Source organism: Bufo gargarizans, chromosome 2, assembly GCF_014858855.1.
Source record: "Bufo gargarizans isolate SCDJY-AF-19 chromosome 2, ASM1485885v1, whole genome shotgun sequence".
Taxonomy (NCBI): Eukaryota; Metazoa; Chordata; class Amphibia; order Anura; family Bufonidae; genus Bufo; species Bufo gargarizans.
Genome location: NC_058081.1, coordinates 392,903,962 through 393,192,319, shown reverse-complemented (window position 1 = coordinate 393,192,319; position 288,358 = coordinate 392,903,962).

The window sequence follows — 288,358 nt, the reverse complement described above, 5'->3', positions numbered from 1 at the left end:
CTGCTGCCGCCTCGGCCTCTTCCTCCGCCTCTGGAGGAACGTTGGCACCTGCCGCCCAGCAAACAGGGGATGTACCACCAACACCACCACCTCCGTCACCAAGCATCTCAACCATGTCTCATGGCAGCGTTCAGCTCTCCATCTCACAAACATTTGAGAGAAAGCGTAAATTCCCACCTAGCCACCCTTGATCCCTGGCCCTGAATGCCAGCATTTCTAAACTACTGGCCTATGAAATGCTGTCATTTAGGCTGGTGGACACAGACATCTTCAAACAGCTCATGTCGCTTGCTGTCCCACAGTATGTTGTTCCCAGCCGCCACTACTTCTCCAAAAGAGCCATGCCTTCCCTGCACAACCAAGTATCCGATAAAATCAAGAGTGCACTGCGCAACGCCATCTGTGGCAAGGTCCACCTAAGCACAGATACGTGGACCAGTAAGCACGGCCAGGGACGCTATATCTCCCTAACTGCACACGGGGTAAATGTAGTGGCGGCTGGGCCCCAGGCGGAGAGCTGTTTGGCGCACGTCCTTCCGCCGCCAAGGATCACAGGGAAACATTCTTTGCCTCCTGTTGCCTACTCCTCCTACTCGGCTTCCGCCTCCTCTTCTTCCACCTGCTCATCCAGTCAGCCACACACCTTCACCACCAACTTCAGCACAGCCCGGGGTAAACGTCTGCAGGCCATTCTGAAACTCATATGTTTGGGGGACAGGCCCCACACCGCACAGGAGTTGTGGCGGGGTATAGAACAACAGACCGACGAGTGGTTGCTGCCGGTGAGCCTCAAGCCCGGCCTGGTGGTGTGCAATAATGGGCGAAATCTCGTTGCAGCTCTGGGACTAGCCGGTTTGACACACATCCCTTGCCTGGTGCATGTGCTGAATTTGGTGGTGCAGAAGTTCATTCAACACTACCCCGACATGTCAGAGCTGCTGCATAAAGTGCAGGCCGTCTGTTCGCGCTTCCAGTGTTCACATCCTGCCGCTGCTCGCCTGTCTGCGCTACAGCGTAACTTCGGCCTTCCCGCTCACCGCCTCATATGCGACGTACCCACCAGGTGGAACTCCACCTTGCACATGCTGGACAGACTGTGCGAGCAGCAGCAGGCCATAGTGGAGTTTCAGCTGCAGCCAGGGCCCACTACTGGAGGACGAGGGGGACGAGGAGGAGGAGTAGGTGGAGGAGGATGAAGCATGTTCACAGTGGGGTGGCACCCAACACAGCTCGGGCCCATCACTGGTGCGTGGCTGGGGGGAAACGCAGAACGATGACGATACGCCTCCCACAGAGGACAGCTTGCCCTTACCTCTGGGCAGCCTGGCACACATAAGCGACTACATGCTGCAGTGCCTGCGCAACGACAGCAGAGTTGCCCACATCTTAACATGTGCGGACTACTGGGTTGCCACCCTGCTGGATCCACGGTACAAAGACAATGTGCCCACCTTACTTCCTGCACTGGAGCGTGATAGGAAGATGCGCAAGTACTAGCGCATGTTGGTAGACGCGCTACTGAGAGCATTCCCAAATGTTACAGGGGAACAAGTGGAAGCCCAAGGCGAAGGCAGAGGAGGAGCAAGAGGTCGCCAACGCAGCTGTGTCACGGCCAGCTCCTCTGAGGGCAGGGTTAGCATGGCAGAGATGTGGAAAAGTTTTGTCAACACACCACAGCTAACTACACCACCACCTGATACGGAACGTGTTAGCAGGAGGCAACATTTCACTAACATGGTGGAACAGTACGTGTGCACACCCCTCCACGTACTGACTGATTGTTCGGCCCCATTCAACTTCTGGGTCTCCAAATTGTTCACGTGGCCAGAGCTAGCCTTTTATGCCTTGGAGGTGCTGGCCTGCCCGGCGGCCAGCGTTTTGTCTGAACGTGTATTCAGCACGGCAGGGGGCATCATTACAGACCAACGCAGCCGCCTGTCTACAGCCAATGTGGACAAGCTGACGTTCATAAAAATGAACCAGGCATGGATCCCACAGGACCTGTCCATCCCTTGTGCAGATTAGACATTTATAACTACCTCCCCTTATCCATATATTATTGTACTCCAGGGCACTTCCTCGTTCAATCCTATTTTTATTTTCATTTTACCATTATATTGCGGGGCAACCCAAAGTTGAATGAACCTCTCCTCTGTCTGGGTGCCGGGGCCTAAAAATATCTGACAATGGACTGTTCGAGTGTTGGGTGACGTGAAGCCTGATTCTCTGCTATGACATGAAGACCGATTCTCTGCTGACATGAAGCCTAAATCTCTTTTATGGGACCTCTCTCCTCTGCCTGGGTGCCGGGGCCTAAATATATGACAATGGACTGTTCCAGTGTTGGGTGACATGAAGCATGATTCTCTGCTATGGCATGAAGACTGATTCTCTGCTGACATGAAGCCTGAATCTCTGTTATGGGACCTCTCTCCTCTGCCTGGGTGCCGGGCCCTAAATATCTGACAATGGACTGTTCCAGTGTTGGGTGACGTGAAGCCAGATTCTCTGCTATGACATGAAGCCAGATTCTCTGCTATGACATGAAGCCAGATTCTCTGCTATGACATGAAGCCAGATTCTCTGCTGACAGGATGACAGATTCTCTGCTATGGGACTTCTCTCCAATTGATATTGGTTAATTTTTATTTATTTTATTTTTATTCATTTCCCTATCCACATTTGTTTGCAGAGGATTTAACTATATTTTGCTGCCTTTTGCAGCCCTCTAGCCCTTTCCTGGGCTGTTTTACAGCCTCTTTAGTGCCAAAAAGTTTGGGTCCCCATGGACTTCAATGAGGTTCAGGTTCGGTTTCCGAACCCGAACATTTTCGGGAAGTTCAGCAGAACTTCTCGAACCCGAACATCCAGGTGTTCACTCAACTCTACTCACTAGGAATATCCCAGAAGGAAATATCAGATGTGGGGGTTGCTCCCTGTGCAGACGGAACTCTCAGTCTAAGTTCATCAGGGTGGCTGGTTTGCACTATAGAGTCCGCAGCTTTATGAACTGCCGCAGCACATATGTTGTGTACATGGTGACCTGCGGTTGTGGCCAATTTTATATTGCTAAGACGATTCGCTGCATGTATGAGTGTGTTAGAGAACATTTGAGTTCGTTCGACACAGGGAAGGGATCCCCCAGACTCATTGAACATTTTAGGGAAGTGCACGCTGGAGATGCAAGTTCATTAAGATTTGCAGGGATTGAGTCTGTCCCTCCTCCTTTGAATGGAGGAGATAGACATCGCCAGTTGTTAAAGTGTGAAGCGCGATGGATATTGCGGACGCAGGCAACAGGAAACTCAGGCCTGAATGATAGATTAGATTAGTGTTCTTTTGTAAATTATATAAATGCTCTGTGACAAATAAGAAAGAGCCGGACTGGGGGGCGTAGTCTTTTGGGGAGGCGAACATGACGGTGCGCTGGTTTGAGGGAGCCCCCAGGGAAGCTAATTGGCTGGTTTAAGGGGGGGGGGGGGCATGGAGCAAGGGGTTAAATAGGCGAGGGTCTGGGAAAGAAGGAGGCCATTTTATGGTGAAACGGAGCTGTGCACATTGGTACTTTCCATGGACGTTGATTCGCTCATCGCTGATCTCAGGACGGCTGTAGCTGCTCGGGGACCTGGCTGGCTTCAAGAGCAGGTCCAGCAGCTTCTCAGAGGGGTGGCTGAGGCACCCACTCGGCCTCAGCCAACTGCATCCCGGCCGCGGCGGTCCAGGCCACCAGCGCACCTCAGCCCAGAACTTGCCTCAGCGCCGAAGACGGAGCCCTGCTTCCCAGGACCCTTCACGCCTGCAGTCGCCGGGTGCCACTCCTGCCCGTGCGCCCAGGCGTAGGAGGAATCCGGCCAGTATTCGGAACCCACGTGCAGGCCACAGGAGGCCTCTTCAGCAGCCCAGCAGCGCCACCTTGTGTTCAGGACCAGGTACGACGGGCCCTCTCCAGGATCTGGATGTGGATGAGGCCCCTCAGCTTGACCAGTATCCCAGAGCGCACCAGGCTGCTGTGGACCACGGCAGCAGGCCCTCGTTGGCCAGGCAAGTTTACAAAGAAGGTTTCGCCGCGCAAGAGGTATCCAGGGAGGATCCGAAAGATTACGTCACTGGTCCCAGCCTGGCCAGGGGACATCCGTGGGAACTCACTGTGCCAGGACTGTCGCAGAGGTCCGAGCGTCGGGATTCAGGACCTTTGGCTGATGGGGTCACAGCACTCAGGTGAGACACCATGGGGACCTTTATGTCAGTTAGTGTCTGGGGGGGTTGGGGGGCCCCAGTCAGACTTAAGTAAGAGCCCAGGCCAGTTTTTTGGGGGTTTAGTGGGGTTTCTAGCGAAATCCCTCATTGCCGTTGGGGGCCTTCGGCGGGTCGGTAACATCAGGGCCATTGCCGGCGTGGGGCGCCAGCTTCGGGTACATCCACGGTGGTTTCAAGGGGTACTTCGGCGTCGGTGCAAACGCAGGCAGGCGGGTCCGAACAGGAGGATATAATAAGGTTAGACGATAGGGCAAAGGGTGAAGTCTATGTTTGTTTTGAGGGCCCGTTGGGGGCACAAGCAGGAGGTTAGGGAGCGCATCTGGAAAGGGGAGTATGTGGACATATTTTCCCTTCTCCCTTTGTACAGATTCAATTTGGATAGGGCGCGAAAGGATGAGGGCAAGAGGGAGGACGAGGAGAAGCGTAGGTACCGACTGATACCGTGGACGTTCCCTAACTGGTTGCAGGAGTTCGCAATATTGGCCAGTGTGATAAAGTGCTGCTCCGCGCTTTTTTGTTACCTGGATGCCATCAGGGAATCTTACCGTGTATATGGCCTGGCTGCGTTACGACAAGCAGTTTAGGCAGCGGAAGGCGGTACGCCCTAATGTAAAATGGGACCACAAAGACATCGCTTTGTGGCTAAAAATGACAGCGCTGATTAGGTCAGGCCAGCCCTTTCGGAGTGAATCAGGGGCAGGGGGACAATCCGGATTCACGTCAGCATCCGCTTTCTATTCAATGAAGGGGGTGTAAATTTGGAGCTAAGTGCAAATTCAAGCACAAATGTTCCAATTGTGGTGGGACTCACGAAGCCACGCAGTGTTTTAGAGGGGCCAAGCAGAGGGGGAGCGAGGGTTCTGGAAAAGGGGGAGACACCGATGCGTCTGCAAGAGATAGACCATTTTCTCGCTAGATATCCGGATAGGGCGGCTGCACAATTGTTGCGGGAAGGTTTTTCTGTGGGATTTAAAATTCTGTTTATTCCATCTGGGCCGGTGCTGCTTAGGAAGAACTTGCAGTCGGTGAGGGAGCACCCAGATGTAGTTACAAAAAAGTTGGAAAAGGAAGTTAGACTGCGAAGGATGGCTGGCCCGTTTTTGGAACCACCTTTGCAGAACTTGCTTTTGTCACCACTGGGGGTGGTTCCAAAGAAGGAGGCGAATATGTTTCGCCTGATTCAACATCTATCCTTTCCAAAAGGATCGTCAGTCAACGACGGTATTGACCCGTGCCTGTGTTCAGTAGTCTATACCTCGTTTGATGCGGCAGTGAAGTGGGTTAAGAAGTTCGGGATGGGGGCATTGATGGCGAAAACGGACATAGAGTCAGCATTTAGGCTGTTGCCGGTGCATCTGGATAACCTGCATTTGTTGGGATGTTTTTGGGAGGGGAAATTTTTCGTTGATCGTTGTTTACCAATGGGGTGTTCTTTATCATGTGCGTATTTTGAGAAGTCCAGCCCTTTTATAGAATGGACGGTAGTGGATTACTCTGGATGTGAATCAATTATTCACTAGCTGGACGATTTCTTATGTGTTGGTCCCCCGGGATCCAGGGTGTGCTCTTTACTGTTGCACGCGATGGGGGCGTTGTTTAATTCCTTCAGGGTTCCCCTAGCGGCAGAAAAAACTGTGGGACCGATCACGGAATTGAGCTTCTTGGGCATAGTGATTGACTCAGTGAAGATGGAATGTAGGCTGCCCATGGACAAGGTTGATGACCTGAAAAAGGTAGTGGACAGGGTGCGGCGAAAAAATACAATTGCGAAACCTACAGTCACTCCTGTAAAAGCTCAATTTCGCTTTTTGGATCCTTCCCATGGGTAGAATATTTAGTAGGCGTTTGGTGGCGGCAATGGCAGGGGTGGCGGCACTGCACCACTACATTAGGCTAGGAAAAGAGCTGAGGGCGGATCTGCAAGTTTGGACATCGTTTCTGGAATGTTATAATGGCAGGGAAATGTTTATGGGTGACGTAGTGGACACCTTTGATTGCTGAGAAGAATGGAAGACCAGGTTGGGTGTTGAGACAGATGACTTTGAAATTCCCATGCTGTTGTTCATTGGGCATTGTAGAGAGGAGGGGTGGTCTATCGCTAGAATTCATAGTTGCATTTCGGGTTTGGCTTTCGGTTTTCTCCTCAGGAATTTGCCTGACGTCACCAAGTCTTTTTATGGTCTTTTTAAAGGGTTGGCAGCGTTCTCAGTCGGGGGAGGTTGATCGTAGACCAGTGTCTTCTGCTTTGTTTTTAAGGTTGGGGGAGAAATTAGTCGACGTCTGTGCCTCGCCGTGGGAGTCGCGTTTGTTTAGGTTGGCTTTTTCACTGGCTTTTTTCGGGGCATTGCGTTTGGGCGAATTGGTTTCTCTGTCGGTTAAGAGACAGGGAGGCCTGTTCAGGGAGGATGTGAACCTCTTTCCGGATAGGGTGGAATTTCGTATTAGAAGATCAAAAACTGATGGGGAGGGAAGAGGTTGCAAAGTTGTTCTTTTCGCGGTCCCGGGTTGTTCAAGGTGTCCGGTATACTGCTTGAGGGAGTACAGGGTGAAGGTGAAGGGGACAACTTCCCCTCTCTTGGTGCATGCGGACGGGTCTTTCCTTTCCCGTTTCCAATTCACAGCGGTCTTCAAACGGTGTCTGGGGAAGTTGGGCATAGAGCTAGCGGGCTACTCTAGCCACTCCTTTAGAATCGGGACAGCGACAGAGGTGGCTAGATGGGGGCTGGGGCAGGACACGATAAAGCGTATAGGAAGGTGGGAATCAATTTGTTTTAGATCAGATATACGCCCAGATCGATTGTGATACTGTGTTTTACTTTGTTTCATCCCGTATGGTATGCTTCTTTGAGCTTATTATTTCGTTACAGATTCGGACCCAGCGCTAATCTGGATAATGGGTCACCAGTATGTTTTCTGGGGAGCCATCCGGGCAGCGGTTCGGCCGGATGGTCAACAGTTGGGGTTTGATCGATCGGTAGCGCTGGTAAGATGGTTGGGGCGTAGGGGAATGGTGTGGGGGGTGGTGTTGCCTGAGGTCCACAAATTTGTTAGGTTGGACAGGGGGCCGTTGAGGGAATTAGTGAAGGATGTTAAGTTTGACTTATTCCGGTTGTGGGCGTTGTTCCCGGGTTCAATTTCCGTTTGGTCGGACATCGTTCCCCTCAAAGTATGGAGGGGAGCACGATCTGTGGAAGGGATCAATAAGGCTAGGATAAAAGCTAACCAGGCCATAGGGCATTTCATGGGCAGTGGTAGTAAGGCATACCAAACAGGAGAAAGGGGTCGGGGCTTTTAGGCGGTCTGACGGTGTTCACTTGAACGCAGTGGGGATAGACATGTGGTGGCTGGCGATACAGGAGGGCGTAGAGACAGCTCTACGGATGTGGAGGGACGCAGAGGCTTAAGGGGTCAAGCATGTGCGTTCGTGGCGGTGGGAGGTCCTTGAAGTTGGAGAGATTCAGGTGACGAGAATGCGAGGGCTCCACTGTTGGGGCCGGACTCCTATGGCTGGTGGTCGGTTGTGGCGGAATTTGGGCGAGCCGTCAGTGGTGCCTCCGGCTGGGGGCAAGTCGGCTCAAAGATACTGGCGAAAATTCCTAGGTTTGGGGCTTCCAGGACCTCCCCCGTGTTACTCAGGGATATGTTGGGAATTAGTTGGATATATCTTCAGGTTATGTTTTGTGGAAAATAAAAGGTTATTTATTTATGTATGTGTTTGTAATAAAACGGCTGCTGTGGCCGATATAATCCAACTTGGTGTCCGTGTCTTATTGAGGTTCTGACAAGGCCTATGGGGATCTGGCTGGGGGTGGGTGGAGTCAGGTGTTAGTAAGTGATGGATCAAGGAGGGCAAGCGGAGAATAACCAATACCCCGTCATGTTAAATGTAGCAATTTGTTCTTAGTTGTAACCAATGTGTATTGGCACCAAGAGAGAGTCACTGATTGCACACCTGATGCTTTGACGTGAAGTGCTTTAAGAGGTGGAGCAGCCTGACGAACCGCATATGGCGTGAAACGGCCGTTGCTGCATTCAGTGTGCAGGGAAGTATCTCCTAGCTCCGGTGCCGCGTGCGCTTTGCTTCATGCCGCCCACTTTCTTTCTACAAAAAAGAATATTGTCCTGGACTAATTGTTGTTTGGGCTCGTGCACCACTGAGATCGTGGTATCAGAGGAGAACCATGTGGAATCTGCAATTTGGGGTTAAAGTTAAAGGAGAGACGTGGAGTGTACCATTCATTTGTTAGATAGGATACAGATGCCCTTTACCTATAAGAAGCGTTCCTGGGTTAGATCAGTACGCTCCTTGGAAGAAGCCGTATGGCGAAATGCGCGTCAGGGAGTCACGGGGTGGTTGCACCACTTGCGGTCGGTATAAAATGCCCTTTTTCCTGATCGCCTTTCTATTTATGCTAATTTGTTAGCCTGTTGTCTTATGCACTTATACCATTTTATGGATTTGTTTGTATTAATTATTGGCATATGACTGGGGGGCTTTTGGGGAGTTTACAGGATTACTTTATGATATGTACCACATGTGAGTGTTTAACCCTTCACGTGTTGTTAGCGTAGGGGCCTTTTAACCGCATTGACATTGTATATGTATGTATTGTTGGTCATGAATAAAGTTTATTGATTTTCTATGATATACAGTAGTGGTACGTTTGGTTATATTGGTGTTTTCTGTTTATGTTCTACTCACTTTTCCATATTTTTAATGGTTATCAGTGTTCTCACAAGGTATAATACATGCAATGAGTATAGATATATAGTGTATACAGCAGTGTACTGACATGTGAGGTATGAGGTTTGTAATGATGCGTTTGGTTGTATTGGTGTTTTATGTATTATACCTTGTACCTCACATATCAGTACACTGCTGTATATATAATAGATCTGTACACACTGCATCTATTATACCTCATGCCTCACATATAAGTAGACTGCTGCATATACTATATATCTGTACACACTACATCTATTATACCTTGTACCTCACATATCAGTATACTGTATGATAGATAGATAGATAGATAGATAGATAGATAGATAGATAGAGAGGGCAGTGAACTAAAAATAGGGAATGAGGGCGAGTTAAAGAGGGAGGAAGTGGGCATCCTCTTACCACTCCATTCAATTCTATTCTCCATGCTGTGGGATTGAAGGACCTGTGATGATGATCTGTGCAGTTCCTTTTCTAGATATAGAGGACCTGTGATGCTGAAGATGATGTCATCTCGGGTCCTGGCAGATGCTCCTATCTAATCTGGGAACTATACCATGCTCTGTGCTTTTCCTTTACTAGATGTATAAGACCTGTGATGCTGAAGACAATGTTAACACAGGTACTGGCAGATGCTCCTATCTAACCTAGGAACTACACCATGCTCTGTGCAGTTTGTTTACTAGATGTACAGGACCTGTGATGACATCACCGGTCCTTTAGCTTTCTCCACTGATAATAGAGATACTATACTGGAGCTGGAAAGACGGGCCTTTGGTTGACTGCAGGCCCCTTTTTTCCATGGGCCCCATAGTAGCTGTGTGGTCTGCCTGTATTGGAGGTACACCACTCATGACAAAGTTGCTTGTTAACACCGTCAAATATGTGTTTACATATATAGTTATATATGTCAGGGACACATTATTTGCTGTTGCTATTATTGCATTCAAGAGCTTAGGGAGGGGGAGTAGGAAAGAAAGTAAAAATTTTATAAAACATGAACAGAAAGAGATAAAACCTTTACACAAAGAAATCTGAGACCTAGAAGACTAGAGGGTGTTATATACCAATTTTCAGGGCAATACGAGCAACTTCGATTTGTGTATGCAGTCTAAAAACATTACTGTAGGCTCTCAGCTGTAAAGCTGATCTACCGTATCTTACATGGACATCAATGCACATAGGTTTGTCCATACGTCAGTTAGCATTGACAATGTCTCCTCTCTTCTTTTACCTTATGCTGTGCAGTTGCTCTGCATCAGTTTATGACACTGGTAAGAATCCCTGTTAATCTATAAATTTTAGTGGATCTGCTATAAACAATTTTATCAAGTTTTTCTCTCTCTATCGTCTAGAATAGGATTCACGTGAACAACTCCATAATACAAACCAATGGGACCGTGTGTTTCATAATAATGTACTGTTATAATAAGAAGCTTTTATAACCTTTAGAGTTTGATAAAATGGATACATGAAGATGTATGAATCGTGTGTCCCACAGAACTTGAGCTGACTGACATCCATATTGCCACTCTATATATCATGTCTTTGCAGCATCTAGGGAGACATACACAGATGTTAGCAGAGTTCTTTAGAATTCCCTGTTCATTTTGGTTGCTTTATATGGAAGCATGGACAACAGTATGTTTTTGATACAACAGATGGGCTTAGTATTACAATGCTTCAATACACAAGCATAATTATGACTTAACTCCTTCAGGACCAGGCCAATATAGCCTTGAGGACATTAACATTCTATTAATTTTGCTTCTTTGTATTCTAGTAATTATAACTATATTTTTTGCCAGCTGTTGGAGACCTTGTACTTTGCAAAATAAGTATTACTTTATTTTGGTGCCATTTTTTCATAGTTCAGTTAGCAGAAAGAAAAGGATTCTGCTTAAAGGGGTTATCCCACGATTCATGTAAAAAATGAAAATCATACATAATCTAGTACATCACAACCACTTCCTAACAAAGCTAGAACCAGCCCTGTACCTCACATGGATCCAGAGATCTCCCCATTTATTTCTCCAATTGTTCTGCTAGATTTATTTCAAGTTTAGGGGGTATGGCCTGAGTATGAGTCCTGTCTGCTGCAGTTAGTGGTAGTTGAAGGATGGAACTTCGCATGTGCTTCCATCTCAGTGTGCAGGACAGAGAAATTAAAAAAAGAGCAAATACAGTAGTACATCGATTTCATGAATATATCAGTAGCTATAGTAAATTTTTAATTACATGCACTTACAAAAGTATTTAGATCCAGGTGCAGGTTTAGAAACTGTAGAATATTATTTGTGGGACAACTCCTTTAAGATATTTTTTTCACCTTACAGTGATCATCAAATTATTATGTAAATGTATTTTATACATTAAGGCTGTGAGGATATCAAAAATGTGTATATTGTGTATAATCTGTATATTGCTTTATATACATCCACTAGAAATGAGTTTATTGGTCCTAAACAAATCAAATATGTTTCCCTAAATAATATACATTTCCCTAAAATTCATATTCTAGCAAATCTGAAACTCTAGGTCAGTGTTTCCCAACCAGTGTGCCTCCAGCTGTTGCAAAACTACAACTCCCAGCATGCCCACACAGCCAAAGGCTGTCAAGGCATGCTGGGAGTTGTAGTTTTGCAACAGCTGGAGGCACACTGGTTGGGAAACACTGCTCTAGGTTATTGTTTCGGGTAAATCGCTCAAAATGGCGGCCATCATTTTACAGATCAGAAGAAAGCACCTTCCACCAAAAAGAGAAAATCTAAAACATCAACAGTGTTGAGTGTTATTAACTCCTTAAGGATACCGACAGTTTTCAACTTAACCCCTTAAGGTCTGAGACTATTTTCATTTTTTATTTTTGCTCCCCACATTCCAATAGCCATAACTTTTTTTTTTCTATTCCCATAGCCATATGAAGACTTATTTTTTGTGTGGGACAAGATGCATTTTAATAGCACCATTTCATTTACCTTGCATACGAAAATGGGAAAAAAATTATTTGTGGGTGGAAAAAAAAAACAATTCCATAAATTGATATAGTTTTTGTTTTGTTGTACTACTTTTGAATAAATTGAAATTCCTTGAAAAAAACTAAAATTTATTTTGCATCTCCATATTTTGACAGCCATAACTTTTTTATATTTCAGTGTACAGAGTTGTACGAGAGCTTGTTTTTTTGCGGGACGAACTATAGTTTGTATAGGTACCATTTTTGGTGTATGTGCTACTTTTTGATCACTGTTATTAAACTTTTTTGTGGAAAAGGTGACTAAGAAAAGGCAAATTGCTTATTTTTATTGTTATTTTTAATGTTACTGTGTTCACTAAGCAGGAACATTTTTTTTATATTTAAATAGTTCTGACAATTTCAAATGTGGTGATACCTGATATGTGTATTTTTTTTATTGGTATATATTTTTATATGTAAAATTGGGAATTTAACTTTTTAATATTTAGAATTTAAACTTTTAATATTTTATGTTTTTTGTTAACTCTTTTTCACAACTTTTAGCTCCCTTAGGGGGCTAGAACCCGTGTTCTTAATCCTTTGTCCTATTCACCCTAATAATTTATGATGATCACTGTAAGGTGAAAAAAAAAAATATCTTAAAAGAGTTGTCCCACAAATAATATTCTAGTTTCCAAACCTGCACCTGGATCTAAATAGATCTATTTGGGTAAGGCCTCATGCACACGACCGTTGTGTGCATCCGTGGCCGTTGTGCCGTTTTCCGTTTTTTTTCGCGGACCCATTGACTTTCAATGGGTCCGTGGAAAAATCGGAAAATGCACCGTTTTGCAGCCGAGGCCGTGATCCGTGTATCCTGTCCGTCAAAAAAATAGGACCTGTCCTATTTTTTTGACGGACAACGGTTCACGGACCCATTCAAGTCAATGGGTCCGTGAAAGAACACGGATGCACACAAGATTGGCATCCGTGTCCGTGATCCGTGGCCGTAGGTTGCTTTCATACAGACGGATCCGAAGATCCGTCTGCATAAAAGCTTTTTCTGATCTAAGTTTTCACTCCGTGAAAACTCATTTCCGACAGTATATTCTAACACAGAAGCGTTCCCATGGTGATGGGGACGCTTCTAGTTAGAATACACTGCAAACTTGGTACAAGACTGTCCCCTGCTGCCTGGCAGCACCCGATCTCTTACAGGGGGATATGATAGCACAATTAACCCCTTCAGGTGCGGCATCATATCCCCCTGTAACAGATCAGGGCTGCCAGGCAGCAGGGGGCAGACCCCCCCCCCTCCCCAGTTTGAATATCGTTGGTGGCACAGTGTGCCCCCACCATCGCCCCCCCTCCCTCCCTCTATTGTATTAAATCGTTGGTGGCACAGTGTGCCAACCACCATCGGCCCCCCTCCCTCCCTCTATTGTATTAAATCGTTGGTGGCACAGTGTGCCAACCACCATCGGCCCCCCTCCCTCCCTCTATTGTATTAAATCGTTGGTGGCACAGTGTGCCAACCACCATCGCCCCCCCCCCCCTCTATAGCAGTAACATTGGTGGCAGTGTGCGGTCTCAACAGTAGAAGATTCATACTTACCTGCTTCTTGCTGCTGCGATGTCTGTGTCCGGCCGGGAGCTCCTCCTACTGGTAAGTGACAGTTCTTTAGCAATGCACCGCACAGACCTTTCACTTACCAGTAGGAGGAGCTCCCGGCCGGACACAGACGTCGCAGCAGCAAGAAGCAGGTAAGTATGAATCTTCTACTGTTGAGACCGCGCACTGCCACCAATGTTACTGCTATAGAGGGAGGGAAGGGGGGGGCGATGGTGGTTGGCACACTGTGCCACCAACGATTTAATACAATAGAGGGAGGGAGGGGGGCCGATGGTGGTTGGCACACTGTGCCACCAACGATTTAATACAATAGAGGGAGGGAGGGGGGCCGATGGTGGTTGGCACACTGTGCCACCAACGATTTAATACAATAGAGGGAGGGAGGGGGGGGGCACACTGTGCCACCAACGATATTCAAACTGGGGAGGGGGGGGCTGCCCCCTGCTGCCTGGCAGCCCTTATCTCTTACAGGGGAATATGATAGTACAATTAACCCCTTTAGGTGCCGCACTTAAAGGGGTTAATTGTGCTATCATATCCCCCAGTAAGAGATCGGGTGCTGCCAGGCAGCAGGGGGCAGTCTTGTACAAAGTTTGTAGTGTATTCTAACCTGAAGCGTCCCCATCACCATGGGAACGCCTCTGTGTTAGAATATACTGTCGGATTTGAGGTTCACGAAGTAGCTCATATCCGACAGTATATTCTAACATAGAGGCGTTCCCATGGTGATGGGGACGCTTCAAGTTAAAATATACCATCGGATTGGAGAAAACTCCAATCCGATGGTATAAAAGAACTCCAGACTTTACATTGAAAGTCAATGGGGACGGATCCGTTTGAAATGGCACCATATTGTGTCAACATCAAACGGATCCGTCCCCATTGACTTGCATTGTAATTCAGGACGGATCCATTTGGCTCCGCACGGCCAGGCGGACACCAAAACGACTTTTTTTTCATGTCCGTGGATCCTCCAAAAATCAAGGAAGACCCACGGACGAAAAAACGGTCACGGATCACGGACCCACGGACCCCGTTTTTGCGGGCCGTGAAAAAAAACGTTCGTGTGCAGGAGGCCTAAATGGCATTCTGATGTGCTCCCTGCAGAGGTGTACCTTGTGCACAGTTTAGCAGGAAGCTTACCATGGAAGGCCTGGGAGTCTCTAGGCTGTCATGGTAATTAATCAGACCCTGCAATTTCACTGTGGGGGGCGCCGATCAGAAGGAAGAGGGAGCCATATCCCTTAGCCAACCTCACAGAAGCCGAAATTGCTGTTGAACATGGCATCTAAGGCAGTGACAGCAGTGGCATATCTTTAGGGGTCACAATGGTCGCAATTGCGACCAGGCCCATAAGCCAGGAGGGCGCACAGGGCCCCCTTTGCCAGTGGAGCACTGCCAATTATGGTATATCTTGCCAGTGGAACATTGCCAATTATTTTGTTAAATACTTAGTGGGTGCTTCCATTATAGAAGTGCTCAGTTGGATGCAGGAGGCGGGGGAGTTAAGTGCAGCGAGCGCTGTACTCAGGCTCTCTGGTCTTCTTCAGGCCATGTTGCACTGTCCTGACTGCATACAGCATCAGGATGTAGGGGTGCACTCTTACCTGATGCTGTATACAGTCAGGTAACCGTGCTGTGTGGACCCAGAGAAGCGAGGGGGGACTGAAGAAGAGAACAATATGGACAGCAGTGGTGAAACGGGAGAGGTACGTTAATTAATTTTGCGTCTGATCTGAGGTCTGATATGGGGGTCTGAGCATCTGAAGTGATGGTCTGAGGATCTGATATGGAGGATTGAGGATCTGATATGTGGGTCTGAGGTTCTCATAAGGGGTTCTGAGGATCTGATATGGGGGTTGGAGGATCTTATAAGGGGGTCTGGGAATCTGAGGTCTGATATGGGGTTCTGAGGATCTGACATGGGGTCTGAGTATTTGATATGGGGGTCTGAGGTTCTCATAAGGGTGTTTGAGGACTAGGGATGAGCGAACCCGAACTGTGTAGTTCGGGTTTGTACCAAATTTTGGGGTATTCATGACACGGACTCGAACATTTACGTAAAAGTCAGAGTTCGGTGTTCTGCGCTTTCTTGGCGCTTTCTGAAAGGCTGCAAAGCAGCCAATCAACAAGCGTCATACTACTTGCCCCAAGAGGCCATCACAGCCATGCCTACTATTGGCATGGCTGCGATTGGCCAGTGCAGCATGTGACCCCGCCTCTAAGCTGGAGTCACGTAGCGCCGCACGTCACTCTGCTCTGATTAGTGTAGGGAGAGGATGCAGCTGCTGCTGTTAGGGCGAGATTAAGCAGGGATTTACTCATCAAAAACACTTAATGAAGTGATTGATCTACAGCTGTGTATCATTCAACTTCTGCTAGTTAATTGCTCAATGTTTTTAGGCTGCCCAGACTGTTTTTCTGTTACTTTTTTCTGGGGTGATCGGCAGCCACAAGCTGCCACCAAGTCCATTTAACCATCAATAGTGTTTTTTTTTTGCTATATCCTACATCAGGGGCTTGGCTGTGTTTGCTATTTTATTGAGGGTTGAAATCCAATTGCCAAAATAGCAGTACCCTAAATCTGGTGTTTCAGCTGTGGCTAGCCAATTGTAATACTGGCTGCTGTCTGGCAAAGGATATATTTTGTTCTGGGTTGAAATTCAATTCCCAAATGAGCAATTCCCTAAATCAGTGGTTTCTGCTGTAGCAGGCCAAGTTTAAATCTATCCATAAAAGGGTATATTACATTGAAGGTGCTGATAGGGTCATCCTCACTAACTTCAGACGCTACCGTGCATTTCCAAGTCTAATTCTGTCCGTAAAAGGGATACCTGTCATCCAGGGCCTAAAAACTAGGCCTACAATTTATATTCAGCTAAATCTGTGGTTACTGCTGTTCCTGTATTAGTGTAATACGGTACCTAAATAGATAGCCAGATAGCATTAGGTACCTGTAAAAAAAGGCCTGAATTTGAATTCAATACATTGGGCCAAATTTTTTCTTTCTGATTATGGTGACCGGTAACAATGAGGAAAACATCTAGTAAGGGACGCGGATGCGGACATAGTCGTGGTGGTGTTAGTGGACCCTCTGGTGCTGGGAGAGGATGTGGCCATTCTGCCACAACCACACGTCCTAGTGAACCAACTACCTCAGGTTCCAATAGCTGCCAGAATTTACAGCGATATTTGGTGGGGCCCAATGCCATTCTAAGGATGGTAAGGCCTGAGCAGGTACAGGCATTAGTCAATTGGGTGGCCGACAGTGGATCCAGCACGTTCACATTATCTACCACCCAGTCTTCTGCAGAAAGCGCACAGATGGCACCTGAAAACCAAGCCCATCAGTCTGTCACATCACCCCCATGCATATCAGGGAAACTGTCTGAGCCTCAAGTTATGCAGCAGTCTCTTATGCTGTTTGAAGACTCTGCTGGCAGGGTTTCCCAAGGGCATCCACCTAGCCCTTCCCCAGCGGTGGAAGACATAAAATGCACTGACGCACAACCACTTATGTTTCCTGATGATGAGGACATGAGGACACCTCAGCATGTCTCTGATGATGATGAAACACAGGTGCCAACTGCTGCGTCTTCCTGCAGTGTGCAGACTGAACAGGAGGTCAGAGAGGAAGACTGGGTGGAAGACGATGCAGGGGACGATGAAGTCCTAGACCATACATGCAATGAAGGTCGTGCCACTGACTTTAAGATCTCAGAGGAAGAGGCAGTGGTGAGACCGAGCCAACAGCGTAGCAAAAGAGGGAGCAAGGGGCAAAAGCAGAACACCCGCCGCCAAGAGAGTTTGCCTGTTACTGGCCACCGTCATCTGGGACCGAGCACCCCAAAGGCAGCTTCAAGGAGTTCCCTGGCGTGGCAGTTCCTCAAACAATGTCTGATGACAAGACCCGAGTGGTTTGCACGCTGTGCCATCAGAGCCTGAAGCGAGGCATTAACGTTCTGAACCTTAGCACAACCTGCATGACCAGGCATCTGCATGCAAAGCATGAACTGCAGTGGAGTAAACACCTTAAAAACAAGGAACTCACTCAGGCACCCCCTGCTACCTCTTCTGCTGCTGCCGCCTCGGCCTCTTCCTCCGCCTCGGGAGAAACGTTGGCACCTGACACCCAGCAAACAGAGGATGTACCACCAACACCACCACCTCCGTTACCTAGCATCTCCACCATGTCACACGGCAGCGTTCAGCTCTCCATCTCACAAACATTTGAGAGAAAGTGTAAATTCCCACCTAGCCACCCTCGATCCCTGGCCCTGAATGCCAGCATTTCTAAACTACTGGCCTATGAAATGCTGTCATTTAGGCTGGTGGACACAGACAGCTTCAAACAGCTCATGTCACTTGCTATCCCACAGTATGTTGTTCCCAACCGCCACTACTTCTCCAAGAGAGCCGTGACTTCCCTGCACAACCAAGTATCCGATAAAATCTAGTGTGCACTGCGCAACTCCATCTGTGGCAAGGTCCACCTAACCACAGATACGTGGACCAGTAAGCACGGCCAGGGACGCTATATCTCCCTAACTGCACACTGGGTAAATGTAGTGGCGGCTGGGCCCCAGGCGGAGAGCTGTTTGGCGCACGTCCTTCCGCCGCCAAGGTTCGCAGGCAACATTCTTTGCCTCCTGTAGCCTCCTCCTCCTCCTACTCGGCTTCCGCCTCCTCTTCTTCCACCTGCTCATCAAGTCAGCCACACACCTTCACCACCAACTTCAGCACAGCCAGGGGTAAACGTCAGCAGGCCATTCTGAAACTCATATGTTTGGGAGACCTGGTGGTGTGCGATAATGGGCGAAATCTCGTTGCAGCTCTGGGACTAGCCGGTTTGACGCACATCCCTTGCCTGGTGCATGTGCTGAATTTGGTGGTGCAGAAGTTCATTCACAACTACCCCGACATGTCAGAGCTGCTGCATAAAGTGCGGGCCGTCTGTTCGCGCTTCCGGCGTTCACATCCTGCCACTGCTCGCCTGTCTGCGCTATAGCGTAACTTCGGCCTTCCCTCTCACCGCCTCATATGGGACGTGCCCACCAGGTGGAACTCCACCTTGCACATGCTGGACAGACTGTGCGAGCAGCAGCAGGCCATAGTAGAGTTTCAGCTGCAGCACGCACGGGTCAGTCGCACTGCAGAACAGCACCACTTCACCACCAATGACTGGGCCTCCATGCGAGACCTGTGTGCCCTGTTGTGCTGTTTCTAGTACTCCACCAACATGGCCAGTGGCGATGACACCGTTATCAGCATTACAATACTACTTCTATGTCTCCTTGAGAAAACACTTAGGGCGATGACGGAAGAGGAGGTGGCCCAGGAGGAGGAGGTGGAGGAAGAGGGGTCATTTTTAGCACTTTCAAGCCAGTCTCTTCGAAGTGACTCGAAGGGAGGTTTTTTGAAACAGCAGAGGCCAGGTACAAATGTGGCCAGTCAGGGCCCACTACTGGAGGACGAGGAGGACGAGGATGAGGAGGATGAGGATGAAGCATGTTCACAGCGGGGTGGCACCCAACACAGCTCGGGCCCATCACTGGTGCGTGGCTGGGGAGAAACAGAGGAGGATGACGATGCGCCTCCCACAGAGGACAGCTTGTCCTAACCTCTGGGCAGCCTGGCACACATGAGCGACTACATGCTGCAGTGCCTGCGCAACGACCGCAGAGTTGCCCACATTTTAACGTGTGCGGACTACTGGGTTGCCACCCTGCTGGATCCCCGGTACAAAGACAATGTGCCCACCTTACTTCCTGCACTGGAGCGTGATAGGAAGATGTGCGAGTACAAGCATTGGTAGACGCGCTACTGAGAGCATTCCCAAATGTCACAGGGGAACAAATGGAAGCCCAAGGCGAAGGCAGAGGAGGAGCAAGAGGTCGCCAACGCAGCTGTGTCATGGCCAGCTCCTCTGAGGGCAGGGTTAGCATGGCAGAGATGTGGAAAAGTTTTGTCACCACGCCACAACTAACTGCACCACCACCTGATACGGACTGTGTTAGCAGGAGGCAACATTTCACTAACATGGTGGAACAGTACGTGTGCACACCCCTCCACGTACTGACTGATGGTTCGGCCCCATTCATCTTTTGGGTCTCTAAATTGTCCACGTGGCCAGAGCTAGCCTTTTATGCCTTAGAAGTGCTGGCCTGTCCGGCGGCCAGCGTTTTGTCTGAACGTGTATTCAGCACAGCAAGGGGTGTCATTACAGACAAACGCAGCCGCCTGTCTACAGCCAATGTGAACAAGCTGATGTTCATAAAAATGAACCAGGCATGGATCCCACGGGACCTGTCAATCCCTTTTGCAGATTAGACATTTATAACTACCTCCTCTTAACCATATATTCTTGTACTCCAGGGCACTTCCTCATTCAATCTTCTTTTTAATTTTACCATTATATTGCGGGGCAACCCAAAGTTGAATGAACCTCTCCTCTGTCTGGGTGCCGGGGCCTAAAAATATCTGACAGTGGCCTGTTCCAGTGTTGGGTGACATGAAGCCTGATTCTCTGCTATGACATGAAGCCTGATTCTCTGCTATGACATGAAGCCCGATTCTCTGCTATGGGACCTCTCTCCTCTGTCTGGGTGCCAGGGCCTAAATATCTCACAGTGGCCTGTTCCAGTGTCGGGTGACATGAAGCCTGATTCTCTGCTATGACATTAAGCCTGATTCTCTGCTATGACATGAAGCCTGAATCTCTGCTATGGGACCTCTCTCCTCTGTCTGGGTGCCAGGGCCTAAAAATATCTGACAGTGGCCTGTTCCAGTGGTAGGTGACATGAAGGCTGATTCTCTGCTATGACATGAAGCCTGATTCTCTGCTAGGGGACCTCTCTCCTCTGTCTGGGTGCCAGGGCCTAAAAATATCTGACAGTGGCCTGTTCCAGTGGTGGGTGACATGAAGCCTTATTCTCTGCTATGGGACCTCTCTCCAATTGATATTGTTTAATTTTTTATTGTATTTTTTAATTAATTTCCCTGTCCACATTTGTTTGCAGGGGATTTACCTACATTTTGCTGCCTTTTGCAGCCCTCTAGCCCTTTCCTGGGCTATTTTACAGACTTTTTTGTGCCAAAAAGTTTGGGTCCCCATTGACTTCAATGGGGTTCGGGGCGAAGTTCGGGTCGAGTTCGGAACCCGAACATTTTCGGGAAGTTCGGCCGAACTTCTCGAACCCGAACATCCAGGTGTTCGCTTAACTCTATTGAGGACCTGATAAGGGGTTCTGAAGATCTGACATGGGGGTCTGAAGATCTGATAAAATAGGGGTCTAACATGGAGATCTGATGAGGGTCTCATCTGATGTTTGATGAATGAGGATCTGATATGGGGATCTGAGGATCTGATATTGGTGGTTGATTTGAGGATCTGATATGGGGGTTTAATCTGAGGATCTGATATGGGGAGTCTTATCTCAGGTTTGATATGGGGGTCTGATCTGAGTATCTGATATAAGGGTCTGGTATTTTATGTACTGGTGCACATTGTAAGGGGGTATTTTTCTACTAGCACACATTATAAGGAGAATTGTCACTACTGGGGGATGATGGGGAACATGATTACTAGTATGGGTACATATTGTGGGGGCACTGTTAACACTAAGTGTTCTCTGGCAGATAATTATTTCTATTGGAGGGACTTTGGGGAGCATTATTACTGTGTGGGGCACACAGGCACAGTATCAGCTTAGCAAATTTATTTTGGGGAACATTATGATTAGTGATGGACGAACATCGGCCAGGATGATTCGCGAACGTGATCGGGCTAACGCTATCAAATGTTCGCGAACCGCAAGTTCGTGGTGAGCCCCATTCACTTTAATAGCAGGCGATATTTGCAGCCACCAAATACTTACTAGAAGTGCACAAATCGTCCCACAACATAGACAGTGACATACTAGAGGGGGATCAATGGCAAAAATTCCCTCTTTTTTTTTTTTTTTTCATCAAGGGCCATTTTTATGCATCTTAAAAGGGAAACGGTCAAAAAAAAGTGCCCTTCCAGAGCCTAGAAAATTTTCTTTTTAGACCTCGGGAGTACAGGCCCCAACCATTAGGCATTCACCGGACAGAAAACATCAAGTGATTACGTGGCTGGAGGTATATTAGACAGTCATTGGATATCAATTTATTTTCCCTTCCCCTGGCACATATGCAGTGCAGGTGCACTTTAAAAATGGGTATATGTCGGCCATTGATCTACAAGAACAGGATTAAATGATTGTCCCTGGCACATATGCAGTGCTGGTGGACTGCTGTTGCACAAAATGGCCACCGACACCCACCTAACTAACAGACGGATTACATTTTTTTTTTCAGTCTCACTGGGCTCAGGGCAGGGTACAAAAATGTTGCACTGCACCCCCAAAACAAAAATCTTTCCTAAACTCTCCCTCACAGCAGCAGCATCCTATCCCTACAACTAGTAGGAGCAGAGTGACATGTGGCACTATGTGACTCCAGTTTATATAGAGGCTGGGTCACATGCTGCACTTGGCCAATCACATCAATGCCATTTGTAGGCATGGCTGTGATGGCTTCTAAGGGCACACTAGTTAAACGCTTGTTGATTGACTGTCCCGCAGCCTTTCAACAAGCGCCATTAAATAGCCGAACACCGAACTCGAACCCAAACTTTTACGAAAATGTTGGGGTTCGGGTCCGGGTACAAAAAGCCCTAAAGTTCGATACGAACCCAAACTTTACGGTTCAGGTTCGCTCAACCCTACTCACAAACTCTTGTTTGTCTGCTTGTATAAGTGCAGCTCTCAAACCAGACTGCTTTTTTCTTCCCTCTGGATTCAAAGTACCTCTCCCGTTCCTGTTCCTCTGTCAACACATGTATTACTGTGACCTGACTGACGTTTCTGGACCTGACCTAATACAGCAATATCACCATTACAGACTCCAGCCGAGTGCTATAGAGATCTTCCCCGGGCCCTGATGGTGCTCCGCCACAAGACAGACGGCTACAAAGGCACATTCAGTAATGTGAGTGGAGGGGTAAGGGTAAAACAGAATCAGGCAGTAGCTCATGGGGGAGGGGGTGGGTTATGGCACATTATATGGGGTTGAGCATTTCCTGACTCTTAAGACCACGTTATTTTTTTTATTTTTTTAAACAATTTTTATTTCGGAAAGATGAGCAATGTACAGTCAATACATCACATGTCTTACTCGCGCACGCAGGCATGAGCGACAAAGGTAAAATTAAAGCACATTGGACATATATGAAGATATTTCCGAATTTTCCATTTTCTTTTATAAAGTCCCCCCCCCAGATAATAAACAGACCCACCCTCCCGACCCCAACTGTTTCCCAACTTACAATGTCATGACAATGTATCCCAGAAGTACTCTCGGGCAATTTACTTCCAAGTCATTATAGCATAAAGTACTGAACGGTGCCATATATTAACGTCCCCCACTTTTAGGCCCTAAATTACCTCTAATCCGTCTAACGTCCCCTTCAATTTCCCTTCTAGGTACCATCGTGTGTGCACGAAGGGCATGACTACCTCTGTTTTTTCTTCTATTGTCAGCAAATGCACAATAAACCTTTTCCATGTACTGAAAAATTGTTTTGCAGACATTTCTTTGCTATGTTCCACCTCCAGTCTGTCTAAGTACATAATATATTTCATCGCCCCCATCGTCTCCTGAAGTGTGGGAACCGTGGGGTGCATCCAGTGCCTGAGTATAGTCTTTGTAACTGCTAGAAGGAACAAATGGATGCCCTTAACTTGAGTTGAGTGGGATATTTCGCCTTTGTCATCTAGTGGTATGTAGTGGAAAATGCAGTGTAAAGGTGTCAACTGTGGCTTTATCCCCCATACCTGCTGGATATACTCAACGGTTTCCTCCCATAAAGGCTTTAAATTGGGGCAATGCCATAAACCATGTAGCAGGTTAGCTTTTTGCTGTAGGCATTTGCGGCACCATCTCAAGTAGTGCGCTGGTGCATCCCTATAGGTCAGATCAAAGGCGTACGTTGCCTTGTGTAGTATCCTAAAGTGCATCTCCCTCCACGTTTCGCTGGCTATCGCCTGTCTCACTCTCTCCATCCTATCTCTCAACATGGAAGTGACTGTCGCCCCCTAATTCCTCCTCCCACCTCTTATATACTGTCTCACCTAATGGAGTAGATAGAATGTTCTGCATTCTCCCATAGAGATCCAATAACGAGAAGTCCTGAGTTCCCACCACGGCTCTGAACCAAGTTAATCTCTCAGAGTCACCTAATTTCGCTGATTGGGCCACACAGTAGGAATGTATTTGCTTGTACGACAAAAAATGGGAGGCAGGAATCTGGTATTTAGATTGAACAGCGGGCCATGTGAGGAGTTCAGTACCCCCGTCGCTCAATAGGTGCTGTAATGTAAGTATTCCTTTACTCTTCCACAGCTGGAATAAGCTTGAACGCCTGCCTTCCTGGAATGCAGGGAGAGTCCATGATGGCATATATGAAGTAATATACATGGGTAGTTTATACAACTTTCGTATATTCCGCCATGCGGCCAGGGTATCCCTCAGCACTACGTAGTTCTTGAGTGGCATAGGGAGGTCTCTCACTCTAGTGTGTAAAAGAGCTATTAAATCCCAAAGTGCTACCATTTCACTTTCCAGGGGGGTATTAGAAAAATGCGAGGTCCCTTTCAACCAGTCCCTAGCGTGCCTAAACAAGGAGGCTAAATTATATCTTCTGATGGACGGCATCTGAAGTCCACCCTCCCATTTGGTGAGGCACAGTTTGTCATATGCGATTCTAGGTCGCTTACCCTGCCAAAGGAAATGCACAAATGCTCGCTGGATCCCATTAACATCGATATGCGTTAACAAAAGGGGTATCGTCTGGATAGGATGGAGTAGTATTGCAAAACTCACCATTTTCAAGAGGTGAGCTCTGCCAAAGAGTGAAAGGGGTAATTTGGCCAATTTTTCCAGCTCCCCCTCTATCTTTCTAATTAAGGGATCATAATTTAGCTTATATAGAGAAGATGGGCTCCGTCCTATTTTAATGTCCAGGTAGGTCAAATAGTGTGGTACCACTTCCACTCCACATACGTTTTGTTGTAGTTGAGTTTGAGGTCCCCTCTTATCTAGGTATAACAATTGGCTCTTGGTAACATTTATTTTATATCCCGTGGTCCCCCCAAAATATTCAAAAGTGTCTAGGATCTTTTGAAGGTGAAGGTGCGGGAATCTATAAATAAAAGTATATCGTCAGCAAAGCAAATTAATTTAAGTTCTTTCCTTCCTATCCAGATCCCTTTAAAGATGTCAGATTGGAACAGGTGTTGCACTAGTGGTTCCAGGGCCAGATTAAAAAGAAGGGGGGATAGAGGGCAGCCCTGCCTCGTTCCTCTGCCAAGCCGAAAAGAGCTCGACAAAAAGCCAGGTGTGCTGACCTGAATTTGTGGGGCTTGGTATATACTCTCTACCTACGTTTTAAAACTTCCCTCTATACCAAAGGCAGTCATGGATCTCCATAGCCAGTTCCAGTTTACAGTGTCAAATGCCTTTTCCGCATCGACAGATAACAAGGCAGAGCTCCCTCCAAGGTGCTTAGGGCTATGATGGATATAATCCTGCGCAACCAAGACCGATCGGATATTTGTCACCGCCGCCCTACCTTTTATAAATCCTACTTTGTGTGTCCCTATAAGATGTGGCATATATTGCGCCAATCTATTAGTTAGCAGCTTGGTCAATATTTTAAGGTCCTGATTTATCAAGGAGATTGGCCGGTATGAGGCAGGCTGTTCTACATCTTTGCCTGGCTTAGGGATAAGTTTGATATGTGCTAAGTTTCCAGACGGCATGATACCCCGTCCTTCCAGGCAGTTATTGAACAATGAAGTTAGAAAGGGGGTAATTTCCTCTTTGAGTACTTTATAAAAGTCCGCTCCGAACCCATCTGGGCCCGGGGCTTTCCCATTTGTAAGTGATTTTATAGTAGCTTTGACCTCATCTTCCGTAATCTGCGCATTAAAATGGGTTCGCATTTCTTCTGTAAGGCACGGGAGTGAGGTCTTAGATAATAGTTCCTCAGCTCTGTTGCTATCATATTCTGTTTGACCGTACAAGGTAGCATAAAATTGCCCAAAACAATCCACTATTCCCTTTGGGTCAGAAATCCTATTTCCTGATGTACTTAATATGCGTCTAATATTGGCTCTAGGTGCCCAAGGCTTAGCCAAGTTAGATAACATCTTTCCTGCCTTGTTTCCAAATTTAAATAAATGGGCCGTCTTATGGTCCATGTTCAGTTTTGAACTCTGTTCCACATAAAAATCATAATTGTGTTTAGCTGTGACCCATTGAGTTTTATTAAGTTCCGTTGGGTTGGCTAGGAAGGCAGTGTATTTACTCCGTACCTCTCCTGTCGCTATGCCCAATTTTTTTGCCCGTTTTTTCTTTTTAGCCGCGGTGTATGATATTATTCGCCCCCTAATTACTGCTTTGGCCGTGTCCCAAAATAGGCTGTGGTTGTCTTGGTGCACCCCATTGGTAGTTACAAAATCCCACCACCACCCCTTTAATTGAAGGAGAAATTCCTCATCCGTGGCCAAATAGCTAGACATGCGCCATATGTAGTCTGTCCCTCTAGGTGTATTCTGCAATAGAGATAATGACACCAGGGCATGGTCGGATATTAACATATCTAGTATCTCTGCTCTCTGTACTCTCCCCGTCAGTCTTGGCGAGACTAGTGCATAGTCTATTCGAGACCAAGACTGATGAGCGGAAGAGAAATGGGTAAACTCCTGGTCCGTTGGGTTCAAATGCCTCCATATATCTATCAGGGTCGTGGACTGCAAAAAGGGCTCAAGCGTCATTCTCTGCACGGTTGTTCCCCGTCGCTGTAAATTTGTAGCAACCCCCCGCCTGCAGTCCTCCTGGATATTATGGACTGCGATCAAGTCTCCCATCAGTATCGTGTTTCCTAGACCCTCCTGCAAGACTTTCAATTCCAGCTCAGAAAAAAAACTGGGTTGCAAAGAGTTGGGTCTGTAAACATTAAACAGTGTCAGCCTGCCTACATCCGTATCCAGAACAATTTTCAGTAGTCTGCCCCTATCATCTCTGTCAGTCGATAAAACATCACATCTAAGCTTCTTGTGTATTAAGATCATCACCCCCGCTTTCCTCCCATCTGAAGGGGAACCGTAAATTTGTCCCACCCACATGCGTTGCATGTGCCAAAAATCAGCCTCCCAGGTGTGTTTCCTGAATCAAAGCTATATCGGCATGTAATTTCTTGAGGTGGCGCAAGACCATAATCCTTTTATGAGGGGATCTCAACCCTCTTACATTCCAAGAAACCAATTTCATAATTTAAGCTGGATAAATGATATCAGAAAAGAGGTGCCTGTGGGAGGCTGATTCTCGATAGGTGGTAATTCAGAAGGCCAGTGAGTGGTATTGTAAGTCATGACATCACATAAAACCGCTAACAAAATCCCCCCCCCCAACATTTCCCCCGTGAATATATGAACATATTCTTCTCTGAAAGACTTGTGAGTGTTCAACCAGCAAGTCAATACTTCATTGGACTTCCCTTTTTTCGCCTCGACCTGGGCTGGATCGCTGCAGTTCCCCTGCCCAGAGTCGTTCTTCTCCAACATTATCCTCAGCCAACGCCCTTCCCTCCCCGGACATGAACATATACATGGAAATAAACTTGACAACCTCTCCCCCCCTCCACTAAACATACTCAGCACATGTAAATTATTTCTTACATCGTCCTTTCCGCACGTGAGCCGCTCGCTCCATTACAACTTTCTGCAGTCACTGTTCTCCATGATTCTCATACGATACCGTGCAGTTATCCCCATTCTGGGCTGGAGCCAGGATATCCCCTTCATCTCGGAGACACTGCAGGCGACACTGATGACCGCTTGTTACGTCTATTCTCCAAGTGGCTTCCTCGTGGCGGTGTGTTTCTTCCACTAAGCGACTCCATGATTTAGTGAATCGCAGTTTTCCAAGGCGTCCGCTGCATCCATGGGTGTGTGGAAAGTGTCCACTCTGCCATCTTTCCTGAAAATTCTCATTATCGCCGGGTAAATCAGCGCAAATTTTATCTTCTTGTGGACTAGCTGGGTACATATTTGGGAGAAAGCTCTCCTCCTCTTGGAAACTTCCATGGAATAGTCCCCAAAGATTAAGATCTGGTGACCACGCAATTTAAGCGGCTGTTTTAGCCTTCTATATTTGTGCAGTATGGCCTCCTTATCCGCATATTTGAGGTATTTCACTATTGTCGTTGTGGGCCTCCTCGGTGGTTCGCCCTCCATGTTGTCTTGCGGCGGGCCAATTCTGTGTGCCCTCTCGACCGTTGCCGGGGTCTGAAGGCCCAGCGCTTGTGGCAGTTCGTCAGAGCATATGCGGGCTAACTGGTGTGCTGCAATATTTTCCGGCAGGCCAATAATACGCAGGTTGCTTCTGCGGGACCTGTTCTCTAAGTCCTCGACTTTGTCCCGGAGCGCCTTATTAGAATGTAAGATTTCTCTAAGCTGGGTATGAGCTTTGTCCAGCTCGTCTTCCATAATGCCCATTCTTTGCTCCAGGTCTTGTACCTGCGCTGTATGTTGGGTCACCGTGGCTTGCAGCTGCTGTAAGGAAGTTGCTATGGTGGCTTCCAGGGTGGCCTTTATGTCCGGCGCCAGCAATTTTGCCACCGCTATGTCCATTTCTTTACAGGAGGATTCCAGACCTCCAATCTGTTGCTCACCATCCGGCTGTGTATGTGGTAGTTCTTCCGTCTCTTGTGACTGGGAGGGATGAGAAGACGAGCGAGTCGTCCTCTTCTTAGCGTCGGCCATCTTGCTCTCTGGAGCTCCGACAGATCACGCGGCGGGAGAGGTGAACTGGCCAGCGGGGCGCCACTGCGCACCACAAATTTCTCCATCAACCTCCCGTTAGCTCGGGGAGTTAAATAATCGGGGTGGTGAAGCCCCGGGTCTCGGCTACACCCGCTGTTAGAGTCCGGGGAGACGGAGCTCTCTCTTCTCGCCTCCTTACATAGACGCGCCGGAACCGGAAGTCCTCGACCACGTTATTTTGTCATGTAGTTTGTATATGTATGCCTGGATGTGTATAAACTCCAAATTTGAATGTGCCTTGATTTCCATACATAGGCAACATTTAGGTGCATCTGTGAGGCCTGAGTCATATTAGTCAGCCATGGGTGGGATTTACTGCCTCCTCCCTCCTGCCATTGTATGTGTGGTTTCACACTGTAAGCAACTGGTAGCTGTTTGCTGTGAGTCGGACCTTACTCTCTCCCATACTACGCCCACCAGCCCCTTGTACTGCCCATACGGCACAGGTAGGTTAGTGTTAGGTCCTGTGCCACTTGAGATACCTTGACGGGGTGTGTGGGCTCCGGTATGTCCTTAATACAAGGATATATTGGTTAAAGTCTCATTTTAACATCAGTGTGAGAGTTTAGTCAGATTTTGTTGATTGCATCCACCACAGTATTGCACCTATTCTTGTAAATGTTTATATCATATAGTCAATTACATCCACACATTTTGCTATCTGGTGTAGGATGTCTTTGTGGTACTTGTGGTCCGCTGCGGGCATCCTCCATTGCAAGCATTTTTTGCTGGGGATCGCCATTACCAACAAACCACATGTGCAGGATTTGCTCCCCCTGGGTATAGATGCATATGGGGTTGAGCATTTCCTGACTGTGAAGACCACGTTATTTTGTCATGTAGCTTGTATATGCATGCCTGAAGGTGTATAAACTCCAAATTTCAATGTGCCTTGATTTCCATCCATAGGCAACATTTAGGTGCACCTGTGAGTCCTGAGTCATATTAGTCAGCCATGGGTGGGACTCACAGCCTCCTCCCTCCTCCCACTGTATGTGTGGTTTCACACTGGAGGCAACTGGGAGCTGTTTGCTGTAAGTTGGACTTTACGCTCCCATAATTCGCTCACTGGCCCCTGGTACCGCTCATGCAGCATAGATAGGTTAGCACTAGGTCCCATGCCACTGGAGATACCTTGACGGGGTGCAGCTCCAGTATGTCCTTAATACAAGGATATATTGGCTAAAGTCTCATTTTAACATCAGTGTGAGGGCTTAGAGTTTGTTGATTGCATCCACCACAGTAGTGCACCTATTCCAATAATAATGGGGTCCGTTGGGATCCAGCATGGGTACAGATAGTTTACCATATGAAATACCGTTGCATTCCGCAATCTCTGCTGATAGTTCAAGGGGCTAGGAGTGGGTAGTGGAAGGGGGAAAAGGCAGGGCATGGGGGTAAAATTCCGATTCTAGCTATGGGGCCCAATGATTTCTATGTACGCTCCTGGTTTAAATAGAGGTCTAATAGTTTTTCAGATATAAAAAAAAAAAAAAAATCTGAAAAACTTAGGTTTAGGTGGTGCCAGCTTCACTTTATTTGTGTCCTGTTATACATTTTTTTATTTAATCTACTTTTATTTTAATTCCCAAAGGGATTTTTCATCGACCGATTAAATTTGTTTTTTTAGTATAATGTGCTGTAAGGATGAGCGAACTTTGCTATTTGTCGGACGGCAGACAAACCCAAATGTTTCCAGGCTCATTTTGGACAAATCCACTAAAACGGTGTGTATGTAGGAAGATGAAGAGTTCTCACATGACCCTGACAGGAAGTGGGGTGGAGGGCTTGCCCTACTTTGCTCTCCTTTGGCCTCTTCCTTCGCCTCTGGAGTGACATTGGTACCTGCCACCCTGCAAACAGATGATGTGGCAACAATGCTACCACCTCCATCACCAAGCATCTCCACACTGTCCCATGGAAGCGTTCAGCTGTCCATCTCCCAAATACTGAAGAGAAAGAGGAAATACCCCCCTACCCACCCGTGATCCCTGGCCCTGAATGCCAGCATTTCAAAATTCCTGGCCTTTGAAATGCTGTCATTCCATCTGGTGGAGACGGATACTTTTAAAAACCTCATGGCAGTGGCTGTCCCATAGTACGTGGTTCCAAGTCGCCACTACTTTTCCAGGCGAGCCACCCCTGCCCTGCACAACCAAGTGGACAAAATTAGGTGTGTACTGCGCGACACCATCTGTGGCAAGTTACACAGATATGTGGACCAGTAAGCACGTGCAGGGACATTATATCTCCCTAACTGCACACTGGGTAAATGCAGTGGTGGCTGGGCCTGAGGCAGACAGCAGTTTGGCAATACTCTTCTCTTTGCCTCCTGTTGCTTCCTCCTACTCCACTTCCTCCTTATCCGATCAGCGTAACACTTTCACCACCAACTTCAGCACAGCCAGGGGGAAACAACAGCAGGCTGTTTTGAAACTCATCTGTTTGGGGGGGGGGGGGGAAACGCACACCGCGCAGGAGCTGTGGACGGGCATGGAACAACAGACCAATGAGTGGTTTGTGCCACTGAGCCTTAAGCCCGGCCTGGTGGTTTGCGATAACGGGCGAAATCTCGAAGCAGCTCTGGGCCTAGCCGGTTTGACGCACATCCCTTGCCTGGCGCATGTGCTGAAATTGGTGGTGCAGAGGTTCCTGAAAAATTACCCCGATATGTCAGAGCTGCTGCAGAAAGTGCGGGTCATTTGTTCGCGCTTTCGACGTTCTCACCCTGCAGCTGCTCTCCTGTCAGCGCTGCAGTGTAACTTCGGCCTTCCCGTTCACCGCCTCATATGCGACGTGCCCACAAGGTGGAACTCCACCTTGCGCATGCTGGAGAGACTGTGCAAGCAGCAGCGATAGTGGAATTTTAGCTGCAGCACGCATGGGTGAGTCGCTTCGCGAAACAGCACTACTTGACCACCAACGAGTGGGCCTCCTTGCGGGCTGTGTGTGCCGTGTCATGCTGTTTCGAGTACTCCACTAACATGGCCAGTGCCGATGCCACCATCCTCAGCGTTACTATCCCACTTCTATGTCTCCTTGAAAAAGCACTTCGGGCAATGATAGAAGAAGATGTGGCAGAGGAGGAAGAGGGATCATTTCCATGGTTATCAGGCCAGTCATTCACAAGTAGCTCGGAGGGTGGGTTCCTGCACCAACAGAGAGGCCAGGTACACAACTGCCCAGCCAGGGAACAGTTCTGGAGGATGAGGAGGATAAGGAGGATGAGGAGGAGGATGAGGAGGAGGATGAGGAGGATGAGGAGGAGGAGGAGGAGGATGAGGAGGCCTCGTGTTCACAGCAGGGTGGCACCAAAAGCAGCTCATGGGCATCAATGGAGCATGACTGGGGGGATACAGAAGACACAGACAATACACCTCCCACAGAGGACAGCTTGTCTTTGCCTCTGGGCAGCCTGGCACGCATGAGGGACTACATGTCGCAGTTCCTGCACAACGACCGCCAAGTTACCCACATTCTAACCAGTGCTGATTACTGGGTGGCCACCTTGCTGGATCCCCACTACAAGGACAATGTGCTATCCTTAATTCCATCACTGGAGTGTGATCAGAAGATGTGCGAGTACAAGCACATGCTGGTAGATGTGCTGCTGATGGCATTCCTACCTGACAGCAGGGGCTCAGTGGAAGCACAAGGCAAAGACAGAGGAGGAGGAAGAAGTTGCCAACACAGCTAGGGCACCACCAGCACCTCAGAAGGGAGGGTTAGCATGGCCAAAATGTAGAAAAGCTTTGTCAGCACGCCACAACAACCTGCACCACCAGCTGATACGGAACGTCTTAGCAGGAGGCAGCATTTCAGCAACATGGTGGAACAGTACGTGTTCACACGCCTACACGTACTGACTGATGGGTCTGCCCTATTCAACTTCTGGGTCTCCAAATTGGGCACATGGCCTGAGCTTGCCCTTTACGCCTTGGAGGTGCTGGCTTGCCCTGCGGCCAGTGTATTGTCCGAACGTGTGTTTATTACGGCAGGGGGGCTGATCACAGACAAGCGCATCCGCCTGTCCACAGCCAATATGTAGAAGCTCCCGTTCAATAAAATGAACCAGGCATGGATCCTACAGGACTTGTCCGTACCTCTTGCTGAATAGACAAGTATACCGGCCTCACCGAGCCATTGTTATATTCCACTGCATTTTCTCTTTGCATTCTCTTTTCTATTTAACAATGTTTTGGGGTCTTCCCAAATTTATAAAAAATTTGAATACCTACACCGCCACGTCCACCGCCTCCTCAATCTCCTACTCCACTTTGACCCCCGCCTCCTAGTTCAAGATTATTATTTTTTATCTTTTTCTATTCTATGTTATTTTATGTCATTTCCCTAGTCAAATTTGTTTGCAGGGCAATTGTCCTTTTGCAGCCCTCTATCCCTTACTATGACTATTTTACAGGCATATTAGTGCCCCAAAGTTCGGGTCCCCATTGACTTCAATAGGGTTTGGGTTTAAGGTCTAGTTCGGGTCCCGAATCCGAACTTTGAGCCGAAGCTCGTCCGTACCCGTCGAAACCGAACTTCGTGTTCGCTCATCCCTACATATGACGCATGTATCCCTGCCTTAATAGTCAGAGAAAACATCTAATAAAGGAAACAAGGGTGTCAGTGTTTGGTCAGTTATTTCCATTAGTGATTATGAGTAGAGTTGAGCGGACACCTGGATGTTCGTGTTCGGCAGGTTCGGGACCCGAACTTGAACCCGAACCCCATTGAAGTCAATGGGGACCCGAACTTTTGACCACTAAGGGTACTTTCACACTTGCGTTGTTTGATTCCGGCAGGCAGTTCCGTTGCCTGAACTAACTGCCTGATCAGGCAAACTGTATGCAAACGGATGTCATTTTTTCTGACTGATCAGGCATTTTTCAGACTGATCAGGATCCTGATCAGTCTGAAAAATGCCTGATCAGTCAGAAAAATGCATTGCAATACCGGATCCGTTTTTCCGGTGTCATCAGGCAAAACGGATCCGTTTTTTTTTCTTTTGCACATGCGCAGACTGGAAGGACGGATCCGGCATTCCGGTATTTTGAATGCCGGATCCGGCACTAATACATTCCTATGGAAAAAAATGCCGGATCCGGCATTCAGGCAAGTCTTCAGTTTTTTTCGCCGGAGATAAAACCGAAGCATGCTACGGTTTTCTCTTTTGCCTGATCAGTCAAAATTACTGAACTGAAGACATCCTGATGCATCCTGAACAGATTACTCTCCATTCAGAATGCATGGGGATATAAACAGGACATCCACCCACAAGTGCAGCAACCTTGACGCGTTTCGAACAGTAGTTCTTAGTCGTAACAATGAGCAGTGTCTCGCAAGGAAATAACAGGAAATACATTACTACGGGCAAATAGCCATCACCCCCTACACACAATAAAATCAATTCCTGTGGGAGAATTCACACGTGCCTACAGAAACTGCAGTACCGCAGCGGCTTTTGAAATAGAGGCTCAAACTATTATAAATAGATTAAAACAAAGAGCATATCCAAACTGGATGATATCCAGAGGCCTAGCTATAACTAAAAAGAAAAATAGAGAAGCTTTACTCTTTTCAACTCCTAAAAATAAAAATATCTCTAAACAGATATCAAAAAGTGAGAGTTCAGATATAAATGTAAATAAAAACGAAAAAGATAATTTACCTACACTTGTTTTGACGTACAGTAAACAATTTGAAAAAATTCAACAAATTATTAAAAAATATTTACCTATTCTTCATGATGACGAAATATTGCACTGTGCGCTAAAACAAGGTTGTAGAATTGTGTCAAGACGGCCAAGAACTATAGGGAATGATTTATCACCCTCCATGTATATACATCGAAACAAATATAAACGGGATCCCTGGCTTATATACAAGGGTTTCACTAAATGCGGAAGTTTGCGCTGCCGCACTTGTACATACGCAGTAAATACCAAAACTTTTCACGATGCGAATAATTCACACATATATCCAATCAAATCTTATATTAATTGTAATTCTATGGGGGTGGTATATATCATAAAATGTATAGCCTGTGACATGTTATATGTGGGATGTACCACTAGAAAATTTAAGGTCCGAATTCTGGAGCACCTCAACTACATAAAAAATCCGCATAGTGTGAACACATCCAATGCGGCTAAACATTTTATTAGTAAACACGAAAGCCAGGTGCGCAATTTCAAAGCCTTTGCAATTGAACAGGTGAAATTACCTAACAGAGGAGGAGATTTTAAACGTTTAGTGAGACTCAGAGAGGCTTTTTGGATTTTTAAGTTGAATACCAGACATCCAAATGGCCTCAATAAGAAAAATGAACTTATGTATTTCTACTAACTCATGACTTTCCTGTTTTTTCACATTTCCTTTCATCATAGCTATGTATGCATGCATTTTTTCAATTCAATCAAGAGCAGTAATGGAGAAAAGGGATCCATGCCAGAATTAGCAACACAGCACTAATATATGTGGATCCATACAAATAAGTTGGCTATATATAACCAATATGGTGTTCTGATGCTATCCTGACAATTGACATTCTTTGACAATTTTAATATGTTCACTGTTTTTATTCAATGGTTATTTTTCAACACAAATTTTTGTAATAATCAGTGACTTTGTATAGATGCATGAATTTTCTATTGTGAAACATATGAGCAGTGCCTCACCTGGAAAACAAGAGGTTAAAGTGTTCCCTGCCTCCTACACTCCCCCACCCCTCAGGTGGAGGGGAAAAGCAATTACATTTTAGTACAGACTGGTATAAAGGTGCCAGTGGAGACACTGCTCATTGTTACGACTAAGAACTACTGTTCGAAACGCGTCAAGGTTGCTGCACTTGTGGGTGGATGTCCTGTTTATATGTCTACTGCCTGAATAAAAGACGAAGATTTTAGCTACCAAAATCGTGAGTGCTGGAATTTCATTGTGCTTTCATATCAAGAATATATGGGCTTGCCGGCCTTTTCCGTGCACGCAGGTGGTGGAATAATTGGGTGAGCTGGACTTTTCTTTGTGCATATTCACTGCATGGGGATATGCCTGATCAGTTCTTTTCCGGTATAGAGCCCCTGTGACAGAACTCTATCCCGGAAAAGAAAAACGCTAATGTGAAAGTAGCCTTAAATGGCTGTAAAATAGCCCTGGAAAGAGCTAGAGGGCTGCAAAAGGCAGCAAAAATGTGCTTAAGAGCATGGCAAATGCACTGCAAACAAATGTGGCTAGGGAAATGAATAAAAAAAATAAAAAATAAAAAACATAAAAGACCTTAAAAAAATAAAAATTAGGAATGGTGTAGGAGGAAGAGGTTGAGGAGGTGGTGAATGGGTGCATGTGGCCAGGGCCGGTGCAAGGATTTTTGCCAACACAAGCCCCCCCCCCCATCCATGATCACATCATTACCCCCTAATGTGTCACATTTTACCCCCCCCCCCCTCCCATGGCACATCATTCCCCCACGCTCATCTCATCATTTTGAATTATTTTTAAATCAAATGATCATATTAATTATTATAAAATAACATTCAAAATTCAATTGGGACCTAACCTAACAAGTCCTGACCCCTGTTTAGTCCTGAAAGCCTGCCGAGTGCCGCCTCCTGCGCTGCTGCTGGCAGCCGCCTGCCAGAGTGCCAGTGTGCGTCTTCTGTCTGAAGGCCTGACTGACTCTGCTGAAGCCTGAATATATATGACTGACTGAAGAATCATGATCTGATCTAAGGGTACTTTCACACTTGCGTTGTTTGATTCCGGCAGGCAGTTCCATTGGATCAGGCAAACTGTATGCAAACAGATGTAATTTTTTCTGACTGATCAGGCATTTTTCAGACTGATCAGGATCCTGATCAGTCAGAAAAATGCCTGATCAGTCAGAAAAATGCATTGCAATACCGGATCCGTTTTTCCGGTGTCATCAGGCAAAACGGATCTTTTTTTTTTTTTTTTTTTTTTTTTTTTTTTTTTTAAAGGTCTGCGCATGCGCATTCCGGTATTTTGAATGCCGGATCCGGCACTAATACATTCCTATGGAAAAAAATGCATTCAGGCAAGTCTTCAGTTTTTTTCGCCGGAGATAAAACCGTAGCATGCTGCGGTTTTCTCTTTTGCCTGATCAGTCAAAACGACTGAACTGAAGACATCCTGATGCAAACTGAATGGATTACTCTATTCAGAATGCATGGGGATATGCCTGATCAGTTATTTTCCGGTATAGAGCCCCTGTGACGGAACTCTATGCCGGAAAAGAAAAACGCAAGTGTGAAAGTACCCTAATCTGGTGATGATTCTGATTCAATTTCTTGGTGGGCGCAAGCCACGGCTGCCGTCTGACTGCTGAATATATTATGTCTGAGTGACTGAATTAGATCAGAATTCAGTCACTCAGACATAATATATTCAGCAGAGTCAGACCTCAGACGGCAGCCGTGGCCCGCGCCCGCCAAGAAATTAAATCAGAATTATCTGATTAATCTGATTAGATGATCTAATCAGATTATGAAATACAACACTTTCATTGTAGCTACTATTATCTGACCTATAAGAATTTTGCTCATTTCAATATACTGTATGGTACAGAGCAGCCTTTCAGTATAATGCAGTACATATCTATGTGCCTTGTGTATTAACAGCACATACATAGTTCCTTTCACTTGGCTTGGCTAATGCTGTTAGCTATACTCACTGTTCATCTCTAAGCCTGTAACATCTTTAAATTTCTTGGCGGGCGCGGGCCGCAGCTGCCTGTGTCTACTCACGCTCCCCTGTGCAGGTCAGGTGACTTGAGTTGTCAGTCACTAGTAGTGGCAGCCAGAGCAGCGCGCTGCTGAGCCAATGAATGAATATCTATCATTCATCTGTGCTCTTCTATCTCTGCCTGCCAGTGCCTAGCTGCTGCTGCTGCTGCTATGTTGCCCTGACTAGCACTACGAGTCCAGCCGGGCGGCCCAGCCAGCACACAGCCGCACTCGCACACACGGGGGGGGGGGGGGGGCAAGTGATATCTGTTGCCCTGAGTGAGTCCCTGTCCCTGACTACTGTCTCTAGAAGACTAGACGAGCGCCCCTGCCGCCGGCCGACACACGCAGGGTGGGGGCGCGGCAGGTTCAAGTAACAAGTCAGTCAAGTCATTAAAAAAAAACAAAAAAAAACTCATCCATTCTTCCGCCCTGCGCAGGGCGCGCCCTAAGATGACTGCTTGGTCTGCCTTATGGTAGCGCCGGCCCTGCATGTGGCGGTGTAGGTGGAAGCGGCGGAGGAATAGGTAGCTAACACAGATGTGTGTTATTTTGCATTTTTACATAGGGGTATCCCCCAAAATATTAGGACATATAAAAAAAAAAAAAAAAGGAAAAAAAAGGAATAAGTGCACTTGAGTACAAGAATGGATGGTTGAGTCTGTTAGAACTGTCTATTCTGCACGAGGTACAGACAAGTCTTGTGGGATCCAGGCCTGGTTCATTTTAATGAACGTGAGCTTGTCCACGTTGGCTGTGGACAGGCGGCTGTGTCTGTCTGTAATGATGCCTCCTGCCATGCTAAATACACGTTCAGAGAGTACACTGGCTGCAGGGCAGGCCAGTGCAACACGCCAGACCTGCAGGGTATGACGAAGTGAGGTCACAGTTATGGGCAATCGAGGGTACTCACTATACTTGAAGAACCCTGGGCAGGCGCGTCGCAGTGAAGGAGAGGTAGACACAGTTCCTCTGGGGCACGCTCTGTAGATAGGGACCAGGCCTGATGGTAGTTGAGGTGCCCTGGATGTTACAGGTATTTTGTGTGCCTGGGGCAAGGTCCCTGTGGTATTCGTGACGCCAGTGCCTTTGGACGGTGGCATGCCGGTTGGTGGTTGGAATGACGAAGGTACACAAGTATGCAGTGAACCAAACGTAAACTTTACTGGACAATCCAACTTTGTACAGCAGGTGTAGCACAGTCTCTATATTACAGTTCCACAAAAGGGGCTTATTCACAAATATGGCAGGCAATAGTCATGCAAGTTACACTGAGGGTAAATTCCACAAGCACTCAGCAGCAGGTTGTACCTTTCCTCAGAATCAATGTACAGTGTCCCTTATCGAACTCCTGCTCTGGCTTTATATCTCCCAAGGCCCGGATGCCTAAAAGGGTGGCTTATATCCTTGGTTACTTTCTTCCTCAGGTATTGTACTCCTTGCTGTGATTCCTAAAATCCTCTGCCCAACAGGGTCACTTTGCTTACCCTGGGTCGCCTCCTCTTATCAGGTGGATAACTGTAGGTTTCTCCCAGGAGGTTGGTTCCTGCAACTGGGGTATCTCTACTGAGCTGATCCTAGCTTCAGGAGCTTCAGGTGGACGAGGTGACTCCTCTAGTCCCCTGGAATGAACTAACCCTTCCCTGTCTGGGCCTTCCAATATGTAACTAGGGCTCTCCAGCTCCCTCTAATGTCTGGGAGGCTAAACTACACCCTGACAGGCCTGACACCCAGATAATACAGGGGAAAACATGCACATGACATTTAATGCAATGCAACACATTAACCTGTGCAGTGCCCACCTTTACCTGGTGGGACACTACATACCCCCACGCTATAACGTTGCCCGTCCTCGGTGCAACATGGAGGGTCCGCCCATCTGGAACGGCAACCTGAAAGATAGCAGAGAACATACATATGCAATATTCACCACATTAACAATGTAACAGTTATTAAATGCACTGAAAGGAGTGATGACAAGGGGCGTCGTTCTCTTCTCTCAGGATAAGGTGAAGGAACAGGGGCGCTGACCTGGCACAGCGTATCAATAAACCAGGATAGTCCATATAAAATGTAGGTAAACATAAGTCCTTGGAGTCTCAAAGAACAACATGAGTCTGTACCCAGGCTTGCAACAGTTAAACAGGGGTTTCCCGTGAGGGGCTACCTGGTCCCATAACGTAGTCCACAAACCTCACAGGACGATGCCCCCTGGTAGAACGGGTAGACCTCCTTACTGGCAGGGATTCTTCCTGCCTGGCTTCAGGAATGTCAGAGGAGCCCATTGCCTCTGGAGTTTCTTCAGGAGGCTGAGGGCTAACAGGAACAGGAGCAGGAACCAATAGATTCAACTAAGGCGTGAGGGCCGAGTGGAGCGGCTCTTTATCATGGATTAAGTTCTCCACAGCCTGCATGGGGTCCATAGGTGGAGCCGGCAACTCTTCCTCAGTAGGCTCAGGTTCCATCTCCTCCGCCGCTGGTTCTCCTTCTATACAGGGCTTGAGGCGGTTCCTGTGAACAACTTGGGGACCTTTTCCTTCCCTTGAGATCTGGTAAATGTGGGCCGCAGCATTAGGTATGGCAGTGATAAGATAGGGAATCCTTTCCCATTTGCTGTCCAACTTGCTGGTCCGGTGGTTGTTTTTCAACCATACCTTGTCTCCCAGAGCCAGGGGTCCCGCATGGGCAGTCTGGTCAAAGTCTTTCTGCTGCCTTTCTTTGACAATCTCCATCCGTTCCTGGACAATCTCCTTAGCATTAAGAAGACGCCTTTGGTGCTCCACTACCCAGTCAGTCTTGGGCAGTGGGTTGATCTCATCCGGCACTTGTACCCCTAGGGAGTGGTCCGCAGGCAATCTCCCTTGTCGGCCGAACATCAAATAGAACGGGGTATAACCGGTGGAACAGTGGATGGTGTTGTTGTAAGTGTACATAAGCTGCGGCAACAAAGTAGGCCAATCTCCCCTCGTCTCAGGGGGTACTGCTCTCAGCATTTCAATGAGAGTCTTATTCATTTTCTCACAGAGTCCGTTACCTTGCGGATGATAGGCGGTGGTCCGGACCTTCTGGCAGTTGTGTAGCAGGCACATCTCATGGAACAGCTGTGACTCAAATGCGGACCCTTGATCGGTGAGGATCCTTTCTGGGCAAACGTAGGGCAGCAGGAAATGCTTCCAGAACGCCTCCGCTGTGGTCTTTGCTGTCAGGTCTTTCACAGGCACTGCTACGACAAACTTAGTGAAGTGATCAATTATAGTCATGGCATATGTATACCCTGAGCGACTCGGCTCTAACTTTACATGATCAATGGCAACAAGTTCTAAAGGAGCCTTACTTACGATGGGATGGAGAGGCGCCCTCTGGTCATGGCGTTCAGTTCGCCCCACAGCACAGGCAGTGCATTCTCGGCACCATTTCTCGATATCTTCTCTCATCCCGATCCAATAGAATCTTCTGCGAATGGTGGCCTCAGTCTTTTGCACACCGAAGTGTCCGGACTGGTTGTGGTACATATCCAGCACCAGGCTGGCATCCCGACGTGGCAGGAGAATTTGATACACTCTATCATAGGACACTGGATCCAGACTCCTTCTGAGCAACAGGCCCTTTTGAAGGAATAGTTGATGGCGATGTCTCCACAGTCTCATTAGCTCTGGGTCTGCACTCTTCCTGCGGATCCTCTCAGGGACTTTTCCACTGGTAAGGAAGTCGAGCAGTTCACCGAGGACTCTACTTTCGGACTGGAGCTTAATCCATCTTTCTTGATCGCCTCTGGACTCAGGACCATCTGATGAGGAAGGATCAGCAGCAGGGGAATCTTCAGTACACATATTATCCTGCTGGGTAAATTTGTTATAAAACGCTGGCATCTCCACCTCTTCCCAGGCATCTTTCGGTTCATCTGGGGCTTCTGTAGTGGGGAGTCGTGACAGAGCATCAGCGTTATCATTGGAGCGGCCTGCCCGGTACTTCACAGTGAAATCATAGTTGGCCAGGCGGGAGGCCCATCTTTGCTCCAGTGCCCCTAATTTGGCTGTATTCAGATGTGCCAGGGGATTATTATCTGTGAAGGCAACAAACGGTGTGGCAGCGAGATAGTCCTTAAACTTTTCGGTCACAGCCCACACTAAGGCAAGAAACTCCAGCTTGAAAGAACTGTAATTCTGGTCGTTCTTCTCAGCTCCCTTCAGGGATCTGCTGGCATAGGCAATCACCCTTTCTTTGTTATCTTGCACTTGAGCCAACACGGCCCCCAGGCCTCTTTTACTGGCATCTGTGTAGAGGTGGAATGGCTTCTGATAATCTGGGTAACCCAGAACAGGGGGTTCAGTCAACTTCTTCTTTAGGAGTTGGAAGGCAATTTCCCGCTCTTCATTCCATTCAACAGGGATAGGAGTCTTTGGGCTCTTTTTTTGGATGCCCCCTCAAGAGTTCCTGGATGGGATCCGCAATTTGTGCGAAATGCGGGATGAATCGCCTATAGTACCCTGCAAAACTGAGAAAGCTTCTCACCTCTTTCACGGTCGTAGGAGTAGGCCAGTTACGGACAGCAGCAAGTTTGTTAGGGTCAGACTGTACTCCTTCGGCACTGACAATGTGCCCGAGATATCTGACGGCTGATTTCAGCAGGTGGCACTTGAATGGCTTGATTTTGAGGCCATATTTAGAAAGAACTTGAAACATCTCACCCAGGTGCTTTAGATGGTCCTCATACGTCTTGGAGTATATAATGACGTCATCCAGGTATAATAGCACCGTCTCAAAATTCCTATGGCCTAAACAACGTTCCATCAGCCTCTGGAACGTTCCTGGAGCATTACACAGTCCAAATGGCATATAATTAAATTCAAACAGGCCCATAGGTGTAGTGAAAGCAGTTTTTTCTCGATCTTCTGGGGCCATGGGTACCTGCCAGTACCCGCTGGTTAAGTCCAAGGTGGAGAAATAGGCTGATGACCCCAGGGCAGTCAAGGACTCCTCAATGCGTGGCAATGGATATGCATCCTTGTGGGTGATTTGATTAATTTTCCTGTAATCCACGCAGAACCTTATGCCGCCATCTTTTTTTCGAACAAGTACTAGGGGCGCAGCCCAGGGACTATGGCTGTCCCGGATTATATTAGAGTCTTTCATCTCTTGTATCATCTCTTTCACAGACTGATAGGTAGTAGGTGGTATGGGTCTGTGCCTCTCCTTAATAGGAGGGTGAGAGCCAGTGGGTATGGTATGTTTGATCACACTGACCTCTCCATAGTCTGTGGAGTGTTTGCTGAAAGCCTGGTGGTGCTCCTTCACCAGCTTCAGGACCCCCTCTATTTGCTCCTTTGGGGTGGATTCGTTCCCCACATGTAGTTCTTCCCACCAGGATGCCGTAGGGGTGCTGCTGTTCTGCGCGGTCTGGAACGCCTCCGCGGCAGGCAGACGGATCACATCCTGGAAAGACACCTGTAAAAGCTGAGCAACGGGGCAGTGTTTAAAGAGGGTAACGGGATGATCACCAAAGTTGATTAAGCGAACAGGCACTTTACCTTGGGACACGGTCACCATGCTCTTGGCTGTCCGTACGAAAGGATGATCCTTAATAGGAATAGGTTCCACTAGGGCTTGATAGTCCTGGCCCTGGATCCCTAATACAGCACGGCACCACAGGATGATCTGGGAATTTGGAGGCAAAACCACCGGCCGGTTATCCCGGATCCGGACAGTGCAAATTTCTCCTTTCTTGTTGGCGAACCTTTGTTGAGCGCACAGCACGCTAATAGTTTTCTGAATAACTCTTCTGGAAGCAGGTGAGGCGGATGATATGGTTTGGTTCAATGCTTCAAGCACTTCGGAGTAACAATTTTTAAGAACATTAGTCCCTAAGATCACGGGGTGTCCTCCTTTACCTCCGGCTTGTACCACAATCACGCCTTGCTGTGGCAGGGTGGCTTCTCCCACCTGAAGAGTAGGTTCCCAATACCCATGCACTTTCACTGGCTTACCGTTGCTAGCGATAATATCTAGCCAGGACTCTGGTGGCTGGGTGAGGAGACTTGGATCCCAGAACTTGGCAGGCCGTTGAATGGTGGTGACCTGTGACCCGGTGTCCAACAGGGCTTCAAAGGGTATCCCGTTGATACATATATTAATTTTCAGACGGGACCCGACATACTTAGGCATCCAGTTTGGATCCTTTGGACCTTCTGTTCTACCTCCCGAGGGGCGGTCCTCTGCCTCAGGGGTTAGTCGTTTAACTGCCAGCACATGGATTCGGTATGTCCATATTTCTTGCAATGCTGGCAGACAGGCTGTTTTCTACTTCTGGGCCGGTACTTCAGTCGCCCATCAGGCTCTTCTGGATACACATCTCCATATGCAGGTGGGAGCCTGGGAGGAAGAGGATCCTTATCTTCTAGTAACAATGGTCTCTCCCACTCCTCTATCTTTTTGCACACCTTCTCTAGACTTAGAGTAAGATAGTTCACTTGCTCCATTAATGCTGCCACTACATCCGTGACTGGAGCTTGGGTGGCTTGACTGACTCCTGCAGACCCCACATTAATAGTCTTTGGCTGACAAGCCTGGGGTTCAGGGAAGGTTGCTGGCCCTAGAGCAGGGTTCTGGCCCAGTATGCTGATGGCCAATTCTTTAAAATCCAAGAATGTACAGTGAGGGTGTTGAGCTGACAACATCCGCAGCTGGCCCTTTAAATGTTCAGTACTTATGCCTGCAATAAATTGCTCTCTAAGAGTCCGGTCCTGGTCCTCAGCTTCTTTAGGATCCACTTGGACTACAGCTCTCAGCGTCTCCTGTAAGGACAGGGCAAAATCACGGAGCGACTCTCCAGGCTGCTGTTTTCTGCTGAAGAAACGCATTTTAACTTCTGACACCGTTCTGGCTTCAAATGTGGTGCCCAAACGTTCAAAGATCTGTTCCAGGCTATTTTTCTCAGAACGGGGCCATGACATTACTTCCCTGCGGGCGGCCCCTTCTAACTGAGCTAAGAGGATCTCCATTTGCTGCTCAGCATTGATGGGATAAAGCCGGAACAGAGCCAGTAACTGTTCCCTAAAGTCTTTTAACTTGTGGGCTTCCCCTGAATAACGTGGGAACCAGGGGGCCCCGAAATAGTACGGCATGGTTAGCGGCATCAGGCTTGGCGGTGCCGCGGCGGCAGGGGGCCCAGAGTCGGCTGCGGGTACTTCAGCAGGCACGACTGGGGCTGCCTGTGCGATTTCCTCGACCGCGGACATGGCGTTGCTAGGTGGGTATGGCCCTTTAAATGTAGCGGAGCGGACCGGAGCGGCTATGGCAGTAACTTTAACTTTTTTTTTTTCAGACAAGTCTTTCACGACTAGCGGGGATCCCTCCGGTGCCTTGGCAGGGGTCGGGGAGCTTCCGGACAGGTAAGCGGAGAAGCCGGTAAAAGTTTTTAAAGTTGGTACTCACTCCGGTGGTGCTCGCTCCAAGTCTCGCGAGATGCGCAGCTCCGGGTGTCGGGACGTCCTGTGTACCGCGTCGGCAGGTGGGCGCGGCCTCGCGCAGCTCCGGGACTCAGGTAGGCGGGGTTCTTTTTCCTGGTTGGTTGGGCGATGGCTCCGCCTGATTCTTTTCGCGCCAAAGTCCTCTTTTTCGCGCCAAACAGCTCCACGAGGCGCACTTGTAATCCGATCAGGTTAAATGGGCAATATGGCTGTCTATTCACTGACAGCAAGCGGTGACTCAAATCGGCAGAAAATAGTCCATACAATGCAATCTTCACACCGCAATTATTGCAGTTCACTTTGGCCCAGCAATTTTCAATAAAACAATTGGGGCATGTCACTTTAAGACAACTTTCAGCACACAGTTTTTAAATCCGCTATGGCGCAGGAATATTCGTATTCTGTTCGTGACGCCAATTTATGCAACACGCCAGACCTGCAGGGTATGACGAAGTGAGGTCACAGTTATGGGCAATCGATGGTACTCACTATACTTGAAGAACCCTGGGCAGGCGCGTGGCAGTGAAGGAGAGGTAGACACAGTTCCTCTGGGGCACGCTCTGTAGATAGGGACCAGGCCTGATGGTAGTTGAGGTGCCCTGGATGTTACAGGTATTTTGTGTGCCTGGGGCAAGGTCCCTGTGGTATTCGTGACGCCAGTGCCTTTGGACGGTGGCACGCCGGTTGGTGGTTGGAATGACGAAGGTACACAAGTATGCAGTGAACCAAACGTAAACTTTACTGGACAATCCAACTTTGTACAGCAGGTGTAGCACAGTCTCTATATTACAGTTCCACAAAAGGGGCTTATTCACAAATATGGCAGGCAATAGTCATGCAAGTTACACTGAGGGTAAATTCCACAAGCACTCAGCAGCAGGTTGTACCTTTCCTCAGAATCAATGTACAGTGTCCCTTATAGAACTCCTGCTCTGGCTTTATATCTCCCAAGGCCCGGATGCCTAAAAGGGTGGCTTATATCCTTGGTTACTTTCTTCCTCAGGTATTGTACTCCTTGCTGTGATTCCTAAAATCCTCTGCCCAACAGGGTCACTTTGCTTACCCTGGGTCGCCTCCTCTTATCAGGTGGATAACTGTAGGTTTCTCCCAGGAGGTTGGTTCCTGCAACTGGGGTATCTCTACTGAGCTGATCCTAGCTTCAGGAGCTTCAGGTGGACGAGGTGACTCCTCTAGTCCCCTGGAATGAACTAACCCTTCCCTGTCTGGGCCTTCCTATATGTAACTAGGGCTCTCCAGCTCCCTCTAACGTCTGGGAGGCTAAACTACACCCTGACAGGCCTGACACCCAGATAATACAGGGAAAAACATGCACATGACATTTAATGCAATGCAACACATTAACCTGTGCAGTGCCCACCTTTACCTGGTGGGACACTACATAAGCACCTCCAAGGCATACAGGGCAAGCTCTGGCCATGTAGACAAATTAGAGACCAAGAAGTTGAATGGGGCAGAACCATCAGTCAGTACGTGTAGTCGTGTGCACAGGTACTGTTTCACCATGTTGTTCAAATGCTGCCTCTTCTAACACGCTCCATATCAGCAGTTGGGGCCGGTTGTTGCGGCGAGGTGTCAAAGCTTTTCCACATGTCGGCCATGCTAACCCTGCCTTCTGCGGTGCTGGCGCTGACACAGGTGTATAGGCGACCTCTTCCTCCTCCCCTGCCTTCGCCTTGTGCTTCCACTTGTCCCCCGGCGTCAGTCGGGAATGCTCTCAGGAGCGCGTCTAACAGCGTGCGCCTGTAGTCGCGCATTTTTCAGATCACGCTTCGTGAGGGAATTAAAGAATAACTGTCACATTTAGACCCTAATTTCAAATTTCATATATGTAGTTACTAATAACATGATATTTCAGAATCAGTTACTATTAGACTGACTTACCCCATATTTAATAAGATTCAGCCCTTAGCAACCAGTCTGCATAAAACTGCAATTTCTCTATTCCATTAAGATGGCCGCCACTGCCCTCACCCTGAGGCTAATCCTGCCTGCCCTCACTAGCCAGTAACAATAGCCCCCCAAAAGTGTCAGTAACCAGAGCCCCCCCCCCTAAAGGGTTAATCTCCTGCAGCACAAAGGGGTCCTCTTGCCACATGTTGCTTTCATTTATACACTGAGCAGATGGCAGATCTCCCTTTCCTGGTCTGCGCTGCTCCAACTCTGCATTCTCCAGCTCTGCTGAGTGAGGGAGCGTCTGCCAAGTGCAGAGACAGGGAGAAGTGCACACAGCCCAGGCACTGTTATCAGCTGCTGGGGAGGACCTGGCTTTAATAATTTACTTACAGTCCCTGGTTGTCAGTAATGTGACCGTGCACGCTGCGTGCTCTGTCCTTTAACAGACGGATCATGCCTAGCAACCCTATTTTAACCACTCCAGGACCGCCGTACGCAGGATTGCGTCCTGCCGGCGGCCCTGCTCTTCTGGGTGGACGCATATACGCGTCCTCCCGCGAGAGCCGAGATTTCCTGTGAACGCGTGCACACAGGTGTGCGCGCTCACAGGAACGGAAGGTAAGCGAGTGGATCTCCAGCATGCCAGCGGCGATCGCTCGCTGGCAGGCTGGAGATCCGAATTTTTTAACCCCTAACAGGTATATTAGACGCTGTTTTGATAACAGCGTCTAATATACCTCCTACCTGGTCCTCTGGTGGTCCCTTTTGTTAGGATCGACCACCAGAGGACACAGGTAGGTCAGTAAAGTCGCACCAAACACTACACTACACTACACCCCCCCGTCACTTATTAACCCTTTATGAACCCCTGATCACCCATGATTACCCCATATAAACTCCCTGATCACCCCCCTGTCATTGATCACCCCCCTGTCATTGATCACCCCCCTGTCAGGCTCCGTTCAGACGTCCGTATGATTTTTACGGATCCACGGATACATGGATCGGATCCGCAAAACACATGCGGATGTCTGAATGGAGCCTGACAGGGGGGTGATCAATGACAGGCGGGTGATCACGCATATACACTCCCTGATCACCCCCTGTCATTGATCACCCCCCTGTCATTGATCACCCCCCTGTAAGGCTCCATTCAGACGTCCGCATGTGTTTTGCGGATCCGATCTATGTATCCGTAAAAATCATACGGACGTCTGAATGGAGCCTTACAGGGGGGTGATCAATGACAGGGGGGTGATCACCCATATACACTCCCTGATCACCCCCTGTCATTGATCACCCCCCTGTAAGGCTCCATTCAGACGTCCGCATGATTTTTACGGATACATGGATACATGGATCGGATCCGCAAAACACATGCATACGTCTGAATGGAGCCTTACAGGGGGTGATCACCCATATACACTCCCTGATCACCCCCCTGTCATTGATCACCCCCCTGTAACGCTCCATTCAGACGTCCGCATGTGTTTTGTGGATCCGATCCATGTATCCATGGATCCGTAAAAATCATGCGGACGTCTGAATGGAGCCTTACAGGGGGGGTGATCAGTGACAGGGGGGTGATCACCCTGATCACCCCCTGTCATTGATCACCCCTCTGTAAGGCTCCATTCAGACGTCCGCATGTGTTTTGCGGATCCGATCCATGGATCCGTAAAAATTATACGGACGTCTGAATGGAGCCTTACCAGGGGGGTGATCAATGACAGGGGGGTGATCAGGGAGTCTATATGGGTGAACACCCCCATGTCATTGATCACCCCCCTGTCATTGATCACTCCCCTGTCATTGATCACCCCCCTGTAAGGCTCCATTCAGACATTTTTTTTGGCACAAGTTAGCGGAAATTTTTTGTTTGTTTTTGTGTTTGTTTTTTCTTACTAAGTCTCATATTCCACTAACTTGTGTCAAAAAATAAAATCTCACATGATCTCACCATACCCCTCACGGAATCCAAATGCGTAAACATTTTTAGACATTTATATTCCAGACTTCTTCTCACGCTTTAGGGCCCCTAAAAAGCCAGGGCAGTATAAATACCCCACATGTGACCCCATTTCGGAAAGAAGACACCCCAAGGTATTCTGTGAGGGGCATATTGAGTCCATGAAAGATTGAAATTTTTGTCCTAAGTTAGCGGAAAGTGAGACTTTGTGAGAAAAAAACAAAAAAAATCTATATCCGCTAACTTATGCAAAAAAAATATAATTTCTAGGAACTCGCCAGGCCCCTCATTGAATATCTTGGGGTGTCTTCTTTCCAAAGTGGGGTCACATGTGGGGTATTTATACTGCCCTGGCTATTTAGGGGCCCGAAAGTGTGAGAAGAAGTCTGGGATCCAAATGTCTAAAAATGCCCTCCTAAAAGGAATTTGGGCCCCTTTGCGCATCTAGGCTGCAAAAAAGTGTCACACATGTGGTATCGTCGTACTCAGGAGAAGTTGGGCAATGTGTTTTGGGGTGTCATTTTACATATACCCATGCTGGGTGAGAAAAATATCTTGGTCAAATGCCAACTTTGTATAAAAAAATGGGAAAAGTTATCTTTTGCCAAGATATTTCTCTCACCCAGCATGGTTATATGTAAAATGACACCCCAAAACACATTCCCCAACTTCTTCTGAGTTCGGCGATACCAGATGTGTGACACTTTTTTGCAGCCAAGGTGGGCAAAGGGGCACACATTCCAAAGTGCACCTTTCGGATTTCACAGGCCATTTTCTACAGATTTTGATTGCAAGGTACTTCTTACACATTTGGGCCCCTAAATTGCCAGGGCAGTATAACTACCCCACAAATGACCCCATTTTGGAAAGAAGACACCCCAAGGTATTCCGTGAGGGGCATGGCGAGTTCCTAGAATTTTTTTATTTTTTGTCGCAAGTTAGTGGAATATGAGACTTTGTAAGAAAAAAATAAAAATAAAAAATCATCATCATTTTCCGCTAACTTGTGACAAAAAATAAAAAGTTCTATGAACTCACTATGTCCATCAGCGAATACCTTAGGGTGTCTACTTTCCGAAATGGGGTCATTTGTGGGGGTTTTCTACTGTTTGGGCATTGTAGAACCTCAGGAATCATGACAGGTGCTCAGAAAGTCAGAGCTGCTTCAAAAAGCGAAAATTCACATTTTTGTACCATAGTTTGTAAACGCTATAACTTTTACCCAAACCATTTTTTTTTTTGCCGAAACATTTTTTTTTTATCAAAGACATGTAGAACTATAAATTTAGTGAAAAATTTATATATGGATGTCGTTTTTTTTGCAAAATTTTACAGCTGAAAGTGAAAAATGTCATTTTTTTGCAAATAAAATCGTTACATTTCGATTAATAACAAAAAAAGTAAAAATGTCAGCTGCAATAAAATACCACCAACTGAAAGCTCCATTAGTGAGAAGAAAAGGAGGTAAAATTCATTTGGGTGGTAAGTTGCATGACCGAGCGATAAACGGTGAAAGGAGTGTAGTGCCGAAGTGTAAAAAGTGCTCTGGTCATGAAGGGGGTTTCAGCTAGCGGGGCTGAAGTGGTTAAGCACAGATAAAAGTAGGCAGTACAGGGAACAAAAATGTGGCATTAAGGGGTAATTGAATACACAGTGAAAAGTTGAAATAGGGCCACCAAGGTGAAATTAATCACCACAATCCAATACTCCCAAAAAAATAAAAAATTTGACAGTTATCCTTTAAGGACGTCACATTGTCTTTGTAACGGGGTTCCAGCAGGGTGGCCACCCAGTAGTCAGCACAAGTTAAAATGTGGGCAACTCTGTTGTCGTTGCGCAGGCAATGCAGCATGTAGTTGCTCATGTGTGCCAGGCTGCCCAGAGGTAAGGACAAGCTGTCCTCTGTGGGAGGCGTATTGTCTGCGTCCTCCGTATTCCCCCAGCCACTTACCAGTGATGGGCCCGAGCTGCGTTTGGTGCCACCCCACTGTGAACATGCTTATCCTCATCCTCCTCATACTCCTCGTCCTCCAGTAGTGGGCCCTGGCTGGCCAAAATTGTACCTGGCCTCTGCTGTTGCAAAAAACCTCCCTCTGAGCCACTTCTAAAAGACTGACCTGAAAGTGTTAGAAAAGACCCCTCTTCCTCCTCGTCCTCCTCCTCCTCCTGGGCCACCTCCTCTTTCATCATCGCCCTAAGTGTTTTCTCAAGGAGACATAGAAGTGGTATTGTAACGCTGATAACGGCGTCGTTGCCACTGGCCATGTTGGTGGAGTATTCAAAACAGCGCAACAGGGCACACAGGTCTCGCATGGAGGCCCAGTCATTGGTGGCGAAGTGGTGCTGTTCTGCAGTGCGACTCACCCGTGCGTGCTACAGCTGAAACTCCACTATGGTCTGCTGCTGCTCGCACAGTCTGTCCACCATATGCAAGGTGGAGTTCCACCTGGTGGGCACGTCGCATGAGGCGGTGAGCGGGAAGGCCGAAGTTACGCTGTAGAGCAGACAGCCGAGCGGCGGCAGGATGAGAACGCCGGAAGCGCGCACAGACGGCCCGCACTTTATGCAACAGCTCTGACATGTCAGGGTAGTTGTGATTACATTTCTGCACCACCAAATTCAGCACATGCGCCAGGCAAGGGATTTGCGTCAAACCGGCTAGTCCCAGAGCTGCAACAAGATTTTGCCCATTATCGCACACCGCCAGGCTGGGCTTGAGGCTCACTGGCAGCAACCACTCGTCGGTCTGTTGTTCTATACCCCGCCACAACTCCTGCACAGTGTGGGGCCTGTCCCCCAAACACATCAGTTTTCAGAATGGCCTGCTGCCGTTTACCCCTGGCTGTGCTGAAGTTGGTGGTGAAGGTCTGTCGCTGACCAGATGAGGAGGTGGTAGAAGAGGAGGAGGAAGCCGAGTAGGAAGAGGAGGCAACAGGATGCAAAGAATGATGCCCTGCGATCCTTGGCAGAGGAAGGACGTGCACCAAACAGCTCTCCGCCAAACAGTGTGCAGTTATGGAGAAATAGCGTCCCTGGCCGTGCTTACTGGTCCACGTATCTGTGGATTTTATCCGATACTTGGTTGTGCAGAGAGGGCACGGCCCTCCTGGAGAAGTGGTGGCGGCTGGGAACGACGTACTGTAGGACAGCAAGCGACATGAGCTGTTTGAAGCTGTCCGTCTCCACCAGCCTGAATGACAGCATTTCAAAGGCCAGTAGTTTAGAAATGCTGGTATTCAGGGTCAGGGATCGAGGGTGGCTAGGTGGGAATTTACGCTTTCTCTCCAAGGTTTGTGAGATGGAGAGCTGAACGCTTCCGTGTGAAATGGTGGAGATGCTTGGTGACGGAGGTGGTGGTGTTGGTGGCACATCCTCTGTTTGCAGGGCGGCAGGTGCCAACATTCCTCCAGAGGCGGACGAAGAGGCTGAGGCTGAGGCAGCAGCACAAGAAGAAGCAGTAGGAGCCAGAGACCTTTCTTGGTTTTGAAGGTGCTTACTCCACTGCAGCCAGTGTCTCGCATTTAGATGCCTGGTCATGCAGGTTGTGCTAAGGTTCAGAACGTTAATGCCTCGCTTCAGGCTCTGATGGCACAGCGTGGAAACCACTCAGGTCTTGTCGTCAGCACATTGTGTGAAGAAGTGCTATGCCAGGGAACTCCTTGAAGCTGCCTTTGGTGTGCTCGGTCCCTGGTGGCGGTGGCCAGTAGCAGGCAAACTGTTTTGGCAACGGCTGCTCTGATTTTGCAATCTGCTCCCTCTTTTGCTACTCTGTTGGCTCGGTCTCACCACTGCCTCTTCCTCCGAACTCTGAAAGTCAGTGGCTTGACCTTTATTCCATGAGGGGTCTAGGACCGCATTGTCCCCTGCATCGTCTTATACCCAGTCTTCCTCCCTGACATCCTTTTAAGTCTGCACATTGCAGAAAGACTCAGCAGTTGGCACCTGTGTTTCGTCATCATCAGAGAAGTGCTGAGGTGGTATTCCCATGTCTTCATCAGGAAACATAAGTGGTTGTGCGTCAGTGCGTTCTATGTCTTCCACCCTTGGGGAAGGGCTAGGTGGATGCCCTTGGGAAACCCGATAGAAAAATCAAAGGGGCAGTAACATTTAAAACATGATATTTATTGATACGACTAAAACATATATAGTCCCCTTACAAACAAAAACAGACAGACACAGTCGGGCCTGGGTACATGTGAGCCGCTGAAATGCGGGTCGCAGTACACAGAATCCCTAGGGCAAGCCCTTATTTAAGCTGTGTGGACCCCAAGGGTCAAGAGGAGCCACAACAAGTGCTGGGAACCACCCCAGCGTAATCGTCCTGAATCCCACTTGGAGAACAGGGCAATACCTAGTCAAGGTGAAAGAATAAGGGTAGATCTTACCGGTATCGAGTCAAACAGTGCGTGTGTTCATCGGACTCAGGAGACAACCGGAAATAATGTTCTTTTCCCAGCACGTGGATTAGGTGTCCCTATGCGGGGGAGGGGTTTTTCATTAGGTAAGGTCATGCCTAATCAAGGGCCGCAGGGAATTGAACTGTCCCTGTTGCACCCTGCTTGACCTACTATCACCCTAATACCCTAACACGGGATCCGTGCCCCGCAAGGGGTGGTCCCTATGAGACCCTGCCAGGGTAATGAAAAGGGCACCTAATCTAGGAAAACTAGAATAAAATATAACAGAACCGCGGGTATGAAGGTATGTTCATGTGTCCCTACGCGTTTCCTCAATAGAACATACACGGAAGTAATAATACTACAAACAACCCCTTGAATCGTCAGGGGACGGGGGTTAGTACAAGTGGCCACTGCCTAGATCACTTAGTGTCAGTGATGTACTACTGAGCACGGGTGGAAAAGGGCAGACTGAAATAAGTCACTCAGAATGCTTAGTCTATTTGCACTGAGAACAAACTCAAAACCACATAAAAGACAATGACAATAACCTGAACCTCAGGTTCACTTCCGTCATAGTGAAGGATCATCTCCCGTTCATGGATATCTCCATATCTAAGGGTGTTCGCGGTAAGCTTCAGACTACGATTTACCGTAAATCAACATCCACGAATTCCCTCCTCAGGTGGGATAGTTGCCATCCGACTCCACTCAAACGGGGCATACCGGTTGGGCAATATCTAAGGCTTAGACGCAATTGCTCCGAAAATAGGGAGTTCAAGCGGCAGGCCGACGACCTGAGGAGGCACTTCCGTGAGTGCGGCTACCCTGAGAGGTCACTCAAGAAGGCCTACCAAAGGGTGTGCCCTGAAACGCGCATTTCCCTTCTACACCCTACCAAGAACCCAGTCAGCGACCCCCAGAGACTGATACGGGTTGTAGGGACCTTTGACTCAGCATCTATAAGAGTAAGAGAGATCATAAGCCGTAACTGCTGGACCCTTCTTATGGACCCCGACCTGACTGCAGTTCTAAGTCCCCAACCTCGGTGACCTTCAGGAGAGGCACAAATTAGAGAGATAAGCTGGTTAACAGTCACTACAGTCCACCTGAGAAACCACGCACATGGCTCGATAATCCGGTTAAGGGCTGCTATAGATGTGGACATTGCAGTTTCTATGGCCAGCTTACCCAGGGCAAATCCTTTGCGTTGGACCCGGCGGGTCACACTTATCACATACGTGATTTTATCAACTGCCGCACCACGGGTGTCATATACCTTATCACCTGTGAGTGCGGCAAGAGGTATGTGGGCAAGACCCGCAGGGAACTACGCAAGCGGATGGGGGAGCACTTTGGGGATATACGCAATGAGAGAGACACCCCAGTGGCAAGGCACGTCCAGACCAACCACGGGGGCCGTACCTCAGCAGTGACTTTCATGGGCATCGAACATGTCCAGAAACTTCAGCGTGCAGGAGATTGGGACAAGCGTATACTCCAACGGGAGTGCTGGTGGATTTTTAAATTAAAAACCACTAACCCCCTAGGGCTCAACGAGCAACTACAGTTTGGGTGCTTCCTCTGATGGGACCATTGGTGGACACGTTCTTCCCTCCCCCCCCCCCACCCCCTGATTAGGAGGGGTGTGGGTTGGGGAGTGGGACTATGTTGCCATAACCCTTAACTTTGCCTGACCGAGCATGCAATAATTATATCATGCACTCTTGCATACTGGCTTGCTCCCGTAGTGTTTTATTTCCCCTTTAGGGGGGTGGGGAGCATTCAATCTATCTACTCCCTCCTGGGGTCCCAATTCTAGCTACTGTGGTTACCCCTGTCGTTAAATATTCACATTGTTGTCCGGAGTGGAGGGTCTGGGACCATGACCCCCCACGGATTTATTAGATGCGAGTGGTCTGTAGAAGCGGAGCATAAAACTGATGTGTTCAGCTCCACCAACTCAGCCCTCTGAAAGTGCCGATGCGCCCGTCCACCCAGCGTCTGCCAGTCCTGCCCATTCATCAGTTCTTATCTGTGCACTAGGAGATGTGACGGCAGACATACGCCGATAATAGGGGGACGGCTCTAGCACTCCGGACTGATGACGCGCGCCCACGTGACACACACCGCGTCATCAGACTGTGACCATTTGGTCATCCGACTGCGACTAGCTTTGTCATCAGACTGCGCCCTCCACTACGGATCGGCGCACGCATGAGCAGCCTTACCTCCGCCCCCTTCCCATTTAAAAACAGAAGCGGCGAGCATTACAGCGCTGCCAGACGCCAGACACCCGGCTTCACACAAACCCATTGATGCCGGTCCGGTCAGAGGGATGCCATACGCACCTAGGCCTGATTGTAAGTAGAAATACTGGTTGATGTTTGAGCCCCTATGTATATGCCTGGACAATGGTTATTTACCCATTGGCATTAGGGGGCAATTGTGCCTGCCTTTTTTTTCTGCTAAGTATATCTACTACCTACGTCTTCTATTTCTTTTTGTGTGTTACAGATGTACCTGGACTCTGCCATACGCTTTCTAGATACAAATCAACCACGCCACTTATCACTGAGTGGCTAGAGGTAGCCAGTACCTCCCTCCCAACTGCCTAACTTAAGCATAGTCTTTTATGTGGTTTTGAGTTTGTTCTCAGTGCAAATAGACTAAGCATTCTGAGTGACTTATTTCAGTCTGCCCTTTTCCACCCGTGCTCAGTAGTACATCACTGACACTAAGTGATCTAGGCAGTGGCCACTTGTACTAACCCCCGTCCCCTGACGATTCAAGGGGTTGTTTGTAGTATTATTACTTCCGTGTATGTTCTATTGAGGAAACGCGTAGGGACACATGAACATACCTTCATACCCACGGTTCTGTTATATTTTATTCTAGTTTTACTAGATTAGGTGCCCTTTTCATTACCCTGGCAGGGTCTCATAGGGACCTTAGACCAGGGCAAGGTTCCGGACGGGACCACCCCTTGCGGGGGCACGGATCCCGTGTTAGGGTATTAGGGTGATAGTAGATCAAGCAGGGTGCAACAGGGACAGTTCAATTCCCTGCGGCCCTTGATTAGGCATGACCTTACCTATCAAAAAACCCCTCCCCCGCATAGGGACACCTAATCCACGTGCTGGTAAAAGAACATTATTTCCGGTTGTCTCCTGAGTCCGATGAACACACGCACTGTTTGACTCGATACCGGTAAGATCTACCCTTATTCTTTCACCCTGACTAGGTATTGCCCTGTTCTCCAAGTGGGATTCAGGACGATTACGCTGGGGTGGTTCCCAGCACTTGTTGTGGCTCCTCTTGACACTTGGGGTCCACACAGCTTAAATAAGGGCTTGCCCTAGGGATTCTGTGTACTGCGACCCGCATTGCAGCGGCTCACATGTACCCAGGGCTCGACTGTGTCTGTCTGTTTTTGTTTGTAAGGGGACTATATATGTTTTAGTCGTATCAATAAATATCATGTTTTAAATGTTACTGCCCCTTTGATTTTTCTATTACGCTTTCAAGCAGTACTTTGGGGAGAGGTGCGTTTGCACCGTTCTCACCTTCAAAGGACAACTTTATTCCTTTTTTGCATCCTTGGGAAACCCTGCCAGCAGAGTCTTCAAAAAGCATAAGTGACTGCTGCATGACTTGAGGCTCAGGCAGGTTCCCTGATATGCACGGGGGTGATGTGACAGACTGATGGGCATGAGTTTCAGGGGCCACATGTGCACTTTCTGCAGAAGACTGGGTGGGACATAATGTGAACCTGCTGGATCCACTGTCGGCCACCCAATTGACTAGCGCCTGGACTTGCTCAGGCTTTACCATCCTTAGAACGGCATTAGGCCCGACAAAATTTCGCTGTAGATTCTGGCGGCTATTGGGACCTGAGGTAGTAGGTTCAGTAGGACGTGTAGCTATGGCAGAACGGCCACGTCCTCTCCCTGCACCAGAGGCTCCACCAACACCACCACCACGACCATGCCCGTGTCCCTTATTAGATGTTTGCCTCATAGTTAGCATTTTCCAAGCAAAGTAAAAAGTGGTTGAGTCTGTTAAAAATTATTATCCGCCCCAAAAAATAAATTAAAAAAAAGTGATGTAGGGTATTGCACTCAATTATTTTTTTAAACTCTTTATGACAGCAGTATTTGTGGCCTAAATTTTGCAGTAACTTAGGCACCTCTAATCACAGATGTGCAGTAAATCAGAGCTTTTTTTTAAATCCCAGTAAGCAAAATCCGTATTTCTGGTCTAAAATGAACAGTCCCTTATGCACCTATAATCCTAGATGTGCACTATATGAAACAGATTTTTTTTTTCACTCCAGTATGCCAAAGCCGTATTTCTGGCCTAAATTTCACATTAACTTATGCACCTCCAATCCCAGATGTGCTGTATATCAGAGTTTTTTTTTACCCTAGTAAGCAAAAGCCATACTTGTGGCCTAAATTTCATAGTAATTTATGCACCTCTAATCCCAGATGTGCCGTGTATCAGAAGTTTATATTTTTTACCCCAGTAAGCAAAAGCCGTATTTCTGGCCTAAAATGAAAAAGTCCCTTATGCACCTATAATCCTAGATGTGCACTATATGAAACAGATGTCTTTTTTTCTACCCAGTATGCCAAAGCTGTATTTCTGGCCTAAATGTGAAACTCACTTATGCACCTATATCATAGATGTGCACTATATGAAACAGATGGGTTTTTTCCCCCCAGTATGCCCCAGTATGAGAAAGCCGTATTTGTGGCCTAAATTTCACAGTAACTTATGCACCTCTAATCCCAGATATGCAGTAAATAAGAGCTTTTTTTTTACCCCAGTAAGCAAAAGCTGAATTTCTGGCCTAAAATGAACAGTCCCTTATGCACCTAAAATCCTAGATGTGCACTATATGAAACAGATGTTTTTTTCACCCCAGTATGCCAAAGCCGTATTTCTGGCTTAAATTTCACAGTAACTCATGCTCCTCTAATCCTAGATGTGCAGTATATTAGAGGTTTTTTTTTAACCCTAGTAAGCAAAAGCCGTATTTGTGTCCTAAATTTCACAATAACTTATGCACCTCTAATCCCAGATGTGCCGTGTATCAGAAGTTTTTATTTTTTTACCCCCGTAAGCAAAATCCGTATTTGTAGACCTAAATTTCACAGTAACTTATGCAGCTCTAATCCCAGATGTGCAGTATATCAGTTTTTTTTTTTTAACCCCAGTAAGCAAAAGCCATATTTCTGGCCTAAAATGAACAGTAACCTATAATCCTAGATGTGTAGTATATGAAACAGATGTTTTTTTTTTTTTTTCACCCCAGTATGAGAAAGCCGTATTTCTGGCCTAAAATGAACAGTGTTCTGTCCTCAGATGTATCTGTCTGTTTATCAGTTGTCATTGCATTTAACCGTGTTGTAATTCATTTGCATTACATTGTGTGGTAACAGCACCATCTATTGATGAGTTTAGGAATTTCACCCAGCCTGTTTTTCTCTATGCATTATGGGAGTCCCAGAGCATTGCGGGTAGTTCCTGGTTCTTGCTAGTCTTGTGCTGGTACAGCAAGCAGCCACCATCTTATGTCTCAGGAGCCATGCACTCTCACTGGGTTTCCTGCCACATCATCTGTTATTTAGCCTGTTTTTGAGCATAGTCGGTAAGAGCACTATCTATGTGTCATTTACTGCAGTTTATTATGTTTATTATATCTGATAGCTCACTATCATTGTATTATCTCATATACTGAATGTATAGTAGATTATTCTGTGTTTTATGCCATGTACCATGGTATTTATGCCATGTACCATGGTATTAATAAACTACTGTTTATTCTGTAGTTTCACCTTTCCTGTCAGTATATGAGCAATAAAGAGAACCTTAAAGCGGAACAGTCTCTTTTCTCTCAGGAGGACAAAAGGTTTAGCTACATGTCAGATTACACACCATGCTAACGTGTATGAGGACAGTATAAACAGTCCCTTATGCACCTATAATCACAGATTTGCACTGTATGAAACAGTTTTTTTTTTCACCCCAGTATGCCCCAGTGTGATAAAGCCGTATTTCTGGCCTAAATTGAACAGTCACTTATGCAGCGATAATCCGAGATGTGCACTATATAACACAGAGGTTTTTTTTTTTACCCCAGTGTCTCAAAGCAGTATTTCTGGACTTGCAGACATGCAGATATCCTGTGCTTGTGCACTATTGTTGCATAAAATGGCTGCTGATTATGTATTGACTAACTGAAGGAAAAAAAGTTTGTTTGTTTTCAGTAGTAGTTGGCTTAGGGCAGGCTTAAAACAATTGTGCATTGCACCTGTAACATCCCAGAGTGGGGTTACTAAACGCTTCTACCCTGCTACAATCTGCTAAGATAGTCATCTGATGTGATTTCCCTCATGACCTTCACAACGGTGTAGTGGAAACCATTTTAAATGTTATATTTCCTTTGTAATGTTTCAGGTCTACCAGCAGGTGGCGGCATCATTGCTAGGCATAGTTATGTTATAACCATTCAGAATGGAACATTCCAGTATTGTTATGTCCCCCCTGCTTAAGAGAAGTGGAGTTTCCCACGCCCTGCGGCAAGGGAGGGAAAAAACAGTTAGATCCAGTGTGTGTTCCAGCTCTCCCTGCAAGGGGAAAGGCTGTGTTAGGGTCCATTCACACGTCCGTTGTTTCTTTCCTGATCTGTTCCATTTTTTGCGGAACAGATCTGGACCAGTTCTGTACCCATTCATTTTCAATGGGTCCTGAAAAAAAATCAGACAGCACAATGTCCAATTTTTTTTCAGGACCCATTGAAAATGAATGGGTACAGAACTGATCCACATCTGTTCCGTAAAAAACAGAACCGATCAGGAAAGAAACAACGGACGTGTGAATGGACCCTTAGTAGGAGTTCCCAGAAATAGGGATCCCAAATCATGACCCTTGTCTCGGTTGAGACCAGAGAACCTTCCCAGCCTGAGCCATCAGCCTCAGTTAGTTGACAAGCAAGCAGCCACCTCCAGTCCTCCAGGAAAAAGCATTCCATGTGGGCCAGGCTGTGAGTACATATCCAGAGTCCAGGAGAAGCCCAAATTCCTCCTCAGCTAGTCAGGCCCATACCAAGCACAAGATAGACAGAGCAGAAGATAGATACCTGCCATATTCTCCAGGCATATGATCAGAAGCAGAAGAGATATTGATCCTTGCCACATATTGCCAATACCTGCTGGGACCTAAAAGACTATTGCTGTAACTCGTATGGATTTATGCTGCATTAAGTAAAGCCAAGTTGGATTATATCACCAGGGGTTAAGCAACTATCCCAGATATCTCCACCCAGCAGAGGAGAGGGAACCAAACAGCCTGCCTCCACAGAGAAAGCATTCCTACAGCAGCAGGAACAAAAGTGTTGAATACAAACTTCCTAGGAGGACAAAGAGATCGCTGCCCATACAGGAAGCAGGAAGTAAAGCGACGGCCATTTTAAGAAAGGGAAAAACAGCATTGTCTTCATTGTATGTGGGAGAATCGTCTGCTATTAAACCTGAGTGAGTACAATTGTGCAAATAACCTTGCTAAATACTTAATAGTTGTTATCTGTCTGCCAGAGCACCATACGTCCTGAAATTGAGCAGTTGCAGCGACTCTTTTGCTGCAGTCACCCATAGCAACCTGCATCTAAAATTGCATTGTAGCCAGTACTAATCCCTCCAATCCGGTACTGGGCATCAAGGGACATGTCTGACAACGAAGATGGCACCCAATTTGACCGCAGAGATCCACCAGCAGCAGGGCCGCCACCTGCATTATGCCTCTCACTATGCCATACTATTTTGGGGCACCCTGGCTCCCAAGTTACTCAGGAGAACCCAATTCACTTAGGAATTTCCGTGATAAAATGCTAGCCACGTTTAAGCTATATCCTGTATCACAGGATCAGAAAGTGGAAATTCTGATTGGCCAGTTACAGGGAGATGCGCTCCGGGAGGTCAAGTCCTGGCCCCAGTCAGAGCGGAAAACCGCTGAGCAGATCCTAGACCGACTCAGTACCACCTTTGAGACTAGGACTGCCTCTGAACTTAAAATGCGCATCTTTGGAAAACTGCAGCAGTCAAAGGAGACTTTGAGAGACTTTGCCCTGTCCTTGCAGGAAGCACTGTGAGCTGTTATTCAGATTGATCCCCATGAAACTGAGGGACAAGATCAGACCCTCAGGGAACAGTTTATTGAAGGTGTCCTTGATGAATCCCTCAAACGTCAGCTGAAGATGCTTTCAGCTCAGCACCCAGATTCCCCTTTCTTGGACTTTAACCATTTCAGCCCCGCTAGCTGAAACCCCCTTCATGACCAGAGCACTTTTTACACTTCGTCACTACACTACTTTCACCGTTTATCGCTCGGTCATGCAACTTACCACCCAAATGAATTTTACCTCCTTTTCTTCGCACTAATAGAGCTTTCATTTGGTGGTATTTCATTGCTGCTGACATTTTTACTTTTTTTGTTATTAATCGAAATGTAACGATTTTTTTGCAAAAAAATGACATTTTTCACTTTCAGCTGTAAAATTTTGCAAAATAAACGACATCCATATATAAATTTTTCGCTAAATTTATAGTTCTACATGTCTTTGATAAAAAAAAAATGTTTGGGCAAAAAAAAAAAATGGTTTGGGTAAAAGTTATAGCGTTTACAAACTATGGTACAAAAATGTGAATTTCCGCTTTTTGAAGCAGCTCTGACTTTCTGAGCACCTGTCATGTTTCCTGAGGTTCTACAATGCCCAAACAGTAGAAAAACCCCACAAATGACCCCATTTCGGAAAGTAGACACCCTAAGGTATTCGCTGATGGGCATAGTGAGTTCATAGAACTTTTTATTTTTTGTCACAAGTTAGCGGAAAATGATGATGATTTTTTATTTTTATTTTTTTCTTACAAAGTCTCATATTCCACTAACTTGCGACAAAAAATAAAAAATTCTAGGAACTCGCCATGCCCCTCACAGAATACCTTGGGGTGTCTTCTTTCCAAAATGGGGTCAAAATTGTGGCATAGTTATACTGCCCTGGCAATTTAGGGACCCTAATGTGTGCGAAGTACTTTGCAATCAAAATCCGTAAAAAATGACCGGTGAAATCCGAAAGATGCACTTTGGAATATGTGCCCCTTTGCCCACCTAGGCTGCAAAAAAGTGTGACACATCTGGTATCGCCGTACTCAGGAGAAGTTGGGGAATGTGTTTTGGGGTGTCATTTTACATATACCCATGCTGGGTGAGAGAATTATCTTGGCAAAAGACAACTTTTCCAATTTTTTTATACAAAGTTGGCATTTGACCAAGATATTTTTCTCACCCAGCATGGGTATATGTAAAATGACACCCCAAAACACATTCCCCAACTTCTCCTGAGTACGGCGATACCAGATGTGTGACACTTTTTTGCAGCCAAGGTGGGCAAAGGGGCACATATTCCAAAGTGCACCTTTCGGATTTCGCCGGCCATTTTTTACACATTTTGATTGCAAAGTTCTTTTCACACATATGGGCCCCTAAGTTGCCAGGGCAGTATAACTACCCCACGAGTGACCCCATTTTGGAAAGAAGACACCCCAAGGTATTCCGTGAGGGGCATGGCGAGTTCCTAGAATTTTTTATTTTTTGTCGCATGTTAGTGGAATATGAGACTTTGTAAGGAAAAAAGAAAAATCATCATATTCCGCTAACTTGTGACAAAAAATAAAAAATTCTAGGAACTCGCCGTGCCCCTCACGGAATACCTTGGGGTGTCTTCTTTCCAAAATGGGGTCACTTGTGGCGTAGTTATACTGCCCTGGCAATTTAGGGGCTCAAATGTGTAAGAAGTACCTTGCAATCAAAATCTGTAAAAAATGGCCTGTGAAATCCGAAAAGTGCACTTTGGAATATGTGCCCCTTTGCCCACCTTCGCTGCAAAAAAGTGTCACACATCTGGTATCTCCGTACTCAGGAGAAGTTGGGGAATGTGTTTTGGGGTGTCATTTTACATATACCCATGCTGGGTGAGAGAAATATCTTGGCAAAAGATAACTTTTCCCATTTTTTTATACAAAGTTGGCATTTGACCAAGATATTTTTCTCACCCAGCATGGGTATATGTAAAATGACACCCCAAAACACATTCCCCAACTTCTCCGGAGTACGGCAATACCAGATGTGTGACACTTTTTTGCAGCCTAGATGCGCAAAGGTGCCCAAATTCCTTTTAGGAGGGCATTTTTAGACATTTGGATCCCAGACTTCTTCTCACACTTTCGGGCCCCTAAAAAGCCAGGGCAGTATAAATACCCCACATGTGACCCCACTTTGGAAAGAAGACACCCCAAGGTATTCAATGAGGGGCCTGGCGAGTTCATAGAATTTTTTATTTTTTGGCATAAGTTAGCGGAAATTGATTTTTTTTGTTTTTTTCTCACAAAGTCTCACTTTCCGCTAACTTAGGACAAAAATTTCAATCTTTCATGGACTCAATATGCCCCTCACGGAATACCTTGGGGTGTCTTCTTTCCGAAATGGGGTCACATGTGGGGTATTTATACTGCCCTGGCTTTTTAGGGGCCCTAAAGCGTGAGAAGAAGTCTGGAATATAAATGTCTAAAAATGTTTACGCATTTGGATTCCGTGAGGGGTATGGTGAGTTCATGTGAGATTTTATTTTTTGACACAAGTTAGTGGAATATGAGACTTTGTAAGAAAAAACAAAAACAAACAAAAAAATTCCGCTAACTTGGGCCAAAAAAATGTCTGAATGGAGCCTTACAGGGGGGGAGGGGGGGTGATCAATGACAGGGGGGTGATCAATGACAGGGGGGTGATCACCCATATAGACTCCCTGATCACCCCCCTGTCATTGATCACCCCCCTGGTAAGGCTCCATTCAGACGTCCGTATGATTTTTACAGATCCATGGATCGGATCCGCAAAACACATGCGGACGTCTGAATGGAGCCTTACAGGGGGGTTATCAATGACAGGGGGTGATCAGGGTGATCACCCCCCTGTCACTGATCACCCTCCCTGTAAAGCTTCATTCAGACGTCCGTATGATTTTTACGGATCCATGGATACTTGGATCGGATCTGCAAAACACATGCGGACGTCTGAATGGAGCCTTACAGGGGGGTGATCAATGACAGAGGGGTGATCACCCATATAGACTCCCTGATCACCCCCCTGTAAGGCTCCATTCAGACGTCCGTATGATTTTTTACGGATCCACGGATACATGGATCGGATCCGCAAAACACATGCGGACGTCTGAATGGAGCCTTACAGGGGGGGGGGGGTGATCAATGACAGGCGGGTGATCAGGGAGCCTATATGGGATGATCAACCCCCTGTCATTGATCACCCCCCTGTAAGGCTCCATTCAGACGTCCGCATGTGTTTTGCGGATCCGATCCATGTATCAGTGGATCCGTAAAAATCATGCTGACGTCTGAATGGAGCCTTACAGGGGGGTGATCAATGACAGAGGGGTGATCAATGACAGGGAAGTGATCAGGAAGTCTATATGCGTGATCACCCACTTGTCATTGATCACCCCACTGTAAGGCTCCATTCAGACGTCCGTATGCGTTTTGCGGATCCGATCCATGTATCCGTAAAAATCATACGGACGTCTGAATGGATCCTTACAGGGGGGTGATCAATGACAGGGGGGTGATCAATGACAGGGGGGTGATTAGGGAGTCTATATGGGGTGATCAGTGGTTCATAAAGGGTTTATAAGTGACAGGGGGGGTGTAGTGTAGTGTGGTGTTTGGTGCTACTTTACACAGCTACCTGTGTCCTCTGGTGGTCGATCCTAACAAAAGGGACCACCAGAGGACCAGGTAGTAGGTATATTAGACGCTGTTATCAAAACAGCGTCTAATATACCTGTTAGGGGTTAAAAAAATCAGATCTCCAGCCTGCCAGCGAGCGATCACTGCTGGCAGGCTGGAGATCCACTCGCTTACCTTCCGTTCCTGTGAGCGCGCGCGCCTGTGTGCGCGCGTTCACAGGAAATCCCAGCCCTCGCTAGATGACGCATATATGCGTGACTCTGCGCGACTCTGCGCAGGGCTGCCACCTCCGGACCGCACATCTGCGTTAGGCGGTCCGGAGGTGGTTAAGGAACTTGCTATTGGCATTCTAGGGGAAAGTCACCAAGCTGAACCTCCTGAAAACAAGAAGGCAGGGCCCGCACTACGGCCTGCTACTCACAGCCAAATAGCTGAGCACGGAGCTCAGGCACCCGTTCCAGATACTGTAGCAGCTCTGACCACTCAAGTCTTCCTCTTAGCTAAGAATATGGAGAGAATGAGGAAACAGCTAGAGCGACTAGAACAGCAACCCAAGGTGGGGAAAGGAACTTTTACAAACTGAGACTGTTCTACGCCTGGTCCACAAGAATATCGACGTCACCCAGTCAGTAGAGTGCCAGACACCGGTTATAAAAACATCAGAGAACAGCGATGCCTGCATTGTCAGAGGTATGGACACATTGTAAAGGACTGCTGTCAGTTAAACGGGTATCCCCTGAGGTCGAGGACCGCCCCTCGGGAGGAAGAATACTAGGTCCCAAAGATCCAGCCTTTATGCCAAGGTATGTGGGCGCCCACTCCATTGTGGAAGTTGACATCAATGGAGTGAAGTTTTCTGCCTTAATTGATACCGGATCTCAAGTGACTACCATCCGCCAAGCAGCATTTGACAGATGCCAAAACGGAGCCCAACTGATACAACCTCCTGAAGCTTGGCTCCAGATCATGGCTACCAATGGGAAACCAGTGCCTATACTAGGTTATTGGGAACCTACCTTACAGATTGAAGACCCTGAACTCTCATGTCAAGGAGTAATTGTGATTCAGGTCCCAGATGATGACAATTGCCCTGTGGTCCTGGGAATATATGTACTCAGCAATTGCTACCCTAAAGTGCTGAAAGCCTAAAAGAGAACCCTGCTGACTACATCCCATGAAACTCAATGGGTTATACACCAGACCATTTGAGTGCTATCCGCCCAACAAAAGTTCAGCAATCAACGAGGTGAAATCTGCCGTGTCCGCATCAAGGATGCTTATCCTATCAAACTCCAGCCTGGAGCAGAGACTCTGATATGGTGTAAGGCTTGCATCGGTATCCAAAGTCAAGATTATCAGGCCCTTGTGGAACCAATCCATCTTCAAGATCACCCCCTCGTCCTAGCCGCTAGAAGCGTGGTCACCATGTCCCAAGGAAAGGTACCTATACGCTTAGTCAATCTGGGTGATGAAGCTGTAAAATTTAAAAAGCACTATCCAGTGGCCTGCCTATACAACATCCGCCCACAGGATATCCTTGATTATCCCACTGCTGCGGCTCAACAATCACTCCAAACAGTGGAGGAAGCCAAAGACCCACCAGAACAGTCCTGGTGGGCCGAACTACACATCGGAGATACCACAACCTCTGCCGAGCAGATCAATGGTGTGCTTGAATTAGTCAAACAACACCATCAACTCTTCAGCAAACATTCTCTGGACTATGGTCAGACTCTCTTAATACAGCACACCATTCCAACCGGCACTCATCCTCAAATCAAAGAGAGATACCGACCAATCCCTCCTGCCATGTACCAGCAAGTGAAGAAGATGGTTCTGGATATGAAGACAGCTAATGTCATCCAGGATAGTCACAGCCCCTGAGCTGTCCCCTTAGTCCTGGTAAAGAAGAAGGATGGAACCATCCGTTTTTGTGCGGACTACCGTAAGATCAACAACATTACGCACAAGGATGCGTACCCCCTGCCACGAATTGAAGAATCCCTGGCATCTCTGGGATCCGCTGCCTACTTTTCAACTCTGGATCTAACCAGTGGCTATTGGCAAGTTCCCATGGCACCAGAAGATAAAGAAAAAAATGCTTTTGCCACCCCAATGGGTCTGTTTGAGTTCAACAACATGCCATTCGGGCTATGCAACGCCCCTGGGACATTTCAGAGACTCATGGAAAGATGTCTTGGACGCATAAACTTTGAGAATGTGTTGTTGTACCTGGATGATGTGATCACCTACTCTAAGACCTACGAGGAACATTTACAGAACCTGGCGGAAGTGTTCCAGACTTTGACTCAACATGGACTGAAAGTGAAACCTTCGAAGTGTTACTTACTGAAGCCCCAAGTAAAATATCTGGGACATCTTGTGAGTGCAGAAGGCACGAGACCCGACCCTGAATAAAAAAGCAGCAGTACAAAGCTGGCCAGCTCCCAAAACAGTCAAAGAGGTCAAGAGCTTCCTTGGATTTGCAAGTTACTATCGTAGATTTATCTCGCACTTTGCTCAGATTGCGGAACCTATCCAAGAGCTTGTGAAAGGTCACCCTAAAGGATGTCAGAATTCCAAGATACCAGTGGAGTGGAATGAAGAGAGAAGCTGCTTTCCAACAGTTGAAAGAAAAAAAAACTTTCAGAACCTCCGGTCCTGGGTTATCCTGACTACAGCCTACCATTTTGCCTCTATACTGATGCAAGTAAGAAAGGTTTGGGAGCTGTACTATCTCAGACACAATCTGGAACTGAGAGAGTCATCGCCTATGCGAGCAGATTTTTATGAGAGCCAGAGCGTAATGACCATAACTACAGTTCGTTCAAACTGCAGTTCCTAGCCTTGGTCTGAGCTGTCACTGAAAAATTCAAGGACTACCTAGCTGCTACACCTTTCGCGGTCTACACCGACAATAATCCGCTAGCTCACTTGAACACTGCACGTCTGGGAGCTCTAGAACAAAGATGGACCTCTAGACTGGCGAACTTCAACTTTACTATTAAGTACCGAACTGGGAAATCTAATGACAATGCCGAAGCTTTGTCTAAGCTACCTGCCCAGAAAGAACCAATTTCACCGATGATCAGTGGGAAGATGTGGAGATGCCAATATTCTACTCACGATTTGCCCGACAGGAGGCCCTACACACTAGGCACCTGACCTCTAAAGTCACTTGTTTTCCACAGACCTGTGACCCCTCACCTCCAGTTGAAAAAGAGCTCTGGATTAAACTACAATCCGAGAGCAGAGCCATTGGAGAACTGTTGGATTATTTTTACAGCGGGCGCATACCGGAGAAAATCCGATGGCGAAGAGCTGACTCAGAGCTAGTTCGCCTCTGGCGACAACGGAAACTACTCTTCCTGCAAAGAGACCTACTCCTCAGGAGAAGGCTTGATCCAGTCACCTGTGAGCGCCTCCACCAGATAGTGGTGCCTCGAAGAGATGCCAAGATGGTGATTGACTTGTACCATAACCGGTCTGGTCAATTTGGAATCCAAAAAACGGAAGCCACCATCAAACGACGTTTCTACTGTGTTGGCATGAGAAGGGACATTGAAACCTGGTGTCGACAGTGTCCCACCTGTGCAGTGGCGAGAGGAGAAACACATGATCAGCAAGCCCCCTTTCCTCCAATAGTGAGTAAAGGTCCTCTTGAAATCATGGCAATCGACCACTTGAAACTGGAATCCAGCAGATCTGGGTATGTCTATGCTATGACCATCATAGATCACTATACCAAGTTCGTTGTGGCTGTACCTGTAAAGGACTTAACTGCAAAAACTTCAGCTGCTGCCATGTGGATGAGCTTCATTCTGCCGTATGGGTGTCCTGACAAAATACTTACTGATCTGGGATCTGCATTCAAGTGTCAGTTATTCTATGAACTTTGTGCCTTATATAACAGCAAAAAACTGAGAACTACTGCATACCACCCTCAGGGAAATGGACTATGCGAAAAAATATATCAAACACTGATCAACATGCTCAAGGCTGTGCCGCCTCACCAGAGGTCTGATTGGCTGTTACTCCTCCCCGAATTAGTGTACCTGTACAACAACACAACCCATTGCTCCACTGGGTACACTCCATACTACCTCATGTTCGGAAGACATGGCCGTCTACCCGCAGATCTTGACCTTGACGTCCCTGTGCCGGACGCTGAACCACTCTTTCCCCAATCTGAGTGGGTGATAGAGCATCAGAAGCGCCTGGAGGACGCTAAAGAAATAGTGGACTCTAAAAAAGAGAAGGCTCAACAAAAACAAAAACAGGACTTTGATAAAACATGCACATGCTGAGCCCTTACAGCCTGGAGACCAGGTCTGGCTGGAAAACAATCACCCTGTAAGTAAACTGGATAGTCGCTGGGAGCATAAGTCCTATACAATAGTGGCCATCCCCTCATCAGAGGTCTACGAAATCCAGAGAGAGGATAAAGGTACTCAGCGAGTCCATTGTAACAGGCTTAAGAAATGCCTACAGGAACCTGTTCAGGAGCAGCCAAGAGAAGAGGATACATCGCCTGAGCTGCCATTGTCTTCAGAAAGTGAGACTCCAACAGAGTTGCCTTCCATGCTTAACCAAATTTTTCAAGGGTCGTACGACCTAAGCGTGGCTTGAACCACCCACTGACTGATTTTTTATTTTAGGTGCATAAAACTTATATCTTTATTATTTCAATTTAAAATTTGAACTCTAAATGTGATTAAAAGTCCTCAGGATGAGCGGTGAGACTATTGTATATGTTTATATACCCCTCTTGGTATATGTCACTGGATGGGATAGCTCCTGATACAATTCTCAGGGCTTGCCCAAATCCCTAAATCTTTATAGCAACTTTATATTTAGTTGCAATTATGTCTCTGCTATGAGGGCTCACTCCGCTCAATCTGATTCTAAAATGTGTGCGCCCGCTTCCCTACATGTTTCGCCGAGCCTTCGGCGTCCTCAGGGGATATGCAGGTTTGCATTGGAGGGGGCGGTCCCTATGTTTTATGGGTTCGGTTTAATGGAGGTCGGGCGGCTATAGCCAATCAGAACTAGACTTTCTATGATTGGCGTAGCTTGTTACGAATTACCGTCACTTCCAATGTCAGTTAGCCACGTCTCCATCCCTGGTGACGTGGTCTCAGGCACTCCCATTTGCCCGCGTCACTTCCTCTTCTACCTGTGACGTGAACGGGCCTCCGATTGGTGGAGCATCCTGTGATGAATGGTTCCGGTGCATGGGTATCTCAGTTAGACGTCCTTTACTGATGACACCTACCCCCGCGTCCAGCGCTTGGAGATGACGTCTATTTACAATCGTCCATTTCTATTATATCTACGCATGCGCCTGTAACTTGGAATATTTACAGAATAGATTGTCAGGTATTTCAGGTATTATACCTTATGAACGGGCCTAACACACATACTCTGGGAGAGCACTCAGATTCTACCTCTTATATCACTTGTTCTTTCAAAAGCACGGGTTAATTATTATGGAATAAGAAATATGATTTACATATAAATCATGTATATATGTCCAGAATACACTGCACATTTTAGGGCCTTCAAATATTATATATTCTATTCGATCTCGTCCTATATCTTCCAATCAATCATATATTACATACTTTATTGATCAGCTTTAGTATATATCAAATATTATTTAGGTGAATTATTAACTCCCTACTATACTATACCATATATCCATCTTTATATTATTTAAATATTCTCCCAATGATCACTCATTGTTCTACACTCCGAAACATACTAAACCCGGAAAATGTGTTCTTGTTTTTATTTTCTTTTATTTTCTATTTATTATTTATTATTTTTTATTTATTTTATATTTTTTATTTTTATTTTTTAATTTTTATTTATTATTTTTTAATTTATAATCCAATTTTAATCAGAAAATTCTTTCTTTTTATACTACACTAGTGCTCGTGTCTTCATTATTTCTACTAAATTATTTTGGTCTGGTCTTCTTATAAACTACCTACACCTCCAAAATAGTGATATTTGATTTATATATTTTCCTATAGCTGATCAGTTTATTATTTAAATTATTTTAATTTAACTATTTTACACCCCGATAATCAAAAATTGATTATCGGGTGTAAAATAGTTAAATTAAAATAATTTAAATAATAAACTGATCAGCTATAGGAAAATATATGAATCAAATATCACTATTTTGAAGGTGTAGGTAGTTTATAAGAAGACCAGACCAAAATAATTTAGTAGAAATAATGAAGACACGAGCAGTAGTGTAGTATAAAAAGAAAGAATTTTCTGATTAAAATTGGATTATAAATTAAAAAATAATAAATAAAAATTAAAAAATAAAAAACAAAAAATAAAAATAAAAAATATAAAATAAATAAAAAATAAAAATAATAAATAATAAATAGAAAATAAAATAAAATAAAAACAAGAACACATTTTCCGGGTTTAGTATGTTTCGGAGTGTAGAACAATGAGTGATCATTGGGAGAATATTTAAATAATATAAAGATGGATATATGGTATAGTATAGTAGGGAGTTAATAATTCACCTAAATAATATTTGATATATACTAAAGCTGATCAATAAAGTATGTAATATATGATTGATTGGAAGATATAGGACGAGATCGAATAGAATATATAATATTTGAAGGCCCTAAAATGTGCAGTGTATTCTGGACATATATACATGATTTATATGTAAATCATATTTCTTATTCCATAATAATTAACCCGTGCTTTTGAAAGAACAAGTGATATAAATGCTTTGAAAGAACAAGTGATATAAGAGGTAGAATCTGAGTGCTCTCCCAGAGTATGTGTGTTAGGCCCGTTCATAAGGTATAATACCTGAAATACCTGACAATCTATTCTGTAAATATTCCAAGTTACAGGCGCATGCGTAGATATAATAGAAATGGACTATTGTAAATAGACGTCATCTCCAAGCGCTGGACGCGGGGGTAGGTGTCATCAGTAAAGGACGTCTAACTGAGATACCCATGCACCGGAACCATTCATCACAGGATGCTCCACCAATCGGAGGCCCGTTCACGTCACAGGTAGAAGAGGAAGTGACGCGGGCAAATGGGAGTGCCTGAGACCACGTCACCAGGGATGGAGACGTGGCTAACTGACATTGGAAGTGACGGTAATTCGTAACAAGCTACGCCAATCATAGAAAGTCTAGTTCTGATTGGCTATAGCCGCCCGACCTCCATTAAACCGAACCCATAAAACATAGGGACCGCCCCCTCCAATGCAAACCTGCATATCCCCTGAGGACGCCGAAGGCTCGGCGAAACATGTAGGGAAGCGGGCGCACACATTTTAGAATCAGATTGAGCGGAGTGAGCCCTCATAGCAGAGACATAATTGCAACTAAATATAAAGTTGCTATAAAGATTTAGGGATTTGGGCAAGCCCTGAGAATTGTATCAGGAGCTATCCCATCCAGTGACATATACCAAGAGGGGTATATAAACATATACAATAGTCTCACCGCTCATCCTGAGGACTTTTAATCACATTTAGAGTTCAACTTTTAAATTGAAATAATAAAGATATAAGTCTTATGCACCTAAAATAAAAAATCAGTCAGTTAGTGGTTCAAGCCACGCTTAGGTCGTACGACCCTTGAAAATTTTTGTTATATATTGTAATAGCGTGGCCACCCCCTGTAGGACCTATCAGTCTGTTGCACATATGCCTTCCATGCTTGACCCCCTTCAGTGGTTCTTTCAGCCTCTAATCCGAGTCCTGATGCCAGTTGCAGAAACCACTGCGCCTATGGAAACAAGTTCATCGGCTAATCCTCCTTCACAAGGACCAGACTCTATTTCAGCCCTTGGTGACTCTGGATTATCCTACAGAGACTACAGGAGCCAAGCTATGGACACATTTTGACTGGTAAGAAATATTGCCTACTATTTATTGTTGACATTTTTGGCCTTTTTGTCATCTCCCCTTTTTGTGCCTGGACTTAATGGACTCCATCTATCATATTGGATTACAAATTATTTTTGATTTTTGTGTTATTTTCTACTTGATACAAGTTATGCAACGTTACAAGCTTGCACCCAAAGAAAGGACTCAAATGTGTACCTGAGCTCTTTGTGACTTATACTGTTTAAATATTTTACTCATTTTGCTTACATGTTTACAGGTTGAGCAACATTCAAGTATTTGTGCCCATTGTATGGACTCTTTTTACAGATGCCGCAATGTTAATTTATGCACTGTTTGTGAAACTGCTCTAACTTTTGCCTCTAGCCAGAGCAGTAGCACCTTACTTTTGTGTGCCTTGCCTTTCAGCTCTGTTCTCTTTACACGGACTGCCTATCTGAAAGCTTAATACTAATGGCTTACACCTGAGGTCATATATCCCGGGTACCCAGGGTTGGACCAAGTGGTAAGTCGCAGGCAGGTCCAGCAAGGGTAACCCCGCTGCTTCGGGAATCGTTAGAAGTCCTAGACTGCTCCTTCCTGCTTGTTAAATGTTCAGGATTGTTCCCATCCTGAGGTGTCTCATTTTCAGGAGAGCGACGGGATTATACTACCCTCCTCCTGTGACATTGCCAGAAGTGCATGGATATGATAAATACCTCCCCTTCTGAGCCTTTGCCTAAGGTATGGGCCCTCAAACCTTAGAGCCACAATTTAGCTACACCATAATGATCGTGCTATAGGCCAAATTTCTCTGACTTTGGTGCAGGAAAGGGAATACAGGATAAAGCCACCCTTCCGTTTGCCAGTATTTCATTACACCATGGTGGGAGTACAGAGTAAGGACCCCCCCCCCATGCTTTCTTTGGTGTTTACAGCGCCTAGAACACTGCAAAGTCAGTCAGTAATGTTTGCTTAGTGCAGTATTTAGGTTACCTGGTTATACCAAGAGAAGGAAACTGTGTGTTGGACACCTTACTCTAGCGGCCAGGAACCTGGGGATAGCCGTTGCATGTTTGTCTATGCATGTCATTATGTGTATTTCAGGCAGCCCTTTGTATTAATTTGGGTACCCCCAGAGCTCATTCCTCGTATCCCAAGCACAAGCCGAGGACTGCTTGATTCAAAGTAAGGGGGAATGTAACATCTCAGAGTGGGGTTACTAAACAATTCTACCCTGCTACAATCTGCTAAGAGCATTAATATTGTCATCTGATGTGATTTCCCTCATGTCCTTTACAACTGTGTAGTGGAAACCATTTTAAATGTTCTATTTCCTTTGTAATGTTTAAGGTCTACCAGCAGGTGGCGGCATCGTTGGTAGGCATAGCAATGTTATAACCATTCAGAATGGAACATTCCAGTATTGTTATGTCCCCCCTGCTTAAGAGAAGTGGAGTTTCCCACGCCCTGTGGCAAGGGAGGGAAAAAACTGTTAGATCCAGTGTGTGTACCAGCTCTCCCTGCAAGGGGAAAGGCTGTGTTAGTAGGAGCTCCCAGAAAATAGGGATGAGACCAAAGATAACCCTTCCCAGTCTGAGCCCTTCAGCCTCAACTGGTGACAAGCAAGCAGCACCTCCAGTCCTCCAGGAAAACCATTCCCTGTGAGCATAACTGAGTACATATCCAGAGACCAGGAGAAGCCAAATTCCTCCTCAGCTAGTCAGGCCCATACCAAGCACAAGATAGACAGAGCAGAAGATAGATACCTGCCATATTCTCCAGGCATATGATCAGAAGCAGAAGAGATATTGATCCCTGCCACATATTGCCAATACCTGCTGGGACCTAAAGGACTATTTCTGTAACTCGTATGGATTTATGCTGCATTAAGTAAACCCAAGTTGGATTATAATCACCAGTCTGGATCTCATTCCTTACTACCAAAGTTCCTCAGTTGCTCTCGAGCACTCACTCTATGGCAACACTCAGATTTTAATAATTAAAAATTGATAATTAAAATGGCAATAATAAAATAAAATACAATTATTAAAACAATATGAGTATAGTTTAAACGGTCGACCGTATATATAACACTGATACACTTAGCACAATAGAATATAGGGGGCTCATTCAGCATAAATTGTTTTCCAATGGTGTCCTGGTGAAAATAGTACAACAAATAAGTGAAAACACAAAAGTGACAGTAAAATTCCTGATATCCGGATAATAAAATGAAAATCATGTCCATCATAAGCAAAATCATGATGAAAATGCGTGAGAGCTTGTGAAAATAAAAGGGGACACTTGTTGGAGTCCTGCGCAGTTGAGCACAATATGTTTAACTTGTTTCCTGTAGAGAATAAAAACGTCCGAGTCTATAGTATAATGAACCGCAACAAACGGTAATATCCGTTGTCTGTATTCAGCTGTTTAGTGATATATTCATATAGGCAGTATCTGGTAGCAGCTGAAGTCTTACCTCTGTCCGGAGGAAGTGGTCATCGGTCTTACCTCCTATGATGCTGTGTTGGAAGATCACTTCTTTAGAACGCTGTAAAGTCTGCTAGAGACGCCGCTCTGTCTTCACGGCTTGCAGGCTCTGACAATCCAGCCCAGTCTCGCGATAAAACAAGCGGGACTTCCATCCGGTCTCTGCACTCGCTCAGGAGGTCAGGGCGGTTCAATTGTCACAAAGTAGAAGTTCTTCAATAATTTCTCTTTAAAGCCTAGCCATGCAATAAGTCCTTGTAATGGAGGTACATTCGGAGTGTCTAATACCCAGACGCGTTTCGGGATATTCCGATCCCTTCCTCAGTGGTATCTCCTGCACTCCTAACCCTCCTCCTTTATAAGCTTCCATAGGGACTGTGTAAACCCCGGTTGTCATAATCCAGAATTGGAGTGTCCTCGGCATTTTACCGCCATAGTGCGGTTTTGTTGCGTTTTTGTTGCGGTTTTTTACTCATAGATGCGTTTTTGTGTGCTTTTTGTTCTGATAGTTATATTCAATCAATATACCCCATTAAAAATGTTAAAAATTACATACAATTACTATTGGTATAAAAGATAACGATTAAATACTAAAAGGGTTTGAAATGCAGCATAAAATGATAAAATTTGGTAAATATAACATTCAAATAGGTCATCGGCAGTAATAATGGGTTGACGTGGAGATGGTCGGACCTGGATAGGGTCCCAAACCAGAGGGGGGGTTCCCACCGCCGATAAACGGCCAAGCGTGGGACCCGCCGTCGGGGATGGGGCCCCAGCCTTATATGAAACCGAACAGCTCCATGTCAGAATTCAGTCCGAACGGTAGTAAGGAACCGAATTCGTATATCTGCCTGGATTCTGCTCTGGACATCTTCTGAATGTAGTCCCCTCCTCTCAAATGTTGATTTATCCTCTCCAGTCCGACAAACTTTAGGTTCCCTGGATTACTATTATGTGTGTCTTTATAATGTTTTGACAATGAGTGCTTCTCATACCCTTTTTTGATATTCGAGATGTGTTCCCTAATTCTTGTTTTTAAGGGGCGTTTCGTACGTCCTATGTATTGATGGTTACAGGGGCATTGTATCAAATAAATAACCCCTGTCGTATTGCAAGAAATACAATCTTCAATTTTCCATTTGTATTTATTCTGGGTAGAACAAATCTCTAGGGTTTTCCGTGGCAGATTGTTGGATTTGCAACCTATGCACCTTCCACATTTATAGAATCCCTTCATCTTCATAAAAGAGCCCAACGTATTATCTTTTTATATTTTATTCGGAACTGATGGAGCTACTTTTAAACCCAAATTGGGGGCTTTAGTAAAAGTAATTTTGGGTATGTGTGGCAGGAGGTGACCTATTGTTTTGTCACTCAGTAAGTATTGCCAATTAGACCTAATCATTTTTTGAATCCTTTTGTAATTGTTGTTAAAAGGGAGTACCAGTCTAATATGCAAAAAAGAAGAGTCATCTATCTGCAGCTGTTGTTTCTCTTTAAAAAATTCCTGTCTGTCCAGTTGTCTTACATTGATTAGAGCCTGATCAATTGTTCCTACGGGATATTGTTTATCCTCAAAATAGGATTTCATTTTGATGGCCTCCTCCTCAAATTTTGCATCTTCCGTGCAGTTGCGTCTAAACTAGCAATACTCATTTTATTGCAAGTGAGCCAGGATCCAGGAGTCCAGCCGTACCCAGGTAGGAGACACCGTTGACATTACACAGAGACAGAGACACAGAGTTATTACATCTTAAAAGGGCCCTGCAGCAGTACTCTGCGCACATTGCAATTGGCGTCACAAACAAACCATAGACTTATATACATCTGCCATAAGCTGCAATAACAAGGAGACCAAACACACACCTTCATAACACCATGTAACATAACTTATGACCACAAGGGTGGCCTCCACTGGCAGATGGTATATCACAGGAGGATGACTCCAGCTAGCCATGGCTGAAGTACCCCTCAGACTACTGATCACAGCAGAGGCTAAATAGCCCATGTAGCCACACCCACACATAGACACACCCAGTGCACACACACTAGGAAGGAAGTTAACCCTTCAAACACAAGACAAGGGAAGACGGACACTTAAAGGGGATTACACACATAAAGATCACACTCCACCTGTTACCGCAGGCAATGGCATGCGTGGCAACCTTGTCCTGGGGATCAGCCAGAAGGCCGAGACACTGCCACCACATGCACACAACACCAAACGTAGTCACGGGCAACCAAGTGAAGGAAAATGTTACTAAGCACACCATAGGCTGTGACAATTAGTTACAAATCAATTAATCACAAACGGCCGCTTAGACAGAAGTACAACTAAAAGCTGTTAAAAACAGTAATACGCTAGTGCAACACGAACTTTTGGGTTTAAAAAAACCTCACTCGCCTCAGCCATCATTGATGACATCACCACGTCACGTTGGGAGGGTGCTGACATCTTCACGCATTTTGCAGGTCCTTCAGCAACTCTAGCACCCATTTTAGGAAAAATTATCTGTTACAATGTGACGAAATTCAGCTTTGCGGCAAATCGAATTTTAACTAAACTTTGTATCGAATTCCACTTCAGATGCTTCAATTCGGTCAACACTAATTATGAGCCTAAACAAAGTGTGGGTTGAAATCACAGAAAAGGTGCAGATCTTTCCATTGTATCTTCTGTCTGTGGTTTTCTCATTCCTGGTTTTGGCTCACAATAACTGATGGAAATTATTAACCAAACACTAACATTGTGAACTCTTAACCAGACTTTACTACTACTAAATAAACTGGAAGTTGGTAGGTCATTTTTCAAGCACACAATATGAACTAAAAGCAGTTCTCTGGTTGGTTGCTAGGCAACAAGGCCATTTTTTTTTTTTTAGACAATTTCATAAATTTCTGTGGAGGACATTTATCAAAACTGGTGCAAAGGAATACTTGCTTAGTTGCCCATAGTAACCAATCAGATTGATCCTTTCATTTTCCAGTGAAGCTCTTTCCAAAGGAGTAAAGGTGAAATCTGATGCTTTGCTATGGGAAACTAAGCCAGTTTTCCTTAGCACTCATTTTGATAAATGCCCCCATAAGTTCCTTGCAGTGCTTGAATTAAAGCACACAGGAGTAATACTCTAAAAAGATTATTAGGTAAGATATTTAATATTTTTCTTTTATTTATCACTAATAAGAGCCACATGTACCCTGTCATCTTGGATGTCATCTGTCCACAAAATATACAGATAACATCTGTGTTGCATCCATTTTTTGTGTGGACACATTGTAATAATGCCTATTTTTGTCAGCAAACTGAACAAGAATAGGACATGCTCTATATTTTTTGCAGGGCTGCAGAACAGAGGATATGGACAGCATATGGTGTGTGCCTTCATTTTTTGTGGCCCCATTGAAATGAATGGGTCCGCATCTGATCCGCAAAAAATGTGGATCGGATGTGGATCAAAAAATATGGTCGTGTGAATGGGGCCTGAACTTTTTTTTTTTTTTGGTGGGCGGGGGGGGGGGGGGGGCATATTTAAAACTAATCATTCAAAAAAAAAGGGAAGGCAGTTAACTATTTTCCTATTAGTTTAAGTAAAATTGTTGCTAAAACTCAATGTCACTTTCATTTTGTGTTTTACAGATTTTTATTATTACAAATATAAATGATGCCTATTAAAATTCAGAATGTGCACTATTTCAAATAAGAGTCACCTTTAAAAATGTTTTATTCCTGTATCCTCAGGCAAGTTCATTCTTCTGTTGCTGATTTCTTCCATGTCTTGTTGAATAAGAATAAATGAAATCCCTCTTATACCTTTGAGCCACGTCTATCAATTAATTGAACTTAATAATAAGAGATTCTGATTTTAAAAAAAACACATAATACACATTGGCATCTAGAGGAGAAAAAAAAATGCCTCCTACTCCTACATCATGCAGCATCTTGTCAACGACTCATTTGATTAAAACATCCCTTAGGGGTCGTACATTCAATTGAAGTGAAATTACTCTGAAGCCATAGCTTTTCAGAGGAAAGCTGTTTCTTTGAGGAACAAATGTGTAGATGCTCTATTAATTCTAGTGTTAGATTTAAATCTACTGGTATGACTCTCAAACATTACAGGACAGTATTGTCTATTAAGTAAGCCCATGGGTAATACATTTACAAAGCGTAAACTGGCAACAGTATGCTAAAGAATGTATGAGAAGAAGAATCTGCCATTTATATGGCACCACCTACCTTGCGTTTTTTTGAATATGGTATGTTGACAGATCTTCAATTTTTTGTCAGCCTTTTCTAACGTTCAGTCTCAGATGGGATTTCCGCTAAGAGATTACACACTGAAAGAAGAAATATAGAGCAAATTTTATGATAATTATTCAGTAAATTCTTATAGGAAATAATATTGGGTTTATGCTAATGTTACAAAATAGGAGCCATGGCCCCAATATCTATCCACCATTCAGCAGCAATTCAGTAGTGAGGGCAGAGCACACAGATGACTGAAAAGGGCTATCACTAATGTACCACGACAACCTGCAAAGTCGTGGTTATTCATGAATAAAGGGTAAAGGCGGTCAAGCTTGTACACTATGTGTCCAATTGGTCAGACCGCTAGTACTAACACTCATCAAAGCCATCTTCATACTCATCGGGATGTGAAGATTATGGTGCACTAAACATACAGCTCTTAGGAGAATTTGAACAGACTATGGACTTCACTTTGTCTCTTATATTAAAGGCAATATCTTAGTTACAACGTCCCAGGAAGACGTACCAAGACTTAGTCTTCAAAGACAATAATCTGGTATTCAGTCTTTAAACACAATCCTTCAAGACCTTAGTTACTATTCAGAATCCGTTACCTCGTCTCAGTCCATGTGGCAATTCAGCCTAAGGTCTTTTGACTCTAGAAGGCTGAGACTTCCCCATGCACTGTTTTCAGCCCATGTCTGGATGAAGATAGAGGATGTTGGATTCCGTCTCTAAGGACCAAGATGTTATGAGAATTTCAAATATGAATAAGGCACATGGTCGTCTGAGTAGGTCCAGTTTATTCCTGTCGGCAGTGATACAAGCAAATAACACAATATACAATATCAAGGTGTGCTAAAATGTTGTCTGACATTATCTGAGTAGACAAGCTGTATGTTATCAGGCTTCTGACGTCAGCATAATCGAAAATAACCATTCTGTCTATGTGGCTTACTTGCAGGTTTATATAGGGCATATAACAAATGTTTCTATAGACTAAGACAGGGAGCTAAGACAAGATATTCTACAGAATGCTAACCCAGATATCTTAGCTTTATTTCCTGTTAGTCAGCGATCCTTACAAAGATTAAAAATAGCTAGAAATAATAACCTACAGTACCTAAGTAACTCTTAATATAAAATATATATTTAAAGATTTATTTTTTTCCATCAACAGCCAAGCAAGAAAGCCCATTTGGACTGATCATATGGTTGAATCATTTATATCTTTATGTTTCCTGAGGAGGTGAAATTTAAATATAACAAGTATGGAGCTTGTTACTAGAGAAAAGTATAGCTTCAGACCCCCAGTGATGTACCAGGAAACTGCTATGGGGCCCGACACTGAACTGCTTCTCCTATTCCTGACATAGATTTCTGCATTTTCTAGAAGCCACCACTAGGTGGAGCCCAGCACAAAGAGATTATTTACAGCTTCCATAGTGATCTATGGTTACTGTATAAATTCCTATGTACTGCACTTCTCTGTACTGCACTATAAATGGAAGCATGAGATTGCTAAGTTCATTTATGCAAGTTTTGTGGTGTAAAAACATTGAGAAATACGATCTTCAGAATGAGCGCCATATATGAGGCATCTGCATACAGTATACAGTAGACGTGTGTGAAGAGTGACTTTTTTTTAAATTAAACATTCTTATCAACTAATGAAGTGGGGGGGGGGGGCACACTTTGCATTGACACATGCATACTTGGAAACTGGGTGGGGCAGTATGGGCCCATGCTAAGTTTTGCTGTGAGATCTGTGTACACTCCTAGATGACACAGAGTTTGTATGGCAACTAAAGGTTTTCTACTAGTGTTCTATGAGACAAGCTTTACTGCCTTTAACTCTTCAATCTTTGTGCATGAGTCACTATGCCTGGGCATTACTCTATGTATCAATCAATTTTGTAGCTACTAGGGATGAGCGAACTCGAACTGTATAGTTCGGGTTCGTACCGAATTTTGGGGTGTCCGTGACACGGACCCGAACCCGGACATTTTCGTAAAAGTCCGGGTTCGGGTTCGGTGTTCGTCGCTTTCTTCGCGCTTTTGTGACGCTTTCTTGGCGCTTTTTGAAAGGCTGCAAAGCAGCCAATCAACAAGCGTCATACTACTTGCCCCAAGAGGCCATCACAGCCATGCCTACTATTGGCATGGCTGTGATTGGCCAGAGCACCATGTGACCCAGCCTCTATTTAAGCTGGAGTCACATAGCGCCGCCCGTCACTCTGCTCTGATTAGCGTAGGGAGAGGTTGCGGCTGCGACAGTAGGGCGAGATTAGGCAGATTAACTCCTCCAAAGGACTTGATTAACTGATCGATCTGCAGCTGTGGATCATTGAGCTGCTGATCCTCAATTGCTCACTGTTTTTAGGCTGCACAGACCGTTTGTCAGTCACATTTTTCTGGGGTGATCGGCGGCCATTTTGTGTCTTGTGGTGCGCCAGCACAAGCTGCGACCAAGTGCATTTAACCCTCAATGGTGTGGTTGTTTTTTGGCTAAAGCCTACATCAGGGTGAAGCTGTCACACCAAGTGCATTTAACCAGCAATAGTCTGTTCATTTTTTGGCCATATACAAAATCAGGGGCAAGCTGCGCCTGTCACCAAGTGCATTTAACCCTCAATGGTGTGGTTGTTTTTTGGCTAAAGCCTACATCAGGGTGAAGCTGTCACACCAAGTGCATTTAACCAGCAATAGTCTGTTCATTTTTTGGCCATATACTAAATCAGGGGCAAGCTGCGCCTGTCACCAAGTGCATTTAACCCTCAATGGTGTGGTTGTTTTTTGGCTAAAGCCTACATCAGGGTGAAGCTGTCACACCAAGTGCATTTAACCAGCAATAGTCTGTTTATTTTTTGGCCATATCCCAGTCTAATTCTGTCACTAAATCCATACCGGTCACCCAGCGCCTAAATACTAGGCCTCAAATTTATATCCCGCTAAATCTGTCCTTAGTGCTGTAGCTGGGCGAGTTATTTAGTGTCCGTTCAAGCACATTTCTTGTTCTGGGTTGAAATACAATTCCCAATTTAGCAATTTCATAATTTAGTGGTTTCTGCTATATCAGAGCTATTTGAAATCTATCCCTAAAAGGGTATATAATATTCAAGGTGCACATTGGGTCATTCAGAATAACTTCACACACACCCGCTACTGTGTATTTCCAAGTCTAATTCTGTCACTAAACCCATACCTGTCACGCAGCGCCTAAATACTAGGCCTCAAATTTATATCCAGCTAAATCTGTCCCTAGTGCTGTAGCTGGGCGAGTTATTTAGTGTCCGTTCAAGCACATTTCTTGTTCTGGGTTGAAATACAATTCCCAATTTAGCAATTTCATAATTTAGTGGTTTCTGCTATATCAGAGCTATTTGAAATCTATCCCTAAAAGGGTATATAATATTCAAGGTGCACATTGGGTCATTCAGAATAACTTCACACACACCCGCTACTGTGTATTTCCAAGTCTAATTCTGGCACTAAACCCATACCTGTCACCCAGCGCCTAAATACTAGGCCTCAAATTTATATCCCGCTAAATCTGTCCTTAGTGCTGTAGCTGGGCGAGTTATTTAGTGTCCGTTCAAGCACATTTCTTGTTCTGGGTTGAAATACAATTCCCAATTTAGCAATTTCATAATTTAGTGGTTTCTGCTATATCAGAGCTATTTGAAATCTATCCCTAAAAGGGTATATAATATTCAAGGTGCACATTGGGTCATTCAGAATAACTTCACACACACCCGCTACTGTGTATTTCCAAGTCTAATTCTGGCACTAAACCCATACCTGTCACCCAGCGCCTAAATACTAGGCCTCAAATTTATATCCCGCTAAATCTGTCCTTAGTGCTGTAGCTGGGCGAGTTATTTAGTGTCCGTTCAAGCACATTTCTTGTTCTGGGTTGAAATACAATTCCCAATTTAGCAATTTCATAATTTAGTGGTTTCTGCTATATCAGAGCTATTTGAAATCTATCCCTAAAAGGGTATATAATATTCAAGGTGCACATTGGGTCATTCAGAATAACTTCACACACACCCGCTACTGTGTATTTCCAAGTCTAATTCTGGCACTAAACCCATACCTGTCACCCAGCGCCTAAATACTAGGCCTCAAATTTATATCCCGCTAAATCTGTCCTTAGTGCTGTAGCTGGGCGAGTTATTTAGTGTCCGTTCAAGCACATTTCTTGTTCTGGGTTGAAATACAATTCCCAATTTAGCAATTTCATAATTTAGTGGTTTCTGCTATATCAGAGCTATTTGAAATCTATCCCTAAAAGGGTATATAATATTCAAGGTGCACATTGGGTCATTCAGAATAACTTCACACACACCCGCTACTGTGTATTTCCAAGTCTAATTCTGGCACTAAACCCATACCTGTCACCCAGCGCCTAAATACTAGGCCTCAAATTTATATCCCGCTAAATCTGTCCTTAGTGCTGTAGCTGGGCGAGTTATTTAGTGTCCGTTCAAGCACATTTCTTGTTCTGGGTTGAAATACAATTCCCAATTTAGCAATTTCATAATTTAGTGGTTTCTGCTATATCAGAGCTATTTGAAATCTATCCCTAAAAGGGTATATAATATTCAAGGTGCACATTGGGTCATTCAGAATAACTTCACACACACCCGCTACTGTGTATTTCCAAGTCTAATTCTGGCACTAAACCCATACCTGTCACCCAGCGCCTAAATACTAGGCCTCAAATTTATATCCCGCTAAATCTGTCCTTAGTGCTGTAGCTGGGCGAGTTATTTAGTGTCCGTTCAAGCACATTTCTTGTTCTGGGTTGAAATACAATTCCCAATTTAGCAATTTCATAATTTAGTGGTTTCTGCTATATCAGAGCTATTTGAAATCTATCCCTAAAAGGGTATATAATATTCAAGGTGCACATTGGGTCATTCAGAATAACTTCACACACACCCGCTACTGTGTATTTCCAAGTCTAATTCTGGCACTAAACCCATACCTGTCACCCAGCGCCTAAATACTAGGCCTCAAATTTATATCCCGCTAAATCTGTCCTTAGTGCTGTAGCTGGGCGAGTTATTTAGTGTCCGTTCAAGCACATTTCTTGTTCTGGGTTGAAATACAATTCCCAATTTAGCAATTTCATAATTTAGTGGTTTCTGCTATATCAGAGCTATTTGAAATCTATCCCTAAAAGGGTATATAATATTCAAGGTGCACATAGGGTCATTCAGAATAACTTCACACACACGCTTCTGTGCATTTCCAAGTCTAATTCTGTCACTAAATCCATACCGGTCACCCAGCGCCTAAATACTAGGCCTCAAATTTATATCCAGCTAAATCTGTCCCTAGTGCTGTAGCTGGGCGAGTTATTTAGTGTCCGTTCAAGCACATTTCTTGTTCTGGGTTGAAATACAATTCCCAATTTAGCAATTTCATAATTTAGTGGTTTCTGCTATATCAGAGCTATTTGAAATCTATCCCTAAAAGGGTATATAATATTCAAGGTGCACATTGGGTCATTCAGAATAACTTCACACACACCCGCTACTGTGTATTTCCAAGTCTAATTCTGGCACTAAACCCATACCTGTCACCCAGCGCCTAAATACTAGGCCTCAAATTTATATCCCGCTAAATCTGTCCTTAGTGCTGTAGCTGGGCGAGTTATTTAGTGTCCGTTCAAGCACATTTCTTGTTCTGGGTTGAAATACAATTCCCAATTTAGCAATTTCATAATTTAGTGGTTTCTGCTATATCAGAGCTATTTGAAATCTATCCCTAAAAGGGTATATAATATTCAAGGTGCACATTGGGTCATTCAGAATAACTTCACACACACCCGCTACTGTGTATTTCCAAGTCTAATTCTGGCACTAAACCCATACCTGTCACCCAGCGCCTAAATACTAGGCCTCAAATTTATATCCCGCTAAATCTGTCCTTAGTGCTGTAGCTGGGCGAGTTATTTAGTGTCCGTTCAAGCACATTTCTTGTTCTGGGTTGAAATACAATTCCCAATTTAGCAATTTCATAATTTAGTGGTTTCTGCTATATCAGAGCTATTTGAAATCTATCCCTAAAAGGGTATATAATATTCAAGGTGCACATAGGGTCATTCAGAATAACTTCACACACCCGCTACTGTGCATTTCCAAATCTAATTCTGTCACTAAACCCATACCTGTCACCCAGCGCCTAAATACTAGGCCTCAAATTTATATCCCGCTAAATCTCTCGTTACCGCTGTCCTGTTGTGGCTGGGAAAGTTATTTAGTGTCCGTCAAAGCACATTTTTTGTTCTGGGTTGAAATACAATTCCCAATTTAGCAATTTCATAATTTAGTCGTTTCTGCTATATCAGAGCTATTTGAAATCTATCCCTAAAAGGGTAGATCATATTGAAGGTGCACATAGGGTCATTCAGAATAACTTCACACACACGCTTCTGTGCATTTCCAAGTCTAATTCTGTCACTAAATCCATACCGGTCACCCAGCGCCTAAATACTAGGCCTCAAATTTATATCCCGCTGAATTTGAATACAATACATTGGGCCAAATAATATATTTGTTGTTGTGGTGAACCATAACAATGAGAAAAACATCTAGTAAGGGACGCGGACGTGGACATGGTCGTGGTGGTGTTAGTGGACCCTCTGGTGCTGGGAGAGGACGTGGCCGTTCTGCCACATCCACACGTCCTAGTGTACCAACTACCTCAGGTCCCAGTAGCCGCCAGAATTTACAGCGATATATGGTGGGGCCCAATGCCGTTCTAAGGATGGTAAGGCCTGAGCAGGTACAGGCATTAGTCAATTGGGTGGCCGACAGTGGATCCAGCACGTTCACATTATCTCCCACCCAGTCTTCTGCAGAAAGCGCACAGATGGCGCCTGAAAACCAACCCCATCAGTCTGTCACATCACCCCCATGCATACCAGGGAAACTGTCTCAGCCTCAAGTTATGCAGCAGTCTCTTATGCTGTTTGAAGACTCCGCTGGCAGGGTTTCCCAAGGGCATCCACCTAGCCCTTCCCCAGCGGTGAAAGACATAGAATGCACTGACGCACAACCACTTATGTTTCCTGATGATGAGGACATGGGAATACCACCTCAGCATGTCTCTGATGATGACGAAACACAGGTGCCAACTGCTGCGTCTTTCTGCAGTGTGCAGACTGAACAGGAGGTCAGGGATCAAGACTGGGTGGAAGACGATGCAGGGGACGATGAGGTCCTAGACCCCACATGGAATGAAGGTCGTGCCACTGACTTTCACAGTTCGGAGGAAGAGGCAGTGGTGAGACCGAGCCAACAGCGTAGCAAAAGAGGGAGCAGTGGGCAAAAGCAGAACACCCGCCGCCAAGAGACTCCGCCTGCTACTGACCGCCGCCATCTGGGACCGAGCACCCCAAAGGCAGCTTCAAGGAGTTCCCTGGCATGGCACTTCTTCAAACAATGTGCTGACGACAAGACCCGAGTGGTTTGCACGCTGTGCCATCAGAGCCTGAAGCGAGGCATTAACGTTCTGAACCTGAGCACAACCTGCATGACCAGGCACCTGCATGCAAAGCATGAACTGCAGTGGAGTAAACACCTTAAAACCAAGGAAGTCACTCAGGCTCCCCCTGCTACCTCTTCTGCTGCTGCCGCCTCGGCCTATTCTGCTGCTGCCGCCTCGGCCTCTTCCTCCGCCTCTGGAGGAACGTTGGCACCTGCCGCCCAGCAAACAGGGGATGTACCACCAACACCACCACCACCACCTCCGTCACCAAGCGTCTCAACCATGTCACACGCCAGCGTTCAGCTCTCCATCTCACAAACATTTGATAGAAAGCGTAAATTCCCACCTAGCCACCCTCGATCCCTGGCCCTGAATGCCAGCATTTCTAAACTACTGGCCTATGAAATGCTGTCATTTAGGCTGGTGGACACAGACAGCTTCAAACAGCTCATGTCGCTTGCTGTCCCACAGTATGTTGTTCCCAGCCGGCACTACTTCTCCAAGAGAGCCGTGCCTTCCCTGCACAACCAAGTATCCGATAAAATCAAGTGTGCACTGCGCAACGCCATCTGTGGCAAGGTCCACCTAACCACAGATACGTGGACCAGTAAGCACGGCCAGGGACGCTATATCTCCCTAACTGCACACTGGGTAAATGTAGTGGCAGCTGGGCCCCAGGCGGAGAGCTGTTTGGCGCACGTCCTTCCGCCGCCAAGGATCGCAGGGCAACATTCTTTGCCTCCTGTTGCCACCTCCTCCTTCTCGGCTTCCTCCTCCTCTTCTTCCACCTGCTCATCCAGTCAGCCACACACCTTCACCACCAACTTCAGCACAGCCCGGGGTAAACGTCAGCAGGCCATTCTGAAACTCATATGTTTGGGGGACAGGCCCCACACCGCACAGGAGTTGTGGCGGGGTATAGAACAACAGACCGACGAGTGGTTGCTGCCGGTGAGCCTCAAGCCCGGCCTGGTGGTGTGTGATAATGGGCGAAATCTCGTTGCAGCTCTGGGACTAGCCAATTTGACGCACATCCCTTGCTTGGCGCATGTGCTGAATTTGGTGGTGCAGAAGTTCATTCACAACTACCCCGACATGTCAGAGCTGCTGCATAAAGTGCGGGCCGTCTGTTCGCGCTTCCGGCGTTCACATCCTGCTGCTGCTCGCCTGTCTGCGCTACAGCGTAACTTCGGCCTTCCCGCTCACCGCCTCATATGCGACGTGCCCACCAGGTGGAACTCCACCTTGCACATGCTGGACAGACTGTGCGAGCAGCAGCAGGCCATAGTGGAGTTTCAGCTGCAGCACGCACGGGTCAGTCGCACTACAGAACAGCACCACTTCACCACCAATGACTGGGCCTCCATGCGAGACCTGTGTGCCCTGTTGCGCTGTTTCGAGTACTCCACCAACATGGCCAGTGGCGATGACACCGTTATCAGCGTTACAATACCACTTCTATGTCTCCTTGAGAAAACACTTAGGGCGATGATGGAAGAGGAGGTGGCCCAGGAGGAGGAGGAGGAGGAGGAGGAGGAAGAGGGGTCATTTTTAGCACTTTCAGGCCAGTCTCTTCGAAGTGACTCAGAGGGAGGTTTTTGGCAACAGCAGAGGCCAGGTACAAATGTGGCCAGCCAGGGCCCACTACTGGAGGACGAGGAGGACGAGGATGAGGAGGAGGTGGAGGAGGATGAGGATGAAGCATGGTCACAGCGGGGTGGCACCCAACGCAGCTCGGGTCCATCACTGGTGCGTGGCTGGGGGGAAAGGCAGGACGATGACGATACGCCTCCCACAGAGGACAGCTTGTCCTTATCCCTGGGCAGCCTGGCACACATGAGCGACTACATGCTGCAGTGCCTGCGCAACGACAGCAGAGTTGCCCACATTTTAACCTGTGCGGACTACTGGGTTGCCACCCTGCTGGATCCACGCTACAAAGACAATGTGCCCACCTTACTTCCTGCACTGGAGCGTGATAGGAAGATGCGCGAGTACAAGCGCACGTTGGTAGACGCGCTACTGAGAGCATTCCCAAATGTCACAGGGGAACAAGTGGAAGCCCAAGGCCAAGGCAGAGGAGGAGCAAGAGGTCGCCAAGGCAGCTGTGTCACGGCCAGCTCCTCTGAGGGCAGGGTTAGCATGGCAGAGATGTGGAAAACTTTTGTCAACACGCCACAGCTAACTGCACCACCACCTGATACGCAACGTGTTAGCAGGAGGCAACATTTCACTAACATGGTGGAACAGTACGTGTGCACACCCCTCCACGTACTGACTGATGGTTCGGCCCCATTCAACTTCTGGGTCTCTAAATTGTCCACGTGGCCAGAGCTAGCCTTTTATGCCTTGGAGGTGCTGGCCTGCCCGGCAGCCAGCGTTTTGTCTGAACGTGTATTCAGCACGGCAGGGGGCGTCATTACAGACAAACGCAGCCGCCTGTCTACAGCCAATGTGGACAAGCTGACGTTCATAAAAATGAACCAGGCATGGATCCCACAGGACCTGTCCGTCCCTTGTCCAGATTAGACATTAACTACCTCCCCATAACCATATATTATTGGACTCCAGGGCACTTCCTCATTCAATCCTATTTTTATTTTCATTTTACCATTATATTGCGATGCTACCCAAAGTTGAATGAACCTCTCCTCTGCCTGTGTGCTAGGCCTAAATATATGCCAATGGACTGTTGCAGTGGTGGCTGACATGAAGCCTGATTCTCTGCTATGACATGCAGACTAATTCTCTGCTGACATGAAGCCAGATTGTCTGTTACGGGACCTCTCTCCTCTGCCTGGGTGCTGGGCCTAAATTTATGACAATGGACTGTTGCAGTGGTGGCTGACGTGAAGCCTCATTCTCTGCTATGACATGCAGACTGATTCTCTGCTGACATGAAGCCAGATTGTCTGTTACGGGACCTCTCTCCTCTGCCTGTGTGCTAGGCCTAAATATATGCCAATGGACTGTTGCAGTGGTGGCTGACGTGAAGCCTGATTCTCTGCTATGACATGCAGACTGATTCTCTGCTGACATGAAGCCAGATCCTCTGTTACGGGACCTCTCTCCTCTGCCTGTGTGTGTGCTGGGCCTAAATATATGCCAATGGACTGTTGCAGTGGTGGCTGACGTGAAGCCTCATTCTCTGCTATGACATGCAGACTAATTCTCTGCTGACATGAAGACAGATTCTCTGTTACGGGACCTCCCTCCTCTGCCTGGGTGCTGGGCCTAAATATATGCCAATGGACTGTTGCAGTGGTGGGTGACGTGAAGCCTCATTCTCTGCTATGACATGCAGACTAATTCTCTGCTGACATGAAGCCAGATTGTCTGTTACGGGACCTCTCTCCTCTGCCTGTGTGTGTGCTGGGCCTAAATATATGCCAATGGACTGTTGCAGTGGTGGCTGACGTGAAGCCTCATTCTCTGCTATGACATGCAGACTAATTCTCTGCTGACATGAAGACAGATTCTCTGTTACGGGACCTCTCTCCTCTGCCTGTGTGTGTGCTGGGCCTAAATATATGCCAATGGACTGTTGCAGTGGTGGCTGACGTGAAGCCTCATTCTCTGCTATGACATGCAGACTAATTCTCTGCTGACATGAAGACAGATTCTCTGTTACGGGACCTCCCTCCTCTGCCTGGGTGCTGGGCCTAAATATATGCCAATGGACTGTTGCAGTGGTGGGTGACGTGAAGCCTGATTCTCTGCTATGACATGCAGACTAATTCTCTGCTGACATGAAGACAGATTCTCTGTTACGGGACCTCTCTCCTCTGCCTGTGTGTGTGCTGGGCCTAAATATATGCCAATGGACTGTTGCAGTGGTGGCTGACGTGAAGCCTCATTCTCTGCTATGACATGCAGACTAATTCTCTGCTGACATGAAGACAGATTCTCTGTTACGGGACCTCCCTCCTCTGCCTGGGTGCTGGGCCTAAATATATGCCAATGGACTGTTGCAGTGGTAGCTGACGTGAAGCCTCATTCTCTGCTATGACATGCAGACTGATTCTCTGCTGACATGAAGCCAGATCGTCTGTTACGGGACCTCTCTGCTCTGCCTGTGTGCTAGGCCTAAATATATGCCAATGGACTGTTGCAGTGGTGGGTGACGTGAAGCCTCATTCTCTGCTATGACATGCAGACTGATTCTCTGCTGTCATGAAGCCAGATTGTCTGTTACGGGACCTCTCTGCTCTGCCTGTGTGCTAGGCCTAAATATATGCCAATGGACTGTTGCAGTGGTGGGTGACGTGAAGCCTCATTCTCTGCTATGACATGCAGACTGATTCTCTGCTGTCATGAAGCCAGATTGTCTGTTACGGGACCTCTCTGCTCTGCCTGTGTGCTAGGCCTAAATATATGCCAATGGACTGTTGCAGTGGTGGGTGACGTGAAGCCTCATTCTCTGCTATGACATGCAGACTGATTCTCTGCTGACATGAAGCCAGATTGTCTGTTACGGGACCTCTCTCCTCTGCCTGTGTGCTAGGCCTAAATATATGCCAATGGACTGTTGCAGTGGTGGCTGACGTGAAGCCTCATTCTCTGCTATGACATGCAGACTAATTCTCTGCTGACATGAAGCCAGATTGTCTGTTACGGGACCTCTCTCCTCTGCCTGGGTGCTGGGCCTAAATTTATGACAATGGACTGTTGCAGTGGTGGCTGACGTGAAGCCTGATTCTCTGCTATGACATGCAGACTGATTCTCTGCTGACATGAAGCCAGATCCTCTGTTACGGGACCTCTCTCCTCTGCCTGTGTGTGTGCTGGTCCTAAATATATGCCAATGGACTGTTGCAGTGGTGGCTGACGTGAAGCCTCATTCTCTGCTATGACATGCAGACTGATTCTCTGCTGACATGAAGCCAGATTCTCTGTTACGGGACCTCTCTCCTCTGCCTGTGTGTGTGCTGGGCCTAAATATATGCCAATGGACTGTTGCAGTGGTGGCTGACGTGAAGCCTCATTCTCTGCTATGACATGCAGACTAATTCTCTGCTGACATGAAGACAGATTCTCTGTTACGGGACCTCCCTCCTCTGCCTGGGTGCTGGGCCTAAATATATGCCAATGGACTGTTGCAGTGGTGGGTGACGTGAAGCCTGATTCTCTGCTATGACATGCAGACTAATTCTCTGCTGACATGAAGACAGATTCTCTGTTACGGGACCTCTCTCCTCTGCCTGGGTGCCGGGGCCTAAATATCTGAGAATGGACTGTTCCAGTGGTGGGTGACGGGAAGCCAGATTCTCTGCTATGGAACCTCTCTCCAATTGATTTTGGTTAATTTTTATTTATTTAATTTTTAATTTAATTCATTTCCCTATCCACATTTGTTTGCAGGGGATTTACCTACATGTTGCTGCCTTTTGCAGCCCTCTAGCTCTTTCCTGGGCTGTTTTACAGCCTTTTTAGTGCCGAAAAGTTCGGGTCCCCATTGACTTCAATGGGGTTCGGGTTCGGGACGAAGTTCGGATCGGGTTCGGATCCCGAACCCGAACATTTCCGGGATGTTCGGCCGAACTTCTCGAACCCGAACATCCAGGTGTTCGCTCAACTCTAGTAGCTACTAATTTTCTACCGGTTTTTAGAATTTGGGGACCAAGTTCTTTTCCTTTCAGTAATATTTTTATGAACTCACACAATTGTATTTTAAATCAGCATACCTAGTCTTGTTCTGAGCTGAGTATTGGAAACAATTCTCTCCTACACAATGCTCTGGTAGCTAAATAGCCTGGACTCAACAAAATGGTGAGAGATTGATTCAAAAAGTTGAAGCTTTGATTAAGGAATAGCTTAAAAAGTAAAAAATATTAAACATTTTATAAAAAAAATATTAAAATACTCCCCCATTGCTCTTGGTCTTGGGTCTCTAATTCCTGGTCTAACTTCTCCAAACTACAGGGTTGATGGTTCCTTTGCTGATACAGTAATTTTTCTAAATGATATTTTTTTTAAAAAAGCTGTGCTAACTGGTTATTAAAGTGAATCAACTTTCTGTAGCATTGGAAACGGCAGAGCACTAAAGACTGAGTTGGCTAAATGAAGCTTAAATGTCCTAAATAAATGAAACACCATAACACTGCCTACATGTTCCAGCTTCATTTATACCCTGCAGATATAGAGCCACAATAGGGAATACTAGGACAGCTTTTCTGCTGTGTGCATGGAACATTAAAACCTCATGAAGGCAAAGCTATATATTTTAATAACCATAAGACCTAACATTTGAATGATTTCAGATCTTAACTTTTAGTACTTGCTTAATAAAAATTTATTGATATAAAATTTTCAGACCATTTTGTGGCAAGATCGCCTTAGGAGAATCATTTCAAGAGGATTCTTACAGCTTCACTGTCGTGTGTGGAATAAAAACAAAGTACTTGAAGAAGTTATGACAACAAGGACCCCCAAAGAGCTCTATTAAAGCCAAAAAGACTATCTGAATGAAGAAACAGATCTAGTGGACTCCTACTGTATAGCTACATTATGATGTGCAGAATTTGTGAATTGCTGTATCTGAATTGAATGCAGAGAGCAGTTGACACCATACAGTACCTCATAGAGAACAACTGGTAAATATAACATAACCTTCTTTCCATCCCCCAGTCTCTAGGGATTGTAAAAGTCAAGACTTTGACCCATTACATTAACTACACAAAAAGATTATCCATTGACATTAAAGGTCATCTTGCTCTTTGAAAGCCTTCATGCAGTATATAATGTCAGTTCTAAGGTTACTGCATAATATTCCCAGTTTATGCCATATTCTACATATTCATTCTATATGATGTGTGAAAGAAGGATGTAACTACCCAGCACATTGTCAATAAAGTTTGTTATTGGGTAAAGGGGATATAAGCAAATAATCGTTGCATACAGCAATAGATGGATGGTTACTATATTTTATTCTCCAATCTGAGCAGTAAAAGAAGAAACCTGCCCTTGAAAGCATCCAGTATTCATCATCTAGTGACAACCACTCCTGTACTAGACTCAAAGTGCTAGAGATGAGATGAGCGAATTTTTCAAAAATTCGATTCGGCCGGTTCGCAGAATTTTCAGATTTTTTTTTATTTATTTGCATTGAATTGCATAAAAATGGCTATTTCCTTTTTGTAGAGAGCCTTTATAGTGGTGTAGAACTCTGTGCCTTGAAGGAACACGCATAGAAGAAATCTATCCTCAACTCTGCTGCCCGACTAATCCATCTCTCACCCTATTACTCCTCTGCCTCTCCACTCTGTCAATCCCTTCACTGGCTCCCCATTGCCCAACAAATTCACTTCAAAGTACTAACAAATACATACAAGGATGTCCATAACCTGTCCCCTCCCTACATCTCTGAGCTACTTTCCCGATACACCCCCACACGCACTCTCCGATCCTCACAAGACCTCCTTCTCTCCTCTCCTCTTATTGCCTCTTCCCACAATCGACTCCAAGATTTCTCCCGTGCATCCCCCACACTCTGGAACTCGCTGCCCTAACATATCAGACTCTCACATACAGTGGAATCCTTCAAAAGAAACCTGAAAACCCACCTCTTCAGACAAGCCTACAACCCGTGACCCTGCTGCCTCTATACCGCCATGACCAACTTAACCCGCACCTACTGTGTCCTTCTCCCATACCAGGTAGATTGTAAGCACTCATGGGCAGGGCCCTCTATCCTTCTGTACTAGTTTGTAACTCATCTTGTTTATGATTAGTGCAATTGTCTGCATTATGTATGTGCACCCCTCATCATATGTACAGCGCTATGGAATGAATGGTGCTTAATTAATAAATAATAATAATAGAAGGAAGCAGCATCAGGAGGTCACAGAGTGGCAAAGTGACATAGTGTGGAGGTGACAGCAGCATGAAGAGACCACAGAGTGACCCGGTGACAGAGTGGGGAGGTGGGTGGTAATAACAGAACCCACTGAAGATGGTGGGTGAAAGAAGGAGCACTTGGCATCATGTGTGGTACCAGGCAGGTGGCAGCATCAGAATAGTAGCTGAGGCCGGTAGCCAGAAGAAACCGGTCTCATTTGTCAAAGTGTTGGTGTGGCACCATGGATGATCTAGTCTGATGCATAAGGAATTGGTGGCTGGAAATCCTGGCTGATCCACGCTTGATTCATCTTGACAAAAGGTCAGTGTCTCCACATTTTGGGTGGACAGGCAAGTTCTTAGGGCAATTATGGCCTTGCCGCACTAAACACCCACTCTGATGCCACACTACTGGCTGGGCAGGATAGTTTTTCCAGGCCAAACTCTGCCAGTTGTGGCTACAAATCCAGTTTGGCTGCCTAGTAGCCAGCATATCTTCAATGTGGGGTGGCAGGGTGCTTTCCAAGTATGCCACCACCTGCTGGTTTAGGTCCTGCTTCAGGTCTAACTGCTGCTGCTACTGGTGAGTAGTTTCTTCACTAGGCGGGTGAAGAAAGCTGCTCATCAGCGACTTTAGATTGCTGCTGATGGAGCTGGTACTGCTCCTGCCACCCCACCCCTCCACAGCAGCCATGGCAGTGGAACGTGAACACAGAGGGCCCCCCCAGTCAAATTTGCGAGAGGATGGACGATGGCGCAGATAGGCAGCGGCCAACTGACTACATAGGATGTCTCAATAGTAGTTAAGTTTGTCCTCCTTCTCAGCGGGTGTAAAAAAGGCCCCCATTTTGGACTGGTAGCGAGGATCCAACAAGGTGGAGAGCTAGAAGTCATCCCTCTGCCAAATGGTGACAATTTGGCTGTCACTACGCAAGCAAGTGAGCATGCATTAGACCATTTGTGCAAGTGACCCGGGGGGACCCCCTGCCTCCATCTCCACTGCATACTGCCACGGTGTGTCTGGGTCCTCTGCCTCATTGCCCTGTAGCTCCTCTGGCTGCTCCTCCTCTCCTGTCACCTGTGTATAAAAACCACCCATTTCACTACACATTGCTTGTACTCCAATGTCCTCCTTCAGTTCAGCCTCCACAGGGCTCATGTGGCCGTGAGATCTATGCGCCACGTCTCCTGACCAGCCAGATTTACCAGCATCTGTTCCAGCATTCATCCCGTAGTCCTGGTGACTGACAATTAACCTGGCCTCCTCAAGGGCCTGAGCAAATGACAGGTGTCAAGCATGAGCTGCCACTCGCTGACATTGAAGTTACACAGGGGCGTACTCCTGTCCGCTTGGATCATCAAGAAATCGTTTATGGCCTTTCTCTGTTTGTATAGTCGGTCCAACATATGGAGGGTGGAATTCCAACGGGTAGAAATGTTGCATATCAGCCTATGTCGAGGGATGCTTTTCTGCCGCTGCAGCTCAAGGTGGGTGTGCTTTGTGGTGTATGAGTGGCTGAAGTGCATGCCAAGTTTTCTGGCCATTTTTAGGATGTCTTGCAGATGGGTGGAAGACTTCAGGAACCGCTATACAACCATATTGAACACGTGTGCCATGCAGGGCGCATGGCTAAGCCCTCCTTGATGCAGTGCCGACACCATGTTATTCCCGTTGTCGGTCACACATTGTTCCGATTTTCAGTTGTCGCACAGAAAGCCAGGATTCGATTTCTTGCTGAGGGACATGGAGCAGTTCCTCCCCTGTGTGACTCCGTTCACCCAGGCAAACAAAGTGCAGAACAGCTTGACACCGTTCCCTGCTCATGTGGTATGCTGGAGGGGCACTCTGAATTGTCCCTGCAGTGGAGGCTGAGGACACGGAGGATGAGGAGGCAGAGGCAGACATTGTCACAGGACCAACGGTGTGAGAATGTAGAGGCGGAAGCAGCATCACCTGGCCAAGTTGTTGGTGTGACTGTGCAGGAACCACGTTCACGCAGTGGGCTGTAAAGGACATGTATTGTCCCTGACCTAAGTTACAGCTCCACACGATGGTGCTGCCGTGCACTTTGGCAGACACTGACAGGCTCACGGACTGTTCTACATGTGCGTGCAGGGCTGGTACTGCCTTTTTGGCAAAAAAATTAAGGCTTTAGATTCTCTACCTCAGCTAAGTACAAGCCATCAGTTCTCTGAAAGGTGCAGAGTCTACCACTTGAAAAGGGAGGGACTGCAGCACTAGCAACTTGGCCAGGAGCACGTTCACTGTTGTTTATTGGCAATCGCTTCAGTGATCGATTGCTGACAGAATGACTAACGAGGAGTAGGAGGAGGAGAAGGAGCATCAGGACCAGCAGATGATGTGAAGGACAGACAGCTCCCTACGGCTAAGGCGGTGGAGCCTTGACTTCCTGAAATCGCGTGCGTGCCACTGGGTGATGCAGCGGTTGCTGCAGCAGGCTAGACCACATACCACTTTATATTGACGCTTCATATGTTGACACAGGGCCGCGTTGCCAACATTGGCACCCTGGCCGCGTTTCACCTTCTTCCCACAGATTCTACAAATAGCCATGTTCACCTCCTCCGGCGGCTTAACATAAAACTGTCACACAACAGACTAGGTGATTTTAGCCCCAACACTCCTCACTGACTGACTGCTACTTCCGCTACCTTCGTGAACCCCTGCACCACTAATTTCCAGGCAGGTAGGCTCCTGCGAAGCGGGTGGTCTACCCCAGGCATGTTTGGCTCCCGACCTCCCACTGCTGCCACCCTGCTGACTCCTGGCCACGCTAGCGACCTGCTGGCTCCGCAGCTGCCTAACGGGCAAGCTGCCACCCTCTTCTCCCAATGATGATGAAGCCCCTAATTTACTAGCCTCCAAAGTGCAATCAGCTATATCATCATCATTGAGTACTGTCTGCAGGTCACTGATGTCCTCCTGAACCATCGCTGGGTCAGGAGCCTGACCGCTCGCAACACCAGCTCCCACGCCACTTTCCTCTTCACTACTTGCCCGCCTAGCGGAGGAAGCGGTGGATGTCTTCTCCACATCTTGGCTTGCCAGTAGCTGCTGAATGTCTTCTAGTAGCTCGTCCTCACTGTATAGTGGAGCTGAGGCCACAGCATACAATACTTCTCTGGCTGAGGGAAAAGAAAAGGACATAGGGAGGTTGAGGACAGGTGAGAGCACAGAGCCTGCTCCCGGGCCATGCCAACTAAGGGTTGTGTCTAACGAACCCACTGTCTCTTGGCTGGGGGTCTCTGATGTCACTTGCGACTAAGTCGAAGATCGAGTCAACCATTCAAGAACTGCTGGATTGCTGGTCAAGACATGACCACTAGCTGACACTGGGAGCTCAGTCCTCTCGAAGTGACCCCTGCTGCCACAGTCCCTTACACTGCCGAGACCTCTGCCTGCACCTGCGCCCCTCTCCTCAAGGTTATTGTGGGTTGCAATGTATTCGATGGCTACATCTACAGTCATGTGAAAAAATTAGGACACCCTTTGAAAGCATGTGGTTTTTTGTAACATTTTTAATAAAAGGTTATTTCATCTCCGTTTCAACAATACAGAGAGATTAAAGTAATCCAACTAAACAAAGAAAACTGAAGAAAAGTCTTTTCAAGATCTTCTGTAAATGTCATTCTACAAAAATGCCTATTCTAACTGAGGAAAAAGATAGGACACCCTTGCCCCTAATAGCGAGTGTTACCTCCTTTGGCTGAAATAACTGCAGTGAGACGGTTCTTGTAGCCATCTACCAGTCTTCGACATCGGTCTGAGGAAATTTTACCCCACTCCTCAATGCAGAACTTTTTCAGCTGTGAGATGTTTGAGGGGTTTCTTGCACGTACAGCCCTTTTCAAGTCACCCCACAGCATCTCAATGGGATTCAAATCTGGACTTTGACTTGGCCATTCCAGGACTCTCCATTTCTTCTTTTTCAGCCAATCTTTGGTTGATTTACTAGTATGTTTTGGGTCATTGTCATGTTGCATGGTCCAGTTCCGCTTCAGCTTTAATTTTCTAACTGATGGTCTCACATGTTCTTCAAGCACCTTCTGATACACAGTAGAATTCATCGTGGATTCTATGATGGTGAGCTGACCAGGTCCTGCTGCAGCAAAGCAGCCCCAAACCATGACACTTCCACCTCCATGCTTCACAGTTGGTATGAGGTTCTTTTCTTGGAATGCTGTGTTTGGTTTACACCAAACATGTCCTCTGCTGTTGTGTCCAAATAATTCAATTTTGGACTCATCTGTCCAAAGAACATTATTCCAGAAGTCCTGGTCTTTGTCAACTTTATCTCTGGCAAATGTCAGTCTGGCCTCGATGTTTCTCTTGGAAAGCAAAGGTTTCCTCCTTGCACACCTCCCATGCAAGTTAAACTTGTACAGTCTCTTTCTGATTGTAGAGGCATGTACTTCTACATCAACAGTAGCCAGAGCCTGCTGTAGTTCTCGAGATGACACTTTAGGGTTTTTGGAGACCTCTTTTAGCATCTTGCGGTCTGCTCTTGGGGTGAACTTGCTGGGGCGACCAGTCCTGGGCATGTTGGCAGTTGTTTTGAAAGCCCTCCACTTGTAGACTATCTTCCGGACAGTGGAATGGCTGATTTCAAAATCTTTTGAGATCTTTTTAAATCCCTTCCCAGACTCATAGGCTGCTACAATCTTTTTTCTGAAGTCCTCTGACAGCTCTTTTGCTCTCACCATGGTGCTCACTCTCACTTCAACAGTCAGGAGCACACCAAACTAAATGTCTGAGGTTTAAATAGGGCAAGCCTCATTCAACATGCAGAGTAACGATCTACTAATTATGTGCACCTGGTGTGATATACCTGTGTGAGATCTGAGCCAATTTAAGAGGGAATACATGTGAGGGTGTCCTATCTTTTTCCTCAGTTAGAATAGGCATTTTTGTAGAATGACATTTACAGAAGATCTTGAAAAGACTTTTCTTCAGTTTTCTTTGTTTAGTTGGATTACTTTAATCTCTCTGTATTGTTGAAACGGAGATGAAATAACCTTTTATTAAAAATGTTACAAAAAACCACATGCTTTCAAAGGGTGTCCTAATTTTTTCACATGACTGTAACAGTATACGAATATACATGAAGTGATATAATCCGGTGATGAATGAGATGAATCGTACATGATGGAGTGTATTAGCAAGGAGGGTGCACAAATGGAGAGCACACAAAGTGTTCCTTGAAACAATCGAAAAGACGGTATATCATGAATAAGGGTACATTACATCTATTAAATGTATTTGTATAATGTATAGCACTGTTATTCACTTCAGTCTTCCACCTTTTATTTATGTATGCATGACCATCACCTTTTTATATATTTTTTCACCTTTCACCCTCACGCTACTAGAATGTACGGATGGGTATAAATTATTTAAATCTGTACTGTATAATCATATATGGTTTTATTATTACTTCCTTATATGTTTTTTTTATGATATAGAAATCACACTTCCGGTTCTTGTCTTTAGATGCTAGTTTGTAGCTCATGTAATTCCAATTCACCTAATTTGCAGACTATATATGACCAGTGCAGACACACCACCATTATCCCTTGAGAAAGCGACCGCGAAACACGTGTTGGGATCCAGGACTGTTTTGGTCTGCATTTATCTTTATTGCACTCATCTTCCCTATGTCATTTTGTGAGCTGAGGCACTATGCACTTTATATATACTAACTCAGTCACTGATTACCTTTTTTCACAGCTTGGGAGTTTTTATTGCAAATGTATTATAATGTGACAGACCTGTGGATATCATCCTGTGTGATTTAATGCTGCTTATGCATATGGATTTCTATGTTTTATACAAGTGTATGTCCAATAAAAGATTTTGTTTTTATTTAAATTCATGCTGCTCTGAGTCTAGTTTTGGGTTAATACTTGTAGTTAGTTTGGACAGCAATAATACCTGGCGTTTATTCGCTTCGCGATTTGGGTGTCTATTCCTGTTAGGCCCCATGCACACGGCCGTGTTTCACGGCCGTGTGCGGGCCGTGGAACCGCGGCCTGGATCCCTCCTGAGAGCAGGAGCGTACGGCGTCAGTGGTTGCTATGATGCCGTGCGCTCCCTGCTGCCGGCACAGTACAGTAATACACTGGTATGATCTATACCAGTGTATTACTGTATTGCGGCGGCAGCAGGGAGCGCATGGCGTCACAGCAACCAGTGACGCCGTGCGCTCCTGCTCTCAGGAGGGTTCCAGGCCGCGGTTCCACGGCCCGCACACGGCCGTGAAACACGGCCGTGTGCATGGGGCCTTAGGGGAATTTATTCTCTTTGCAGATATTTAGTATACATTATAATGGATTTTTCAGTCCGGGAGGCCTCGTGGAAGTCCCAGGCAGAAAGTATTTTTAATAGTGGCAGCTGCCGCTCACAGGATGTGGAACAGAGGAATTCACGGGAACTTAAGGTGAAATTTTAAAATCTTTCACATAGACGCCTCAAAATTTGGTGGAATAGAACATCACTTGAGCAGTATATTATGAGGAATTTGATCGTGGCCTAAGAGTACAAGTTTTTCCGTCCCACAATCTTGATACGGAACAACTCAATACGAAATGGTAAGAAGCATGCAATTTATGCTCCTTGACATTTATGCAGACTCTCATTACCACAAATGATATGATGCTTGCAGAAGTGGATAATGAATAGAAGAATTTGGAAGAACAACTAAGTAAAGTGTTGAATGAGAATGAACGGGAGGTGTTTAAAATGTGAGGTCGATGAAGCCTTTAAAACATGGGAGAAACAAATCAAGGAAAGAAAGATCAGTAAATTTCAAAGAGACTTACAGGATCTGGATCAGAACAGGATTTACAAGTGGAAACAGAAGTGGGCCGAACCACGTAGCAGAAGTGTATCGGTGTCGTCACTCCTCTCGACTGACAATGAGGCGAGTAAATCAGATTCGAATATGAGAACATACGCCACGCGGTATGGGAGAAAACGGAAGGAAGTAGCAAGAAGTCGCCCCCCAACAAGGAGATTCCAGGGAACTGGTGATCCCAACAATCAACGTCTACAGGTAATTAATTTATCTAATTATGTTCTGAGTAATGAGCAGTTGGAGGTGTTGAGCCTGGGTCTTAATTTTATCCCCAAAACCGGATTCAATCTCTTTACAGCGGTAAAGGATTTACAGATGTTTGCACGAAGCCTAATTTTTAAGAAGTTGTATCATAGGGGTGGCACGGAGGACACTATGTTCACAGCGGTGGAATTGGAAGCAATCCGTACTTTAGAGGAATTGCAGAATGAACAAACGGATGATACACCGGTGAGTAGACTACCCGCAGCATTGATACCAAAATCGAAGAAATTTCCTCCCATAACGCTGTTTTCAAATATAGACATTTTTGTTAAGGTTGTGACAGACGAATTGAGGTCGGTCCAAAAATTTACGTCTGGTGACAACCTCAATAGACGACAACGTCTTGCACTGAAACAACTTAACAAAATTGAGAACTTAGTAATTAAATCCTCGGACAAAAGAAGTAATGTGGTCCTGTGGCCAACCCACATGTACGAGCGGGAGGCCTTTAGGCAGCTAAGGAACCCAGACTGTTATCGGAAACTAACCTTCAACCCCTTGATTGTGTTCCAGGGTGACCTGGGTGGGATTTTTACAAAAAGCAGCCGATACGGGAATAAAAGTGAAAAAAATAACTTTATATTTTTTTTTTCCACTTTTTTCACCTTTCACCCTCACGCTACTAGAATGTACGGATGGGTATAAATTATTTAATTCTGTACTGTATAATCATATATGGTTTTATTACTTCCTTATATGTGTTTTTTTATGATCTAGAATTTATTGTGGGCATGAATATATATGTCTGGCGTTCTATAATGATACATATATCATGTACACTATATGGGAGATTATATATATATATATATATATATATATTGTAACGGACCGTTTCAGCAGACAAGGGGTTAAGATCTGTTTAGGCGATATGCCCCTTTTCTGAGAGACAGGCACAGCTACTGCAGAACACCAACCTCCCAAACTGGATACAAAATAGCACTCCAAACTGGAACCTCGCAAATAGCCGTCAGCAGACGAACAGGAAAAGCATTCAGTCAGCTTACATTCCTGGCAATCAGTCTCTAACAGCATATATGGAATCCCCCCAATAACGAGACAAGGCTCCGTCTTGAGGGTCAAACAGTGGTCTGTGAGCTAAAATGGCCGCTATCTATTGTTCTCACCATGTGCTTCATCCAAGCAAGTAAGGCAAAGGATGCAATCCAGGGACAGAGGGCTCCGTCCCAAGTGCCTTAAGACCCAATAACTTAAGGGACCATAATCCCAGGGCAGGAGGCTGGTAAACAGCCCCCTCCAAAACACAGTGGCGAGGTTGGTTTCGCTATATATATATATATATATATATATATATAGGTAGGGGTTTCTTTAGTGTGTAAATCCACGATGAATGGGGAACCTTTGACTAAATCTGTAAGTAGAGTGCCGCTTGCGTTGAGGTGTGGAATGCATCATGTGCTCATCCCGCTGGTCTCGCAGGATTTGTGGCCATCCTATGCTCCGATGTGGGAGGAGACTGCGCCGGCTCGTGCTGGGGCCGATGCGTTCCACGGTGGACTGTATGCCGGATATCCGGTTTTGCCGGCGTGGTCCCCCGTGGAACGATCCGCCTCTGCCAGCCGCCGCAGGATCCTTACATATCTTTATTGCCACAGGTGACCCCCTCCTGTTTTGGATGTGTGGGTGTGTGTTTTTCACCCTCCATTTTTATTTTATTATGAATAGATGAGTGTCCGGACACTGACTGAACCGGAAGTGACTTGATGCGTTCCAGTGTGGAACGCATCACACTTCCGGTTCTTGTCTTTAGATGCTAGTTTGTAGCCCATGTGATTCCAATTCACCTAATTTGCAGACTATATATTACCAGTGCAGACACACCACCATTATCCCTTGAGAAAGCGACCGCGAAACACATGTTGGGATCCCGGACTGTTTTGGTCTGTATTTATCTTTATTGCATTCATCTTCCCTATGTCATTTTGTGAGCTGAGGCACTATGCACTTTATACACTGACTGTGGGCTGTGACTGATTACCTTTTTTCACAGCTTGGGAGTTTTTATTGCAAAACTAGATATATTATAATGTGACAGACCTGTGGATATCATCCTGTGTGATTTAATGCTGCTTATGTATATGGATTTCTATGTTTTATACAAGTGTTTGTCCAATAAAAGATTTTGTATTTCTATAATTCGTGCTGTTCTGAGTCTAGTTTTGGGTTAATACTCTGCCTGCACCAGAAACATTTGCGCCTCTACAACTTCCCTGTGCAGGGCCTAGCACTTCAATGTCTGACATACTGTTAGATCAACTAAATAAACTGCATCACTGAACGGCAAATATATTTTTATTTTGACACTAATACACGCCACAAAAGACTTTAGAACATATAACTGCACTGCTAAACTGCAAATATATTTTTATTTTGCCACTATTACACAACAAATGTATTTATAACATAACTGCACCGCTGAATGGCAAATATATTTTTCTTTTTTCACTTATACATGCCACAAAAAGCTTTAGAACATATAACTGCACCGCTGAACGGCAAATATTTTTTTCTTTTGCCACTATTACACTACAAAAAGGGCTTTATAACTAGCGTTGATCACGAATATTCGAATTGTGAATATTAATCGCGAATATCGGTATTTCAAGATTTCGCAAATATTTTGAATATAGTGATATATATTCGTAATTTTGAATATTCTAGATTTTTTTTCATCATTAACCTCCCTTCTTGTTTGTGGGCCAATGAGAAGGCTTCAATGTCTTTGTCTGAGCTTAGCAGCCTCCCTAGCAACCAATAGGAAAGCTGCCTCCCCCTTACTATATAATAACCTCCCCAGCAGTCATTTTCTACAGTTTTTTTTTTAAAGTTCTGAGAGAGAGCAGTGTCATTGCTGTGCTCTGTGCTTTCCACACTACAGTAGATAAATATATATATATATATATATATATATATTACAGGTAGTTAGTGTAGGTTATATCCTGATATAGTGTATCTGTTGCAGTGCAGGGTGTTAGGTAGTGTGATAGGTTCTGTATCCATACATACATGCAGACCTGTGAAGTTTCACGTATTGTGCCAAAATATTCTCATAGTGCCAATTTGAGCAATCGCAAACTCTCTAACTGCAGTATTTTAAATGTTCTGCTGTGCAAACCATTTTCTCCAGTCTCAGGAAACTTCTAGCAGCTTGAAAAATATAGCAAAAGTGATCCACGCCTGTATTTTGCACGCATTCTGTGAATATTACATTGCCGATTATTCGCAATCAAGAAAATAATCTCAAATTCGTGAATATATGACAAATATTCACCCAAATATTTGTGAAATATCGCAAATTTGAATATAGCCCGTGCTGCTCATATCTAATTATAACATATAAATGCACCGCTGACCTGCAAATATTTTTTACTTTTGCCACTAATACACGCCACAATAGGTTTTAAAACATAGAACTACACTGCTGAATGGCAAATATATTTTCATTTTGCCAATATTACACAACAAAAAGAGCTTTAGAACATATTACTGCACCGCCGAGTGGCAAATATATTTAACTTTTGCCACTAATACATGCCACAAAAGGCTTTGGAACATATAACTGCACTGCTGAACGGCAAATATATTTTAGTTTTGCCACTAATACATGCCATAAAAGGCTTTAGAACATATAAATGCACCCCTGAATGGCAAATATATTTAACTTTTGCCACTAATGCACACCACAAAAGGCTTTAAAACATATAACTGCACCGGTGAAGGACAAATATATTCTTCTTTTGCCACTAATACGCGCCACAAATGGCTGTATAACATATAACATATAACTGCACCACTGAACGGCAAATATATTTTTAATTTGCCACTATTACACAACAAAAATAGCTTTAGAATATATAACTGCACCGCTGAATGGCAAATATATTTTACTTTTGCCACTAATACACTCCACAAAAGACTTTATAACATATAACTGCACTGCTAAACTGCAAATATATTTTTCTTTTGCCGCTATTACACGACAAAAGGTATTTATAACATAACTGCTTCGCAGAACGGCAAATATATTTTTCTTTTTCCACTTATGCTCAGCACAAATGCTTTAGAACATATCACTGCACCACTGAACGGCAAATATATTTTTCTTTGGCCACAAAAGGCTTTAGAACATATAACTACACCACTGAACGGCAAATATATTTTCTTTTTGCCACTATTGCATAACAAAAAGAGCTTTAGAACATATAACTGCACCGCTGAGTGGCAAATATATTTTTCTTTTTCCACTTATACACAGCACAAAAGGTTTTAGAACATATAACTGCACTGCTGAATGGCAAATATATTTTACTTTTGCCACTAATACATGCCACAAAATGCTTTAGAACATATAACTGCAGTACTGCACCCAAAAAATAAAATAAAATGCGAGGTAGAAGCCAATTTTCCCCACTTAAGGGGAAAAAAATCCTTCTCGACTCTATTCAGGCAATCAGATAACTCCCTGGATCAAGACCCCTCTCTAGTAGCTATAGCCTATAATATTATTATTATTATAACACTCCAGAAATACATCTGCAGCCAGCCAGAACCGCAGGGGCAACACGTGAGGTGCACGGTGGGCCGATGAGGGCCCAAATAATAACACAGTTCATTGGTTTACTCACGGTTAGCAGAAAGCCTCCCTGGGCTGGCAGCACAGTGTTGAGGAAGACAGCACAAAATCCTCCGGGGCACACTCTGTGGTAGGGAAACACCAGCCTAGATGGAGGTCGAGGTGCCTTTGACGGCAGTGGTGTTTAGGGTGCTTGTGGCGGCTCGGTCCCTTGGTGGTATTTGTTGTGACTCAGAGACAGGGGAAGAAAAAAAGAGGGTTAGTCACTGGGCCTTCAGGAGTGATGGTCCAGGGGTAACTTCGCAGGGCGCCAGAGGTCGGGCAGACTGGGTGTAGTAAGATTGTGTCTTGTCTATTTGGAAATGAAAATAATAAAATTATATATCTTAGGAATATATATGTTGGTCAAATGATAATAGTAAAACAGAGAGGGGCCGGCTGCCAATGGTCTCAAACCACCCTGATCCCTCAAGGTGGGTGATTGGAAAGAAAACAGTGGGGTTGCGTGAAAGCGCAAAAAAGGACCACAAGGGGGCGCCAGTGTCCCTAATGTCTAGGGCTATGATGGTGTGAAGCACAAAGGTAGAGGTTTATCTTTTTTATCTTTTTTTTTTTTTTTTTTTTTGGGGTTATGTGTGTACACTCACCGGATATTGTAGTTGATTGGTATACAATAGGTTATTAGTAGTTATGAATAAGATAACAATAGCGATAAAATATATACAATCAAGGTATAAGATCCAATAATGGGTTGTAAAATCAAAAAATCAAAATTTTAAAATTTTAGTGACTCACTTCACCCAGGAGGGTAATGTGGGATAAAGCTCAAGACACCCACATCACACCTCCTGCGCCTGGATCGCCAGTAGAATCTCAGAAACGAACAGTGATCACTCTGGAGTCCTTGTTCTTTCTTTCAATCTTTTATTTCAAAGCCAGGGTGGGGGAATGAGGAGCTCGACGCGTTTCGGGGCCTCTTAGTGGGTCCCCTTCATCAGGAGCAAAGATAATTACAACATGGTACACATAGGGTTTAAATAGAAATGAAGGAACAAAAAAGACCGCCAAAACAGTTTGTAAATTCGTCACTTCCGGTGACTCCATGCGTTCCACTGTGGAACGCACCGGAAATGACGTACTGATAGTTACAGGGTTGATGATTTTTCTATATAGTTAGTTGTTGCAGTTGTCCCAATGTTAGCCCATTATAAAAATAATAGTGATCAGCACTGGGACACCCGTGGGGCTGGTGGAGGGTCTTGTTATGCGTCCTCACCGCTTCTCTGTAGTTCTCTGTGGGAGCGCTCGCGGTGGAACGCATATCGAACTTCCGGTGCGTTCCAGCCTGGAGCGCATCCGGACCGGAAGTCAGCCTCTAGTCCGAGGTATTAGTTTCAATAGGTTGTTAATATATAATATAAAGAAAAAAGTTAAACAGGTATATCTGGCGTCTAAGGATATAAACATAGATATTAAAGGGGCATATCAATTTTATAAAGAATACATCTTTTTGCAAAAATATATAGTAGATATATCTAGTGTCTAAGGATACAGATATGTCGATTTTGTGTACAATACATCTTTTTGCTAGGGTATCTTTGGGGATGGGGGAATCACATTGTGGAATATGGCGAAAATGTATCTGTGTTTGTGGATATAGTCTGCACCAGTCGTTGATATTATTAGAGGAATACATAGATTGTATATTAAAGGATGGAAAGTTTTAAAAATACATATATAAAAATATAAGAAATATTATTAATAATAAATTTAGGCTTAAAAATGCGGCCAATATGAAGATGATCATAATAATAGAGAAAGATCGAAGATATGTATAAAAATGTATAAAACACATATTAAAACGTATATTAAAAGTATATGTGAAGTAATAGAAGAATAAATAATGTATTAGAGAAATATATATATATATGAAAAAAAAAATATATATATATGAAAAAAAAAAAATATATATATAATAATATAATATATATGATTATGCTCATTTAGTAATTGGAATATTCTAGACATTCATTTAGGCCGAAGGGGGATAGAGTATTGAGTGTGAAGATCCAGTACATCTCTTTCCGGCATAACTGTTGGTAAGATGCGGTAATGGTTTCTATAGGGGTGACTTTGAGGCCAGTTATGGAGCCCTCATGTTGTGTGGAAAAATGGCGAGATACGCTGTGTGTCGGGACCTTGCGTTTGATGTTGGACCTGTGTTCGCACATTCTTTCCCTAAGGGTCTGTGTGGTCCTACCCACATATTTTAAACCGCACGGGCATCTCAGAAGGTAGATGACATTTCTTGTCCCACAGTTTAAGTCTTGTTTTATTATCCAAGGGCCTGAGGGGTCTCCAGTTTCGATAGTATTAGTGTTATGTGAGATCATCGCACAGCATTTGCATTTTTTAATGTTGCATCTGAAACACCCTTTTCTCGTTGGTAGTGGGAAAATTGTTTTTGTTGGAGCTTCCAGTTTGGGGCAGGATGGGGCGATAATATTTTTAATGGTTTTGGCCCTTCTGAATGTTATGGATGGTGATTGGGGTAGTATATTTTTAAGGATGGGGTCCTTTAGTAGGATATACCAATGTTTCATAACTACCTTTCTGATATTAAGGTGGTCTTTATTATATCTGGTGATAAGATTGTATTGGTATCCTTTTGGATCTAATGTTTTTGTGGGTGGTGGTTTCAGAGCTTCTCTTTGGTCTGTTTTTAGGACCCTCTGGGTTGATGCTTTAATTAAACTTTTCGGGTAGCCTTTTTCTAGGAAGCGTTCTTTTAGAATTCCAAGTTGTGTCCTCAGGATCTTTTCATTGGAGCAGTTCCTCCGAATTCTCTTCATCTGCCCGTATGGTATGTTCCTCTTCCATTTTGTATGGTGACAGCTAGAATATTCCAGATAGCTGTTGGCGTCAACTTTTTTAAAATGGGTGCTAGTGGTGATCTTGTTGGCGATGGTTTTGATATGTAGATCTAAAAACGTTGCTTCCTTGGAGTCAGATTCGTGTGTGAACTGAAGACCCCAGTCGTTTTGGTTTAGCACTGATATGAAGGATGCTAATTCTTCAGTGGTCCCCCTCCAGATAAAAATGATGTCGTCGATATATCGACGGTAGAAGTGCACATCCTTATGGGATTGGAGACCTGAAGATTCTTCAAAAAGGCCTACGAACAGATTTGCATAGGAGGGTGCAAATTTTGTGCCCATGGCTGTACCCCTAGTTTGGATATAGAAGGTTTCATTAAACAGGAAAAAATTGTGTTCTAAGATGAATTGTATTGAGTTTAAGATAAAATCTTTCTGATGGGGGGGCATTTCGTGGTCTAGCTCAAGAAAATGTTTGATTGCGCGTAATCCTAAGTCATGACGGATGTTGCTATAAAGGGATGCCACGTCAAGGGTGACCCAGATATAGTGGTCCTCCCAAGATATATTATTGAGGGTATTTATGAGATCTGTGGAGTCTCTTAAATAAGAGGGGAGTTTTTGTGCATATTTTTGTAAGAAGGTGTCAACATAAGCTGAAAGGTTTGATGTAAGGGAATTTATACCGGAGATAATTGGTCTACCAGGTGGGTTAATAAGGGTTTTGTGGATTTTGGGTAGAAAGTAAAAACGAGCAGTGGTGGGATGGTTGGGGGTGAGAAAAGTTTTTTCTTTTTTGTTTAAGATATTATGATTAGAACAAGAGTCTACAAGTTCAAGCAGTTTTTTCTTGAAGGTGGCCGTTGGGTCATTAGCTAGCACTTTATAATAGGTTGGGTCAGACAAGATTCTTTTTGATTCCTGTATATAATATTCTAGGTCCATAATTAGGGAAAGGATGTGCGAACACAGGTCCAACATCAAACGCAAGGTCCCGACACACAGCGTATCTCGCCATTTTTCCACACAACATGAGGGCTCCATAACTGGCCTCAAAGTCACCCCTATAGAAACCATTACCGCATCTTACCAACAGTTATGCCGGAAAGAGATGTACTGGATCTTCACACTCAATACTCTATCCCCCTTCGGCCTAAATGAATGTCTAGAATATTCCAATTACTAAATGAGCATAATCATATATATTATATTATTATATATATATTTTTTTTTTTCATATATATATATATATTTTTTTTCATATATATATATATTTCTCTAATACATTATTTATTCTTCTATTACTTCACATATACTTTTAATATACGTTTTAATATGTGTTTTATACATTTTTATACATATCTTCGATCTTTCTCTATTATTATGATGATCTTCATATTGGCCGCATTTTTAAGCCTAAATTTATTATTAATAATATTTCTTATATTTTTATATATGTATTTTTAAAACTTTCCATCCTTTAATATACAATCTATGTATTCCTCTAATAATATCAACGACTGGTGCAGACTATATCCACAAACACAGATACATTTTCGCCATATTCCACGATGTGATTCCCCCATCCCCAAAGATACCCTAGCAAAAAGATGTATTGTACACAAAATCGACATATCTGTATCCTTAGACACTAGATATATCTACTATATATTTTTGCAAAAAGATGTATTCTTTATAAAATTGATATGCCCCTTTAATATCTATGTTTATATCCTTAGACGCCAGATATACCTGTTTAATTTGTTGTGACGCCAGTACCATTAGTAGTGGTATAACCAATGGTAAGAATGAAGTAGACAGTGGTAGGATACAACTCACAACTTTTACTGATGTTCGTTCCAGTTGCGGCATATACATCCAGACAGAATACAGTCTTTTGCAATTTAGAGGAATTCTGTTGATCCACTGTTAATAGGTTTAGCTGGGTTTAGCTTAGCTTGAAGGTTCTGTATGAGTATTTCTGGTAGGTGTCTTTTCTTCAGGTCCCTTGTAAACCAGAGTAATTTGGTGAGGTTGCCTGTAATGCTTATTTGGTATGCTTAGTCCTTTTGTTTCTGTATCTTCCAAGCCCTTGAACAGGTTGCTAGTCTGTATTCTTCAATGTATGGTAAGGCTGCCTGTAGCTGGATTGTCCTCCACCATAGGCAAAGGTGCCCATTAAGCCTTTAGTGGCTGTTATCACCGATGTCTCTCTTTAGCTTGGTTAACTTCTTCCAGGGATGAAAACGCTATCCTCTGGTTATAGGATCTAGGATCTAAGAGGGTCACAGGAGGAAAACGCTCTCTTGCGCCTCGTACCTTGGCTCTACCTCATTTCTGCATCTGGCTTCACCCACTAATCTGTGGTGTGTAGCCTCAGTTTAACAACTGGCTCTACCTCCTTCCTCTTACTACTACCAACCAACTACTAGGCCTGACCTAAGTATTTATATGACCTAAGTGCTATCCCCATCTAGTGGTGGGATGTATAAATTTCACCAAACCAGCCTATGAACAGAGATACAACAGGTGTTGCAATACAAAATGACATGCAGTAGGATAATGCCGTTTCACAGTAATTTTGCAGTTCCCACATGTCGCTGGGACGCTGCACATCCAGGCCCCTCTTGAACTTTTTCTGTGAACTCACCATCACCTCAGGCAAAGAGTTCCATAGTCTCACTGCTCTTACTGTAAAGAATCCTCTTCTATGTTTGTGTACAGACCTTTTTTCCTCCAGACGCAGAAGGTGTCCCCTTGTCACAGTCACAGTCCTGGGGATAAATAGATGATGGGAGAGATCTCTGTACTGTCCCCTGATATATTTATACATAGTAATTAGATCTTCCCCCAGTCGTTTTTTTCTACAGTGAAAAACCCTAATTTTGATAATCTTTCAGGGTGCTGTAGTTCCATCATTCCAGTTATTACTTTAGTTGCCCTCCTCTGAACCCTCTCCATCTCTGCTATGTCTGCCTTGTTCAGAGGAGACCAGAACTGTACACAGTACTCCATGTGTGGTCTGACTAATGATTTGTAAAGTGGTAGGACTATGTTCTCATCATTTGCATAGATTCCTCTTTTCATGCAACCCATTATTTTATTAGCCTTGGCAGCAGCTGCCTGACACAGGTTTTTACAGCTTAGTTTGCTGTTCACTAAAATTCCTAGGTCCTTTTCCATGGCAGTGTTACCCAGTGTTTTACCATTTAGTATGTATGGGTGACTTGCATTATTTCTTCCCATGTGCATAAACTTACATTTGTCAGTGTTAAACCTCATCTGCCACTTATCTGCCCAAGCCTCCAATGTATCCAGATCCATCTGTAGCAGTATACTGTCCTCTTCCATGTCAATTACTTTACACAGTTAAGTGTCATCTGCAAAAATGTATATTTTACTGTGCCTTCTACAAGATCATTAATAAATATATTGAAGAGGATAGGGCCCAGTACTGACCCATGAGGTACTCCACTAGCGACAGTGACCCATTTTCAGTGGGTAACGTTAACCACCCTCTGTTTTCTATTACTGAGCCAGTTACTTACCCACATACAGACATTTTCTCCCAGTCGGGGCAGTCTCATTTTATATACTAATCTTTTATGCGGTACAGTGTCAAATGTTTTGTAGAAGTCCAGATATACGACATCCATTGATTCGTCGTTGTCAAGTCTACAACTTACCTCCTCATAAAAACTGATTAAATTAGTTTGACATGACCGATCTCTCGTGGAGCCATGCTCATATGGCGTTATTTGCTTATTTTCATTGAGGCTCTCCAAGATAGCATCTCTTAGAAAACCTTCAAACAGTTTACCCATGACGGATGTTAAACTTGCCGGCCTATAGCTTCCAGGCTCTATTTTTGGACCCTTTTTGAATATTGGCACCACACTTGCTATGCGCCAATCTTGTGGAACACTCCCTGTCAGCATAGAGTCCTTAAATGTCCGAAATAAGGGTCTAGCTATGACATTATCTTAGGATACGTGGGTGTATGCCATCTGGTCCTGGCAATTTGTCTATTTTAATCTTTTTAACACGCCGCTGTACTTCTTCCTGGGTCAGACAGGGCACTTTTAATGGGGAATTTACTTTTACATTCTGCATTTCATCTGTTTATTTTCCTCAGTCAATACAGTGGAGAAAAACATATTTATTAGCTTTGCTTACTCCTCATCACTCTCTGCAACTCCACCCTCATTACTCTGTAAAGGGCCGACACCTTCAGATTTATACTTTTTACCATTTATATAATTGAAGAACATTTTAGGGTTAGTTTTGCTCTCTTTGTCAATTAATCTCTCGGTCTCTAATTTGGCCGCTTTTATTAGTTTTTTTTACATGTTCTTTTTTTTTCCTTATAGTTTTTCAGTGCTTCCTCACTACCCTTTTGTTTTAGTTATTTAAATGCTTTCTTTTTGTCATTTATTGCTTTCTTTACAGTTCTATTTATCCACACTGGTTTCTTCTTGTTCCCTAACGCTTTATAAGGTACAGGTGAAACTTGGAAAATTTGAATCTTGTGAAAAAGTTCATTTATTCAATAATTCAACTTAAAAAGGTGAAACTAATATATGATAGACTCATAACATGCAAAGCAAGATATTTCAAGTATTTGTTATCATTTGGATGATTATGGCTTACAGCTTATCAAACCCCAAAGTCACAATTTCAGAAAATTTGAATATTGTGAAAAGACTCAATATTATAAGTGTCACACTCTAGTCAGCTAATTAAACCATAACACCTGCAAAGGGTTCCTGAGCCTTTATATTAGTTTCACCTTTTAAACTGCATTACTGATATAAATGAACTATTCAAATTTTTTGAGTTTCACCTGAATCCTGAATGTACCACTCACAATTAAAATTTAGGATGCTTTTAAAAATATCCAATTTTGTGGCTGTATTTTTACAGCACCGCTGAACGGCGAATATATTTAACTTTTGCCACTAATACACGCCACAAAAGGCTTTAGAACATATACCGTATTTTTCGCCCTAGAAGATGCACTTCCCCCCCCCCCCCAAAAAGTGGGAGGAAAATGGCAGTGCGTCTTATGCGGCGAATGTTGCCGTTTACACTGATACACCACCGACCGCATGCTGCACAGCACGGCCGGCGTGTGTATCAGCGAGGAGGGGCTGGGGGCCGGCATCTAGTTTTGTAATGGCAGCAGGTCCCGGTGCAGTCACTGTATTCTGTTGCACTGAGCCCCGCTCACTGTACTAATCGTATCAACGGTAACTACAGGCAATGTTTAACTATAGAATATGTTTGATCCAGCAGCCTGTACTTACGACCGCAGGAGGCAGGGCGGACGGGCCGACACTGGCAGCGTAACTTCCTACATCACGTGCCTGCTCTGCCCACTTTATGAATGAAGCAGGCGTCACGGGCATATGATGAAGTGAGTTGCGCTACCCGCCCGCCCTCCCAGCCTCCTGCCTGCTATGATCGTAAGTACAGGCAGATGGATTGAATATATTCTATAATTAAACATTGCCTGCAGTTACTGTAGATACGATTAGTACAGTGAGCGGGGCCTGGTGCAATAGAATACAATGACTGCACTGGGCCCCCGCTGCCATTAAAAAACTAGTGTAGATGCCAGACCCCACCCCCTGTATTGGGGGTCATTCACAGTGGCTGACACTGTTATGGGGGGGGGGGGGATCTGTGAATGACATAGCATAGGAGGCTGTTTATCTGTCATCCACAGATTCCCCCATAGCAGTGTCATGCCATCCACAGATGCCCCCATAACAGTGCCAACCACAGACGCCCCAATAAAAGTGTCAGCCACAGACTTCCCTAACAGTGTCAACCACAGACCCCCATAACAGTGCCATCCACAGACCCCCATAACAGTGCCATCCACAGACGCTCATAACAGTGCCATCCACAGACCTTCATAACAGTGTCATCCACAGATCCCCAATAATAGTGTCATTCACAGGCTACCATTAGTTCAAAGCCCACCAAAAGCACACCTTTTGGTTCAAAATATATTTTTTCTTATTCTCCTCCTTAAAAACCTAAGTGGATCTTATGGGTCGGTAAATCTTATTGGGCGAAAAATACCGTAACTGCACTGCTGAACGGCAAATATATTTTACTTTTGCCACTAATACACGCCACAAATGGATTTAGAACATATAACTGCACCACCGAACGGCAAATATTTTTTTAATTTGCCACTATTACACAACAAAAAGAGCTTTAGAACATATAACCACCCCTGAATGACAAAAATATTTTACTTTTGCCACTAATACACACCACTAAAGGCTTTATAACATATTACTGCACTGCTAAACTGAAAATATATTTTTCTTTTGCCACTATTACACGACAAAAGGTATTACATAACTGCACCGCTGAATGGCAAATATATTTTTCTTTTTCCACTTATACATGCCACAAAAGGCTTAAAAATATATAACCACCACTGCACGGCAATTATTTTTTTCATTTTGCCACTATTGCACAACAAAAAGGGCTTTATAACTAGCGTTGATCACGAATATTCGAATCGTAAATATTAATTGCGAATATCGGTACTTCAAGAATTCGCAAATGTTTTGATTATAAAGTGATATATTTGTTATTTAGAATATTTTAGATTTTTTTTTTTCATCAGTAACCTCCCTTCTTGCTTGTGGGCCAATGAGAAGGCTGCAATGTCTTTGTCTGAGCTTACCAGCCTCCCTGGCAACCAATAGGAAAGATGCCTACCCCTTACTATATAAGAACCTCCCCAGCAGTCATTTTCTACAGTTTTTTAAAGTTCGGAGAGAGAGCAGTGTCATTGCTGTGCTCTGTGCTTTCCACACTACAGTAGATAGATAGTTAAGATTATATATATATATACATATACATATATATAATACAGATAGTTAGTGTAGGCTATATCCTGATATAGTGTATCTGTTGCAGTGCAGGGTGTTAGGTTCTGCTGTCCATACATACATGCAGACCTACTAAAATGTGAAGTTTCACGTATTGTACCAAAATATTCTCATCGTTAGTGCCACTTTGCGCAATTGCGAATAAATTGGAGCACTCTAACTGCAATATTTTTAATGTTCTGCCGTGCCAACGATTTTCTCCAGTCTCAGGAAACTTCTAGCAACTTAAAAATTTAGCAAAAGTGACCCAGCCCTGTATTTCACGTGCATTACACGAATATTACATTGCCGATTATTCACAATCAAGAAAATAATCTCTAATTTGTAAATATATGACAAATATTCACCCAAATATTTGTGAAATATCGCACATTCGAATAAAGTTCCTCCCACTTATCACAAATTATAAGATATAAATGCACCGCTGAACGGCAAATATTTTTTACTTTTGCCACTAATACATGCCACAATAGGCTTTAGAACATATAACTGCACCGCTGAACGGCAAATATATTTTACTTTTGCGACTAATACATGCCACAAAAGGCTTTTGAAATATAACTGCACCGCTGAACAGCAAGTATATTTTTCTTTTGCCACTAAAACACGACAAAAAGAGCTGTAATTTTTGGCACTTCACCACACAACGGCTAATATGCTCCTTTTTTAAACTGATAGAAGCCAAAAATTGCTTTAGAACATATAACTGTACCGCACAAGGGCAAGTAAGACAAATATTTCCTTGTAATAAACCCTGTCAATGGCTGTAACAACTGTAAGGGGTTACACTCTCAGGTTGGGCGGCGATGACAGATTCTCTTGCAGACCACAGGGTTAAAGTCCAAATGCTGCTTTATTTATCACACTCCGGCAATACAGGCAACCCCAGTTATAATTCATTGGATAAGGTGAAGGTCCAGCACCACAAAACATAAACCAAACTAAAATAAACACCTGCCCATCTGGGCCCTGGCTAATACAGTGAAGTTCCTAACTTCAGGGGGAGGTTCCTCTACCAATCCTACCTTCTCTCAGTCCAATAAAATCCAGCCCATAAACTTAACAAAACTGTCTCAGCAACCTACACATTGCTGAGACCATTTTAACCTTTTGGATTTTATTTATCTCATCCAGTTGAGGAAGCTGGGTGGGATATACACCCCTTCCAGGACTTTACCATACACTTTTCTGTTCACCTTACCACATATCCCCCCCCCCCCCTCTTCTCCAGACCGGAGGTCTGGATATTTTTAGCCAACAAGCAGTGTATCCTGGACAAAGCATCTGTGTTCGGCCTCATGCACACGACCGTTATGTGCATCCTTGTCCGTTGTTCAGTTTTCCGTGATTTTCTATGACTTTCAATGGGTCCGTTGAAAACTCGGAAAACGCACCATTTGTCATCCGCGTCCATGATCAGTGTTTCCTGTCCATCAAAAAAATATGACCTGTCCTATTTTATTGACGGACAACGGTTCACGGACACATTCAAGTCAATGGGTTTGTGAAAAAACACGGAGGCACACAAGATTGTCATCCGCGTCCGTGATCCGTGTCAGTTTTTTTCCTATCATTTTTAAGGCAAACTTGACAGATTTTTTTTTTCACTTTTCTGGTCTGCTGATCCTCCAAAAATCAAAAATCAAGGCAGGCACACGGAAGAAAAAACGGACACGGATCACGGAACAACGGAACCCTGTTTTGTGGACCATGAAAAAATACTGTTGTGTGCATGAGGCCTTCCCCTGTAATTTCCCCAGCCTATGTTCAACATTGAAATTAAAATTTTGCAGGGAGAGAAACCACCTGGTCACTCTTGCGTTTTTCTCCCTGTTTTGTTTCATCCAGGTTAAAGGAGCGTGATCTGTTACCAACAGAAATTTCCTATTAAGCAGGTAATATTTAAGTGACTCCAGAGCCCATTTAATGGCTGGACACTCTCGTTCCACTATGGCATAATTTTTCTCTGCTGGGGTCAACTTCCTACTTAGGTACATCACTGGGTGCTCCTCCCCATTTATCACCTGTGACAGGACCACTACCAAGCCTGTCTCGGATACATCAGTCTGGACCAGAAACTCCTTTTCTGAAATTCGGGGAAATGAGCACCGGCTGTTGACAAAGAGCAGACTTTAGGCTTTGAAAGGCCTTTTCTGCCTCTGGGGTCCACTTCACCATTACTGACTTAGGGCCTTTTGTTAAGTCAGTCAATGGTGATGCCATCGAGGCAAAATTCGGTACGAACCGGCGGTAGTACCCTGTCATGCCAAGGAAGGCCCTGACTTGTTTTTTCATTAAAGGCCTAGGCCAGTCTTGTATCGCCTCTACTTTATTGATCTGGGGTTTAACCAGCCCTTTACCAATAATGTAGCCCAGATATTTTGCTTCCTCTAGACCCACTGCACACTTCTCAGGGTTTATGGTTAGGCCAGCATCACTAATGGTGTCTTTAACGGCCTGTACTTTCCAGAGGTGACTTCTCCAATCAGATGAAAAAATGACCACATCATCAAAGTAAGCAGCAGCATAGTAACGTGGCTTCAAGATCAGGTCCATCAACCTCTGAAATGTAGCAGGGGCTCCATGTAACCCGAATGGCATCACTGTGTACTGGAACAGCCCCTCTGGAGTGGAGAATGCCGTCTTTTCTTTTGCCTCATCTGATAATGGTATCTGCCAATACCCTTTTGTAAGGTCAAGGGTCGTGATGTACCTTGCTTTCCCAAGCCTCTCGATTAGTTCATCTACTCTGGGCATGGGGTACGCATCAAATTTCGATACCTCATTTAGCTTCCGGAAATCATTACAAAATCTCCAAGTCCCATTAGGCTTCGGGATTAAGACAATAGGGCTTGACCACTCACTGGTAGATTCCTCAAAGACCCCTAACTCAAGCATGCGCCTGACCTCAGAGGATACCGCTTTTCTGCGTGCTTCTGGTATCCTGTAGGGCTTTAGATTCACCTTACTGTGGGGTTCAGTTCTCACGGTATGTTCTATCAGGTGGGTACGGCCTGGTAGGTCAGAAAACCTTCCTCTATTTTTCTGTAGAAACTCCTTTACTTCTTGTTTCTGGGGTACTGACAATGCCTCACTAATTTTTACCGGAGGAATTGGTGGTGACACCTTCTTACTCATGGTCTGTGCGGCCACCAATGACTCCCGATCTTTCCATGGCTTGATCAGATTTACGTGGTAAATCTGGTAGGGTTTTCTCCTTCCTGGTTGGTACACCTTATAGTTTACCTCGCCCACTTTTTCCACAACCTCGTAGACCATTTTAACCTTCTGGATTTTATTTACCTCACCCAGTTGAGGAAGCTGGGTGGGATATACACCCCTTCCAGGACTTTACCATACACTTTTCTGTTCACCTTACCCCACACCTCAATAACAACAACGTTTTGCTGGAATTACAGAGCTGTATAATGGCAATTTGGGACCCCAGTCAGTGCAGCAAGGTGTAATAGTATTGTTCTTATTACCCATGCTGTAACCTCCCCTACTGAACCCTGTTCAACATAAATGCTGTGGAATGACACCTCCCTATTCTTTGCCTACACCTTGAATAATCTTTCCCTGCACTTGTAAATAGTTTTTTAGCACAATGAAGTTTTTTCTAGCACTGTCCCTAGCGCCTGCTGATGTCTCTCCCTGCACTAAGTTCACTGGAAAATGGAAGAATCCAAGATGGCTGAGGCTATTTATAGGGCTGTGACATCACAGGGCTGGCTGCTGATTGGCTGCATGCATGGCATTATGGGTGATCCCGCCTTCCCAGAGTTCCTTGCTCCATGTCCTCACACGTGCATGAAGAGTGAGGAAATTCGGAGCGAATCAGATTTTTCCTGAAATTCGAATTGAATTCCACTTTGTCAATTTCGATTCACTCATCACTAGGAAACACAATTATATAGGTCGCTTACACTTGGGACTATATGCATAGTTGCAACAGTCCCGAATGTGGCTCTCAGACCATAAAATGTTGTGCATCACTACATTAGACTGTTGTTGGCCGAACCAAGTGGGACCAGTTAGCAATTTAATATGTAGCTCACATTGAACTTTGATGCCCAATCCTTCTGTTCTCTCAGAAGATAAGTCAACTCTAGAAGTGTCTAGTAGTGGCCTTGTCCTTTTCAGACATTGACAACACAAGCACACTTAGCTGAGCCAGGCATTTATGTGTACATGGGAGTCTGGAGAGATAGCTGTCAACCGCACAAGTGTTCAGCCGACAACTATTAAACATATGATTTTTCAGGAGCAAAGCTTTCAGAGAAGGAACAAATTCTACTGGAGACCACCAATCACATATTCACATACTACCTCTGTGAGCTATAAGAAAAAAATATTTTAAAAAAATCTGCATTCTTGAAAAGTGCAAAATTTCTTCTTTGTCAATTTTAGGGCAACTAGAACTAAGGAAGTAAGACAGGTAGAAGATACAAAATGCATCTGAAAGGCTTTATCTATAAGGCTCCTTTCACACTTGCGGCAGAAAGATCCGGCAAGCAGTTCCGTCGCCAGAACTGCCTGCCGGATCAGGCAAAATGTATGCTAACTGATGGCATTAGTAAGACTGATCAGGATCCTGATCAGTCTTAAAAATGCCTGATCAGTCGAAAAAATGCATTGAAATGCCGGATCGGTCGTTCCAGTGTCATCCGGCAAAACTGATTCGGCATTTATTTTTTTCACCTTTTTTTCAGTCTGCACATGCGCATAACGGAACGACGGATCCGGCATTCCGGTATTCTGAACGCTGGATCCGGCACTAATACATCCCTATGGGAAAAAAAGCTGGATCTGGCGTTCAGGCAAGTCTTCAGTTTTTTTCACCGGAGATAAAACCGTAGCATGCTCAAAACGACTGAACTGAAGACATCCTGATGCAAACTGAACGGATTACTCTCCATTCAGAATGTATGGGGATAAAACTGATCAGTTATTTTCCGGTATAGAGCCCCTGTGACGGAACTCTATGCCGGAAAAGAAAAACGCGAGTGTGAAAGTACCCTAAGGCCTCATGCACATGACCGTTGTGTGCATCCGTGGCCGTTGTGCCATTTTCCGTTTTTTTCGCGGACCCATTGACTTTCAATGGGTCCGTGGAAAAATCGGAAAATGCACCGTTCTGCAGCCGAGGCCGTGATCCGTGTATCCTGTCCGTCAAAAAAATATGACCTGTCCTATTTTTTTGACGGACAACGGTTCACGGACCCATTCAAGTCAATGGGTCCGTGAAAGAACACGGATGCACACAAGATTGGCATCCATGTCCGTGATCCGTGGCCGTAGGTTGCTTTCATACAGACGGATCCGAAGATCCGTCTGCATAAAAGCTTTTTCAGATCTAAGTTTTCACTTCGTGAAAACTCATATCCGACAGTATATTCTAATGCAGGGCTGGCCAACCTGCGGCTCTCCAGCTGTTGTAAAACTACAATTCCCACCATGCCCTGCTGTAGGCTGATAGTTGTAAGCAGTCTAGGCATGCTGGGAGTTGTAGTTTTGCAACAGCTGGAGAGCCGCAGGTTGGCCAGCCCTGTTCTAATGGGTCCGGCCGGGAGCTCCACCTACTGGTAAGTGACAGTTCTGTGCGGCGCATTGCTAAATGAACTGTCACTTACCAGTAGGAGGAGCTCCCGGCCGGTCACAGACATCGCAGCAGCAAGCAGGTAAGTATGAATCTTCTACTATTGTACTATTGCTAAGTAACCATGGCAACCAGGGCTGCAGTAGCTTCCTGGTTGCCATGGTTACCGATCGGAGCCCCAGCGATTAAACTGGGACTCCGATCGGAACTACGCTGCCACCAATGATCGGGAGGGGGGGGGGGGGAATGGGAGGCCGCACACTGGCCACCAATGTTGTTACTGCTATAGAGGGAGGGGGGGCCGATGGGGGGCGCACACTGTGCCACCAACGATTTATTACAATAGAGGGAGGGAGGGGGGGCGATGGGGGGCGCACACTGTGCCACCAACGATTTATTACAATAGAGGGAGGGGGGGCGATGGGGGGCGCACACTGTGCCACCAACGATTTATTACAATAGAGGGAGGAAGGGGGGGGGGGGGCCGCACTGGCCACCAATGATATTCAAACTGGGGAGGGGGGGGGGTCTGCCCCCTGCTGCCTGGCAGCCCTGATCTCTTACAGGGGGATATGATAGTACAATTAACCCCTTCAGGTGCGGCACCTGAGGAGTTAATTGTGCTGATCACGGCCCCCTGTAAGAGATCGGGTGCTGCCAGGCAGCAGGGGGCAGTCATGTACACAGTTTGTAGTATATTCTAACCTGAAGCGTCCCCATCACCATGGGAACGCCTCTGTGTTAGAATATACTGTCGGATCTGAGTTTCACGATGTAGCTCATATCCGACAGTATATTCTAACATAGAGGCGTTCCCATGGTGATGGGGACGCTTCAAGTTAAAATATACCATCGGATTGGAGAAAACTCCAATCCGATGGTATAAAAGAACTCCAGACTTTACATTGAAAGTCAATGGGGACGGATCCGTTTGAAATGGCACCATATTGTGTCAACGTCAAACGGATCCGTCCCCATTGACTTGCATTGTAATTCAGGACGGATCCGTTTGGCTCCGCACGGCCAGGCGGACACGAAAACGACTTTTTTTTCATGTCCGTGGATCCTCCAAAAATTAAGGAAGACCCACGGACGAAAAAACGGTCACGGATCACGGACCTACGGACCCCGTTTTTGCGGACTGTGAAAATAAACTGTCGTGTGCATGAGGCCTAAGCCTGTGATGGATTTCTGTTATTTCCATACCCCATTGTTATGTCTTTTTATTTTGGAAAGAATTAAGCACCAATATTTTTAAGGTGCTTTCTATATTCCAATTTTTGTTTCCATTATGAAAGGGGTTGTCCCATGAAAAATATTCTACAGTTTTCAAACTAGCACCTGGATCTGAATACTTATCTATGAGAAGGCCGCACATGCTTAGGCTACTTTCACACTAGCGGCAGAGAGATCCGGCGCGCAGTTCCGTCGCCGGAATTGCCCGCCGGATCCGACACAACGCACACCTCCGCACATGTTTCACATAACGGATCCGTTGTTCCGTCGATGACCATAAAAGCCGGATCCGTCGTTCAGTTTCTTTTACGTTGTCAATTTTCTACGGATCCGTCCGCCGGATCTGCCGTAAAAGCGGATCCGACTATTCTGTTTCCATCCATTTGTGGACGGAAAGACGGATCCGGCGTTTAAATTAGAGATAAAAAGATGCTATCTGTTTAAGCAAATACTACAAGAGGCTATAAAAGATAACCCAAGGTCACAAAAAGATAAGCAACTGCCTATAAAGAAAACCAAAGGTCCTTACCACTCAGAAGTTCCTTCAGCAGATTGCAAAGATGATGCCGGACCATATTCGTTTTGGATTTCAGGCTCAAATTCTGGTTTCACGCTGGAGAAGACGTCTTCGAGCCAGACAGTGTAGAAAGCGTCGCTATTGGGTGCATCCAATAACCTCTGCAAGAGTAAGAAGGGGAGTTTTTGAAACTCTGTTTCCTGAATTGAGGGATTATCCTGAAAAATTATTTAACTACTTACGGATGACGGTAGAAAGTTTTGATGATCTTTTACAACGTGTGTCACCTCACATTCAAAGACAAGACACCACTTTCCGTCGCTGTGTTTCCCCAGCAGAACGCCTATTGTTGACCATAAGGTAAAGTACATACTTTATTACATATTGAACCAATATTTGGTCTAAATTTTTTAAAGCTGCTGTTTGGTAGTGTGAAGCCATACATTTTTTAAGCAATATTTGCTTATTTTTTCTGTAATCACTGTACAAAGTTTCTAATTTTGGCCCCAATTGATGCTCATCATTCTTTTTTTTTATTGTACATCTTGTTTAAAGTTTGAATCAATATACTCGTCAGATGTTGAATGAACTGGGATGAATATTGTTCGCCATGGAGAACATTTATCACTGAATTTTATTAACAATTATATTGGCCACAGAAAAAATCTTGACCAAAGTAATATATGTAGGGGTGCAATACAATTGTGTCAGATTGATATACCTTGTATATTATGTTGTTTTGTAAAATTTTTAATACCCATTTTTTTTCTTTTAAAATTTAGTTTTTTGGCAAGTGGAGAAACTTTCAGCTCACTCCATTTTCAATTTCGCCTTTCGATATCAACTGTCTCAATAATTGTCAAGGAGGCATGCCGTGTTTTGTGGGAACAACTGCATGATGAATTCATCCCACATCCAACTCGACAGCATTGGACAGAAATATCTGAAAGATTTTTCGATGTTCGTCAGTTTCCCAACTGCATAGGTGCGGTAGACGGGAAACATATTTGTATTATCAAGCCCCACTGAACCGGATCAGAGTATTTCAATTGCAAGAAATATTTTTCAATAATACTAATGGCCATCGCAGATGCTCAATATCGTTTTGTTGCAGTGGACGTAGGGGCCTATGGACGCGCAAACTATTCCATGGTTTTAAAAAATTCAAATATGGGCCGTAGTCTATATAACGGACAATTCGATTTTCCTCTCCCTCAACCACTGCCAGGTACTGATGGCCCACCCATGCCGTTTGTATTGGTTGGTGATGAGGCCTTCCAAATGTGTGGAAATCTAATTAAACCGTATTCCAGCCGCGGATTAGATTTAAAAAAACGGACATACAACTACCGCTTGACCAGGGCTCGAAGAATGGTTGAATGCACATTTGGAATTTTGGTTGCAAAATGGCGGATTTTCACTAAACCAATTCAGATGAAGGTTGAATCGGTCGACGAAGTTGTAAAGTGTGCTATGGTGTTACACAACTACCTCCTTCAAAAAGAACCACTCAATTTAGAACAGGTACCGGAGGACAGCGAGATCGCAAGCATTGAAAGTTGTCGACATCAGTCAACTGTAGCAGTTGCACGGATGAGAGACTCGTTTGCGGATTATTTCTGCTCTGAAGCAGGAAGGGTGGACTGGCAGGACCGATTTGTATAAACATTTTGGGACTCATTATCAAATAGCCGTTAATTTATGTTTGTTGTCCCGTTGTTTGATGGTTAAAGTGTGTTGTATTTGATTTCAATTGCATTTTGGGTTCAATAAATATTCATTTAACGTTTATTAGATTTTATTTAAATATATTGATGTGCCCACGCTATAGGAGCGACACATACTTGTGTTGCTCCACTGGCGCTGGTAGATTTAATTAGGCCTGTTATGGAGACTGAGGTTAAATCTGCCCAAGCCAGTGGAGCGACAATTAGTTGTGTCGCTCCACTGGCGCTGGTAGATTTAATCAGGCCTGCAGTATGGAAACTGAGGTTAAATCTGCCCACGCCAGTGGAGCGACAATTAGTTGTGTCGCTCCACTGGCGCTGGTAGATTTAATCAGGCCTGTAGTATGGAAACTCAGGTAAATCTGCCCACGCTGGAGGAGCGACAATTAGTTGTGTCGCTCCGCCAGTGCTGGGAGATTATGTCTGGCCTATTAGACACCTAGGTTTCTCACAATCTACCAATGCTGGAGGAGCGACAATTAGTTGTGTCGCTCCGCCAGTGCTGGGAGATTTTAATTTTATTAAAAGTAAAAATATCTATCTTTATTTAAAAAAAAAATTAAACAGTCCAAGGATTTTTAAACCCAAAAAATAACATTTATTATAAATAACAATAAAATAAATAATTACAAATTAAGGAAGGTATGCTGGGGGGTGAAGGGAAGTGATCGGTTTGGGTCCACTCTGTCCTGTTGTTCTTCTGCCACTGTGGACAACAAAGTGCGTGTTGAAGCAAGTGGCACAGAGGGAGTATGAAGAGTGGATTGGGCAGGAGAAGGAGTTTCCCGAGAAACAGTAGAGGGAGTGGTGAAAGAGGTAGGAGCATAGTAAGAAGCAGTAGAAGAAAAGTGTTGAGAAAAGAGCTTGGGGGTTTGGGATGGGGTGGGTTGTGGGAAGGGGGAGGTTGGGAATGCTGAGCCTGTTGCGGCTGTAAACTTGGATAGGTGTGGGATGGGGAATAGGTGTGGGATGGGGGATAGGTGTGGGATGGGGGATAGGTGTGGGATGAGGGATAGGTGAGGGATGGGGGATAGGTGAAGGATGGGGGATAGGTGAAGGATGGGGGATAGGTGAAGGATGGGGGAATGGTTGTGGGGCGGTGTGCCAGTTGCCACAAAACGCTGTCCATCTGTCTTCTGGCCTCATACTGCTGGTCGGGTGATAAGCGTTCCAGCGCAGGTAACAACGACACAATATAGTGATGCATCAGACTCATTTGTGTCGTCAACACCGCCCCCTCCTGAAGACGACGCAAATGATCCTCCACAGATGCAACCCTATTTGTGATCCCCGCCAAGGACTCATACATGAGCCTTGTGAGGTCTTCGTAGTCAGCCTGGCGGTTCCTACCTGACCTCTGGCGACGCATAAGGGCCTCAAAAAGTGGAGCCATCGTCGACATTGTTGCGTCGCCAGAGGGCACAAGTAGGGGAACAGGTTGGGAAACCTGCTGTTCCTGACCAGCAGTAGGAGCAGGACGAGAGGGACCCATGGTGGCTTGCTCTTCAGGGACCGCCTCCTGAGGAACTTCAGGCGCAAGAGTGCTGCTTGATGTTCTGTGAAGCAAAGAAAAAAAAGAATATTTAGCATTTTTTATGGATGGGAGAAACAGTGGGATAGAGGTGAGCAAAGAGACTTCAGAAGCTACATAGGAGGTTACTTAAAAAAAAAAATAGAGAAACATACTGTACATAGAGGCCATTAAATAAATGAATTTTCAAGGAGGTGTGTATGTACAGTATAGCCTTTTTTTTTGGAAAGCAACTTCGAATGAAAAGTCGGAAGCATACATTGCTCCTCTCTACTCCACTAAATACAATGTGGATGTCCAAGACAAAGTGCCAAATGACAGTCTGTCTGGGCCATACACCTAGTTTGAAAAGTTGTTTTTTAGGAGACACCTTATATCTTACCTTCGCATCTCAAGGGTCCTTCGTAGGAACCCCAAGGCGGCAGAATAGCGGTATTCGCGCCTTGAGGTTCCTCCCGACCCACTCGGGCGCCGAAGTTCCTCATTAAAGGCCTTCTTGTAGCGGTCCCTGATTGAGCGCCACCGAACCATGATCGTATCTCCTAGAAAGAAAGAAACCAAATTAGGATGTATATTTAAAATCAGTGGTTAATCAAAGTTGTTTTTACAATTTAATTGAAACAGCCACAAAAAGAAAAAAAATGTTTTTTTAAATAAGTGGCGGTTTTAAAAAAATTACACTGTAAAACCACTTTTGATTAATATTTTTTTTACATGTCTGCTCTCTACAAATAATTTATACTTATGGCATTGGCCCTGTTGCCTTTCTCGGAGGTCATCCCAGTTGGGCAGAATGGCCGCACATATCTCGTTCCAGAGGAGCCGTGTTAGATGATGGTCTGCATGGCGGCGGTCGGTGTGGTCCCACAACAGTGTACGCTCCTCCACCATATGGATGAGGAGGTCATTGTCGATATAAAATCGTTCAACGTCCTCCTCATGCCTTCTGGTGGAGGTTTGGGAGCCCTAAAAAAATAAAAATAAAATTAAGTTTAATATTAGATACATTTATTTTTAATAAAAAACATAACTTTACAATACTCACACGACCACGACCGCCGCGTGCTCCACGGCATCCTCTGGAAGATCGTTGATGACCTCTCTCACTGGCAACAGGACGAAATGGCAAAAAAAAAAAAAATATATATATATAATATATATATATATATATATATATATATGTATATATATACACACACACACACACACAGGGAGTGCAGAATTATCAGGCAAATGAGTATTTTGACCACATCATCCTCTTTATGCATGTTGTCTTACTCCAAGCTGTATAGGCTCGAAAGCCTACTACCAATTAAGCATATTAGGTGATGTGCATCTCTGTAATGAGAAGGGGTGTGGTCTAATGACATCAACACCCTATATCAGGTGTGCATAATTATTAGGCAACTTCCTTTCCTTTGGCAAAATGGGTCAAAAGAAGGACTTGACAGGCTCAGAAAAGTCAAAAATAGTGAGATATCTTGCAGAGGGATGCAGCACTCTTAAAATTGCAAAGCTTCTGAAGCGTGATCATCGAACAATCAAGCGTTTCATTCAAAATAGTCAACAGGGTCGCAAGAAGCGTGTGGAAAAACCAAGGCGCAAAATAACTGCCCATGAACTGAGAAAAGTCAAGCGTGCAGCTGCCAAGATGCCACTTGCCACCAGTTTGGCCATATTTCAGAGCTGCAACATCACTGGAGTGCCCAAAAGCACAAGGTGTGCAATACTCAGAGACATGGCCAAGGTAAGAAAGGCTGAAAGACGACCACCACTGAACAAGACACACAAGCTGAAACGTCAAGACTGGGCCAAGAAATATCTCAAGACTGATTTTTCTAAGGTTTTATGGACTGATGAAATGAGAGTGAGTCTTGATGGGCCAGATGGATGGGCCCGTGGCTGGATTGGTAAAGGGCAGAGAGCTCCAGTCCGACTCAGACGCCAGCAAGGTGGAGGTGGAGTACTGGTTTGGGCTGGTATCATCAAAGATGAGCTTGTGGGGCCTTTTCGGGTTGAGGATGGAGTCAAGCTCAACTCCCAGTCCTACTGCCAGTTTCTGGAAGACACCTTCTTCAAGCAGTGGTACAGGAAGAAGTCTGCATCCTTCAAGAAAAACATGATTTTCATGCAGGACAATGCTCCATCACACGCGTCCAAGTACTCCACAGCGTGGCTGGCAAGAAAGGGTATAAAAGAAGAAAAACTAATGACATGGTCTCCTTGTTCACCTGATCTGAACCCCATTGAGAACCTGTGGTCCATCATCAAATGTGAGATTTACAAGGAGGGAAAACAGTACACCTCTCTGAACAGTGTCTGGGAGGCTGTGGTTGCTGCTGCACGCAATGTTGATGGTGAACAGATCAAAACACTGACAGAATCCATGGAAAGAAAGGTGGCTATATTGGTCACTGATTTGTTTTTGTTTTGTTTTTGAATGTCAGAAATGTATATTTGTGAATGTTGAGATGTTATATTGGTTTCACTAGTAAAAATAAATAATTGAAATGGGTATATATTTGTTTTTTGTTAAGTTGCCTAATAATTATGCACAGTAATAGTCACCTGCACACGCAGATATCCCCCTAAAATAGCTAAAACTAAAAACAAACTAAAAACTACTTCCAAGAATATTCAGCTTTGATATTAATGAGTTTTTTGGGTTCATTGAGAACATGGTTGTTGTTCAATAATAAAATTAATCCTCAAAAATCCCTATGCCACAGTACATAGGGGTATGCAGTTAATATAAGTACATAGTGGATGCTAGGAGCAGCAGCAGACAGGACTACTACTCCTAACATGCACTGTGTAGTTATATTACCTGCAACCCCTATGCCACAGTACATAGGGGTATGCAGTTAATATAAGTACATAGTGGATGCTAGGAGCAGCAGTAGACAGGACTACTACTCCTACCATGCACTGGGTACTGACAGCTCCTATGTACTTATAGTTTGTTTGTATAAGTACATAGGAGCTGTTTATATGATGTTTTTTCGCACAAAAAATAATAAAATAACCACATATACTCACCTTCTCTGGCGTGCACCCGACTCCCTCGCAGGCAGGATCCAGACAGGGTGGCGCGAAACTTGCTCCTCCTCTATCCGACCTAGGCGCAGACAGGATATCCGGATCAGTCGTTGCGTCGTTCCCATGAACATTTTAAGTCGGATCCGTCCTCAATACAATTCAATGGCAATTAAGGACAGATCCGGCGTTACGGCAAATGCTACGGCTTTTGAGACGGAGAAGAAAATTATGCATGCTACGGTTTTTCATTTTGACGGAAATGTCGAAAAGACTGAAGCGGAGCAATCCTGATGCATCCTGAAGGACGGACTGTCCATTCAGAATGCATGGGGATAAAACTGATCAGTTCTTTTCCGGATTTGAGCCCCTAGGACGGAACTCAACGCCGGAAAAGAAACACGCTAGTGTGAAAGTACCCTTAGTTTCATTCTTCAACTGCCTCCTGAGCTGTGATAGGGAGAACTGAGACACACCCCTTTAGCTGCAGCAGAAATGACACTCTCCTTGAGCTCAATGTAATTAGTAAAACTACAAGTAACAGCACACTTCTAGTCAATTGCACAAAGATATAAGCAAATACTGAATGAAAAATAAGCTTCTTGGTGGCTATACTTACTGCAAGAGCAGTTGGAAGCTCTTTGCGCATATGTCGGGCCCATCTACCGAATGACAAGGTGGCTTCCATCAGACGGGGCCTACTCTAACACATGCCTCTCCTGGGCTTACAGCCTACAATCTGGGCAAAGTAGGACCCAGCTATATAATATACATGCCTCTTCTAGGCTATCAGCCTGCAATATGGGCAAAGTAGAATACAGCTATATAATATTTCTAATTAAAAGCACATGGTAAATAGGCGGTGGTGCATGGTTCAAAATCACCAACTCGGGCGCCACCCCCCAGTGGTATTATCAATAGGAAATAAAAATAAATGAACCAGCACCTCCATAGTATGTAAATTTGAGAACGCAGGTGCACGCTACCTTGGCTGAAACACAATGGGCCAGATTTATCATTAGCTCAAGTCAGAATAATGGAGTGAAAAAGTCGCAAATCACTAAAACTGCGCAAAATGTTGTGACTTTTTTCTGCTCTGCACTATGCTCGCCAGTTTTCTGAAAGTGGGCGTGTTTTCTTATGTAAATTAATCTCTAGACAGATTTACTATTGAGACTATTTAAAAAGTCGCAAAAAAGTCGCAAAAAAGTCGCAAAAAAGTCGCAAAAAAGTGCGCAATTTCACTCCAGTGAGGACCATGCTTATCTTATGAGACTTTTTAATAGAACATGCGACTTTTTCGTAAAGACGTTCAACTTTTTCGTAAAGACGTGCGACTTTTGTAAAGCTGCTTACTGACGGATAAACTGCTACCGTCAAACCACATTTATTACAGTCTTAAAGGGCCGTTCATAAATCTGACTTGGCTAAAACTGACTTTAGCCATATGTGAAAGTGGAGTGAGCTGTCAGAGTCATGATAAATCTGGCCCAATGTGATTAGTAAAACTACAAGAACTACTCCCCTTGAGCTGTCAGCTTGATATAAATCTAGCAGAGCCATGAATGGAGAGATCTCTGGTTCCATGTGAAGTACAGGGCTGGTTCTAGCTTTGTTAGAGATTGTCGTTCACTATATGATGTCCGATTAAAAAAAATTGTATTAGTCATGGGATAAGCCCTTTAAATTGTACAAACTGTACAAAAGTAAAAACTACAGTAAGGGTTGAGGAATACAGACATATTATAACAGAAATCGCATGTTAGTTTTGATCTTGATCTTTGAGTTCTGGATTTTTTCTGACATTACTGTGGTACTACATTTTCTGACTTCGTGCCTGGTCCTGTTTACTAATCTGTACTTAAATGCACCCACCCAGCAACCATCATCTTCCGCAAAATGGATCTTCTGTATGACACTTCAGCTGTTCTCTGATCTTGTCAATTATTGAACCCAGGCCAGATTTTGACCCATTGCCAACAGTAACCATTTGCACTAGCATTACTAACCTTGGTACCTACTTATACCTGCAGCGACCAATCTGCAGGGGCCTGTGTATGAGTGAGTGGCCAGATGAGTGTAGTAGTTGCAGTACTCACAGGACCGTTTCTTTCCTTCAGGGCACACTCTGGTTCTGGGGTGCTCCTGGCTGATGACAGTTGAGGTGCCCTTGATGAAGGTTTTGAGGTACATGGCAGGGTTCCATCTGTCGTGATGCCAACACTTTTCATAGTAATAGTAATGCAGGAAGCACTTATGAGACTGTAGTTGAGCAGGTGGTTAATAGGCCAAAAGGTGTCTGTTTAAAGCAGCTCTCCTAACTCTGCACTTCTCTAACTGTCTTTAGCATAAGCATCTAAGTAGGAGGTGTACTGTCATACAGAAGTGTTGCTAGGGTCTCAAAATATCCGAGGCCCAAGCCCCAATGAATATGGCCCAGTTCTCTAGATAGACTTCCCCCAACCACCCTTGTGCACACTGCATTTTCCTGTACTTGCTATACAACAGTGCATACCTCTCACATCTAGTGCCTCCCAGGTGACGTCTCCTCTGATGTAGATCTTCTCTGTCATCATCTTCTCCATTAGATTCGGACACCTTTTCTCAGCCGACTCGTCTCTGCAGAGTGTGACACACAGACATCTTAGCTTCCTCACATTTCTATCACCATCCCCCAACCTAGAGTCCCCACAGTGTTATCCTGCTGCTCGCTGTGCCCCTCAATATCCCAAAATATGATCCTGAAGAAAATTAGTGCCCTCCATAGTAATAGTGCTCCTCATAGTCCCACCAATAGTAATTCCCTTCTAGAATGCTCCCCAAGAATGCCCCATTAGTAATACTGCCCCCTATAGTGCCCCCAACAGTCTCCCCACTAGTAGAAGAGCCCTCCAGTATTAATAGTACCTTCATAGAGCCCCCAGTAGAAATAAGTTCCCCCTATTGTTCCCCCAGTGGTAATAAATCTCCCTACAGATCCCTCAGTAGTAATATGGCCCCCCATAGTGCTCTTAGTAGAAATAAGGCAGATCTATAAGTCACTCCTATAGAGCCCCTGGTACTAATAAGAACGCCTAATGTCCCCTGGATTTATAATACCCCTACAATGCCCCTAGTAATTATACTGCCCCCTGCAGTTATATTCCTCCCTCCACCATACAGTCACATGTAAATAACATCGCACCATTAGTGTTGATCGTGAATATTCTAATTGCAAATTTTTATTGCGAATATCGCCACTTCGAGAATTCGCGAAGATGTATAGGGCTATATCTTTGTAATCGCAAATATCCTAGATTTTTTTTAATCAGTACCCTCACTGCTTCATGTTTGTGGGTCAAAGAGAAGGCTGCAATATCTTTGTCTGAGCTTAGAAACATCCCTAGCAACCAATAGGAAAGTTGCCGCCTACCCCTTACTATATAAGAAACTCCACCGTAGCCATTTTCTGCAGTGTTTTGCAGATCTGTGAGAGAGAGTGAGAGACAACAGTGTCATTGCTGTGCTCTGTGCTTTGCTGAGTCATCTGGATCCTTATTCAATTACATTAGATAGTTAGTTAATATATACTGTATAATACAGATAGTTAGTGGGAGATAGTCAGTGTATGCTAGATAGTGATATAGTGTAGCTGATAGGTTCCAGTGCAGAGTGTTAGGTAGTGTGATAGGAATTACTGTATTGTGCATTTTCTCCAGTCCCAGGAAACTTCTAGCAGCTTGAAAAATGTATCAAAAGTGAGTCACGCCTGTATTGAGCACGCAATACGTGCATATTACATTGCCAATTTTCACAATCAAGAAAATAATAACTGGAGATCACGAATTCTAGAATTTACTAATTATTGGCGAATATTAGGCCACAAATTAGCAAAATATAGCGAAAACTAATATTACCTATGCTGCTCATCACTACACACCATCTCTCCTGCTCCCTCCAAAATACAGTCCCATGTAAATAACATCACTCCCCTCCCTTCAGCCCCTCCAATATACAGTCCCATGTAAATAACACTATTTCCCTCCCTCCGCCAGAGTCCTATGTAAATAACATCACACCATCTCTCCAGCCCCCCTCCAGTATACAGTCCCATCTAAATAATATTCCTCTCTATTTACAGCCCCCTCCAAAATAATATCACCCCCATCCCCAACATGCAGTCCCATGTAAACAATAGTGTTGATGGAGCACCAAAGTGCTTGTGTGCTCATGTGCTCTACTGAGCACCCAAGCACAATGGAAGTAAATTGGAGAACCCCAGGCACCCCCTGCTCAGAAGAGAAGAGAAGAGAGTGTCTGGTTTACAAAAAAGTATTAGAAATTGATGGAAACCCCATCAGAATGGTATGGAAACAGCATTAAAAGGATAGCTGGATGCGTCTTGGACTCCTAATATCTACGACATACAATAGACGACCACACAAAGGCTATATGCCAAAACCCAATCTATCCATGAGACAGATGACAGGCTGAGTCAGCATACCTTACATTGGCAGCCTTGTGCACTATGAGACATTCCAAACCAGCTCTCATCTGACTGAGAGCCAGTAAGTCAACCTTACTTCAGAGTCTGTAGTACCTAGATCAATATCATTAGGGTGACAAAAAGTTTTCTGATTGTCCTAACATAATATTTAATAAGCTTTCTATACAGTTTTGTCATGTAAAAATGAATTTGCATAAACATGGGCATATGGGAAAGACATGCAAATGAGCAGAATCTGCCTTGTTTTTCAGCTGGAAAACCATTTGCATGGAATATTTTTGCTCTACACTACTCATGAACAGCACCATCTATTAGTTTCATAGTCTTGTCATAATACTATGAAACCAATAGATGGTGCTGTTCATAAGTAGTGTAGATTGCGAATTTTCCATGCAAATGGTTTTTCAGCTGAAAAACAAGGCAGATTCTGCTCATTTGAATGTCTTTCAACGGATCTGAAGCAACTTTGAGGCTTACTTATTCAGATGAGAGCTGGTTTGGAATGTCTCTTGTCTCTTAGTGCACAAGGCTGCCATTGTAAGGTATGCTGACTCAGCCTGTCATCTGTCTCATGGAAAGATTGATGGCTTGCATATACCTGGGTTTTGACATATAGTAGATGCCAGGGGGTCGTAGATAATAGGAGGGGGTCGTAGATAATAGGAGTCCAAGACACCTCCAGCCATCCTCTTAATGCTGGTTCCAAACCATTTTGATGGGGTTTCCTTAAATTCCGAACCGTTTTTTGTGAACCAGACACCCTCTCTTCTTCAGAGCAGGGGGTGCCTGGTTTGATGCTCAGGTTTCCCATTGACTTTCATTGTATTAAATTGTACTCAAGCACCCGCAGTATTCAGCCGAGCACTTCGATGTGCCGAGCATAGCGATGCTCGAGCCGAACAGCAGTTCGGCCGAGCATGCTCGCTCAACACTGGTAAACAATAGTGTTGGGCGCGAATATTGAAATCGCAAATATTAAATCACGAATATCGGCACTTTGAGAATTTGCAAATATTTAGAAAGTAATTATATATATTAGTAATTTCGAATATTCTCTTTTTTTTTTTCCATCAGTAACCTCCCTTCTTGCTTATGGGCCAATGAGAAGGCTGCAATGTCTTTGTCTGAGCTTAGCAACTTCCCTAGCAACCAATAGGAAAGTTGCCTACCCCTTACTATATACGACCCTCCCCAGCAGCCCTTGTATGCAGTATTTTGCAGATCTGAGAGAGACACCAGTGTTATTGCTGAGCTCTGTGCTTTCCTGTGTCATTACTTTAGTTAGTTAGCGTATATGTATAATACAGATAGTTAGTGGGAGATAGTCAGTGTAGGTTAGATAGTGATATAACATAGGAAGGTGTACTTGTGCGTGGCCACTCTTCTAAAACCTCAATGTCTGGAGTTGCCCTAGGGGTGATCCTGGGGGCCACTGCTGGGTTCCGAGCGTGATCACTGCCTAGACTAAACAATATTGATATGGGTAAGAAGTGCCGATTAGAGTTGAGCGGACACCTGGATGTTCGGGTTCGGCAGAACTTTAAAAAAAAAAGTTTGGGTTCGGGACCCGAACTTGACCCCGAACCCAAACCCTATTGAAGTCAATGGGGACCTGCAAAAGGCAACAAAATGTGCTTAAGAGCATGACAACTGTTCTGCAAACAAATGTCGATAGGGAAATGACTTAAAATAACATAAATAAACTGAAAAATGAAAAATAATCTGGATCTAGGAGTAGGAGGTTGAGGAGGCGGTGGATGTGGCGGTGTAGGTTGACATGGCGGTGTAGGTTGAAGCGGCGGTGAAGGAGGAATAGGTAGACAACACTGATTTGTGTTAGTTTTTATTTTAAAATTGGGGTATCCCCCAAAATATTGGGACATATAACAAAATAAAACAAAGAATAAGTGCACTTGAGTACAAGAATGGATGGTTGAGGCTGGTATAATTGTCTATTCTGCACAAGGTACGGAAAAGTCCTGTGGGATCCATGCCTGGTTCTTTTTAATAAACCTAAACTTGTCCACATTGGCTGTGGCCTATGATAATGCTCTTTGCCGTGCTAAACACACGTTCACACTATACACTGGCTGCAGGGCAGGTCAGCCCCTCCGAGGCTGACAAAGCTTTTCCGCATTTTGGCCATGCTAACCCTGCCTTCTCAGGTGCTGGTGGTGCCCCAGCTGTGCTGGCGACCTCTTCCTCCTCCTCCGCTGCCTTCGCCTTGTGTTTCCACTGAGCTCCCTCTGTCAGGTGGGAATGCTATCATCAGGGTGCGCTTGTAGTCGCGCATCTTCCGATCAGTAACAGATGTTTTCACTAAATTTAGTTCCCTGTCAGCAATGCAGAGATGGGGTTCATTCACGGCAAAAGGGGGTTCATGTCACCCAGCAATAGAGCAGACGATTTTAAGAGATGTAGGCCCCTGTCACCCAGGCACCACAGGGGTTCATTCACGGCAAAAGGGGGTTCATGTCACCCAGCAATACAACAGAGGATTTTGAGAGATTTAGGCCCCTGTCAGCAATGCAGAGCAGGGGTTCATTCACGGCAAAAACAGGTTCATGTTACCCAGGTCCTGCTAGGCGGTTGTGTGGAAGCTTGGCTGTGAGCTGGATTACATCACCTTCAGACCTTGTTCACACCATAGGTAGCGTAGTGGTAGGACCCCTTGCCATGCTGAGAGCCGTGACGTGGTGCATGTGGGCTCCGATATCTTCCTGACAGGAATATATTGGCAAAAGTCTCAGCTTTTAATATCTGCATTTATGACTAGCCAGTATAGTCAGTGGCATATCCGTTTGGTGCATTTTTTCTGTGATTTATGATTATATTTTCATCCGCACAATGCTCCGTTTTGTGTAGGATGCCTTTGTGGTGCATGTGGACCGCGCCGACATCCTCCACCGTATGCAAAATATTTTTTGCTGGGGATAGTCGTTTGCTGCGGTCCACATGCGGTGGGGCTGCTCCCCCAATGAAAAACACGCTACAGTGTTAGGGGTTGAGCAGCTCCCCCAGATTTGCCACTATATTTCTGTGTTTTTGTCTTGTTTTATATGTAGTGTATGTGCCTTTACCTGGCATTTAAACACTCTCCTTTGCACCTGGTAGCCTCCATCACATGGTCTGATATGGGTGTGGCTTACAGTCTGGCTTTGTTCACATTGCACTAGTTGTCCTGCTAGGCGGTTGTGTGGAAGCTTGGCTGTGAGCTGGATTACATCACCTTCAGACCTTGTTCACACCATAGGTAGCGTAGTGGTAGGACCCCTTGCCATGCTGAGAGCCGTGACGTGGTGCATGTGGGCTCCGATATCTTCCTGACAGGAATATATTGGCAAAAGTCTCAGCTTTTAATATCTGCATTTATGACTGTCACAGCAGGGGTTCATTCACAGCAAAAAGGGGGTTCATGTCACCCAGCAATAGAAGAAAGGATTTAGAGAGATTTAGGCCCCGGTCAGCAATGCGGAGCAGGGGTTCATTCACTGCAAAAGGGGGTTCATGTCACCCAGCAACAGAAAAGAGGATTTTGAGAGATTTAGGCACCTGTCACCCAGGCACAGCAGGGGTTCATTTATGTCAAAAGGGGGTTCATATCAACCAGCAATACAACTGAGGATTTTGAGAGATTTAGGCCCCTGTCACCCAGGATCAGCAGAGGTTCATTCACTGCAAAAGGGGGTTCATGTCACCCAGCAACAGAAAAGAGGATTTTGAGAGATTTAGGCACCTGTCACCCAGGCACAGCAGGGTTTCATTTATGTCAAAAGGGGGTTCATATCAACCAGCAATAGAACAGAGAATTTTGAGATATTTAGGCCCCTGTCACAGCAGGGGTTCATTCACAGCAAAAAGGGGGTTCATGTCACCCAGCAATAGAAGAAAGGATTTAGAGAGATTTAGGCCCCGGTCAGCAATGCGGAGCAGGGGTTCATTCACTGCAAAAGGGGGTTCATGTCTACCAGCAACAGAAAAGAGGATTTTGAGAGATTTAGGCCCCTGTCACCCAGGATCAGCAGGGGTTCATTCACGGCAAAAGGGGGTTAATGTCACCCAGAAATAGAACAGAGGATTTTGAGAGATTTAGGCCCCTGTCAGCAATGCAGAGCAGGGGTTCATTCATGGCAAAAGGGGGTACATGTCACCCAGCAATAGAACAGACGATTTTAAGAGATTTAGGCCCCTGTCACCCAGGCACAGCAGAGGTTCATTCACGGCAAAAGGGGGTTCATGTCACCCAGCAATAGAACAGATGATTTAGAGAGATTTATGCCCCTGTCACCCAGGCACAGCAGGGGTTCATTCACAGCAAAAGGAGGTTTATGTCACCCAGCAATAGAACAGAGGATTTTCAGAGATTTAGGCCCTTGTCAGCAATGCAGAGCAGGGGTTCATTCATGGCAAAAGGGGGTTATGTCACCCAGCAATAGAACAGACGATTTTAAGAGATTTAGGCCCCTGTCACCCAGGCACAGCAGAGGTTCATTCACGGCAAAAGGGGGTTCATGTTACCCAGCAATAGAACAGATGATTTAGAGAGATTTATGCCCCTGTCACCCAGGCACAGCAGGGGTTCATTCACGGCAAAAGGAGGTTTATGTCACCCAGCAATAGAACAGAGGATTTTCAGAGATTTAGGCCCCTGTCAGCAATGCAGAGCAGGGGTTCATTCATGGCAAAAGGGGGTTATGTCACCCAGCAATAAAACAAACGATTTTGAGAGATTTAGGCTCCTGTCACCCAATTCCACTCTGGCCTGCTGCTGCTCGCACCGTCTCTCCAGCATGTGCAAGTTTGAGTTCTACCTGGTGGGCACGTCGCATATGAGGCGGTGAGCGGGAAGGCCGAAGTTACGCTGTAGAGCAGACAGCCGAGCAGCGGAAGGATGAGAACGCTGGAAGCACATACAGACGGCCCACACTTTATGCAGGAGCTCTGACATGTCGGGGTAGTTGTGAATGAATTTCTGCACCACCAAATTCAGCACATGCGCCAGGCAAGGGATGTGCGTCAAACCGGCTAGTCCCAGAGCTGCAACGAGATTTCGCCCATTATCGCACATCACAAGGCCAGGCTTGAGGCCTACTGGCAGTAACCACTCGTCGGTCTGTTGTTTTATACCCCGCCACAACTCCTGTGCGGTGTGGGGCCTGTCTCCCAAACACATCAGTTTCAGAATGGCCTGCTGACGTTTACCCCTGGCTGTGCTGAAGTTGGTGGTGATGGTCTGTCGCTGACCGGATGAGGAGGTGGTAGAAGAGGAGGAGGAAGCCGAGTAGGAAGAGGACCTTGCCACAGATGGCGTTGCGCAATGCAGACTTGATTTTATCCGATACTTGGTTGTGCAGGGAAGGCACGGCTCTCCCGGAGAAGTAGTGGCGGCTGGGAACGACGTACTGTGGAACAGCAAGCGACATGAGCTGTTTGAAGTTGTCCGTCTCCACCAGCCTGAATGACAGCATTTCAAAGGCCAGCAGTTAAGAAATGCTGACATTCAGGGCCAGGGATCGAGGGTAGCTAGGTGGAATTTACACTTTCTCTCAAGGGATTGTGAGATGGAGAGCTGAACGTTTCCGTGTGACATGGTGGAGATGCTTGACCAAGGCGATTGAGGTGGTGTTGTTGGTGGCACGTCCTCTGTTTGCTGGGCGGCAGGTGCCAACGTTCCTCCAGAGGCAGAGGCCGAGCCAGCAGCAGAAGAGGTAGCAGGAGGGGCCTGAGCCCTTTCTTAGTTTTGAAGGTGCTTACTCCACTGCAGCCCATGTCTCGCATGTAGATGGCTGGTCATGCAGGTTGTGCTAAGGTTCAGAACGTTACTGCCTCACTTTAGGCTCTGATGGCACAGCATGCAAACCACTCTGGTCTTGTTGTCAGCACATTGTGTGAAGAAGTGCCATTCCAGGGAACTCCTTGAAGCTGCCTTTGGTGTGCTCGGTCCCTGGTGACGGTGGCCAGTAGCAGGCGAACTGTTTTGGCGATGGCTGCTCTGCTTTTGCACCCTGCTCCCTTTTTTGCTACGCTGTTGGCTCGGTCTCACCACTGCCTCTTCCTCCGAACTCTGAAAGTCAGTGGCACGACCTTCATTCCATGTGGGGTCTAGGACCTCATCGTCCCCTGCATCATCTTCCACCCAGTCTTTCTCCCTAGCCTCCTTTTCAGTCTGCACACTGCAGAAAGACGCAGCAGTTGGCACCTGTGTTTCGTCATCATCAGAGACATGCTGAGGTGGTATTCCCATGTCCTCATCAGGAAACATAAGTGGTTGTGCTTCAGTGCATTCTATGTCTTCCACCCCTGGGGAAGGGCTAGGTGGATGCCCTTGGGAAACCCTGCCAGCAGAGTCTTCGAACAGCATAAGAGACTGCTGCATGACTTGAGGCTCAGACAGGTTCCCCGATATGCACGGGGGTGATGTGACAGACTGATGGGCATGGCTTTCAGGCGCCACCTGTGCTCTTTCTGCAGAAGACTGGGTGGGAGATAATGTGAAAGTGCTGGATCCACTGTCGGCCACCCAATTGACTAGCGCCTGTGCTTGCTAAGGCCTTACCATCCTTAGAACGGCATTAGGCCCGACCAAATATCGCTGTAGATACTGGCGGCTACTGGGACCTGAGGTAGTAGGTTCAGTAGGACGTGTAGCTGTGGCAGAACGGCCACGTCCTCTCCCTGCACCAGAGGCTCCACCAACACCACAATCATGACCGCATCCCGTATTAGATGTTTGCCTTATAGTTAGCGTTCACAAAGCAATGTAAAAAGTGGTTAAGTATGTTAAAAAATAATTAACCGCCAATATAAACCCTGATGTAGGGTATTGGTCTCTATAAAAAAATGTTTTAACTCTATATGACAGCGGTATTTGTGGCCTAAATGTGACACTCACTTATGCACGTCTTATCCCAGATGTGCAGTATATTAAAGTTTTTTTTCACCCCAGTAACCAAAAAAATGTGACAGTCACTTATGCATGTGTAATATATTTGACGCTTTTTTCACCCCAGTATGCCAAAGCCATATTTATTGCCTAAATATGACAGTTACTTATGCATGTGTAATCCCAGATGTGCAGTATATGAGAGGCTTTTTTCACCCAAGTATGCCAAAGCCGTATTTATGGCCTAAATGTGACAGTCACTTATGCTTGTCTAATCCCAGAAATGCAGTATATTAGAGGGTTTTTTCACCCAAACTAAAAAGCTGTATTTCTGTCCTAAACGTGACAGACACTTATGCATGTGTAATCCCAGATGTGCAGTATATGAGAGGCTTTTTTCACCCCAGTATGCCAAAGCCGTATTCATGGCCTAAATGTGACAGTCACTTATGCACGTGTAATCCCAGATGTGCAGTATATTAGAGTTTTTTTTTTTCACCTTAACCAAAAAGTTGTATTTCTGTCCTAAATGTGACAGTCACTTATGCATGTGTAATCCTAGATGTGCAGTATATGAGAGGCTTTTTTCACCCCAGAATTGCTAAGTAACCATGGCAGCCAGGATTGTAGTATTGTCCTGGCTGCCATGGTAACCGATCGGAGCCCCAACTGGGACTCCGATCGGAACTCTCCGCTGCCACCAGTGATGGTTGGGGGTGATTTTAATTAGGGGGGGGGAGGAGAGGGGAGGCCGCACTGGCCACCAATGAATTTAATACTGAGGAGGGAGGGACGGGGGCCGCACGGGCCACCAATGAATTTAATACTGGGGAGGGAGGGGGGGGGGGGGGTCGCACTGGCCACCAATGAATTTAAAACTGGGAAGGGAGGGGGGGTCTGGCCCCTGCTATGATATGCACAATTAACGGCACCTGAGGGGTTTATTGTGCGGATCACAGCCCCCTGTAAGAGATCGGGTGCTGCCAGGCAGCAGGGGGCAGTTATGTACACAGTTCTTAGTATATTCTAACTTGAAGCGTCCCCATCACTATGGGAACGCCTCTGTGTTAGAATATACTGTCGGATCTGAGTTTTCACGATCTAACTCAAATCCGATGGTATATTCTAACATAGAGGCGTTCCCATGGTGATGGGGACGCTTCAAGTTAAAATATACCACCGGATTGAAGAAAACTCAGATCCAATGGTATATTAATAGGGACTCCTGACTTTACATTGAAAGTCAACCGGGGACGGATCCGTTTGCAATTGCACTATATTGTGTCAACGTCAAATGGATCCGTCCCCATTGACTTGCATTGTAAGTCAGGACGGATCCGTTTGGCTCCGCACAGCCAGGCAGATACCAAAACGCTGCAAGCTGCGTTTTGGTGTCCGGCTCCAGAGCGGAATGGAGGAGGAATGGAGCCAAACTGATGCATTCTGAACGGATCCTTATCCATTCAGAATGCATTGGGGATGAATGGATCAGTTTGGGTCCGCTTGTGAGAGCCTTCAAACGGATCTCACAAGCGGAACCCCAAATGCAAGTGTGAAAGTAGCCTTAAACTAGAAATACACCCATCATTTTCTGGGGTTTGAAAAACACTTTTTTCTTCAAAAAACAGTATTTTCTTGATCTGCAAGTGTTAAATTCAAGTTTAATATATACAGCTTTCATATTCCGTTACAAAAAAACCCCACTTTTTTGCCAATCTACAACATCAGAGACATGCTGAGGTGGTATTCCCATGTCCTCATCAGGAAACATAAGTGGTTGTGCTTCAATGCATTCTATGTCTTCCACCCCTGGGGAAGGGCTAGGTGGATGCCCTTGGGAAACCCTGCCAGCAATAGAATAGAGGCTAGAAATACACCCATCATTTTCTGGGGTTTGAAAAACACAATTAAAAACAAAAAAAAAATACTATTTTCCTGATCTGCCAGTGTTAAAGTCAAGTTTAATATATACAGCTTTCATATTCTGTTACCAAAAAAACACTTTTTGGGCAATCTATAACATCTTGATTAGTCAGTGTGCAATTTTGGCTAGAAATACACCCATCATTTTCTGGGGTTTGAAAAACACACTTTTTTTTAACAAAAACACTATTTTCAGACCTTGCAGCATCAGCACATGTGAAATTACAGGCTTATATACTGCTGTCAAATTCAGTTGTTAAACAAACACTTGTTTGGGCACAAAAACAATTGTTGGCAGCCTTTGATGCAGATGTCATTGTGAGATACACCCTCAATACATTTGGGTTACATTCAGAGATTTTAAATACTTCCATTTGGTGCACCAATATTAAATTCGGGCCTGAACCAGTGTAGTGTAATACACCCTCTTTATACAGGGGTTTGATTCAGGCATTTGAAATACAGCCATTTTGGACAAATAAATATTTAATTTAGGCCTACACTGGTTCAGGCCCTGTGAGATACACCCTCTACATACAGGGGTTTGATTCAGGCATTTGAAATACAGCCATTTGAAATACAGCCATTTTGTGCAAAGAAATATTTAATTTAGGCCTACACTGGTTCAGACCGTGTGAGATTCACCCTCTACATACAGGGGTTTGATTCAGGCATTTGAAATACAGCGATTTTGGGCAAATAAATCTTTAATTGAGGCCTAGTCTTGTTCAGGACATGTGAGAAACACCCTTTTCATACTGTCGTTCTATTCTACTATTAATTAAACACCCATTTAGGGCAAGATCCTAAATTCGAAAAATATGACAAGAGCGTCAAATAAGGGACGTGTCCCAGGTCGTAGTGCTGCTTGTGGAGCTCCTGTTGCAGGGAGAGGACGTGGTCGATCTGTGCCAGCTACACGCACAAGTGAAACACCTTCCTCAGGTGCGAGTAGGCAACAAAACCTGCAGCGGTATTTGGTCGGGCCTAATGCTGCTCTAAGAATGGTGAGACCTGAACAAGTACAGGCGATAGTAGATTGGGTTGCTGACCGTGGATCCAGTTCCTTCATATTGTTTTCCACCCAGTCTCCTGCTGAAAGACCACAGTTGGCACCTGCAGCCGATGTCCATCAGTCTTTCACCTCACCCCCTTGAAAATCAGCCAAGCAGTCTGAGCCCCAAGTCATGCAGCAGTCTCTTCTGCTTTTTGATGACTCTGTTAGCAGGGTTTTCCAGGGCCATCCTCCTAGCCCTGCCCCAGAAGTGAAATAGATTGAGTGCACCGATGCCCACCCACTTATCTTTCAAGATGAGTACATGGTAGGACCATCGTAGCATGTGTCGGATGATGACGAAACACAGGTGCCAACTGCTGGGGCTTTCGAAAGTGTGCAGACCGACAAGGAAGGCAGGGGTGAAGACTGGGTGGAAGATAATGTGGAGGACTATGAGGTCCTCGACCCCACATGGAATCAAGGTCATGCGAGTGACCTATGTAGTTCGGAGGAAGAGGCGGAGGTCGCACAGAGCCACCAGCACAGCAGAAGAGGGAGCAGGGTGCAAAAGCGGAGCGGCCGTCCTCTAGATAGTACGCCTCCTACTGTTCACCGCAGCAAGGGACCGAGCACACCAAAGCCACCATACATGCAAATACGTGCATGCATGTGTGATATATATGCCTGCACTGACTGCCACATCATAGGATGATGTGCACAGATGTGCCCAGCATCTGCGCACATCTGCCCCTAGTGGTCATTGTGGCCCCTGTGGAAAATATGTGCCCCCAAACAGGTGTAGGTGTGTGTATGTGTGTGTGTATATATATATATATATATATATATATATATGTATATATATATATATATATATATATATATATATAGGGAAGTGTAATAAATATTCTCTAGATTCAATTCCCAACTCTTATCAACAGTTCATCCCCCATGTTTAGAAAAAAACTTGTGCTGATAGCCTGTAGGATAACAGCTGATTAGTATCTAGTCCTCTTTTGTTCAGGCCCCAAACAATCACACTCTCTGGCACCGTTGGTCAGGGGGCTTTCTAACCAAAGACATCATAAACCTGTTTTCCACACCTCTGCCCCATGGCTAAACTCCTTGCCCCTACTGCCAGCATTTTGTGACTAGGGGAGAGGACTCTGGGGATTTGAGGAAGGCACACTATGATGTCACATGCCTGATGAGGGGGGAGGTGGGCTGTTTCTGGGGCTGATATGGGAGCCCCAAGGGAGGAACAAGGTCTCTTGCAACCAGACTAGAATCAGAGACACATGGGAGAGAGCAGCTCCATGATGACCACCTGGAAAAGGCCTACTAACTCTGGAAGGATTAAGTATCTACCTGTGTAGCCTCTACCTACCCCTCACATACCCCCTATATCCAACCCCTTCCCTGCCACCAACACATCCCATTGCAATCCCTATCCCTGCAGACCCTGTCCCACTAACTATACCCATACCCCCTACAACCCCTTGCCCATAACTCACCACCCTATGATCCCTCTCCCTGTCATCCACTCCTACCATTGCCCTGTACCTCAGCAATCACTTGCAAGGTATTAACCCTGGCATTGCTGAATCCCTAACCACGCAACAGGAGCATCCCTGTTCCCTATACTATCACTTGCAAGGTATTAACCCTTGCATTGCTGTATCCAACCCTTGCATTGCTGGATCCCTACCCTCCACAATTTTCCTCGGAAGCATTCAGCTCTCCATCTCCCAAACGCTGGAGAGGAAGAGGAAGCACTTCCCTACCCACCCGCTATCCCTAGCCCTGAATGCCAGCATTTCTAAATTACTGCCCTTGAAATACTGTCATTCCGTCTAGTGGAGACGGATAGTTTTAACCCCTTAAGGACTTAGGACGTACTGGTACACCCCATTTCCCGAGTCCTTAAGGACTCAGAACGTACCGGTACGTTCTAACTTTAAATTGCGATTGCGGTGGGGGTTAATCGCAACGGGCATCCTGTCAACGCCAGGGGGGGGGTCATGTGACCCCCCTGCATCGGCAATCGCAGCAGGTCAATTCGATCTCCGGTGACCCGATGAATCGGAAAAGGACTGTGATCGGTGGTGTGATTACACACCACCAATCACAGTCCAAACATTTGGGAGAGGCGGTGCTTACCGTGGTGCTAAATGACGCTGTTCAGGGTGCTGATTGGTGCGGGTAGAGAGGCGCGAGATTCAAACTTCCATCACTCCTTTCTCCCCTCCTCTTCCTGTTCAGCACCTGCACCATCCAGCACCGTCCTCACCAGGCTCCTGCAATCCCATCATCGGCACCCATCACCCTCCTGCACCCATCACCCTCCAGGTAGGTTAGGGTCAGTGAGGGAGAGGCACCATTAGGCAGGGATAGAAGGGAAAAGTTTATCTAAATTTATTGTTTTCTAGCTTTCAGACCCTAGACACCCCCCCTGCCCCTTGCATCCCCCCCCCCCCCCCGAGCATGTCCCCCCCCGAGGTGATCTTGCCCATGACCGTCTGTATAAGATATGGACTGTCATCGATCACCTCGGGGCCAAATTTGCGCAGGCCTATGTACCTGGAAGGGAGGTCGCGGTTGATGAGTCTCTCGTTGCGTTCAAGGGGAGACTCAGTTTCCGTCAATACATTCCCTCTAAGCGGGTGAGGTATGGCGTGAAAATGTACAAAATTTGTGAGAGTAACCTCAGGGTAAACTTACAAATTTCGTGTGTACGAGCGGTGAGATTCCCGTATTGAACCCCCAGAATGTCCCCCCACTCTGGGTGTTAGCGGGAATCTCGTGTGGGACCTTATGTACTCACTGCTAGATAAGGGTTACCAATTGTACGTGGATAACTTTTATACTATCATTCCCTTGTTCAGGTCCCTTGCCGCTAGATCCACGTTCGCTTGTGGGACCGTGCGGAAAAATCAACGCGGCCTCCCTACCTACCCCCTCCAGGTACCTATCCACAGGGGTGAGACCCGTGCCCTTACCAGTGGAAACCTGTTGCTTGTCAGGTATAAGGACAAGAGGGATGTCTTTATACTGTCCACAATCGACGGTAACAGCACCACCCCTGTCCCTGTGCGAGATACTGCGGCAACGGTCCTCAAGCCCGATTGTATCGTCGACTACAATTGGTATATGGGAGGAGTTGATCTCTCTGATCAAGTCCTCAAGCCATATAATTCCATGCGCAAAACCCGGGCATGGTACAAAAAAGTTGCGGTCTACTTGGTACAGGTTGCCTTGTACGACGCTTTTGTACTATCCCGAAGCGCTGGCAGCACAGGGACATTCCTCCAATTCTATGAGGCAGTCCTCAAGGACCTGATCTTTTCAAACCGGGAAAGAGCAGGCTGGAGTATCTCGGGAACTGGAGGCGCCCGAATCGTCCCTGGCCAACATTTTCCAGGTGTGGTCCCCCATACTGGAAAGAAGGGACGAACCCAAAACAAGTGTGTGTCACAAGAGCGGGATACGGAAGGACACCACCACTCAATGTGACACTTGCCCTGATCATCCGGGCCTCTGCGTTATCGATTGCTTCAGGGAGTATCACATTTCCATGGAGTACTAAATTTTTATAATCCCCAACAGTCCCCTAGAGAACATAAAAAACTAGGGGTGCACCGAAATGAAAATTCTGGTCCGAAACCGAAAATTCAGGAGGTCCTTGACCGAAAACCGAAACTGCCTTTTTGCCCAAATACTTTTAAAATACTTTTTTTTAAATGATTTTATTAATAATTCTTTTTCATGAATTTAATAAATCATATTATATAACATGGTGCTTCCTCATACACAAGTGATTGTACAAAACAACATGTACAAGTGATTGTACAAAACAACAGTGCAAGAAACAGTTGTAAAACCAACCTCAAACTGTAAACAGACGTAGCCTCAGGTCAAGAACAAATTTTTGCTGGGCTACACAATTTTTTTTAAATGTAAATAAAATAACTACACACAACTTGTACTCCCTCCTTTGTCACTCTCTTCCCCCCCTCCCTTGTCACTCTTATTCTACCCCCCATCCCTTGTCACTCTCATTCTACCCCCCATCCCTTGTCACTCTCATTCTACCCCCCCATCCCTTGTCACTCTCATTCTACCCCCCTCCCTTGTCACTCTCATTCTACCCCCCTCCCTTGTCACTCTCATTCTACCCCCCTCCCTTGTCACTCTCATTCTACCCCCTCCCTTGTCACTCTCATTCTACCCCCTCCCTTGTCACTCTCATTCTACCCCCCTCCCTTGTCACTCTCATTCTACCCCCCTCCCTTGTCACTCTCATTCTACCCCCCTCCCTTGTCACTCTCATTCTACCCCCCTCCCTTGTCACTCTCATTCTACCCCCCTCCCTTGTCACTCTCATTCTACCCCCCTCCCTTGTCACTCTCATTCTACCCCCCTCCCTTGTCACTCTCATTCTACCCCCTCCCTTGTCACTCTCATTCTACCCCCCTCCCTTGTCACTCTCATTCTACACCCCCCCCTTGTCACTCTCATTTTACACACACCCTTGTCACTCTCATTTTACACCCCCCCTCCCCCTCCCTTGTCACCTCTAGTGTAGCCTGTGTAGCGTGGCCGAGCTCTGTTCGGTCCGCGGTACAGGAGCATTTGTTTCTTGTACCCGGCCGGACTGAAAGGAAGTGCACACTAAGTGAGCACTTCCTGTCAGTCCGGCCGGGTACAGGAAACAAAAGCTCCTGTACCGCGGAACGAACAGAGCTCGGCCACGCTACACTAACAACAGCAGTAGCACAGAGCAGACACAGCAGGATGCGCAGCACTGAGCCGGAGATTCTTTAGAGCGGCAAGCGTTTAGGAGGCACAGCATGAGGCCGCCCGAACGTATATACCCAACAATATTTTCTGCCGATATGTACCAATATCGGCCGAAATGGATTAGGCCCCTTTTCGGCCGCCGAAATTTCGGTGCACCCCTATAAAAAACTATGGCTCTCAGACTTTGGAGACACGAAAACAATTTTTTTCCCCAAAAAAATATTCGTTTTAGTGCAGGCATCCTCAAACTGCAGCCCTCCAGATGTTGTAAAACTATAACTCCCCAGCATGCCCAGACAACCTACAGCCATCAGCAGGGCATGGTGGGAATTGTAGTTTTACAACATCTGGAGGGCCGCAGTTTGAGGATGCCTGCTTAGTGTCTCCAAATTCTGAGAGCCATACATATTGGGCATCGCGTAAAAATCTTCTCTATAAAAACAATTAGCAATTTTTTGTCACCTAACATCACAAAAAGTGTAATAGCAAGCGATCAAAATGTCATATGCACCCCCAATTAGAGCCAATATAACCACCATCTCATCCCCCCAAAAATGAGCCCCTACATTAGATAGTCGCCCAACCAAAAAAAATCAACTGTAGCTCCCAGGCTATAGAGATACTAAAATATTTTTTTTTTGTTCCTAAAATTATAATAAAGTGTAAAATGTAAATACATTTTAAAATGTAAACATATTAGGTATCGCCGTGTCCATAAGAATCTGCCCTATAAAAATAACATTTGACCAAACCCCTTGGATGAACAGTGTTAAAAATATAAAATAAAAACTGTGCCAAAACACAACTTTTTGGGCAAAATTTCCTTTTTTTCCGGTAATAAAGCAAGGGTTAACAGCTAAACAAAACTAAGTATTTATTGCCCTGATTCTCTAGTTTGCAGAAACACCCCATATGTGGTCGTAAATGGCTATATAGCCACACGGCAGGGCATAGAATGAAGGGAACGCCATATGGTTTCTGGAAGGCAGATTTTGATGGACTGGTTTATTTACACCATGTCACATTAGTAGCCCCCCCTGATGTAGCCTAGACTAGAAACTCCAAAAAAGTGACCCCATCTAAGAAACTACACCCCTCAAGGTATTCAAAAGTTACTTTACAAACTTTGTTAACCCTTTAGGTGTTCCAAAAAAATAAATTGCAAATGTAGAAACAATTTTAGAATTTTTGTTACCTTGCTTTAAGCCGTGTTTCACAGCCGTGTGCGGGCCGTGGAACCGCGGCCTGGATCCCTCCTGAGAGCAGGAGCGCATGGCGTCACTGGTTGCTATGACGCCGTGCGCTCCCTGCTGCCGGCACAGTACAGTAATACACTGGTATAGTATTGTGTTGTATTGTATTGCGGCGGCAGCAGGGAGCGCACGGCGTCATAGCAACCAGTGACGCCGTGCGCTCCTGCTCTCAGGAGGGATCCAGGCCGCGGTTCCACGGCCCGCACACGGCTGTGAAACACGGCCGTGTGCATGGGGCCTAAAAAAGTGTAATATAGCAACCAAAAATCATATTTACCCTAAAATAGTCCCAAAACATCAACCACCTTATCCCGTAGTTTCCTAGATGGGGGTCACTTTTATGGAGTTTCTACTCTAGGGGTGCATCAGGGGGCTTGAAAGGGTACATGGTGTAAATAAACCAATCCTGCAAAATCTGCCTTCCAAAAACCATAAGCGCTGGCAGCACAGGGACATTCCTCCAATTCTATGAGGCAGTCCTCAAGGACCTGATCTTTTCAAACCGGGAAAGAGCAGGCTGGAGTATCTCGGGAACTGGAGGCGCCCGAATCGTCCCTGGCCAACATTTTCCAGGTGTGGTCCCCCATACTGGAAAGAAGGGACGAACCCAAAACAAGTGTGTGTCACAAGAGCGGGATACGGAAGGACACCACCACTCAATGTGACACTTGCCCTGATCATCCGGGCCTCTGCGTTATCGATTGCTTCAGGGAGTATCACATTTCCATGGAGTACTAAATTTTTATAATCCCCAACAGTCCCCTAGAGAACATAAAAAACTAGGGGTGCACCGAAATGAAAATTCTGGTCCGAAACCGAAAATTCAGGAGGTCCTTGACCGAAAACCGAAACTGCCTTTTTGCCCAAATACTTTTAAAATACTTTTTTTTAAATGATTTTATTAATAATTCTTTTTCATGAATTTAATAAATCATATTATATAACATGGTGCTTCCTCATACACAAGTGATTGTACAAAACAACATGTACAAGTGATTGTACAAAACAACAGTGCAAGAAACAGTTGTAAAACCAACCTCAAACTGTAAACAGACGTAGCCTCAGGTCAAGAACAAATTTTTGCTGGGCTACACAATTTTTTTTAAATGTAAATAAAATAACTACACACAACTTGTACTCCCTCCTTTGTCACTCTCTTCCCCCCCTCCCTTGTCACTCTTATTCTACCCCCCATCCCTTGTCACTCTCATTCTACCCCCCATCCCTTGTCACTCTCATTCTACCCCCCCCATCCCTTGTCACTCTCATTCTACCCCCCTCCCTTGTCACTCTCATTCTACCCCCCTCCCTTGTCACTCTCATTCTACCCCCCTCCCTTGTCACTCTCATTCTACCCCCCTCCCTTGTCACTCTCATTCTACCCCCTCCCTTGTCACTCTCATTCTACCCCTCCCTTGTCACTCTCATTCTACCCCCTCCCTTGTCACTCTCATTCTACCCCCCTCCCTTGTCACTCTCATTCTACCCCCCTGCCTTGTCACTCTCATTCTACCCCCCTCCCTTGTCACTCTCATTCTACCCCCCTCCCTTGTCACTCTCATTCTACCCCCCTCCCTTGTCACTCTCATTCTACCCCCCTCCCTTGTCACTCTCATTCTACCCCCCTCCCTTGTCACTCTCATTCTACCCCCTCCCTTGTCACTCTCATTCTACCCCCCTCCCTTGTCACTCTCATTCTACACCCCCCCCCCTTGTCACTCTCATTTTACACACCCCCTTGTCACTCTCATTTTACACCCCCCCTCCCCCTCCCTTGTCACCTCTAGTGTAGCCTGTGTAGCGTGGCCGAGCTCTGTTCGGTCCGCGGTACAGGAGCATTTGTTTCTTGTACCCGGCCGGACTGAAAGGAAGTGCACACTAAGTGAGCACTTCCTGTCAGTCCGGCCGGGTACAGGAAACAAAAGCTCCTGTACCGCGGAACGAACAGAGCTCGGCCACGCTACACTAACAACAGCAGTAGCACAGAGCAGACACAGCAGGATGCGCAGCACTGAGCCGGAGATTCTTTAGAGCGGCAAGCGTTTAGGAGGCACAGCATGAGGCCGCCCGAACGTATATAACCAACAATATTTTCTGCCGATATGTACCAATATCGGACGAAATGGATTAGGCCCCTTTTCCGCCGCCTAAATTTCGGTGCACCCCTATAAAAAACTATGGCTCTCAGACTTTGGAGACACGAAAACAATTTTTTTCCCCAAAAAAATATTCGTTTTAGTGCAGGCATCCTCAAACTGCAGCCCTCCAGATGTTGTAAAACTAGAACTCCCCAGCATGCCCAGACAACCTACAGCCATCAGCAGGGCATGGTGGGAATTGTAGTTTTACAACATCTGGAGGGCCGCAGTTTGAGGATGCCTGCTTAGTGTCTCCAAATTCTGAGAGCCATACATATTGGGCATTAAAATGTCATATGCACCCCCTGATGTAGCCTAGACTAGAAACTCCAAAAAAGTGACCCCATCTAAGAAACTACACCCCTCAAGGTATTCAAAAGTTACTTTACAAACTTTGTTAACCCTTTAGGTGTTCCAAAAAAATAAATTGCAAATGTAGAAACAATTTTAGAATTTTTGTTACCTTGCTTTAAGCCGTGTTTCACAGCCGTGTGCGGGCCGTGGAACCGCGGCCTGGATCCCTCCTGAGAGCAGGAGCGCATGGCGTCACTGGTTGCTATGACGCCGTGCGCTCCCTGCTGCCGGCACAGTACAGTAATACACTGGTATAGTATTGTGTTGTATTGTATTGCGGCGGCAGCAGGGAGCGCACGGCGTCATAGCAACCAGTGACGCCGTGCGCTCCTGCTCTCAGGAGGGATCCAGGCCGCGGTTCCACGGCCCGCACACGGCTGTGAAACACGGCCGTGTGCATGGGGCCTAAAAAAGTGTAATATAGCAACCAAAAATCATATTTACCCTAAAATAGTCCCAAAACATCAACCACCTTATCCCGTAGTTTCCTAGATGGGGGTCACTTTTATGGAGTTTCTACTCTAGGGGTGCATCAGGGGGCTTGAAAGGGTACATGGTGTAAATAAACCAATCCTGCAAAATCTGCCTTCCAAAAACCATAAGGCGTTCCCCTTCTTCTATGTCCTGCCGTTTAGCCAAATAGTAGTTTATGACCACATATCCGGTGTTTCTGCAAACTACAAAATCAGGGCAACCCATATTGAGTTTTGTTTGGCTGTTAACCCATTTTTTCCAGTAATAAAGTAAGGGTTAAAATAGAAAATTTTCCAAAAAATAGAAATTCCATTTTTTTTTCTCCATCTGCCATTAACTCTTGTGGAACACCTAAAGGGTTAACAAAGTTTGTAAACCCAGTTTTGAATACCTTGAGGGGTGTACTTTCTTAGATGGAGTCACTTTTTTGGAATTTCTATTCTAGGGGTGCAACGTGGAGCTTGAAATGGGACATGGTATAATAAAAACAAGTCCTGCAAAATCTGCCTTCTAAAACACATATGGCGTTCCCCTCCTTCTATGTCCTCCCGTTTGGCCAAACAGTAGTTTACGACCACATATGGGGTGTTTCTGCAAACTACAGAATCAGGGTGACCCATATTGAGTTTTGTTTGGCAGTTAACCCTTGCTTTGTTCCTGGAAAAAATGGATTATATTGGAAAACTTTCCAAAAATTTCTTAAATTTTATGTCCATTTGCCATGAAGTCTTGTGGAAGACCTAAAGGGTTAACAAAGTTTGTCAAATCAGTTTTGAATACCTTGAGGAGTGTAGTTTCTAAAATGGGGTCATTTTTGGGCGGTTTCTATTACGTAAGCCTCACAAAGTGACTTCAGACCTGAACTGGTCCATAGAAAGTGGAATTTGGAAAATTTCTTAAAAATTTCAAAATTTGCTTCTAAACTTCTAAGCTATGTAACATCCCCAAAAAAATAAAATGACATTCCCAAAATGATACAAACATGAAGTAGACATATGGGGAATGTAAAGTCATCAAAATTTTGGGGGGTATTACAATGTATTACAGAAGTAGAGAAACAAACTTTGAAATTTGCTAATTTTTCCAAATTTTTGGTAAATGTGCAAAAAAATTTACATTTTTGACCCAATTTTAGCAGTGTCATGAAGTACAATATGTGATGAAAAAAAAAACAATCTCAGAATGGCCTGGGTAAGTCAAAGCGTTTTAAAGTTATCAGCACTTAAAGTGACACTGGTCAGATTTGCAAAAAATGGCCAAGTCCATAAGGTGAAATAGGGCTGAGTCCTTAAGGGGTTAAAGGCCTTATGGCGGTGGCTGTCCCACAGTAAGTCGTGCCCAGCTGCCACTACTTTTCAAAGCGAGCCATCCCTTCTCTGCACAACCAAGTAGGGGACATAATCAGGTGTGCACTGCGCAATGCCATCTGTGGAAAGGTGCACCTGACTATGGATATGTGTACCAGTAAGCACGGTCAGGGCTGTTATATCGCCATAACAGCACACTGGGTAAATGCAGTGGCGGCTGGGCCTGAGGCGGATAGCAGTTTGGCGCATGTTCTTCCACCATTGAGGATTGCAGGGTGCTTCAGTTTGCCTCCTGTTGCTTCCTCCTCTTACTCTGCTTCCTCATCCTCTACCCAGCTCCTCATCCGGTCAGCGTAACACCTTCACCACCAACTTTAGCACAGGCAGTGGTAAACGACAGCAGGCAGTTTTAAAACTTATCAGTTTGGGGGACAAACCCCACACCACGCAGGAGCTGTGGACGGGCCTTGAATAACAGACCGATGAGTGGTTTGTGCCAGTCAGCCTCAAGCCCGGCCTGGTGGTGTGCAAAAATGGGCGAAATTTCGTAGCAGCTCTGGGACTAGCCGGTTTGACACACATCTCGTGCCTGGCGCATGTGCTGAATTTGGTGGTGCAGAGATTCCTTAAAAATTAACCCGATATGTCAGAGCTGCTGCATAAAGTGTGGGCCGTCTGTGCGCGCTTTCAGCGTTCTCACCCTGCTGCTGCTCCCCTGTCAGCGCTGCAGTGCAACTTCGGCCTTCCCGCTGACCCGCCTCATATGCGACGTGCCCACAAGGTGGAACTCCACCTTGCACATGCTGGCCAGACTGTGCGAGCAGCAGCAGGCCATAGTGGAGTTTCAGCTGCAGCACGCACAGGTGAGTCACTCGGCGGAACAGCACCACTTCACCAATGACTGGGCCACCATGCGAGACCTGTGTTCCTTGTTGCGCTGTTTCGAGTACTCCACCTACATGGCCAGGGTCGATAACGCCATTCTCAGCGTTACTATCCCACTTCTATTATAGAAAGGGTTGTAGCCAGCTCACCTCATCGTCCTGCACGGCGGTGCATGGAGCGGACTCAAGCCAGTCCTTTGGAAATAGAAGAAAATGAAAGAAATGCTCCAGCACCACGGTGGATAATATGAAAGTCCCGGTCTTTATTGTCACCAAGAATCCAGGTGAGTACAGCAATCACGAAAAACACTGGTGGTCCCCGGTTCCCCATGATCCGGGGAACCGGGGACCACCAGTGTTTTTCGTGATTGCTGTACTCACCTGGATTCTTGGTGACAATAAAGACCGGGACTTTCATATTATCCACCGTGGTGCTGGAGCATTTCTTTCATTTTCTTCTATCCCACTTCTATGCCTCCTTAAAAAAACTCTCCTGGTGATGATGGAAGAGGAAGTGGCACAGGAGGAGGAGGAGGAAGAGGGATCATTTTGTAGGGTTTCCTGCCAGTCATTCCCAAGTGGCTCCGAGGGTGGGCTCCTGCACCCACAAACCCAAGGTACACAATTGTCCAGCCAGGGCATAGTTCTGGAGGATGACAAGGTGGAGGATGAGGAGGAGGAGATGGAGGAGGAGGAACCATGTTTACAGCAGGGTGGCACCCAGACCAGCTCATGGCCATCACTTGTGCGTGGATGGGGGGGGATACAGAGGACACAGATGATACACCTCTCACAGAGGACAGCTTTTCGTTGCCTCTGGGCAGCCTGGCACACATGAGCGATTACATGCTGCAGTGTCTCCACAACGACCGCCGAGTTGCCCACATTCTAACTTTTGCTGATTACTGGGTGGCCACGCTGCTGGATCCCCGTTACAAGGACAACGTACCGTCCTTAATTCCCTCACTGGAACGTGATCGTAAGATGTGCGAGTAAAAGCGCACACTGGTAGATGCGCTGCTGGTGGCATTCCGACCTGACAGCGGGGGAACACTGGAAGCACAAGCCGAAGGCAGAGGACGAGGAAGAGGTCGCCAACACAGCTGGGGCACAGCCAGCACCTCAGATGGCAGGGTTAGCATGGCCGAAATGTGGAAAAGCTTTGTCAACACGCCACAACAACCAGCACCACCAGCTGATATGGAACATCTTAGCAGGAGGCAGCATTTCACCAACATGGTGGAGCAGTGTGTGTGCACACGCCTAAATCGTACTGAATGACGGGTCTGCCCCTTCAACTTCTGGGTCTCCAAATTGGGCACATGGCCTGAGCTTGCCCTTTACGCCTTGGAGGTGCTGGCCTGCCCTATAGCCAGTGTATTATCTGAATGTGTGTTTAGCACGGCAAGGGGCTTCATCACAGACAAGCGCAGCCGCCTGTCCACAGCTAATGTGGACAAGCTCACGTTCATTATAATGAACCAGGCAGGGATCCCAAAGGACTTGTCCGTACCTTGTGTAGAATAGACATGTATACCGGACTCACCTAGCCATTGTTGTACTCCAGCGCACTTTCTCTTTGTTTTATTTTGGATATTTCACACTCTTTTGGAGTGTACCCTAATTTTTTAAAATTTTATTAAAACCAATAATCTGTGTTGGCTACCTCGTCCTCCTCCACCACCGCTTCCACCTACACCGCTACGTCCATCGCCTCCTCAAACTCCTACTCCATATGGAACTCCACCTCATAAATATATATTTTTTTTTGTACGTGTTTTATTTGATATAATTTCACTACTTTGTCATTAACAATTTCTGGTGAAATTCATCAATTTTGGGGTGTATAGTACCACTGCTATACCTAGTAGGCCGGTTATAAAAATAAAATAAAAATTGTCAGTTACATTTTCGGGTGGAATTCAACATTTTTTGGGTGTGAAGTTCCACTGTTATACCTAGTAGGCCGGTTAAAAAAAAAATTGTCAGTTACATTTTATGGTGAAATTCAAAAAATTTTGGGTGAACAGTACCACTGCTATACCTAGTAAGGTGGTTAACAAAAAAAAATAAATTGGTCAGTTACTAGTGATGGTCAAACACCGGGATGCTCGGGTTCTCTACCTAGCACCCGAGCCCTATAACAGTTAATGGGAGGACCCGAGCATTAAACCAGGCACTCACTGCTCTGAAGAGGGGAGGGTGCCTGGTTCATAGGAAAAGGTCAGAAATTGATGGAAACCCCACCGAAATGGGTCGAGGACAGCATGGGGAGGATGTCTGGATGTATCTTGGACTACAATGTCGCTGCTGGTAACGATGTTGCCCGAGTTGTACGCCACTTTTACAAACTGACCATAAAACTCACAAAACTGAAGATAAAAGCGATTTTACATTAAACATTTTTTAGGAAACATTCTTTCCTGTATATTTACTTTTTTATAAAGAGCAAGTTCAGACAAAAATTTTCATGATTTTCGGAAATGGGGCCATGACTAAGAGGGTGCCGGTGCTTTTTCATTGTGTTGACTGAACTCATTGGAAGAGGAACGGCCGGTGGCATCTGTATTGTACCTGTAGAGGTGAAATTCTTGTATCGGCGCAAGCCGAACCATAGCCGAAACCTTTGTTGCGGCGAACATTTTCATTAATCACCAACTTGAGTTGGAGGTTCGAAGACGATCGCCGGCAGCATTATTCCCATTTCCCGCCGAGCATTTTCTGGGAAACTAAAGTCTTTGGGTTCTGGGAGGAGTATGGTTGCAAAGCTGAAACTTAAACTAATTGATGGAAGGGCGACACCAGGAGTAAAGCCTGCGGCTTAATTTGACTACGCACGGGAAGCCTCACCCAGCCCGGACACAGAAAGGATTGACAGATTGATACCTATTTTGCGATTCTGTGGGTGGTGGTGCGTGACCGTTTTGATCGTGTGGATCAAGTCGATTTGTGTGGTTCATTCCGATAACCAAAGACAATCCTCTGTGCTAATTAGTTACGTGACCCCGGTGATTGCGACTGTGTTGACCAGACTATCATCTGATGATAATGAACTTGGAAGAGGAACGGACATTGAGCTGACTGTGGAAAAAATTGTAGGTGAAGGACATCAACTTTCGATGTTCTTTTTTGCTCCTACCATGGTGACCACGGGTAATGGGGAATCAGCAGGGCCGGCTCCAGGATCATGTGGGCCCTTGGGCGATAAAGTCTCAGTGGGCCCCCTTACACAGTGGTAACTCTCGGAGTACAGATAATACAGTAGATATCACGTGCAGTCCTATGTAACAGCATAGATAACACAGTCATGGCTATCTGAGTACAGAAAATGTAGTAGTGTTACCTGCAGTCCTATGTAAAACCACAGATAACACTAGTGCTGATAATGTGATAGTGTTACCTGCAGTCCTATGTAAAACCACAGATAACACTAGTGCTGATAATGTGATAGTGTTACCTGCAGTCCTATGTAAACCACAGATAACACTAGTTTAGATCATGTAGTAGTGTTACCTGCGTCCTTAGTGTGCATCCCAGTGCCTCTACCATGGACTCCATGCTGGCAGTGCTGCCTCCTCTTCCTTCTTATCTTGCCCCACACAGAATGTCCTGATGCAGCTGTGTCAAGACAAAGGGAACACTGTGGGCATGGTGATGGTGACACACACATGGGGACAGACACACACACACGGGGACAGACACACAGACACACACACAGACACACACACGGGGACAGACACACACACACACGGGGACAGACACAGACACACACACACACACACGGGGACAGACAGACACACACACACTGGGACAGACACACACACACGGGGACAGACACATACACACACACACACACGGGGACAGACACACACACACGGGGACAGACACACACACACGGGGACAGACACACACACACACACGGGGACAGACACACACACACACACGGGGACAGACACACACACACGGGGACACACACACACACGGGGACAGACACACACACACACGGGGACAGACACACACACACACGGGGACAGACACACACACACACGGGGACAGACACACACGGGGACAGACACACACATGGGGACAGACACACACACACGGGGACAGAAATACACACACACGGGGACAGAAATACACACACACGGGGACAGAAACACACACACACGGGGACAGAAACACACACACACGGGGACAGAAACACACACACATGGGGACAGACACACACATGGGGACAGACACACACATGGGGACAGACACACACACACACACACATGGGGACAGACACACACACACACGGGACAGACACACACACACACACGGGGACAGACACACACACACACACGGGGACAGACACACACACACACGGGGACAGACACACACACACACGGGGACAGACACACACACACACGGGGACAGACACACACTCACACGGGGACAGACACACACACACACGGGGACAGACACACACACACACGGGGACAGACACACACACACACGGGGACAGACACACACGGGGACAGACACACACACGGGGACAGACACACACACGGGAACAGACACACACACACGGGAACAGACACACACACACGGGAACAGACACACACACACACGGGGACAGACACCTGTGCGATCATCAATCAACTTCTGTCTAATGTGTGGCCACCTTAAGGGGGCATTAAAAGGGAATTCCACCTTTAGTTATGCTCCAACCTTTTGTTACCTTTATAATAGGACTCCCACTGATTCCCAGTACTGAGGGGACATGGACTGGGGTTTAAAAGGGAATTATCAACATGTACAAAAAGGTGGTCTAAACCGTAACCCATTAGGCACTGGCTAGACTGTGGGATGGAGTCTAAGCAATGCCTCAGGCCTCATGCACACTGCCGTTATGCGTCCGTTCCGTGCATTGGGGACCACGATTTGTGGTCCCCAATGCACTCGCAACGTCCGTGCGGTGGCCGGGACAGATTGAGACCCATTCAACCTGAATGGGTCCATGATCCGTCCCCGTGTGTGTGTGTCTGTCCCCGTGTGTGTGTCACCATCACCATGCCCACAGTGTTCCCTTTGTCTTGACACAGCTGCATCAGGACATTCTGTGTGGGGCAAGATAAGAAGGAAGAGGAGGCAGCACTGCCAGCATGGAGTCCATGGTAGAGGCACTGGGATGCACACTAAGGAAGCAGGTAACACTACTACATGATCTAAACTAGTGTTATCTGTGGTTTACATAGGACTGCAGGTAACACTATCACATTATCAGCACTAGTGTTATCTGTGGTTTTACATAGGACTGCAGGTAACACTATCACATTATCAGCACTAGTGTTATCTGTGGTTTTACATAGGACTGCAGGTAACACTACTACATTTTCTGTACTCAGATAGCCATGACTGTGTTATCTATGCTGTTACATAGGACTGCACGTGATATCTACTGTATTATCTGTACTCCGAGAGTTACCACTGTGTAAAGTGGAATATGAGACTTTGTAAGAAAAAAAAATTTTTTAAGAAAAATCATCATTTTCCGCTAACTTGTGACAAAAAATAAAAAGTTCTATGAACTCACTATGCCCATCAGCGAATACCTTAGGGTGTCTACTTTCCGAAATGGGGTCATTTGTGGTTTTTTTCTACTGTCTGGGCATTGTAGAACCTCAGGAAACATGACAGGTGCTCAGAAAGTCAGAGCTGCTTCAAAAAGCGGAAAGTCACATTTTTCTACCATAGTTTGTAAATGCTATAACTTTTACCCAAACCATTTTTTTTGCCCAAACATTTTTTTTTATCAAAGACATGTAGAACAATAAATTTAGCGAAAAATTTATATATGGATGTCGGTTTTTTTGCAAAATTTTACAACTGAAAGTGAAAATTTTCATTTTTTTGCAAAAAAATTGTTAAATTTCGATTAATAACAAAAAAAGTAAAAATGTCAGCAGCAATGAAATACCACCAAATGAAAGCTCTATTAGTGAGAAGAAAAGGAGGTAAAATTCATTTGGGTGGTAAGTTGCATGACCGAGCAATAAACGGTGAAATTAGTGTAGTGCAGAAGTGTAAAAAGTGGCCTGGTCATTAAGGGGGTTTCAGCTAGCGGGGCTGAAGTGGTTAAAGTGCCTTTATGTTCAGTCATGGCTTTCCTCTGGTGGAGTGGAGAAGTCAGGGGCAATCCACGCCTTGTTCATTTTTATAAGAGTCAACCTGTCAGCATTTTCAGTTGACAGCCGGATACACTTATCTGTTATAATGCCACCAGCAGCACTAAATACCCGCTCAGACAAAACGCTGGCAGCAGGGCAGGCCAGCACCTCTAAGGCGTAGATCACCAGTTCATACCACGTATATAGCTTGGACACCCAGTAGTTTTAAGGCACTGAAGGATCACTGAGGACGCTGACATGTTCTGCCACGTACTCCTTTACTATCTTCCAAAACGTTTCCCTCCTTGTGACACCAGGACGTGCATCATGTTGAGGCTGCTGGCGGGGTGTCATAAAACTGTCCCAGGCCTTGGAGAGTGTTGCCCTGACTTTTCTGGAAGTGCTGTGTGTCCCCCTTGTCCCCCCACCTCGGTTGCCCAAGGAAGTACGGACTCTGCTGCCAGCGCTGTTCCGTGGAAATTTTTGCAGCAATCTGTCAACAAGGAACTTCTGGTATAGCACCATTTTGCTCGTCCTCTCCACCGGAGGAATGAGAGATGAGAAGTTCTCTTTGTAGCGGGGGTCCAGAAGGGTGAACACCCAGTAATCCCTGTTATCTAAAATGCGTATAACACGGGGGTCACGGGAAAGGCAGCCTAACATGAAGTCAGCCATATGTGCCAGAGTACCAGTGGGCAAGACTTCACTGTTGTCATCAGGAGGATGACTGTCCATCTCCTCATCCTGTTCCTCCTTTTCTGTCCACTCACGCTGAACAGATGGAATTAAAGTTCCATGGCTACTACACTGTGTAGCGGAGGCAACCGTCCCCTGCTCCTCCTCCTCCAATACGCGCTGAGAAGACAAATTAAGGGGGTTCTGGCTATCACCCAGGGTCATGTCTTCTTCCCCCATTTCCAACTCTTCCCCACGAACAGCGTCGGCCTTTATTATGAGCAGCGAGTGTTTGAGTAGACACAGAAGTGGGATGGTTCCGGATGGTTACACTGACAATAGCGTTATCGCCGCTCACCATCTGTGTCAATTGCTCAAAGTTTCTTTACACCTCACAGAGGTCAGACATCCATGCCCACTCCTCGCTTGTGAAGAGCGGAAGCTGACTGGAAAGGCGACAACCGTGCTGCAGCTGGTATTCCATTACTGCCTTTTGCTGCTCACAAAGCCGGGCCAACATGTGTAACGCGGAGTTCCAGCGCGTGCTCACGTCGCACAACAGCCAGTGAGCTGGCAATTTCGAGCGCTGCTGCAGCGTCAACAGACCGGCTGAAGCTGTTGATGACTTGCGGAAATGTGCACACACGCAGCGCACCTTTGCCAGTAGCTCGGGCAAATTGGGGTCGATTTTCAGAAGCCGCTGAACCACTAAGTTAAAGACGTGGGGTAGGCATGAGATGTGTGTGAGCTTGCCGCGCTTCAAAGCCGCCACCAAGTTACGCCCATTATCACACACAACCGTGCCTGGTTGCAGGTTGAGTGGCGAGAGCCACAGTTCAGTCTGGTCTCTTATCCCCTGCCACAGCTCTGCGGCGGTGTGCTGTTTATCCCCTATCATCTTAAGCACGGCCTGTTAACGCATCCCCACAGCAGTGCTATACTGCTTCCAGCTACTGACTGATGGCTGACTGGTGCTGCACGTGGAGAATTCGGAGATGGAATTGAAGGAGAAGGCGGAGGAGGAGAAGCCACTTACATAGGTGCTGGCGGTAACTCTGATGGAAGTAGGGCCCGCAATCCTGGGCGTCGGTAGAAACTGTGCCATCCCAGGGTACAAGTCACTCCCAGCCTCCACTATGTTCACCCAGTGTGCCGTCAGGGAAATGTAGCGTCCCTGGCGACAAGCACTTGTCCATGTGTCAGTCGTTAGGCGAACCTTAGCAGTAACTGCGTTGGTCAGGGCATGGGTGATGTTAGCAGACACATGCTGGTGTAAGGCAGGGACGGCACCCCTGGAAAAATAGTGGCGGCTGGGGACTGAGTACCGAGGAACAGCAGCCGACATCAGGCCGCGAAAGGTCTTGGTGTCCACAAGCCTAAATGGCAACATTTCAACCACCAGAAACTTAGAAAGTTGGGCGGTTAGTGCCATGGCCTGTGGGTGGGTGGCTGGGCATTTGCGCTTGTGTTCAAATGCCTGGGGTAAAGACATTTGGACGCTGCGCTGGGACAGGGACGTGGATGTGGTCGCTGATGGTGCTTGCAACGGTACAGGTGCAGCGCGGGAGATATCCGGGGCTGCGCCTTCGACAAGCGATTGTTTGTCACCCAACATAGGGGAAGAGGAGGCAGTGGTGTGACCAGCAGACACAGATTGTGGACCCAGGCGTTCCTCCCACTTATTGCAGTGCTTGGCTGCCATGTGGCGGATCATGCTGGTGGTGGTGAGGTTGCTACTGTTCACACCTCGGCTCATTTTGGTGTGGCACAGGTTGCAAACTACTATTCTTTTGTCGTCTGCACTTTCTGCAGAAAAGTGCCATACCGCGGAACACCTACCCCTTGGCAAGGGAGATTTCTGCAAGGGGTGCTCCATGGAACACTTGCAGGCCTGTTTGGCGTGGCCCGCCTTCTTCCTGTTGCCACCCCACTGCCTCTTTCAGCCTATTGCGATGCTGCAGATCGCTCCCCCTCGGAACTGCTGTCCTCACTTGTGTTTCCGCCTTCCCATGTTGGGTCAGTGTCCCCATCATCCACCAAGTCCTCTTCAACTTCCCCACTCTGATCATCCTCCTCATTTGCTGACCCCAACACAACTTCAGTGATTGACAACGGTATATCATCCTCTTCATCAACCTCTGCAGACAGTAATTGTGGTTGACTTGATGGCAACTAGGTTTCATCATCATCCACCTCTTTAAACACATCATCTTGTGAGTGTGAAGGCTCTAGAGGTTGAGAATCAGGGCACAAGATCTCATGTCCCTCTTCAAGAGTGCTTGAGGAGAGGGCCAAATTAAGTGATGGGGGTGAAAATAGCTAATCGGAACATTTGAGTACTGGATCGCTTGTTTGGCCAGACTTTACATGGTGGGAGGAAGGATGATCAGGGTGAGGATTGTGTTGTTGACCAGACTGTTGGCTACTGAGACTGGACTTGGTGGAAGACAGGGTGGTGCTTATGCAGTACGCCAGTCCTTCAGGGTGAGCGAGTGTGAGGTCACGGGGGTCAGTAGACTGACATAGGGTTGCTGTTAGTACTTACAGTTTGTAGTATACCATAGGCAGGCGTACAGTCAGTGATGAAGAGGCTGGCACGTAGATCCTCTGGGGCACTCTCTAGATATAGGAACCAGGCCGGGTGATAGGTGAGGTGCCCTGGGTGTTGAAGGTTTAGCGTGCCTGTGGCAAGATCCCTTACAGTTTGTGACGCCAGTGCCGGTAACGGTGGCACACCGATTGTTAGGAGGAATAATGGAGGTACACACGATTGCAGTGAACTAGAATTCTTCTTTACTGAACACTTCAAACTATGTACAAACTCCAAACAGTTCCATATGAAGAAGATTAGTAACAAGCAGGCTTTACATAGGTGGCAGGTAGAATCCTAGCAAGGTGACTCAGAGGGAATTAAAACTCACAGATCAGGCTGTACTTTCTGAAGATCCTGTCTGGCATTCTCCAAGGCCCGTATGACTAATAGCTGGCTTTATCCTTGGGTAGGGAAACCTCCTCTGTAGGGATGAGCGAACTCGAACTGTATAGTTCGGGTTCGTACCGAATTTTGGGGTGTCCGTGACACGGACCCGAACCCGGACATTTTCGTAAAAGTCCGGGTTCGGGTTCGGTGTTCGTCGCTTTCTTGGCGCTTTTGTGACGCTTTCTTGGCGCTTTTTGAAAGGCTGCAAAGCAGCCAATCAACAAGCGTCATACTACTTGCCCCAAGAGGCCATCACAGCCATGCCTACTATTGGCATGGCTGTGATTGGCCAGAGCACCATGTGACCCAGCCTCTATTTAAGCTGGAGTCACATAGCGCCGCCCGTCACTCTGCTCTGATTAGCGTAGGGAGAGGTTGCGGCTGCGACAGTAGGGCGAGATTAGGCAGATTAACTCCTCCAAAGGACTTGATTAACTGATCGATCTGCAGCTGTGGATCATTGAGCTGCTGATCCTCAATTGCTCACTGTTTTTAGGCTGCCCAGACCGTTTGTCAGTCACATTTTTCTGGGGTGATCGGCGGCCATTTTGTGTCTTGTGGTGCGCCAGCACAAGCTGCGACCAAGTGCATTTAACCCTCAATGGTGTGGTTGTTTTTTGGCTAAAGCCTACATCAGGGTGAAGCTGTCACACCAAGTGCATTTAACCAGCAATAGTCTGTTCATTTTTTGGCCATATACAAAATCAGGGGCAAGCTGCGCCTGTCACCAAGTGCATTTAACCCTCAATGGTGTGGTTGTTTTTTGGCTAAAGCCTACATCAGGGTGAAGCTGTCACACCAAGTGCATTTAACCAGCAATAGTCTGTTCATTTTTTGGCCATATACAAAATCAGGGGCAAGCTGCGCCTGTCACCAAGTGCATTTAACCCTCAATGGTGTGGTTGTTTTTTGGCTAAAGCCTACATCAGGGTGAAGCTGTCACACCAAGTGCATTTAACCAGCAATAGTCTGTTCATTTTTTGGCCATATACAAAATCAGGGGCAAGCTGCGCCTGTCACCAAGTGCATTTAACCCTCAATGGTGTGGTTGTTTTTTGGCTAAAGCCTACATCAGGGTGAAGCTGTCACACCAAGTGCATTTAACCAGCAATAGTCTGTTCATTTTTTGGCCATATACAAAATCAGGGGCAAGCTGCGCCTGTCACCAAGTGCATTTAACCCTCAATGGTGTGGTTGTTTTCTGGCTAAAGCCTACATCAGGGTGAAGCTGTCACACCAAGTGCATTTAACCAGCAATAGTCTGTTTATTTTTTGGCCATATACTACATCAGGGGCAAGCTGCGCCCGTCACCAAGTGCATTTAACCAGCAATAGTGTGGTTATTTTTTGGCCATATCCCAGTCTAATTCTGTCACTAAATCCATACCGGTCACCCAGCGCCTAAATACTAGGCCTCAAATTTATATCCCGCTAAATCTCTCGTTACCGCTGTCCTGTTGTAGCTGGGAAAGTTATTTAGTGTCCGTCAAAGCACATTTTTTGTTCTGGGTTGAAGTACAATTCCCAATTTAGCAATTTCATAATTTAGTGGTTTCTGCTATATCAGAGCTATTTGAAATCTATCCCTAAAAGGGTATATAATATTCAAGGTGCACATTGGGTCATTCAGAATAACTTCACACACACCCGCTACTGTGTATTTTCAAGTCTAATTCTGTCACTAAACCCATACCTGTCACCCAGCGCCTAAATACTAGGCCTCAAATTTATATCCTGCTAAATCTCTCGTTACCGCTGTCCTGTTGTAGCTGGGAAAGTTATTTAGTGTCCGTCAAAGCACATTTTTTGTTCTGGGTTGAAGTACAATTCCCAATTTAGCAATTTCATAATTTAGTGGTTTCTGCTATATCAGAGCTATTTGAAATCTATCCCTAAAAGGGTATATAATATTCAAGGTGCACATTGGGTCATTCAGAATAACTTCACACACACCCGCTACTGTGTATTTCCAAGTCTAATTCTGTCACTAAACCCATACCTGTCACCCAGCGCCTAAATACTAGGCCTCAAATTTATATCCTGCTAAATCTCTCGTTACCGCTGTACTGTTGTTGCTTGGAAAGATATTTAGTGTCCGTCAAAGCACATTTTTTGTTCTGGGTTGAAGTACAATTCCCAATTTAGCAATTTCATAATTTAGTGGTTTCTGCTATATCAGAGCTATTTGAAATCTATCCCTAAAAGGGTATATAATATTCAAGGTGCACATTGGGTCATTCAGAATAACTTCACACACACCCGCTACTGTGTATTTTCAAGTCTAATTCTGTCACTAAACCCATACCTGTCACCCAGCGCCTAAATACTAGGCCTCAAATTTATATCCTGCTAAATCTCTCGTTACCGCTGTCCTGTTGTAGCTGGGAAAGTTATTTAGTGTCCGTCAAAGCACATTTTTTCTTCTGGGTTGAAATACAATTCCCAATTTAGCAATTTCATAATTTAGTGGTTTCTGCTATATCAGAGCTATTTGAAATCTATCCCTAAAAGGGTAGATCATATTGAAGGTGCACATAGGGTCATTCAGAATAACTTCACACACACCCGCTACTGTGTATTTCCAAGTCTAATTCTGTCACTAAACCCATACCTGTCACCCAGCGCCTAAATACTAGGCCTCAAATTTATATCCCGCTAAATCTCTCGTTACCGCTGTCCTGTTGTAGCTGGGAAAGTTATTTAGTGTCCGTCAAAGCACATTTTTTGTTCTGGGTTGAAGTACAATTCCCAATTTAGCAATTTCATAATTTAGTGGTTTCTGCTATATCAGAGCTATTTGAAATCTATCCCTAAAAGGGTATATAATATTCAAGGTGCACATTGGGTCATTCAGAATAACTTCACACACACCCGCTACTGTGTATTTCCAAGTCTAATTCTGTCACTAAACCCATACCTGTCACCCAGCGCCTAAATACTAGGCCTCAAATTTATATCCTGCTAAATCTCTCGTTACCGCTGTACTGTTGTTGCTTGGAAAGATATTTAGTGTCCGTCAAAGCACATTTTTTGTTCTGGGTTGAAGTACAATTCCCAATTTAGCAATTTCATAATTTAGTGGTTTCTGCTATATCAGAGCTATTTGAAATCTATCCCTAAAAGGGTATATAATATTCAAGGTGCACATTGGGTCATTCAGAATAACTTCACACACACCCGCTACTGTGTATTTTCAAGTCTAATTCTGTCACTAAACCCATACCTGTCACCCAGCGCCTAAATACTAGGCCTCAAATTTATATCCTGCTAAATCTCTCGTTACCGCTGTACTGTTGTTGCTGGGCAAGATATTTAGTGTCCGTCAAAGCACATTTTTTGTTCTGGGTTGAAATACAATTCCCAATTTAGCAATTTCATAATTTAGTGGTTTCTGCTATATCAGAGCTATTTGAAATCTATCCCTAAAAGGGTATATAATATTCAAGGTGCACATTGGGTCATTCAGAATAACTTCACACACACCCGCTACTGTGTATTTCCAAGTCTAATTCTGTCACTAAACCCATACCTGTCACCCAGCGCCTAAATACTAGGCCTCAAATTTATATCCCGCTAAATCTGTCCCTAGTGCTGTAGCTGGGCGAGTTATTTAGTGTCCGTTCAAGCACATTTCTTGTTCTGGGTTGAAATACAATTCCCAATTTAGCAATTTCATAATTTAGTGGTTTCTGCTATATCAGAGCTATTTGAAATCTATCCCTAAAAGGGTATATAATATTCAAGGTGCACATAGGGTCATTCAGAATAACTTCACACACCCGCTACTGTGCATTTCCAAATCTAATTCTGTCACTAAACCCATACCTGTCACCCAGCGCCTAAATACTAGGCCTCAAATTTATATCCCGCTAAATCTCTCGTTACCGCTGTCCTGTTGTGGCTGGGAAAGTTATTTAGTGTCCGTCAAAGCACATTTTTTGTTCTGGGTTGAAATACAATTCCCAATTTAGCAATTTCATAATTTAGTCGTTTCTGCTATATCAGAGCTATTTGAAATCTATCCCTAAAAGGGTAGATCATATTGAAGGTGCACATAGGGTCATTCAGAATAACTTCACACACACGCTTCTGTGCATTTCCAAGTCTAATTCTGTCACTAAATCCATACCGGTCACCCAGCGCCTAAATACTAGGCCTCAAATTTATATCCCGCTGAATTTGAATACAATACATTGGGCCAAATAATATATTTGTTGTTGTGGTGAACCATAACAATGAGAAAAACATCTAGTAAGGGACGCGGACGTGGACATGGTCGTGGTGGTGTTAGTGGACCCTCTGGTGCTGGGAGAGGACGTGGCCGTTCTGCCACATCCACACGTCCTAGTGTACCAACTACCTCAGGTCCCAGTAGCCGCCAGAATTTACAGCGATATATGGTGGGGCCCAATGCCGTTCTAAGGATGGTAAGGCCTGAGCAGGTACAGGCATTAGTCAATTGGGTGGCCGACAGTGGATCCAGCACGTTCACATTATCTCCCACCCAGTCTTCTGCAGAAAGCGCACAGATGGCGCCTGAAAACCAACCCCATCAGTCTGTCACATCACCCCCATGCATACCAGGGAAACTGTCTCAGCCTCAAGTTATGCAGCAGTCTCTTATGCTGTTTGAAGACTCCGCTGGCAGGGTTTCCCAAGGGCATCCACCTAGCCCTTCCCCAGCGGTGAAAGACATAGAATGCACTGACGCACAACCACTTATGTTTCCTGATGATGAGGACATGGGAATACCACCTCAGCATGTCTCTGATGATGACGAAACACAGGTGCCAACTGCTGCGTCTTTCTGCAGTGTGCAGACTGAACAGGAGGTCAGGGATCAAGACTGGGTGGAAGACGATGCAGGGGACGATGAGGTCCTAGACCCCACATGGAATGAAGGTCGTGCCACTGACTTTCACAGTTCGGAGGAAGAGGCAGTGGTGAGACCGAGCCAACAGCGTAGCAAAAGAGGGAGCAGTGGGCAAAAGCAGAACACCCGCCGCCAAGAGACTCCGCCTGCTACTGACCGCCGCCATCTGGGACCGAGCACCCCAAAGGCAGCTTCAAGGAGTTCCCTGGCATGGCACTTCTTCAAACAATGTGCTGACGACAAGACCCGAGTGGTTTGCACGCTGTGCCATCAGAGCCTGAAGCGAGGCATTAACGTTCTGAACCTGAGCACAACCTGCATGACCAGGCACCTGCATGCAAAGCATGAACTGCAGTGGAGTAAACACCTTAAAACCAAGGAAGTCACTCAGGCTCCCCCTGCTACCTCTTCTGCTGCTGCCGCCTCGGCCTATTCTGCTGCTGCCGCCTCGGCCTCTTCCTCCGCCTCTGGAGGAACGTTGGCACCTGCCGCCCAGCAAACAGGGGATGTACCACCAACACCACCACCACCACCTCCGTCACCAAGCGTCTCAACCATGTCACACGCCAGCGTTCAGCTCTCCATCTCACAAACATTTGATAGAAAGCGTAAATTCCCACCTAGCCACCCTCGATCCCTGGCCCTGAATGCCAGCATTTCTAAACTACTGGCCTATGAAATGCTGTCATTTAGGCTGGTGGACACAGACAGCTTCAAACAGCTCATGTCGCTTGCTGTCCCACAGTATGTTGTTCCCAGCCGGCACTACTTCTCCAAGAGAGCCGTGCCTTCCCTGCACAACCAAGTATCCGATAAAATCAAGTGTGCACTGCGCAACGCCATCTGTGGCAAGGTCCACCTAACCACAGATACGTGGACCAGTAAGCACGGCCAGGGACGCTATATCTCCCTAACTGCACACTGGGTAAATGTAGTGGCAGCTGGGCCCCAGGCGGAGAGCTGTTTGGCGCACGTCCTTCCGCCGCCAAGGATCGCAGGGCAACATTCTTTGCCTCCTGTTGCCACCTCCTCCTTCTCGGCTTCCTCCTCCTCTTCTTCCACCTGCTCATCCAGTCAGCCACACACCTTCACCACCAACTTCAGCACAGCCCGGGGTAAACGTCAGCAGGCCATTCTGAAACTCATATGTTTGGGGGACAGGCCCCACACCGCACAGGAGTTGTGGCGGGGTATAGAACAACAGACCGACGAGTGGTTGCTGCCGGTGAGCCTCAAGCCCGGCCTGGTGGTGTGTGATAATGGGCGAAATCTCGTTGCAGCTCTGGGACTAGCCAATTTGACGCACATCCCTTGCTTGGCGCATGTGCTGAATTTGGTGGTGCAGAAGTTCATTCACAACTACCCCGACATGTCAGAGCTGCTGCATAAAGTGCGGGCCGTCTGTTCGCGCTTCCGGCGTTCACATCCTGCTGCTGCTCGCCTGTCTGCGCTACAGCGTAACTTCGGCCTTCCCGCTCACCGCCTCATATGCGACGTGCCCACCAGGTGGAACTCCACCTTGCACATGCTGGACAGACTGTGCGAGCAGCAGCAGGCCATAGTGGAGTTTCAGCTGCAGCACGCACGGGTCAGTCGCACTACAGAACAGCACCACTTCACCACCAATGACTGGGCCTCCATGCGAGACCTGTGTGCCCTGTTGCGCTGTTTCGAGTACTCCACCAACATGGCCAGTGGCGATGACACCGTTATCAGCGTTACAATACCACTTCTATGTCTCCTTGAGAAAACACTTAGGGCGATGATGGAAGAGGAGGTGGCCCAGGAGGAGGAGGAGGAGGAGGAGGAAGAGGGGTCATTTTTAGCACTTTCAGGCCAGTCTCTTCGAAGTGACTCAGAGGGAGGTTTTTGGCAACAGCAGAGGCCAGGTACAAATGTGGCCAGCCAGGGCCCACTACTGGAGGACGAGGAGGACGAGGATGAGGAGGAGGTGGAGGAGGATGAGGATGAAGCATGGTCACAGCGGGGTGGCACCCAACGCAGCTCGGGTCCATCACTGGTGCGTGGCTGGGGGGAAAGGCAGGACGATGACGATACGCCTCCCACAGAGGACAGCTTGTCCTTACCCCTGGGCAGCCTGGCACACATGAGCGACTACATGCTGCAGTGCCTGCGCAACGACAGCAGAGTTGCCCACATTTTAACCTGTGCGGACTACTGGGTTGCCACCCTGCTGGATCCACGCTACAAAGACAATGTGCCCACCTTACTTCCTGCACTGGAGCGTGATAGGAAGATGCGCGAGTACAAGCGCACGTTGGTAGACGCGCTACTGAGAGCATTCCCAAATGTCACAGGGGAACAAGTGGAAGCCCAAGGCCAAGGCAGAGGAGGAGCAAGAGGTCGCCAAGGCAGCTGTGTCACGGCCAGCTCCTCTGAGGGCAGGGTTAGCATGGCAGAGATGTGGAAAACTTTTGTCAACACGCCACAGCTAACTGCACCACCACCTGATACGCAACGTGTTAGCAGGAGGCAACATTTCACTAACATGGTGGAACAGTACGTGTGCACACCCCTCCACGTACTGACTGATGGTTCGGCCCCATTCAACTTCTGGGTCTCTAAATTGTCCACGTGGCCAGAGCTAGCCTTTTATGCCTTGGAGGTGCTGGCCTGCCCGGCAGCCAGCGTTTTGTCTGAACGTGTATTCAGCACGGCAGGGGGCGTCATTACAGACAAACGCAGCCGCCTGTCTACAGCCAATGTGGACAAGCTGACGTTCATAAAAATGAACCAGGCATGGATCCCACAGGACCTGTCCGTCCCTTGTCCAGATTAGACATTAACTACCTCCCCATAACCATATATTATTGGACTCCAGGGCACTTCCTCATTCAATCCTATTTTTATTTTCATTTTACCATTATATTGCAAGGCTACCCAAAGTTGAATGAACCTCTCCTCTGCCTGTGTGCTAGGCCTAAATATATGCCAATGGATTGTTGCAGTGGTGGCTGACGTGAAGCCTCATTCTCTGCTATGACATGCAGACTGATTCTCTGGTGACATGAAGCCAGATTGTCTGTTACGGGACCTCTCTCCTCTGCCTGGGTGCTGGGCCTGAATTTATGAAAATGGACTGTTGCAGTGGTGGGTGACGTGAAGCCTGATTCTCTGCTATGACATGCAGACTGATTCTCTGGTGACATGAAGCCAGATCCTCTGTTACGGGACCTCTCTCCTCTGCCTGGGTGCTGGGCCTAAATATCTGACAATGGACTGTTGCATTGGTGGCTGACGTGAAGCCTGATTCTCTGCTATGACATGCAGACTAATTCTCTGCTGACATGAAGCCAGATTGTCTGTTACGGGACCTCTCTCCTCTGCCTGGGTGCTGGGCCTAAATTTATGAAAATGGACTGTTGCAGTGGTGGGTGACGTGAAGCCTGATTCTCTGCTATGACATGAAGACTGATTCTCTCCTGACATGAAGCCAGATTGTCTGTTACGGGACCTCTCTCCTCTGCCTGGGTGCTGGGCCTAAATATATGCCAATGGATTGTTGCAGTGGTGGGTGACGTGAAGCCTCATTCTCTGCTATGACATGCAGACTGATTCTCTGCTGACATGAAGCCAGATTGTCTGTTACGGGACCTCTCTCCTCTGCCTGTGTGCTAGGCCTAAATATATGCCAATGGATTGTTGCAGTGGTGGCTGACGTGAAGCCTGATTCTCTGCTATGACATGCAGACTGATTCTCTGGTGACATGAAGCCAGATCCTCTGTTACGGGACCTCTCTCCTCTGCCTGGGTGCTGGGCCTAAATATCTGACAATGGACTGTTGCATTGGTGGCTGACGTGAAGCCTGATTCTCTGCTATGATATGAAGACTGATTCTCTGCTGACATGAAGCCAGATTGTCTGTTACGGGACCTCTCTCCTCTGCCTGTGTGCTAGGCCTAAATATATGCCAATGGATTGTTGCAGTGGTGGCTGACGTGAAGCCTGATTCTCTGCTATGACATGCAGACTGATTCTCTGGTGACATGAAGCCAGATCCTCTGTTACGGGACCTCTCTCCTCTGCCTGGGTGCTGGGCCTAAATTTATGAAAATGGACTGTTGCAGTGGTGGGTGACGTGAAGCCTGATTCTCTGCTATGACATGCAGACTGATTCTCTGGTGACATGAAGCCAGATCCTCTGTTACGGGACCTCTCTCCTCTGCCTGGGTGCTGGGCCTAAATTTATGAAAATGGACTGTTGCAGTGGTGGGTGACGTGAAGCCTCATTCTCTGCTATGACATGCAGACTGATTCTCTGCTGACATGAAGCCAGATTGTCTGTTACGGGACCTCTCTCCTCTGCCTGGGTGCTGGGCCTGAATTTATGACAATGGACTGTTGCAGTGGTGGCTGACGTGAAGCCTGATTCTCTGCTATGATATGAAGACTGATTCTCTGCTGACATGAAGCCAGATTGTCTGTTACGGGACCTCTCTCCTCTGCCTGGGTGCCGGGGCCTAAATATCTGAGAATGGACTGTTCCAGTGGTGGGTAACGGGAAGCCAGATTCTCTGCTATGATATGAAGACTGATTCTCTGCTGACATGAAGCCAGATTGTCTGTTACGGGACCTCTCTCCTCTGCCTGGGTGCTGGGCCTAAATTTATGAAAATGGACTATTACAGTGGTGGGTGACGTGAAGCCTGATTCTCTGCTATGACATGAAGACTGATTCTCTGCTGACATGAAGCCAGATTGTCTGTTACGGGACCTCTCTCCTCTGCCTGGGTGCCGGGGCCTAAATATCTGAGAATGGACTGTTCCAGTGGTGGGTGACGGGAAGCCAGATTCTCTGCTATGGAACCTCTCTCCAATTGATTTTGGTTAATTTTTATTTATTTAATTTTTATTTTAATTAATTTCCCTATCCACATTTGTTTGCAGGGGATTTACCTACATGTTGCTGCCTTTTGCAGCCCTCTAGCCCTTTCCTGGGCTGTTTTACAGCCGTTTTAGTGCCGAAAAGTTCGGGTCCCCATTGACTTCAATGGGGTTCGGGTTCGGGACGAAGTTCGGATCGGGTTCGGATCCCGAACCCGAACATTTCCGGGATGTTCGGCCGAACTTCTCGAACCCGAACATCCAGGTGTTCGCTCAACTCTACTCCTCTGGCATAAATTCTCTTGCTGACAATAAACTTCTACTTCTCAGCTTTCCACTTGGCTGGATAGGATCAGCACTGCTCTGGACTCTGCAGGGTGCAAGATAACTCCGGAGGAAACTCCTCTCCGGGATTAACCTCTGAGCTTCACTTACTCAGAACTTCAGGCAGGCTAGACTGAACTTGCTTAGCCTCCTGGACTAGACTGAACTCCCACTTCCTGTCTGGGCCTAACTATATCTACCAGGGGGTTCCCTAGCTCCCTCTACAGCTCCGGAGGAGAAACTACACCCCTAGCAGGTCTGGTACACAGGAAATAACAGGGAAATATGCAGTCATACAATACAAAATACAATAAGCAACATGACCCAATTGACCCAATTGACACTTAGTAGTGCCCACCTTTACGAAGTGGGACACTACACTTAACCCAGTGGAAGCATTATCTGCCGCAATCCAACCGACCACCTGGTCGCACTGGTCTGACTTCAAGAGTGTTGTGTTGCGACACCCTGCAAACTGGGACATAAAGCTAGGTATCGTGGATGATTGTTTTACTTGTGCTCTGGCAGGAGGCACAGTTACAACGCGCCCTGAGCCACGGCCAATGCGTGAACCATCAGAATCACGTCCACTTCCCTGTCCCTTAATACTCACCTTCTTCATACTGACACTGGATGTCACTGATATTTGGATTAAATATGGGCCTCACACACTGTCTAGAAATAAGTGTATATTTGCTTCTCACTGGTCACAGCAAGAAGAGTTTGTTTAATACAGAAACTGACTGTAACTGCAATTTGGATAAAATATAGGCGTCACACACGGCCTAGATATCAGTGCTGATTTGCTTCTCATTGGTCACAGCAAGCAGAGTTTGTTTAATACAGAAACTGACTGTAACTGCAATTTGGATTTAAATATAGGCGTCACACACGGCCTAGATATCAGTGCTGATTTGCTTCTCACTGGTCGCAGCAAGCAGAATTTGTTTAATACAGAAACTGACTGTAACTGCAATTTGGATTAAATATAGGCGTTGTTAAAAGTAGTAAGAGTAGATATGTTTCGTCAAAGTGACAGGTACCACGCCCCTTTTTACACGCCCCCTTTTATATAGCTTGATATAAATTTGATATAGCTTGATATAAATTTGATATCAAAGCTGCTATTAAAATTTATAGGGCTCGCTATTAAAATTTATAGGGCTCGCTATTAAAATTTATAGGTCACACTATTAAAATTTATAGGGCTCGCTATTAAAATTTATAGGGCTTGCTATTAAAATTTATAGGGCTCGCTATTAAAATTTATATTAAAATTTATAGGGCACGCTATTAAAATTTATAGGGCTCGCTATTAAAATTTATAGGGCTCGCTATTAAAATTTATAGGTCACACTATTAAAATTTATAGGGCTCGCTAGTAAAATTTATAGGGCACGCTATTAAAATTTATAGGGCTCGCTATTAAAATTTATAGGGCTCGCTATTAAAATTTATAGGTCACACTATTAAAATTTATAGGGCTCGCTAGTAAAATTTATAGGGCACGCTATTAAAATTTATAGGGCTCGCTATTAAAATTTATAGGGCTCGCTATTAAAATTTATAGGTCACACTATTAAAATTTATAGGGCTCGCTATTAAAATTTATAGGGCGCGCTATTATTTATAGGTCAAGCCATTAAAATATTAAAATGGCTTATATTGCTATTAATGGCTTTGATGAGATCTTGCATATTGGAGTAATAACCCGATTTAACAAAAAGTTCGCTGATCGGCTCGTCGCGCTGGGCAACGTAGAATACACCATCTCCGGGGCCAAAGGTTTCCCACGTATGTGGATACTAAATCTCCACTAAAGCTACTTCGTAAGGGCCGCGAAGATGCACCGCTTTTGCTAACTTAGTGGTGTAATCGGCGATGCTGTTTTCGGGATAAAGTTTGGCGGAGGCGTTGCAAGGCAGCGTGATAAAAAACGATCCGTCCTCCATAGTTTACAGACGCATCAACTGTTTTTCAGGCACCCAAGAGTTAAACTTGTCAGGGTAACCTATCCACTTTACAAAACACAATGTTTTACCCTGAACTTTCTTCTTTTTCAGTATTTTTTCTATCCTGTAAACGCGTAGCTTGTCGAGAGTTACTTTTTGGACTTCTTCCGGGTAGAACGAGCCTTCAATGAGCTCATCGGACAGGTCTTTCAGCTTATAAAGGGGTCTGAGGCCCCTAGTGTTTACAGCATGAATTTTAAATATCTCGTCCGTATAGGTTTGTTCATACCCCTTTGTAAAAACACCCTTATAACGAACAATTCTGACGTGGTCACCTATTTTTAATACCTGTTTAGCTTTTTTAATAGTGTCGTAACACCCGTAGATATTTTTCCAAACGGTTAAAGAGTTCTCTTTTGACACATCGACGGGACGCCGCCTTATAGTTCTGTGGTATGTGTGGTTATAACTATACACCAAGTCTTGCAACTTGTCGATGTACCTGTACGTGTTTTGTTCTCTAAGATAGCGCCACATTTTAGTTTTCAGCGTTCTATTAAAACGCTCGACCAACGCTGCCTTAACAGCGTTTGTAGTTAAAAAATGATGTATTTTATAGGTTTCACAAAGATGCCGCATAGGTTTGTTTATAAACTCACGGCCCCGATCAGTCTGTAGCTTTCGGGGGGTTCGGCCGCTTAACTTAAATATCTGCTCAAAAGCGGTAGCCACGGTCGCCCCGGACTTATTTGAAAGGCCCGACACCCAGGCATATTTAGATAGAATATCAACGACTGTCAGCAGGTATTTTACACCATTATTTTCTTTAGAAAAATCCATCATCGACACAAGATCTGCCTGCCATTGCGCATCTATATCAGACACCACAACCTTGTTTCTTGTAAAGGCTTTTTTAACAGGTTTGTATAACGTGTAAGTATCCTCGTTACTCAACCAGTTTTTGACAGCTTCTTTTCTTATTCCAAATTTCCGTACTCCTCTGAATAAGGCGTCAACGCCCCCATAAGAGCCGACAGCTTTTGGCGTGTAGTACTGTTTTCGCAATATTTTGCTTTTTGCAGGCATTTTAGCTGTGTTTTAAACAGCGTCTACTCAACAACACGTCCTAACTGTTTATACAACTTTAAATAATCAAGCTATTATATTTATTGTAAAAAGAAAAAACAGAATACATTTTTATTTTAAACAGTTTATGTATAGTAAATAAACATTATAAGACATTACACACAAATACATTTTATATACAGGCACAGTAAAAATTTATGTAAACAAATAAAAGTATTATAAGATGTTTAATACAAACAAAATTTATATACAATCGCCAAAGTAAGAAAATTTACAACGTTAACCAAGCAGCTTGCAACAAGGGCGGTGGCCTCTTTTTAGGTAGTAATGATCCACGTGGCGATACAGTAGGCGCACTTAATAACCCCGGGGGTGTAAAAGGGCTTCGAGCCACGTCAAAGGGCTCACTCAGCGACCGCTTTTTCAAATTATCGAAAAGTTCTCTTGTTCTTGTGTTACCAATAACCGTTGACGGTGCGTTCAGCTGTGCGATAGTCTCCATAAAATAGTCCCAACCGTGAGGCTTAATATTAGGCAAGCCGTGACTCTGGGTAGCTGTTCGAATCAGGTCAATAATGTTGGATCCGGGTACCGTTTGTTCTTTGTAAATGAACTCACCCATAGCGTTCCAGTACGGCTTATTACCAGAGCGGTACAGTTTACTTAACAATAGTTCGGCAACTGTGATTTCGTAGGAAAGACATCACAGAGAGGCACGGAGCAGTAACAGTCATGTTACTGCTCCGTGCCTCTGCAGTCTGCAGCGGGTCTTGGCACTCTTTCACGGAGCGGATGCCACGCACGGCATCCGCTCGTGTGAAACGGCCCTTAAGTATCTCGTTAGTATCTGTGCTGCTTGAGGCTGCATTTGACAATTGTTGTTGATCGGTTTGCGGCTGTGTAATCAGGGTTATACCAGGCATTTCTTTACCGGACTGTTTGTTGAGCATTAAGTACCTCTGTAACACGACTGTGTAGCGCTTAATTTTTTCATCATCTGAAAGGTCATTTCTGTGTAGTATTTCACAAATCTCTGCATCTAAGCGCCGTATGGCTGTTTGGCGTATATCTGTTGCATCTACGGAGGTATTTTTAAGCCTGTCCATTTCATTTTTGGAAACCAGGAACATTTTCTCTGCATGCTGCATTATGAACCACCGGCGGTATTAGCTATCAGGCTAGTGATTAAAGGTATAGCAAAGCTCCTATAAAACCGCCGCTCTGGCTCACAATGCGTTTCTTTCCTTTAATGGAGTACTTTTTATCGCTTAATTTCTTTATAGCCCTACGCCATTTTTTCAATATATTTTTTTGGCGCTCTTTAAGGGGGATCTTTCCTTTCAGAATGTTGAGAGCTATCTCGCCAATAGCCGATATCAAATCATTACTGGCGTTACGTAATATTGATTTTCGGGCCTTCAGATTTGTTTTGACTAATGCTTTTAAAAGGTCCCAATTACGCCGGATCCTGTTCGACATCCTTACAGCCCCAGCGCAGCTAACAAAAATAACCGTAAAGATGTGCGCTACCTCATTTTAGAGCTTCTGTTTGCACACATAAGCTACAGGCAGATCTGGTGGGAACAGACCGGTTCTGAGTCGCAGGTCCTCAGGCGTGTCAGATCTTAAATCCACAAGTAAATAGCCGTAAGGCTTGTGTGTAGCATCTTCAAAAGCTTCTAAAAAGAAACGTGTTTTACCGGGGTACATCTGCCGAGCCAACGTAATAACCTGTAATTTATCACGAGGGTTCTTAAAAAGAACCATATATTTAGTGTTTAAATTTATGGTTCGGCTTTTCTTACCCTGACAAAAAACGTTTTGAACGAGATACATAATGCTCAAATTTCTGTGGTGCACGTATTTGGTGAATGCGTTTTGTATTTCAAGATTTTCACAAGCCGCCTCCATAAGATCATCAACAACCGCCAAATTTACCTTGTCCGTTGGAAATAGAGCCGCGTCTGTAAAATTTTGCGGGATCCCCTCGATAAACCTGATATTTGTAAACAAACGGGTTAGTTCATCATACAATTTCTGCCAACAGGCGTAAAACCAAATGACATTATCAGGTTTGTGCGACATTAACGTATCCTTGTGCATTAATACATTTTTAACAAAAAAACTCTTTCCGGAATTTGAGGGTCCTGCTAGAATACACGAAAAAGGGTGTTGAAATTGTGCAGTCATATTTAATAGCCAAAAGGCAGCGTTGTAAAGTCAACCGTCAGCTGCCTCTTTGTGTAGACGCACTTTTGCGTTTTACGTAACGGTCTTGTATCTATGGTCAAGCGCTTCCTATTTCTGAAAATGCCGTCTTGCTCGATGCCTATTGTTTTCTGCGTCTCGGGGTCGCTGTTGTGTGAGTAATCCAACACAAGGTCTTTTAAACTGTCAAAATTAACAAGCCGTGTGTTAGCGACATTGAGTGTTATACCCTTAACCTTCAATACGGTTTTCCCGTTGTTAAGTTTGTAGCCGTAAGTCTTTGGGCCTGCGGACACAAACTCGGTAATGTGGGCATCGTCGGGTATTTCACTAGTTAGTTCACCGAGAAAATCACCCAAGGGTGGTGTCCATTCAGACCCCTTACTCACGAATATTACGGAGTCTGTGTCATGATAAAGGCAACGTTCCTGTAGCCTGTCTAGGAGCGTGTATAATTCGAGTCTGGCATAGGCGGTTGTAAAACAGGCTATAAAAATGTTTGTGTTTTTGTTGTGGGTGTAGCGCTCTTTTACATAGCGCCAATTGACTAAGGCTGTATCGTCATCGATGAAATTAACCTCGGAGAGGTCGTAGTACGGCACAAAAGCTAATTTGAAAAGCTCGTCAGGGTCCGTGACTATGCTGGTACGTGACAAGTTAGAACGCTGGCCAAACTTACCCCACAAAGAGTTTAGGAACAGTTTTGAAATTTGTCTTTTTGCGGGGTTTACAGCTATCTTATCAGAGCGCAAGCAGACATCTTCTTTTTTTTAAAATGCCGCTATGTAAGCGGCTTTTTCAGAATCCGTTTTACACCAACTGGGATAACCGGAAGCCTCCTGTTTATCTCTGAGGTGTAATTTGATGTACGGGGCGAACAAATTGTCTGTTGTATTCGGAAAATGCCAGATCTCGTAGATCTCGGCAATCCTGTAACCTTTTTCAACAGCTAAAACTAGCTCTATGGTGCACCATGTACCGGTTAGGGACCGCTCATCGTCTGTGTGACTGCAAATGTCTTTCTGACAGCCCAAGGCACATGTGTAACATAGCGGAAACATTAGTTTTTTATTTAGCTTTACAGGGAGGACCGGAAAAAATAAGTCTCTTGGCGGATACACTTTAACTCGCGCAATGCCAAAGTATTTTTTGATGTATCCAAAATGATCATAAATGATTTTTGGGTGCCCTACAGGGTATGTCTTAGTTTTATTAACAAAAGGGTACAGACTGGTGAAATCGTAATAATGCAATGTTTCATCGGCCTGCACCTTGTGGTAAAGTTTAATGGCGTTAGTTCGCCCGCCGTAAAGCGCGTCACGAGGATCCAAAGGAGCTGGGAATTTCATTTTAATCAGAAAGTCTTTGACCCCCGAATCGTTTGCAATCATTTCCCGCCACTCGTGTTCCCACAGGACGCGGACCGTAAAGCCTTGTCGCTGTAGTCGACTTTTCCTGACTAGGTAAGATTGGTATAGCTGCCCGTAGGACGATTTAGTAAGCTCGTTGCTGTCCTGCTCGTTATAACACACAGGACACCCATGATAAAAACAACCCTGAAATTCAAAAGCGGTGTGTTTACCGTTAACAAAAGCATACCCGTCCAAAAAATATTTACCAACCTTTTTTTCACCGCCCTTTAACGCGTGTTGTATAGAAATGCCCTCAGCATGTTTAAGGTACATGAGCCAATGTATAGCGGGTGTTGAAAAGCGTTTCTGGGTCTTGTGGTAATTATCTGCAGGGACAATCGCTATGGTATTTTTGGGGAAAAATTTAAACCGATACATGGCCATGCACACGGATGCCAATGTGATAAGCTGGAGTGGATCAATACATTTAGTGACCGTTCTGTATTTGTTTTCACTTTTAATGTATTGCAACACTTTTTGTTCCGTCATGGCCATAATCGTGTCCCTGTAACACTCACAAGCCCTTCTCAAAACCTCAACATCCTGCTTACAGTAAGCTTTTAACTCTTTTTGAAAATTGAAGGTATCATTTTTATGTTTCTCATACCAATCTGTGAATTCTTTTTTATCACCGGGCATCATGTATTCAACACCATAATACATAGCGGCCGGTAGGGCGCCTATGTAGTTTTGATTTTCGGCCGTGTTGAAAAAATGCGGGAAGTGCCCCTTGGCGCCTGAAAAACCCATAGCCTCGGGCATCTTGCTGAGTTTCATAGGCATGAAATTCAGAGAGTCTATGAACCTAATTTTTAAGTCCCTAAGGGTAACGCACATTAACCGACCACCTTGATTTATAATATCAATTTTAAATTTTTCATTAATCAACGCCTGTAAAACAAAATAAGCGTCGTAGCGGCCTGCATTGTGAGCTATGAACGTGTAACCCGAAAACTTACCGTCGGCAAAAAATCGCACAAAGTCAAACGTACAGGTTTTGCCGCTAAACTGCCAGGAGTCGGGTCCGTATAGTGTGGTTGCGTAAATGAAATTGGGTACATGCAAGCCTGTTTCTTGCATGCATTCAAAATCGTAAAAGATGTACTTGTCAGTCATTTTTTTGGGGGTGTATGGTTGCATGTAACAAACATGGTCGTCAAATTTGTCAACCTGGCCGCCGCAGATGGGGCATTTTAAACCGTTACATTTGTGCTCATCGCCGTTGTCTATATATTTGTAACAAAATCCGCAAAAAGTTTTTTTCTTACAAAGAGCTTTATCACTAAGTGACAGGTTTCTATGTGTTTCAAAACATGCAGCTGATCGTCAGTACGTCCTACATATCGGGCAACGTGTATTATTAGACTGCTCCGCACAATTCGGGCTCTGGCACGCTTTACAAAACTGCATGCACCCGTGTCGGTATTTATGACTGTATACAGTGCAACAAACATCGCAAAAATAATCGCAGCCGATAAAGGCTTTTAGATTTTTTATGCCATAATAATGCTTTTCATGGTGCAATATATAGACGGTCTTTTCTTTAGCTGTGCGGGCTGTGTGATAATAACGCCACTGACCCCTATTGTGGTACAAAATTTTAATTGTGATGTTTAATTTTTTTTCAAATTCAGCAACGTCAGTAAAAGACACCAAACACCCCTCAGGTATTTGTAAGTCTCTATGCAGTTGTCGAGCTTTCTCTAACAAAGCAACATCGCCCAAAGCAGCACCCTCCAAAATAGCGTAAACACTAGCGGCCAGACAGACGTTATTATCGTAATAATTGAAATCGTATAAATGTTGTTTTTTACGATCAATAATACGACTATACGCGACACAGCCCAAACGTCTTCGGGCCCCACCACGGCGGCCCCTGACAATGATGACAACTAGTTTAAGTGTATTACCGGCTATGCACTCCGCGTTACTCTGTAAAGCGTTAGCGATATTGTTCAAAAATGTTTCGGCGCTAAATCCATCTCTAGAATACCTATTAGAAAAAATCGAATCAAATGTTTCACCGCCGTCTAAACGCAATTGTATGAAATCACCCGGCTTGGCGTCCCGTAAAATCCTATCTAGCAATGTCTGTATAGCAGCGTGTATTGCATCAAGAGCGTCAACAAATGAACGAACGGCTTCGAGGTTAGCGAATCTGAAGTGTTCCGTGTACATGGTACTGTTAAAATTCGCTAAGTCACGCTGTTGCTGATATACACGTTCTAGATAAACGGATCTAACATTTTGTGTTTCAGGGGGGCCTTCTGTAATAGCCGTGTTATATGTCCCGTCGCCTGAATGACGGCGCTTTGATTGTGTGTTAGAAGGTCTATTAGTGGGTGCGCTGTTTGGCCGACTGTGCTCCGCTTGCGCGGGCTGCGGTTGCTGATGTGTTTGTCCAGCGTTCAGACTAGTTGACGCACCAGTCTTGTTACGACACTCCTGTCTTTTTTTGCTAACTTTGTTCGGACGCGCCGGCGGCCCATTGTTACGCCGGCTACGCCTTTTTTCTCTAGCTCTTTTAGAGCGTTTAACTGAAAAATAGATTTTTATAGCCTTTTTTAACTTTCTAACCCTAGCACTTACAGTTGTTTTTGTGCTTTTAAAAGGGCGTCCACCACCACCAGTCATGACTAGTCAGTCTCGGCATAGCAGCTCTTTTTCAAGAGCGTCAAGATGCGTAATCAGTCGTCTGCATTTGTCACGCGTAGCGTGTATTTGTCCCTCGGTATTTTTGTTGGGACTGTTAAACGCTAGAGACGTAGAGTCTTTAACGTAACATTTTAAATGCAACGCCACGCGTGCCATTTTGTCATTACATTTCGCGATATCCCTCAACGCGTCGTACGTCTTTCCACCCCGACAATAACAGGAATGGACAAGAGGTGCGTCTCGCTGTTGGGGTTCGCTTATCTGTTGTACGTTGCTGCATGTGTCTGGCGTATCAAATGTGATGCGCTTTTTACAAGGTACTACATCCTGTGTATTGGGTGCTGGTGTTATGTCGCATAAAGCTGTAATATCATTTATTACGCTAGTTGGCTCACCACTCTGCAGACCCGGCAGCGGCGTTGTTAGAACTCCCGCTATTGGCGAAAACCGCTCCTGATGCTGTTTAGTGGTCGAGCGTTGTCTCTCTTTAGCGATTCGGGCTTTGTTGTTTTTGTTTTCTTTTGGCTGAAAATTAAAGACAAACATTAAGATACAGTATTAAGAATTTTAAAGCGCTATAATTAAAGTGCTATTATAAAAATATTGAAAAATGCTAGAATTTATATAGTTGTGTTATTTAGATATATCGCTACATAGCTAGATAAATGGGTATATCGATAGATAGATAGATAGATAGACTGATAACTATATATGTCATTATGACTTTTATTAAAAATTTAAAGACAAGCCGCCAGTTGTATGTCTTAAGAACATCAAGCGGCGCTAATTACAACAGAGCACCCCGTGTAATATTAACTTACGGGCATCAGGACAACGGATGACCGACATTGCTGTATTTTCCACAAGCCAACTGTCGCGGGCGTTAGTGATCGCCTCTGGTGGTTCGGTGAATGAAGCTGTTCTGTTGGTACGTGCGCTACTACCCAACAGGCGGGCGTTGGTGATCGCCTCTGGTGGTTCGGGGCATGAAACAGTTCTGTTGGTCCGTGCGCTACTACCCGGCAGCTGAAAAACTTTAAATTACAAGGTTTGATTAAACATCATTGTTTTATAACCGCTTAAAAGTTATAGACATTGTTTTTTTGAGCCGCTGTAGCGGGATCCTTACCCTTTGTGTTAGCTTTCTTTGATACCGTTTTGGCGCCGCCGGTCGTGGCCATTTTTCTTTTCAACGCTGCATTTAAAGAAAGTATTAGACTTATATCGATTGTTTAAAATATATTACAGCCGCAATGCATTTTGATCCTTACGCTCTTTGCCCCGCTTGCTAGGCTTTTGTAGGCCCGCCTCGGAGAGTGTCGCGATGTCATCAATTGTATACACTTTTCTTTCCAGCGCTGTGTTTTAAAAAAGTGTATTAGAAATATAGATAATGTTTAAAACAGCCAACATAAAAGAAGTCGATCGAGCCTTACGTGTTCTGGCTAGTCTGGTCGTCTGTTTCATTTCAGGGCGCCCTGGGGTTGTGAGATCGATAACTCGCGACGGCTCGTTCTCTTTTAGCGCGCCAGAATTGTTGTTGCTGTTAACTTCAATGTTTGTATTTACTGTATTTTCAGTATCAACGTCTCTGGTCGCAATTCCTAAAATGTCGCGGATTTGGGTGTCTGTAATAAATGTACATGAAATATAGCGAGCTCTAAAACTACATATGTAATAAAAGCATAAGCTGTTTATACTTACCGGGTAGGCAAGGTGATGTCGGATTGTAATCGGGTTCGCTTGAAATATACGTATGAACTAGCCCCATACTGGGCGAATCGTCTGAAAACAATTGCGCACCACCACCACTAATGTACGACTCATAGTAATCATCGACCGCCATAAGCATCTGCGCATCAGGCATGTTGTCATCCCCCCACAAATCTTGGTACGATTCCATCTAAACAAAATGTCTATTGTTAGTTAAACGTGGTATTTGGCTGTATGTATACATAGATAGAAAGCTATGTATCTAGCTAACAGGGAGATGTAAAGCTAGATAGTTAGATAGATAGATAGATAGATATTAGATAGTTGGGTGTAGTTGGCTATATGTATACATAGATAAGTAAATGGTTCGTTAGATAGCTATGTAGATAGCTAACAGATATCTGGAGAGCTAGATAGATAGATAGACAGATATGTATTAGATGGGTGGCGAACTAGATAGATAGCTATATAGCTAGACAGATAGATTAGATAGACACATAGATAGACGGATAGCTGTATAGATAGCTAGATAGGTTGCTAGCTATAAGAGATAGATAGATAGATAGCTGTATAGATGTATAGATCGCTAGATTGCTAGAATTTAGATAGTTGTGGTATTTGTCGGCATGTACACATAGCTAAAACAAGACATATTGAATAAATAGTGAAAGATATTGCTAGTTAAAATATAATCTCATTTGTATGTGGTAAAAGAAAAAAAAAAAAAAAAGCCAGTTAGTAAAGCATTACGAATATAAATAAGCAACGTTACATAGCGACAGATAAAATAATGCATATTCAAAATAGTGAAAGCTTTAAAAGCACAAGTGCAAATGGCTCATACCTTTAAATGTATTATGCCTTGCTGGTCTCTGCGTCTATTTGCCCGAGTCTCTCTGTGATAGCCTTGCAGAGCCTGGCCCCTGTTTATATAGGCTGTCCGTGTTGTCAGGTGGTAGCGATTAGCATATTGATTAGCAACAAAGAAAAAAAAATAAAAAAAAATAAAATGATCAAGTTGTATAAAATGATATAAAGAGATATCAAAGTGTTTAGCCTTTATATGAATGTTATAATGATATAAAGAGATATCAAAGTGTTTAGCCTTTATATGAATGTTATAAATTGCAAAAATATTATTTATAATACCTAATTAAATTATACTAGTTAAATTATGTTTATAAGAATTTATATGTTTTATTATAGTCCTTTTTATGAATTAAGATTAATTCATAAAAAGGACTTGTGAGTGTCTTTTGCATTTATTTAAATGAAACTTATCAACTTATCAATATGAATTGATATAAATTCATATCAAATTCATATAAAACTGGGTAGCTTTTATATCTTAAGGAGATATTTTGCGACTCCTTTATGAAGTTTTATATAAAATGAGATTTTATAAGGGGGGTTAAAATCAAGTATATGAATACAGGCCGTGGAAAAATGGCGTCTTTTTGCATTTATTTAAATGTAATTTATCTTAATTTTATATCAAAACCTTATGAGGTTTTATAAAAAGGCCTTAGCTGGGTCTTTTGAATTTTATTTAAATGAAACTTATCAAGTTATCAACTTGAATTGATATAAATACATATCAAATTCATATAAAACTGGGTAGCTTTTATATCTAAGAGACCGTGGGAAAACGGCCAGCTGTTTTAATGAGCCTGGCTGTAGAAAAAGTATCGATTACCAGGATAAATCGTTTGGCCGGCCTAAAAGCTGTGTTTTTGATATCCATGACAGAGGTCATGCCCTTGTATAGCCGCTCGTTTGTGAGAAGTCTGGGAAAAATCTGGAATTAGGCCAGGTTTGTTTACACAAATAGAGACTGTGACAGATCTGGGAAAATAGCTTTTAGAAATATGTTTAAAGACATTTGTGTTCTGCAATTTATCAAACTTCTAAGAGGTGCCAATATATGAGAAGCATTTTAGCAGACATCTGAGACGCAGATCGGGTGGCATGGGCTGGGAAACTCTTTAATTAAGCCATCTGCCAGCAATAGGTCGTTGCATTAGAAAAGGTTTGTTTAGACAAATACAGACTGACATATCTGGGAAAATTTTTGTGTTTGTCAGTTTTATCAAACATTTAAGAGGTGCTAATATATGAGATGCAGTCTAGCAGACATCTGAGTAGTGCCATTATAAACTAGTATCAAACTATATAAATCCAATACCAGACGATATCAATTTTATAGCAGCTTTGATATCAAATTTATATCAAGCTATATAAAAGGGGGCGTGTAAAAAGGGGCGTGGTACCTGTCACTTTGACGAAACATATCTACTCTTACTACTGTTAAAGATGTGTGAATTTTATTCTATATTTTTGTATATCTAGGATTGTAATGAGTTAACTTTTTCTACTTCCAAGTGCCCACCCACCCCCTCTTTGTTTCAAGACTGGAGAAGAGAGGGGGGGGGGCAAAGAGCTGTGCTGTGAGAAGTGTCTGATTTCTCATCCTTGTACAGGTGTCCCAACAAGGGAGCTATATAGAGTGAAGGAGTGCATAAGCCAATTATATGGCTCGATGATATGTATATATTATTCACTGCCTATAGAGAAGCACCTCTTTGAAGTGTCACATATGACGTATGCAGTATTATTGTTAGAATAGAAGCCATTACAAAATGGCGATGGTAACCAGATGTTTACATTAGTCCCACATTCCAAAGTAGGGCCCAGTGCACAGATGCTGGTGTATTATCTCCTCTCTCTTATCTCTTCTTCCTTTTTGACCAATGAAACAATGTTTACGCCTCAGTGAGGACTGCCCTCTTCTGAAGATGTATATACGCTTAACCCATGTAATAAAAGTTAGAGATTGCATTGACCATCTATGTGTCAGCGTCTAGTCTCTCAGCCACGCGTGGATATTAACCCCTGGGGGGACACATTGATTTGGAACACCAGAGTGTATCTTAAATGCCCTGGAGCAGGGGAAGACGTGCGGGGAGTCCCAGCTGACTAGTCAGACGTGATAGTCAGATTTTAGCCAACCAGAGGGGAGGGTGAATCCTTTGTCTGCGGAGGAAAGGGTTAAAGGTGCTGATCACTCCTCTGTTTTGTGTGTGTGTCAGTCTGAAATACTGTTGTTTTGAGATGGGTCAGTCCCACTCACATGAAGAAGGAAAATTGAAAGTTAGAAATGTGACAAAGAATGTTAGAGAAAGTGTGGCCCCGGACCGCAAGTGGCCCGGCTGGCAACAGGGATGAACATCTGTAAGAAACTGTGAAGTTAGAGCTTACAGACTGTGGGCATCAGAACTCCTGTGATTTTGAGGAGGGGGTTTTAATGAGTGAAAAAAAAAAACAGAGCAGTGTCAGAATGTTAATTGATGACATTAGCAAGAAAGAAAGTGCCCCAGTGTATGCAATCAGAAAGGCGCTTGTGTTAAATGTTCAGAAATGAACTGGTTAAGTTTTGTTGCCCTAATGATATGTGTGTGTTTAAATAGGGACGATCCATAGCCCTAGAATTAGATATATAAATATATATAATTGGTAATGCATCTGCAGACTGTGAAGATACTAATGTATGTTATCTATAGATCTTACAGACAGGGCTCCAGCATTGGATTAGATCCAATGACTTTTGCAAATCCACTAGTTAAGAAAGTGCCCACAGTGATTGTGCTATGATGCCTATTGGAAGTGTCCAATCCTATCAATCTAAGATTGCACCCATTCTAAGTCCTTATTCAGATATGAGTAAAAGTTTGAGGAATATTTAGGACGGTTGAACGTCCTGTTATGGATTGCTTTACTTCCCCTGCCTAAACATTCCTGAGATAAGAGACGCAAGGCAAGGGAATCATGGGGGCAGGGAATCATGCAGAGTAAGTGATGTTATATGTGTAATATATTATACAAGACAAAGAATTGTTCAATAATTTTCTTTCTTCTTTCTTCTTTAATCCAGCTTTTAACAAAATGACTGTATGATTATAACATGTATATTGTCTTACAGCGACAGACCATCAGCAATTCTGGGTGTGGTGTGGCTATCTGTTTCCAGGAAAGCTGTGTTTGTCTGTGCTGCCAGTTTTGGGATGAAAACTGTGTGGCTGGGTTGGAAGACATAAATGATTCAGTGGAATGTGAATGGGTGTGGCTTTGAGTTGTAATTGAGGCGAATATGTGTGAAGACTGATTATGAGTTGTTAATGAAAATGAGTACATGGATAAATGAACGTGTATGGAGTACGATATTTGTTTTTTTTAAATAATATGCGCATTGAGAATTTTATTTTATTTTTCTTGGAAGTTTTTGGTTTTTATTGGTGCCAACAGCATTGATCAAGCTGTACATTTTTTATTTTTTTTTAAACTGAAGTCAATGAAAAGTTTCTTATGGACCCTTTGTGTGTTCATGTCTGTATTGTCAGATCTGTTTGTTTCAATGTTTGAAGTTACGTGTTACATGTTAAGTGTTGTGCTAAACATCTGAGCTCTGTTCTAATGGACAGCTGGCACATTACTGACGGACAAAAGGAGGACCACATCGTCCGACTGAAGGGGGTGGACATAGATGACTCAGAGCGGAGGGAGGAGGATAGGGGTGGACGTTACAGACAACGAAAGCCCTTGTGCCCATCCCCTAGTTACAAGACACTCCCATGGAAGATGAGAAGTCCTGCTTTGTTTTCCAGTCTATTAATTCTGCGATAGGAAATGTTGGATACTTCTGTAAGCCAAAATGCAGAGTAACATCAAGCGGCATTGGGTGGTTCAGTGGTGCCAACCATAGGTAGTGTTACTTTGGCATTGCTTCAGCCCTGATGTCAAATGCTTCATTAAAGTGAGGAAAAAGTAAGTCTGCCACCCTATGATGGGCCTGCAGAGTCTGTGGGACCCATATCCCAGAAGAGAGAGTGTTGTGCTGTGTGTGGTACTCCTCGTCCACACCACACAAGAGGATTGTATTCTATGTTGACCATGCCCGGATCACTGTCCGTCCCCACAGACAACCATGTTTTTTTGTCATAAGGAGAACACAAAGACAGGTAAGGGGGTGGGAGTTAGATCAAGATTAGGAAACAGGAAATCCAGAATCGGCTCTACTTTTAAACATTTTTAGCAGATTCAGTCTGGCCCAATGATATCCCTCACTCTGGGTGATAAAGAAGTATTCCCGTTTTTGATTGATACTGGAGCAGCCAAGACAGTTGTGCACAGCAAACATGGCCTCCCCTGATTTACTCTCCAAGGACACCAGTCTTTGGGTAGAAGTGGATGGGAAAGTAGTACGCTCCCTTTTCAACAGAAACCATCCATATTAGATTTGCCCCTAACCAAGATGCGCTTGCCCGTTTGCTGGTCAGTGGTAACGCCCCTTGTTGCCTCCTGGGTGCAGATTTGCTTGCAAAAGTACATGCTGGTATCTCACATCAGGAGGACGGCACTGTGAAGCTTACAGGTGCCCTCAACGACCAGGAACTTTGTTTGTTGGCCATTAGTGATAAAATTCCCGGGTCCATTTTTGTATCAGTACTCCCAGAAGCTGAGAAAAGAAAACCACTCACCATTGGATGGTACATGACCTACATGCCGTTAATGAAGCCACAGTTTCTAACACCCACATCGTGCCCAATACACACACCTTGTTGGCTCAGGTTCCCATTACCCCTACTCACTCCACTGTGATTGATTTGTCCTTTAGTCCCTACCGCCTCACAGATGAGGTGGTAGATGCTTTTTATGCCTAGAGCTGGCAATTTTGTGCTCCCACACACTGAGCCTATCAGATTATTACATTTAGATTGTATTGTTAATTAAGTGAGTGGCCATGACTCAGCTGTCCTCATCCAACTGCATGGCCAGCAATAACGCCCCGTAGCATATTATTCAGTCAGACTTGATCCCGTGGCCAGATGTGCCCCTTTCTGCATCAGAGCTGTAGTAGTTGATGAAAGCTCTGAGATAGTTCTGAACCACAAAGTGATGGTGAGATTACATCTATCCTCATGAATGTACAATCCAAATAATTGTTTTGTTGCCTGATTTTTTAGAATGCAGTGTTCCATTTTGTTGCCTGACAATGTTGCTCTCCAAAGGTGTAATACTTTGGACCCAGCCACCCTGTTGCCTCTGGACCAAGGGGGGGGAGGGAAGAGTTAGGGCACTGCACTTTAAACTTTTCTTCTGTTTGCAGATGTCACAAGAGGTAGTGGGATTTGGTAAATCAGCCATTAGGTAATCTAGATCATGTGCTCTTTGTGGATGGATCGAGGTATGGCCAGGATGGCAGGTACTACACAGGTTGGGCAGTGGTGATTAAACGTGAACTACCACACATGTCGGCTCAAGAAGTGGAGCTAAAAGGCTCTGAAGATGGCTTGCAGATATGCAGATGGAAAAACAGCCAACATTTACACTGATTCCAGGTGTGCTTTTGGGATAGCCCATGACTATGTGCCCATATGGAAAGCCAGAGACTCCTTGATCGCTTCAGGTAAACTCATCGAAAATGGGGAAGCAGTGAGGTCTCTGATGGAAGCCCTCTTGTCACTAACATGAGGGGTGATGATAGCAACGAAAGGCCACTGTAAACAGATGCAGAGGAGGCAAAGGGGAAAGCCACGGCAGATCAGGCGGCAAAAATGGCAGCCAAATTACCTAAGCAGACCCCTGTCTTAAGTGGCCACAGTTCAGGTCCCTGAAATAACTCCTCCTGTCTCCTGAAAGTTCTTAAGACCTTACAGAACCAGATGGGGAAGGAGGAAAGGGACTGGTGGATGGAAAAGGGGGGACTACAAATAAGAAGGGAAACTTTACCTTCCCAGGTCCCCCTACTCCACGATGGCACAGGCAACCCATGGAGTGATGCACCAGACAAAAACTGCTATGTGTGATTTAGTACGTAGCATATAGTACGCCCCAGGGTTCAGCACTGTAACAGTCCACATACTCAAGGATAAATGGTTTGTGCCCAGAACAACGTGGGCAAGGTGGTTAAGGTACCCAAGAAACACGTCTTGCTTTTTGTATCTGTTTCAACGTTTTCAGATTACCTTCAAATACCCAAGGTGGGCATGTATGAGTATGTATTGATATGTGATGACTTGTTTTCAGGATGGCCAAACCGTACCCAAAGAAGTAAGGAAGATTATGGCCGAAGTTGTGTGCAGGTATGGGGTACCTTAGATCATTGAAAGTGACACAGGTGTTCACTTCACAGATGAAGTGATTCAGAAGATGATGAAGGTTTTGGGTGTAGGACAGGCCTGACATGCTTCGTACCATCCACAAAGCAGCAGTAGAGTAGGAAAAAGGAACTGAACGGGACACTAAGTTAAAGATTCAAAGCCTTAATAGAGTGCCTGCTGGTAGCCCTCTTTTAGTAAGGTATACGCCTAACCGTGAAACAGGCCTTTATCCCTATAAGGTCCTTTTTGGGTCAGCCCCTAGGATAGGATTTTATTTCCCACAGCACCTTCAGATGCAACATGGTTGTCTGGCAGATTATGTGATCAGTTTTGTATAAGCATTTGACTAAAGTACATTTTCGAGTTTTTGCTTCACTTCCAGGTTTTGATAAAGTACCAGGAACCCACCCACTTGTGTCTGGAGATTGGGTGGTAGAAAAAGACACGTTAAAAAAGTCCTAAAACCCTGGTTTGATGGTCCATTCTGAGTGTTGTTGACCACAAGCACAGTAAAGCTCAAAGAAAAGCATAATTAGATTGATTTCAAGGATGTGTTGAGACTGGTTTTCCCTTGTGTGACTGTTGATCGTGACTCAAAAGAATATGAAAAATTGTATGAAAACTTCGGTCCAGTCAAATTAGAAGCACTGATGACCTCCAGTCCCCCCCCCCCCCATATAATGTCAACACCAGTTAGGGAAAGGTCATCTGACTTCCCCGTGCTCAAATCCAGTGTCACGGGAGGCTGTTCGCTAGGAATGGCTTGTCGTGGAAGCTGGTGAAGAGGAGGTGGAGCATTGGGACAGATGTTTAGGGAGAGAATGAAATTCAAGGGGGGACTGTTAAAGATGTGTGAATTTTATTCTATATTTTTGTATATCTAGGATTGTAATGAGTTAAATTTTTCTACTTCCAAGTGCCCACCCACCCCCTCTTTGTTTCAAGACTGGAGAAGAGAGGGGGGGGGGGGCAAAGAGCTGTGCTGTGAGAAGTGTCTGATTTCTCATCCTTGTACAGGTGTCCCAACAAGGGAGCTATATAGAGAGTGAAGGAGTGCATAAGCCAATTATATGGCTCGATGATATGTATATATTATTCACTGCCTATAGAGAAGCACCTCTTTGAAGTGTCACATATGACGTATGCAGTATTATTGTTAGAATAGAAGCCATTACAAAATGGCGATGGCAACCAGTTTACATTAGTTCACATTCCAAAGTAGGGCCCAGTGCGCAGATGCTGGTGTATTATCTCCTCTCTCTTATCTCTTCTTTCTTTTTTGACCAATGAAACAATATTTAAGCCTCAGTGAGGACTGCCCTCTTCTGAAGATGTATATACGCTTACCCCATGTAATAAAAGTTAGAGATTGCATTGACCATCTATGTGTCAGCGTCTAGTCTCTCAGCCACGCGTGGATATTAAAGGGCTTCTGTCACCCCACTAAAGTCTTTTTTTTTTTTTGGGCTAGTTACATTCCTTATAGTGCGATATATGCAAATAGAATGGTGTTACTTACTTTCATTCAGCCGTTTCTTATAAAAACAAAGTGCGCCTCTGTTCATTCGGCGCAGGCGCTCTGAGATGAGGAGGCTCATCTCCTCAGAACTCCCTCAGTGCGCCTGCGCCGATTATGTCTTCTCCTTCGGTGATGTCATCGGTGCAGGCGCACTGAGGGAGTTCTGAGGAGACGAGCCTCCTCATCTCAGAGCGCCTGCGCCGAATGAACAGAGGCGCGCGATTTTTAAAATGCTGACAGGGCCGGCTGGAGGAGGAGATCGCGGCTGGCCCTGTCAATAAACATGACGAGGGGGCGGTTTTTTGCGGCGGCTACCAGCAAGTAGACGCCCTACTTGCTGGTAGAGACCTGATTTACATATTATAAAACTTCGTTTTTATAAGAAACGGCTGAATGAAAGTAAGTAACACCATTCTATTTGCATATATCGCACTATAAGGAATGTAACTAGCCCCCCCAAAAAAAAATGACATTAGTGGGGTGACAGAAGCCCTTTAACCCCTGGGGGGGGGTACATTGATTTGGAACACCAGAGTGTATCTTAAATGCCCTAATTTAGGGCTTCTTCATCAGCGTCACACACGGCCTAGATATCAGTGCTGATTTGCTTCTCACTGGTCACAGCAAGCAGAGTTTGTTTAATACAGAAACTGACTGTAACTGCAATTTGGATTAAATATAGACATCACACACGTCCTAGATATCAGTGCTGATTTGCTTCTCACTGGTCACAAAAAGCAGAGTTTGTTTAATACAGAAACTGACTGTGTAACTGCAATTTGGATTAAATATAGGCGTCACACACGGCCTAGATATCAGTGCTGATTTGCTTCTCACTGGTCACAGCAAGCAGAGTTTGTTTAATACAGAAACTGACTGTGTAACCACAATTTGGATTAAATATAGGTGTCACACACGGCCTAGATATCAGTGCTGATTTGCTTCTCACTGGTCACAGCAAGCAGCGTTTGTAGAATGCAGAAAATGAATGTCACTAACGGTCGCCCTGACACAAAAAAATAATTCCCCCAAAATAAATTTTTCTGCCACCTCTAACAATAGTCCTTAAAAGGACTTTTGTGTCTCTGAAAGGTTTGAAATCAAATTCGCTCTACACTCGCTCTGTCCCTTCCTAACAGCAGCTCTCCCTGACTCACAATGGCTGCTTATAAGGCGCCAAGCATCCGGGGAGGAACCCTGATTTCCCACCACCCGTGATCACCATGGTAGGTGCATAAAAGAACATCGAAAGTTGATAGAGCAGATATCAAATTGGATTGTGAAGTTCAGTGTGTGTAGGTGCCCAGGCTGCTCTGCCTTCTTTTCACTTTACTCCTCCCCCAGCCTCTTCATTTACCCGCCCTCCAAGTCTCTTGCCTCATCGATAGGGCAAAGGCAGAGGCTGGGGAGAAGTAAAGTGAAAAGAAGGCAGAGCAGCCTGGGCACCTACACACACTGAACGCCGCCCCTGGGCACTTGCGAGTGTTCATTTGCATATGAATTAAACTTCGTTTTTCCTGCTAGTGCAAGTCTAAAGAAAAGAACAAAGGTCATAACCACGTCATAACTAATTTTGCTACTGTTATGAATTGTAATGTAAATATCTGATATGCAGGATGTATTTTTATTGCTACAAATTGAACATAATTAAAGCAGAGTAATTAATCACAAAGACAAAATGATGGGTACCCCTCAAATAAATAAATCAGTGGTGCTTCAAGTCCCCCCCAAATAAATAAATCAGAAGTGCTCAGGGTCCCCTAAATAAATAAATCAGCGGGGCTTCAGGTCTCCCCCGAATAAACCTGACCTGTTTTCTTTTCAAGCTTCCCTGCTCCCACGCTAGCTACCGGCCAATGCGGCGTGTGCTGAGGGGGGAGGTGACAGAAAAGAGGATTTTAACAATATAAGAAAACCTTTGAGGAAAGAACATAGCGCAGGATCCTATAACATCGGTGCTTTTTACCTAGATAGTGATATACTGTAGTGTAGCTGATAGGTCCTGCTGTCCTAACATACATGCTATATACCTAATGCTGTATGTATGCATGTATGCTATATACATACATAGTGCTGTGATATCACAAGTTCACAACAATACTTAGTGCACCAATCGCTAATAAGTAGTCAGACCTGTTAAAATGAGAAGTTGCACGTATTGCGCCAAAATATTTTCATCATTAGTGCCGATTTCACAATCGTGAATATATTGGAGCACTCTATCTGCATATAAAGCTATTGTAATGTTCTGCCATGCCAACCATTTTCTCCAGTCTCAGGAAACTTCTAGCAGCTTGAAAAATGTAGCTACAGTGACCCACGCCTGTATTTTGCGTGCATTACGCAAATATTACATTGCAGATTTTTTGCGATCAAGAAAATATCCTCGAATTCGTGAATATATGATGAATAGTCTACCAAATATTCCTGAAATATCACAAATTCTAATATTGCCCCTGCTGCTCATCACTAGTAAAAAAAAAAAACCTTAACATTCAGTCCCATGTAAATAACATCACTCCCTCCCTCAGACCCCTGTAACGTTCAGTCCCAAGTAAATAACATCACTCCCTAACACAGCCGCCATCAGCAAACAGTTCCATGTAAATAACATTACTGCCTCCCCAACCCCTCTGACATACAGTCCCATGTAAATAACAACAATCCCTCCCACAGCCGTCTCTAACATACAGTCCCATGTAAATAACATCACCCTGTCCCAGCCCCCTCCAACATTCAGTCCCATGTAAATAACAGCACTGCCTCCCGCAGCCCCCTCTGACATACAGTCCCATATAAATAACTATCCCCTCCCACAGCCACCTTCAACATACAGTCACGTGTAAATAACATCACCCTGCCCCAGCCCCCTCCAACATTCAGTCCCATGTAAATAACATAACTCCCTCCCACAGCCGCCATCAAATTACAGTCCCCTGCAACACACAGTTCTATGTATATAACATCCGCCCTTTAGCCCTAACATACAGTCCCAGTTAAATAACCACAACTTCCAGCATCGCTCTGTCTCTCCCTTCACTTACCTCTCCTCATGTAGCAGACTTCACCACAGCATCTTCCGCCAGGACTTCTCCACTTCATTGCCATCCTCTCCTGCACTAGTCACATCATCGCTGTTCCTTTAACCTTTGCCTGTTTTACTGGTCACATGACCTGTGATGTCATTATAGGTCCTTCAGCTTTTCCAGTGAATTAGATGCAGCAAAACAGCTGTATCTGTCTGGCAGGCAGAACATTCAGGGCCTGGGAAAAAACATCAAGGGCCCAGGCCCCGAATGTTTCAACCTAGCATGGCCCCTGGTGTAATATTTTAAACAATTGCAATGCAACTCACAGGGTGGTTCTCCCTGACAGCAGGCAAACTTTTCTGCTCCATTCTTTGAACAGGTTGCGGTACTATGAAATCCACCGTAGGACGTAGTGATTCTCACAGTGGGCCAAACTGTGCTTTGGTTTGCTCAGGTACCGGAGGCAACTCCAAAGTCCACAGTTTTTAATAAATATTGCAGTACACATGTATTAAGAAAGATGCTCATCATACAGTTCTGGTGCCACAGAGACAAGCTTTTAGAACAAGGCAGGGTCCCTGGTTGTCGTAACACCAACACTTTTTAGTGTAATACAGGAATTTTAGTGTAATACAGTATTGAAGCAGAACAGTTTTTTACTGAAATACAAACTGATCAGGACAATTCATATCTTGCCATGGACCAGCAGTTGATACACATAATGCACTTTCACAGATTTTATTAGTTTCACATCTTCATGGGTAGTAACAGGTCAAAAGTTTTCTCTTTAAGACTCTGACATAAGCAGATATGAGTTGAAATACTGTAGATACATGCAATGCAACCCACAGGGCAGTTCTCCATCACAGTAGGCAAGCTCTTCTTCTACATTCTTTGAACAGGTTGCGGTACAGGTTTACAGTACATGTCCTTGGGATGTCGACATTCTCATTGTGGGTCAAACTGCTTTAGAGGCACTGGAGTTAACTCCTCAACATGGATGCTGTAGAGTCAACAAGTTCTTGTCAGACAAGTTACCTCTATTGGACTTTCTCTTCACCCCTCCCTCTTTTATATCTGGTCTGCTTCTGGTGTATATGCCAGTCCAGTACACTACAAACATGGTGTGCCTTAGGGAGCTGCATTGAGTGCTAATTCAAAGTTATAATATAAAAAGGATAACTTCAGAAGAGAAGCACACAATTTTAACATATCAGAGGTACAATACAGATCTGCAATGTATCACTATATCACATCACATCACATCACATATCAATTCAGTGTCAAAATGAGGCTCAAAATAATTGTCATAATAAAAAAGGTCAAGAAGAATGGATGCTAGTTATCTACTAGATTTAGAAAAGTGAAATATTGGATAAAAACCTTCTACGATCACTAGTTATGAAGCTAGTACAAAGTGAAGCACCAAATGAAGGGATGAATTAGAATAAACTCTATAGGAAGAGAAATATAATAAGACAGTAAACTCAGTAATTCACACACCAGTTCATACTAACCTATACTTTTAGCAGTATGTAATTAGGTATTTTTCAGCTTTTAATTAATGGAAGTCTAAAATCAGCAAGAGGATTGTTCTTCTGCTTGATTGCACAATAATTTCAGGCTATTGAATCAGTCATAAGTAAAATCACTTTTGAAGAAGCGACTGTCTTATGTTTATTTTACATGCAGAGCTTATGATAAAATGTACTCATAAATTATTCCCTGTGCGGTTGTAAACAGATTTAAATGACTTCCTCTGTTAGGGCAATTACAATGTAAGGACTAAGTAAATCACTCATACTGTGTTGACTAAAATGGGTTTACCGCAAACAACACTTTCACCTATCCACAGGATAGGTGATGTGTCTGATCAGTGGGGTCCCCACCAGGGGGACACCCACAATCTTAACAACAGATGTCCCATATCCTCAGTTTGACTTCTGCCATGCAATCTCCCAAACATCAAAACCCAATTTCATTAACCACATCAGAATCCAGTCAATTTTCACTTTCAGTACCCAGCCTAATTTAGCAAATCTGACATTTATCACTTTATATAGTAATGAGTTTATATATTTTACCTTTATTTTTTTTTTAAATCATAAATTAAAGAAAATTTAAAAACATTATTAATTTTCTAAATTTCAATTTCTCTGCTTAAGACATGGATACCTCACAAAATAGTTATTAATTAACATTCACGTGTACACCACCAAAGAGGCCAAGTGAGTCAATCGCCTCACCAGGTAGGGGCAAGAGGGGGCAGCGGAAGGGCCATGGTCAATGAACGCTTTCATTGTGGAAACGCTCAGCTCTATACATTCAACTGCATCGCTGTACTCAGGACAGCAATACAGTTGAATGATCGGAACAATGTCTCCCTGGCCCACCGTTTCCTCTAATAGGCTTTAGTCCTAGTTCCTGTAGTCTATCAGAGGCTGGTTTCATCATTATCACACTACCTGAGCCAGGCTGCATAGAGCTCAGGGCACTGACAACAAAATGGAGGTAAGTATTTGAGTTTATAATTTTTATTTTGCAGCATTGTGTTGGGCCACAATGGGGTGGGGGTGGGGGGTCATTATTTGTGATTGGATAAAGCACTATGGGGACATTGCGGCTGTAAAAAAAGTGCATTTTTGTACTGGCACACATTCTTAAGGGGGCCATTATGGGGACATTCGTTGTACTGGGGCTCTAAAAGGGAGTCATTTTTTGTACTGACACACGTTATAAGGGAGTATTTTTTGTACTGGCACATAAGGGGACATTTTGTGTACTTAGCGCACATTGTAAGGGAGCATTTTTTGTACTGGCACACATTTTAAGAGAACATTTTTGTACTGGCACACATTCTAAGGTGGCCACTATGGGGAAATGTATTCTACATGGGGCACTAAAAGTTTTTTATTTGTACTGGCACACGTGATAAGGGAGCATTTTTTGTATTGGCACACATTGCAAAGGAAGATTATTTTACTGCCAAACATCATAAGGGCTCATTTTTGTACTGGCACACATTATAAGGGGGTATTTTTTTTTATATATACACACATTATAGGGGGAATTATTATTACTGGGGGCACTATAGGGGCATGATTACTTCTGGGGGAAAATGAGGGACATTATTACTATTGGGTGGGACTTTTGGGAGGACTGTTACATTGGGAGGCACCTTGGCACAGTATCAGCTTAGTACAATTATTTTTGGAGGATGCTATTTTTATGGCACTATAGGCTTCAGGGACTTTATTTCTGGGCACAGTTATTTTTTAAGGCAATGTGTGCCAAAGATTATTGAAGGGGAACTATCTGTGTTGTAATAGTATTTTTAGGGGGATTATCTGTTTCTGCAGTATAGTAGCAGAAGCATTGGAAAGCAGAGTGAACACAGTACTAGAGGTGGATGCAGTGTTCAGAAGGCGGGGAGGAGGATGGAAAAGTAGTTGTCAAACTCTGCAAAGACAAGAGATGTCTGAAAGAAATAATCATGGCGGTCTAGTCTGAATGGAGAAGCTAAAGAAAGAGAACGTCTACATGTCACTAGATGTATTTGTCATATGTGCTGTATTCTCCTGTATGTTTTGTAGCTGTGTATGCAATATTTTCCAAGCATATCTTTAACATAGGGCTGAAGGGAAGGGGTTAGGGGCGCTGTTGCAGTTTTTGCCTCAGGCAGCAGAAAAGCTAGGTTGCACCTCTGTTAACATTCACCATATGTCTAATTTACCTTGGCATCATTTTGTAACTGTAGATGTTAAAAGGCTTAGAATTTTAGAAGCAATTTCCCAATCCCACTTTTTTAACAACCAATTCAGGTATGAGTTTGAGGCCCAATGTGGTGATTTACACCGCTTGTGCTGACAACTGTAGAGGCTTTAGGGTGACATAATAAAAAGAACCCTTAAAAATTACCCTTATTTTAGAAACTCCTCCCCTCAAGGTGTTAAGGGATGGAGTGAGCATTTTAATGATAAAGGTACTTTGCAGAAATTGATGCGTAGTAGACTGTGCAAAATTAAAATTTCAATTTTTACACAGAAATGACATTTCAGTGCCTAATATCTTGTGTCCAGTGCATACCAGTGTGAAAAGTAAATCATTTGGCTACTGGAGCACAGACTTTTTTCCAGTACTTTACCTATAAGTGACCCCAGTTTGGAAACTATACTCCTTATGTTATTTATCAAGAGGTGGAGTGAGCTTTTTGAACCCACAGGTGTTTTGCAGAAATGAATGAGCAGGAGACTGTGCAAAGTGAAAATTGCAAGTTTTCCACAGAGACGGCTGTAACGGATCTCATGGCACTCCGACTGGGTACCTCCATTGATGGATGCTCTTAGTGCTTCCCGAGGACTTCAAGCACTCCACTTGACCCCACAAACTGCTGCAGCTTGGTTGAGGTCTCGCCATCCTCCACCCAGGCTGGACCCAAGACCGGCTTCAGCTTCCAGTGGGTGAACCTCTCCTAAATCCAGAGAGCAGGAACCAGGAACAAGCTCTTACAAGAGCTTATACTTACGGAAGTATTGTGATATAGCAATCCCCAAGAGTGTAGTTATCCCATCCCTCAAACATGAGCCAAGACTTCAGGAAGGGGTAAAGCAGGTCTCTTTAATGAGCACAAAGGCATTTCTTATATACAGTTTTCCCCACAAGGTTACAACCCATGTGGACCTTGTGGAGCACAGGACACAAAGTGACAACAGCCAATTAACACAGCTAATGCACACAAACCCCACTCTGCCTGTAATACAATTAACAAAATACAATGGGCATTGTCTGTGGAGCAATCAACAAAATACAATGGGCATTGTCTGTCATGCAATCAACAAATACAAATACAATGGGCATTGCCTGTGACACAATTAACAAAATACAATGGCCATTGCCTGTGACACAATTAACAATATACAATGGGCTCTCTCTGCCTGTGATACAATTACTAAACGCATTTAACTTAATCACTCACAGGCAGAACACACATATTTTTCCCAAAACACAGAAAACACCTCAAAACCCAACATATCTCCATAAATTATACATTCATGGATAGCTCTGATCTTGGCGAACAACATATCCAAAAATCATCCAGCTTCTTCTTCAAAGTTAGTATATGGGCCATAATCCTGAGGCAAGAGGCTGGCAAACAGGCCCCTTCAAAACCCAGTAGCGAGGTTCTTTTTGCCACAACGACATTTCACTGTTCAATATGCTGTGCCCAGCTGTCGCCCTCTGAGATATACCACGTCCCTTTAAATTGTTAATTTGACATACCACGCCCATAAATGTGAATGTAAACTGCTGGCTGGGTATGTTACATGGTTAAGAAGGGAAATACCACTTTTTGAATTTCAAATTTCAAATTTTGATGGATTGGTTTATGGGCGCTATGTTGTTTTTGAACAGCCTCTGGTACCAGTACAGTCATTTTCTGAGAACCATATGTTTTTTTTTTTTTCTTTCAATGAAGCATTGTGAGTGCTTATTTTTTTGCAGGAGATCTTATTTCGCTTTTCAGAAGAAGGATAAAGAAAAGGCATACCTTTTTTGGTTTTACAATTGCAGTGTACATCGGGCAGGAAAAATGACATTATCTTTATTCTGCAGGTCAGTATGATTACAGAGATATCAATTTTATATATGGTAGTTTTTTAAGTTTTGCTACTTTTATGTAATGAAAGCATTTTAGTTAAAAATATATTTTTCAGTTGTCATTTTCTGAGGGCCATTTTTTTTTTTTTCTAGCAATGGCCTTGTGTGAGGGCTAATTTTTTGCAGGATGAGTTGAAATTTTCATTCATACCATTTTGGGGTATATAAGATTTTTTGACTGCTTGAAATTATGTTTTTTGGGAGGTGAGGTGACCAAAAATTGGCTGTTCTGGCATCATTTTTATTTATTTATTTATTTTTTACAGCGTTCACCTGATGGGGAAGATGCAAAATCCATACCAAATGTCTTTTTTTTCACTTTTGTACGTTATATTTATGCCATATTTTTGTGTCATCATTTTTTGAGAGCCATATTTTTCATTTTTCTGGATATAGTCTTATATTAGGGCTCTTTTTATTGGGATGAGGTTATGTTTTCATTGGTAACTTTTTTGTTTTGTTTTGTTTTGCTATTTATTTAGCTCCCACTATGGGATTAAACTTTAGAGTGTCTGATCCTTGGTTCAATGCAGTACAATGCAGTTCACTGACAGTTGTCTATGAGACCCAGCCAGGGGTTGGAGGCATTTGTAAGGCTTCCAGATGCCATGGCAACCATCCGCACCACGTGATCGCATCCCGGGGAGCCTATAGGTTGAAAGAGGGAGTCTCCTCCCTGTGTAAACCCTTTAGATACCACGGTCACAGTTTTCAGCTATGCTGGCAGGTAGAGAAGGGGCCTGACTGTCACTAATAGGCAGGTTCCTGTCCCTGATCAGGCAAGCACAACTCCTGTGCCCGCCTGATAAGTGCACAATACATGTATGCCGCAGGTCTGGAAGGGATTATTGTGCTGTGTTAGTATTGATGCACTTGCCTGTAAACATGATCAAACATTTAATGTAAGGTTTTTTAGGAGTTTTAAATTTTGTGACTGTTGGGCTGCAAGTAGTGTTGAGCGAACCTGTGATTTCAAGTTCTGCGTACAATGTTCGGGTTATCAAAGAATTCTGTTATGGATTCCGCTACCACGGACTATAACCTATGGTTCATAGTAGTGGAATCCATAATGGAATTCCTAGATAAATCAATCCTTGTACGCCGAACTTGAAAACACAAGTTCGCTCATATCTAGTTGCAACCACAGCTACTTGCTGGATGCAATGTGATCCCATTTACTCACTAGTGCAACATTGCGATCATGGCCGTGCGACATATTAGCCTAAGGCCTTATTAACACAGTCAGTGTTTGGTCAGTGATTTCCATCAGTGATTGTGAGCCAAAACCAGGTGCAGCGGTAAACACAGAACTTGTGCAAATCTTCCCTATATACCTTAGTGTAGGCTTTACTCCTGGTTTTTGCTCACAATCACTGATGGAAATGACTGACTAAGGCCTCTTGCACATGACTGTATGTATTTTGCGATCCACAAAAAACGGATCCACAAAAAATACGAATGACATCCATGTGCATTCCGTATTTTACAGAACAGCTGGGCCCTAATAGAACAAGAATAGGATACAAGAATAGGATATGTTCAATTTTTTTGCGGAACGGAAATACGGACATACGGAAACGGAATGCATACGGAGTACCTTCCATTTTTTTTGCGGACCCATTGACCTGAATGATTCCGTATATGGTCCACAAAAAAAAAACGGAACGGACACGGAATGAAAATACGTTCGTGTGCAAGAGGCCTAAATCACTAAGGGTGCTGGCACACAGTGCAGTTCAGCCATGCATTCAGGATGCAGTTTTCAATTTAGCCAGTTTAGCAACCTTGTTAAAGAGGACCTTTCACCAATTATGACACTGTGAACTAAGAATACAGACATGGAGAGCGGCGCCCAGGGATCTCACTGCACTTACTATTATCCCTGGGCGCCGGTCCGTTCTCCCGCTATGCCCTCCAGTATCTCCGGTCACTAAGTTATAGTAGGCAGAGATTTCAGTCACTAAGTTATGGTAGGCGGAGTCTACCCTTGTTCTGCTCTAGCGCTGGCCAATCGCAGCGCAGAGCTCACAGCCTGGGAGGTTATTTTCTCCCAGGCTGTGAGCTCTGCAATGCGAATGGCCAGCACTACAGAAGAACAAGGGCAGACTCCGCCTACCATAACTTTGTGACTGGAGATACCAGAGGGCATAGCAGGAGAACAGAGCGGCGCCCGGGGATAATAGTAAGTGCAGTGAGATCCCCGGGCGCCGCTCTACATGTCTGTATACTTAGTTCACAGTGTAATAATCGGTGAAAGGTCCTCTTTAAACCCTGGTGTTCTACATTGTGGAAATGATTTAATTCATTTCACCTAGCTACAATAAAAACGTCATCCTGAATGCATGTCAGAACTGCACTGTAAGCCAGCACCCTAAGGCCTCCTTCACACAAATGATACGAATTGTGTCAGGATCTGTTCAGGAAAAAACTGATGGTTTTGCACGAAAGTTCAGTCAGTCAGTCAGTGTTTCAGTTTTTCCCAGGAAAGTTCAATCAACTTTTTTAGCAACCATCAGTAAAAAAATGCATTGCACCCATACTATTTCTGCACCCTCTACTGTCTCTAATGGTCTAACACTAATGCCATCTGTGTATTTATTTCCAGGTCCTTTGACACTGTGCATTCCTAATCTTGCTATGTAACTTATATGTTCATGTATTGTGCCTGGTTCACTAGCAGCGTATATGGCAGAGCTATCCTTAGATAGAATTGAACTTGCCATTCCATTCTCTCCCTTTTGGGAAGAAGTGGGCCAGTCCTGTTTCCTACTAAAGGGAGGGGTTACAGTTCTAGTTTGTTCAAGTTTTAGACTCGATTGTTGAGCGGAAGATCTGAAAGAAGTAGCAGCAAGGGGAAAGTGTTCTCCGGCTGCAGCGGGAGTCTCTCCAAAGGGGAGTAACTCATAGAGCCCCCTGACTCCTTGCTAATTTACTTACTGAGTGTCAGGAGGGGGACAACAGTCAAAGACACCCCAATCCAGGGATACCAGAACCGACCAAAAGTCCAGTAATCAGACTCAAGCCAAGTTTAGCACAGCAGAGAGAGAAAGCAGAGTTATCAAGTGTGTCTGAGAGTTTATGCTAAAGCCTGCTGGAACCAAGAGAAAGCCTGAATATTGTCTGGATGCAAGTGGATGCAAGTAAAGCTGTTGAACTTTATCAAGGTCTGGACTTGATTTATTCTCCCTCTCTGTCATGGTCTTACCTCCTTGCTGTTCCCTTCGTTTGACATGTGCTGGCGGCCATCTTGGTTTCTGGGTTTTCTTGTAGCCTCCCACCCTGCGGCTCCTCCTTCCCACTGGGAGGAGCTGGATGCCTAGCTCATATATATAGGAGGTCTGTGGCTTCAGTTCCTTGCTTGGTCCTCCTGTGTTCACATGCTTCCAAGACTGCTGCTGCTTCTGGTTCCTGATCCTGGCCTCGTCTGACTACCCCGTTGGTTCCTGATTCCGGCTTCGTCTGACTACCCCGTTGGTTCCGGCTTCGTCTGACTACCCCGTTGGTTCCTGATCCTGGCTTCGTCTGACTACCCTTCTGGTTCCTGACCTCTGTCTCCGCAAGACTCTGCTTCGGTTTAGCCATCCGTTTGGACTTTGCTTACGGCTTGCTCTTCAATAAAACCTTCTTATTTTCCACTTATCTCTTGTTGTACGTCTGATTCATGGTTCCATGACATTAGGACCAAGCCATGAATTCTGACGGTACAGGGCCACCCTCGCTACCTACGCTGGTTGCCAGACTTGATCAGCAGGATCACCTGTTGGGTCGGTTCGCTGTGGCGTTGCAAACCCTGCTTGAACGCACGGCTCATTTAGCTTCCGTTGCCGATGGGTCGGTTGTCGCTCCTGGGCCCGCTCCTACTGCCGCTCCGGTTGTTGCGCCAGAGTCTACCCTGACACCTGTTGCTGCGCCTGTGGTGTTTCAGGGTATGACCGCTTCTGCCCCCCTTCCACAGCGCTTTGGGGGAGAGCCAACTCAGTGCCGAGGTTTCCTTAACCAGGTGGGCATTTACTTCGAGTTGCTGCCACATGCCTTTCCTACTGAGAGATCAAAGGTGGGCTTCTTGATCTCGCTGCTCTCGGACAAGGGCTTGGCCTGGGCCAGCCCTTTATGGGAGAACAACAATCCGGTGGTTGCCGAGTTTTCCGGTTTTGTTGCTTCTCTTCGGAAGGTATTCGATGTGCCGGCTCGTGCTGCCTCTGCTGCGAAGCTCCTTATGTCCATCAGACAGGGTTCACGATCCGTAGCTGAATACGCCATTGAGTTTCGTACCCTGGCAGCAGAGGTGGGCTGGAATAATGAGGCTCTGGTCGCTGCTTTCTCTCATGGTCTCTCGGATGCCTTGAAGGATGAGGTTGCAGCTAAGGACCTACCAGTGGAGCTCGAGTCTCTTATTTCTTTCCTGATTTTGATTGACACCAGACTCAGGGAGAGACCTTCCTTTAAGGAGAGCCTGCGGAGGCCTTCTAACAGATTGGCGCCTACGTTTGCTGTCCCACCCGTGCCTCCCTCTCCTCCCACGCCTCCTGGGGATGACTTGTCTGGGGGTGAACCCATGCAGCTGGGGTTTGCTCGCCTGTCCGAGGGGGAGAGGGTACTCCGGAGACGCGAGGGCCGATGCATGTACTGTGGTCTCGGTGGGCATTTTCGGTTGGCATGCCCGAACCGTCCGGGAAACGCTCGCACCTGAGATCCTGTCGGGGGCAGATCTTGGGTGGAGTCTCCTCGTCCCCGGTTTCCCGTGTTGACAAACCACTGATTACTGTTGTCCTCTCCTGGGTCGGGGGCTCGGTGACGACCCAGGCGTTGGTGGACTCTGGTGCTGGTGGTTTGTTCATTGATAGTGTGTTCGCTGCCGCCAATTCCATTCCTCTGCAGCCTCGAGGTTCCCCACTGGCTCTTGAGGCGATAGACGGCAGACCCCTTCTGCCGCCACACGTGACTCATGAGACCCTTCCAGTGGGGATGGCCATTGGTGCCGTTCACAGAGAGTCGGTCTGTCTCCAGGTTATTTTGTCTCCACACTACTCGGTGGTCTTGGGGTACCCCTGGCTCCAGAAGCATAATCCGACTTTCGATTGGAAATCGGCCGAGATCCTCTCGTGGTCACCGCAGTGTGGGGCTAGTTGCATCCATGGGTCTGTCAAGTTGCTGAGTACTTCCTCGGACTCTCTGTTGCCTCCTGAATACGAGGAGTACCGGGATGTATTCGATAAGGTGCGTGCGGTTGCCCTACCTCCGCACCGCCCATACGATTGTGCCATAGAGTTACAATCTGGTGCCGTTCCTCCTCGTGGCAAAGTCTATCCACTGTCGGTAGCGGAGAATGAGGCCATGGAGGAGTACGTGAGGGAGGCGCTTTCACGCGGACACATTCGCAAATCCTCGTCCCCGGCAGGGGCTGGATTTTTCTTTGTGAAAAAGAAGGGCGGTGAATTGAGGCCTTGCATCGATTACAGGGGTCTCAATCGCATCACGATAAAGAACGCTTACCCGATACCCTTGATTTCCGAGCTGTTCGATCGCCTCAAAGGGGCCACGGTCTTTACCAAACTCGACCTGAGGGCGGCATATAACCTGGTAAGGATCAAGGCGGGCGATGAGTGGAAGACCGCGTTTAACACCAGGACCGGTCATTATGAATCCTTGGTTATGCCCTTTGGGTTGTGCAATGCGCCCGCAGTCTTCCAGGAATTCATCAACGATGTTTTCCGTGACCTGTTGCAGCAGTGTGTGGTGGTCTATTTGGATGACATCTTGGTATATTCTGAATCCATGGAGGCCCACGTTCTGGATGTCAGACGAGTGTTGCAACGGTTACGAGAGAACAAGCTGTTCGGTAAGCTTGAGAAATGCGAGTTTCACCGATCCCAGGTAACCTTCTTAGGTTACATCATTTCCGCTGAGGGGTTCTCCATGGATCCTGAGAAGGTTTCGGCTGTCTTACAGTGGCCCCAGCCCAGTGGTCTTCGTGCCCTGCAGCGCTTTTTGGGCTTCGCCAATTATTATCGGAAGTTCATCAGGGACTTTTCCATGCTAGCCAAGCCTCTCACGGATCTGACCAGGAAGGGCAGCAATCCCCAGGTCTGGCCGCCCGAGGCCATCCGAGCTTTTGAGGCTCTAAAGTCCGCCTTTGTGTCGGCTCCGATTCTGTCGCATCCCAACCCTGGGTTGCCGTTTGTCCTTGAGGTGGACGCGTCTGAGACGGGAGTAGGCGCCCTCCTGTCTCAGCGTAGAACACCGGAGGGTCCTCTGCTTCCTTGTGGGTTTTACTCCCGGAAACTGTCTTCCGCGGAGTGCAACTATCAGATTGGTGACAGGGAGTTATTGGCCATCGTGCAGGCCCTTAAAGAATGGAGGCACTTGCTCGAGGGCTCGGTGGTTCCGGTTCTCATCCTGACGGACCACAAGAATCTGACCTACCTCTCTGAGGCCAAGAGATTGACACCACGTCAGGCCAGATGGGCTCTGTTCTTGTCACGTTTTAATTACGTAGTCTCCTACCTACCCGGTTCCAAGAACATCAGAGCGGATGCCTTATCACGGCAGTACTCCGAGCTGTCCGGGGAGGAGTCGATTCCGACTTCGGTCATACCTCCGAATCAGATCCTGGCCGCCATTCGCACCAGCCTGACCTCTCCCCTGGGTGAGCAGATTTTGGCGGCTCAATCTGGTGCTCCCTCTGGGAGACCCAACGGCAGGTGTTTTGTGCCTGAGGAGTTGCGCACTCGGTTGTTGCGAACCTACCATAACTCCAAGGCCGCGGGGCATCCTGGAAAGAATCAGCTGTCCTGAGCTGTTTCACGTCTGTTCTGGTGGCCTTCCCTACGTTCCGACATCGCCGCATATGTAGCGGCATGCTCCGTTTGTGCCCAGAGTAAGTCCCCTCGGCACCTTCCGTTGGGCCTTTTGCAACCCATAGCCACCGGGGAGCGTCCATGGTCACACCTGGGGATGGATTTCATTGTGGACCTCCCTGCATCCCGAGGCCATACGGTCATTCTCATGATAGTGGATCGGTTTTCCAAAATGTGCCACTGTGTTCCTCTCAAGAAGTTACCCTCTGCACAAGAGTTGGCCTCGATTTTTGCCAGGGAGGTCTTCCGGTTGCACGGTTTGCCCAAGGAGATTGTGTCGGATCGGGGGAGTCAGTTTGTGTCCAGGTTCTGGCGCGCCTTTTGCTCCCAGTTGGGGATTCATCTCTCTTTCTCCTCGGCCTACCACCCTCAGTCCAATGGGGCCGCAGAACGATCCAATCAGGCCTTGGAGCAATTCCTTCGTTGCTATGTCTCCGATCACCAAGACAATTGGGTTGACCTCCTGCCTTGGGCTGAGTTTGCCAGGAACACGGCGGTGAACTCTTCCTCTGGGACGTCTCCCTTCATGGCCAATTATGGGTTCCAACCTGCCGTGTTACCGGAGGTATTCTCTCCCCAGGATATTCCGGCTGTGGAGGATCACCTTTCCGTCCTACGTGCTTCTTGGGTACAGATCCAGAGGTCCCTTGAGGTCTCTGCGCAGCGCCAGAAACTCCAGGCTGATCGCAGACGAGCGGCCGCTCCTTCCTACCAGGTCGGAGACCGCGTATGGTTGTCCACCCGCAACCTCAACCTTCGAGTGCCCACTCCCAAGCTGGCGCCTCGCTTTGTTGGTCCCTTCCGAGTGCTTCGCAGGGTAAACCCGGTAGCCTATGCCCTTGCGCTTCCTCCTGGCATGCGGATCTCCAACGTGTTTCATGTCTCCCTGTTGAAGCCACTGGTGTGTAATCGTTTCACTTCCTCGATTCCTCGGCCTCGTCTGGTCCAAGTGGGCAATCGTGAGGAGTATGAGGTGAGCAATATCCTGGACTCACGCCTGGTCCGCGGCCGGGTGCAGTTTTTGGTCCATTGGCGTGGTTATGGTCCAGAGGAGCGTTCCTGGGTTCCCTCCGCAGATGTCCATGCTCCTGTCTTGCTCCGAGCCTTCCACGCACGCTTCCCTCAGAAACCGTTCCGTACTCCGCGGAGGAGGGGCCCTTGAGGGGGAGGTACTGTCATGGTCTTACCTCCTTGCTGTTCCCTTCGTTTGACATGTGCTGGCGGCCATCTTGGTTTCTGGGTTTTCTTGTAGCCTCCCACCCTGCGGCTCCTCCTTCCCACTGGGAGGAGCTGGATGCCTAGCTCATATATATAGGAGGTCTGTGGCTTCAGTTCCTTGCTTGGTCCTCCTGTGTTCACATGCTTCCAAGACTGCTGCTGCTTCTGGTTCCTGATCCTGGCCTCGTCTGACTACCCCGTTGGTTCCTGATTCCGGCTTCGTCTGACTACCCCGTTGGTTCCGGCTTCGTCTGACTACCCCGTTGGTTCCTGATCCTGGCTTCGTCTGACTACCCTTCTGGTTCCTGACCTCTGTCTCCGCAAGACTCTGCTTCGGTTTAGCCATCCGTTTGGACTTTGCTTACGGCTTGCTCTTCAATAAAACCTTCTTATTTTCCACTTATCTCTTGTTGTACGTCTGGTTCATGGTTCCATGACACTCTCCTACCTGAACTATTCCCCTTTATTGCTTCGGGGCCTAACCTTGGGGATCGACTGTATCCAGGTAGGAGCACCGTGACACGTAAAGACTATTAAGGGCTGCACCACACCACTCAGCATTTCTATAGACCTGGGACATGATCGGCCCTGGGGGGCGGCGCGTTGCACATCCAGATGCAATCTGTTTTTCACGCAAGCCCCAATCACTTCTAGGGAGCCAGAGCTGTGTTGCACAATAAAGAACATGCAGTAATTTTTCCTGAATACAGAAATTATGCATGAAAAACGAAGCTCAGGTACACAGACCTGTTAAAATAAATGGGTCAGGATTTTGTCCGGATAATGTGCGTTTGCTTAATGCATTGCACCCGGATGGAAAATTTGCTCGTGTGAAAGAGGCCAAAAGTGTGAGCTAGGCCACATGCAATACTGCTAAGTATTGCAGCACTTAGTATGCTGAAAATGTATCCACTGTAGCAAGAAAAATCTATATGAAAATGTGTGGAAAAAAACTGCAGGCAGATAGAATCTACTAAAGTTGTGTTTTATACAGCACTTTTGCTCTCTGTAACCTTTGTTTACTAGGCGAATAAATGATGTATTGAATAAGATGACAAAGATTTTCAATTAATACACAGACTGCCTAGAGGAAAAAAAATCTTTTCTTTGTAAGTTTCTTTGGAGAACTTGAAGAGTCCACATGCTGCATAATAGGTCAAGTGCTGTTTTTATATTAGATTGGTTTCCTCACTGAGGTACCAACTTTACATGAAAATAAAAACAGATTATTCACAAACTTTTCCCTGTAGGCCACTTTTATATTGCGCTCAATATCTTCATGCAAAATCTGGGTTGCAACTTGCTGCAGCTCTTCTTAGCCAACTGATAGGATTAAACTCCTCATTCAGTATCTCTATTTTTCTCCTAATGGAAGGTAGTGATAGTGAGGCCTCGTTCACACTTTAGTGAATCACAGCCATGCGCTGTCCATGTTCTCCATGAACAGCACACAAACCAATTGATTTTAATGGCCTACAGTGGCCTTGGGTCAATACAAAATCATGGAGGTATGCATCACTTTGGTTTGTAATGCGGGACAAACACACCCATTGAATTCAATTCGTCGGTGAAAAACTCACTGACACAACACGGATCGCATCCATGTTCAGTCAGTGGTTTTTCACAGACTATGGCCTCATGCACACGACCGCTGTGTGTCTTGCAAATTGCGGAATGGCGCGGACAGCTATTAATATAACTGCCTATTCTTGTCCGCAAAACGGCAAGAATACAACAGGTTATATTTTTTTTGCGGACCACGGAACGGAGCAACAGATGCAGAAAGCACATGGAGTGCTGTCTGCATCTTTTGCAGTCCCATTGAAGTGAATGGGTCCGCATCCAAGCCGCAAATACTGCAGTTCGGATGCGGACGGTCGTCTGCATGAGGCCTATTGGTAAGAAATGCTCTGGAAATTAATTTTCAACTGAATAGTGTCCATGGAAGGCAAAAAAGAGACACACAGACCAAATAAACACCTTCGCAGATATCTTTACGGATGAAGCACAGACAGATTTTCCATGGATATCAAATGTACACAGAAATCTGAACAAGGCCTAAGACTGAAACTTATAACAAATTTACATTTTTAACTATTAAGCTACAGCTGCAGTCTAGAGGACTACTTTAGAGTGCCTCCAAATACAGCTGTGATTTGATCAAACTGGGAAGTCTTGCTACAAAAAGGCTCCATATAACCCCACAGTTTACAGAAATACACTGAATATCAAATTATAGATATGCAAACTTTTTATATTATTAGTTCTAATACAACTTAAGGGATCATGCCCACGAGCGTACTAGCTCAGCGCCCGTATTAGGACTGTAAATGGCCAGTCTGCAATATATGGTCACTCCGTAGTGCGGATGCGAACTCATTGACTTCCATAACATATGACCGAAGATAGAATTTAATCTGACTTTTGCGAAGCGAAGACACGGATTGGAAGCCCACAGAAGCACTACGAAGCACTTCTGAGGGCTTCCCATCCATGCCTCCATGACGTAAAAAGATAACATGTTCCATCTTTTGTTGCATATTACGGATTGCGGACCTATTCAAGTAAATAAGTTTGCATCCGCAACCGAACTGCACATGGATAGTGTGAGTGCATTGCGGACCGCAATTTGCTGTCCGCAGCATGGGCACTAAGCGCTTACACTTGTGTGCATGAGTTCTTAGGGTTACAAGATATGTGTACACTTGAAACCACTTTTTAACCAAAAAATAGCAAGGGGAGTGGAACATCACACTAACCTGACTGCAGGCACATTTATTAAGACTGATGTATTAGAAGCCAGTCTGAAGGTGTACCATGTATGAAGGTGGTATCACACTGCCCGATGTATGGGTAGTGTGAGCGTCAATGAATGGTAGCACAGACCAATGGATGATTACAAAGGCTGATGCAAACAGAATGTGGGAGGAAGGATTTGTTCCTTCTTTATTCTGTTCAATTATTTATCGGTAGCACATCCCTGATAATAGAGGGAGGTGTGCTGCCGATAATCAGATAACTTTCATCCTGATGAAAAATGCTCAGCAGCTTATGAATAAGCATTTGCTCGTTCATCAGCTGACCAATTATACCAGCCAATTATCTCAGACAGTGTTCTATGAAACCTTTTTCCCAATAATTGGCCAATAGGCCTTACACTGAGAACTAGGTGATGCAATTTACCTTGTCAAAGGGGCATGTCCCTAAACATTGATATTGCCCAATTTGTGCTTACAGTGTTAGGCCTTGTAGGGCCATAAGCCACTGACATGGAGAATGGTAATGCCCAGTTTTAATTTTCAAAAGAAGAAGAACTATAGTTCACACTACAGAGTTCTAAGAAGAGATAGTACAGGATTGTTTTTTCAGAGGAATTCAAGTTCTATTGGAACAAAACTTTCTATAAGACATATTAGAGAGTGTTTAAAGAATGTCCGGCTTTATATAATAAAATACATCCATATTTATTTATCACTTAAAAATATATATACCGTAATGCACATAAAATAATATACCATACATAAAACACCAAGGTCCCTATATATAATTCATCAAAATAAAAATAAATCTAAAAATAAAAAATCATAAAATATAACCTTAGGACAAATAATACATATAATCACTGACGTAAAATGATGTAATGATGTATAGTCACGGTCCCTCTATTTGTTACTAGTGCAGAGTTAACGCACTAGTTAAAGATATTTTGTTCCATAGCAATATTGAAAAAGTCAGCAAGATGTCCTATTGCTGTTAACTTGTTCAGTATAGAGCTTTTGATTGTTTTTGCACAGTCTTATCACTGCTACTTTGTGTATCATGTAGTAATTAGGGATGAGCGAACCCGAACTGTATAGTTTAGGTTCGTACAGAATTTTGGGATGTCCGTGACACGGACCCGAACCCGGACATTTTCGTAAAAAAGTCCGGGTTCGGTGTTCGTCGCTTTCTTGGCGCTTTTTGAAAGGCTGCAAAGCAGCCAATCAACAAGCGTCATACTACTTGCCCCAAGAGGCCGTCACAGCCATGCCTACTATTGGCATGGCTGTGATTGGCCAGAGCACCATGTGACCCAGCCTCTATTTAAGCTGGAGTCACGTAGCGCCGCACGTCACTCTGCTCTGATCAGTGAAGGGAGAGGATGCAGCTGCTGCTGTTAGGGCGAGATTAGGCAGGGATTTACTCAGCAAAAACACTTAATGAAGTGATCAATCTACAGCTATGGATCATTCAACTGCTGCTATTTAGTTGCTCACTGTTTTTAGGCTGCCCAGAGCGTTTTTCAGTCACTTTTTTCTGGGGTGATCAGCGGCCATTTTGTGTCTTGTGTTGCGCCAGCACAAGCTGCCACCAAGTGCATTTAACCCTCAATGGTGTGGTTGTTTTTTGGCTAAAGCCTACATCAGGGTCAAGCTGTCACACCAAGTGCATTTAACCAGCAATAGTCTGTTTATTTTTTGGCCATATACTACATCAGGGGCAAGCTGCACCTGTCACCAAGTGCATTTAACCCTCAGTAGTGTGGTTAGTCAAGCTGTCACACCAAGTGCATTTAACCAGCAATAGTCTGTTTATTTTTTGGCCATATACTACATCAGGGGCAAGCTGCGCCTGTCACCAAGTGCATTTAACCCTCAATAGTGTGGTTGGTCAAGCTGTCACACCAAGTGCATTTAACCAGCAATAGTGTGGTTATTTTTTGGCCATATCCCAGTCTAATTCTGTCAGTAAACGTATATCTGTCACCCAGCGCCTAAATACTAGGCCTTAAGTTTATATCCAGCTAAATCTGTCGTTACTGGTGTGGCTGGTCAAGTTATTTAGTGTCCGTCAAAGCACAGTTTTTGTTCTGGGTTGAAATACAGTTCCCAATTTAGCAATTTCCTAATTTAGTGGTTTCTGCTGTATCAGAGCTATTTTAAATCTATCCCTAAAAGGGTATATAATATTCAAGGTGCACATAGGGTCATTCTGAATAACTTCACACACACGCTACTGTGCATTTCCAAGTCTAATTCTGTCAGTAAATCTATACCTGTCACCCAGCGCCTAAATACTAGGCCTCAAATTTATATTCAGCTAAATCTGTAGTTACTGCTGTACTGTTGTGGCTGGGCAAGTTATTTAGTGTCCGTCAAAGCACATTTTTTGTTCAGGGTTGAAATACAATTCCCAATTTAGCAATTTCCTAATTTAGTGGATTCTGCTGTATCAGAGCTATTTTAAATCTATCCCTAAAAGGGTATATCAGATTCAAGGTGCACATAGGATCATTCTGAATAACTTTACACACACGCTACTGTGCATTTCCAAGTCTAATTCTGTCAGTAAACCTATGCCTGTCACCCAGCGCCTAAATACTAGGCCTCAAATTTATATCCAGCTAAATCTGTCGTTACTGCTGTACTGTTGTGGCTGGGCAAGTTATTTAGTGTCCGTCAAAGCACATTTTTTGTTCTGGGTTGAAATACAATTCCCAATTTAGCAATTTCCTAATTTAGTGGTTTCTGCTGTATCAGAGCTATTTTAAATCTATCGCTAAAAGGGTATATCAGATTCAAGGTGCACATAGGGTCATTCTGAATAACTTTACACACACGCTACTGTGCATTTCCAAGTCTAATTCTGTCAGTAAACCTATACCTGTCACCCAGCGCCTAAATACTAGGCCTCAAATTTATATCCAGCTAAATCTGTCTTTACTGCTGTACTGTTGTGGCTGGGCAAGTTATTTAGTGTCCGTCCAAGCACATTTTTTGTTCTGGGTTGAAATACAATTCCCAATTTAGCAATTTCCTAATTTAGTGGTTTCTGCTGTATCAGGCCTACTTTAAATACATCCCTAAAAGGGCATATCAGAATCAAGGTGCTGATAGGGTCATTCTCAATAACTTCACACACACGCTACTGTGCATATCCCAGTCTAATTCTGTCCGTAAAACGTATACCTGTCACCCAGCACCTAAATACTAGGCCTCAAATTTATATCCTGCTAAATCTGTCGTTACTGCTGTACTGTTGTGGCTGGGCAAGTTATTTAGTGTCCGTCAAAGCACATTTTTTGTTCTGGGTTGAAATACAATTCCCAATTTTGCAATTTCCTAATTTAGTGTTTTTTGCTGTATCAGGCCTACTTTAAATTTATCCCTAAAAGGGTATATCAGATTCAAGGTGCACATAGGGTATTTCTGAATAACTTCACACACACGCTACTGTGCATTTCCAAGTCTAATTCTGTCAGTAAACCTATACCTGTCACCCAGCGCCTAAATACTAGGCCTCAAATTTATATCCAGCTAAAGCTGTCGTTACTGCTGTACTGTTGTGGCTGGGCAAGTTATTTAGTGACCGTCAAAGCACATTTTTTGTTCTGGGTTGAAATACAATTCCCAATTTTGCAATTTCCTAATTTAGTGGTTTCTGCTGTATCAGGCCTACTTTAAATACATCCCTAAAAGGGTATATCAGAATCAAGGTGCTGATAGGGTCATTCTCAATAACTTCACACACACGCTACTGTGCATATCCCAGTCTAATTCTGTCCGTAAAACGTATACCTGTCACCCAGCACCTAAATACTAGGCCACAAATTCATAGTCAGCTAAATCTGTGGTTACTGCTGTGCCTGTATTAGTGTAATACGGTACCTAAATAGATAGCCAGATAGTGTTAGGTGTCTGTAAAAAAAGGCCTGTATTTGAATTCAATACATTGGGCCAAATAATATTTTTGTTGTTGTGGTGAACGATAACAATGAGGAAAACATCTAGTAAGGGACGCGGACGTGGACATGGTCGTGGTGGTGTTAGTGGACCCTCTGGTGCTGGGAGAGGACGTGGCCGTTCTGCCACATCCACACGTCCTAGTGTACCAACTACCTCAGGTCCCAGTAGCCGCCAGAATTTACAGCGATATATGGTGGGGCCCAATGCCATTCTAAGGATGGTAAGGCCTGAGCAGGTACAGGCATTAGTCAATTGGGTGGCCGAGTAGATCCAGCACGTTCACATTATCTCCCACCCAGTCTTCTGCAGAAAGCGCACAGATGGCGCCTGAAAACCAACCCCATCAGTCTGTCACATCACCCCCATGCATATCAGGGAAACTGTCTGAGCCTCAAGTTATGCAGCAGTCTCTTATGCTGTTTGAAGACTCTGCTGGCAGGGTTTCCCAAGGGTATCCACCTAGCCCTTCCCCAGCGGTGGAAGACATAGAATGCACTGACGCACAACCACTTATGTTTCCTGATGATGAGGACATGGGAATACCACCTCAGCAAGTCTCTGATGATGACGAAACACAGGTGCCAACTGCTGCGTCTTTCTGCAGTGTGCAGACTGAACAGGAGGTCAGGGATCAAGACTGGGTGGAAGACGATGCAGGGGACGATGAGGTCCTAGACCCCACATGGAATGAAGGTCGTGCCACTGACTTTCACAGTTCGGAGGAAGAGGCAGTGGTGAGACCGAGCCAACAGCGTAGCAAAAGAGGGAGCAGTGGGCGAAAGCAGACTCCGCCTGCTACTGACCGCCGCCATCTGGGACCGAGCACCGCAAAGGCAGCTTCAAGGAGTTCCCTGGCATGGCACTTCTTCAAACAATGTGCTGACGACAAGACCCGAGTGGTTTGCACGCTGTGCCATCAGAGCCTGAAGCATGGCATTAACGTTCTAAACCTTAGCACAACCTGCATGACCAGGCACCTGCATGCAAAGCATGAACTGCAGTGGAGTAAACACCTTAAAAACAAGGAAGTCACTCAGGCTCCCCCTGCTACCTCTTCTGCTGCTGCCGCCTCGGCCTTTTCTGCTGCTGCCGCCTCGGCCTCTTCTGCTGCTGCCGCCTTGGCCTCTTCGGCCTCTTCCTCCGCCTCTGGAGGAACGTTGGCACCTGCCACCCAGCAAACAGGGGATGTACCACCAACACCACCAACACCTCCGTCACCAAGCAGCTCAACCATGTCACACGGCAGCGTTCAGCTCTCCATCTCACAAACATTTGAGAGAAAGCGTAAATTCCCACCTAGCCACCCTCGATCCCTGGCCCTGAATGCCAGCATTTCTAAACTACTGGCCTATGAAACGCACAGTATATTGTTCCCAACCGCCACTACTTCTCCAAGAGAGCCGTGCCTTCCCTGCACAACCAAGTATCCGATAAAAGTGTGCACTGCGCAACGCCATCTTTAGCAAGGTGCACCGAACCACAGATACGTGGACCAGTAAGCACGGCCAGGGACGCTATATCTCCCTAACTGCACACTGGGTAAATGTAGTGGCAGCTGGACCCCAGGCGGAGAGCTGTTTGGCGCACGTCCTTCCACCGCCAAGGATCGCACGGCAACATTCTTTGCCTCCTGTTGCCACCTCCTCCTTCTCGGCTTCCTCCTCCTCTTCTTCCATCTGCTCATCCAGTCAGCCACACACCTTCACCACCAACTTCAGCACAGCCCGGGGTAAACGTCAGCAGGCCATTCTGAAACTCATATGTTTTGGGGACAGGCCCCACACACCGCACAGGAGTTGTGGCGTGGTATAGAACAACATACCGACGAGTGGTTGCTGCCGGTGAGCCTCAAGCCCGGCCTGGTGGTGTGCGATAATGGGCGAAATCTCGTTGCAGCTCTGGGACTAGACGATTTGACGCACATCCCTTGCCTGGCGCATGTGCTGAATTTGGTGGTGCAGAAGTTCATTCACAACTACCCCGACATGTCAGAGCTGCTGCATAAAGTGCGGGCCGTCTGTTCGCTCTTCCGGCGTTCACATCCTGCCGCTGCTCGCCTGTCTGCGCTACAGCGTAACTTCGGCCTTCCCGCTCACCGCCTCATATGCGACGTGCCCACCAGGTTGAACTCCACCTTGCACATGCTGGACAGACTGTGCGAGCAGCAGCAGGCCATAGTGGAGTTTCAGCTGCAGCACGCACGGGTCAGTCACACTGCGGAACAGCACCACTTCACCACCAATGACTGGGCCTCCATGCGAGACCTGTGTGACCTGTTGCGCTGTTTCGAGTACTCCACCAACATGGCCAGTGGCGATGACGCCGTTATCAGCGTTACAATACCACTTCTATGTCTCCTTGAGAAAACACTTAGGGCGATGATGGAAGAGGAGGTGGCCCAGGAGGAGGAGGAGGAGGAAGAGGGGTCATTTTTAGCACTTTCAGGCCAGTCTCTTCGAAGTGACTCAGAGGGAGGTTTTTTGCAACAGCAGAGGCCAGGTACAAATGTGGCCAGCCAGGGCCCACTACTGGAGGACGAGGAGGATGAGGAGGAGGTGGAAGAGGATGAGGATGAAGCATGGTCACAGCGGGGTGGCACCCAACGCAGCTCGGGCCCATCACTGGTGCGTGGCTAGGGGGAAAGGCAGGACGATGACGATACGCCTCCCACAGAGGACAGCTTGTCCTTACCTCTGGGCAGCCTGGCACACATGAGCGACTACATGCTGCAGTGCCTGCGCAACGACAGCAGAGTTGCCCACATTTTAACGTGTGCGGACTACTGGGTTGCCACCCTGCTGGATCCACGCTACAAAGACAATGTGCCCACCTTACTTCCTGCACTGGAGCGTGATAGGAAGATGCGCGAGTACAAGCGCACGTTGGTAGACGCACTACTGAGAGCATTCCCAAATGTCACAGGGGAACAAGTGGAAGCCCAAGGCCAAGGCAGAGGAGGAGCAAGAGGTCGCCAAGGCAGCTGTGTCACGGCCAGCTCCCCTGAGGGCAGGGTTAGCATGGCAGAGATGTGGAAAAGTTTTGTCAACACGCCACAGCTAACTGCACCACCACCTGATACGCAACGTGTTAGCAGGAGGCAACATTTCACTAACATGGTGGAACAGTACGTGTGCACACCCCTCCACGTACTGACTGATGGTTCGGCCCCATTCAACTTCTGGGTCTCTAAATTGTCCACGTGGCCAGAGCTAGCCTTTTATGCCTTGGAGGTGCTGGCCTGCCCGGCGGCCAGCATTTTGTCTGAACGTGTATTCAGCACGCCAGGGGGCGTCATTACAGACAAATGCAGCCGCCTGTCTACAGCCAATGTGGACAAGCTGACGTTCATAAAAATGAACCAGGCATGGATCCCATAGGACCTGTCCATCCCTTGTGCAGATTAGACATTAACTACCTCCCCTTAACCATATATTATTGTACTCCAGGGCACTTCCTCATTCAATCCTATTTTTATTTTCATTTTACCATTATATTGCGAGGCTACCCAAAGTTGATTGAACCTCTCCTCTGTCTGGGTGCCAGGGCCTAAATATATGCCAATGGACTGTTCCAATGTTGGGTGACGTGAAGCCTGATTCTCTGCTATGACATGCAGACTGATTCTCTGCTGACATGAAGCCAGATTCTCTGTTACGGGACCTCTCTCCTCTGCCTGGGTGCTGGGCCTAAATATCTGACAATGGACTGTTGCAGTGGTGGCTGACATGAAGCCTCATTCTCTGCTATGACATGCAGACTGATTCTCTGCTGACATGAAGCCAGATTCTCTGTTACGGGACCTCTCTCCTCTGCCTGAGTGCTGGGTCTAAATATATGACAATGGGCTGTTGCAGTGGTGGCTGACGTGAAGCCTGATTCTCTGCTATGACATGCAGACTGATTCTCTGCTGACATGAAGCCAGATTCTCTGTTACGGGACCTCTCTCCTCTGCCTGGGTGCTGGGCCTAAATATCTGACAATGGACTGTTGCAGTGGTGGCTGACGTGAAGCCTGATTCTCTGCTATGACATGCAGACTGATTCTCTGCTGACATGAAGACAGATTCTCTGTTACGGGACCTCTCTCCTCTGCCTGGGTGCCTGGGCCTAAATATATGCCAATGGACTGTTCCAATGTTGGGTGACGTGAAGCCTGATTCTCTGCTATGACATGCAGACTGATTCTCTGCTGACATGAAGCCAGATTCTCTGTTACGGGACCTCTCTCCAATTGATATTGGTTAATTTTTATTTATTTTATTTTTATTTTTATTAATTTCCCTATCCACATTTGTTTGCATGGGATTTACCTACATGTTGCTGCCTTTTGCTTCCCTCTAGCCCTTTCCTGGGCTGTTTTACAGCCTTTTTAGTGCCGAAAAGTTCGGGTCCCCATTGACTTCAATGGGGTTCGGGACGAAGTTCGGATCGGGTTCGGATCCCGAACCCCAACATTTCCGGGAAGATCGGCCGAACTTCTCGAACCCGAACATCCAGGTGTCCGCTCAACTCTAATAGTAATAATTATATACTTTTGTAGTTGCTACTTAGCTCAGTTCCATAGATGGCATAATTGTTATGCATTCAGATCAGGTGAAATATGAAGTTTTTCTGCTTACCAAGATCCCGGTGTATTGGTTGGAATGGCCAGAAGCAATTAGCACATACATGATGTTTCTTATATGTATCTGTCTGTCTCTGAGGCCGCTTTTTCCCACAGTCTGTCCGCGCGCCGTTGCCGGCACCTACTTTTCAGCGCATGCAGGTTAGAAGTAGTGTTGGTCGATCACCAAAGTACTCGGGTGCTCGAGTAGAGCACCTTGGGATGCTCAGGTGCTCTTTCGAGCAGGCAAGCACCCAAGCACAATGGAAGTCAATGGGAGAAGCATTAAGCATTAAGGCCCCCTTCACACGGGCATTGAGGGTGAGGACTGGATGCATTCAGGGTACATTGTGGGAAACCCACGCGAGTAGGCACGCAATTGGAGTCAGTTTTGTCTGTGATTGCATTCCGATGTTCAGTTTTTTCCGTGCGAGTGCAATGCTGACGAGACTCTTGGCTACTGAGACTGGACTTTGTGGAAGACAGGGTGGTGCTTAACCCACTGGAAGCATTATCCGCTGCAATCCAACCGACCACCTGGTCGAACTGGTCTGACTTCGAGAGTGGTGTCCTGCGCCGCCCTGCAAACTGGGACATGAAGCTAGGTATCGTGGATGAGTGTGTTTCTTGTTGTCTGGCAGCAGGCACAGTTTTACCGCGCCCAAGGCTATGGCCTCTGCTGCACCCTCAGCAGCACAGCCACTTCCCCATCCCTTACTACTCACCTTGCGCATATTAAATGGTATATATGCTTGCAAGTATGTCACACGTACAGTAGCGCAGGTTTTGTAAGTGTATGCTCAAATAAAGTGCACAGAATGTCACAGATATTTTTAGGATGCGCACACGTTATACAGTAGTTATAGCGCAAGTAATGTCGCTGTCACCACCGCATAATAAAAAATTACACTGAATGAATGTCACTGATATTTAGGATGCGCACAAAGGACTTTTGGGTCTCTAAAAAGTTTTAGCAATTTAGCACAGGTTGCGCTAAATATATATATTTCTGCTACATACAACAATAGACCTTAAAACGACTTTTGGGTCTATAACAAGTATAAATTTCACTCCTGTGACAGAACCATCTGTCTTTGGAATTGTATTGTATGTTATGTGAGGGTACCCAGATAGCTATGCCATGGAGCCTGTTCGGGAAATTAAAGACTTTGGCTCCATGTCGATTTTATTGTATTTGTGTAGTCTGAGTGCCATTCACCTAATAATATGCACTCAGACTTGAGCTATCTGGGGATATGTTAAATGTCTGTGTTTACTGTAAAGGTTGTGACATTGCATGTTTAAATAGTGATTTCTGTCCTGTTGTCCCCACGTGTGTATTGGCGATTTCCCTTTGTCCTGAGAGATAATTGAATTGTTCCTCGGTTGTCTCCAGGGCAGAGAGAAGGAAACCATGATACATTGTGGGGATGTATTGTTTCTGTGTATCCTGAATTGCTGCATATCTTTCCTGTGTTACAGTCTTCCATCTGGTCCCCTAGGGGAGTGTCCACCAGAAGGGGACCTGCATAAATACGGGCGGGTAGCCCTCAGTAAAGGTGATTTTGATTTACCCTCAACATAGAGCTTGGTCTCCTTTTTTGGGGGGGGAAGTTTTTCTAAACGGCTGTTTCACCCTCTCCTGCCGAGAGGATCGTAACAACTCCCTACACTATCTCTCTTTTCTGCTCTCCAGCTCTCCCTGACTGCACCCGATGATACGTTCTGGCCAGCCAATCACTGCAATGCCAGTAGCCAACAAACGCATGGGGAGGAGACTCGAGCATCGCGCTCAAGCACATGCGGTATTCGGCCAAACACCGCAATGAGCCGAGCATCACAATGCTCGATTAAAATTAGTGTTCGGCTGAGCATGCTCGCCCATCACTAGTTAGAAGCTCCGAGACGTTGACTTTATTCCGTGGCTGCGTGAATTGTTTTACTTGATACAGGTTGTTACGCGCTGTATATATTGCTGCGTTTTCCCTTCTCCAAACACGTTTCTTCTTTTGACCACTGAAGAAGAAACCCTGTAGGTTTCGAAACGCGTTTGAGGAAGAGAAAATGCAGCAATATATATAGCGTGCAACAACCTGTATCAAGAAACAACTCATGCAGCCACGGAATAAATTTAGCATCTTGGAGCTTCTAACCCACATGCAATGAAAAGTAGGTGCCATCACCGACACACGGACAGACCGTGGGAACAAGCGGCCTGAGAGACAGACAGATACATATAAGAAACATATAAGAAATTTATGATATATTCTGATGAAAGCACACTGGTTCTGAAACGCTTCACTATGATATAATATGTGACCAATAAATTCACTAATATACAGTTATCCATTGCGAGTGCTGGTCTTTCTTGCAACATTGTTTCCTTGGATGCCAGCCCGCTGACACGTGCACCACATATTGAGAAATACTGAAGCAGTGCCGACCAGTTATCTACTTATACATTATTTTACGTCAGTGATTATATGTATTATTTGTCCTAAGGTTATTTTTTGCTATATTTTTATTTTGATGAAATATATATAGGGGCCTTGGTGTTTTATGTGTGGTATATTATTTTATGTGCATTATACATATTTTTAAGTGATTAGAAAAATAAATTTAGATCTATTTTTTATATAGAGACGGCCATTTATTAAACATTATATTTTAACAGCTAGGTGGTGTAGCAGGCTGTGCTATATTCCAGCGAGCTCCTTCATTTACATCCATATTAGAGAGTCATTGCAAACAGTGGCTCCTGCTCTGGAGTACGCAGCATAATCATGCATATTACACAGTCACCCATTCATCTGAATTTTAACTACTTGTGTAGTACAACAATTTTCAAGTCACCACAGAGGGCTTTGCCTTGGTAATAAGTTAGATTAGGGAAAACCTTTTAAGGAGCTACAGTATTATGCACTATAAATCATCCTTAGAAAAATGGACTGACCATTATTTTAAATTGACCCGGTCATGATGATAGTGATGCTCTCTTTGACAATTTAGATAACTCCGAAAGATAATAAAAATGACTCCAGAAAAAATGTTCACTGAATTTCAATCTATACTGTTGCCACCACTATAAAGGTGTAAAAGCCTGAAAATGAATGTTCTAGCACTAATTTTCTCCTACATTTACAAGCTACCAGAAATGCAATGTTATTATCTGGTGTTGGACTACTAGTATCTTGAGGAAGTCACTTAGATATTTAAGGTTATAATATTACTGTTTTTAACCTTTAACCCTTAGGGACTGGGCTCATTTTCACATTAAGGACCAGGCCATTTTTTTGCAAATCTGACCAGTGTCATTTTATGTGGTGATAACTTTAAAACGCTTTGACTTATCCAGGCCATTCTGAGAATGCTTTTTCATCAGATATTGTAATTCATGACACTGGTAAAATGAAGTAAAAAAAAAAACATTTTTATTTAGAAAAAATACAAAATATACCAAAATTTGACAAAAATTAGCAAATTTCCAAGTTTCAATTTCTATACTTTTATAGGTACTTTTATAGTTTTTGGGGACATTACAAGGCATAGAAGTTTAGAAGCAAATCTTGATGGTAAATGGAGATAAAATTTCAGAATTTAGATTTTTGGAAAATTTTCCATTTTAATCCATTTTTCTAGTTACAAAGCAAGGGTTAACAGCCAAACAAAATGCAATATTTATTGCCCTGATTCTGTAGTTTGCAGAAACACCCCATATGTGGCTGTAAACTACTGTACAGGCACACGGTAGGGCGTAGAGGGAAAGGTGCGCTGTGTGGTTTTTGGAAGGCAGATTTTGCTGGACTGGTTTATTTACACCATGTCCCATTTGAAGCACCCCGATGCACCCCTTGAGTAGAAACTCCATGAAAGTGACCTCATCTAAAAAACTACACCCCTCAAGGTATTCAAAACTGATTTTACAAACTTTAGGTGTTGCACAAGAGTTATTGGCAAATGGAGATGAAATTAGCGAGTTTAAATTTTTGGGCAAATTTTCCATTTTAATCCATTTTTTCCAGTAACAAAGCAAGGGTTAACAGCCAAACAAAATGCTACATTTATTGCACCCATATGTGGCTGTAAACTACTATATGGGCACACAGTAGGGCGTAGATGGAAAGGTGCGCCGTGTGGTTTTTGGAAGGCAGATTTTGCTGGACTGGTTTATTTGAACCAAGTCCCAATTAAAGCCCCCCTGATGCACCCCTAGAGTAGAAACTCCATAAAAGTGACCCTATGTTGGAAACTACAGGATAAGTTGGCAGTTTTGTTGGGACTATTTTTTGGGTACATATGATTTTTGGTGTATCTATATTACATTTTTATGAGGCAAGGTTACAAAAAATAGAAATTCAGAATTTTCATCTCCATTTGCCATAAACTGTTGAGGATAAACCATGCTAAACCATGATAAACTGTTTGCCATAAACTGTTAATAAAGTTTGTAAAATGAGTTTTGAATACCTTGAGGAGTGTAGTTTATTAGCTGAGGTCGCTTTTATGGAGTTTTTACTCTAGGGGTGAATCAGGGGGGCTTCAAATGGGACATGGTGCCAAAAAAAAAAGGCCATCAAAATCTGCCTTCCAGAAACCATACTGCGTTCCTTTCCTTTTGCACCCTGCCGTATGGTCATACAGCATTTTACGACCACATCTGGGGTGTTTCTGTAAACTGCAGAATCAGGGTAATAAATATTAAGTTTTGTTTGGCTGTTAACCCTTGCATTGTTACTGGAAAATAACGGATTAAAATGGAAAATTTGCAAATATTTGCGGCAATCCCTAATATGTCAACTTTTTTACATTTATTTATATTTTACACTATATTATATTTTTTTAACAAAAAAAAAAAAAAAACATTTTAGTATCTCCGTAGTCTAATTGTCATATTTTTTTGTTTTTAGCCGATTATCTTATGTAGGGGCTTGTTTTTTGCGGGATGAGAGGACTGTTTTATTGGCACTGTTTTGGGGGGCATATGACTTTTTAAACGCTTGCTATTACAATTTTTGCGATGTAAGGTGACAAAAAAATACCTTTTTTTTGCACCGTTTTAATTTAAGTTTTTGGACCGGGTTTATCTGAGGGGTTAGGTCATGGAGTATTTTCAGAAAAGATCAGGTCCATGAGGACTGCCTCCTAGAACTGAAGGAATTTCCCTGTGTTGCCAGCGTTTCGTTTGCGCATGGCATTATATGGCTTGAGGACTTGATCAGAGAGATCAACTTCTCCCATATACCGATTGTATCAATGATACAATTGGGCTTGATGACCATTGCCGCGGTACCTCGCACAGGGACAGGGGTGATGCTGTTACCGTGAATTGTGGACAGTACAAGGACATCCCTCTTGTCTTTTTATCTGACCAGCAACAGGTTTTTACTGGTAAGTGCACGGGTCACACCTCTGGGGATAGGTAACTGGAGGGGGTGGATAAAGAGGCCGCGTTGATTCTTCCGCACGGTCCCACAAACGGACGTGGATCTGGCGGCGAGGGACTGGAACAAGGGGAAACTAGTATAAAAGTTATCCACGTACAGGTGTTAACCCTTATCTAGCAGTGGGTGCATAAGGTCCCACACAAGTTTCACGCTAACACCCAGAGTGGGGGGACATTCTGGGGGTTTAATACGGGAATCTCGCCGCTCATACACACAAAACTTGTAAGTGTACCCTGAGGTACTCTCACAAAGTTTGTACAGCCTGACGCCATACCTCGTCCGCTTAGAGGCTTAGAGGGAACATACAGGCTGAAAAGGAGTCTCCCCTTGAAAGCAAAAAGAGACTCATCAGCTGCGGCCTCCCTTCCAGGTAAATAGGCCTGCACAAATTTGGCCCCAAAGTGATCGATGTCCGGCCTGATTTTGTACAGACGGTCATAGGCAGGATCCCCTTGGGGGGGATATGCTGAATTATCTGCATAATGCAGGCATTTCTGGATGGCCTTAAACCGGGAGCGTGTCATGGCCATACTGTAACGTGGGGTCTGGTAGAGGACGTCCCCACTCCAGTAATGCCTGACACTAGGTTTTTTGACTAGGCCCATGTGCAGCATGAGACCCCAAAACATCCTCATCTCGGCTGCACTGACTGGAGTCCAGCCACCGGCCCTAGCCAAAAAGGAGCCCGGGTGTTGAGCAACGAACTGTTGGGCGTACAGGTTTGTTTGCTCCACCATCAGATTTACAAAGTGGTCACTGAAAAAAGACTAAAGTAGTCGCATTCAGTGAAGCCCACTGTGGAAATCTGGATTCCTGGTTAGCCTAGAAAATCAGGAATCGCGGGCTCAAAATGCTCTGGGGTACACCAGACAAGTTCACCGGCAGGGGGCCCAGGAGTACTGATCTGGTGGGCCAGAAAACTAGTACGAGCCCCAGAGCTGCTCGTACTAGTGTGGGCCACAGGGTCCATAGCATGGCGGTCCCCTTGCTCTGCCTGGCGGCGTCTCCGCTGCCTTGGGGGCTCATCATCATCGCTAGATGATCAGGACACTAATGACAAAAGGATGGGGTCATCCTCGTCCTCACTGCAGCTCTCGGACTCGGAGGCAAGCTGGGTGTATGCCTCATCGTCCGAGAACATCCGGCGGGCAATAGGGGAGTATGTGTGTGCATGTGTGTGCGTGCATGTTAAACTTTATTTGGTGTGCATGTGTGTGGGGGCATGGGTGTTCACGAACTTACCCTAAACCTAACAGACAAAATAAATAAATACATTTTAAAAAAGCAAAAAATTTAAAAAAAATAGATATAAATTCAAACTCGCTGATCAACCAGCCGAAGTTGATCAGCGGTGGGGTGTGAGATGCGCTAACAGTGATCAGACGCTAAGAGTGCCGGCCACAGTCAGCGTACGCAGAAAAATAAAAAAACTGCTAGCGCCCCCCAAAAATTGTTGGGGGGGCAAGCTGCAGCTCCCCTGGGTGGGGGTATAGGGTCACACAGTTTTGCTGTGGACCCCAGACACCCGATTTAGGGTGATGCAATAAAAAACTTTTTTCCGCTAACTTTCCCTGAATATCCCTGCCTAACCTGTCCCTAACCTTTACCTAAATACCTTAGTGAAGGTAGTGCTGGGGTACAGATGGGGGTGCTGGTGCACAGATGGGGGCGCTGGCTGATGATGCCTGCAGCTGGCTCTGGAGATCGACGTGCAGCGGAAGAGAGGAGCGCTGCAGTAATTTGAATAGCCTGCCCCAGCCGTCCAATCGGAGACGATCCTGAGAGGTGATGTCACCATCACCACTCAGGATCGCAGGATGGTGATTGGTGGTGTATTATCACACCACCGATCACCATCCTGTTCCGGGTTGTCGGGTCCCCAGAGACCCGCATAAACTGGAAACGCGATCGCCGACACGGGGGGGGAGGGGGGTCACAGGACCCCCTGGCGAATTGTTCCAGGGTGCCTGCTCAATGATTTGAGCAGGCACCCAGTTCCGATCACTGCCCGCCGCGCAGCGGTGATCGGAACTACACATGCCGTACCGGTACGTCATGTGTCCGAAACAGGTTAAAGTGGCACCGTACTTTGAACAAGCTTTTGATTTGTTTGCAGGGACGTAACAAAAGTTTGGACCACTAATCTCTAGAATGAGGGGAGAGAAGTGCACGCTTATCAAGCTCTCTCTCCTCACTGTCTGACAGGTAGCGAGATACTCAATAGAATGTCTATGGACAGGTCTTGCTCCCATCTTCTAAAGCAAGAAGAGAGAGCACATTAACTGAGCATTTCTCTACCCTCGTTCTAGAGATCAGTGGGGTGCTGAGTGTTCAGATCCCCAGGGAGCTAAACTTCCGAGTACAGATGAGAGAACATTTTCAGATTCTGTTTGTTTCAGGTTACCAAATTTTTCAAAAAGTTTGGTGCAGATCCAAATCGATTAATTGCTAAGAAAATACACTCACCTAAAGAATTTTTAGGAACACCATACTAATACAGTGTTGGACCCCCTTTTGCCTTCAGGACTGCCTTAATTCTATGTGGCATTGATTCAACAAGGTGCTGATAGCATTCTTTAGAAATGTTGGCCCATATTGATAGGATAGCATCTTGCTGTTGGAGATTTGAGGGATGCACATTCAGGGCACGAAGCTCTCGTTCCACCACATCCCAAAGATGCTCTATTGGGTTGAGATCTGGTGACTGTGGGGCCATTTTAGTACAGTGAACTCATTGTCATGTTCAAGAAACCAATTTGAAATTATTCGAGCTTTGTGACATGGTGCATTATCCTGCTGGAAGTAGCCATCAGAGGATGGGTACATGGTGGTCATGAAGGGATGGACATGGTCAGAAACAATGCTCAGGCATTTAAACGATGGCCAATTGGCACTAAGGGGCCTAAAGTGTGCCCAGAAAACATCCCCCACTCCATTACACCACCACCACCAGCCTGCACAGTGGTAACAAGGCATGATGGATACATGTTCTCATTCTGTTTACGCCAAATTCGGACTCTACCATTTGAATGTCTCAACAGAAATCGAGACTCATCAAACCAGGCAACATTTTTCCAGTTTTCAACAGTCCAATTTTGGTGAGCTTGTGCAAATTGTAGCCTCTTTTTCCTATTTGTAGTGGAGATGAGTGGTACCTGGTGGGGTCTTCTGCTGTTGTAGACCATCCGCCTCAAGGTTGTGTGTGTTGTGGCTTCACAAATGCTTTGCTGCATACCTTGGTTGTAACGAGTGGTTATTTCAGTCAACGTTGCTCTTCTATCAGCTTTAATCAGTCGGCCCATTCTCCTCTGACCTCTAGCATCAACAAGGCATTTTCGCCCACAAGACTGCCGCATACTGGATGTTTTTCCCTTTTCACACCATTCTTTGTAAACCCTAGAAATGGTTGTGCGTGAAAATCCCAGTAACTGAGCAGATTGTGAAATACTCAGACCGGCCCGTCTGGCACCAACAACCATGCCACGCTCAAAATTGCTTAAATCACCTTTCTTTCCCATTCTGACATTCAGTTTGGAGTTCAGGAGATTGTCTTGACCAAGACCACAAACCTACATACATTGAAGCAACTGCCATGTGATTGGTTGACTAGATAATCGCATTAATGAGAAATAGAACAAGTGTTCCTAATAATTCTTTAGGTGAGTGTATGTTATCTCTTTCTGTAAATTTTGTATGAGTTGCTGCATTCTCACACTTTTCCTCCCTAAGCTCTTAAACGCAGTGACAGCAATAGCAAATAGTGTCAGAGACATATATAGCTATGGGTAAAGAAAGGTTGACAGTATTAACAAACAGCGTGATTAAAAACAAACCATGCAGTGTTATGTTTTTTTCATAATAGAAAGCTTTCAAAACTTGTCCCTTATTGGGACAGATGGTATTAAACAAACACAGTGTTATGGGAAAACAATGGCTTCTTGGGGGACCAGGCATCCAAAAATGATGCCTTAACAGGAGCAGAATGCTTGCCTGTATTTATACATGCAAAAGTAATAATTTTCAGAAGAAAGAGTGGCTGATTCTTAATGAACCTATAAAAATTCTCCCTTTAAATTGGCAGCAGCAGGATTACAGTGTGGCAGTGGAAAGGGTAGAGTAATCGTGGCATGTGGCGGCAGCAGTAGCAGCATAGCATGGGACATACAAGGCAGTAGATTGGCTTTTTAGGGATAGTAGTAGGCATGGCCGGCGTCAGCACCCGGCACACCCAGGCAGGTGCTAGGGCCCACTGTTCCTTAGGGTGCCCACTCCTTTCCGTGGTCCCTTTAATTACATTTTGACATATGCTGCTGTGCAACGCTGCTGCCATCTCACAGGATCTCCAGGTCTCCGGAGCATCAGTGCGTGTGAGTATAGTGGCCGGAGTGGGACACAGACTGTCAGAGGAGGAGGACCGTGGACGGATCACAGGGGCAGAGCAGCAGCTTTTGTGGTGTCCACGCGCCTATCTGGGGATGCGCTCTGGTTTCTACTCAGCACGCCTCTATGTAGCATGGGGGGCGTGTCGCTGTGTGTAGGGAGCGTGCGGTCCACCGTGCATTCCACTGGTCACCTGACAGGGCGGATGTGGTGTGATGAATGACCGGAAGTGCCATGCGTTCCATGAGAGTGCGGAAGTGGTGCGTTCCACCACCTGCGTCTCAATGCATTGGTTAAAGCTGGGCATGGATGCTGACATCTAGCAGTATATTTAATTCATGAACCAATCGGGATCTGATATAGCCTGACTTATTGTGTTAGTAGAGATATTTGAGTCATATGTTTAGTGTATCTGGAAGAATGGAGGTATGCATAAGGAAACTGATCCAGGGTCTATACACCGAACAAAGTAAGGCTTCTAGTTCTATATCAAGAAAAGGATATCAAACCATATGTCGCAGCCCGACATTCATTATATAAACTAAGAAAAAGGAGAAGATATATGATTAGAGATACATAGTCATTCATGTTACAACATCAGTATTACTCTCCATAGAACTAATCTGTGTTGCGTCAGGATTTCATGTAAAACATTGTATTTCGTAGTCTCTGTTGAGTCTCTTTGGTTCCCAACAGTCCATTTTATGGATCCAGAAAGCTTCCCATTTTTTTTTATTGTGTAACGCGATCATACCCTCTTCTGTGGGGTAAAATCTGTTCAATAACCTGGTATTTGAATTGTGACAAGTTGTGCCCAGCTGCTTCAAAATGGGACGGTACAGGGAGTAAGAGATTTTTGCGTCTAATCGAAGATTTGTGTTGGCATATGCGGTCCCGTATTTTTGGGGTCGTTTCCCCTATATAGATTTTGCCACATGGGCATTTAAGTAAGTAAACCACAAAGGCCAAATCACATGTGAAAAAGCCTTTTACGGGAAAACTTTTCCTGACTGGGGGTGATGGAAATGGGTCCCTTTTAGGACATTGCTACATTGTTGGCAATGAATGCATGGGAAGGTCCCTGTTCATTGTGTTGTAAGGAACCTCTGTCTTGGAATGGTTTGTACTGGGCCAATGTTGGCTTTAACTAGAAGATCTCTTGGGTTCTTGGGTCTACGGGTGCAGGCTAAAATGGGATTTCTGAATTCCTCCACTGTAGGAAAGGCTTTCTGTAGGATAGACCAGTGATTTCTAATACTATTCAGTATTCTTTTTAGTAGTAGGATGGTAGGTGTGAACAAATGGTATATGGTTGAGTTTGGTTTTCGGTTTCCTGGGGGTGATGGTAGTCTCGTCCCTGAGGAGGTGCTCTGGATAACCTCTCTCTTTAAATCTATCTTTCATTTCAGTGAGGCGGGTTTTTAGTTGGTTGCTAGATGTAACTATACGTTTGATCCGTGTGTATTGGGAGGTAGGAAGAGATTTTTTTGTATTCAGTGCGTGGAAACTTTTATAATGTAACAGATTGTTATGATCTGTGGGTTTCCGATATAGGTCTGTGGAGAGGGTGTCTGAGGGAGTCTTGGTAAATATATTGTGTCTAGGAAGCTGATAGATACGGGATCGGAATGAATAGTGAATTGTAATTCTTGGTATATGCTGTTGAAATATGTGTGGAAATCGATCAGGGACTCCATGGAGCCCCTCCATATGCAAAAAATGTCATCTATATAACGTTTCCAAATGAGGACATGTTCCGAAAAACGACTGTCAGGGTAGATGAAGGATTCCTCAAACTCGGCCATGTAACAATTTGCATATGGAGGGGCCACATTGGACCCCATTGCGGTCCCCTGGCACTGTAAATAAAAGGAGTCTTCAAAAAAAAAATGTTGGTGAGAACAAGTTCCAGTATGTCCATATAGAACGATATAGTGTCGGGATTGTTGAAGTTGGCTGTAAGGCATTTGGAGACGGCCTGTAGTCCTTTATTGTGTTGGATCGATGTGTATAAGCTCGAGACATCCCAAGTGACCAGTAGTGTCTCTTGTGGCAGTGGTGGAAGGTTATCGATTATCTTTAGGAAATCTGATGTGTCGAGTACGAATGATTTAGTTTGTTTGATCAAAGGGGTGAGTGATTTTTCTAGTAAAATGGAAAGAGGTGACAGTATCGAATTAGTCGAGGCCACAATTGGTCTGCCGGGCGGCTTGTATAGGGCTTTGTGAATTTTAGGTAGCGTGTATAGAACCGGGATGACCGGATTATTGTTAGATAGGAACGTGACAGTAGCATTGTCAATGATGTTCAGCATCTGATATTGCTGTAAGACCTTATATATTTTGTCTCTAATCTGTGGAGTGGGGTCTGAGGTAAGTTTACGGTAAAAGGTTGTGTCTTGCAATTGACGGTAAATCTCTGTTTTGTATTGGGTTTTATCCATTAGTACCAGTGCTCCCCCTTTATCTGCTGGTTTTATAATGAGATCTTTTCTTTTAGCTAAGAAGAGGAGGGCCTGTTTTTGGACATTATTGAGATTGTTTTGATATTTATACCTGCCCATATGGAGATTCTTCCTAAATTGGGTCATATCTTTTTGGACCAGGGAGATGAAGGTCTCTATGGCCGGTTTTGTCTTGGGTGGCATGTAGTAGCTCTTGTTTCTTAGTCCCAAGTCCCCGATTGGTTCATGAATTAAATATTCTGCTAGATGTCAGCATCCATGCCCAGCTTTAACCAAATGCATCGAGACGCAGGTGGTGGAACGCACCACTTCCGCACTCTCATGGAACGCATGGCACTTCCGGTCATGCGTCACGCCACATCCGCCCTGTCAGGTGACCAGTAGAATGCACAGTGGACCGCACGCTCCCTACACACAGCGACACGCCCCCCCCCCCCCACGCTACATAGAGGCGTGCTGAGTAGAATCCAGAGCGCATCCCCAGATAGGTGTGTGGACACATGCCATCACCAACCAAGCGCAGACTGGTGCAGCTCCCTACAGCGGCAGTGTGTAAGTCTCTCCACAAATACATAACAACTAGGACTGCCTATAGATGTATCAAGCTAGCTCCACTTATTACCCTGGGCACATTAGAACCACTCTCATTATGTTGAAACATAACCCGACCTCTTCACTCCTCCAGGTGTCACCCATAGATAGTACCTATACATGAGACCACCTTTATATCATGGTTACCAATAGTGATTGCTTCTCCTTAACATAGATGTCCTATATACGTCTATCACTGGCTATGCTGATCTAAGTATGCTGCTAATTTCTTTTTCTTTTCTTTTTTATGCCTTTCTCCAAAAATTTTCTTAGTTTTTTGCTAAGCTTCCATTTAGTCTAATAACTTGATTGCAATGAATACCTATGTACGATGTTAGTAGCGTATGCGTAATTGTCCTATGGATACCAAGTTAAATATTTACACCATATGTTAGTATATATTTCTACACAATTGTAATTGTCACTTCTTAATTGTATTGTCACACAGTTTGATAAAGGCTATCTGGGCCAAAACGTCACACTTTGAAGCCGCACTTCAAATAAACAGAATATCAATTGACGCTAAAAACTGGAGGTTTTCTATTTTAATACCTAGTTCAAGTTATACACCAGAATACTGAACATAATTCTTAAGCAATCGATGGAAAGTCTTGTAATCAATGTGGAAACATGGCTTGGAAAGCAAAGAATTTGCTCAAAAATGAAATATCATAGTGTTCCTGTAAGGTGCCCAATTTTATAACTGTGCAATACCCATTATCCAGTGTTCAGTGGGCTCATCACATGGCTAGGAAGAGTAAATTTGTATACTTGTTATGCTTTATTCTTGAAAAGGTTGTTGTCACGGATGAGGTATTCGAGTAAACACCAAACTGACAACCTTCAACCTTATCAGAATGAGCTCTGTGAAAACCTTCACAAGACAATTCGCTTTAACATCGGCTGCTGGAACCCACATCCTCTCCTCTGTTCCGTAACCTTTCCAGTGGACGAGATACTGGAGGGATCTACGGAGAACTCAGGAGTCCACAATCCTGTTGATCTGAAATTCTAAATTACTATCCACGATGAGAGGAGCAGGAGGCAAGGAGGACGGCTCAACAGGTTTGACATATTTTTTCAACCACGACTTTTGAAATACCTTATGAATTTTCAAAGCCTGAGGAAGTTCAAGACGGAAGGCTACAGGGATAACAATGGCAATTATCTTATATGGACCAATAAATATTGGGCCCAACTTCCAAGAAGGTACCTTAAGCTTAATGTTTCTTGTGGACAGCCACATAGAATCACCCACTCTTAGGTCCGGACCATTCATACATCTCCTGTCAGCCACACGGTTAAACTTGTTGCCCATCTTTTCAGGTTATTTCGAATTTTCCTCCAAATAGAAGACAAAGAAGAGGAAAACATTTCCTCCTCAGGAATACCGGAAGTATGGGAACGAGAAATAGTACCAAACTGCAGATGGACCCATATGCCCCTAAAAAACTGCGACTTATCAGTGGTATCATGGTATGGGTAACGGAAGAAGGGATCGGGAAGGCTGAGTATGTGTCACCTTAGCACGAGCACAGATACAACAGGCTGACACATAGTCCTTAACACACTTTTGCAGTCCCGGCCACCAAAATCTACGAGAGATGAGACTGACACCTTGTGACATAATTTGGAGGGAACAAACTATTTCCCCGGAGTACAAGAGTCCTGTGCATCTTCCTGGGCCTCTAACACCTTTGCCTCAAGATCAGGATATAGGGCGGAAAATGACTACCCCTTCAGACAAAATTGGACTATGCTCTTTAGAATCACCCCTTCCCCCCCAGGGAAGCTGCATGACAATGCATCCGTCTTGACATTCTTAACCCCAGGGCAATAAGTGACAATGAAGTTAAATCTGGTGAAAAACAATGACCATCTGGCCTGCCTTTTGTTCAGTCGTTTTGTCGACTCCAGGTAAGCCAGATTCCTATGATCAGTAATCAACGTAATAGGATAAATTGTTCCTTCTAACCAATGACGCCATTCCTCAAAAGCTAACTTAACCCCTTAAGGACACATGACGTACCGGTACGGCATGTTTACCGAGTCCTTAAGGACACATGACGTACCGGTACGTCATGGCTTTAAATAGCGATGCCGGCGCCGCGGGGGTTAATCGGAACGGGATGCCGGCTGAAATCATTCAGCCGGCATCCTGTAACAATGCAGGGGGGGGTCATTTGACCCCCCCGCATCGACGATCGCAGAAAACCGCAGGTCAATTCAGACCTGCGGTTTTCTGCGTTTCCGGTCCATTCGGGTGTCCTGTGACCCGATGAACCGGAAAAACACTGCGATCGGTGGCGTAATTTTACACCACCAATCGCAGTCCGAGGATTTGCAGAGGCGGAGCTGGCCCTGGTGCTGAACGCCGCTGTCCAGGGTGCTGATTGGTGCAGGGGAGAGAGGCGCGAGATTCAAACTTCCTGCGCTCCTCTCTCCCCTCCTCTTCCTGTCCAGCACCCTGACCGTGCAGCATCGTCCAGCACCAGCTCCTGTGTCCCCCTAATCGCCATCCATCACCCTCCTGCACCCATCGCCACCCAGGTAGGTTAGGGTCAGTGAGGGAGAGGCACCTTTAGGCAGGGATAGAAGGGAAAAGTTAGAAAAAAAAAACTTTTTTTTTTCAGCTACCAGACCCCAGACCCCCCTGCCACTTGCCCCCCCCCCCCCCGCATCCCCCCCACCACCAGCCCCCCCCTCACCACCAGCCCCCCCCTCACCACCAGCCCCCCCCCCCCCACCAGACCCTTCCCCCACCACCACTTTTTTTTTTTTCTGCGTGCGCTGACTGGCCGGCACTTTTTAGCGTCCGTCCACTGTTAGCGCATCGCCCGCCCCACCGCCCCACCACCCCACCGACCGCTGATCAGCGTTGAACCGCTGATCAGCAAGTTTGAACTTTTTTTTTTTTTTTTCTAACACTTGCCCATTTTTTTTGCCTGGACTTTTTAGTACGTGAACACCCGTGCCCCCACACACACGCACATAGAATAAAGGTTTACACGCACGCACATACACACGCACACACACACACCCATGGCCCGCCGGGTGTTCTCGGCCGAGGAGGCATATGCCCAGATTGCCTCCGACTCTGAGAGCCCCAGTGAGGATGAGGATGACCCCACGTTCCTTTTGTCATCCGCATCCTCCTCATCATCATCGGATGACGATGAGCCACCAAGGCAGCGGAGACGCTGCCAGGCGGAGCCAGGGGCCACACATGCTAGGGATCCTGTGGCCCACCCTAGTACGAGCCGCCCTGGGGTTCGTACTGGTTTCCCGGCCCACCAAATAAGTTCACCGGAGCCCCCTGCCGATGAACTTAGCTGGTGTCCCCCAGTGGACTTTGAGCCTGAGATTCCGGATTTCGCTGGCAATCCTGGAATCCAGATTCCCACAGTGGGGTTTACTGAAATAGACTTTTTTAGTTTTTTTTTCAGTAACCCACTGGTGAATCTGATGGTGGAGCAGACGAATCTGTACGCCCAACAGTTCGTCGCTCAAAACCCGGGCTCATTTTTGGCTAGACCCGGTGGCTGGACGCCGGTCAGTGCAGCCGAGATGAGGACATTTTGGGGCCTCGTGCTGCATATGGGTCTAGTGCAAAAACCCAGTGTCAGGCTGTACTGGAGTGGGGACGTCCTATACCAGACCCCACTGTACAGTACGGCCATGACACGCTCCCGGTTTGAGGCCATCCGGAAATGTCTGCATTATTCCGATAATGCAGCATGTCCCCCCCGAAGTGATCCTGCCTATGACCGGCTGTACAAGATACGGCCGGTCATCGATCACTTTGGGGCCACATTTCAGCAGGCCTACGTACCTGGAAAGGAGGTCGCGGTTGATGAGTCTCTCGTTGCGTTCAAGGGGAGACTCAGTTTCCGCCAATACATTCCCACAAAGCGGGCGAGGTATGGCGTGAAGCTATACAAAATTTGTGAGAGTACCTCAGGGTACACTTACAAATTTCGTGTGTACGAGGGGCGAGATTCCCGGATTCAACCACCAGAATGTCCCCCCACTCTGGGTGTTACCGGGAAACTCGTGTGGGACCTTATGTACCCACTGCTGGATAAGGGTTACCACTTGTACGTGGACAACTTTTATACCAGCATTCCCTTGTTCAGGTCCCTTGCCGCCAGATCCACGTTCGCTTGTGGGACCGTGCGGAAAAATCAACGCGGCCTCCCTGCCCACCCCCTCCAGGTACCTATCCCCAGGGGTGAGACCCGTGCACTTACCAGTGGAAACCTGTTGCTGGTCAGGTATAAGGACAAGAGGGATGTCCTTATGCTGTCCACAATCCACGGTAACAGCACCACCCCAGTCTCTGTGCGAGGTACCACGGCAACGGTCCTCAAGCCCGATTGTATCGTCGCCTACAATCGGTATATGGGAGGAGTTGATCTCTCTGATCAAGTCCTCAAGCCATATAATGCCATGCGCAAAACCCGGGCATGGTACAAAAAAGTTGCGGTCTACATGGTGCAGGTTGCCATGTACAACTCTTTTGTACTATCCCGAAGCGCTGGCAGCACAGGGACATTCCTCCAATTCTATGAGGCAGTCCTCAAAGACCTGATCTTTTCGGACCGGGAAAGAGCAGGCCGGAGTACCTCGGGAACTGGAGGCGCCCGGATCGTCCCTGGCCAACACTTTCCAGGTGTGGTCCCCCATACTGGAAAGAAGGGACGAACCCAAAAAAGATGCAGAGTGTGTCACAAGAGGGGGATACGGAAGGACACCACTACTCAGTGTGACACTTGCCCCGATCATCCGGGCCTCTGCGTTATCGATTGCTTCAGGGAGTATCACACTTCCATGGAGTACTAAATTTTTATAATCTCCAACAGTCCCCTAGAGAACATAAAACACTATGTCTCTCAGACTTTGGAGACACAGAAACAATTTTTTTTCCCCAAAAAAATATTAGTTTTAGTGCAGGCATCCTCAAACTGCGGCCCTCCAGATGTTGTAAAACTATAACTCCCAGCATGCCCAGACAACCTACAGCCATCAGCAGGGCATGGTGGGAATTGTAGTTTTACAACATCTGGAGGGCCGCAGTTTTAGGATGCCTGCTTAGTGTCTCCAAAGTCTGAGAGCCATACATATTGGGCATCGTCGCGTGCGTAAAAGTCGTCGCTATAAAAATAACATTTGACCAAACCCCTCGGATGAACGGTGTTAAAAATATAAAATAAAAACGGTGCCAAAACACCCATTTTTGGGCAAAATTTCCATTTGAATCCTTTTTTTCCAGTAATAAAGCAAGGGTTAACAGCCAAAAAAAACTCAATATTTATGGCCCTGATTCTGTAATTTGCAGAAACACCCCATATGTGGTCGTAAATGGCTATATAGCCGCACGGCAGGGCATAGAACGAAGGGAACTCCATATGGTTTCTGGAAGGCAGATTTTGATGGACAGTTGTTTTTTTTGACACCATGTCCCATTAGAAGCCCCCCCTGATGTAGCCTAGACTAGAAACTCCAAAAAAGTGACCCCATCTAAGAAACTACACCCCTCAAGGTATTCAAAAGTTACTTTATAAACTTTGTTAACCCTTTAGGTGTTCCACAAAACTAAATAGCAAATGTAGAAAAATTTTAGAATTTTATTTTTTTGTTACCTTGCCTCAAAAAAGTGTAATATAGAGCAACCAAAAATCATATTTACCCCTAAAATAGTACCAAAACAACAACCACCTTATCCCATAGTTTCCTAGATGGGGTCACTTTTATGGAGTTTCTACTCTAGGGGTGCATCAGGGGGCTTGAAAGGGTACATGGTGTAAATAAACCAGTCCAGCAAAATCTGCCTTCCAAAAACCGTATGGCGTTCCCCTTCTTCTATGTCCTGCCGTTTAGCCAACTAGTAGTTTACGACCACATTTGGGGTGTTTCTGCAAACTACAGAATCAGGGCAACCCATTTTGAGTTTTGTTTGGCTGTTAACCCATTTTTTTCAGTAATAAAGTAAGGGTTAAAATGGAAAATTTTCCAAAAAATAGAAATTTCTAAATTGTTTCTCCATCTGCCATTAACTCTTGTGGAACACCTAAAGGGTTAACAAAGTTTGTAAACCCAGTTTTGAATACCTTGAGGGGTGTACTTTCTTAGATGGAGTCACTTTTTTGAAATTTCTATTCTAGGGGTGCAACAGGGGGCTTCAAATGGGACATGGTATAAACAAAACCAGTCCTGCAAAATCTGCCTTCCAAAACCCATATGGCGTTCCCCTCTTTCTACGTGCTCCCGTTTGGCCAAACAGTAGTTTACGACCACATATGGGGTGTTTTTGCAAACTACAGAATCAGGGCAACCCATATTGAGTTTTGTTTGGCTGTTAACCCTTACTTTATTGCTGGAAAAAATGGGTTAAAATGGAAAATTTTCCAAAAAATAGAAATTTCTAAATTGTTTCTCCATCTGCCATTAACTCTTGTGGAACACCTAAAGGGTTAACAAAGTTTGTAAACCCAGTTTTGAATACCTTGAGGGGTGTACTTTCTTAGATGGAGTCAATTTTTTGAAATTTTTATTCTAGGGGTACAACAGGGGGCTTCAAATGGGACATGGTATAAACAAAACCAGTCCTGCCAAATCTGCCTTCCAAAACCCATATGGTGTTCCCCTCCTTCTATGTCCTCCCGTTCGGCCAAACAGTAGTTTACGACCACATATGGGGTGTTTTTGCAAACTACAGAATCAGGGCAACCCATTTTGAGTTTTGTTTGGCAGTTAACCCTTGTTTTACTCCTGGAAAAAATTGATTATATTGGAAAATTTTCCAAAAAATAGAAATTTCTAAATTGTTTCTCCATCTGCCAATAACTCTTGTGGAACACCTAAAGGGTTAACAAAGTTTGTAAACCCAGTTTTGAATACCTTGAGGGGTGTACTTTCTTAGATGGAGTCACTTTTTTGAAATTTCTATTCTAGGGGTGCAACAGGGGGCTTCAAATGGGACATGGTATAAACAAAACCAGTCCTGCAAAATCTGCCTTCCAAAACCCATATGGCGTTCCCCTCCTTCTATGTCCTCCCGTTCGGCCAAACAGTAGTTTACGACCACATATGGGGTGTTTTTGCAAACTACAGAATCAGGGCAACCCATTTTGAGTTTTGTTTGGCAGTTAACCCTTGTTTTACTCCTGGAAAAAATTGATTATATTGGAAAATTTTCCAAAAAATAGAAATTTCTAAATTGTTTCTCCATCTGCCAATAACTCTTGTGGAACACCTAAAGGGTTAACAAAGTTTGTAAACCCAGTTTTGAATACCTTGAGGGGTGTACTTTCTTAGATGGAGTCACTTTTTTGAAATTTCTATTCTAGGGGTGCAACAGGGGGCTTCAAATGGGACATGGTATAAACAAAACCAGTCCTGCAAAATCTGCCTTCCAAAACCCATATGGCGTTCCCCTCCTTCTATGTCCTCCCGTTCGGCCAAACAGTAGTTTACGACCACATATGGGGTGTTTCTGCAAACTACAGAATCAGGGCAACCCATTTTGAGTTTTGGTTGGCAGTTAACCCTTGTTTTTTTCCAGGAAAAAATTGATTATATTGGAAAATTTTCCAAAAAATCTAAATTCTAAAAATGTATGTCCATTTGCCATGAAGTGTTGTGGAAGACCTAAAGGGTTAACAAAGTTTGTAAAAACAGTTTTGAATACCTTGAGGGGTGTAGTTTCTAGAATGGGGTCATTTTTGGGTGGTTTCTATTATGTAAGCCTCACAAAGTGACTTCAAACCTGAACTGGTCCATAAAAAGTGGGATTTTGAAGATTTCTGAAAATTTCAAAATTTGCTTCTAAACTTCTAAGCCTTGTAACATCCCCAAAAAATAAAATATCATTCCCAAAATGCTACAAACATGAAGTAGACATATGGGGAATGTAAAGTCATCACAATTTTTGGGGGTATTACTATGTATTACAGAAGTAGAGAAACTGAAACGTTGAAATTTGCAAATTTTTCAAAATTTTTGGTAAATATGGTATTTGTTTATGCAAAAAAATTAACTTTTTTGACCCAATTTTAGCAGTGTCATGAAGTACAATATGCGACGAAAAAACAATCTCAGAAAGGCCTGGGTAAGTCAAAGCGTTTTAAAGTTATCAGCACTTAAAGTGACAGTGGTCAGATTTGCAAAAAATGGCCTGGTCCTTAAGGTGAAATAGGGCTGTGTCCTTAAGGGGTTAATGGCCAGCAATTCTTTATTACCCATATCATAATTTCTTTTAGCAGTCAAGAGTTTTTTGGGGAAAAAAACACATGGGCGCCATTTACTAGGTGAAGGACATTGCGACAAAACTGCTCCCATCCCTACCTCGGACGCGTCAACCTCTACAATAAATGGCTGTGACACGTCTGGTTGCACCAGAATAGGGTATGAAGCAAAACATTACTTCACTGCAGAAAATGCCTGTAATGCCGCATCAGACCAAACAGTCGAATAGTTCAAGATGAATTTACAGTAGTAGTTGGTAAACCCCAAAAACCGCATAAGCGCTTTCAGATTTTCGGGTCGATCCCAGTCCAACACGGCATGGATTTTCTCGGGATCCATACGAAAACCTGAGGATGAAAGCAGGTAACCCTGGAATTGCCCTTCCTGAACTGCAAATACACACTTTTCCATATTAGCATACAACTTATTCTCCCTTAGGATCTGTAACACCTGTCTCATATGATCCTGATGAGTCTCCATGTCTGGAGAATAAATTAGTATGTCATCCAGATATACAACAACAAACCTCCCCACCAGATGATGAAAGATGTCATTGACAAAGTGTTGAAAAACTGCTGGAGCATTGGTTAACCCAAAGGGCATGACCAGATTCGATTCTCAAAATGACCCTCAGGGGTATTAAAAGACGTCTTCCATTCGTCTTCCTCCTTGCCCCTTACCAGATTATATGCCCCTCTCAGATCCAATTTAGAGAACACCTTGGCACCGACAATCTGATTAAACAAATCCAGAATTAAAGGAAGCGGGTAAGGATCACGGACGGTAATACGGTTAAAGGGACTCTGACAGCCCCAATTAGCATATTTAGGTATATATACGTGAGTACAGGTCTTATAAAGTCTATTAAAATGATCTAAGTATCCCCCTGTCCACCTTATAAGTACCAAAATATAAAGTTATATAACCTGCTTGTCCGGTCACCAATCTGCCCAAGGGGCGGCGTTTCATCACAAAATGCGCCCAGCCAGCCGCTCCCAACTGCCAGTCTGAAGCGCCGCCCAGCTCATCAATATTCACTTAGCTGGGCGGCGGCTACAACTCTCCAGACTCAAGTGCTGCAGCCTCTGCTTTATGCGCATGTGCCGGGCACTTGAGTCGGGAGAGTTGTAGCCACCGCCCAGCTAAGTGAATATTGATGAGCTGGGCGGGGCTTCAGAACGGCAGTTAGGAGCGGCTGGCTGGGCGCATTTTGTGATGAAACGCCGCCCCTTGGGCAGATTGGTGACCGGACAAGCAGGTTATATAACTTTATATTTTGGTACTTATAAGGTGGACAGGGGGGATACTTAGATCATTTTAATAGACTTTATAAGACCTGTACTCACGTATATATACCTAAATATGCTAATTGGGGCTGTCAGTGTCCCTTTAAGCTCACAGAAGTCCAGACATGGCCTAAGAGTACCATCCATTTTTTTTTTCTACAAAGAAAAACCCAGCAGCCACTGGGGATTTGGATGGTCTAATATGTCCCTTCGCCAAACTCTTGCAAACTCTTGGTGATATACTCTTGCATGGCCTTTCTTTCGGGTTGTGAAAGATTATACAACTGAGATTTAGGCAGTTTAGCTCCAGGAATAAGATTGACGGGACAAGCATATTGCCGATGCGGAGGTAACTCTCAGAAAATACATCAGAAAATTCGGAAATAAACGAGGGTACAGTTTTAGTGGTAACCACAGGGAACGATGTATTAAGACTGTTGGCTATGCAAAATTCACTCCAATCGAGAATCTGTCTTGCTTGTTAGTCGATGGTCGGGTTATGTCTGCTTAACCATGGTATGCCCCAAAACCAATGGAGCAGGCAGACCCTCCAAAACAAAACATGGAATGGCTTCCTGATGAAAATCACCCACTCCTAAATGGATGTCATTCACCACCTGCGACAAGCATTTTTGGGCAAGAGGTGCTGGATCAATTGCAAAGACAGAAATAATTTTCTCTAATGCACTAAGTAGTCAATGCATGAATATGAACACACTGTCAATCAATCAGGTTAACTCCTGCCCCACTGTCGATAAATACATAGATTTTAACAGTTTTGGACTCTGCCACCTCGGCAGACAGGAGAAATCGGGTACTACCAGTAAATGAGAAAAGTAAGTTTTCTTGCCCCCCCACCCACACCACCAATAGTAATTTGGAGATTAAGCAAGTTTTTTTTGTTTACATCTTGACGCTGAATGTACGGACAAATATTCACAAAATGTCCCTTGTTTCCACAACAAAAACAGACTCCCTTCAAATGACCAGAGCTCTTACCAGCAGTCCCAGGAGTAGCTCCCCCCAACTGTATAGGCTCATCACAAGGCGTAACCATATGTGTCTCTTTACCATAAGTGTCAAAGGAAGCCGCCACCTTATTTGACAGTAGGTTCTGAGGGTGAGGACCCTTAAATCTCCCCCTCAGGCGTCTATCCAGACGTACAGCAAGAGACATAGCTGCTTCCAATGACTCAGGTTTTTTATGAAAGGCCAACGCGTCCTGCAGCCTCTCAGATAGACCCTGACAGAACTGGCAACGGAGAGCAGGATCATTCCACTCCGTATCCATAGCCCATCTCCTAAATTCAGAGCAATAGATTTCCGCTGAGCACCCTCCCTGCCGTAAACCACGTAACTTGGTCTCAGCCTGAGAGATCCGATCCGGTTCATCAAAAATAAGACCCAAGGCTCTAAAAAATAAATCTACCGACTGGAGGGACGGTGATTTGGTCAGCAGAGAAAAAGCCCAAGACTGTGCATCATCCTTAAGCAAAGAAATGATCATACCCACATGTTGACGCTCATCACCAGAAGAGTATGGATGCAGATTAAAGTACAACTTAGACGATTCCCTGAACCGAATGAAATTGTCACTACCCCCAGAAAATATGTCCGGGAGAACCACCTTAGGTTCAGGGCAGGCCTGGTACCCACCATCGTAATCAGCCGCCTGTGGTCTCTGAATCAGGAAAAGATCACCTCCTAGTAACCCTACGCCTGGCCCTGACTCCTAACCATATGGGCACCCCTTGAAGGTATAAATGCCCATACCCTTTAACCAGGCACCCTGGAGACCCTAGAGAGCCCTAAGAATATTGTCAGGGCTGAGGCAACCCATTCATTCCCCGATGAAGGAACAGGCATCTCTCTGAGGCCAAGTAACAACAAGCAAGGAAGGGAAAACAAAACACAAACGCGACACTTAACTTCTGTAGAGATGGACGAGCAGGAACACCAGAGACGACCTCACACCAGCTCAGCCAAACCCAAATAAAGCTATCTACTGCACAGTCAGAAGCGTGGGGAAACACTAAATAGGGTAGAGTAATGAGTACTAAGCTACACCTGAAACAGTGGATGAGGTCACAAACAAACACTGAATAAAGAGTAATCAAAGAGGCTGTTAGATTCCTCCACGCTACGCTAGTCTCCTTGATCTCCTGACATCTGTCACAGAATGGACCATGACAGTTGTGCACTAAAAACACCATTACCTTTTACTTTGCTTAAGCAAGTTGTCTTGTTATATGCTTTACATAGCTACATAGTCTCTAATGTATGAATTGGTTTGTTTAAAGCCTTATAGTAGTATCCTCGTAATATATTTTCAATTATTTTTGTATCATATAAAGGCTATAAGCGTTCATAGCTTATGACTATCATGACAACCCATAATCTACTGAAAATCTAAGAAACATGTAAAAAAAAATCTATTTAAATGAGGATATGCAGATTTTGAGACTATTATTGAAATCTAATTTTATGGCATTTTGTAAATACTGTAATTATTAATTTATTTGGCAATACTGGTAAATAATCACATACATTTTTATAAACTTGACCTAGTCTAAACTGCGGCAGATACTGATCTAATAATGCTATTTTATGGCACTCATAAATGGTGTATATGACTATCATGAATGGAACTACTCCCTTTTTAGAATGTATAGACCACAAAAAAAGGTGGTCCTAATAGTTCAGAACCGTGTTTCCCAAACATTTTCCTAAATTGCCAAAAACCTTTATTATAACTTTATTAGAAAGGTCTTTTGACCCAATATAATTAGAGATGAGCGAATGTCATATTTTGAAATTTGTTCACACTTCATTTGTTGGTAAAAGCAGAATTGCGTTATGGATTCCGTTACCACGGACCATAACGCAATTCTATGATGGAATGCATAACAGAATGCCTTTAGAGGCATTACGTTATTCATTCCATCATAATAGAAGTCTATGGGCTGCAAAACGGATCTGTCCGGTTTCCGTGATGTAGGGGTGTCCTTTCCTCATGGAAATGGGACGGATTTGTTTTGCAGGCCATAGACTTATTATATGATCGAATGAATAACGGAATTCCTCTAAAGGCATTCTGTTATGCATTCCGTCATAGAGCGTAAATTTGCTCATCTCTAAATATAATCACTTGGCTTCTTATTATATTACAAAATAAATATGACTAAATGACCTTTATGTCATATCAATAAATTACCATAAGTAATGTCATGAACTTTCTCCTTAACCCTTTCCTGATGCACCGACTTTCCATTTATGCATTGTCGTTTTACTCTCCCTGTCTTCCCAGAGCTTTAACTTTATTTTTACTTTGCTGTTCACATAGCAGTATGATGTTGTTGTTTTTTTTGCAGAATAAATTTTACTTTCTAATGACATAATTTAATAATGCATAGGACATAGTGTTAAGCTGCAAAAAAAATTCCACATGGAGTGGAATTGGAAAAAAAAATACAATTCTGCCACAGTTTTATGGGTTTTGTTTTTACAGTGTTTATTATGCAGTAAAACCGAATTGTGTTCTTCATTCTCCAGGTCAGTACGATTATGGCGATACCCCACTTGTATAGTTTTTATTGCGTTTTAATACTGAACTAAAATAAAAATAAAAATCAAATACATTATTTCTTTTCATCTGCATATTCTGACCCCCATAACTTTTTTTATAGTTATGTCTACAGTGATGTGTGGTGACAAATTTTTTGTTGACCGATTTGTAGTTTGTGGTGTGTGTATGACTGTGTGTATGACTTTTTGATAAATTTTTATTCAATTTTTGGGAAGGTAAAGTGATGAAAAAAATGGAGATCCAGAGCAAATTGCATTACCTCATCAAATCCATGTGAAAATCTGAATGTGTTACTTGCAGATTTTGTTGCAGATTTTTGGCGTGGATTGCTCACCCTTTGCATTACACTAAAAAGCCACAGAAATAATTGACATGCTGCAGATTTCCAAATCTTCATGGCAGGTCCACACAGAAAAAATATGCACCATGTACTCATGATTCGGCAAATCTCATTCACTTTGCTGATACTGTATTATGCTGTAGTTTTTATGCATAAAAATCCACGCAGAAAAACACATTTAATACAGTGGGATGTGAAAGTTTGGGCAACCTTGTTAATCGTCATGATTTTCCTGTAAAAAATCATTGGTTGTTCCGATAAAAAATGTCAGTTAAATATATCATATAGGAGACACACACAGTGATATTTGAGAAGTGAAATGAAGTTTATTGGATTTACAGAAATGTGTGCCGCTTGAGGTGGGCTAAAGCACATTTGGACAAGCCAGCTTCATTTTGGAATAAGGAGCTGTGGACTGATGAAACTAAAATTGAGTTATTTGGCCATAACAAAGGGCGTTATGCATGGAGGAAAAAGAACACAGCATTCCAAGAAAAATATGGTGGTGGTTCCATCATGCTGTGGGGCGGTGTGGCCAGTGCAGGGACTGGGAATCTTGTCAAAGTTGAGGGACTCATGGATTCCACTCAGTATCAGTTTCACATTTTTACAGTTTTACATTTTAACTATTTTCCCCCAAATGCAAGTTTGCACATTTTTAAATTCTTTATAAGTCGTTTAAACAAAATTAGGCAGGTGCATAAATTTGGGCACTGTTGTCATTTTATTGATTCCAAAACCTTTAGAACTAATTATTGGAACTCAAATTGGCTTGGTAAGCTCAGTGACGCCTGACCTACATACACAGGTGAATCCAATTATGAGAAAGAGTATTTAAGGGGGTCAATTGTAAGTTTCCCTCCTCTTTTAATTTTCTCTGAAGAGTAGCAACATTGGGGTCTCAAAACAACTCTCAAATTACCTGAAGACAAAGATTGTTCACCATCATGGTTTAGGGGAAGGATACAGAAAGCTGTCTCAGAGATTTCAGCTGTCTGTTTCCACAGTTAGGAACATATTGAGGAAATGGAAGATCACAGGCTCAGTTCAAGTTAAGGCTCGAAGTGGCAGACCAAGAAAAATCTCGGATAGACAGAAGCGACGAATGGTGAGAACAGTCAGAGTCAACCCACAGACCAGCACCAAAGACCTACAACATCATCTTGCTGCAGATGGAGTCACTGTGCATCGTTCAACCATTCGGCACACTTTGCACAAGGAGATGCTGTATGCGAGAGTGATGCAGAGGAAGCCTTTTCTCCACCCACAGCACAAAAAGTGCCGCTTGAGGTGGGCTAAAGCACATTTGGACAAGCCAGCTTCATTTTGGAATAAGGAGCTGTGGACTGATGAAACTAAAATTTAGTTATTTGGCCATAACAAAGGGCGTTATGCATGGAGGAAAAAGAACAGAGCATTCCAAGAAAAATATGGTGGTGGTTCCATCATGCTGTGGGGCGGTGTGGCCAGTGCAGGGACTGGGAATCTTGTCAAAGTTGAGGGACTCATGGATTCCACTCAGTATCAGTTTCACATTTTTACAGTTTTACATTTTAACTATTTTCCCCCAAATGCAAGTTTGCACATTTTTAAATTCTTTATAAGTCCTTTACACAACAAGCAAAAATAAAATGGCTTCACGTACATGAGTGGTCAAACTAAGTTTCTACCCTGCAACTATTGCCTGAATATTCACCTTGCAGAATGTCACAAACTTACCTGTCTGGGCTCCAGCAGTGAGATACCCAGCTTCGGTGCAACTGCGCCGGGGGAGACACGCTGCTAAGCCATGACCCCTGGTGATGCGACAGCGTAATTAGCATCTGGATGTAATGCTCGTTCTCCCCACAGCGGGCGTATGCTGGAGACTAGCAGTGGGATGATTGTTCAACTGATCTCTCCAGGGTGCTGTGTTCTGACTAAAGGAGCGTCGAGACATGGACCTATCAGGTTCTGATCCAGGGACTCTGCGCTGTATTTAATCTTCCAGCCTAAATAGGCTTATAACCACTCTTGTCCCAGACACTAAAACTTAACCTTTAATACATTTATTTAAAATAGTAAGAAAATGTGAGCAAACTTAATAGGTTAAAACTATCTGATACCCTATGAGTGCTGTAATATAATGAAGTGCCTACAATAATACAGGCGGGGGTGCACTTCCCCCACTGCCTTCCCTAGGGGGACTCGCTGTCCTGATTAGTGTGTTAATAGTACATTGTTCCATATAGCCGCATGATGCTATAAGGTGATTCTTGTGAGGCAACCACTGTCCTCAATTGGATTATATTGCAGCTCATGCAATCAATAGCACTGATAGCGGTGTTCAGAAACTAAAACCTAACACCTGCCCTCCAACATGTTTCGCCAGCTACTCTGGCTTCATCAGAGGTATCGGGCAGACTTGAATACGGACGCTGAAGACAAAGCCTGAAGGAGGACCAATGAGCTCAAAGAATACAGAAAACTAAGTATGTCACAAATGAGATTACCAATAAGACTTTGTAAGGTAATGATGTTGCTTCTCAATGTCATCCACAGTGGGGAGTATCCTGATGACCAGCTGCGCACACTACATGTCGGCGCACGGACTTACCCTCCGCCAGCTCCGCTCACACCCAGTGTGGCTGCACATAGACGTAAAGGTCAGTGTAGAAAGCAGCACCGCTGCCTCCATACACTCCCTCTCTGTCACACTGAGGATGCGCGTAGACTTCAGCTGCTCAGTAGGTGTCGGCGCACGGACTTACCCTCCTCCAGCGCTGCTGACCCCCAGTGCTACTGCGCATGGACTTGAAGGTCAGTGTAGGAAGCAGCACCGTTTCGCGCCTGCGTCAACGCTTAGCCTCCAAACACTTCCTTGCTTTCACACTTAGTCTCTGAATGAGACACTACTGTGCCTACTGCAAATTAAGTTTCCCCCTTTTGCTTTACACTATTAATAACCTATAGATCAATTAGGATGATAGACAGTAAAATAGATAAGTACAAAACAGAGATCACTGTAGATGAGTACATTGATTGAAATCCTTTAATTATTTATATAAATATATATATATATATATATATACAGTACAGACCAAAAGTTTGGACACACCTTCTCATTCAAAGAGTTTTCTTTATTTTCATGACTATGAAAATTGTAGATTCACACTGAAGGCATCAAAACTATGAATTAACACATGTGGAATTATATACAGGTGTACAGGTGTGCCCTGTCAGGTTTAATAAGTGGGATTTCTTGCCTTATAAATGGGGTTTGGACCATCAGTTGCGTTGTGGAGAAGTCAGGTGGATACACAGCTGATAGTCCTACTGAATAGACTGTTAGAATTTGTATTATGGCAAGAAAAAAGCAGCTAAGTAAAGAAAAACGAGTGGCCATCATTACTTTAAGAAATGAAGGTCAGTCAGTCTGAAAAATTGGGAAAACTTTGAAAGTGTCCCCAAGTGCAGTCACAAAAACCATCAAGCGCTACAAAGAAACTGGCTGACATGCGGACCGCCCCAGGAAAGGAAGACCAAGAGTCACCTCTGCTGTGGAGGATAAGTTCATCTGAGTCACCAGCCTCAGAAATCGCAGGTTAACAGCAGCTCAGATTAGAGAACAGGTCAATGCCACACAGAGTTCTAGCAGCAGACACATCTCTAGAACAACTGTTAAGAGGAGACTGTGTGAATCAGGCCTTCATGGTAGAATATCTGCTAGGAAACCACTGCTAAGGACAGGCAACAAGCCGAAGAGACTTGTTTGGGCTAAAGAACACAAGGAATGGACATTAGACCAGTGGAAATCTGTGCTTTGGTCTCATGAGTCCAAATTTGAGATCTTTGGTTCCAACTGCTGTGTCTTTATGCGATGCAGAAAAGGTGAACAGATGGACTCTACATGCCTGGTTCCCACCATGAAGCATGGAGGAGGAGGTGTGATGGTGTGGGGGTTCTTTGCTGGTGACACTGTTGGGGATTTATTCAAAATTGAAGGGATACTGAACCAGCATGACTACCACAGCATCTTGCAGCGGCATGCTATTCCATCCAGTTTGCGTTTAGTTGGACCATCATTTATTTTTCAACAGGACAATGACCCCAAACACACCTCCAGGCTGTGTAAGGGCTATTTGACCATGAAGGAGAGTGATGGGGTGCTGCGCCAGATGACCTGGCCTCCACAGTCACCGGACCTGAACCCAATCTAGATGGTTTGGGGTGAGCTGGACCGCAGAGTGAAGGCAAAAGGGCCAACAAGTGCTAAGCATCTCTGGGAACTCCTTCAAAACTGTTGGAAGACCATTTGCTCCTTCAAAACTGTTGGAAGACCATGTGCAAAGCAGTAATCAAAGCAAAAGGTGGCTACGTTAAAGAACCTAGAATATGACATATTTTCAGTTGTTTCACACTTTTTTGTTATCTATATAATTCCACATGTGTTAATCCATAGTTTTGGTGCCTTCTGTGTAAATCTAAAATTTTCATAGTCATGAAAATAAAGAAAACTCTTTGAATGAGAAGGTGTGTCCAAACTTTTGGTCTGTACTGTATATATATATATATATATATATAATGGAAAAAACCACCAACAGCACCATCCAAAAATGAAAAAGGAAAAAGGCGGGTGCAATGCCCAAGTATGGCAACAGGTGCTTACTAGTGGTGAGCGGCAGGGGTCATATTCGAATTCGCGATATTTCGCGAATATTTTGTAGAATATTTGTCGAATATTCGCAAATTCTAATATTTGTTATATTCTACGATTTTTTTTACTAAAAAAATCGGCAAGGTAATGATTGTGTAATATGCAAATTTTCATAATTCGAATTCTCGAATTCAAATTTTTTATTGCAAATTTTTCAACTTACAACTATTAGACGAAGAAGATTATAGCACTATATTAGCTAAATTGCTCTATATTCGATTTTTTTCAAATATTCGCTACATTGCTATAAGATTGGAAAAAAATTAAAAAAGTATAAAAAAAAAGATTATAGCACTATATTAGCTAAATTGCTCCCAAGCTGGAAGCAGGGAGGGATCATGTGTACTGATTTAAAAAAAATCTAATAAAAAAAAATAAAAAATGGAAAAGAAAAATTGGAATATATATAACTATATTCAAAATATTCGCGAATTTTCGAAGTACCTATATTCGCAATAAAAATTCGAAATTCGAATATTCGTGATCAACACTAGTGCTTACCCACTTGTATAAGATAAAAATCGGACTGCACTCCATAAGGATCTTCAATAAAACTGTGTATTTTTATTCACCCATAAAGTGGCAAAGAGCGACGTTTCGGCTCATACATGAGCCTTTCTCAAGCCTTGAGAAAGGCTCATATATGAGCCGAAACTTCGCTCTTTGCCACTTTATGGGTGAATAAAAACACACTGTTTCATTGAAGATCCTTTTGGAGTGCAGTCCGATTTTTATCTTATATATATAGAGATTGAGTATACAAATGTGTACCACTTGGTGATTCAAGAAAAAGTTTTTAATTACTGCTTTTTGCTTACAGCCTTCATTTAGGCCTTTAGGACTGAGACTGTCAAGGCAGTAAATCCACCTGGTGTCCTCTTGAAGGAGAACTCTATCCAAATCGCCTCTTCGTGCTCCAAGGGTCTGGGGTCTATGTAAAAAGACCCTTGAAGGTTTTACGTTTTCGTCCATTTTATAAATTATTAATCTGCACATTATTTTCTTTTTGTATACATTTTCATATTGTGAGCAGTTTGGACGCTGTAAGCAAAAAGCAGTAATTAAAAACTTAGTCATATGAGTCCCTATTAGAGTTGAGCGAACACCTGGATGTTCGGGTTCGAGAAGTTCGGCCGAACTTCCCGGAAATGTTCGGGTTCGGGAGCTGAACCCGATCCGAACTTCGTCCCGAACCCGAACCCCATTGAAGTCAATGGGGACCCAAACTTTTCGGTACTAAAAAGGCTGTAAAAAAGCCCAGGAAAGGGCTAGAGGGCTGCAAAAGGAAGCAACATGTAGGTAAATCCCCTGCAAACAAATGTGGATAGGGAAATGAATTAAAATAAAAATTAAATAAATAAAAATTAACCAAAATCAATTGGAGAGAGGTCCCATAGCAGAGAATCTGGCTTCACGTCACCCACCACTGGAACAGTCCATTCTCAGATATTTAGGCCAAGCACCCAGGCAGAGGAGAGAAGTCCCGTAACAGAGAATCTGTCTTCATGTCAGCAGAGAATCAGTCTGCATGTCATAGCAGAGAATCAGGCTTCACGTCAGCCACCACTGCAACAGTCCATTGTCATAAATTTAGGCCAAGCACCCAGGCAGAGGAGAGAGGTCCCGTAACAGACAATCTGGCTTCATGTCAGCAGAGAATCAGTCTTCATATCATAGCAGAGAATCAGGCTTCACGTCAGCCACCAATGCAACAGTCCATTGTCAGATATTTAGGCCCAGCACCCAGGCAGAGGAGAGAGGTCCCGTAACAGACAATCAGGCTTCACGTCAGCAACCAGTGCAACAGTCCATTGGCATATATTTAGGCCCAGCACCCAGGCAGAGGAGAGAGGTCCCGTAACAGAGAATCTGGCTTTATGTCAGCAGAGAATCAGTCTGCATGTCATAGCAGAGAATCAGGCTTCACGTCAGCCACCACTGCAACAGTCCATTTTCATAAATTTAGGCCAAGCACCCAGGCAGAGGAGAGAGGTCCCGTAACAGACAATCTGGCTTCATGTCAGCAGAGAATCAGTCTTCATATCATAGCAGAGAATCAGGCTTCACGTCACCCACCACTGTAAGAGTCCATTTTCATAAATTTAGGCCCAGCACCCAGGCAGAGGAGAGAGGTCCCGTAACAGACAATCTGGCTTCATGTCAGCAGAGAATCAGTCTTCATATCATAGCAGAGAATCAGGCTTCACGTCAGCCACCAATTCAACAGTCCATTGTCAGATATTTAGGCCCAGCACCCAGGCAGAGGAGAGAGGTCCCGTAACAGACAATCAGGCTTCACGTCAGCCACCAGTGCAACAGTCCATTGGCATATATTTAGGCCCAGCACCCAGGCAGAGGAGAGAGGTCCCGTAACAGAGAATCTGGCTTCATGTCAGCAGAGAATCAGTCTTCATATCATAGCAGAGAATCAGGCTTCACGTCACCCACCACTGTAAGAGTCCATTTTCATAAATTTAGGCCCAGCACCCAGGCAGAGGAGAGAGGTCCCGTAACAGACAATCTGGCTTCATGTCAGCAGAGAATTCAGCTGAATATAAATTTGAGGCCTAGTATTTAGGCGCTGGGTGACCGGTATAGATTTACTGACAGAATTAGACTTGGAAATGCACAGTAGCGTGTGTGTGAAGTTAATCTGAATGACCCTATGTGCACCTTGAATATTATATACCCTTTTAGGGATAGATTTCAAATAGCTCTGATACAGCAGAAACCACTAAATTATGAAATTGCTAAATTGGGAATTGTATTTCAACCCAGAACAAAAAATGTGCTTTGACGGACACTAAATAACTTGCCCAGCCAGAACAGTACAGCGGTAACGACAGATTTAGCGGGATATAAATTTGAGGCCTAGTATTTAGGCGCTGGGTGACCGGTATGGATTTACTGACAGAATTAGACTGGGATATGGCCAAAAAATAACCACACTATTGCTGGTTAAATGCACTTGGTGTGACAGCTTGACCAACCACACTACTGAGGGTTAAATGCACTTGGTGACAGGCGCAGCTTGACCCTGATGTAGTATATGGCCAAAAAATTAACAGACTATTGCTGGTTAAATGCACTTGGTGTGACAGCTTGACCAACCACACTACTGAGGGTTAAATGCACTTGGTGACGGGCGCAGCTTGCCCCTGATGTAGTATATGGCCAATAAATGAACAGACTATTGCTGGTTAAATGCACTTGGTGTGACAGCTTGGCCAACCACACTACTGAGGGTTAAATGCACTTGGTGACAGGCGCAGCTTGCCCCTGATGTAGTATATGGCCAAAAAATGAACAGACTATTGCTGGTTAAATGCACTTGGTGTGACAGCTTCACCCTGATGTAGGCTTTAGCCAAAAAACAACCACACCATTGAGGGTTAAATGCACTTGGTGACAGGCGCAGCTTGCCCCTGATATAGCATATGGCCAAAAAATAAACAGACTATTGCTGGTTAAATGCACTTGGTGTGACAGCTTCACCCTGATGTAGGCTTTAGCCAAAAAACAACCACACCATTGAGGGTTAAATGCACTTGGTGACAGGCGCAGCTTGCCCCTGATGTAGTATATGGCCAAAAAATAAACAGACTATTGCTGGTTAAATGCACTTGGTGTGACAGCTTCACCCTGATGTAGGCTTTAGCCAAAAAACAACCACACCATTGAGGGTTAAATGCACTTGGTGACAGGCGCAGCTTTCCCCTGATGTAGTATATGGCCAAAAAATAAACAGACTATTGCTGGTTAAATGCACTTGGTGTGACAGCTTCACCCTGATGTAGGCTTTAGCCAAAAAACAACCACACCATTGAGGGTTAAATGCACTTGGTGACAGGCGCAGCTTGCCCCTGATGTAGTATATGGCCAAAAAATAAACAGACTATTGCTGGTTAAATGCACTTGGTGTGACAGCTTCACCCTGATGTAGGCTTTAGCCAAAAAAACAACCACACCATTGAGGGTTAAATGCACTTGGTCGCAGCTTGTGCTGGCGCACCACAAGACACAAAATGGCCGCCGATCACCCCAGAAAAAAGTGATAGTAGGCATGGCTGTGACGGCCTCTTGGGGCAAGTAGTGTGACGCTTGTTGATTGGCTGCTTTGCAGCCTTTCAAAAAGCGCCAAGAAAGCGACGAACACCGAACCCGAACCCGGACTTTTACGAAAATGTCCGGGTTCGGGTCCGTGTCACGGACACCCCAAAATTCGGTACGAACCCGAACTATACAGTTCGAGTTCGCTCATCCCTAGTCCCTATTGATGGGGCTGCTGAACATTCCCCCCCTCCCTCCCCTATTTTTCTGAATGATGGTTGACACCCCCCTTTTGTGTCTTTTTATATATAGTTTTTAATTGGATTATCCTGTTGTGAGTGAATACAATATTGCTGTTCAAATGGCGCAATATTTAATATGGTGATAGGATATATCATACTAGACATTAAGCCTGTTATAATAACAGGAGCTAGAACAGTAGTGTATAAACATTAGTAGAAACAGTCTATATTAAATAGTAAGATAATTTCTTGTTTTATTTTCTTTTATCAAAATTATTTTGGAAAAAAGTCAAAAGTAAATTAATAATAAAAATAAAATGGAAACATATATATCACGATACAGTAAGTATAGTTTGTAACAATCTGCAATATGCAATACCTGAATCAGATATTCAGGAAAAAGGTATTTTTTAACCTCTTGAAATTTTTCTATAAAATTTCTTTATACACAACATTTCTTGTAAATATTCTATCTGAATTTGGCAACAGTTTGCCTTTTTCAGGACCATCTACAACCTTTACAACCACATCTGAAAAAGTTCTAACTTTAGATAATGCAACATATAACTGACCGTGGCAGAATACTGGTTCTGGCAATTAAATGCCAACTTTTTATAAGGTTTGCCACTGAGCTTTATTAATTGTCATGACAAAGGTTAATTCAACTGGAAATTGTCGTCTTCTTAAGGTAAATGGCAAATTAGTAGAGGATGGAGCTAAATCAATACGTGGAATAAAGACCATGTACTTGAGCAATAATGAGGTTTCTTTTCAAGTCTTTAATAAAGAGGCGGGTTTCATTGCACAATCGTCTTTTAGTGTTTATATTTCTGAGGAGCATAATTATTGCTCCCTTTTTAAGGTTCAGTTTATGCCTCTGCATTCCTGTTGGAGTTAACTCATTAAGAAACTCAATAGGATAGTTCTGCATATCTTCCTCAGTTGAGCCATCAATTGAGTTTGAGCTAAGGAATGTCACAGTACCTCCTTCCAAAATGTTTAGTACCTTTTCAGAATACATTTTTTTGTTATCTTTGAGACATCAGCAACTAAAATTATTTCTCCCAAAAAGCTGTTGACAATATTTCCTGTACATAAAATTTTTGAAGGAATTTCAATTATGTCTTCAGGCAAACTGTCAATGTGTGGTGTATAGTGATGTCCCGAACTATTAGCCGGTGAATAGTTCCCGGCGAACATAGCTTGTTCGTTTTCGCCGCTGCGGGCGTACATATGCGATGTTCGGTCCGCCCCTATACATCATCATTGAGTAAACTTTGACCCTCTACCTCACAGTCAGCAGACACATTCCAGCCAATCAGCAGCAGACCCTCCCTCCCAGACCCTCCCACCTCCAGGACAGCATCCATTTTAGATTCATTCAGAATCTGCATTCACAGAGAGAGGAGGGAGAGTACTGCTGCTGCTGATTCAATAGGGAAAGCGTTAGCTAGGGCATTGTTCTGTGTCCACAGACTCATCTGCTGTAAGGACAACATCCAGACAGCACCCCAAAAAGCCATTTTCAGGGCTGGTACATCAGTTTGCTTATTTTTTTTTTCATATATATATATATATTGCAGTTGCCTGGCTGCCCGTGTGTGAGAGGCTGCAGGCTCAGTCATAGACAGCACTGTGTGCACAGTGCACACCATTCATACAGGGTGTGACAGAAAATACCTTGCAGATAAAGCAAAATTATATTTAATATTTTTCTGTGATCTAATCACATTTGCAAGCCCGTGTGTCAGGCGCCCACACATACTGTATTGTGGCCACTGGCAAGTGGCTGGCTAGGCCTCCACTCATACCGTTACAGGGTGTCATTCAGTCAAATACCTTGCAGAAAAAAAAAATCGATTTCAAATTTAACTGTGATCTCATCACATTTGCAAGCCCATGTGTGTCAGGCGCCCACTCATACTGTATTGTGGCCACTGGCTAGTGGCTGGCTAGGCCTGCACTCATACCATTATAGGGTGTCATTAACCCAAATACCTTTCAGAAAAAAAAATTATATTTAAAATTTAACTGTAATCTAATCACACTTACAAGCCTGTGTGTGTCAGGCCCACACAGACTGTACTGTGCCCACTGCCCACCACTTATATTGAGTGGCACAGTACCTTGCACGCATAGTAACACTTATCTAATAAAAAATGACAGGCAGAGGCAGGCCACGCCGCAGGGCCCGTCGTGTTCGTGGTGCTGTGATTTCCACTGGCCCTGGAATAATGCCCAGTGTTCAGAGGCCACGTACCCTGAACCTAAAAAATTCTGAGAAAATAGTTGACTGGCTTACACAGGACACCCAATCTTCAACAGCTTCCGCTAAGAACCTTGACGCACCATCCTCCTCCAGCTCAGCTTTGGTCACCACTCTCCCGCCCCCGGCCACCACCACCACTACCACCACAGCCACCACAGCCGCTTCACTTGATCCCTCAGAGGAGTTATTTACACATCAGTTGGATGAAATTAGTGATGCGCAACCATTATTGCCAGAGGATGTAGATAACAGGGATATGTCTCAGTCAGGCAGCATTACACACATGGACGTACAGTGTGATGATGATGTTGTACCCGCTGCTGCTTCCTTTGCTGAGGTGTCAGATACAAGTGAAGTGGTTGATGATGACGATGTGTCTGTGGATGCCACGTGGGTGCCTGCTCGAAGAGAAGAAGAAGAGGGGGAAAGTTCAGAAGGGGAGACAGAGAGAAGGAGGAGACGAGTTGGAAGCAGGGGGAGGTCGTCACAAGGAGCTAGTGGCACAGTCAGACAGCATGTATCGGCACCCGGTGTCAGCCAGACAGCACGCCAATCAAAACATGCTGTTGCCACCACCAGAATGCCGTCATTGCAAAGCTCAGCAGTGTGGCATTTTTTTTGCGTGTCTGCCTCTGACAACAGCGATGCCATTTGCAACCTGTGCCAAAAGAAACTGAGTCGTGTGAAATCCAACACCCACCTAGGTACAACTGCTTTGCGAAGGCACATGATCGCACATCACAAGCGCCTATGGGATCAACACATGATGACGAGTAGAAGCAGCACACAAGCTCAAAGCCACCATCCTCCTCCTGGTCCAGCATCTTCAGCCACGTCAACCACTCTTGTCCTCCTTGCCCCCTCTCAACCACCCGCCACTCCGCCTCTCACCTTGAGCAGTTCCATCTCATGTGCCCACAGTCAGGTGTCTGTAAAGGAAATGTTTGAGCGTAAGAAGCCTATGTCACAGAGTCACCCCCTTGCCCGGCGTCTGACAGCTGGCTTGACGGAACTCTTAGCCCGCCAGCTTTTACCATACCAGCTGGTGGAGTCTGAGGCCTTCAAAAAAATTGTCGCTATTGGACACCACAGTGGAAGGTACCCGGACGAATTTTTTTTTCTAATAAGGCAATTCCAAACCTCTACTTGGTGATTTAAAAGGAAGTCATGGCATCTCTGGCATACAGTGTTGGGGCAAGGGTCCATCTGACCACTGATACCTGGTCTGCAAAGCACGGTCAGGGCAGGTATATCACCTACACTGCGCATTGGGTCAACCTGCTAACGGCTGCCAAACATGGAATTCGTGGCTCTGCAGCGGAGTTGGTGACACCGCCACGACTTGCAGGCAGGCCTACTGCCACCTCCTCTACTCCTCCTACTCCATCCTCTTCCATAACCTCCTCGGCTGAGTCCTCTTCTGCTGCTGCGTCTGGCTGCACATCAACTGAACCCCCCAGCTCCCCAGGGGCTATTCCATATCCCGGATACGACAGTGTCACGCTGTCTTGCAGTTGACTTGCCTGAAAGCAGAGAGCCACACTGGACCAGCACTCCTGTCCGCCCTAAACGCACAGGTGGATCAGTGGCAGACCCCGCACCAACTGGAGATCGGCAAAGTGGTGTGTGACAATGTAAGAAATTTGTTGGCGGCATTGAATTTGGGCAAGTTGTCACATGTGCCGTGCATGGCACATGTGTTGAATCTCATCGTACAACGCTTTGGGTCTAAGTATCCAGGCTTACAGGACGTCCTCAAGCAGGCCAGGAAGGTGTGGCCATTTCAGGCGTTTTTACACGGCCATGGCGCACTTTGCAGACATTCAGCGCCGAAACAACATGCCAGTGAGGCGCTTGATTTGCAATAGCTCGACGCGTTGGAATTCAACATTCCTAATGTTCGACCGCCTGCTCCAATAAGAAAAAGCCGTCAACAAGTATTTGTATGACCGGGGTGCTAGGACAGCCTCTGCGGAGCTGGGAATTTTTTTGCCACGTTACTGGACGCTCATGCTCAATGCCTGTAGGCTCATGCGTCCTTTTGAGGAGGTGACAAACCTAGTCAGACGCACCGAAGGCACCATCAGCGACCTCATCCCATTTGTTTTCTTCCTGGAGCGTGCCCTGCGAAGAGTGCTGGATCAGGCTGTAGATGAGCGTGAAGAGGAAGAGTTGTGGTCACCATCACCACCAGAAACAGCCTTGTCATCATCGCTTGCCGGACCTGCGGCAACGCTGCAATAGGAGTATGAGGAAGAGGAGTCAGAGGAGGAATGTGGCTTTGAGGAGGAGGAAGACCAACCACAGCAGGCATCCCAGGGTGCTCGTTTTTGTCACCTATCTGGGACCCGTGGTCTTGTACGTGGCTGGGGGGAAGAACAGACCGTCAATGACATCAGTGAGGAGGAGGAACGGGAAATGAGTAGCTCGGCATCCAAACTTGTGCAAATGGGGTCTTTCATGCTGTCATGTCTGTTGAGGGACCCTTGTATAAACAGGATGAAGGAGAACGACCTGTACTGGGTGGCAACGCCACTAGACCCCCGGTATAAGCAGAAAGTGGAACAAACGTTACCAAATTACCGGAAGTCAGAAAGGATGCAGCAGTTCAAAACCAAACTAAAAAATATGCTTTACACAGCTTATAAGGGGGATGTCACAGCACAACGGGAATCTAACTGGGGAAGAGGTCAAAGTAATCCTCCTCCTACCATGACCACTGCGGCAAGGACCGGACGCTATACAGATGTGTTGTTGATGGAGGACATGCAGAGCTTTTTCAGTCCTACACATCGCCACAGCCTTTCGGGATCCAGCCTTAGAGAACGACTCGACCGACAGGTGGCAGACTACCTCGCATTAACTGCAGATATCAACACTCTGAGGAGCGATGAACCCCTTGACTACTGGGTGTGCAGGCTTGACCTGTGGCCTGAGCTATCCCAGTTTGTGATAGAACTTCTGGCCTGCCCCGCTTCAAGTGTCCTGTCAGAAAGGACCTTCAGTGCAGCAGGAGGCATTGTCACTGACAAAAGAAGTCGCCTCGTTCAAAAAAGTGTTGATTACCTCACCTTCATTAAGATGAATGAGGCATGGATCCTGAAGGGACTGACAGTAGGGGATACGTTTAACTAACAAAAGGCCTGACATGCCTTGGCCTCAAAATGGTCCCCACGCTGCTGTATTTAATGTCTGCATACCGGAGGACTTTCGTGAATTCTCCACCACTATTTAAGGTTCAAGCCGCAATGTTTTAGTCACCTTTCTGCCTTGAAAACATAAATTTTTCCGTCCGCTGCTACAACAGCGGCTGCAACAATAACATTGTTTTTCAGGCATGTGTACATGCCTAATTTTTCCTCTGGTGCTGCACTGTGGCTGCAAAAACAAAATAAAAAAAAGGCACATACAAGTGTCAATTCAAGGGGCTTGCGTATCACAATGAAGCGATCATCACCTCTATGAGTGTGTTGGCAATGTTCATGATGATCAGACCAAAAGCGATCGGGACGGCTGGATGTTTTTTCATGTTTTTTTATTTATTTATCTTATTTTAAGTTGTATGGGTGGGTTTTTAATACATAAAATAAAAAAATCCTAATAAAGTTTTTTAATAGTTTATTAGAAATAATGCAGACAATTTAAAAAATCCCCAACAATTCCAATACAAATCAAGTACAAAGCTCAGAACTAAATTTTTCCAGGATATCGTAATGGTTAGTTAATTCGACAATGGTTAATCAATTCGACACACGTCCCGGATAGGGGATGTAACAGGGATTAAACTGATAGGAATAGGAATAGTTAAGACACCACTCATATAGGGTGTCACAGCACATTGCTCCGTGCACGCGCAGTGCTCCAACTTTGGAGTAAGAGTACCAACCAAGCTGCTTTTTCCTAAAATCAATTCAGTTTGGTGTATCAGAGTTTGGTCTGTCTGTCAAAGATACCCGGCCTAAATTTTTTTTCACAAAAGGCAATCCCACCCTGATATGGGACATAACAGGGATTAAACTGATGAGAATAGTATTACAGAAAATACCACTCATATCGGGTGTGACAGTAAATTGCACGGCGCAGACGCAGTGACCGTGGCGTGGATTCAAACAAATGAGAGGGAGCCAGCGTTTTTTTTAAACATCTCCCCGTTTGAAAAATCTATTTAATAAATGGACCCCAGATTGCGGAATGTAACAGGGATCAAACTGATGAGAAGAGAGAACTACAGGAAATACCACTCATATCGGGTGGGACAGTAAATTGCACGGTGCAGACGCAGTGACCGTGGCTTGGATTCAAACAAAGGGGAGGGAGCCAGCGTTTTTTTAACCATCTCCCCGTTCGAAAAATCCATTTAATAAATGGACCCCAGATTGTGGACGTAACAGGGATTAAACTGATGAGAAGAGAAAACTATAGAAAATAGCACTCATATCGGGTGGGACAGTAAATTGCACGGCACAGACGCAGTGACCGTGGATTCAAACAAAGGGGAGGGAGCCAGTGTTTTTTTAACCATCTCCCAATTCGAAAAATCAATTCAATTCACCTTTCCGGGACCCTTGGTGTTGTACGTGGCTGGGCAGAGGAAGAAACCTTCGTGGCTGGGCAGAGGAAGTATCCAACCTTGTGCAAATGGGAAGTTTGCGGTTGGGCAAATGGACTGTTTGCGGTGGTTTGCGGTGCATTAAAAGGGGTGTTTGGTCTGTCAATGTCTGTGAAGCGGGCATAACCCTTACACTACCTGCTCGATACAACATCATACCTGATCGTATACACACACTGGATGTTTTAAACCACGTTGTTAAAAAAAAAAATTGATTGTTAGGTGATTTATGCCCTTTATGGATTAAAATCCAACTCTGCGTCAACTAATTTTGTAATTTTCCATGGGATTTTGCCATGGATCCCCCTCCGGCATGCCACAGTCCAGGTGTTAGTCCCCTTGAAGCAACTTTTCCATCACTATTGTGGCCAGAACGGGTTTTAAAATTCGCCTGCCCATTGAAGTCAATGGCGGTTCGCCCGTTCGTGAACATTTGCGAAAATTCACGTTCGCTAATCGCGAACGGAAAATTTTATGTTCGCGACATCTCTAGTGGTGTATCACCATTGCCAACTTGGATCAACCAATTGCTGAATTCTGTATCAACTGAACGGATATTGTTTGTAAGGTTAAGTATTTGGAAGTTTTGCCACAGTTTATTATACTTTATACATGCTTCAACAATTTTTGTCCGGTCACCATGAGGAACCACTGGAAGTGTTTGCCGAAAATCTCCACCAAGTAATAAAACTTTTCCTCCAAAGGGTTTCTGGTTATCCATTATTTATTTTAGCAGTTTGTCAACCACTGTAAGAACAATAGACGGGGCCATTGTACACTCATCCCAAATGAGCACTGTAGATGATCTCAAATTTTCAGCATCAGCAGAATTGAGACGCATATTTGATATTGAGTTCTCAACTATCGGAACAGGTAATTTGAACTGGTATGTTCTTCCACCCTCAAGAAGATTGGCTGCTATACCTGTTGAGGCTACAGGGAGTGCAATATTACTTTCTCCACGAACTGTGCTAAGAAGGGTTTTGTAAAGATACATTTTACCACTACCTCCTGGACCATCTAAGAAAAAACAACGCTTGCAAAGGTTGTCATTTTTGCTTGCAGACAATATTTTTTCTGAAGCTCTTTTTTGTTCTCTGTTTAATGTTTTCTTCATTTCTTCAGCTCTGTATTTTTGTAATTCCTTATCATACATATTCCAAAGTTGATCAGTATTTGGCATTGTGGAAGGCAATCCAAAATCTTCACAGTTTTTTCCATGTAGTACCAGAATGTTGGCTACTGCACCAGCCACATGCAGCAGCTGGTGCAGTCAGGTGCACTCTGCAGTCTCACTAAACCCTCAAACTGATTTAGTGAGACCGCAGAGTGCACCTGTATTTGTTATTGTTTTGTTATATTGTTATATTGATTATGACATACGCACTTGTTACCTTGTGTGAGATGTCTATTGTGGTACTTGTGGTTCGCCGCGGGCATCCTCCACCGTATGCATTTTGCTGGGGATCGCCATTAGCAACGGGCCACAAGTGCAGGATTTGCCCCCCTGTATATATGCACGACTGCATGTGGGTTTGAGCACCTCCTGCTAATGCCACCCTGTCTTTTTAGAGAGAAACTAGTACCACACCTACCTGCCACAGACACACAGCCTGGAACCCATGTACAAGTGCTGCTGTCCACAACAACACAAACGGACACAGCCCACACCACACATCACACGGGAACCCAGGAAACTATAGTTGCAATAAACAAAGAGACTCACTAAATAATAAAAATGCTTATATTATCGATAACGATTATTGGTAATGAATTTGGGCAGATCTTTAAAAATCACTAAATAAAAAATAAAATTAAAAATATATATATACAGTATATGTTGGTAATGCTGATTAGTCAGCCTGCATTTGTGGGAGGGGCGGAGGCTCTTCATATACGAGCCACACCCTCACTCACAGGTGTGTGTTTTCAGGTGTCGACTGCTTTGGCCCCATGGCTTCGGGGGCCCGACGACTGCTTCGGCCCCATGGCTTCGGGGCCCCGACGACTGCTTCGGTCCCATGGCTTCGGGGGCCCGACGACTGCTTCGGCCCCATTGCTTCGGGGGCCCGACGACTGCTTCGGCCCCATGGCTTCGGGGCCCCGACAACTGCTTTGGCCCCATGGCTTCGGGGGCCCGACGACTGCTTCGGCCCCATGGCTTCAGGGGCCCGACGACTGCTTCGGCCCCATGGCTTCGGGTGCCCGACGACTGCTTCGGCCCCATGGCTTCGGGGGCCCGACGACTGCTTCGGCCCCATGGCTTTGGGGGCCCGAAGACTGCTTCGGCCCCATGGCTTCGGGGTCCCGACGACTGCTTCGGCCCCATGGCTTCGGGGGCCCGACGACTGTTTTCAAACCTGCTGGGCTGATTGCCTGGTTGGTTGTCCATCCGTGCATCTAGGCTGATTTGGCCCCTATGTATCGCATACATACCTGCTTCCCTAATTTCCTAATAATCCATGTTGATCGCTCATTTTATGTTTTGACCGCAAATTGCTCCGGTTCGCCCTACAGCATTATTGTCATGTCTTACGCAGATATTTCGTCTTTCTTTAATTGTTCATGCTTTCGTTCAGGTCCTGCCAGAGGAAGAACAAGTAGGGCAATTCGCTCTAGCATTTCAGTCTCTGATTGTAGTCGATCATATCTTGTCAACCAGGTCCCCGCGCAAAGTCTTTGCCTTTTTACCATGACCAGGAATTCATTTTTGCCAGTAGCTTCATTGCATTGCATTGCATTGCCTCACTCATGGGAGGGCATAGACAGAATCTTGTATATTATGGCTTTATAGCTTCTTGCCGCACTAACCTCCGACTCCCTACAACCACGTTGAATTGGATTTTGGACAAGGTCCAGCATTTTCTCACGGTAGAAGATTCAGATAGTAGGTCGGTCTTCACGTCTCAAGCGTAAAAACAATTCTCAGGGGCGCACAGTAGAACAAAGCGTGGATAGCTGTTGTCTGGGTAACTATTCAAGGATTCTCTTCCTATCTACATGGTTCTTTTTGGCCCTCATTCCTGCATAGTCTAGGCAGTTAGGTTTTGGTCCCACGATCTCCTGACGCTAGGGCATTGCCAGTACTCGCACTAGAACCAAACTTTACAAGTTTCAGTTGGTTTTTATGATCCATTTCACAACGTATTCTCCGTCCTCCATTCCGCTTAGGTGCAGTATCCGCAATATTGAGCATCATGTCTCTGGCCTTGTCCTCCACAAGATGGGTTGTAGGTTTCCTACTGGTCTTGCCTCACATACCCCGAATTTTCGCTCTAGATCCCGGATGCCTTGCAGTTGGCTTGGGGATTAGTTTGTACTTGCCATTCAAATTCCTTTTCTACCCTACTTGGCTTGGTTTTTGCCCACTTATAGGCCTACCCACGATCATGGCTTAGGGCACACAACAAGCCATTTAGTCAGGTCAGCTAAGACACGCCTAACTGGGTTAGGTTGTTCCTGTTGTTTTCTCCCTAGGGTTCTTCGGATACCTCTTGGCCGTAGCCATGACCACAAGTTGGTAAGGCTGATTAGTCAGCCTGCATTTGTGGGAGGGGCGGAGGCTCTTCATATACGAGCCACACCCTCACTCACAGGTGTGTGTTTTCAGGTGCCCCACCCTCCCTCCCTTATCTTCTCATTTCCACAGGGTATGCCCACTTATAGGCCTACCCACGATCATGGCTTAGGGCACACAACAAGCCATTTAGTCAGGTCAGCTAAGACACGCCTAGCTGGGTTAGGTTGTTCCTGTTGTTTTCTGCCTAGGGTTCTTCGGATACCTTTTGGCCGTAGCCATGACCACAAAAAAAAAATATATATATATATATATTTTTTTTTTTTTTTTTTTTTTTTTACATGTATTTGATAATTTGGCCACAATAGGATCTGATTATTGCACAGTAATTGGTGACATGTTCTAAAAACTAAAAGTAAATTAAAGATATATCTATTACTGAGGGATCTAGTTATTTTTGTACTTGGAAGCATTTCCTCGAATCACCAAGTGGTACACATTTGTATACTGTATATATATATATATATATATTTATATATATACTGTATATATATATATATATATATATATATATACAGTACAGACCAAAAGTTTGGACACACCTTCTCATTCAAATGACTATGAAAATTGTAGATTCACACTGAAGGCATCAAAACTATGAATTAACACATGTGGAATTATATACATAACAAAAAAGTGTGAAACAACTGGAAATATGTCATATTCTAGGTTTTTCAAAGTAGCCACCATTTGCTTTGATTACTGCTTTGCACACTCTTGGCATTCTCTTGATGAGCTTCAAGAGGTAGTTACCTGAAATGGTTTTCACTTCACAGGTGTGCCCTGTCAGGTTTAATAAGTGGGATTTCTTGCCTTATAAATGGGGTTGGGACCATCAGTTGCGTTGTGGAGAAGTCAGGTGGATACACAGCTGATAGTCCTACTGAATAGACTGTTAGAATTTGTATTATGGCAAGAAAAAAGCAGCCAACTAAAGAAAAACGAGTGGTCATCATTACTTTAAGAAATGAAGATCAGTCAGTTCGAAAAATTGGGAAAACTTTGAAAGTGTCCCCAAGTGCACTCACAAAAACCATCAAGCGTTACAAAGAAACTGGCTCACATGGGACCGCCCCAGGAAAGGAAGACCAAGAGTCACCTCTGCTGCGGAGGATAAGTTCATCCGAGTCACCAGCCTCAGAAATTGCAGGTTAACAGCAGCTCAGATTAGAGACCAGGTCAATGCCACACAGAGTTCTAGCAGCAGACACATCTCTAGAACAACTGTTAAGAGGAGACTGTGTGAATCAGGCCTTCATGGTAGAATATCTGCTAGGAAACCACTGCTAAGGACAGGCAACAAGCCGAAGAGACTTGTTTGGGCTAAAGAACACAAGGAATGGACATTAGACCAGTGGAAATTTAGGCTTTGGTCTGATGAGTCCAAATTTGAGATCTTTGGTTCCAACCACCGTGTCTTTGTGCGATGCAGAAAAGGTGAACGGATAGACTCTACATGCCTGAATCCCACCGTAAAGCATGGAGGAGGAGGTGTGATGGTGTGGGGGTTCTTTGCTGGTGACACTGTTGGGGATTTATTCAAAATTGAAGGCATACTGAACCAGCATGGCTACAACAGCATCTTGCAGCGGCATGCTATTCCATCCAGTTTGCGTTTAGTTGGACCATCTTTTATTTTACAACAGGACAATGACCCCAAACGCACCTCCAGGCTGTGTAAGGGCTATTTGACCATGAAGGAGAGTGATGGGGTGCTGCGCCAGATGACCTGGCCTCCACAGTCACCAGACCTGAACCCAATCGAGATGGTTTGGGGTGAGCTGGACCGCAGAGTGAAGGCAAAAGGGCCAACAAGTACTAAGCATCTCTGGGAACTTCTTCAAGACTGTTGGAAGACCATTTCAGGTGACTACCTCTTGAAGCTCATCATGAGAATGCCAAGACTGTGCAAAGCAGTAATCAAAGCAAAAGGTGGCTACTTTGAAGAACCTAGAATATGACATATTTTCAGTTGTTTCACACTTTTTTGTTATGTATTGTAACGGATCTCCTAGCACCCGACCGGGTACCTCCGTCGATAGATGCTCCTAGTGCTTTCCGAGGACTCCAAGCACTCCACTTGACACCGTATGCACTGCAGACCCCACGAACCGCCGCAGCTTGGTTGGGGTCTCACCGTCTCCTACCCACCCTGGACCTACGACAAGGCTCCAGGCTCCAGTGGGTGAACCTCTCCTAAATCCCGAGAGCAGGAACAGCTCTTACAAGAGCTAGTAGTCATGCCAGGGGAGTATAGCAAATCTTCAGCGTATAGCAATCCCCCAGTTTTGATCAGTTATCCAAACACCAGTCTCAACACGATGAAGGATAAAACAGGAACACTTTATTGAGGGCTACTCGCCCTTATTTATGCAGGTCCCCATCTGGTGGACACGCCCCTAGGGGACCAGAAGGGAGACTGTGACACAGGACAGATATGCAGCAATTCAGGATACACAGACACAACACATCCCCACAATGCATCATTGTTTCCTCCTCTCTGCCCTGGCGACACCCGAGGAGCAATCCAATTATCTCTCAGGACAAAGGGAAATCGCCAAACACACAATGTCACACCCCCACAGCAAACACAGACATTTAACATATCCCCAGATAGCTCAAGTCTGAGTGCATATTATTAGGTGAATGGCACTCCGAATACACGAATACAATAATATTATCTATCTGGGTACCCTCACATAACATACAATTTAACCGAACGCATAATAACATAAAATACAATTCCAAAGACAGATTTAAGCTGTGCGGCCGGTCTGTCTTCTCCTTTAAAGTTAGTATGGGCCATAATCCTGAGGCAAGAGGCTGGCAAACAGCTCCCTCCAAAACACTGTGGCGAGGTTGGTTTTGCCACATGTATGTAATTGTACATGTGTTAATTCATAGTTTTGATGCCTTCAGTGTGAATGTACAATTTTCATAGTCATGAGAATAAAGAAAACTCTTTGAATGAGAAGGTGTGTCCAAACTTTTTGTCTGTACTGTATATATATGTACAGCAGGCTGGTATTTCCAGCCTGCATTTGTGGGAGGGGCATAGGGTATTTACCTGCTGCACGGCCTCTCTAGGCTGTAGGCTTCTCGTGGTGCTGACGTCATTCCGGCGCGACTTCCAGTTCTGGCTTCCTCAGTGTGTGCGGTCTTCAGCGTGAGTTGTCACGGCGGCGAGGTCTCCCCTGTGGCATCGGTAAGTTTGGCACTGGTGCTTTCGTTTCCTGCAGGCCTCGGGTCACGGCGGCCGCTGCCAGCCGGGTGCTGCGCATCTTTTCATCACGGCTTACCATGCCACCCGCAGTTTTGGATTTTAGGTCTGTCACTCCACAGCTGCTCCGCTGCCCTGCTGGCCACATGCAGGTCCAGGGATACTCCGCCGGCACACCTGAGGCAAACATGATCTGCTCTGCCTCCTCATCAGTCAAACTGGTGCCCATGTAATGGACGTTTTTAGCACCTATAACAAGCACATCCCTTGCTTTTAAATATCATCCAAATTACCATCCGCATAACAGTAGTACCTCCTCATGTAGTATAATACACCGTAACACTAAGTTTTCACGGACTATGATCCGCTGATGCTCGTATCTGCCCCTACTAGATTCGCACACCAGTGTATTGCCTTACCATATGAATAACAATTGAGTTCATCTCTGCTTGCAGACTCATGCACGTTTTCTGGCACCTCTTCCAAGTGAATATCTGGTAGACTGAGAGTTGTGGATAGAAGGCATGTCCCACAGTCTGTGGCTCTCCATAATTCATTTGCAGCACTTTCAGAGTGCAAGAGCAACATGGAGGATGGCTCAAGCACAGTGGGTGAGAAACAATAATCTCCCATGCCTAAAGTATGCAAGACTGCAGCCAAAGACAAAAAGGAGAAGGTGAGGATTGATAGTAAGTTGATAGTAAGCAGCTGTTGGTGAGCGATTCCATCATAAGAGGTGTGAAGTTTGAGGAGAATGGTGTTGTGAGATGTCTCCCTGGTGCTACCGCTAGCAGGGATAGACGACGGATCCTAAATATTGTTAGGCAAGCAAAGCAGGAAAGGGAAGTGGATGTTATTCTCCATCTTGGGACAAATGATCTGGCATGCAATGAGGTTTCAAAGGTGAAGGAAGCTTTTCACACACTTGGAAAGGATATACGGGAGGTTGCATCAACTGTTTCATTCTCTGCAGTTTTGCCTGTGCAGGACCTTCAGCATGACAGGAAGATGTGTATTAAGGAATTCAATGTATGGCTTGGTGAATGGTGTCTGAACCAAGGGTTTGGCTTTGTGTCTCATGTTAGCTCTTGTTGGAATGGATAAGAACTGTACAAGAAAGATGGTTTGCATCTTTCTCTCAAGGGAACGAATGTCCTCGGTGAACAGTTCCAAGTATTTGCTAAGAAGCATTTAAACTAGGAAAAGGGGGCAAAAGAGTGATAATCCAGCAGTCCGACTGCCCCCCGGAACAATGCCAGAAGAGGCCAGTAGCACAAGCTCAGAGTCTTGTCTACAAATGCTTGCAGTCTAGGGAATAAGATCAATGAATTTAAGGCTATAATGGCATCTGAGAATATAGATGTAGTGGCTGTTACTGAGACGTGGTTCAAGGGGAGTAATGACTGGGATACATCAATACCAGTGTTCTCTCTATACAGGAAAGACAGAGTAGGCAAGAAGGGGAGAGGGGTGGCCCTGTATGTGAAAGATAGCATAAAATCTAATTTGATACAAGTTAGCGAGAACAATTTGGAGTCAGTTTAGGTTACCTTGCAGCTTGATAATCATAAGATAACTCGTGTAAGTGTGATATATAGACCACCTAGCCAAGTCAAAGAATTAGATGATCTACTAGTTGAGGAAATAGCTAAAATGACATTGAAGGGGGAAGTTATCATTATGGGAGACTTCAATCTTCCAGATGTAAACTAGTTCTGCCAGGAGTACAGATATTCTAAATTCCCTACTGGGATTATCTCTACAGCAAGTAGTGGAGGAGCCAACCCGGAAGGAGGCCATTTTAGATTTAGTATTCACAAATGGGAATTTGGTATCTGATATTACTGTAGGGGAAAGCTTGGGATCTAGTGATCACCAGTCAGTGTGGTTTACTATAAGTATAGTGACTGAGTCACACCACACAAAAACAAAAGTTTTAGATTTTAGAAAAACTGACTTTTCTAAAATTAGATTAGTGGTACAAGAGTCCCTATCAGACTGGAACAGTTTCATTGGAGTCCAGGAGAAATGGGACTACTTAAAAGTGGCACTATTGAAGGCAAAAGAAAATTGCATTAGGCTTGTCAGTAAAAGCAAAAAAAGGAAGAGACCACTGTGGTACTCAGCAGAAGTGGCCAAAATTATTAAAAACAAAAAGATAGCATTTAGGAATTATAAAAAAAAAAAAACTGAGGATGACAGACAAATTTATAAGATTAGGCAGAGATAGGACAAACAAGTTATAAGAGATTCTAAAGCACAGGCAGAAGAGAAATTAGCTCAGTCAGGGAAAAAAGGCGATAAGGCATTCTTCAGATACATAAATGAAAAAAGGAAACTAAAACATGGAATTACCAAATTAAAAACTAAAAAAGGAAGGTATATGGAAGAAGATAAAGAACTAGCTGACTGCCTCAATGAATACTTCTGTTCAGTTTTTACAAAGGAAAATGAAGGAGAAGGACCTCAGTTAGGAAAGAAGACTAATAAATCTTTTGACGCATGTGTCTTTACAGAGGAAGAGGTTCTAAGTCAACTGTCTAAAATTAATACAAATAAGTCACAGGGGCCTGATGGGATACACCCAAAGCTATTAAAATAGCTCAGTAGTGAACTAGCAAAACCATTAACAGATTTATTTAACCAATCACTGGCAACAGGAGTCGTCCCTGAAGATTGGAAATTAGCAAATGTTGTGCCCATTCACAAGAAAGGTAGTAAGGAGGAATCGGGCAACTATAGGCCAGTAAGCCTGACATCAATAGTGGGGAGATTAATGGAAACAATACGTAAGGAGAGGATTGTGGACCATCTAAAATCCCATGGATTGGACAGCATGGGTTTACTTCAGGGAGATCATGTCAAAATAATCTTATTGATTTTTTTGATTGGGTGACTAAAACAATAGATGGCGGAGGTGCAGTAGACATCGCTTATCTAGACTTTAGTAAGGCTTTTGATACTGTCCCACATAGAAGGCTTATCAATAAAGTGCAGTCATTGGGCTTGGACTCCCATATTGTTGAATGGATTAGGCAGTGGCTGAGGGACAGACAACAGAGGGTTGTAGTCAATGGAGTATATTCAGACCAAGGTCTTATTACCAGTGGGGTACCTCAGGGATCTGTTCTGGGACCCATATTGTTTAATATCTTTATCAGTGAAATTGCAGAAGGCCTCAATGGTGAGGTATGTCTTTTTGCTGATGATACAAAGATTTGTAACAGGGTTGATGTTCCTGGAGGAATACACCAAATGGAAAAGGACTTAGGAAAACTAGAGGAATGGTAAAAAATCTGGCAACTAAAATTTAATGTTGATAAGTGCAAGATAATGCACCTGGGACGTAAAAACCCAAGAGCAGAATATAAAATCAGTGATACAGTCCTAACCTTAGTATCTGAGGAAAGGGATTTAGGGATCATTATTTCAGAAGACTTAAAGGTAGGCAGACAATGTCATAGAGCAGCAGGAAATGCTATCAGAATGCTTGGGTGTATAGCAAGAGGAATTACCAGTAGAAAGAGGGAGGTGCTCATGCCGCTCTACAGAGCACTAGTGAGACCTCATTTGGAGTATTGTGCTCAGTACTGGAGACCATATCTCCAGAAGGATATTGATACTTTGGAGAGAGTTCAGAGAAGAGATACTAAACTGGTACATGGATTGCAGGATAAAACTTACCAGGAAAGATTAAAGGAACTTAACATGTATAGCTTGGAAGAAAGACGAGACAGAGGGGATATGATAGAAACTTTTAAATACATAAAGGGAATCAACAAGGTAAAAGAGGAAAGCATATTTAAAAGAAGAAAAACTGCTACAAGAGGACATAGTTTTAAATTAGAGGGGCACAGGTTTAAAAGTAATATCAGGAAGTATTACTTTACTGAGAGAGTAGTGGATGCATGGAATAGCCTTCCTGCAGAAGTGGCAGCTGCAAATACAGTGAAGGTGTTTAAGCATGCATGGGATAGGCATAAGGCCATCCTTCATATAAGATAGGGCCAGCGGCTATCCATAGTATTTAGTATATTGGGCAGACTAGATGGGCCAAATGTTTCTTATCTGCCGACACATTCTATGTTTCTATGTTTCTATGAATGTTGACATCATTTTTCATAAATTGTGTACTTTCAATTGGTCATACAGCATAGGTGAACCGGCATCCAAGCATGGTTCTCTCTGTCCTGGGCCTCCCTGTGCTTGCTGTGGCCCGGTCAGCTGCCTAGCTATCATGCTGGGCACCTCACCGTTTTCATGAGTCATAGCATCCACGAATGCCCTGGGTTTCTTTTGGTCTGGGGGCGACCTCCCCCGGGTCCAAGTGCCATGCATGCGTGGGTCTGGCCCGGCGGTGGATCCCCCGTGCGCCCAAAAAACAAACAAAAAAAAACTACACCTACACAGTCCTGTCGCTGACATATCCATTCCTATTTGTGTCCTGTTTGCCTGATACGTTCAGGTCCTCTTGTTTGTCCTGTTTGCCTGATACGTTCAGGTCTTCTTGTTGTCCTGTTTGCCTGATACGTTCAGGTCCTCTTGTTGTCCTGTTTGCCTGATACGTTCAGGTACTCTTCATGTCCTGTTGCCTGATACATTCAGGTACTCTTCGTTTCCTGTTGCCTGATACGTTCAGGTCCTGTTGTTGTCCTGTTTGCCTGATACGTTCAGGTACTCTTCATGTCCTGTTGCCTGATACGTTCAGGTACTCTTCATTTCCTGTTGCCTGATACGTTCAGGTCCTCTTCTTGTGTTTCTTGCCTGATACGTTCAGGTCATCTCGTTTGCTCGTTGTGCGTCATACCTAGTTACATCTCTCTCCGTTTCATGTTTTGTGCTTATGCGCCTCGCCCAGGTCATGCCTCTTTCTGCTGTCCTTAATCTTCTTCCACTAACCTAATGTTTTCTCTAATTGCCTATCACGCCAGTTATACCTCTTTTCTTTTCAAAGCTCAGGTTGGTGCCCTCCATCTGCCCTCCAGCAGCCGGGTCATGTTTTCTGCTCTCCCCACACCCAGTCTGGTGTCTGTTGCGATCAGTTTGTCTCACTCGGGTACTGTTGCTCTCCGTGACCGTCACGCGCGGGTCATGTCGCCTCGCTGCCTGCCACATTTGTCAGCTCGGGGCTGGCGGCCAGTGGAGGTCTCGCCACCCGGTGCGGCTCGGCCCACGGTCATGTCACAGGACCTAACGCTTGGAAGCCATCTGATACGTAAGGTCATGTTCATTTTCTACCTGATACACTCAGGACACGTTTGTTTCACCCGAGCCTTTTTCCGTCACCTGGTATCTTTCAGGTCGTACCGCCTTCCTCTGCCCGACACGCTTGGGTCATCTGTGTTCGGTCCACCTGATACGGTCAAGACGGTTTTTGTTGGTCCACTGCCTGGTACGCTCAGATCACCTCGTGTCGTTCACCGGTCTCTTGGCCCAGTCCTTTTTTCCTGTTCCTTTCACTCAGTCCGCTACCCCAGGCATGCCTTCTGTCCAATCATCACGGCACCTAGCACATGCCACTCGTCTCCACAGCACTTTCTTCTTGTCTTTCTTCAGCACCAACCTCTGGCACGTCCCTGTTATCCAAACCCGACCATCCTGCACCGTCTAAATTTGTCGAGAATTGCCTGACACGCTCAGGTTGTAATTTCTTTTCTCCTCGTCCAGGTCGTTCGTCTTTTCCTGATCGTCACTTACGTCATAGAAGACTCGATGTCTATCCCGGAATCAGCAATCTCCAAAACAGCCAGCCGCGCTTCATACAGACATTGGACCATCCCCAAGTTGATCACTGAACTAAAAAAAAAGGGCATCCGCCACTCTGCTTCAGCGCGAAAGACCGAGCTGTACCGTTTGCTTTTTCCCGAATCACCCAGGGCTCCCGAACTACCCAGGGCCTCCGACGATCAGGTGTCCATGTCTACCATTCAATTATCCCTGACCCAACTCCACGCGACCATCAACAATTTAGCATCATCAATTTCTGACATTGATTCCAGGCTCCAGGCCATCGAGAACAAGGATTCCACGTCTCCTCCCCCCCCAGAACCCGAAGCTGTTCCTTCCACTTCCATCCCCGAATTCATGCTGACCTTCAGCCTATACCGAGATATCGTGTGCTCCATGCATCCCCACCGCAGGGAAGAACTAGATACATACCTGTATAGAGTCACCTAGCTCCGCTTTCTATGAATATCACCGGTCATTTTCTGCAAAGGCAGCAGCAGCGTTCCTCCAATATCAGCATGTCACTAATTGGGCTGTCCTTGACATGGAGCTCTTTTGCAGGCATTTTGCCGGACAGAAAGCCCCAGCTTGTTCCAACTGCCAATCAGTCCTTCATTCTTCCGATTGGTGCCCCCACGTCTCCAACCCCCCCCCCCCCTTCCAGGCCAATCATCAACACCGGAGCACAAAAATCTAACCCCTTTTCGGATAAACTTGGTTGTCCCATCACCTTCCTAGGAAAAATTAAAATCTGCAATAATTTCAACTTAGGCTTCTGCAGTTACAACAAGTGCAAAGCACTACACATTTGCTCCATCTGTTTTAGAGCCCACCCTCAGTCCTCCTGTTCCCAGCGAACCGCGAAACGCTCCTGATTAGGTGGCGTCAACATCGACCTGTTACTCTCCCTCCTTCAACATCACCATGACCCCAATTTCATCCTGTTCCTCAAGAAGGGGTTTTCCGAGGGTTTTCACACAGGGTTAGTCACCCTTCCGCAGGTCACTTGTGAATGCCCCAACCTTCTTTCATCCTTGGCGGACCCTGTGATGGTGGACAAATTGTTGGAGGCAGAATTGCAGAAAGGCTTCATGATTGGCCCGTTTGCCAAATCCCCCTTCCACGTGTACCGGGTCAGCCCCATAGGCTTAGTTGTAGAGAAATCTTCAAAAAAAAAAAAAGATTAATTTACGATCTGTCTGCTCCTCATGCATCCAGCACCCCAAGCCTCAATTCTCTGGTCCCGTCGGAAGAGTTCTCCATGCAGTATTCTTCTCTGGACGAAGCCATACAACTAATCCTACAGGTCGGAGCAGGAGCTTGGTTGTGCAAGGCAAACATTTCGGATGCCTTTAAGCTGCTGCCAATCCTGCCTCACCTGTGGAAGTTTTATGGCATTAAATGGAGAGCAAAGTATTATTTTGCCACCCGCTTGACGTTCGGGTCAAAGAGCAGCCCCTGGCTCTTTGATCAGTTCGCCCAAGCGCTTCACTGGATCCTGGTCAATCATGCCCATTGTCCGAGGGTGATCCATTACTTGGACGATTTCTTGCTCATTGAGCAGGCTGAATACGTTCCAGACAGGTTGGACAGCCTTCTTAGCCTGTTCAGTAACCTGAACGTCCCAGTGGCCCCCTCAAAGATTGAGGGCCCTTCCAGGGTAATCATCTTCTTAGGTATCACCCTAGACACCATTAAAATGGAGGCCAGACTTCCCCTGGACAAGTTAATTAGGCTAAAGGACTCAGTGGCCAGGCTCGTGGGTACCCGCACTGTGTCAAAGCTGGAACTCCAATGGTTGTTGGGGTCTTTCAACTTTGCCGCCAGGATCATGCCGCAGGGCAGATCATTCACCTCCGGCCTACTCAGACTCCTTCCAACGGCCTCAGATCAGCATGCCCTCATCCATCTAGAACGCGATGTGTTGGCTGAGCTGGCCATGTGGTCAGTTTTCTTGTCCAGCTAGAACGGCATCTCTCTTTTTGTTCCCCATTGGAATGACGCCTCCCCCCTGGTGTTTTCCGATGCTGCCGCATCCCTCGGTTTTGGAGCCATTTGTGGGGACCAGTGGTTTGCGGGTCCTTGGCCCGAGCAGGTATCTTCAGATCAGGAGGTTGCCAAATCCTCTCCCCTGCTCGAAGTGTACCCCATCGTAGCAGCGGCTCTTGTCTGGGGGCAGTCATGGAGAAATAGGCCAGTATGCTTCATGACAGATAATCAAGCAGTTGTTGACATCCTCGCTAGGGGTAGGTCCATCTCCCCCAAGGTCATGCGTCTAGTTCGCAAACTAACCTGGCTGTCTTTGCAACAAAATTTCCACATCATCTGTAGGCACATAGAGGGCAAAAAGAACACCGCAGCCGATGCCCTTTCCCAATTAAACTTCAATTTATTCTTTCAGATCATGCTAGGAGCTCGGAGAATCAGAATCAACCCTCCAGGGTTCGAAGCCCTGATCATGGATTAGATAAGTACATTTCGGCAGCCCACGGTCTCATCCGCAAGTCACTCTCGGCAAAAATCAGCCCGGAACTATCAAACGGGGTGGAACACCTTCAAACAATTTTCAGGCCTTTATCCTAGGGGGAACAAGGACAAGGTCTCCTTCGTCCTGGCCTTCTTGGCGTACTGCCATAAGGAGCTCAGGCTGTCTCACAACACCATCAGACTCTACCTAGCGGGCATCCAGCATCGCTACATGATCAACCATCCCAGTCACATCTCCTTCTTTTCTTCCCAGGCGGTCAAGGCAGTCTTGAGAGGCATCCAGAAGCTCTCCTCTCCGTTCACTCCCACCAGACAACCAGTCACAGGGGAATTATTTCAAAAGATTTCTGCCACCCTAGATGGTAATCCTTTCGGGCCATTCAAAAGTTTGATCCTCAAAGCTGCCCTCTACCTCAGCTTCTATGGGTTCCTCAGGCCAGGGGAGTTTTGCTGCACCTCAGCCCAAAACTCAGGGCCAGTAATTAGTCAGCTCCACCATAGTCTCGACCATTTCATTTTCCTCCTACCCTCTTCTAAAACCTCCCAAGTCGGTCCACCGGTTCAGATCGAGCATTTCAATTCCTTCAATCCTTGGTGCCCAGTGGCAGTGCTCAACCAACTGCTCTCCATTCTCTGTGACAGAAATCCCGACAGTCCCTTACTGCCATTTCCCGTGCTCTCGCTGACTTCTGCGCAGTTCATCAAACATATTCGCACTCTAGCTTCGGGTCTAGGGTTTCACGCTGCCTCCATATCCGGGCACTCCTTCCGGATCGGGGCCACATCCGCGGCATCCGAACATGGCGTCCTAGCTCACATTATACGCAAAATGGGACGGTGGCAATCTTCATGTTTTTCCCGTTATATTCCACATCCACAGGTCGAGATCGTCAAAGCTTTTTCTAACTTGGTTCTGTAAATTTCTCAATCAATAAACTGCCTAAATTCATGTTTTGCCCCCTTTTCTTGGCTTACCCGCGTACATGGCTAAAGGCACACCACTTGCCAAGTTAGGGTCAACCGTATCTAGTTCTCTCACCTTCGTCCAGTGCTCCTCCCGGAGCCTTGACCACGAATATAATATAGTTAAAGGATTTCAACCAATGTACTTAGCTACAGTGATCCCTGTTTTCTACTTATCTATTTTACTGTCTATCATCCTAATTGATCTATAGGTTATTAATATGCATAGTGTAAAGCAAAAAGGGGAAACTTAATTTGGTTATTAGTAGGCACAGTTATGTGTCATTCAGAGACTAAGTCTTCGCGCAGCCACAGTGTGAAAGCAAGGGAGTGTATGGAGGCTAAGTGTTGACGCAGGCGCAAAACGGTGCTGCTTCATACAGTGACCTTCAAGTCCTTGAGCAGCCGCATTGGGGGTGAGGGGCGCTGGCGGAGGGTAAATCCATGCATCTAGTGCGCAGATGAAGTCTACGCACAGCCGCGGTGTGACAACAAGGGAGTGTATAGAGGCTAAGTGTTGATGCAGGTGCGAAGCGGTGCTGCTTTCTACACTGACCTCTAAGTCTATGCGCAGCCGCATTGGGGATGAGCAGTGCTGGCGGAGGGTAAGTCCGTGCGCCGACATGTAGTGGGCAGCTGGTCATCAGGATGCTTCCCACTATTGGATGACGTTGGAGAGCATCATCATTACCTTACGAAGTCTTACTGGTAATCTCAAATGTGACATACTTTGTTTTTTGTATTCTTTGAGCTCATTGGTCCTCCCCTCTGCATCTAAGGGGGAGGAAGCCTTTATAAGCTTTGTCTTCAGCGTCCGTATTCAAGTCTGCCCGATACCCCTGATGAAGCCAGAGTATCTGGCGAAACATGTTGGGGGGCCAGGTGTTAGGTTTTAGTTTCTAAACACCGCTGTCAGTACTAGTGATTGCATGAGCTGCAATATAATCCAATTGAGCACAGTGGTTGCCTCACAAGAATCACCTTATAGCAGCATGCGGCTATATGGAGCAATGTACTATTAACACACTAATCAGGACAGCGATTTCCCACCAGGAATGACAGTGTGGGGAAGTGCACCAGACAGGGTTCCCTTGTTTGTGGTACTGTATTTAAACCTCTGCTGGCAATACATGCTTTCAGTTATAGGTTTTCCTTGCTGTGCTCTAGTTGCTATTTTGTGGTTTGCATTGTTACTATTGGATTTGACTTCAGCTTGACTTGGGCCTCTCTCTGTTTTCTGTGATTTGGTACTGATTTGACCTCCCGCCTTTGACCTTTTACTGCATGACCTTTCTCTGTGTGTTTGTCTGTTTCTGGGTTCCAGTTGTGTGAACCGGTAACTGCAGTTTTTTACTGCGGGCACTTGGTTTGACTCCATGCACTTACCAGCATAGGGATGGTCAACAAGTTATGGCTTGCTCTGCAAATAGGCAGGAACAGCGGGTTTGGTGAAAGTTAGGGCTCACTGTGTGTATGTTTTTTCCTGCCTACTGACTGACTGCACAAAATAGTGATAGTGTCACTTGTATCCATACAGTGGAGGTGATTGCTGCATGTACAGTAAATCTACTCTTTTCCTCCACTGATGAGCCAGCAGTTATCAGGAAGGAACAGTCCCTTCCCAATAATTGCCTGCTGTATCGATCAGTCTAAATGCATCATTAATCTTTCTGCAAATACTGTATAGCACAGTAAAACATAACCTTTTTAAAATTTCTTGTGATGTTAATGACCTGTAGTCTACTGAGCTTCTTGGAAACTTACATTTGGGAGACCAAAGGAAGAGCATGCATGATACTTGTATATTGAATTAACATAGAAGCATAGAATTTGGTATCTGATATTACTGTAGGGGAAAGCTCGGGATCTAGTGATCACCAGTCAGTGTGGTTTACTATAAGTACAGTGACAGAGTCACACCACACAAAAACAAAAGTTTTAGATTTCAGAAAAATTGACTTTTCTAAAATTATATTAGTGGTATATGAGTCCCTATCAGATTGAAACAGTTTCAATGGAGCCCATGAGAAATGTGACTACTTAAAAGTGGCACTGTTGAAGGCAACAGATAATTACATTAGGCTTGCCAGTAAAAGCAAAAAAAGGAAGAGACCACTGTGGTGCAGAAGTGGCCAAAATCATTAAAAACAAAAAGATAGCATTTAGTATTTATAAAAAAAAAAAAAAAAACAAGGATGACAGGCAAATTTATAAGATTAGGCAAAGAGAGGCCAAACAAGTTAAAGGGCTTCTAAAGCACAGGCAGAAGAGAAATTAGCTGTCACGGAAGGTGTGCAGGAAACTAGAAAACGACCTGGCTCTCTCCCTTACTGCTCAGCCTATGCGAAAATCCCAATGGTAGATGATCGCATATCCTCGTACCTCGACTGTATAACACCTGAACACCCTATAATAGTGAGGGGACACGTCCACCGGCTCCCTACACTAGATGCGGAGGGAGTCCAGGGTCACCTGGGATCCAGCAAACAGAAAAACACAAATGAAAGAACAAAACTTATCTTGTAGAAGACTCAGAAGTAGAAACAGCATGCACACACTCCAGGAAGGAATATAAACCGCAAAGTGATGCACTGTGGGAAAGGATTTAAAGGGATGCAATCAGTGCAACTACAAGACAGCTGAGAGAGGCTAACGAGATGAGAAAATGAAAGCAAAACAAAGGAACCTCAAGGAGGAGGTTCTAGACGTCTGTCAGAGCTTCTCAGATGTCTGGTGGTGACATTAGCTCAGTCAGTGAAAAAAGGATACATAATGAAAAAAGGAAACTAAAACAAGGAATTAATAAATTAAAAACAAGAGAAGGTATATGGAAGAAGAAAAATAACTAGCTGACTGCCTCACTGAATACTTCTGTTCAGTTTTTACAAAGGAAAATGAAGGAAAAGGACCTCAGTTAGGAAGGAAGACTAATGAATCTTTTAATGCATGTGTCTTTACAGAGGAAGAGGTTCTAAGTCGGCTGTCTAAAATTAATACAAATAAGTCACAGGGGCCTGATGGGATACACCCAAAGCTATTAACCTCTTCAGAACACATGACATACCAGTACGGCATGTTGTCCTGGTACTTAAGGACACATGACGTACCGGTACGTCATGTGAATTTCCGATCACCACCACCCGGTTGGCGGTGATCGGAACTCGATGCCTGCTCAAATCATTGATCAGGCACCTAGGCTAAATGTGCGGGGGGGGGGTCCCTTGACACGGCTTTTACCTGTGGTTGCGGCGGTGCCATCGGGTCTCCATGCGGCTGTAGGGGGGCCCCATGGCATGGAAGGGATTGCGCTGCCTTCTGGTGACGAGCCTGTGAGATCCAGCCCCCTGCAAAAACCTGAGACAATCGCCCCCCCAACAAAATAAAAATTATGGCTCAGAATATGGAAACACTAAAACATCTTTTTTTTTTGTTTTTAAAAAGCTGTTATTGTGTAAAACTTACATAAATAAAATAAAAGTATACATATTAGGTATCGCCGCGTCCGTATAGACTGGCTCTATAAAATATCACATGACTTAACCCCTCAGATAAACACCGTAAGAAATAACAAAATAAAAACTGTGCTAAATAAACAATTTTTACAAAAAGTGTAATAGCAAGTGATCAAAAAGTCATATGCACCCCAAAATAGTGCCAATAAAACCGTCAACTCATCCCGCAAAAAATGAAACCCTACCTAAGATAATCGCCCAAAAACTGAAAAAACTATGGCTCTCAGAATATGGAGACACTAAAACATGATTTTTTTTTTGTTTCAAAAATTATATTATTGTGTAAAACGTACATAAATAAAAAAATATACATATTAGGTATCGTCACGTCTGTATCAACCGTCTCTACAAATATATTACATGACCTAACCCCTCAGATAAACACCGTAAAATTTTTTAAATAAAAACCTCACCTTACATCACAAAAAGTGTAATCAAAAAGTCACACACACCCCAAAATAGTGCCAATAAAACCGTCATCTCATCCTGCAAAAATCATACCCTACCCAAGGTAATCGCCCAAAAACTGAAAAAATTATGGCTCGCAGAGTATGGAAACACTAAAACATGATTTTTTTTGTTTTAAAAATGAAATCATTGTGTAAAACTTAACATAACTAAATAAAAAGTATACATATTAGGTATCGCAGCATCCGTAATAACTTGCTGTATAAAAATATCACATGACCTAACCCCTCAGGTGAATACCGTAAAAACAATTATAATACAAACGGTGTAAAAAAAGACATTTTTTGTCACCTTACATCACAAAAAGTATAACAGCAAGTGATCAAAAAGTCACACGCACCCCAAAATTGTGCCAATAAAACCGTCATCTCATCCCGCAAAAATCATACCCTACCCAAGGTAATCGCCCAAAAATTGAAAAAATTATGTCTCTCACGCTATGGAAACACTAAAACATCATTTTTTTGTGTTTAAAAAAAAAAGAAATCATTGTGTAAAACTTAAATTTAAAAAAAGTATACATATTTTGTATCGCCTCCGAGTCCGTGACAACCTGGTCTATAAAAATACCACATGATTTAACCTGTCAGATGAATGTTGTAAATAACAAAAAATAAAAACGGTGCCAAAACATCTATTTCTTGTTACCTTGCCTCACAAAAAGTGTAATATAAAGCAACCAAAAATCATATGTACCCTAAACAAGTACCAACAAAACTTCCACCCTATCCTGTAGTTTCTAAAATGGGGTAACTTTTTTGGAGTTTCTACTTTAGGGGTGCATCAGGGTGGCTTCAAATGGGACATGGTGTAAAAAAAAAGCAGTCCAGCAAAATTTGCCTTCCAAAAGACGTATGGCATTCCTTTCCTTCTGCGCCCTGCCGTGTGCCCGTACAGCAGTTTATGACCACATATGGGGTGTTTCTGTAAACTACAGAATTAGGGCCATAAATATTGAGTTTTGTTTGGCTGGTAACCCTTGCTTTGTTAATGAAAAAACTGATTAAAATGGAAAATTTGCCAAATAAATTGAAATTCTGAAATTTCATCTTCATTTTGCCAATAACTCTTGTGGAACACCTAAAGGGTTAACAACATTTTTAAAATCAGTTTTGAATACCTTGAGGGGTGTAGTTTCTTAGATGGGGTCACTTTTATGGAGTTTCTACTCTAGGGGTGCATCAGGGGGGCTTCAAATGGGACATGGTGTCAAAAAAAACAGTCCAGCAAAATCTGCCTTCCAAAAACCGTATGGCATTCCTTTCCTTCTGACCCCTACCGTGTACCTGTACAGCAGTTTACGACCACATATGAGGTGTTTCTGTAAACTACAGAATCCGGGCAATAAATATTGAGTTTTGTTTGGCTGTTAACCCTTGCTTTGTTACTGTAAAAAAAGGATTAAAATAGAAAATTTGCCCAAAAATTTTAATTCGGAAATTTACTCTCCATTTGCCAAAATCTCTTATGGAACACCTAAAGAGTTAACAATGTTTGTAAAATCAGTTTTGAATACCTTGAGGGGTGTAGTTTCTTAGATGAGGTAACTTTTATGGAGTTTCTACTCTAGGGTTGCATCAGGGGGGCTTCAAATGGGACATGGTGTAAAAATAAACCAGTCCAGCAAAAATCGTATGGCATTCCTTTCCTTCTGCGCTCTGCTGTGTGCCCGTACAGTAGTTTAAGACCACATATGGGGTGTTTCTGTAAACTACAGAATCAGGGCCATAAATATTGAGTTTTGTTTGCTTCTAAATTTCTTGTAACATCCCCAAAAAATAAAATATCATTCCCAAAATGATCCAAACATAAAGTAGACATATGAGGAATGTAAAGTAATAACTATTTTTGGAGGTATTACTATGTATTATAGAAGTAGAGAAATTGAAACTTGGAAATTTGCTATTTTTTACTGGATAAGTCAAAGCGTTTTAAAGTTATCACAACTTAAAGTGACACTGGTCAGATTTGCGAAAAATGGCCTGGTTCTTAAGGTGAAATAAGGCTGTGTCCTAAAGGGGTTAAAAGAGCTTACCAATGAACTAGCAAAACCAAACTGGTAGCAGGAGTCATCCCAGAAGATTGGAAATTAGCAAATGTTGTGCCCATTCACAAGAAAGGTAGTAGGGAGGAATTGGGCAACTATAGGTCAGTAAGCCGGACATCAATAGTAGGGAAATTAATGGAAACCATACTTAAGGAGAGGATTGTGGAACATTTAAAGTCCCACGGATTGAAAGATGAAAAACAGCATGGGTTTTCTTCAGGGAGATCATGTCAAACTAATCTTATTGATTTTTTTGATTGGGTGACTAAAATAACAGATGGCGGAGGTGCAGTAGACATCGCTTATCTAGACTTTAGTAAGGCTTTTGATACTGTCACATAGAAGGCTTATCAATAAATTGCAGTCGTTGTGCTTGGACTCCCATATTGTTCAATGGATTAGGCAGTGGTTGAGGGACCGAAAACAGAGGGTTGTAGTCAATGGAGTATATTCAGACCATGGTCTTGTTACCAGTGGGGAACCTCAGGGATCTGTTCTGGGACCCATATTGATTACTATCTTTAACAGCGAAATTTCAGCAGGGCTTGATGGTAAGGTGTGTCTTTTTGCTGATGACACAAAGATTTGGAACAGGGTTGATGTTCCTAGAGGGATACACCAAATGGAAAAGGATTTAGGAAAACTAGAGGAATGGTCAAAAATCTGGCAACTAAAATTTTATGTTGATAAGTGCAATGCATCTGGGGCGTAAAAACCCAAGAGCAGAACATAAAATCAGTGATACAGTCCTAACCTCAGTATCTGAGGAAAGGGATTTAGGGGTCATTATTTCAGAAGACTTAAAGGTAGGCAGACAATGTCATAGAGGAGCAGGAAATGCTAGCAGAATGCTTGGGTGTATAGGGAGAGGCATTTCCAGTAGAAAGAGGTGGGTGCTCATGCCGCTCTACAGAGCACTAGTGAGACCTCATTTGGAGTATTGTGCGCAGTACTGGAGACCATATCTCCAGAAGGATATTGATACTTTGGAGAGAGTTCAGAGAAGAGCTACTAAATTGGTACATGGATTGCAGGATAAAACTTACCAGGAAATGTTAAAGGACCTTAACATGTATAGCTTGGAAAAA